Source organism: Notamacropus eugenii, chromosome 4 (genome assembly GCF_028372415.1).
Source record: "Notamacropus eugenii isolate mMacEug1 chromosome 4, mMacEug1.pri_v2, whole genome shotgun sequence".
NCBI lineage: Eukaryota > Metazoa > Chordata > Mammalia > Diprotodontia > Macropodidae > Notamacropus > Notamacropus eugenii.
Window position 1 is genome coordinate 393,367,631 of NC_092875.1, and position 272,724 is coordinate 393,640,354.

At 38.9% G+C, this 272,724-nt stretch overlaps 1 protein-coding gene and 1 long non-coding RNA gene across 20 annotated transcripts in view; both read right to left on the reverse strand.

The window, feature by feature from the left end:
* Window positions 1-24,962, reverse strand: part of LOC140501667 (uncharacterized) — a 264,231-nt gene extending 239,269 nt beyond the window's left edge. Inside the window, exon 1 of one of the 4 annotated variants that reach the window (XR_011966302.1) lies at window positions 24,008-24,962. This is a non-coding gene — a long non-coding RNA (uncharacterized lncRNA). The remainder of the gene's footprint in view (window positions 1-24,007) is intronic. The other 3 variants (XR_011966301.1, XR_011966299.1, XR_011966300.1) reach the window with 3 other exon arrangements.
* A 29,985-nt stretch (window positions 24,963-54,947) lies between these two features.
* LOC140501668 (F-actin-capping protein subunit beta-like) lies at window positions 54,948-192,687 on the reverse strand. 16 transcript variants are annotated; one of them, XR_011966307.1, is made up of 4 exons: window positions 137,225-137,316; window positions 136,977-137,070; window positions 79,386-79,566; window positions 54,950-55,614 (listed from the first exon to the last, which is right to left on the reverse strand). XR_011966307.1 is itself a non-coding variant. In XM_072605497.1 (2 exons), exon 2 carries the CDS (start codon window positions 185,314-185,316, stop codon window positions 184,498-184,500), a length of 819 nt encoding a protein of 272 aa, XP_072461598.1. In that variant the 5' UTR covers window positions 185,317-185,418; window positions 192,256-192,687; the 3' UTR covers window positions 184,343-184,497. The 16 variants fall into 16 exon arrangements, 5 of the variants coding, with proteins under 5 accessions (XP_072461598.1, XP_072461600.1, XP_072461597.1 ...); XR_011966306.1 differs by lacking the exon at window positions 54,950-55,614 and adding an exon at window positions 70,615-73,569; XR_011966304.1 differs by lacking the exons at window positions 54,950-55,614; window positions 79,386-79,566 and adding exons at window positions 123,569-124,730; window positions 132,117-132,343.
* Between the last annotated feature and the right edge of the window lie 80,037 nt (window positions 192,688-272,724).

Consider the following 272,724-nt stretch of genomic DNA (forward strand, 5'->3'; position numbering starts at 1 on the left):
GAATAGTAATAGCACCTGCCTCCCAGGATTGTTGTAAAGATACAATGAGGTATCTACCAAAGTGATAGCTATAGAAATGCTGGCTATTATTATCTTATCAAGTCATAGCTCTAGAACCAGAAGAGATCTCAGTACGTATCTAGACCAACCCAGAGAAGAAGAGTGATTTGTCCAAGGTCACACAAGTAGTATCTGGAGCAGCGGATAAAATGCCCAGCCTAAAGTCAGGAAGACCTGAGTTCAAATGTGGCCTCAGACATTATTAGTTGTGTGACCTTGAGCAAATCACTTAACCTTGTTTGCCTCAGTTTCCTCATCTGTAAAATGAGCTGGAAAAAGAAATGGCAAACAACTCCAGCATCTTTGCCAAGAAAACTTCAAAAGGGGTCATGAAGAGTCAGACATGACTGAAACAACTGAACAACAACCTCTGACTTTAGCTCCTTCTACACTTTCCTGACATATCCCATTGCCTTCCTTTAATGACATGCATAAACCTATTGGTTTATGGCTTGTGCCTTTACAGGAATTCCACTGCTTCACCCCCTTTGGTCACTTGGTCTATGACCTGTTATTTGGCTTAATGGATCTGCCTCTGCTGAGGCCCTTTGCATATCAGTTGTTTATCTGCTAGGGACTCACAGCCTTCATTTGTGATGATGCTTCTTTCCTGACAACCCTGATGCTATCTAGCCTCTGGAGGTCATTTCACTTCCCTCTCTCCCATGGTTTGCCCTTGAGATGGGCAGGTTAAACAGAAATAGTCTATCTGGTCATGTTATTCCTCTGCTCAGAACCTCTGAGTGGCTCTCTATTGACTACTGAATAAAATTCAGGCACTTTAGCCTGAGAGACAAAGCTCCCCAAAACATGGCACAGCGTAGTCTGCCCTTCCAGTACATATCATACTCCTCTCCTCCGTATATTCTATGTACCTGCTAGATTTTCCTGCTTGCCATTCCTCTTCCCAAATTTTCCTGACTCCATGCCTTCATCAAACCATTTTCAATTCCTAAAAATGTCTTTTTCTTTGAGCTTACTGAAGTCTTATCCAGTGCCAAAAGCAGCAGAAAGAAAATTATTTATTAGAAAAAAAATCTTTATTTCAAATATCTCTGATATCTGTTATCCAAGATAAGAGAGCAATTCAAACAAATATATAAAATCAAGAGCCATTCCCCAAAGAATGGTCAAAGTATGTAAATAGTTTTCATAGAGATAACAGAGTAGCATAGGGGATACAGTATTGAAGACTTGAAGTCAGGAAGACCTGAGCATAAATCCAGCTTCAAATACTTACTAACTGTATGATCCTGGGCAAGTCACTTAACCTCTGTCTGCCTCAGTTTTCTCATCTGCAAAGTGGAGATACTAACAGCCCTGCTTCACAAGGTTGTTATAAGGACCAAATGAGATCTTATATGTAAGTACTGTGCAAACAACAAAAGTACTATGTAGAGGCTATTACAAACTATTAACAACCACACAAAAGAGTACTTGAAATTAATAATAAGATAGATGCAAAATATTTCTGAGGTTTTAACTCATGCCTAGAAAAGGGACAAGGACAACGAAAGGTGAAAATAATCCATGTTGGAGGGAAGACAGGAAATACAGACACATTAACATAGGCCTGTGAATTGGTCTAGGCATTCTGGAAAGCAATTAGGAATTCCATTTTTAAAGTCACTAAAATGTCCTTACCCTTTGGCCCAGACATTTCACTGTTAGGAATGTATCTCCAAGGAAATCAAGCACAGAAATAATTTTTTCCATTTATACCAATACGTTCACAGCAGCACTTTTTTTGTGGCAGCAAGAACTGAAAACAAAGTAGGCATTCATCAGCTGGGAGGTGACTGAATGAGCTGAGCTACATGCATCTTAGGAAACTGAATTCAAAAAATTCAGGGAAGTGTATGAGACTTGATTGAATGGATTCAGGGTACAGTCACTAGAACTAGGAAAACAAGATAAGCAACTACAACAATGTTAATGGAAAAATATATATAAATTGAACACTACTTAAAATGACCAAGTTTAAACCCAGAGAATACATGAGAAAATGAGCCTCCCTCTCTTCGTTACAGAGGTGAGAAACTATGGGTGTAGAACACGGTGAATATAGTCAGCCTTAGTTGATATGTTGGCTGTTTTCCTGAAATTCCTTTTTTTCTTCTTTGTTACTAGAGGATCACCATGAAGTCCTACTCTAATGCCATGTCCTGGGATGAAAGTGACCCTGGGTTCTCAAAGATTATACCCAAGGAACATAAGCTCTGTAAGGTTCATGTCCTCAGTAGTGGACCAAGACTATTTTGAAAGGACAAACCTAGCTAATTATAGAGAGGCACAACACCAAAAGGCCAGCCATCTGGTGAGGAAAGAGACTAAAAGATTGTATATGGTAAGGCCTCTAGGTGATCCTGTTGTGAATGACAGTATGCTGATTGCACCAAGCCCCAATGCATTGCAGACTCTCCTGCAAGGGAGGCTTGTAGAATCACTGAAAGAAGACTTGTCTATTCATCCACACAGCAAAGATCAAGTGGAAGAAAAATGTGTTTTGCCCAGATTTCAATATGCATTTGGTTAGATACTCCATAGAGCTTGTCTAACAACATATATATCTGGGACAAACTGGGACCAGAACTTACAAGAGGGGATAGATCACTTTGGGGAGATTACAAAGTTCTTTTCCTATTCCCAAGCTTTCCATAAAAACCAAAGCTCATTTTTTCAATACATACATTTTTACTGGTGTTGCTATATGGCAGTGAGTTATGGGACACCATTACCTCCAAAAAAAAAGAAGATAAACATTGTACAGAAGACAGGGAAGAGACCCATGGAGAATGTCAAACAGACTACAGCCATCTATCCAATGAGAAACTCCCAAGAAGAAAGAGTAAAGGGCATCATTCAAGAATTGTCTGATAGAAAAAGAGGATAGATTAGCCAGAGTGCTCTAGAAATGATATCCTTGTGAGGATAAGCATGTAGCAGACTCTCTGTGGAGAACTTGGGGAGAACTAGAACAAGAATCATACAAGATGGACAGGTGTAGGTGGCTTGTAATCTGCAACACTGGAGGGAGTTCCTGAATCAAAAAAAAAATCATAGATCCATTTGAGTGGAGGTATTAAACGTGATCTTATGATCACTAAAGTGAAGCTAAACCAGATTAAAGTGTAATTGGAACATAGTTAACAAAAACAAATTACAGTGCAACATAGAAAATGTTAATTTGTGGTTTTCTAAGTCACTATGTGGCCTACAGGGATCTATTTCTATTTAATTTACAACACTGCATTTGACTATTTTAATTATAAGGGATGATTTGCTGGATAGGGAAAAGGGGACAAACATACTTGGAAATGAAAATGATATAAAACTGAAATATGTAAGTTCATTTTTTTAAAATATGGATAATTGGAAGTAATGTTTAATTAACTTCCAAGTGACTTGGATGGATGAATACTGGTTTTATAGCCACAATTTACTCCAGCCATGAGTTCTTTCCAGGTAAATAAGCTTAATTCTCCTTTGATAGCATTCCTTAATATTAATGCTGTGCACACAGCCACACAGAAATTTCCATAGCAAAAGGTCATGCATTACCTTTTAAAGTTAAATAAGGACAGTTTAAAATATTTTTGAAAGTCTGGCCTTTCCTCAGGCACCTTGTCTCTACCCTCTTTACAGCAAGTCACCACAGAGAGTTAGGAGTTTGTCCTGTGATTTTTTTCCAACTAGAGTCTTCTCTCACTGAGGGGTGTTCAAGGTGAGGCTAAAAGACCACTTGTCATGATAAAGTTAGACGGAGGCTCCATTCCTAAGGCACAGAGAGGATTAGATTAGATACCCTTTAAGGTACCTTCGAACTCTTAAAGAACTATGATATTAGACCTTTCTCCCTCCCTGTCTTCTCCTGGAGACCACAGGCAGATAACCAGGACCACTTGAATACTCTATGTTTATTATCCTCAGTATGGTAACAGTTTTATAGGATAACATACAGAGTGCCCCAAAAGTCTTAGCACAGTTTTAAGAATACTAAATTGTGTGTGTGTGTGTACATATATGCATACGTACACACATGTCTGTATAAGTTAAGCATTTACATATATAAAATGGTGTCGATCTGCAAATGATTTTAGAAGTAATAGACTTAGTAATGATTTAAGAAATTATTTACAATAAGCAGCTTAAAACTGTACTAAGACTTTTGGGACATGGTAGTAAATGACCCTTGCCCCTTTAGTAATCAGAAGCCAAGTACCATCTTCTGCTGTAAGTTATTCCTTAATCTCCCCAACTGTTAGTGTCCCCTCCCAAACTGCCTTGGATTAACTACTTAGTATTTATCCATTTTAAATTTGTAGTGTTTGGATTTTTATAGGTACTTATCTCCTCCATTAGAAGATATGCTCATTGAGGATTACTCTCCCTTCCAACCCCGGGACCTAGCACGGTGCCTGCCCCATATTAGATAATAAATACTTTATTTATATCTATTGACTAATCAATTTAGGAATATAATAAAAAACAGTTAAGAAGATTAGAAGTGCTTGCATTTTAGGAGACATGACTATATCATTAAAATTCTCATTTCATTAGGACTTTCAGATTTACAAAACAATTTTTTTACAAGATTGTTTACAAAGCAATTTCCTCCCAACCACACTGCAAGGTGGGGATTCAAGCACTGTTATCACCATTTTACAGGTAAAGAAACTGATTCTCACAAAGGTTACATGGTATACACACAATAATATGACAGGTAAGCAAGAGACCTCAGACTCAAATCCAGGTCTTCTATTTCAAGTCCTCTGCTATTGGAAAGTCTATTGAAGTCAATGTTGACTGGTAAATAGACATGTGTAGATTTACCTGCTCACTGGCCCATATCCATCATTTCTGGCAATGCTTCTTACCTAGCTAGCCTCCAGAAGGTCATATACTTTTAGGGCCCCACTCTAGGTCAAGTGCCTACTTGGAGTCCTTCACTTAAACTCCCTGAATGGCTTTGGACAGAGGAATTAGAGTGGGGACATTAGAATATAAAGACCCTTTGTGAGGACCCAGAAAATTCTTTCTGTAGTTGCTTCAGGGCCTCTGACAAGTTTCTATCAAGATAATATTCATCTCTTCTCAGTCTGACCCTACTGTCTCTTCCAGATCTACATCCTATGATCCTACCTGACCTGAGACTTTCAACACCTAAAGAAATATGTACTTTCTCCCATAGTCATCCATCCTAAATGAAATAAGAATTGAGTTTTAAGAAGTATATTTGTCCTCTGAGATAAACAGATAAAGTAAACTGGGATAGTTATTATACATTTTTAGTGGATCTATCATTTTTTATTAAAAAATATGCTTAACCTATTTTTATTTTTGCTATCGGTCCTTACATGACACAAAGGACCTAAAGGAAGTGTTAACGATGTAGAGCAATGAAGGAGAGTTAGATCTGGACTCAGAGGAGCTGCCAGTACATGCAGGAATTTGGGCAAACCACTTCAACTCCCTGGAACCCTAGTTTCATCATCGGCAAACTGAGGGAGTGGACTGAAATTATCTCAGGATCTACATCTGTGATCAACAATAGACTCTGAACTATTTCTTACTTCTCTTGTTAATTGCTCCCCACCCAGAAAAGTCTGGGAATCTCATTATGTAATTCTACTCTGTATGTTGTCATCATTGCCCTTTGCAAACACACAGTTCACAAAACTCAGAGAAAAACAATTTTATCTACAAATCAGATAAAACAAATACAGCACACATGGAAAATAATGATAATCACCAATGATTCCCCAAAGACCTCTGTAATCTCAGTAACAAGTCACAAGCTAGGGGTGCCTCTTTCTAGTTTCTTATTATATGACTCCTCCTGTAGATCTCAGCAAATTCCAACAGGTGATGCCAGTAATTTTATCTTCCATAACTTTCCCTCCATAGTTCCCAAGAGGTGGTTTTGGTACTACCACCCACTGTCCATTTCCTATTAAAGTGTAGCTTTCAAGACATTGCTAGTTTTGTCACTTAAACAGAGAAGAAAACTACTTTTTTTCATATACTGCATACTAGTACAACAGAAGGAAGTAATTCAAAATGTCCCTATTGAATTACAGATGAAATTCAGGGACAAATGAGGGAGCTGCTACTCTGGAGCCTTTCTCTTGCTCTACGATGACTTCTGGCCACACACAAGTTCACTCCAAAGTCCATAACTCCAAATCAATCTCCATCCCATATATAGACTAAGATCTTGAAATTTTCAAGAAACAAATAAAAATTCAACAATCATCGATTAAGTGACTGTGCAAGGCACTTTCTCTACCTAAGAAGTCCCCACCTCCATTTTTCAAATGCGCCTACCCATAATCTAGTCCTATATTCACATACATCATGACACTGACAAAACCTTTCACATAATATAGGTACTTTGCATGTAACAGTTGAATGTTTGTTGATTTGAGTTAAATTTACTGGTCTCCACACTTCCTACAAAATCAAGTTCAAACCTTTGATGTTGGCATTCATTGCCTTCCATAGTACAGCCCCAAGGGTTCAGCTTTATCTAGAACTATTCTCTCTCACCTATAATTTTTCTAGACCATTTTGCATGATGTTTCTTTTTCCCTCATCATTTTTTTATATTATACATGCTTGAGTATGTCATATCCCCTCCAGTAGACTTTAAGTCACTCCTGGGCAGGGCCATTGCTTTATTTCATCTACTTATCTCTAATGACAATGATCATGTACATAATAGTCTCTTTAACAAATGTTTGTTGATTTGAATTAAACTTATTGGTTCTTAGGCTCATAGCATGATAGTTAATTAGTGCTGGAAGGGATGTTAGGAATATCTAGTTCAAAGGTTCCCAAATTTGTCTGGACTAATGCCCCTTTAAAAAAACTTACTCAGCACCCCCTGGAAATCTATTTTCTTTAACCCTTTAATTTTTTTTAATTGCCTCATTTCAAAAAAATATATAATTTTTTTAAATGAACTATCTTAAATTTAATAATTTATTATAAATTCATGGATTTTTTTCCTTCAGTGAAATTTTGATGTTGCAATTGTGTCATGTAGTATCATGTTGTAAACAAGTCATTACACATACATATTCCTGCCAATGCATGCTAGACTTCTGACAATACTCAACACACTTGCCTGTCAACACTTGCTTGTTAAGACCTGTTGGTGAACTTAAGTACTGATCATTATAACTTACATTTTGTGTGTTTATTTGGAAAATAATGTAGTCACTACAATTTTAACTCTTACACAACAGATGAGACATGTACAAATGATTTTTCAAAATTTTCTTATCTTTTCTTTTTTCCTTATGCTTCCACTGCCCCCTTATTTTTATTCAGTGCCCCCCAATTGCACCTGAGGCTGTTACTAACCCTGAATCATTCCAAAGCCCCCCAGGAGGCAGTATCACCCACTTTGGGAACCTATAACGGATGAGTAAATGAGGTCCAAAGAGGTCCAGTGACTAGTCCAGGGTCACAGGAAATAAGTAGGTCAGCCTGCATTTGACATCTTCTGACTCCAAAAATACTACTCTGCACTCTAGCCAATGCAGTCTATCCACTGTCCCCCAAACATGCCTACATACTTTTGTTCAAGCTATCATCTCTACTTGGTATTCTTTCCCTTTCCTATCTATTAAATCCTTTGTTTTTGTTCAGTTGTTTGTCAGTTGTGTTCAACTCTTCATGACCCCATTTGGGGTTTTCTTGGCAAGGATACTGGAGCAGTTTGCCATTTTCTTCTCCATCCTATTTTATAGATGAAGAACTGAGGTAAACAGAGTTAAATGACTTGCCCAGGGTCACACAGCTAGTAAGTGTCTGAGCCAAGATTTGAACTCAGGAAGATGAATCTTCCTGATTCCAAGCCCAGCACTCTATCCCCTGTGCCACCTAGCTGCCCCCTATTAAATCCAACCCATCCTTTAAGATACAACTCAAAAATCCACCTTCTATGAAGCCTCCTCTGACTATCCCAGAAGTAAAGACCTCTCCTGCCTCCAAATTCTTCAACATTCTTTGCATCACTCGGCTGTTACCCATGTGTAGATTGAAGATGTTATTGTGTGTCTCAAAGAGAGGCAAAATAGACATCTCTAGTATCCTCTCTACCACCACCCTTCTAGAATGGAGGCTTTAATTCCTGCCAGAAGGGGAAGCAGAAGTTTAAGGACAGAGGCTACCACTTTGTTCTCGTCAGTGAGAAGGGTTACTGGGATAGAATTATATCCCTCTTCTCTCTGAAATATTATTAGTCTAGGGGATGTAAGTCTCAGGTACATGCTAACTTCTGATTACTGTTACAGTATCAAGGGAAAAGAGGATCCCCAAGCTCTGTATGTGAGACTCAACCCTCTTCCCTCCAAATAGCAATTCCACAATGAACACACATAGCAATTATCAAAGAAAACTCATTTATCCAAATTGGAAGCAAAATAGAAACCAGAGAAAGTATGCACAGGAGAATATATAGCAGACAAGATACAAAGTGGAGCTCTTCCACTGAGAGTGAGGTGACTCAGTTCAATCAAGAGAGTCCTAGATTTCACTCAAAGGGAAGTTCCCTGAAGTCTCCAGTGTAGCAATTCTTGGGACTGGGACATGACAGAGACTGCAAACTCTCTCCCATTTGCTTCTTCTCTGAGTTTTTTCCTTCAGCAACCTGACATGGGGGTTGGCATCTTCTATCTTCTCACTCAGAGTTGGAAGCCAGAGGTGCCCAAAATCCAAAGAGATTCAGCTTCTTGAAACATGAAGTAAACTCAAAAAAAAAAAATCATAAAGAACTGAAGAGACTCAAGCTCAGCCACTCTTGCCAACTTCCTACCACCCCTCATGCAAGGCAGGGCATTCATCCTTAGAGGAGAGAGACCCATACCAATGGGCTTTGGAACTGGGGGTTACATTCACATCTCAGATTTTTCTTTCATTTTATATTCCATCCTCCTTCCTGGACAGAATTCCTAGAAGCCAAGAGCTATGTTTTATATAGCTGCATACATTTTCCTAAGTGTCTTGAGCCGATTTTTGTTGTTAATGTGGATGATGACAGCTAAATGGATGCATGGTAGCAGCAATGGCTACTGGCAATGGAGGATGGAGCTGCAGAGGGAGGGAGGAGGTGCTGCAATGTGGTTGTCATCTGACTTTAGGTCCACTTCTGTCAACCCATCTTCTACCAGCAGCCCCCCAAGAACAAGGACATCTACACAAAAGGAGCAAAAAAAAGCAAGACGGAAATGGAGCTGAGAGTTATTTCTTCCCTGTTGAGAAGATAAGTTCTGCTAAGGGTACAGTTTCTCAGATTCAGCATTTTCAGAGCTGGTGATTTACAATAATATAAAGTGGAATGACAGGAAATCGGTGAAGGAACAGAGGAAAATTTGAGTCTAAAGGAAGAGACATGTGTTGTAACTAGAAGCAGCAGAGAGATACAAAGAAACAGTTGACATTGCAGATGCGCTCTGAAGGACCCAAAGAGAGCCCCTGGAACACACACTGAACTTTTCTGAACTACCTCTCGTGGGCAAGCTCTTTAAATACCCAGCTGTAGCCAAAAAAAGAAAAAGGGAAAAGAAGAAAATAATCTCTTCTATCTCCCAATATTTTATTTACAAGCAAACTTTTATAAACAACTAATATGTGGACTTTTAATGGACCTAATACATTTTAAGTGGTGGCAACCGTTTAAAGAAGTCATTCCAATATAGGGTCAATCAGCATCCTTTAGGCCATATGTAAACCATTGCCCTAGTCTCTATATGTTGGAAAAATTCAATTACTGACTCAGTGCTAAAAAAGACCTTAGAAGACATCTAGAACAAATCTCTCATTTTATAAATAAGGAAACTGAGCTAAGTGCTTTACAATCATCATCTCATTTGACACTCACAGCATCCCTGGGAGGTATCTCCATTTTGCAGTTGAGGAAAGTGAGGCAGAGATTAAGTGACTTGCCCAGGATCACACTAAGTATCTGACCTCAGGCCTAGAACTTGATCCATTGTGCCACCTAAGCTCAGTAGACAATAGGGAGGCATTGAAAGTTTTTGAATAGAAGGCATATACTAAGAGCAGGTTGGAAAGATTTCTCTGGCAATGCTCTACAGAATATTGGATTGGGAAAAGATTAAAGTGAGGGAGAATGGTTGGGAGGCTCTTATAATAACAGTCCAGGCTATAAGAATAGTGAGGAGGGAAGAATGCAAACTCCTTGCAAGGATGAACCATTTCATTCTTTCCACTGGTATCCTACATTTTAGGTGCTCAATAAATCCTTGATTAATGGATGGGTGGATGAAAGACACAAGAGATATCTCAGAAAAAGAAATATAATATTTGACAATCATTCGGAATCAGGTGCTGTGGAAGAAGTAGTGAAAGATGACTCTGAGGTTATAAGTATGGGTCCCTGGGAGAATGGTGACGACATTAACAGAAACAGAAAGTCAGGATGAGACTAGGACTTTGGACATTCAAGCATAAGAACCAAAACAGGAAGCTAAGGCTTCTGAATCTTTTTAAACTGTGATTGGATTTCACTGGAGTCACTTGACTGTGCTACATTCATCATTAAGATGGGCATAATTGTTCTCATTCAGTGAGTGATAAATTTGCAATATAACTAAACTCTTGGGCTTGTAAAGCTCATACCTCAAAGACTATTTAATTCTTTTCTAGGTACCAAGAGGTTTAATTTGGAAAAGCTGTCACCCTTTGGACAATGGTGCCTGGATTATGGTCTCAGTCTAAAAAGACTCACTTTCCATCAGTGTGACTAGAACTGGGGAGCAACAAGTTTTGAAAAGCATTTGAGGACTCCAAGATGAAAGCTTGTAGATCCATGCTTAGAACTGGTTAATGATATTTTCAAGAATACTCTCACTCACGGTTTTCACATGATATGGAGAAGCTGATGAATTTGGGTACCAACCAAATGTTGCTGCTGCCCCTGCAGATGCTATTGCCATGACTTTAATTACTCATGCCAGTTATTCAAAAGCCCTAATGGAGTCATGGTCCCACTGCAAATGGGACTTAACTTGTTGTTTTACTGCTTGCTTAGGCACTGCAAATAAAAAATAACGGCAGTTGTAATTAACTCAGAACCAGCCACATAACCTGCCTTCCAGCCCGTGACGGGTAAAAGTTCAATTAAAAAGTAAAGTTATTAACAGAGAGAGGTTTAGTCACACATCTGGCTGTCACACAACCAAAGTATGACAAAATCACCCTTTGCAACCTGAGTGGGGAAAGTGAGTGTTTTATTTTGATGCCTACGAAGACTGGGAAATCTCTCTTGTAAAATGTTGTGACTAGTCATTTCCTCAGAAAGTTTAGGTCGAAGTGTTTCTTCCAAGAGCTGTTCTCCAACAGATAAAAAATTTCAAAGGATACACAGAACATTTTCAAAGGAAGAAATCCAAGTTATCAACAAATATACAAAAAATGCTTCAAAATATTAATTAGAGAAATGTAAATTAAAGAAATTCTGTGGTTCCACTTCATACTCATTGAAAAAGCAAAGATTCCATCCCCCCAGAAAAGCCACGTTAGAAAGAATATGGGAAAACAGATCCCCTAATCCACTATTGATGGATTAGGATTGGTACTATACATTACTCCATTCTGGAAGGATGCTCCCAAAGTCATTGAACTGTGTCATACTCTTTAACACAGTAAATACCACTAAAAGGTCTCTGCCCAATGAGATCAAAGAATATTTACAGCAGTTCTTTCTGTGGTGGCAAAGAAGTGGAAATTAAGAAGGTGCTCACTTATTGGGGAATGGCTCAAGAAATTATGATATGCTAACGTAATGGAATATTATTGGGCCATAAAAAATGAAATGAAAAATTAATGCTTTCAGAAAAACCTGTATGAACTGATGCAGAGTGATGTAAACAGAACCAAAAACAATCTATGTAATAACATTATAAAGAAAAATGACTTTGAAAAACTGAGAACTCCAATCAATTCAATGAAGAACTTTGATTCCAGAATACTTACGATGCTACTTACCTTCTAACAGAAAAGCAATGGACTCAAGAAGCAGAATGAAACATACATTTTTTGGACAAAACCAATGTGAGAATTTGTTTTGCTTAAATATGCACATTTATTAACAAAAAAAGATGCTAACTAGAAGAAGGGAGATATCTGCTCATGGGGCAAGGAAGAGAAATAAGAATTCATTCCAAGAATTTCTGAAAGCATCACACAAAAGAAATGTTGAATTATAGTTATCATGGAAGACTTCACTGTATTATACTCCTAGTCTAATGATGTGACAGGGAGTTAAGTGGGGGTAGGTTCTGGAAAGCCAAGCCATTGTATTACAAGTTCTAAGAAGTCCTACCACATTGGACAGGTTGCTCTTCATAGGGCTGGTGATGATGGTGTGTCTGTTCTCCTAGGTAGGACCAGTCTTACTATGTTCAAAAAGGATCATCCCCAGAGTTTTAGCCACTAGGTGAGGAAATTTTGGGCCTCAGATGCCAAAAAACTGTCTATCAGAGCTTGGAAGTATTTCTTATTTACATGGAAGGATGCAGAGGATTCAGAGTTGAAATAGAAAATCTATGAAATCCTAAGCTATATAAGCCTTCATAAGACTGATCAGGGTTGAGTTTGCTTCAGACATATGTGTTATAGTTTAGGTTCATCAAGGATCCTCAGAGTAGTATGTTGTGACTATATGGACTCTTCCTTTCTCAACCTACTCAAATAGTTCCATAATATCATTAATTAAATCTGAGTCCAATCTCCTCTTTCCTTTCAGGTGTTTGTGAGAAACAATTATTACTCTCTTGTATTAAGAACTAATTATTGTATTGAGACCAAGGTTTTTCTCCTTTTCTACTTGCTTATCCAGAAATCTATCAATGTGGGAAATCTTTCAAAAAGATCTACCCAACCAAGATGACTGAGATCTAATCAAAGACAATAAAACAAACTCTAAGTTTGGGCTAATGGGTGCATTCTTGTTCATTGTGTTTACTTAGACAGTTCTGAGAAAATGTGAATTCTCCCTTTTGTCAGAGAGATGATATGGATACTGACAAGTCTCTTTGACCAAGACCTGCATGATACAAGTCATGTACATCAAAGGTCCTCATTTTAATATAATCTACTTCCTTTTATAATATTCATTCTCTCTTATTACTTATTGCCCAACAAGAATTGATTTTTCACCCTCGGGTGCACCCGTGTTTCAAAAAACTTTACAAAGAGACAACTAGGTAGTTCAGTGGAGAGAGTACTGGCCCTAAAGTCAGGAGGACCTGAGTTCAAATCCAGCCTCAGACACTTCACTAGCTGTGTGACCCTGAGCAAGTCACTTAATCCCAAGTGCCTCTCCAAAAAATAGAAAAAGACGTATGAATATTGAAGGTTTACGAGGTTCGGTCTCTTTGGCTACCAAGGGGACAATGAGATTGTTTTTGTTTAGACACAATCAACAAAACATTTAGATGTAATCAATAAAACTGATTTTTATTTTGTTATTATATCATATAATATCAATATATTATTGTTATAAAAATCAATAAAACAGAAACTCTGTCTCTGGGACCTTTTTTTAAATGTCACATGTTATTTGAATCTTTGGGATTGTTCTAAACCTCATGGGAATACCTCAAGGCTAAAATGGGTCCACAGAACCATGCTTGTCTGAATCTAGAACCTCCTAGTTGTCCTAAATGATCCTGAAAACCTTTTAAGTCTAAAATCTCAATAGAGCAAATGAAAAAGATATGGTTTGTCATATTTGCAGGTAATTTCAGAGTAGCCAGGAAATTCTTATGTTCTCCATAATTCCATATAATGAAGGACTAATTCTAAATCTTGAGATTTCATATTCCTTATATATTTAAATGCATGTTCTGTATAAGGAAGCTGAATAGAAATGTCCCTACGCCCATTATCTTCACAGATGCCAAAGTGATCACAGATCTGACCATATCCCTCCTCTAACCAAACTCCAATGATGCAAGGATAAAACACAGGCTCCTCTGTACAGCATCACAATCTGGCTCTAACCCATCATCCTAGATCAATTTCATACTACTACCTCCTGCACACTCTTCATTCCAGACACCCAATGTACTTAATGTTGTTACATACTTCATTCCATCTCCTACCTCCATGTCTTTTCAGAGGACTTTCTCCTCATCTAGGCCTCCTCATCTTATGCCTTATAAACCCCTATCTCCCTTTAAGGTTCAACTCAAATGCCACCTTCCACATAAGACCTATTTTCATCTCCCCAATTGTTAGTGCCCCCCAGTAGCACTTCCTTAATTACTTTGTATTTATCTTCTATGTAGATGTTTATGTATTGACAAATGTAATGTATATACATATTTCATGTGTATATTACATCTATGTACATGTTCTACACTGCCACTCCAAGTAGAGGGTGACTTCCTTAAGAAAAAGGGCTGTTTCATTTTTGCTTCTGTATCCCCCCCATCTAGTACAATTCCTGGCACATAGTAGTAGTGGCACATTTACATCAAGTTTAACTGAATTGAAAAAAGAGCAAGAGAATATATAAGGAAGTGAGGGAGGACAGGAGTAGGTAAGAGAATGACATAAAATGAGATAATAGATGTGCGAGCACTTTGATAAATGTTCCATGTTCATAGAAAGGCAAGATATCATATTCAGAAGGCTACAGAAAAGACAGTATCATCCAAGGAGAAAAAGTTTACAAATCCATTTATTGTGAAAGATAACCATTAGGGTAAGCTGTCATGTCTTAATGACAATGTGTAGTGTATGAAAATATTTCAAGCTCTTCACTGTATGGCTCCAGTCTCCAGCCTGATCACATTAGTCCCCTTTATGCATTCTCCATTCCAGCCAAACTGTATTACTGGCCATTCCCTACTTCATTGTGCATTCATCCACCAAGAGGCCTTCATGTGGGCTCCTCATGCTAGGAGCAAACTCCTTCCTGCTGAAATCTTTCTCTTCTGTTCAGGCTCAGGTCAAATGGTATCTCTTCATAAAGTCTTTCCTGTTCTACCTTTTCCTCCAATGCATTCTTTTTCCAGACCACATTCTCTGCTTTGCCCCCAACACATTCAATTTTGCAGGCCAGTTGTTCATAAAAATCCTCCGTCCCCCCCATCAGATAGAAAGCTCTTGGAAGGTATCTTACTCTGAGCTTAGCACAGTGCTCCAGACACAAAAGATCTTTAATAATATTTGTTTAGTTAAATTGAATTATTAGACAAATGAAGGCAAAAGACATTCAAGCAAACTAACAAATGATTAATATTAGCAACAAAAATGTAAACAGGATGTTAATTAATGTAGTAATAACATAGCTGGAGCTCAACCTTCAATCTGAAATGTAGGAAACTACTTGTCTCTTGCTAGATTGTGGTGCAGTCTCTCATCCGCTCATTCAACAATTATTTATGGAACACTTCATCTTCATTTTGCTACCTCTTTTGTCATTATGTCTTTGGCAGTTTATAGCAGAAGGCCAATGTGAACTGATTCAGTTGCTCCAAAAAAAAGTAAGCCTTGGTATGAATTAAGAAATAGACTTTGCTTGAATGCCTTAACTTTTCATTTCTCCCTAGAGTCAGTGTTGCCTTGTCACACTCAGGCTGCTCTTCTGTGATTTAGAGACAAAGTAGGGATCCCATGATGACTCTTTGACCACTGGTAAATTCACAAAACACGGCATATGGACGACCTGAACAGTATACCAGTACTTCTGAAACAGCTAAACAGACATGAAGATGGTCTTCCAGGACATAAATAGAATTGTTTTTGGAGCCAGAGGACCTGAGTTTGAATCACGCCTCTACCATATCTTAGATGAATGTCATAGGACCAGAGATCTACAACTGGAAGTGAACTCAAAGGCCATTTTACAGTTGAGGAAACTGAGTCCCATAGAGATTAAATGGGTTGTGCTGTTCTTCCGTTGTTCTAGTCTTGTCTGACTCTTTGTGATCCCATTTGGGGTTTTCTTGGTAAAGATCCTGGAGGGATGTGCCATTTCCTTCTCCAGTTTATTTTACAGATGAGGAAAAGGAGGCAAACTGAGCTAAGTGACTCACCCAGGATCACACAGCTAGTAAGTGTCTAATGTCAGATTTGAACTCTGATCTTCCTGACTCCAGGCCCAGAACTCTATCCACTGTACCACCTAACTGTCCCAATGACAGAGGTAGCAGGTGGCAAAGCTGGTCCTCTGACTACAAACCCAGAGCTCTTTCCATGATGAGCAAATGTCAGTTATCCTGTTTAGTCTAGTGTTCTCATCTGTAAAATGCTTGGACTAGATGACCTCAGAGTTCCCTAAATTTGATCTAGAATGGTGCTGCAGATAGAGTGTTGGACTTTGAATCAGGAAGATTCAAATTCAAATCAAGCCTTGGTCATTTACTAGATGTGTGACCATGAGCAAGTCACAACTTCTGTGAATTTCAATTTCCTCGTACATAAAAGGGAGAGCATAATAGCACCTATCTCATCGGGTCTTTGTGAGGATCATTTGAAATAACTTGTGGGAAGTACTTTGCAAGCCTTAAAGCACTGTATGTATGCTAGCTATTGTGGGCAAATGGTCCAGAATAAGACAGCTTGGAGGGATCTTGGCCAATGTCAGAGGAGGAAATACCCAAGCTGGTGATATCAGGGATGTAGCAGTAAGGCAGATCCCAAAGGGGACTGTATTTCTAACTTGACTCTTGTTCTCCAGTACAGAGGGATACCCCTGAAGTGAACACCTTAGTCAAGACTACTTATGGGTTAAAAAAGACAAAGGATGAAATATCTTCTCTTTCCTTTCCCCTCCCTGTCATTCTCAGAATCTCTTTCATACCTTCCACATGGAGCAAGCCTTCTGGACCTGGAGCATACACCCCAGAGGAGCCATGAAAGCTGCTCTATAAATCAAGTAGAGGAGAGGCCCAGCTCCCACCCTCACTGGCTTGCCCACATGGCAGCGTTATAATGCCCCATTGTTGCTGTTTTCTGTCAGACAGCCCAAGGAGAAAGGGGTGGAAAAGTTGTTTAATTAAAGGCTTTCAGTTCCCTATTTTCCAGGCAGAACAGGCCTGGAGAGTGTCGGTACAGTAATGTAAATAATGAAGATGCTTGTTCTTTTACACATCCTAGTCAAGGAAGTTGTGCTTTTTAACTTGTTAGACTTCCAAGCTAGGCAATTCGGCATTTCTCTTTAGGCCAGGAGAATAACTGAGAATGCTGCTGCTAAATTTTGATTTAGGGGAAGCAAAGGAGGGGAGGGAACACCAAGAAAAAAAGCAGTGAAATGGAATGAGCAAACTGAGCCCCAACGATCCCTTCAGTTTTTCTCTGTAACTTTGGGTTCAGCTACTCCCAAGGTTAGGTTTGCAGCTTAGAGGATTAAAGGCATCCTCTTTAAGGATTCCCATTTCTCTACCTGCTGGTCCTTGGCTGTGAGGAAAGTTAAAACGACAGCATTAAACCATCCCCTTGGAGATGATAATGTCTGGAGGCTTCCTTCAAGACTCACTGGATTTCTTTTTCTAGATTTTTAAACCAATTCAAATCACCCCTTTAAGTAAAATGCTATCAACTCCTGAAAGAAGAGCGATACTATTGATGGAACTGTAAACTGACCCAGCCATTCTGGAAAAAAATTCGGACTATGCCCTCAGAACTGTTAAACTGGACATCACCTCTGATCCAGCAATACCATTACTAAGTCTGTACTCCCCAAAGATTAAAGAATGAGCAAAATGACCCACAGATACAAAAGCATTTACAGAAACTGTTGGCATTAGCAAAGAAATGCAAACCAATGGGGTACCCATCACTTGAGCAATGGCTGGATGAGTTATGAGTCATGATACATGAAGGTGATAGAATTCTGTAGTTCTATAAGAAAGGATGAAGAGAATGGTTTCAGATAGACATGAGAAAACTTACATGAACTGATGCAAAGTGAAGTGAGCAGAATCAGAAAAGTTTTTATGATGAAAACAATATTATAAAGACAAACACAACTTTGAAAGACTTAGGAACTAGAACAACATAATGACCAACCACAATTCCAAAGGACTTTTGAGGAAGCAGTGGTACCTACCTCCAGATAGGTTATATACTCAGACTATAGGTAAGGCAATATTTTTTTTAATATATACATATACATATATACACAACATGACCACCAACACCAGAATATGTTTTGCTTAGCTTTGCGTGTTTGTAACAGATTTATTTGTTTTCTTAATGAGGGAGGAGGGGAAGATGGGGGGAAAGAATATGGAAATGAAAATAAAACATAATTGAATTTAAATGAATAAAACTCTTACTTTTAAAAAATAAACAAACAAAAAGAAATCAGAATGGTAGCTAATAGAACTGCCCACCTTATCTGCTATAGGAATAACATGTCCTGGTAAGTAATGATCCTGCTGAACATTTGGCATTAAACCTTAAAGTTAAAAAAGAGACCTGAGAGGTCATGTAGCTACCCAATACTCCATTTTACCAATGGGGAAAGAGAGAAGCAAAGACTTCAAGTTACTTAGAGGCAGAGGACTTATAACTTGAAGGGACTTTGGAGATCACCTAATTCTGACTCTTACACTTACTTGCTGTGTAACCAGGGGCACATCATTCTGGTTCTTGGAGTTTAAATTGGTCCATATGTAAATACTTATACTACCTATGCCCTAGGGCCTTCATGATAAAAATTATATGAAAGTTTTTTTCTTTTTTTGCTGTGTAAATGTGAGTTAACATTTTTAGCCCAGCACCCTCATTTTATTATTTTCCATGTTAATCATTTTAATGATTTGGACATTCTAGAGTTTGTATGTCTACAAATATTACTTTCTTTAATTATTTCTTTGTTTTAAAAAAAGCATTTTTCAATAAAACCAAGAAAATAAGCTACTTGGGGAAGGACTCTCAATATGACAAGAACTGCAGAGAACACGAAAGCAGTCCCCCAAAATTAGGTTTGGACCACTGTTTTATACTATATATGCTATTTTATACCATATACCACAATAAACCAAAAAGCATATTAAACTGGAAAGAGGTCACACTAATGGAATCCTAATAAAGCTGCCCTGAACCCCAATATTCTAACTTCCTTATGGGCTTCACTGAATAGCAGTCATATCTTCAGAGGCCCCCAGAACCAATATCCCAAATATGTCTCACTAGAACACCAGGCATGCGCATGTGATGAAATCCTAGCTACTGTCTCTAGCTAACCACTGCCCCCAGACCCAATTCTCATATTTCTCACAGAAAGAGAAGGTCTATCTATTCACTCAACCACAACCACATCCATCTAATCTCAGACTGGACCACAATAGCCAGCCTATCAAGAAGTAGCATCACCAGGAAGTCCGAGTGGGATGCGGATCCCAAAACAATAGGAGGGACTCTCTCTAAGCAGACACCTGTGCAATAAAAACAAAAGCTGTCCTTTAGGCGAACTTATGACATAGTGGGTTTAATATTGAATAATATTTATTTATTATTTATTATACTTAATAATATCATTATCATACATACATGCCCACCCAAAAAGGATTTTTCTGTATGCATTATGAGAAATAGCACGCATAGTTCCACCAAGGCTGAGACCCCTCTCCTATTGCCTTAACAAACCTCTCCTATATTTTAATATTCATACATTCTGGAATGATATAATTGTACCTTTTGCCCTATAAAAATCCATCTTGCTTTCACTAAACTGATATTTCCTTCTTGAAACTTAGCCTGCTTCTGAGAGGCGTGATTTTCAGTAAAGCTTTGGCTTGGGTTGGAGATGATCTGAGCCTGTGAATTCTTTCCAGATGACCCCACCACACACCATATAATCACAACAATACCAAAAGAAAAATTTAAAAAAAGAAGAGACCAGGTACTTTTCACAACTATAGTTATACAGAGGGTTGTTTAACAAATAAGGGATAGAGGCGAGAGCAAGAGATAAAAACATTTAATTTCAGTTACAAGAATTTGAAATGCTTTTGCACATATAATAACACCTACCTCACGGGGCTGTTGTGAAGATCAAACAAGATAATAATTGCAAAGCGCTTAGCACAGTGCCTGGCACATAGTACAGCTACATAATGTTAGCTACTATTATTATGAGAAGAGAAACTGACTGAGAAAATATCTACATCACACATCTCTGGTCTCCTTTATCAACGCCCTTCTTAAAATGAGATAACCAGAACTGAATAATAACCCAGATGTGGTCTGACCAGAGCAAGGTGCAACGAGATTCTCACCTCTTTATTCCAGGAAGCTATGTCTTTCTTAATGAAGCCCAAGCATTTTCACTGCCTTTGTTGAAGTAGAGCATACGTTTCTCTGGCTTAGTAATATGGAGAGTCTCTGTTGCCCATAAACACAGCTGTGTTCCCTAAATAAAGAGCTAACAGTAGGCAGGAGTCATTCAAAAGCTGAAGCTCACTCAGAAGAATGAGCAAGGTAGCCCCAAATGGCCCTGATATAATCACTATAGGCAGTGGGTCACATTGGAAGTATGCCTCCTGGGACAGTCTCAAACCTGTTTGAACTCCTAGTTTCTTGAACTGTTGACCACCCTTAGACCTGGGTTTCCTGTTTTGCACCTCAGATACAAATGACCCTGAACTGCTGACCTACACTTATATGTTTGGAGAACACCTCATCCTTTGGCCTCTTCTTGCTTGTTACCTGGTGCGAGCTATTCAAATAACTCAAGCATTACCAGGAACAGAGGTGGGAAACAACTTCTTGCTTCTGTCATCTTTCTACAAGAGATTATTCACTACAGATGGTCTCTCTCCCAACAGTTAGTCACTTTTCTGTCATCCTGCTTCCTCAGTCCCAGACACACAGGTAGGACCATGGAAATAGTCAACAAGCATTTATTATGCACTTACGATGTACCAAGTTCTGTGCTAAGTTCTGGGGATACAAAGAAAAGCAAAGACATAGTCCCTGACCCCGCAAGGAACTCATGCTGTAATGAAGGAGACAACATGCAAAATAGTTATCCCTTTCACATAGCAACTTTCCCCATCATGGTTTTGATATATCTCAGGTTGGCATAATAAATCAAACGGGAATTTTGGAGTTTTGTGGAAATCATGGACGACATACAAAGGCCAACAGATAACACAAAGTCTATAACCCAATACTAAAGGAAATTTTACAATAAGGTACCATAAACACCCCATTAAGGAAAAATTCAGACTTCTCTGGTACAAAGGGAGGGCCAAAAAATGTTACATGAATTTTCCATATCATGGGGGCACCTTGTCCCTAGCCCTCACAATGTGGGAGGGATAACTGTGTACATACAAAAGGTTCCAAAGAGATTAAAGAAAGGAAAATTGCCCAAACGTTCAAAAATATTTCTAGCAACTCTTTTCATGGTGGTAAAGAATTGAAAACTAAGAGGTTGCCCCTCAATTGGAGAATGGCTAAATAAGTTATGCTACAGGAATGTGATGGAATCCTATAGTACTATAAGAATTGATGAAGAGAATGGTTTCAGAGCAACCTGAGAAAACTTGTATGAACGGAGTAAGCAGAACAGTTTATACAACAGCAGTACTCTAAAAACAAACAACTCTGAAAGACGTAGGAACTTTGATCCCCATGCCTGGGATATATACTTCCTCCTAACCTCTGACTTTTGGAATCCCTATCTCTCTCAAAGTTCAGATCACATATCCCTTCCTTCAAGAGGCCTTTCCTTATGCCCCTACTTGTTAGGAATTCCCCAGAATTACTTTATGTTTATTGTAATCTCCTTCAGAGTAGGGACTTTTTTATTCTTTCTTTGTATCTCCAATGCTTATTAGTATCGTGTCTGGCATATAGCAAGTGCTTGATAAATGCTTGTTGACTTGATTTTTATGTATTTTGTATGTATTTATATGTATATACATTGTTTCATCCCAGTAGAGTGTTTAACTATTTAAGGTCAGGATACTGTTTTGTTATGGTCTTTGTATGGGATACACATAGTAGGCACTTAATAACTACATGCTGAATGGAATGGAATGGAATTACAGACTAGAAAAGAATTTAATTAGTCCTCTCCTACAAGCTGTCACAAAATGAATTACTTATACAATATCCTTGGCCAGTTGTTATCCAACATCCCATTGAAGACCCCTAGTTTGAAAAAAATCCACTCCCTCCTGAGAGGCACTTCCATTCTGCTTTGGAACACTCAAATTGTTAGGAAGTATGCTCTTATATCAAAGTTGTCTGCCTCCTGTAACCTCTATTCCAGGGGTGGACAACTTGTGGCCTCCTAGGTCCTCATGTGTGGCCTTTTGACTAAGTCCAAGTTCCACAGAACATGTCCTTTTATTAAGGGAATTTGCTCAATGAAGTTTAGATTCAGTCAAAGCCTGCACTTGAGGACCAAGAGGGCCACATCTGGCCTCAGGACCACATCTGACCTCCAGGTCACAGGTTCCCCACCCCTCCTCTATTCAGTGCTTCTACATGTGCCCTCTGGATCCAAACAGACCAAGGCTAATCCTCATTTCACTTGTCAGATCTTCAAATATATGAAGTCAGTAATTAACTACCCTCTTAGTTTTCTCTTCTTCAGGATAAACACACTCATTTCCTTCTACAGATCCATCACAAATCATCTCGACTTTTGTCTTGCCATTGGACTTTAATGAATCATGAAGAGAGAGTGAGGTTGACAACTTTGTGCAACTCTGCTTGACTTAAATCCAATTCACATGAAAGTCAAGACATCACCCAATGATGCCATTGGTCCTCTTTGAAAATGAAGGATGAACAACAACAATATTCTTGAGTCAATTATTTGAGTCAAGTGTCTATCTCACTTCATAGTCACCAGCTCAAAACTATGCTGCCAATGGCAAAAAACTGGCACAACGCCCCCTCCCAGCAACCTTTCTTTGTTGTCTTCCCTCATTAGAATGTATGCTCCTTATGGGAAGTACTGTCATGCTTGCTTGTATCTCTAGCACTTGACGTAGTACCTGACACATAGAAAGTGCTTAATCAGTGTTTTATCTATCTATTTAAAAACAAAAGAAGTTTCAGATACTGTCCCAGATTGCAAGGAATTTGCAGCCAAATTAGGCAAATAAGACTGACATTTCTGAAACAATTAGAAGATGAAAGTTTTTTAAACATCTTTCATATGAGACTTAAAAAAAACTTTGGATACACAATGTCACAGCAACATCAATAATATACAGAAAGGTACTAAGATGGATTCCCTATCTCATATCTTTGTACACAGACCACATTTACAAAACCATAACTCAGACTTTTGTTTTGTGTTTGTATGTGTGAGCCACATAAACTACAGTCAAACTATACAAAGAAAAAAATACTCTTCAGAATCAACTCTAGCCTTCTCAGGTCCCACAGAAGTACTCATCCCACATGGACAGTTAATCCAGCTGAACTTTGCCAAAGTTTGTGGATTCTCACTTCTCTGGTCATAGCTACTTAGGTTAATTAGTAGAATTAGTAAGTTAATTAGTAAGAAGAATTCAAGATCAGGTTTGAATTATGCCTTTGGAGTCAAGCTGCAAGAGAATTGATGAAAATAAATAAAAGAAAGAGTAGGAGGGGAAGTCCTCTCTGGAGCTCTATTTTAGCTCTCCTTTATGAGGACAACACAGCATCTGCCATTGTACATGTCACTTAGCACATACAAAGAGAAATATTCCCACCAGCTGGTCTCAATCTAAAGGCTTTCTCCTGTGCTTCACAAACAAAACATTTAGGCGCAGATTGGAAGCACCTCATGTTCCAGAGAATTTAATCTGGGCTGAGGAATATGAGAAGGGAGTGGTAGTGTATAGCAGGGATGGAAAGGAGAGGAGGGAAGGAGAGAAAGATTGGGAGAGAGATCAATAAAAACAGAGAAGGTTGGAGCCAAGATGGTGGAGTGAGAGCATAGACTCACCTTAGCTCTACCACAAATTCCTTCAGATATCTCTCAAAAGAGAATCTGGACAAATTTTGGAGTGGCAGAATTCACTAGGAGACAGAGTGTGGCAGATTTCCAGCCCAGGACAGCCTGAAGGTCGATGGAAAGAATCTGTTACATGGGGCTCAGAGAGTGCAGAGCGCACAGGCTGTACCAGCACAGACTCCTCCAGAGCAGAATAGGAATTGCCAGGGTAAACTGAATCAGAAGTATGGATTCTCCAACATGTCAGCACAGGACAGGAGTCCAGTAGAACTGAGTAAGACAGAGGTGCAGGACGCCAGTAACAGCAGCAGACACTCCTGAGACTAGCAGCTCACAGATTAAAAGTTTGAAAGTCACCTACTTGAACTTCTGGGAGCCAAGATGATGGTGTAAACTGTAAGTGCTCTCACCCTCCCCTTGTTAACCTTGAAAAATCCTGAGGATACTGTTCCAGAAAAATCCTGGAACAGTGGGATCACCTGAAGGGGTAAACAGTCTCATAGTTTCGGAGGCTATGAAGATAGTCAAGAAGAGTCCCTCTTGCTGTGACTGAAGGGGACCAGTTCAGGACAGGAGCTGTCTGAGACAGCCTCACTTCAAGCAAACCGGCAGGAGATCCTAAGCACTAGGGGTGGAGCCCATAAGCACCAACTCCAGAACCACAGGCATGCCTTAGCACAGTCAGGGGAATTGGGCAGACACCAACACAGACAGAATTCACGCAGCACTGAGCCTACCTCTAGCTCAGAGGAGGAAGAGACCTCCTGCAGTCAGACAACATCTCCCCTACATGTCCCACAGTGAGTTCTGGATAACACCGGGGAAATTTAGAAAGACTTCACCTGGCCTTGGTCTTAGCATACACTAGCCAACTCAACACCAGTTAAGCTGTAGCATTCTAGCTTCTAGCTGAAAAAAAGGAGAGGCTACAACACACAAAACCTCAAATTCTTAGCACAAGAAATGTGGGACAGAACCCCCTCTGCCCCAGAAGTAGAGATCCACTTTAAAAGCCAGGAAAAAGGCAATTATTATGAGCAAGAAGCAAACCGGAAGAGCAAAGATCATAGAATTTTTGATGGGGACAAAGACCAAAATAGGAATTCAGAAATGGAGAGTGTTGAGAACTGTACTCACATCTGAAACCTCAAAATGGAATATGAATTGGTCTCAAGACCAAAGAGCATTCTTGGAAGAGCTGAAGAAGGATTTTAAAAACCAAATTAGAGATGTAGAAGAAAAACTGGCCAATGATTTTTAAAATGTAATTGACAAAATGAAAAAAGAACTCACTGAAGAGAATAGCTCCTTAACAAGGAAAACTGAGCAAATGGATATGGGAGCATAAAGCCTAACAGGGAAAATTAGACAAATGGAAAAGGAAGAACAAAACCTAACTGGAGGAAATAATTCCTTAAAAGGAACAATTCAAATATTGGGGAACTACAGTCAGGATCACACAGGATCTTGCCGCTTCTACATTAAAATATCAGAAGGATTAGAATATGATATTCTGTAAGGCAAAGGAGCTTACTAAAACTAAAGATCAATTACTCAGCAAAATCGAGCATAGTATTTCAGAGCAGGAGATAGGTATTCAATGAAATAATGGATTTCCAGATCTTCCTGATGAAAAGGCCAGAGCTCAATAGAAAAGTTTATCTTCAAATACAAGACTCAGTAGAGATATAAAAAGGTAAACGGGGCAGGGTGGAAAGTTTGTTGTTCAATATGGGCAAACTGTTTACATCCCTATATGGGAGGATGATATTTATTAATCTTGAGACTTGTATATTTATTATGACATTTAAAAGGGACATGTATAGATATAGGGAGTGAGTATAAATTAACTGATGTGATGATAAAGACATGATTAAAGGGTGCAAAAGAATTGTAATGGGAGAAGAGAAAAGGAGGAGGCAGAAAAGGGTAAATTACATCACAGGAAGAGACAAAAAAACATATTATAGAAGAGGGAAAGAGGGGAGGGAGATAAGCATTGTTTGAGATTTATTCTCATCTGATTTGATTCAAGGAGGGAACAAACTCAGTTAAGTACCAAAATCTAACTTGCCATATAGGCAATAGGAGGGGAAAAACGAAAGAAAAAGGAGGGGAGGCTAAAAGGGAGGGAAGAAGTAGTAAAGGAAAAGGGGAATAAAAAGGAAGGAGGTTGATAGAAGGGAGGAACACTGAGGGAGGCTGTGGTCAAAAATAAAACTCTACTGTGGAGGGGAAAGGAGAAATAAAAGCATAAAATGGGGGAAATGGGATGGACAGAAGGAAACAGATAGTAATCATAACTGTAAATGGGAATGGGATGAACTCTCCCATTAAACTAAGGCAGATAGCAGAATGAATTAAAAACCATAATCCTACAACATGTTGTTTACATGAAACATATTTGAAACAGGGGGATAAATACAGGGTAGAGGTAAAATGTTGGAGCAGAACATATTACGTTTGGACTGATATAAAAAAAACAGGGGTATCAATCCGAATCTCAGACAAAGCAAAGGCAGAAATAGATCTAATCAAAAGAGATAAGGAAGGAAACTACATCCTGATAAAAGGCACCATAGACAATAAATCAATATCATTACTAAACATACATGCACCAAGAGGTATGGCATCCAAATTCTTTTTTTCTAATTTATTTATTTATTTTTAGTTTTCAAGATCCATTTCCACAGGATTTTGACTTCCAAATTTTCTTCCATCTCTCCACTCTGCCCACCCCAAGACAGTGTGCATTGATTATCTCTTTCCCCCAATCTTCCCTCCTATCTATCATACCCTTCCCTTCTCTTATTTTCCCTCTATCCCCTCTTAAGATTCCCTCTAATTTCTTGGAGGGCAAGATAGATTTCTATACCCCATTGGCGGTATATCTTATTTCCCAGTGGCATGTAAAAACAATTTTTAACATTCGTTTTTAAAACTTTGAATTCCAACTTCTCTCTCTTCCTCTCTCGACATCCATCCACAGTGAGAAGACAAATAATTCGATGCATGTTATACATGTGTAGTCATGCAAAAATCTTCCATAAAAGTCATGTTATGAAAGACTATTTTTTCCTCCATCCTATCTTGCCCCCATCTGTTCTATTCTCTTTTTTGCTCCTGTCCCTCCTCAAAACTATTTACTTCTAATTATGCCCTCCTCTCATTTGCCCTCCCTTCTATCATCCCCCACCCCCAGTTTGTCCCCTTCTCCCCTACTTTCCTGTAGTGTAAGATAGATTTTCATAGCAAATTGAGTATGCGTGTTATTCCCTCCTTAAGCCAAACGTGATGAGAGTAAGGTTCACTTTTTCCCTCTCATCTTACCTCTCTTCCCTTCCATTGAAAAGCCTTTTTCTTGCCTCTTTTATGAGAGAGAAAATTTGCCCCATTCCATTTTTCCCTTTCTCCTTCCAATATGTTCCTCTCATCCCTTAATTTTATTTTTTAAGATATCATCCCTTCCTATTCAACTCACCCTGTACTCTCTGTCTATATGTATATAATCCCTCCAACTACAACAGTAGTGAGAAAAGTCTTAAGAGTTAGAAATATTATCTTTCCATGTAGAAATGTAAAGAGTTGAACTTTAGTAAATCCTTTATGATTTCTCTTTCCTGTCCACCTTTTCATGCTTCTCTTGATTCTTGTGTTTGAAAGTCAAATTTTCTTTTCAGCTCTGGTCTTTTCATCAAGAATGCTTGAAAGTCCTCTATTTCATTGAATGACCATTTTTTTCCCTGAAGTATTATAGTCAATTTTGCTGCATATTTGATTCTTGGTTTTACTCCTACTTCCTTTGACTTCTGGAATATCATATTCCAAGCCCTTTGGTCCCTTAATGTAGAAGCTGCTAGATCTTGTGTTATCCTGATTGTATTTCCACAATATTTGAATTGTTTCTTTCTGGCTGCTTGCAGTATTTTCTCATTGACCTGGAAACTCTGGAATTTGGCTGCAATATTGCTAGGAGTTTTCCTTTGGGGATCTCTTGCAGGAGGCAAATGGTGGGTTGTTTCAATATTTATTTTACCCTTTGGTTCTAGAATATCAGGGCAGTTTTCCTTGATCATTTCTTGGAAAATTATGTCTAGGCTCTTTTTTTGATCATAGCTTTCAGGTAGTCCCATAATTTTTACATTGTCTCTCCTGGATCTATTTTCCATGTCACTGGTTTGCCTAATCAGATACTTCACAGTCTGCTATTTTTTCATTCCTGTGGTTTTGTTTTATAATTTCTTGATTTTTCATAAAGTCATTAGCTTCCATCTGCTCCATTCTAATCTTTAAGGAATTATTTTCTTCGGTGAGATTTTGGACCTCCTGTTCTATATGGTCAATTCTGCTTTTTAGGCCATTCTTCTCTTCCTTGGCTTTTTGCATCTCTTTTGTCATTTGGGTTAGTCTATTTTTTAAAGTGTTATTTTCTTCAGCATTTTTGGGTCTCCTTTACTAAGTAGTTAACTCATTTTTCATAATTTTCTTGCATCACTCTCATTTCTTTTCCCAATTTTTGCTCTACTTCTCTTACTTGATTTTCAAAATCCTTTTTGAGCTCTTCCATGGACTGAGACAATTCATATTTTTCTTGGAGGCTTTGATGGAGAAGTTTTGACTTTGTTGTCTTCTGTTTGCATATTTTGGTCTTCTTTGTCATCAAAGTAAAATTCTATAGCCTGATTCTTTTTTTGGTCTTTGCTTATTTCCCCAGTCATTTACTTGGACTTTTGAGCTCTTTACCAAATCATCTACTTCCAGTGGGGGTGGGAGGGTGCACTGCCAGTCACTTGATTACCTACAATCTGTGGGCCTAGAGCTCCAGAAACAGTCACTATCTCTGCCCCTGCTGATGCTGTGGCTGCTGTGGGTTCCCCTGCCCCCTTCCCCTTCTGCCACCCTGGGGCTGGGGCCAGCCCACTCCACTCTCCCACTCTGGTCCCACAGGCTTTTTCCACTGACCTTCCAATTTGTCCTCAGCGTTTTTGGGTCCTGAAGTCTGAAAACTGCCATAGGTGAAAGAGGTTCAGTCTCCCCAAGACCTGCTCACATCCTGTCTGTGCTGGTATGGCCCACCTAGACTGTGCCCTGCCCCCACCATGGCATGACAGACACTTCTCAGCACCCTTCCAGGCTGTCTTGGGCTGGAGATTTGCTTCATTCCATCATTCTGTGGGTTCTGCAGCTCCAGAATTTGTTTAGAGTCATTTTTTACAGGTATTTGGCTGGGCTTGGAGGCAGCACTCTGGAAACTGTGTGATTTTACTCCACCATCTTGGCTCCACCTTGGCATCCAAATTCTTAGAGAAGTTAAGGGAGTTATAGGAAGAAATATACAGCAAAATTATACTAGTGGGGGACCTCAACCCCCTCTCTGAACTTGATAAATCTAACCTCAAAATAAACAAGGAAAAAGTTAAGGAGGTGACTAGAACTCTGGATAAGGCAAATATGATAGATCTCTGGAGAAAACTGAATGGGGATAGAAAGGAATATACCTTTTTCTTAGCAGCACATGGCAGATACACAAAAATTGACCATATACTAGGACATAAAAACCTCACAATCCAGTCCAGAAAGGCAGAGATAATCAATGCATCCTTTTCAGAATATAATGCAAAAAAATTATATGTAATAAAAGATCATGGAAAGATAGACCAAAAATTAATTGGAAACTAAATAATCTAATCCTAAAGAATGAATGACAAATCATAGAAACATTCAATAACATCATTCAAGAAAATGACAATAATGAGACCACCTGCAAAACTTATGGGATGCTGTGAAAGCAGTTCTTAGGGGAAGGTTTATATCATTGTATGCTTATATGAATAAAATAGAGAAAGAGGAGAACAATGAATTGGGCATACAGCTGAAAAATCCATAAAAATAACAAATTGAAACCCTCAAGTAAATACCAAATTAGAAATACTGAAAACCAAAGGAGAGATTAATAAAATTGCAATTAAGAAAACTATTGTAGGAATAAATAAAACTAAGAGTTGGTTTTATGAAAAAACAATAAAATTGATAAACTTTAGGTCAATTTGATAAAAATAAAGAAGAAAATCAAATTACCAATATTAAAAATGAAAAGGGTGAACTCACCTCCAATGAGGAGGAAATTTAAACAATAACTACAAATTACTTTGCCCAATGACATGTCCATAAATTTGACAATCCAAGTGAAATGAACAAATACTTAAAAATATATAAATTGCTCAGATTAACAGAAGAAGAAGTTAAATACTTAAATAATCCAATCTCAGAAAAAGAAATTGAACAAACCATCAATGAACTTCCTAGGAAAAAATCTCCAAGGTCAGATGAATTTAAAAGTGAATTCTATCAAACATTTAAAAAAACAGTTAATTCCAATACTATAATAGACTATTTGGGAAAATTGGCAAAGAAGGAGTACTACCAAATTATTTTTATGATACAAATATGGTTCTGATACCTAAACCTGGAGGAGCCAAAACAGAGAAAGACAATTATAGACCAATTTCCCTAATGAATATAAATGCAAAAAATTTAAACAAGATATTAGCAAAAAGATTATATAGCAACTTATCATGAGAATAATACATTATGATAAGGTAGGATTTATACCAGGAATGCAGGGCTAGTTCAATCTTTGGAAAACTATCAGTATTTTTTACCATATCAACAACCAAACTAACAGAAACCACATGATTATCTCAGATACAGAAAAAGCCTTTGACAAAATACAGCAACCATTCCTAACAAAAACACTGGAGAGCACAGGAATAAATGGAGCCTTCCTTAAAATAAGTAGTATCTACCTAAAACCATCAGTAAGCATTATATGTAATGGGGACAAGCTAGGTGTATTTTCAATAAGATCAGGGGTGAAACAAGGATGTCCATTATCACCACTGTTATTTAATATGGTATTAGGAATACTAGCTTTAGCAATAAGAAAAGGAAAAGAAATTGAAGGAATTAGAACAGGCAAAGAAGAAACTAAGTTATCACTTTTTGCAGACAATATGATGATTATACATAGAGAATCCTAGAGAATCAGATAAAAAGCCACTCAAAATAATAAACAGTTTGGCAAAGTTGCAGATTACAAAATAAATCCACATAACTCATCTGCATTTCTATATATTACTAACAAAGTCCAACAGCAAGAGATAGAAAGAGAAATTCCATTTAAAGCTTTGGTAGACACTATAAAATATTTGGGAGTCTACCTGCCAAAACAAACCCAGAGACTATATGAACACAATTACAAAACACTTTTCATACAAATAAAGTCATATCTAAGTAAGTGGAAAAACATTGGTTGCTTGTGGGTGAGCCTAGCTAATACAATAAAAATGAAATTTGACCTAAATTAATTTACTTATTCAGTGCCATACCAAACAAACTACCAGATAATTATTTTCTAGAGCTAGAAAAAAATAATATGAAAATTCATCTGGAAGAAAAAATGTCCAGAATATCAAGGGAATAACTGAAAAGAAATGCTAGGGAAGGTGGCCTACCTATACTAGATCTCTATTATAAAGCAGCAATCATCAAAACCACTTGGTACTGGCTAAGAAATAGAGGGGTAGATCAGTGGAATAGGTTAAGTACTTAAGACATAGTAGTCAATGAATATAGCAATCTACTGTTTGATAAACCCAAGCACCTCAGATTCTGAGATAATAACTCATTGTTTGACAAAAATTGCTGGGAAAACTGGATAATAGTGTGGCAGAAACTGGGGACAGACCAATGTCTGACACCATACACAAGAATAAAGTCCAAATGGGTACATGACCTACGTATAAAGACTGATACTATAAACAAATTAGGGGATCAAGGGATAGCGTATTGGTCAGAATCATGGAGAATGGAGAAATTTATGACCAAACAAGACATAGAGAACATTATGAACTGCAAAATGGATAATTTTGATTACATTAAGTTGAAAAGTTTTTGCACAAATAAACCCAATGCAATCAAGATTAGGAGGGAAGCAGAAAACTGGGAAAGAATTTTTGCAACTAGTATCTGTGATAAAGGCCTCATTTCTAAAATACATAGAGAAGTGAGTAAAATTTACAAGAATACAAGTCATTCCCCAATTGATAAATGGTCAAACAGGCAGTTTTCAGAGAAAGAAATTAAAGCTATCTATAGTCACATGAAAAAAACGCTCTAAATCATTATTGATTAGAGAGATGAAAATCAAAACAACTTTGAGGTACCACATCACACCTATCAGATTGGCTAACATGACAAAACATGAAGATGACAAATGTTGGACATGACATGAGAGAGTTGGCACACTAATTCATTGTTGGTGGAGCTGTGAGGTGATCCAACCATTCTGGAGAGCAATTTGGAACTGTGCCCAAAGGGCTACAAAAACATGCATACCCTTTGACCCAGCAATACTGCTTCTAGGGCTGTATCCCAAAGAGATCATAAAAATGGGAAAAGGACCCACATGTACAAACATATTTATAGCAGCTCTCTTTGTGATGGCCAAGAACTGGAAATCAATTGGGGAATGGCTGAACAAGTTGTGTATATGAATGTAATGGAATACTATAGTGCTTTAAGAAATGATGAGCAGGAAGACTTCAGAGAGGCCTGGAAGGACTTATATGAACTAATGCCAAGTGAAAGGAGCAAAACCAAGAGAACTTTGTACATAGCAACAACTACAATGTGTGAGCAATTTTTCTGGTAGATATAGTTCTTCACAGCAATGCAAGGACCTAAAAAGTTCCCAATGGACTCGAGGCAAAATGCCTTCCACATCCAGAGAAATAACTATGGAATTGGATCACAGAATGAAGCAGAATATTTTCTCTTGTGTTATGTTTTATTTTCTTTTGTTTTGTTTTATGGTTTCTCCCATTCATTTTAATTATTCTATGCAATATGACTAAGGTAAAAATGTATTTAATAGGAATGTATGTGTGGAACCTATATAAGATTGCATGCCATCTTGGGGAGTGTGTGGGGAGGGAGGGGTGAAGGAGGGGAAAAAAATCTAAAGATATATGGAAGTGATTGTAGAAAACTGAAAACAAATAAAATAATTTAAAATTTAAAAAAAGTAAGAGGTCTGGTTCTTTCTAAAAGAGCCTGGCAGTTCCCAAAACAAGAATTTCAGCTTAGCCAGAAGCTAAGCTTCCAGAAATAAAGGCCAACTGAACTTGCCCAGCAAGAGCATGCTCAATGAACCTGGCTTAGCAACTCACCCAGCCAAAACATCTCCTCCTTCCAGGAACAGCATGAGAACATCACAAGTATACATCAGAAGAACCTATCAGGAGCCCTACAACTTCAGATGAGTGAATTGTCCATTTGCCCTTATCCTCCTGTGAGGGCACCATAGCATCTGCCATTTTACGTGTCACTAAGTATATTGAAAGAGAATCATTTCCACCATCTGGTCTCAATCTAAATGTGTTCTGCTCTGCAAAACATTCAGGCACAGATTGGAAGAGCACCCAGTGTTGCAGATGACTTAATCTAGAGAGAGAAATGGAAGCCTCCTTCTGCACAATTTCTGTTCATTCTCCCCATTTCATCTTGTGTTTACAGGAGAGTATACTCTAAATTTATTGAGGAAAATGTTCTACTATCAATTTTTTTACTATGTTATTCTAGTAATGCCTTTGCTTTCTAGTAATTGTGTCCTCTGGCTGACTATTGGAATGTAAATATATCAGTAAGGGCTCAAGCCCTATTGTTTTAGTAATACAGAATGTCTTGAACCTGGAGTAGGATTGCAGGTAATCCAGATGGACACTAGATTGTTGGACTAATCCAGAATCTCTATTTTCGGTCTTCTGGTATCATAGGGATTACCTAGAGAATTTGTTTTCTTTTCTGTTCTTGGTTTCTAATTAAACAGTAGTTTTCTAGTGTGTTACCTTTAGAAGTAAAACAAGTGGTTTGAGCTAACTTTTGCATGGATCAGTGCTTAGGTAGTATTATATATTATGGTGTCCATAATGGGAATAAAAGTTGATATGAGCAATATAGATTACTACGACAGTGGTACCTAACAATAGATCTAGTACCACACAGAGGGTTCTTCATTAAAGGAAGTGCCTCATGACATTAGAAATACTTACATGGGGGTGAGAGCACCAGGGGGAAAGAGGAAAATCCCTATCAATATTTGTTTGTTTGTTTGTTTGTTTTATTCTTGAGCAGATCTAGACAGCTTGCCCTGTTGTGTCATTAACCAGAAAAGTTTTCTGAGATTCTAAAGAATTTCAAGCCCATAAGTTATGATTTGCTTAATGCTCTAGAGTCTAGACACATATCTTTTTGAGAGTCCCCCAAACCTCTGGGATTTTTTTGAGTTTGTTCAATTTGTTTTTTTAGGTTAATCTGTTTGTCCTAAATGAGATTACTGTGGACCTCCACTTGAAATGCAAAAGACTTTGTAGGAATCCAGTGGAAAAATATATGGGTTGGCTATGTGCTAGAGGAACTCACTAGAACAGGGATCTTACCCCAGATTCCAAACACACAATTACCCCTCAAGAAGAAAGGGTATATCTTTCAGAGGGTCCATGAACTTGAATGGGGAAAAATATTTTTTTTATTTCAGTATAATTGTTTTTTCTCATAATACTATGTATTTTGTTTTATGCATGTAAAAACATTATTCTTAAAAGAGATCTACAAACTTCACCAGACTGTCATAGAGGTTCACGATAACAAAAAGAAAAGAAAAAAGGTTAAGAAACTTTGTACTACATAAATTTTTAACCAGGACAGTTTGGTTTTCCACATGCAGGAGAGGGGTGACATCCAGTCAACCTGAGATCCTTAATCCCTCTTGGGAGAGCTCCAAGTTCTCTTGGAGGTGATTTGAGACCAGATTTTCCCTCTGAGACAGGAAGGTATATTTTCCCCTTTCATGTATTTCATTTTTATTTATGCTGCTTTAGTTGTTTGTCTCTTTTTTTCATAATTGTCTTTGGGTTGGTATAGGCTTTGGCATATACCATGCAGTATCCTACAAGAATTTCATAAAATGTTTGTTAAATTTGTATAACCATGTATTTGGGGATTAATAAAATCTCCATGTCAAACAGCTCTATTATAGCAGGGTTAGATCCCCACCAAGAACCACATCATACAGATTTTGCTGAAACTATTTAGTACAATGCATTGTGGAAGCACTAGAAAGGGAATTTCTTAAGCTACTCTTAGTCACCAGAAAGTTCCTTAGAATTGAGAATATGCACAAATGTACCTAGAGGACCCCCAGCTGATTTATGGATATCAGCAATATTTAACTGGAGAGAGTTCATCCCTACATTCACTGCCTTCATAACTATCCTATGAGGCAGGTGAGGGGACATGGGATGTTCCAGGAGGTGAACACCTCTGATGTGAGGGCTTGTTGAGCCCTTTTCAGGGCTGTTCATCCACCTTTGTAGTCTTCCTTTCACTCAACTCTCACCTGTGATTCTAAGAAGCTGTAGTATATGCTTCTAGCATATAGCAAACCATCTTGGCAGACATGTCAAACCAGGGTAACTGACAGGCCTCAAACCCAAGCGTGTGAAGACTTCAGCCAGTGGAATGGGCAAATGAGAACAAATTGCTCCAAAGGCCATGAAGGAGACTGAAGAGGATGCTGTGAAGGACTTGGAGCATGATAAGACATCAAAGACACCAAGATCATTCACCAGGCCATTGCCAGTATTCTTGACTTTTGTCCAGTCAATGGATTTCCATGACTCTGGAAGACAGAATGGGGCTGATGACTTTGTGCAACTCTGCCTCACTTAAATCTAACTCACAGACAAGTCAAGACATTACCTAGAATGTCACTGGTGTTCTTTGAAAATGAATGACAAAGAACAAAAAGGCAAGCAATGCAAATATTATTGTCTCCATGTAACAAATGAAGAAACTGAGGTTCAGACAAATTAAGTGATTTGGCCAAGAGTAATGAACTTCAAAGCTGATATTTGAAATCAAATTGCCTAATTTCAGGTCTAGCACTCTCCATAGTGCCATGTTTGCCTCCCTTGATTATATCTCCTATTCTTTTCATCTATCCCTATAATATTATTTTGAAGGCCTCCTCTACAAGAGAATTTCTAAAACTGTGGAACTTTCCTTTGGAAAACACATTCAGATATTTCATTCTATGAAAGCCCTCCTCATTTTGTACCTCAGTGCTCTGGTTTCCATGGATGTGGCTGAGTATTAGGGGTGAGTATCTTCCAGCCTAATAACTTGCTCTACTTTACCTCTTCCATGCAGAAGTCCTTGGAATTCAGATTTATTCTTCAGTGTTGCATAACGGAAAGACTCTGAACTTAGTTCTATGGCCAGCTCTGCCACAAACTAGCTCTGTGATTTGGGGCAAATCATTAACTTGACACTGTGCCACCTACCTACCACTATATAAATATATATGTATTTAAATAAAATAAATAATGATAAATAAATAAAATAATGATAAATAACTAATATAATTGAAAAATAAATATTTTAAAATGAAAAATAGAATTAATAACAAATGAAGAAAGAATAAAATTGTTAGAAACTATTTTACCTAATTATGTGCCAATAAAATTCATCTTAAATGAAGCATATGAATTTTCCAAAAATATAAAATACAGATTAACAGAATAAAAAGAGATAGTTTAAATAGTCCAATCTCAGAACAGGAAATGGAATATGCCATGAATAAACTTCTAAAGAAAAAAACAGAATCAGAAGGAGTTCGAAGTGAATTCTATCAAATACTCAAAGAACAATTAACTCCAATATTGTATAAACTATTGGCAAAGTAGGGATCCAAATTCCTCCTGTGGGGAGAAAATAGTCTTAAAATCTAAACCACTAAGACACAACAAAGAAAAAACTGTGGAAAAAGTCCTTAATGAATATTAATGTAAAAAATGTGGAATATAATACTAGTCAAAAGCCTACAGAAATATATTTAAATGATTTAAAGGATCATATACTAAGATCTGGTAGGATTTAACCAGGAATTCAATGGTGCTTTAATAGTACAATATTATACTGTCAGCTCCTTGACATGAGCAACTGTTTGCTGTTGTTGTTTATTTATTGTTACTCTTGTGGTTGCCTTTATGTCTCCAACTTTCAGGTGTTTAGCATGGTACCTGACAATAGGTGCTTAATAAATGCTAGTTGCCTGAATAGACCACATTAATAACATAAAGAAAAATAAAAAGTATGAGCAAGTGCATATCATGAGGTTCAGAAAAATATTTTGATGAAACTCTCTGCTAAAACACTAAAATGCATAGGAATCAATGGACCTTTCCTTGAAATAGTAAGTATCTAAACCCAAGAGCCAGCATTATCCATAATTTAGAAATACTAGAAGTCTTTCCAATAAGATCAAAGATAAAGAAAAATGTTCATTATTGCCACTATTGTTCTATGCCTTGAAATGCTAGCTATAGCAATAAGACAAGAAAAAGAAATTGAGAAAATAAACATAGGCAAAGAGAAAATAAATGTATCACTTTTTGCAGATGAGAGAATGTTAGAGAATCCTAAAAAAATCAACTTAAAAATCCAAAATGATTAATAACTTCAGCAAAATACCAGAATAAAAAGTAAACCCACATAAATCATCAGTTTTTTTCTATATATTACCAACAAAATATAGGAGGAAAAGACAGAAAGAGAAATTTCATTCAAAATAACTGCTAAATGAATAAAATACTTGGGAATCCACATACCAAAACACATATCAGAATTATATAAACAAACACTTTACAGAAATTGACAGACAAATAATTGCAGAGATACCAATTACTCATGTTTAGGCCAAGCCAATATAATAAACATCAAAAGACTGCCTGAATTAATTTACTTTTTTTTAGTCAATTCCAATGAAATCACCAAAAAGAACTAGTTTATGATGAATTTTTTTAAAAAAGCAAAATTCATTTAGAACATCAAAAAGTGAAGAATCTCAAGAGAAAACATTTTAATTAAAAATGAAAAGGGCCTAGCAGTATGAATTCTAAATCTAGGTAGTACAAGAAAAAGAGCACTAGGTCAAGAGTCAGATTTTAAATTCAACCTCAGACAAGCTCAAACAAGCTGTTTGAACTTAGGCAAGTCATTTAGCCTCTTTCTCAGTTTCCTCATCTGTGACATGGGGATAATATTAGCACCTACCTCTCAAGAGTTGTTGTAACGATTAAATGAGTTAATATTTGCAAAGCACTTAGCACAGTTCCTGTCACATAGTGTTATATAAATTTCAGTCACTATTATCGTTATTATTATCTTGATTACAAAATAATAATCTTCAAAATATTTGGTACTGGTGATAAAAAAAAAGGCTGAGCAGTGGGACAAATTAGGTACACAAGGTTCAGAAACAACTGAATATAAAGCCTGAATATAAAACTTAATATAAATCCAAAGACCCCAACTATTGAGTTAATATTGGACAAAATCTTCTTGGAAAACAATATGGTAGAAATAATATTTAGACTAATATTTCATGTTCCAAATGGACATGTGATCTAGACATGAAGGGGCATTTCAAAAAGAAATCAAGAGAAGTAGTGAAGACATCTTTTACAACTGCGGATAGATGAGCTTTTGATCAAATAAGTGATAAAACTTAAATGCTTTTGCTGTTAAAATTAGAAGGGAACTAGTTAATTGTAGGAATACTTAGTTTCTCTGATAAAGGTCTGAAATTGAAAAAATAGGGAAATTAATAAACTTATAAGAAAATCCTTCCCCAATTTGTTGATAGTCAAAAGATATGAAGAGGCAGTTTTGAAAAGAAATTACCCACATTTGATAAAATGTTCCAAATAACTAATAGAAATGAAAATTAAAGTAACTCTAAGGTTCTATCTCATACCCATGAGAATTGGCAAAGATGACAAAGTAAGGGGAATGATCATTGCAGAAGGGGTTATGATGAAACAAACACTCTAATGCATTGCTGATAGGGGAGTCAGTTGAACAAGTCATTCTGGAAAGCTGCTTGAAACTAGGCCCAAAAAATCACCAAATTCTGCATTTCCTTAGTCATATAGCTAACAGACCTATAACCCAAAAAGATCAAAGAAAGAAAGAAAAAACTTACATGCTCAAAAATATTTATAGCTACTCTTTTTGTGATGGCAAAAACCTAGAAACTAAGGTGATGCCCATCAATTGGAAAATGGCTGAAAAATTAAAGAATATGAATATAATGGAAAATTATTGTGCCAGAAAGGTAGCATAGTAGGAAGATGGTATTGAAATCAATAAAACTTGGGTTCAGTTCTGGAACATGATGAGTATAATCTTGGGCAAGTCACTTAATCTCTCTCAGTGCTCTAATTCCCTAAAAGAAATTTAAGAGAAGGTGTTGACCTACACTGTTAAAATCTGGGAGCTGCCTATACACATGAAACAAAGGCCCAGTCCTTATCCCTATGTAGCAGATATTTTTTTTTCTTAGATAGTACTGTTTTTCTGTTATTTGCATGCAGAGGTTTGTATATGGAATTTGCATACAGAAGTTTTTTGTTTTCCAAGTTCAGAATAGCCCCCCAAAATATTTTAAATTAAAATCCTGGAGGAAGAGAGAGACAGAGAGAGAGATAGAGAGAGAAACTACCTAAAGTGTAGTAAATAATGAAAAGTATGCAGCACATGTTCATGAATCCCCTAGTAGGGGAAGAAAGGAAGTGGTAGGGATACAATTTGAGACCAGAGAGTTCTTAGCATTAATCACCAGGTTATACCTTCAGCCTTCAGAGTAGCTTGTTAATTTGGGGACAATGAAGGTGGGGAATTGGTGAAGACTACTACATTGCCTTGAGGTGAAATGAAGGGATAGCCATTATGAAATCAGTCTTTCAAATCACTAGAAAAAAATATTTTCAAGTCTAATATCATAATTCAAATAGTGTCTTTAGTACTCATTTAATAACAATAAAGATAATAATAGCTAAAAATCCATCATAAGCACATGCAAAAATTGATGTCAATGAGTGTTATCATAATATACATCTGAATTCTGTTTAGGAATTTGGTGCCATGGTTTGGAACCCAAACTCATTCCAATGGTCATTTTAAACATTGTGTCAAACCCTGAAAAATAGCCACAGAGAGAATCAACATGTGTTACATTGCCCAGTTACACAAATGAAGTAGGCTTGACAGACTCAAAATAGAGCTTAATCTGATCAGATGAGCAGCTCATCCCAATAGTTCAGATCCATCTGCATCCTTCTTTGGCCTGAGTCCCCTAATTATTTCAATTAAATTTCTTTCAACAAACTTTTATTAAGCACTCACTATATGTAAAACATTATGATAGTATGGAGATACAAAAAAGGAAAAAAGTCCTTCCCTCAAGGAGATTCTACTCTATTCACTCTGTTTGTCCAACCTATTCCATTTCCCATCAAGTAAATAGGTCTTCCAAGTATTCCAACTTTTCACCCCTGTACCAATTACCATTTGCCATTATTTTCTCTGCTAACGGGGCTTCACAATTCATAATTCTCAAAGGACTTCCATTATCTCCCTTCTTGCCTTCCTGAGCTACACAGGAGTTGGGAAGAGGGAAAGGAAAAAGCCTTCCCCATTGGCAGTGATTTTGGCCTAATGGTAAAGGTAATTTTGTATTCATGAGTTGTATTTTCTTGGTACTTTCCCAGAAAAAAAAAATATTATCTTGCCTTAATCATCCATATCTAATATTCTATTTTTTTTTAGCACCAGGCTTTGTGGCAATTCAGTTTTACTGCCCTTATAAAGAGTCTCAGCAGCCTCCAGATGCAGCTGGAAATACATACCAGGCAACATTTCAAATGTGAAAACCAAACCAGCTAAGAAAATTACAACAAAAAGGAAACTCCAAAATTAGAATATTTTTCCTTGTATTAACTCACCCAAACCCACGTTTGTAAGGGCTATCATGTGTCCTTCTCCCATCATAGGAAAAGGTTTAATCCACAGGGATCATCCCTTCCTCTCTTATACTTCCTCTTCTCTCTGCTTACATCTTACATATGGAATATATTCCAGGATAGTAAAGGGACCAGGCATTGTGGAAGTCAGGAGAAAGCACAGGTGTGTAGGATGTAGTGTAGGGAAGGACTCCCTTGGATGTTCATGCTGCTGCTGTAGAGACCAGCTGAAGCAAGAAGCTGGCGTTTATGTCGACATTTCTGCCAGTGTATTCAAGATTACACAAAGAGTCAAGCAGCCAACATGCATTTATTAAGCATTTGCCATGTGCTAGGTCTTACGCTAATTGCTAGGAATACAAAGAAAGACAAGGAGATCACATTCCAGTGAAAGAGAAAATATGTAAATAACTATGTGTATGCAAGACATATTTAGTGTAATGGAAAGGTAATTTAATATTCAATGGTAGACTGGGGAACCAACATGGTGGAGTAGAGGCCAGGATCCAACTGAACTCTCTCAATATTCCCCTCCAAACAATGTTTTAAATTAATACCTCTATATCAAATTTTGGAATGACAAAGACAATAAAAGTTCAGCCTAAGACCATTTAGGAGGTCTATGGGAGAGTTCTGTAACACCAGGGTGAGCAAAGGCCCAGAGCGGGGCAGGAGCACCAATGGTAGACCTTGGATATAGCAGCCACAGCAGCAGCAACAAGAACTCTCCGATCAGAGATAGAAAAGTCTCAGCATCAGAGATAACTGATCCTAAAAGAGATTTCAAGGGACCCTTTGTTGGTACTCATTGGAAAATATATTGCTCATAAGCAGTTCTGGGCCATAGTTCCAGAACAGAGAGAAATACTTGTGATCAGTCAAAATAGAGCAAGGACCCTGGTCACAGTTCTAGGGCCAAGGGAGCACTAGTACTTGTGGCTACAGGGGAGCAGGGGCAATTCCTGGGTAAAGACCAGAGCAGCGATCAGGAGAACAGTGACCACACCTCTCTTAGAACAACACCACCTTGTAAGCACTGAAAATTTGTAGACCCCTAGAATTCGGTCTGAAAACAGCAGCATGAAAAAAGGCTGAAGCTTTGCACAGTGCCTCCCCCCCCCCCCCCAGGTGACCCGAGTCCAACTTTAACATAAATTTCCAACTGAGTGCTGGTTGGTGAAGAACCTCTTTTTTCTTGGTGTTCACTGTTAGGCCAAATTCAGCACAAGCAGCAGAGAATTGATCCACACTCCATTGCATCTTCGCCTCTGAGTTTGTATTGAATGAACAATCATGTATGAACAAAAAGTCACACACCACTTCTCCCTCTACTTTAATTTTAGCTGTAGCCTTTTCAAACTAAATAATTTACCTTCAGTGCAGTAACTGACCTTGATGCCATTACCATTTTCATTCTTATTGAAACTGACAACATCACTGAAAACATCATGCTGGGCAGTCAGTTGGAAACAGTTAGGGAGAGATTGACTTCAAGATTGACTTCAACTTGAAGTAAATGATCAGTGGCTTCAATATTGATTAATAATAGTCTGTTGAGAAAGCTATGGAAGGATATAGCCCATCTCTCTAGGAAAATGTCCTTATCACTAATCAACGTGGCTCTATTAGCACTGAGTAATTGAGATGCACCATAGATCTTTGGCACATAAATAACCTTCAGGGCATCATAAAAGTGCTTTGGCTTGTTACTATCAGAATAAAAGTGAATTTCATCTGCCTTCTTACTGAGCCAAGAATTCTGCATCTTTCTAAGCTTCACTTGTACTTTACTTTTGGTGGAATTAAATGCTGACTTCTTAGTGATGGATGAACTATCCTGCTGATAAACCTTGCAGAGTTCTCATTTTTCATTTAGCAGGTTCTGAATTTCCACATCATTTTTATCAAATCAGTGTTGATGTTTGGGAGTGTTCTGATCTAGATGAGGAAATGCAGTGCTGTACACCAAATCTTTGAAAGCTACCCACTCCTTTTCTGCTCCACTGTTGCCAACTGTGTTTTGGCTGAACTTTCCCTCCAAGTTAGAAACAAACTTCCCATTCAGAGAAGTCCTCTAATCTGTTGACATTAATTCTCTTTATCAGGGTATAGGGTATGTTTATAGGGTATGTTCAGGGAAGACTATTATTTCTGGTGTGAGGGGTACCAAGCCCTTTTCAGGGCTGATTTCCATAATCAAACCTATTAGATATGACAGAAAAGAAAAATGATAAATATTGGAGAAGATGTGGGAAAATGTGACACTAATGAATTGATGGTGGAGTTGTAAAGTGATCCAACTTTTCTGGAAAACAATCTGGAACTGTGCTGAAAGAATAATCAAACTATGTATACCCTTTGATGCAATAATAACACCACTAGATGTGTATCCCAAAGAGATCATTTAAAAAAGGAGGAATCACCTATATGTACAAATAATATTTATAGCAGCTCTTTTTGTGGTGGCAAACAATTGTAAATTGAGGGGATACCAATTAATTGGGGAATGGCTGAACAAGTTGTGGAATATGAACAAGTTGTGGAATAATGGGATATTATTGTGCTATAAGAAATGATGAGCAAGCAGATCTCAGAAAAACCTGGAAAGACTTACACAAACTGATGATGAATGAAGTGAACACAACTAGGAGAATATTGTACACAGTAATAGTAATATTGCATGATGATCAACTATGACTTAGGTCTTCTCAGCAATACAGTGTTCCAGGATAATTCTAAAAGACTCATGATGCAAAATGCTATCCAGATCCACAGAAAGAACTGATGGAGTCTAAATGTAGATCAAAGCATACTATTTTCACCTTTTTTGTGATTTTCTCCTTTTATTCTGTTTCTTCTTTCACAACATGACTAATGTGGAAATACTTTTTGAAAATAATGAAACAAGTATAATTTCCCAAAAAGAAAGAAAATTAACAGCTTAGTGAAAGAAGGAAAAAATTCATCAAAGAAAAGAACTCCTTAAAAACAGAATTGGTCAAATGGAAAAATAAGCACAAAAGTTCACTGAAGAAAATAATTCCTTAAAGTTGCAGTCAGGCAAGTGAAAGCTAATGACTCCATAAGACTTCAAGAAACAATAAAACAAATCAAAAGAATGAAAAAATAGAACAAAATGTAAAATACCTCATTGGACAAACAACTGACCTAGAAATAGATTGAGGAAAGATATTTTAAGAATTATTGGACTACCTAGAAGTCACGATCAAAGAAAGAGCCTAGATACCACATATCAAGAAATTGCCAAGGAAAGCTGCCCTGAAATTCTTTAACAGAGGGTAAAATAGAAATCAAAGTAATCCATCAATCACCTACTGAAAGAGATCCCAAAATGAAAACTTCCAGAAATATTATAACCAAGTTCCAGAGCTCCCAGGTTAAGAAGAAAAAATTGCAAACCAGAAAGAAACAATTCAAATATTGTAAAGTCACAAAATTTGGCAGATTCTACATTAAAGGAGAAGAGGACTTGGAATATAATATTTTGGATATTCTTAAAGGCAAATGAGCTAGAATTACAACCAAGAATCACTTATTCAGCAAAACTGAGTTTAATCCTTCAGGGGAAAGAATTGGCATTTAATGAAACAGAGAACTTTCAAGCATTCCTGATGAAAAGACCAGAGCTCAATAGAAAATTTGACTTACAAATACAAGACTCAAGAGAATCATAAAAAGGTAAACATGAAGGAGCAACCATGAGGCACTCAATAAGGATAAACTGTTTAAATTCATATTTAGGAGGATGATATGTATAACTCTTAAGAAATTTATCATCATTAGAGAAGTTAGAAGAAGAGGTCACAGGTGTGAGTCAATTATGTTGGGATGATCTCAAAAAAAAAGTTGGGGTAAGAAAGAGGGATATGCTAGAAGAAGGGGGAAGGGAGAGATGGAATAAGGGAAATTTTCTTACATAAAAGTCATGCACAAAGAAGTGATTTTACAATGAACAGGGGAGAGGTAGCAGGCAATGCTTGAACTTCACTATCAACAGAAATGGTTCAAAGAGGGTAAAATACATACACACACACACACACACACACACACACACACACTCAGTTGGGTATAGAAATCTACCTTCCCCAGGTAAAGGGAAATAGGAAGATAAGGAGATAAGAGATATGCAGTGGGGAGAATGAATAAAAGAGAAGGTAGATAAAAGGAGGCAGTGGTCAGAAACAAAACAGACTTTTGAGGAGGGACAGATTAAAAAAAGAAAGAGAAGTACAAGCAGAGTGGGGGGACGAGATATAGGGTAGAGGGAAGTATCCAGTAAATCATAACTGTGATTATGAATGGGGATGAGCTCACCCATAAAATGGAAACAGATAATAGAATGAATTGGAAACATATTGTTGAATTCAAGAGACACACTTGAAACAAAAATACACACACAGTTAAAATAAAGGGCTAAAGCAGGATCTATTGTGCTTCAGTTGAAGTAAAAAAAGCAAGCAGGAGTAGTAATGATCTCAGACAAAGCAAAAGGAAAAAAAATCAAATTTTAAAAGATAATCATGGAAACTACATTTTGCTAAAAGGACCATAGACAATGAAATAATTTTTAAAAATTCAAGGCAAGCTTCTCTGATAAGAACCTTATTTCTCAAATACATAGGGAACTGAATCAAATTTATAAAAATAACAGCCATTCTCCAAATGATAAATGATCAAAGGATATAGACAGGCAGTTTTCAGAAGAAGAAATCAAAACTATCTATAGTCGTGAAAGAATGCTCTAACTCATAATTGATTAGAGAAAGGCAAAATAAAACTTGTACCACCTCACACCTATTAGAAATAACAAATGCTGGAGGTAATAAGGGAAAATGGAAACTGGAATAGCGAATTAGTCCAACTATTCTGGAGAAAAATCTGAAACTATACCCAAAGGGTTATAAAACTGTGCATACCCTTTGACCCAGAAACACCACTAATAGGTCTATTTTCCAAAGAGATCAAAAAAGAAAAAAGAGAAAAAGAAACTAAAGGAAAGAAAAGGATAGGAAAGAAAGAAAATGACCTATATATACAAAAATACTTATACCAGCTCTTTTTGTGGTTGCAAAGAATTAGAAATTGCAAGGATGCTTATCAACTGAAGAATGATTGAACAAGTAGTGGCATATAATTGTGGTGCAGTACTATTGTGCTATAAGAAATGAGGATGGAGTGGTTTCTGAAAAACTTGGCGACACCTATTTGAACTGATGCAAATTGATGTGATAAGAATCAGATCATTGTGCACTGTAACAACAATGTTGTAATGATGATCCACAGTGAAAGAGTTGGCTCTAATCAAATCCAGCCTGATCCTCTGAATGGTATCACTTGAATTTACTATCATTTTCTGTCTCCAAAGATGAGAGTTCAACAATGGACATTGAATATATACAACACTTAAGACTTTCTGCCTTGTATTATGGTTATTTGGTATCAGGAATGTTGGTTATATGTTGAGCTGATGAATAGACTGATCAGTCACTCACTTTACTCACCATTACCCCTAATTTTTGTGGACTGGGCTACTCCTCCCTTGGGGAATAACTTTCTAGACTCACCATCTGTGTCCCCTGAATGGCTTCTTTTCAAATGAGAAAAAGCATATTGGCAAGTACCCATTTCAATGCCCAATTTAACTTCTCAAACTATTGCTAACTCATTTGCCAAGTGAAACCCTGGTAAATAAGTTCTCTCTACCATAGGAAACTTTTAAAATGAAACAATAACTCTCCTTTAACTCTGAGCCCCCAGCCAGAAATTTCCTCTGCCAGAGGGATAGAGTAGTTTTAAATGCCCCCACCCCCTCCTGGATATACTCTGTATTTAACAGCTTTTTAGAAAAAATTTCTAACTTTAGAATACAAAATAATCTTTTAAATATATGGAAGCAAGTAAATTTTTACAAATAAGGATAACTACATCCCAAGTCCAGAGAGAAAACATCAAGTTCAATGGGAGGGTACCTGCCCTCTTTGGAAAGGGGGGAATGAAGTCCCCAATCCAAATAGATTTCAGTAGCACAACATCTACTCCAATGTGGTTCATGAGTGAGTCATCCAAACCACCTTGGCTCCAAAGCCAAAGACAACTCCTCCACATCTTCTGTCTCCCTGCCTCCTCCCTATTCTTTGGCTTCTTGTTCTTACAAGACCAAAAGTGGGAGGGTCAAGTTTGTGAGTCCAGATCAATTTCCTCCATCAGTCCCAAGGTAAAGGCAAAAAAAACCAAAAAACAAAAAACCTAGGGGCATTAGAGGTCAAAAAACAGAATGCTGAGAAATTTCTGCCTGAACTGACAGCTATTCATTTCTATTACTTTGATTTCTCTAGCAATACCTGCTGGAGGCATGGCTAAGACCACTTCATTCACATATATTCTCTCACCCAGTACCCTGTAACCACTTTGAATGAAAGAATTCAATCTCATTCAGCTTTATATCTCTCATAATTCAATTTAACATTTAAGTGTTTGTTATATGCAAGACACACCTTAGACAACATCAGTCAAATTAACAGCATTTTAAAAGGGCACACATGCTAGGTACTGAAGACACAAAGGTAAAAATGAAACAGTCCCTGCTCTCAAAAAGCTTGCATTCTATAGGGACACAAATCATGGAACACGTAAAGACACACAAGGTAACTGGAAGTCTACAGGCGGGGGAGGAGTGGCTAGTAGCTGGGACAATCAAGAAAGGTTTCATGTAGTAGGTGGCATTTAAGATAGACCTTAAATAATGGTAAGGATATGAAGTATAGTGTTGTTTTGAACAACATACTTTTGGAAGGACAACGACCAACTAGTACAGGTAAAGAAGAGAATGAATAAGATGATGAGAAGACTATCAACTGTTGGTTTAATAGATTAGGGATGTAAAATCTTAAGAAAAGATGACAGGGTGACATGAGAACTTTCTTCAATTATTTTAATAGTTGTCCTGTGAAAAAGAAGATAGGCTAGTTCTGCTTGGCCCAGAAATCAGCCTTGAACCATTCTCTCAAATATATGTTCTCAGAAAAACTAGTTCAGGATTGAGGCATTCTGTGGGTCAGTACCCACACAGAACCATATGTCATAAGCTCCCCATTGATGGGTTAATTTTTACTACTGAGGAAACACTAGTTCAAAACAAAAGAGAAAAGGAAAAGAGAAGGAAATATGCATTTATTAAGCATCTACTATGTGCCAGGAGAAGGTTAAGAGAAGATGGCTTCAAGGCATGGGGAACAGACTCTGTAAAGTCACAGAGATTGGACATGGAACAAAGTATTTGAAATAGAAAGGAGTCCCATTTAACAGAAACCTAGAATGCATAAAGGAGAGCAATACGTAATAAGTCTAAAAAGGTAGACTGAATTCAGTCAGATTGGTGGTGGACTTTAAATTAAAACCAGAGGAGTTTGTATTTTAGCCTAGAGGCAATTAAAACAAACAAAAAACTCCACTTTGCATCTGCCACCCTACCTGGTTTCAACTCCACAGAATAAGATGCCACCTGATCACCTATATAGCTTTCCTGACTCCTTCAGTATGTTGTCTATCTCTTTAGATGGTAAGTTTGTTGAGATCAGGAATTGTCTTTTTATTCATTGTATTCCCAGCACTTAACATTGTGCCTGGCACTTAATAAATGTTTATTGGATTGGATTGGGTTAGGTAGTAGGGAACCACAAAAGCTTTGTGAGCAGAGGAGTGAAATGGTCAGACCTGTTCTTTAGGAATATCACTTTTGGTAGCTGTATGTAGGATTAATTGAAGAGGAGAGAGATTTGAGGCAGGGAGACCAAGAAGAAGGTTATTGTAATTGTCCAGGTCAGGGGTAATATGGACCTGAATTAATTTATTATATCATGAGTAGAGAAAGAATTGTCTAACACATAATAACCATTTAATACGTGTGTTCATCTTTCATTGCCAAAGAAGACCATGCCAACAGAGAAATAATGACATGACTTTGCACTTAACTTTGTTTTGAGTGAGGGAGGGCTGTGCAGGTCACCAGCCTCACTTCTCCTCCAGAGCCATCTGAATCCAGTGACCAGATAACCATTTAATAAATGCATACTGACTCACTGACTGAGGGATTTAAAAAGACCTGAGTTCAAATTCTACCTTAAAAATGTATTAGCTGTGTGGGCAAGTTACTTAATCTCTTCAGACCATGGTTTGCTCATCTGTAACTAAGGGAGTTGAATCTGATGACCTCAATGATCTCTTCCAGTTTTAAATCTTATAAGTAAAGACAGAGTGAAGAGACCAGATTCTGAGGTTGCAAACCAGGGTGACTAGAAAGATGGTGGTACTCTCCAAAAAAGTTGGGAAATCAGAAAAATGGGTGGACATTAAGAAAAGGATAATAAGTTTTGTTTGGGGTCTGATGAGTGTGAGATGTCTACATCTAGTTGCTGATGAGAGGCTTGAAGAGAAAGACTAGAAGTGGATCTATAGATCTGGGAGACATGTACATAGAGCCAATCAAGCCAATTGGAAGTGATGAAATCATCAAATGTGAGTATACAGAGAAAAAGAGTAGAGAAAAAATGACCCAAGAAAGAGCTTTGGGGCACATCTACATTTTAAGGGCAGGATATGGATGGTGATCCAGTAAGAGAAACTAAGGGGAATGATCAGATAGGTAGGAAAACAAGAATAGACAAAAGTGTCATGTAGTCCCAGAGAGACGAAAGTATCCCAGAGGAGAAGTTGGTCAACAGTATTAAATACTACAGAAAAGTCAGGAAGGATTGAGAAAAGTTTGCTGGATTTGGCAATTAAAAATTATTGGTAACTTTTGAGAAGGCAGCATCAGTTAAGTGATAAATTTAGAAGCAAAATTACAAGTTAAGAAGTAAGAGGAAATGAAATTGAAGTAATTAACATAGCTTTTTCTAGGTGTTCAGCAATAAAAAGAGAAGAGACACAGCATAATCTTGTAGTTGGCACAGTCAGGTGGAAACCACCAATGAGGAAGGGCACATGTACAGAGAGCATGCATGTGGTGAGAGCACATACATTGAAAGGTATAAAGCAGAAAACTGTGACCAAGGTATTTGCATGGAGAGAACACACTTAGGAATATGTATGACTAGGACACACACGTTGCTGTGGTGTCTCAATACCTTTGACAGCAAATGTTCTCTGGTGATATCATTTTGCTCTTTGAGCTCTCTAGAAGACATTGCACCTCCACTATCCATTATGTTTTCTCTGATGAGCGTCTTTGTTTTTCTCATGATCACATGTTCTCTGTTGCCATCTGGCTTAAAGGTTTCAGAAATATCTGCTGCTTTCTACTACTATATGCTAAGGGGCAATGACTAGAAAGCCTCTCCCTGACAAGGACAGGCTGACAGTCTTTAAGAATATAGCTGAGTTAAACCTAGCAAGAAAGTTAAAAATAGCCAAAAGGATGTCCCAGGATTATATAGTCTATTCTTTTTTGCCAGTTGTCTGATGTTGATTCAAGATCCATGGCCCCAGACAACTATCTGATTTGGTTTTAGAAATTTCTTTGTAACTCCAATTTAATCTCTGATTTTGAGTTTATGTCCACAAAATCCATATTAACAACTTCACTCCATCAAAAACATGGTAGCTGTATGGAAGCTGGGTTGTCAAGGTGAGCTTCACTTTGGAGAGTTAACTTATTTAACATACAGTGGTTCCATTTGATTAGCCTACAAATAAAACTGAGTGAAGGAAGAGGTGATCCTTTTCCTGCTTTACTTTCTTTCTGGCATTCAAAGGCCTTCATAATCTGGCTAGAGTCTGATCAGAGCTTGTTTCTCCTCACATACTCTTTGTTCCAGCCAAACTGGCCCTATCTGCTATTTCCCATATGTGAAATTTTGTTTCTTGTTTACCCGCTTTTGTACAAACTACTCCCAATGCCTGGAATTCTCTGCTCTGTAGAGCACTTTCATTCAAAGCAAATTTAATGTACCACCTCCTATGGAATACCTTTCTGATTCCCCTAGTCATTAGCGCTCTTTCATTTAAGGAAATTATTTTGTGCTTATACTGTATATATTTGGGGTATACACCTGTATTATTTCCCCTCAGGAGAATATAGACTCCTTGAAATTAAGGACTATTTCATTTTTGTCTTTGAATCCCTAAAATCTAGCACAGTGATTAGCATGTAATAGAAACAACAAATATCCATTGAACTGACTCAAGCTGAATTTATTAGACATATGTGCCAGCAAGAACCCCATGACTTTAGTGCTGTGCTTTCTCTAGAGATGAGCTTCTCTGGCATCACTACAAAACCAATGGCAGAAGCTGCAGAGGCACATACTATTTCCATGTAAGGCAAAACTTTCTAACAATTAAAGCTAAACAAAGGTAAAATGTCCACTGGAAGTCTCTCCAAGTAGAAGCTGAACAGTCACATGTCAAGAAAGTCATAAAGGTGCTCCCTGTTCAGGTAGTTGGGACTAGTTGACCTCTGAGATTCCTTCTGACTCTGAGTTTCTATGACTCTGGTTGAATTCAGAATAAGTTAGGAAGTTTTAACGATGCCACTACCTTGTTCTCACTGCAGTCTAATGAGGATAGTACTCAAAAGGAAATTCAACAGATAAATACCAGCAGTGTCAGTCATGTAATGCAATTACATCCAATCTAATGTAATTCAACACTCTTTGGAAGCCATCAGGACACTGCAACACTACAATGCTTTGGGGGACAGATTGTGGAAAAAACCTTAAGCAAATGAAACTGCAGAGAGGATGTTAGGTAAGATGAACATACTTGGACCACAGGAATCCAGCAATCACAAATTCTTCATCTTTTGCCTCCCCCAGATAATTGTGTCTTATGAGACAGGCTATCAGTTCATTCTTGCTCTGAGGAAAGAGCCCTCCCTACCTGCTGAACCTATAATATCATCTCACACTGATCCCAAAAAGGCAAGCATTGCCCAGACTCAGCAGGGTTTGCACCAACAAGGGGGTCAAATCAGTTCAAAATGCAACAGAAGAAAAAGAAGTTCATTTCCTAAGTCTTCCACTGAAAAAGAAACATCAAAATAAGAGCTCAAGTCATTCCAGTCATCAGAGGTTGCCTGACTTTTAAAATATAATAATGAAGAGTAAAACTAAAAAAGCTGAGGTTGGCATAGTCAAAGAATCATAGACTGAGAGATGGAAGAACCCTCAGTGTTTGGCAAGTCCATCACCTTCACTGAACTAGTGAAGAAACTGAAGGTCAGAGGTGAATTTGCTTAGTCAAGGTCACACAGAGATTAAACAGGGGAGCCTAGATTCAATCCGAAGTTTGAGGATATGAAGCCAGGCTCTCTGTCTTCAGACACAATGCTCTTGCCATACTGTACGGTGCTGCTTCTCTAAACCAAAGAACCTAGAAAATGGGAGAGACAGGTTCTAAGACCAAATGAACCACTAACTATACTCCATAATATCAAGCAGGAGAGGGAAAAGGAGAGAGACAGAGACAGAGAAAGACAGAGAGAGAAGGATAGGGAGACAGAAGGAGAAAAAGAGGGAGGGAAATGGGAAAACTAAGAGACAAGAGTGTCATGTAATCTCAGAGAGAATAAAGTATCCAGGAGGAGAGGTTGGTCAACAGTATTAATTACTGCAGAAAAGTCAGGAAGGATTGCAAAGAGAATTATTCACTTAATGGGCATTACTTCACTCCAAGTGAGAACCTGAAAAGACCTTAGCTTAGAAGGGCCAGGGTCTTCCCATTGCATCCTGGGTCATTTCCAGTCATCCTGATGAATATCTGGCCACTGGACCCAGATGGCTCTGGAGGAGAAAGAAGCTGGTAACCTTGCACAGCCCTCTCTCACTCAAATCAAAGTCAACTGCAAATCCTGTCAACATCTCCCTGATATCCTGGTCCTCTTTAAAAACAAAGGACAAACACAATAATCTCAAGAAAGAAGCTTTATCTCTATGAATTTCAGTGTCCTCATCTGTAAAATAGAGATGATAATCTTGTCCTATCTACTTTACAAGGTTGCTATTAATGATAAAATATTAAAAATAGATGTGAAAGCCTTTTAAAAACCTAAAAATAGTGTACACTGAAGTATTATTAGTTTAATCATTCTCTCTTCTGACAATGGAGCAGGAAAGACAGAGTCTAATTTTACGAACAGAGAAAAAAGAAAAAGCTTAGGTAATTAATTCACTTATAGGTGAAATAAAAGTCATTTGAACAGCCAGATTATTTTCCTTCATAAAAAGATCACAGTATGATTCTGAAGCATTCATCTATTCATTTGACAAACATTTATTGGGTGCTTACTATATGAGGGGATCCCTATGAGAGAGTGTGAGAAAGATACAGAGACTAAGGAGTGTTGGTCCATCTTCCAAGGAATTTACAATGGGGTGAGTGGGGTTGGTGGAAGGGATGATTAAGTCTGTGTTGCTTTTTAGAGACATTAGCATTTTAAGAAGGGAATCCTGAATCTTCAAAACGTAGTCCTAAGGAAATGAATGATGCAGTTTAACAGGTGTTTGAGGCAAATGTTTTTTCTCAAAGAAGTCCTGCCCACTCCGATCATACACCATAGGTAGCTATCTACACAGAAATCTACAAAAAGTCATGGACTAGGGCTCAGGAGGCCTGGGTTTTACATCCAGCTTTACTATTAATTTGCTGTGCAGCCTTGGGTAAGTGCCCCATCAACACCCTGGGGCCTGGTTTTCCTAAGATGATGCACATTAATTAGGTGACCTCTAGGACAGGAGCTTCATGACCTGTGTTTTCGGTGGCTGCATGAATTTGGATGGGGAAAAAAATGACACCTTTATTTTCACTAACCTACAACTGAAATTTAACATTTTCTTCCATTATAATTTTTTTAAACCATTATTCTGAGAAAGGGCCCTAGGCTTCACTAGACTGACAAAGGCATCCACAACACAAAATCAACAAGTCAACAAACATTTACTAAGTCCCAACTTTGTGCCAAACACTGTTATAAGCTCTGAGGATGCAAAGGGGAAAAAAAACAGTCTATGCCCATATAGAGCTCACGGTCTGATGGGAGAGACAACATGCAAACAAGCATATACAAGTAAAATGTCTACAGGATAAATTGAAGTTCATCTCAGATGGAAGGCAATAGCATTAAGGGGGACTGAGAAAGGCTTCTTACAGAAAGGAGGATTTCAGCTGAGACTTGAAGGAAGCTAGTGTAGGCAGGAGGCAAAGACAAGGAAACATCCCAGATATGGTGGACAGTCACTGAAAATTCATGAAGTCAGGAGATAGGTTATCACAAAAAAGGGTAAGAATCTATGCTCTAAGGTCTCTTTCAGCTCCGACATTCTAGTCTACGATTTATGACTGTTTCTTCCCTACAAGGTATTGCTAGGACTGTAGGAGCAGAAACCATTGAAATCAATTCAACAAATCTTTACAGAACACCTCCTGATGTATGTGCCACTGTGCAAAGCACCTCATAGAAGAGGCTAATGCATGGGCATAGAAAATGCTAAATAAGGCAGGGTACAGTAAATTCTACAGAAGAGGTGCAAACATAATGCTAAGGGAGGGGGGAGAGGGAGAAGTCACTTCCAACCAGGACGATGACAAAAGTCATCATAAATTATATGGGATTTGTTCTAGGCCTTACATGATGGGGGTATGATTGTGACAGATAGCAAACTTGGTATTCCAAGCAGAAAAGTAAGTATAGTTGTTCTCTATCCAGGTAAAGTCCCTGCTAGATCCTAATTAGCAGCTGGGTGGCACAATGAATAAAGCACCAGGCCTGGAGTCAAAAGGACCTGAGTTCTAATCTTACCTCAGAAACTTAGTGGCTATGTGACCCTGAGCAAATCACTTAATCCTATTTGCCTTGGTTTCCTCATCTGTAAAATAAGCTGGAGAAGGAAATGGCAAACCACTCCAATATCTCTGCCAAGAAAACCCCAAACAAGATCAGTAAGAATTACACATGACTGAAATAACTAAACAATAACAAAGATCCTAAATCAAAACCAGGTGCTTGGGAAAGTGGGCCACCCTTCTACTCTGAAGCTTGTTTGAACTTTAACCATGACATTTCCAACAGAAATAAAAATTTGATCACACCAGATCTGAAAATGACATGATTCCAACAGAGTTATAGATCAATAGTGGAGTGCTGCACCTGGGAGTCAATTTTGCTATGAACTCTGACTCAGTCTGCATTGCTTTAGCCTGGGTCATTTGTAAAACAACAAAACAAATGGGACCCAAGACTTGGGTGTATTTCTGAACATTAAATGAAAATAAAAGGAAGTTCTCAAACAGAGAACAAGGGATGCTCAGTATAATGGAGAAAGCCTAGTTTTGTTCTGAACTGCTAGTGTCACTGATTTCAAACTGTTTAGCATTTCCTGTATCCCAGTTGCCCTCTGCAAAGGAAATCATCAGTGATACTCATCTTCCAGGAAAAAGAGGAGAATGACTATATAATTTTGTGGTCACTGGACTAAGACTGTAATACAATCATTAAGTCATCATTTTAGAATTCTTGATCAAATCATTAAACTTACCTTGATTCCCTTTTTCTTTAGTTAGAAATGAATTTTACTCCCTCAAACCATCTTCACATCTTTTTTCTGCACTTGTAGCTATTTCTTTATATGCCAAGTCACTTATGACACAGTAAGTTCCCTAAAAGAAGATAATAACTCGTATTTAAACTCTGTATCTCCTAATAGCATTTAGCATACCATGGTTAAACATTTGTTGCATCTGAATTTAAACAATAAGCTATGAAAGAAAAAATTCCTGGATTCAATGGATTCACATAAGAATTCTATCAAATTTTTAAAGAACAGATATTACCCATACTTTACAAATTATTCTCAAAAACTAGGAAAGAAAGCACTTATTAAAATCCTTTCATGAGACAAATACAGTCCTAAAACCTAAACCATGAAATGATAAAACAAAGAAAACTGCATAACATATATATATACACACATATATATGCCAAAATAATTAATGAACAATTCAAAAATTTTAAGCAAAATCCTATCAAACAGGCTATAGTGATTTATCTAAGAAATCATTCATTATGATTAAGGGGGAATTTACACCAAGGATGAAAGAATGGTTTCACTTTAGGAAAACAGTCAACATAATCATATTCAAAACCAAAACTTTCAAACCCACCTAATCATCTTAAGAGATGCAGAAAAGTCTTTTGAAAAAATACAATACTCTTCTATGCTAAAAACCCTACAAAATATAGACACAGAGTGAACTTTTTTTAATAGCGTAAAAAGTATCTGTCCAAAATTAAAAAACAATCATCATATGCAATGGGGATACACTAGAAGCTTTTCCAACAAATACAAGAATGAAGCAAGGATTCCCACTCTCCCAATTATTTGATATATTTCTTGAAATGTTCACAAAGCAAAAAGACAAGTGAAAGGAATTATAAGAATAATGACAGGTAACAAGGAGATAAAACTTACTTGTTTGCTGATAATATGACAGTTTACTTAGAAAACCTCAGGGAATCAGCAAAGATATTAATTGAGATAATGAATAGCTTTTGCTAAAATAATAAATCCTCAAAAATCAACAACATTCTCTATAATGATGGGGGCAGCTTGGTGGCACAATGGATAGAATACCTGGCCTAGAATTAGGAAAACTCACCTTCATGAGTTCAAATCTGGCCTCTGACAAATACTAGCTGTTTGATGCTATGCAAGTCATTTATTCCTGTTTGCTTCAGTTTTCTCATCTGTAAAATGAGCTGGTGAAGGAAATGGCAAACCACTCTAGTATCTTTGCCAAGCAATGGGAGTCACAAAGATTCAGAGACAACTGAAATGACTGAACAACAACAATATAATAATAACATAAAAAGTAATAAAAAAAAGGTAAATCTCATTCCAAACAACTACCAAATGCACAAAATATCTGAGGATCAACCTCCCAAAGCACACAAAATACAGATTGAATTACAAAACATTACTTAGTGAATTAAAGAACAACCTTAATAGCTGAAGAAATATTCAGTGTTCATGGCTAGGCCATACCAATACAACAAAAATAACAATACTATGCTAATTAATTTACATTATTTACATTAATATACATTATTATATACAATGTATACAATATATACAATATTATATATTAATATACATAATTTACATTAATTAACATTAGTTTTAATGTTATACCAACCAAATTACCAATATTTTGTAAAGCTTGACAAAATAATAAAATTCATTTGGAAAAGCAAAAGAACTATAATATTAAGGGAAATAACGAGAAGAAATAAAGATGACGGGGGAAATAGCACTGCCAGACCTCAAATTATAACATGACAGCAGTCATCAGAACCACCTGGTATTGGTTAAAGAATAGAGAGATCAATGGAACAGACTAGACAAAGAAGAATCAGAAACAATAGAATTCAATAACCCAGTGTTTGATAAATTGGGAACCATAAGTTACTTAGGGAAAAACTTCCTGTTTGATAAAACTGCTCATCAAACTGGAAAGGAGTCTGACAGAAATTATGCTTATACCAAAATCTTATACCATACACTATAATACATTCTAAATGGATGCATGACCTTAAGATTAAAGATTATATTATTAAAAAAATTAGAAGAAAAACAGATAATATGCCATTCACAACTATGAGTAACAGATGCAGGCAATTATTTTTTAAAAATTAAATAATATAACTTACTTGAACCTGAAAAGTTTCTGCACAGGCAACATTAGTTCATCTAAGATAAGAAGGAAGTAGGCAAATGGAAAAAAATTTCTATCAAATTGATAAGGGTTTGATATCCAAGATATATAAACAATTAATAAATATACATATGATTAATGATAATGATTAATTCCTCGGTATACAAATGATCAAAGGACATGAACAAACACAGTTCTCAAAAGAAGAAATGCAAAGTATTAGCAACCACATGAAAAATGCCTCAGCACCAATAATGAGAGAAGTGCAAATCAAAAACCAGGGGTCTTATTTTACACCCTGAAAATTGGCATAAATAAATAAATAAAATTGGTAACCATCAACATTGGAGAGGTGGTGGGAAAACAGGTACATAATTCCATTGTTGGCGAAGCTTTGAAGTAATACAACCATTTTGGAAAGCAATTTGGAGTTATGCAAATAAAGTGACTAAAATGCCCATACCATTTGAAGTAGAGACTCCACTCCTAGGTTTATAACTCAAAGAAGACAATTATAGGAAGAAAAATATGTCCTCATACACTCCAAAATATTTATAGCAATACTTTTCGTAAAAACCTAAAAACTGGAAACAAAGTAGATACCCATCAATTGGGAAATGGCTAAACAAATTGTGGTGATGTGATATTCCTTAATCTATAATAAAATCATGTGTGTGATGGATACAGAGAAGCATGGAATGCTCCATATGAACTGGTGCTAAGTGAAATAAACAGAGTCAAGAAAACTCTCTCATATGTGTGTGTATGTTATTATACACATACATATACATACAAACTACAACAATGTAAGGGAAAGAACAACACACCAAAAAATCAAAAGCAAATGTAACAAAATTATAAATCAAGTGGGATTTGAATGAAGAACTATGAGAAGACATTCTCAATATACCCTTTCATGGAGATGGGAGGCCCTCAGGTGTCATGTATTGCACATGTTTTCAGACTTTTTCAACGTATCAATAAGTTGTGCTGAGTTTTTTTTTTTCTTTTCTAAAAAATACATGAGGTAGGTCTGGGGGAGAGAGAGGGATACTTGGGATACTATCAAGATGTAAGAAACAGAAAATATTAAAAAAAATTGTTTAAAAAAGAAAAAAAGTAACAATAGGTATGATTTGGTAGAAAGAGCCCTGGAGAGGACAGTTAGGAAACTCAGGTTCTTGTGTCAGTTCTTGAACAAAAATAAATCATAGGATTTAGAGTTGTAAATCCTTAGAGATCAAGGCAAGTCACTTACCCTTCCCAGGTCCCTCTTTTCTCATCTGCAAGATGAAGGGCTTGAGCTAGATGATCTCTAAGATACTTTGTACCTCTAAAATCCTATTATTAGAGCTAGCAAATCTCTTAAGTAGTACCTTTGTTTCTAAACACAGGTAAAATATAGAATAATATTTAAAGAAACACAAATATCTAGCTATAAGTTACATACATCTTCTTGATAAATTCCATTGCTACTGATCACAACTAGACTAGCTTGTGGCTTTAAACATCACATCTTGCAAGAGACAGAAATCACTGAACCAATGTCAAAAGATATCTGAGAGTTCTTTATGTCTACTCAAACACAACGAATGAATCCTGCCATAACATTCCTAACAAGCGGCCACTTAGCCCTCCCTCCACTTGAAGCTCTCCAATAATTGAGAACTCACTACCTATGAAGGGAGTCTATTCCCTATCAGGATTATTAGAAATATTGTCAGTCCTCACTCTACTTTCTGGAGGAAAGGTGAACAGGACCGATTTCTCTTTTTCATGATAATATTTTTAATATTTAAAGGCAACTACATTGTATCACCCAAGTGTTCTCTCCAGACTACATATCCCATTCAACTACACTCAGAGGTCATCATTTTGAGTCCCCTCACTGTCTTATTGTCTTTCTATGCCTGTGCTCTAGACTGTCAAAGTCTATCCTAAAATGTGGCACCCAGAACAGGACATAACACTTCACTTATGATCTAACCAAGGCAGAATACAATAAAAATCATCACCTCCCTTACTCTGAACACTATGTTTTCATTCTTGCAACCTAATGTTCTATTAGCTTTTTAGTTTTCCTCACCCTACTATGCACTAATATTGAGTTTTTAGTTAATGAAAACCCCTGAGTTGTTCACAAAAACTTCTTTCTAGTCATATATTTCCCATGTTGTATATATGAAGTTGATTTTTTAACAAGAATAAAACTTTACTTTTATCCCTTTAAAATTTCATCTATTAGCATCAGCCCATCAATTTTAGTCTACTGAGATCTTCTTGGATCTCAAATTTATTCTCCAACATGTTAGATATCCCTCCCAGGTTCTTGTTATGCACTAATTTGTTAAGTATGCAATCTATATCTTCATGAAGAAGACTGATAAAAATGATTAAAAAGAGTAGGGACAAAGACAGAGCTGTTTGCTCTTCCATTAGAGCCCTCCATCCCAACTGACATCATTAAATATTATTTATCATTTTGATCCAGTTGGTCAACTAATTTCAAAGCCATGCAATTATCTTATCAACTAGTCCATATTCCTACATCTTGATGAGAAAGGTGTCATAAGAGGATGATGAGTGCCTTGTTAAAATTGAGATAAAACATGTTAAAGTGCTTTAAAATTACACAGAGTTTCTAGGGAGTATACCTTTTTAATCATCTGTACAGGACACCTTCTCAGCAATGTATTAGGGCATAAAAGCCTCATAACTAAATGCAGAAATATTAAATGCATCCTTTATAGACAATAATGCAATAAAAATTGCATTTAATAAAAGACTGTGGAAATATAGATTAAAAATTAATTGGAAATTAAATCTAATTCTAAAGAATGTGTGGATCAAAAAATAAGTCAAAGAAATAATAAACAATTTTATTAAAGAGAATAACACAGTAAGAAAACCTAAGAAACTTTATGATATGCCACTCAAATAGTACTTAGGGGAAATTTGATGTCTTTGAATGCCTTATATTAATAAAATAAAGAGCAGATCAATAAATCTGGCACATAAATTTCAAAAAAAAACTAGAAAAAGAACAAAATAAAAATTTTTAATGAAACACCAAATTGGAAATACTGAAAATCAAAAGAGAGATTAGTAAAATTGAAAGTAAGAAAACCATTGTAGCCAAGATTAGAAGGAAAGTAGGAAATGGGGGTGGGGGAGTAGGGAAAGGGAGATTTCATAGCAAATTTCTCTAGTAAAGGCCTCATTTTTCAGATATATAAAAAACTGAGTCAAATTTATTGGACTATAAGTCATTCCCCAAATGATAAATGGTCAAAAGATAAGCAGGCAGTTTTGAGAAAAAAAGAAACCAAAACTGTCTATAGTCATATCAAACAGTACTCTAAATTTGTTAGAGAAATGAAATTAAAACAACCCTGAGGTACCACCTCACACCTAATATGACAGAAAAAAATGACAAAGCTTGGAGGAGATGTGGAAAAATTGGGATAATAATGCATTGTTGGTGAAATTGTGAAATGATCCCATTCTGAAAAACAATTTGGAACTATGCTCAAAGGGCTATAAAAGTATATATATCCTTTGACCCAGAAATACCACTACTAGATCTGTATCCCAAAGAGATCAAAGAAAAAGGGAAAGAATATATTTGTATAAAAATATTTATAGTAATTCTTTTTTGTGATAGCAAAGAATTGGAAATTGAGTGGATGTTCATTAATTGGGAAATGACTGAGCAAACTGTGTAGAATATAATTATGATGGAATACTATTGCACTATAGGAAATGACTAGCAAGATGGTTTCAGAAAAACTTGGAAAGATATAAACTGATGCAAATGAATTTAGACTGTAGCATCAATATGATCAAAATGAATAATTTTGAGAATTTTAATAAACTGATGAATGAAATGAGAAGAATGAAGGAGCCAAAACCTCTGGACTAGCCTTGTTAGGTCTTACCTACTACTCTTGGCACTATCTGGCTTAAAGCCACAGGTGAACATTTTCTTCCTTTCCCTTCTCCTTTCAGGTTAATGGTCTGTTCTTCAGATCAGAATTTCCAGAGCGATACTTGCTCCAGTGGGAATTCATGACTGTGTTGTAAGCCCCCTGCAAGCAAATCTATAACAAGCTACCTGCCCAAGAGGTAAACTTGACTCTTTAATTCTGCTAATTAGCTTTGAAGTATGGTAGCAGCTTGAGGGGGTTTTACTGCTCTGATTATGACAGAAACAATCTTTCTTCTCATGATTAAAACCACCAGCAGAAGAAAAAAAAAAAGACTTTATCCAGGATGATTCCTCTCTAGTAGTTTTCCAAAATCAGAAAAATGTTATCTCTAGCAATGTTTCTATGCCACATCCTGAGATCTATTCTTTATTAATGCTTTATAACTATTGAATGGTTTCTTATTAAGTCCTAGAGTTTTAGAACTAATTCAGAATCTTTTTTTTTTCTTAAAGGAATTGCTTTCTTCCCCTTTGCTCATTTTAAACATATATGAACACAACAGGCATCATTTTTTCACGTCCTTTCATTTTGTTTTTTTCAAATAATAAGTATCTACTGTCTCTCCCTCTCAACTTCTCTCTACATATGCAAACTAAAAAGAAGAAAAACAAAGACTTTGTTTTAAAAAAATATAGAGAGAGCAAGAGCAAGAATGAGAGTGAGACAGAAGAATAAAGATGGTCAGACTAACCAAATCCCCACACTGATCATGTCCTAGAATGTATATCTTGTTTGGCACCTTGAGTCCCTTTACCTCTCTATCACTAGCATTCATTGTCAGTCCTCTGGAAATGGCCAGTGCAGATGGTCACTTCATTGATCAGAGTTGTTAAGTTGTTCAAAGGTATTTCTCTTCATGATGTTGTTCTTATTGATATTTTATTTTCCAATTACAAATAAAAATAATTTTTAACATTAGCTTTTAGAATTTTGAGTTCCAAATTCTCTTCTCTCTTTTCCTTCCATCCTCATTGAGAAGACAAGCAATTTGATACAGGTTATAAAAGTGCACTTATCCAAAACATATTTCCAAATTAGTCATGTTGTGAAAGAAAATACCCCACCCCCCAAAAAATTAATATATATACATATATATGTATGTATGCTTTGGTCTACATTCAGACTCTATCAACTTCTTTCCTGGAGGTAGATAGTATTTTCATCCATGTTGCTGTTATTGAACAAATTGTTCTTCCTGGTTCTGTTCTTCAGGTTAACTCTGCATCAGTTCATGTAAATCTTCCCAAGTTTCTCTGAAATTGTCTCTTTCATCATTTCTTATAAGACAATAATCTTACATTATGTTCATATATACCATAATATATTTAACCATTTCCCAGTTGATGGATGCCCCCTTAGTTTTCAGCTATTTGCCACCACAAATATACATGTGTGTATGTGTGTGTGTGTGTATATATACCTGCTATAAATAATCTGTGTCTACTTATACAAAGATACACATATATACATATGTATATAGTATAGGTACCTTCCTCTTTCTTGTGACCCCTCTTTTGGGTCATAGCAGATTTAAACAAGGTATATAAGTAGTTCAAATTCACTTAGACCTCTGCAGAATCATATTGATTACCCTTCCCTAAAATCATTTTTCCTTTACTTTCTGTGGCACTGTGCTACCCTAGCCTTTCTCCTATGTAGATTCCTTTTCCTTTTACTTCACTGGCTCTTATTATTTCAGTCCCCTAAAGGTAAATATCCTGAAAGGTTCTGATATTTCCCTCTTCTTGATCCCTGTCATTCATCCTCCTGTTCCTTCTTCTTCCCCATTCATTCTCATTCTCATTCTCTCTTTGTCTCTCTGTCTCTATCTCTCCGTCTCTCTCTCTCCGTCTCTCTCTCTCTGTCTCTATCTATCTCTCTCTGTCTCTCTCTCTCTCTTTCTCTCCCCCATCACATATACTTTACACTTTCAATAATCATATCCACACATTTATACTGATAGCTCCCAGTAGGTACTTTCTGCTCTAATTTTTCTGCTAATCTCTTGTTCCACTTTTCCATCTACTTGCTAAATATCTCTAAAATCTTTACCCCATGCCTCAAATTTAGCACATCCCAAATTGGATTTATCTTCTTACCCACAGAATTTTCTTTACTATCTCAATAGGTCTATTGAGGATTTCTAGATTCTCCAAGTCACCTAAGAATAGCAAGCTTACCCTCACCTTTGACTTCACATTGTTTCTTGGATCTGCCTCTCTCTTTCTTTCCCATTGAGATCACCATTTATTAGGTTTCCAGTATTGTCACCCATTATTTCTGTAACAGATTCCTATTTACCTTCCATTCCTCTCACTATCAATGTATCCTAAGCACTGTGATTAGGATGTTGATCTACCAAAGGAGACAGAAGAGGAGAACTTAAATGCAAGATGATTTACAGCACAATGGAAGAATTTCCCTACTGAAGCTTAGACTGGGCCTGTGAAGGACTATGCTAATGTATGCAAAAGATATGAGGGTTAAAAACAGCAGATACCAGATATCTGGATTGATTTTGGAGTAATATTTGGAAGAAAGGCAAGGGAAGAATGATGTCTCTGAATACAACATGGATGGAAGGAGAACAGAGTTTGTCCTTCTGTGTATGAAGTCTGGTCCTTCTTTGGAAAAGCTGGAATTCAAGCTCTCTGAAGTTGTTCCCCATTGCTGATAGCCAGAGCTTTGTTAGCTCAATAAAGTACTTTCGTAAACCACGTTTTCCTCTACATCAGTGGTTCCCAAAGTGTGGTCTAGGGACTCTTGGGGTCCCTGAGGCTTTTTAAGGGATCAAAACTAAAAAACTTTAATGTCTAATCAAGTAAATATCAATAGATAAAACCCATATAAATAGGGGAGCTAGGTGGCACAGTGGAAAGAATGCCAGACAAAGTCAGGAAGACATCTTCCTGAGTTCAAATCTGTCCTGACACCTATACCTGTGTGACCCTGGGCAGATCACTTAATCCCATTTGCCTCAGTTTACTCATCTATAAAATGAGCTGGAGTAGGACATGACAAACCACTCCAATATTTTTGCCAAGAAAACCCCAAACAGAGTCACGAAGAGTCAGACATAACAGAAACAATGAAACATAAAAATAAAAGCTCATTAGAAGGCACTCAGTAATTTTTTAAGAGTGTCAACAGGCTCTGAGACCAAAATGTTGAGAATTGCTGTTGTGCATTACTTCTGATCCTGGAAGTACTAGAAAGAGATGTAGCAAGGATCCCATAGGATTTATAGGGATTTAGAGATTTAGAGCTGGAAGAGATCTTGGAGACCCTCTAGTCCAATGTAGTCATTCATTTCACTGAAAATTTTCTCTTCTATTCTTACCCACTCTTCATGAGTCAACTCAAATATTATCATCTCCATGAAGGTTTCACTGATATTTCTAATCAGACATGCTTTTTCTCCTATAAACTCTTATAGCCTATATTTCTATTTATCTGATAATATTTAGCACATACTTACATTTTTATTATTACTTATCATATCTTATTTATGATTACTTATAATTATTAAAGACCTCCAGAGAGCTTTCATTTGTGTGGATCATCTCTATTGATATTTACCACATTAGGCATGACAGCACCTTGTATATAGTTAATTGTGCACTGTTTAATCTCCCTAACTAAACTGTCAATTATAGGGAACACGGAAGGGTGCCTTATTCACCTTTATCTCTCCCATAGCACTTCCAGTTGTGCCATACAGAGTAGATATTTGTTGACTGAATAATGGGTGAGTGAATTAATGACCTCCCTCAGACTTTTATCACAATAGTCCTTGCTCAAGAAAACCGTAATAACTCCCTATCAGATCAAGTGCAAATTCAAGAGTCAACCTGGTAGTAGTAAGAGGGTCAGGCCTGGAGTTAGTCAAGATTGGAAGTTAAATCTTACCACAAATTCTTACCACTTGTATATAATCTCTCTGAGTCTCAGTTTCTTTGTGAAATAAAGAAAATCATCCCTATGGTGAGTGCTTAATTCACAAGTTTGTTTTGGAGAGTAATTGAAATAATATATGAGATGCTTTTCATGCTTAAAATCCTAAGTATATGTCAATTATTATTATTAGTCAGGAAGTAAAATCATAGTCATTGACAATGAACATCTATTAAGGACCTACTAAGTGCTAGGTAAGATGTAAGCACTGAGGGTAAAAGTAAGAAAAAGAATGATGGTCCTTTTCCTCAAGGAGAATTGGGGGGAAGACAATACACAAGAGGAAAATGGTGTGGAGCTTGATGTTAGTGGAGCTGAAAGGAAACAGCAGATTGGAAAATGAAGAGCTTACTGGAAATCTGAGCCTTCCATAAAGGAAATCTTTGCATGAAGTTTACTGCTCCACTCTCCAGCCCTCCAATCAAAGGGGAGGACAGAGCTTGGAGTGTCCCCTCCACTCTAATCACGACAATATACTTACTTACCATCATCTTTGCTTATGATGCACTTTCTTGCCTTCCCTTGAGCTGTTGCACCCACCTAAAATGCTTGCCCATTCTCTGCCAATCAGAATATTCTCAAAGTTGAATTTACCTCTTTTCAAAGCTTTCCTGATTGACCTCATCCTACACCGATCACTCCCTTGTTTTGTACTTCCTCCAAACTTAGGTATATATTTTGTACTACACAATTTCACAGTCACTTAACAAACTTAATGAATTTGAAGCAGAGATATGAAAGAATTTCCTCATATTTTTATATTACCTTAGGATTATTTTCCACTCATTTACTGAATTAATGTCTTACATTCATAGCTATACTGTAAGGCTTTTCAGGGCAAGAACTGGATTTTGTTGCCCCTACAGTAGCTCTCACATAATTGCTCAGTAAATGATAAACAGGTTTGAATTTGATCAACTAATTTTTCATAGGATTTGGCACATTCTGTTTGTTCTCTCTTAGATATCTCTGGAAAATGGCAAGGTGAAAGAAAAATTGAACTGAGGTCCCAGAATATGGCCTTTGTTCAAAGCCAAAATACTGCCTTAATAACTCTTCTCCTACAAGGCATCACCCACAAATGGATTTGTCAAGATTATACAATTTCACTTAAAAGATACCAAAACAGATGACCATATTCAATGACCCTCTGATTTTTAATGTCAAAGGAAGCATAAAACAGAAAGAGATATATACTTTAAAGGTGTTCACACCACTATCATGGAGGAGATCTAGCAAGAGATGGCAGTGTTGTCTAGGTATATATGACTCTACATAGCTTCCTAAATAAGATATATAATCACTCCAAAAAAATTTAACCTAACCATTCATACAGGAAAAACCAAGTGGATGAAGAATACATTTTTTTCCAGACTATGATACACAGTTGCATAGAGTTCATCTAATAGTATGCACATCTTGATCAGGAACTGTAAATGGACAATGAACTAATCACAGAACTAACAGGAGAACGAATTGAGTGATATGGTAAACTGAATGACCTTGAAACAAAAGTCCATCTCCAACAACCACCCACTTCCCTCCATTTTGTATATTTTTTCCCTTCACTACAACCCTCCAAATGCCCCATGCCTTCATGATGCCCTGGGTTTCTCTAGTCACTGAGAAGAGTTTTAGTCAACATGTACACACACCCCAAGAGCATATGCTTAGACCTTCTCATTATCCCTCAGAGCCCATCACATATGAGACTACTTACTCCACTTACTTTTAAGTTCAGGCCTGTTCCATCCCACCTCTGGACTAAATCCCTTTCTCTCTATCCCTAAGGTAAGGACTAGAATGTCTCCTTTATTGTCACCCTTATTACTTACTACCATATATATTATGAAAATTGAGACAAAGTTCATTTTTACTGATCACCCACTGTATATAAAGGAATATGGTTGGCACTGGAAGCAAGAGGTAAATTGACTGGCTTATTGCTGTCTGAAAGGTAGCCAAGACTGTACAGATATCTACTTCTAAGTCACAATGTAATCTTGGACAACTCACTCTAAGACTCAGTATTCTCACCTATACAAGGGAGAAAGCTCTCTTTCAAAGGTACCCATATTAATAGATTTAGAGCTAGAAGGTCAGTAAACACTTATTAAGCATCAACTATATTCCAGTAACTGTGCTAAGTGCCGGGGTTACAAATATGAAAAAGAAAAGCAGCTTCTACTCTCATAGAGTTTACAATCTAATGGGGAAAACAACACACTAAAAGGCGCTATAAAACAGGAGGAGTAGTATTCAGGGAAAGGCGCATGGTGGAATCTAGTTTCTAGTGGTAAGTGAAGAGATATCTGACCTGAAAGCCCACCTTAAGTAGAAGCCTGGGGGAAAGGGAGTTTTTTTTGTTCTACCTGCCAGCCTTCCAATCAGAGGGACAGAAAGTGCCAATGAGGTATGACTGTCAAAGCTGATATAATCTTGCAGGATGATGAGTTTCCTAATGATGAGACTTTCTGACATGGTAGAACCTAGTCCAAGTAGTACAAGCTGGTGGGAAATGAATGGTCCAAAAAGTGAACTTGGAGATCACCTAGTACAACCTCACATAGGTAGGAACTGACCAAGCTGAGATTTGAACCCAGATCTTCTAAGGTCACATCCAGCACTCTTTCAACTGCACCATGCTCCCCTTTCAAGCTATTATGTTATAAGGACTCCATTGCACTTTGCCTAAAACACAGTGGTTGCAAGATGAAGACAATGTTAAGTAGGAAGCAACTTTGAGCTCTGAGGTGAGAGCTCCCCAAGGGATAAGTATAAGCAGTGGATTACTTGTCTTCTACTTGTCCCTTACTTATTCAAAACTGTGCTTCTCCTTTTGACGTTGCTTCTGTTCTTATGGGTAACTAGGTGGCATAGTGGATAGAGTTCTGGACCTGGAGTCAGAAAGACTCATCTTCCTAAATTCAAATCTGAGCTCAGATACTTATTAGCTGTGTGACCATGGGCAAATCACTTTATTTATCTCAATTTCCTCATCTGTAAAATGAGCTGCAGAAAGAAATGGCAAACCACTCCAATATCTTTATCAAAAATAAAAAACCTAATGGGGTCACAAAGAGTTGGAAACAACAACAAAATCATTTTTTATAGAACCAATTCTTGCCCAGTCTTACATGATGGATACTTTTAACTCTTCCTTCTTCATGTCTCCTATCCAATGAATTTTCAAATACATGTTTTGCATCCATTTCCTCTCCTGCATTCCCACCTCCACTTCCACTGTACAAGTCTTTATTACGACCCCCCTGGAAAATTTCAAAAACTGTCTAACAGGTCTTCCCACTTCTATCTTCTCCTCATTCCAATCTATCCTTTATCCAGCATCTGGTACATGGAGCTAAGCATACTACTCCTCCTCTCAGAAATGATCTATTGACCCCTGTTGCTATACATGTAAAGTTCAAATTCATTTGCCTGTCATTCAAGGTTCTCTGCAGTCTATCATCACCTTACCCTTCCTTATTTATTTCATACTACTATTTTCCCACAGACTCTACGCTGTGGCTTAACTGATATACTCTATGTACCTTAAGGAGATGCTGTGCCCCACTGCCTCTATGCCTCAATAGATCCTCCTTCCCTCCCTATGTTCATCTGCAGAATTTTCAGCTAAGTCCAATCCAGATATGACCTTCTCCATGAAGTCTCACATAATTCCTAGGCAGCAAAAAGCAAAATATTGAGAGCATTGGACCTGGAGTCAAGAAGACCCAACTTAAAATTCAGACTTAGACACTTACTAGCTTTGTGGTGCTGGGCAAGTCAATCAAGCATTGTCTGCCTCAGATTCCTCAATTACAAAATTGAGATAAAAGCACCACCTCACAAGGTTGTAATGAGAATCATTTCTCTCTTTCTCTCTCTCTCTCTCTCTCTCTCTCTCTCTCTCTCTCTCTCTCTCTCTCTCTCTCTTCCTTTTCTCCCTTTCCATCTCCCCCTTTCCCAGTCTCTCTCCCTTTCTTTTTCTATCTCTCCCCCCTCTCCCTCCCTCCTCCACCACAAGACACTCCAAATTTTCTGATTCCAATTTACACAATATTTTTACACAAATATTTACACAAATCTCACAGACCATTCATTACAAGTCTTTCACTCAATCGAAACATCCTATCAATATCACCCACTAATTCATCCCATGGATTTCCAGGACTTTTGTACTTAGTCTAAGGTCTTTGATTGATTGGTTGAGGCATGTTCTCACTTAGTTAAGGTATAAGGGCATAACATTGTATTCCTTTAATTGGACAGGAGTAGTTGTCTAGGCTGACACTCCACATGCCTTTAAACATGGATCATTATTTGCCAAAGTCTAGGTATAAGAATGATCACAACCAGAGTCATCTCAATCCATCACTGTAACCGCAGATGGTTTCGTTCCTAAGAACATAGTCCAATTCTATTTAATTCTTTCAAGATAACACATAAAGCCCATTCTTAAAAATTCTCTTTATAAAATAAAGGTTGCAATAGTTTTATTAGGAAAAAAATCTGACCATCACCTTTTTGGCTCTCTCAGTCTCATTCCTAGTATCTTCATTTTCTCTCAAGCCATCATTCTGAACAGTCTCTGTGCAGACCCATTCCTCACAAAATTCTCTTTATAATGTTTCTTTACAAAATAAATCATAGCCAGAAAGTTTTTTTTTTGTCTTCTCTTCTGATTCCTCTTAGAGCCTCACAGATCAAAGAAAAACTTCCATGTTCTACCTGACTCCATATGAAGAAACATTATAGAGAGTGATAGTAATGACTGTTAACTTTTAGCATCTCTGCTTTTAAAGAAACAGCAATGGCTTCTACAACTTTTACAAAAGAAACTTTTGAAACAGAGGTTACAACTGATAACCAAGGTAAAACTTACAGGGAAAAAATATACAGGGAAAAGAAATTCCATTTACTCTTTAAATTAAGAACGAGACAAAGAACTGATTGAAATGTAAAAGAACAAGTCATTTACCAATAAATAAATGCTCAAAGGATATGAAAAGGAAGTACTTTTTTTAATATGGTCTAGGAGAAGCAATCAATTAACAAACATGTATTAAGTGCCTAAAAATGTGCCAAGCATTGTACTAAATTCTGGGGACACAAAAACAGAAATGACATAATCCTTGCCTCGAGAAATTTACATTCTCTTGGGTTAGATAACTTGCAGCCATCAAAGTATATCTATGGAATTCCAACTCTATCCCCAATTAATGTAATTACAAAGTGTTAAGAATATGAGTGGTCACATTTTTTAATATGTGAAACTATTTTTAATATATGAAATTATGGTTTATGCCTATCCCTCTTTTTAATTCGGTTAAAAAAAAAAGGAATAATATGAATGCCTAACCAACTAAGCTAACCATGCCCACTGGAAATTTAAATAACTGTATAATTTCAGCAGGAGACTTACTCTGGTAGCAAAAACATTAGTGAAGGAATCAAGGTAGGATATCCTTAAGGTGGCAGATTCTTAGTTCTAGACTAAATGACAATAAGGAGGAGTGGGAGAGGGAACTCACAAGGAGTGTTATTGCCCTCCCCCTGCCCCAGAGAAATGAAAAGTCTGAGAAATAGAGTGTCTTGGTAATCAACAATCAATTTATTAATTAGATTAGTGGATAATCAATGAATTGAGGTCAGTGGTTCTCTTGGAAACCAAAGACCCGTCATGGAAGCTGTTGAATATTTAAATACTTTTAGAAAAAGGGGAGTCCCTAAGGGTGAAAATCAACTCTTATTGGTTAACAATTAATGAGAAAATGAATATTATAATACCAGGAGGGCATTTTTTCTAATGAGGGGCTAGATAATAACTCTGATCATGTCAGCACTTTCCCAGATCATTACCCCTCCAGCAATCTATACAAAAGAATCTATTCTCTGCCTAGTCCTACCTGAGTAGAACAGTGGTGGAGTTACAGTAAGAATTCCACCTAGATAAGATGGTCTAGGAGGGGTGAATTTTGGGGGCAGGGTCAGAAATGTCCTTGAGAGGCTAAGTTTTGAATGAGCAAGCAAAAAGATAGGATCTTTGGGTCCCATGTAGTAAATTGGTTATTAATATAACAAGAAAATAATAATTTTTCTCACACACCCAGACAACTGACCACATTATTAGGGAGACTGAAACAGTACCTGATAATACTGTAACACACAATACTGCTCCCAGGAGCAGTAAAAGACATAACTAGAACAAATATAAACACATATGGATACAGGAAGATAGCCCTTTAAAGAAGAAAGCAGCTTCAAAGAATGTGACATCTTGTGGTAAAAAGACTGCTAGCTATGGAATCTAGAAACATGTTAATCCTTGGATTCCAGAAACAATTACACCTGATAGAACTCAATGGGGACCATACAAAGGGACAAAAACATCTTTCACTAACTAGGAGGTGTGAGTTTTACCTTTCCCACTAACATACCCTCTAAATTTTAGGCGTTATTTTCAGGGCCCTGCATGCAGAAACAGAGTGCACCTTGTTTAGGGAAAATATTTTATACCATCTGTTCTTACTATACCTTCTCAGTAAATCCCTTTTCTAAAAACTAATGTATTTCAACTGTTTCAGTAATAATGGAGAGAATACCAGTGTAGAGTCACAAGCAGCAGCACTAGAAACCTCATCAATCTCCATAGTACTCCTAAAAATCATGAGAGAAGTAGTAGTCAACTATTTTTTGAGGACACATCTTGTCAGTTCAAGTCAGGGTTGAGTGAGTGACTCCACAGTAAGTGCTACATATACATATATGTATATAAGTATATGTATACACATGTGTCACACATATTATGTTTTTATTGACATGTGTACATATGCAAATACATATGTGTATTATAGATGCATATACATATAGTGGGACATTTGATCTGTACCTTAAAAGAAATTACGGATTCCAAGAGTCAGAAGGAGAGAATATTAGCATTGAGACAGGAGATGGAACATCGAATGTGAGGAACAGTAAGAATTCTAGTAGCTAGATTGTGTGTATGTTTGTCCTTCGTAGCTGAAGAAGACGATGCCATCAGAGAAATAATGACATGACTTGCACTTGACTTTGTTTTGAGTGAGGGAGGGCTGTGCAAGTCACCAGCCTCACTTCTCCTCCAGAGTCATCTGAATCCAGTGACCAAATATTCATCAGGATGACTGGAGATGACCCCGGATGAAGCAATTGGGGTTAAGTGAGTTGTCCAGGGTCACACAACACAGCTAGTGAGTGTCAAGTGTCTGAGGTGAGATTTGAACTCAGGTCCTCCTGACTCCTGCACTGGTGCTCTATCCACTGCACCACCTAGCTGCCCAACTAGATTAGAGTGTGTAAATGGAAGCAATGTAAAATAAGCCTGGAAAGGTAGGTACGAATCAGGTTGTAATTCCTATAAATGCCAAAGAAATGTGTATTTGATCCAAGAGGTCACAGGGAGTCACTTAAGTTTAATGAGCAGGGGAGTAATGTGGCAAGACTTCTATTTAGGAAAATATCTTTGACAGCTATGTGGAGGATGAATTGGAGAGGAAGTTTACCTGAGGCAGGGCAACCATTTAGAAGGCTCATATAATAATTGCCAGGTGAGATAGGTGAGATTTAGGAAAGGAGATACACCAACAAATATGGTATTTCTTCTGTGTCTCTTTCATCATTCCTTTTTCAAGGGTAGCTATTAGTTAACCAGGAGTGAAAACCTACAACATCAGAATCAGGAGCAGGGGAAGTACCTCCAGCTGAGTTACACAAGGAGGTTGCCTTCACTTCTGAAGGTGGCTTCTCTGATAACATGAGAAGGCAGGGCAGGACCAATTCAGGAAGTGGCACTGTCATATTGGGAGCTTCCAACCAAGGCCAGTTTAGAATAAAACTCTTCCTCCTCCAAGCCTCGCGTCTCATCAGCAGCCCTGGCTACTCAGCAGCCAGGTAATTTTTTTAGCACCCTGAGAACCTGTAAGAAAAATACTTTATAAACCATAAAGTGTTATAGAAATATGAATTATTACTATGGTTACTGCAGGTATAAATATAGGGCATTCTCCTATGCCCTAGGAACACAGGGGTCACCAAGTGTGAATGAGAGGAATTAATTTAGCAGGGCGCCTGGCAGGTTGTATGATTTGTCCTAGATGTCAGAAGCAAAGCAATGATATATTAAGAGCAGTGGGCTTTCCAAGGGGACATTTGCATTGCTTTATTTGGGGGAATGCAAATGAATGAACAGTGAAAGTGACCTTGGGTCTCATGGTTCAAACTAGTTCTCTACTAGTTAATAGCCAGGCTGATTGAGAACATTAGGCGGGGAGGTTACAGATGTCCTGTTTATTAGACAGAAAACATTAACATCTTGGTTGTACATTGAAACACAGTAAGACACGAAAATAAACAGAGGGCAAAGGGGAAAAACTCACTGAATTTCCATCAAGCTGAATATAAAAAATAGAGAGAGAGAAACAGAGAGAGATGCTGGTGTTTGCTCAGATATATAAGAGAAGCAAAACAGAGAAGGTTTTTTTTTTTTTTAATGGAGCTGTTTTCCCCTCTGCAAGGTTAGCAAGGCTAATGAAATTCACTCAAGAAACTGCTTAGTGAAAAAGCAAAGGACTCTGGGCCTGATCTCAGAGCTGAGGATGGCAACACATAGCCTCCTTAGGGAACTAGAAAGAATCGTACAATGTTAGAGTGAAAGGCCTTTGGAGGTCATCTAATCCCACTCCCTTATCCTACAGATGGAAAAATAGAAGCCCAGAGAAGCTAAGCAACTAGAGCTACACAATCAAGTTAATGACAGAGCCAAGTCTGGAACCCAGTTTTCCTGATACCCAGACCGAAGATTTGGTCTTTCATGCCTAAACGGAGCTGATGAGTCTTTTCTTGGCATTGAGATTCCTTTTAGTGTTCATATATAATAAAAATAAGGATATAAAATATAAAATAACTTACGTTTAAGTAGCAGTTTATGGTTGGACTTATAGACTTAATCTCTTTCTATTTGCCTGACTTCTTCATCTCCTAATTATGGCGGTTCCCCAAAGCTCTGGGGAACCTCTTCTCTCCCTACAAAAAATACCAGGGTTCTTAGCCTGAGGTCTTGGTACTTTAAAAAAATTATAAATATCTATCAATACAATTGGGTTCTATTCCTATATATTTTATTCATTTAAAAACATTTTTCTGAGAAAGGGTCCATAGGCTTTGGCAGACTGCCAAAAAAGATCTATGACACACAAAAAGTTAAGAACCTCTGCTCTATACACGATTTCTCTGTGTGTCTCTGCCTCTATCTTTCTCTTGGCCCTATGGGTTTCATTATTAACTCTATTTATCTATTCATAAATATATTTATCTATATATATATATGGTTGTATGTGTATATGTGTATATATACATATCTGTGTGTATATATGTGTGTATGTATGTGTGTAGACACACATATAAACCTATCTCAGGCCCAAGTCTCTTATTTGAATACATTAGTCTCATATCAGCAACTGTCTACCCAAAATTTCAAACTGGATGTTCCAGAAACATATCAAACTCAACATGTCCATGTTTTGTTGCTACAGACATAGTCTACTGAGATTTTAGCAACTGACTTGACGAAAGTCTCTGATGCTATCACTGGGGAAAAGGATGGAGAGGGGAAGAGAGCTGGTCAATCGGGTTATTCCAGAACTAGATGACTAAATAGGTCCAAAGAGTTAGTGGTTTGATGTCAGCTTGTAAAGAGAAGCTGTTTAACATGAGATCACATATTTACAGCTAGAAAGAAGCTTAGAAGACATCTAGCCTGACTCCTTAATTTAAGTTTCCTCCTCCATACTTCTTTCAGAAAGTCTTTCTTCACCATTCCTCAGTAGCTATCTTAATCTATAAGACATCTCTACCTCTGGGGCTCCTTTCTCTACCTGATTAGTCTCTTCCAGAGCCTCCATTTTAAGGATGTGCCCAAGCTACTCCCATGTGCTCTCTAGGATCCACTTTGGGCTCTTACAACTTCTTTTTCCATCTTGTGGGTACCTTTTCCCCTTCCTGAATCCCCTGGCTTTTCAACTTCCTTTTATAGGTTTTCTTTCTTCATTAGAATGTAAACTCCTTGAGGGCAAGATCTTTTTATTTTTTTATTCTATTTGGTTTCTTAGTGCTTAGCACTATACTTAGTAAGTGCTTAATAAGTAAGCAGGCACCTGAGGGTTAGGGTTTGTGAAGCAGATAGAGTAGGATCTGGGGGCAGCTAGGTGGTGCAGTGGCTAGAGCACCAATGCAGGAGTTAGGAGGACCTGAGTTCAAATCTCACCTCAGACACTTGACACTCATAGCTGTGTGACCTTGGGCAAGTCACTTAACCCCAATTGCCTCATCCTGGGTCATCTCTAGTCATCCTGATGAATATCTGGTCACTGAATTCAGATGACTCTGGAGGAGAAGTGACGCTGGTGACCTGCACAGCCCTCCCTCACTCAAAACAAAGTCAAGTGCAAGTCATGTCATTATTTCTCTGATGGCATGGTTTTCTTCGGCTCTGAAAGATGAACACACACACACACACACACACACACACAGATGGATCTGGAATCAGGAAGAATCAAGTTCAAATCCAGCCTCAGACACTAGCCAGCTGTGTGACCCTGGGCAAGTCACTTATCCTCTGTTTGTCTCAATTTTCTCAATTCTAAAATGGAGATTATAATATCACATACTCCTAGAGTTGTTGCACCAATAAAATGAGATAATACTTGTAGAAAAGAAAGTATAGAACCTGGAACATAGTAGGCACTGTACAACTACTTGTTCCCTTCCCTCTGATACAATTTTGTTGACTTGATTTGGCATAGGTACAGAGAAATTAAATGATTTGCTCCAAGTCATGCAGATAATATACAAGAGGTGCAGATTTTGAACAGAAGTCCTCTTGACTCCAAATTCAGTATTAGTTATATTATTTCACACTGGCTCCCTCTTGTTTTTATCAATAAATAAAAAAGGCATATAGATAGATAGATACATAGATAGATAGATAGATAGATAGATAGATAGATAGATAGATAGATAGATAGACACAGACAGACACACATACACACATATAGTGTATATATGGAGAGAAAGCGTATGCGCAAATTTATAGAAGGCATAAAACTAGGAGAGATATGTAAAACAATTGATGTCAAAGACAAGACATACCTTGGTACATGAGAATATTAAATTGAATGAGGCAAAACAAAATCAAATAGAGATAAAGATAAAGGTTTATATATGAGTGTTATAGGGGTTTTTTTAAATCAATGTCATGAGTATAAAATAGAGAAGATGCAGCTAGGCAACACTTCATATGAAGAAGAGAAGGTAGTTTCTATGGCCAACAATCTCAACATGAGTTATGAGTTAATGTGATATGGCAACCAACAAAGCTAATGCAGTCTTAGGCTACTTTAAGAGAGAGATAATGTCTAGTAACAGGGAGGTGAAAGCCCTCTTGAGACTACATCTGGAGGGGCAGCTAGGTGGTATGATGGATAGAACACTAGCCCTGGAGTCAGGAGGACCTGAGTTCAAATCCAGCCTCAGGTATTTAAAAGCTGTGTGACCCTGGGCAAGTCACTTAACCCCAATTGCCTCCAGATGGAATACTCTAGTCAGTTCCAGATGCCATATAATAGGAAAGGCAGAACTAAACTAGGAAGTATCCATAGGACAACCAAAATGGTGAATAGCCTTGCAATGATGATTACCCTGGAAAAGAGAGTCATTATGGGTCAAACATGATAGTTGTCTTCAATACTTGAAAGATTGTTATACGGAAGAGGGATTAGATTTATTCTACTTGATCCTAGAGGACAAAGCTGCAAGCACTGGGTAGAAGTTGTAAAGAGACGAGTCTAGACTTGAAATCAGGGAGGAAAAACTCTTAATAAGTAGGGCTATCAAAAAATAAAAAGAATGGACTGCCTTGGAAAGTAAGGAAATATGCATTTATTAAGCACCTACTATGTGCCAGACTCTATGCTAAATCCTTTACAGTTATCTCACTTGATATTCACAACAGTCCTGGAAGCAAAGTGCTATTGATATCTCCATATTACAATCTGGAAAACTGAGGCAGGGAAGGGTTAACTGACTTGTCCAGGGTTACACAGGTACTGGGTGCTCGAGGTCATTCAAGTCCTGCCATCTAGCTGCCACTAGAGAGATAATAGAGTCTCCCAAAATGGAGATCTCCAAGGAAAAATAAATAATCACTTGTTAGATATTTTATAGAAGGGATTCTTGCTTAGATACAATTTAGAATAGATAATCTCTGAGTTCAATTCCAATTCTGAGACAATATTTATTATTGAATGACTGTTTACTTGACAATACCTATGTATTCATATCACCTTTCTTGGAAGTAGAAGAAGTTGCATCCTCTAGAGATGGTCCAGTTCCCCCATCTCTAGAAGGAACCTCATGTACATATCACTGCAAGTACAATGCTCCTTCTTCCTGTCCTTCTCTGTATCACAATCCTTTCACCAGTCAGGTTCCTGATATTGGTGAGAATTCCCTCTTTAAGTATTCCTCTATCTTCCTCATTTCCTCCATGAACCAATTCTTACAAGCTTTCCAGTGATATGGAAGACCACCAACTTTGCTATCTGCCTTGCCACTCCCTCATAAAATCCTCTTAGGCTTACCACATGCCCAGTAGCTATACCCTCCAGATGCTTAGACAATCTCATCAGATACAGGTCTGAGCTTTGCCATCCACTCATTGTACCCTTAGGACTTCCAGGTCTCTGCAGACAAACTCTTTTATAGATGTTGTCTCTTCTAATTAGAGTCTGAGTTCCTTGAGAATAGGAACTATCCCAAGTTTTTAGTTGTATCTCTAGCACTTAGTACAGTGCTTAACATATAGTAAGTGCTTAATAAATGCTTTTTTATTCATTCATTTTTTATAGTCTTTCAAGGAACATTCATTTAATAAATCAACAGGATTTTATTAAGCCTCTACCATTTTCTAGGTTCTGGGAATACAAATTTAAAAATGAGACTCCTCTGCCCTAAAGAAGCCTACATTCTCCCCGGTAACCTGGAATACAGTAATACATACTTCAACTTCTTTCATTTTCTCCTCTAGGATAGAACCAACCTGCATTGTGTGTGTATATGTAAGTATATACACATACATATATACATATATTTGTGTTATGTGGTACTGGGAGAAACCCAGCATTTGTGTTTACATGGTACTGGAAGGTATCCAAGTTACACCATCTATATAGGGCAATGAAAAATTCTCCATTTCCTCCATGCTTGCTTGAAGTGAGTTTTACAGTCCTTTCTTCCTTATAGTACCCATTTAGTTAACTCTCAAGGACAACGACTGTACCAACATGCCAATTTGCAAGACATGAGATTGCAGAAACTAATAGAATGTGTCACACTTTATCACGCCACTGAGGGCCAGGTACTTCCCTCCACTTTTCTAGACCCTAGACTCTCTGGCCCCACTAGGAATCCAAGAATTAATTTATTTGACAGTTAGAAGCAGATAAAACACAAGGAGAGAGAACTCCAGTAGAAAAGGGAGAAAAATCTAATGAGATAGAACACCCAATTTCCTCTTGTCACTGTTCTCTAGAACCACCCACTATTTCCCTTACCTGATTTGGTAAGAAGAGGGATAGAAGAGGGAATGGGACAGGCAAGGCTGGATTCATTTAGCACCTAGAAGCAGCCAAGATCTAAGATCAGAGTACCTAAGTATAAAAGAGAAAGTGCACTTACCAAATGGGATCTGTGAACTTCATTCCACCTTGCTGCTGCTCTCGAGAACTTTCCTCTGCTTTCCTGGGTAGTAGGCTCTCCGTGTTCAGTTCCAGGCACCCCATTTTAGGAAGATCATCAACAATCTTGAGGTAGGTGACCAGGAGAATGAAAAAAGGTTTGGAAGACTCATTTTGGAGAACTAGGAACAACAAATAGAAGTTGCTCAGAGGTAGATTTTTGTTCAATGTAAGAAAAAGTTTTCTAGCAATTAGAGTTGTCTCAAAGAGAAATGGACTACCCAGGAAGGCAAAGCCATAAGTAGGGCAACTGGGGGTTGGAGGACACAGACAGAATTTGTGCTCATTAGTGGGCAGAAACAACTCACCTTAGCACCTAATAAGAAATCAATCAATCAACACTTATTAAGCACCTACTATGTGCCAGGTAATGGGTGAAGTGCTGGGTGTATAAAGACAAAAATGGAACACTCTCTGCCCTGAAGGTGCTTAAATATAATTAAGAGTGACAACATATATACAAGGGTTACAAAAAACATATGAAATAAATATAAGGTCATTGGGGCAAGGGGAAGCACTACAGTTGGGGGGTGCCAAATAATTATGATAGTAAGCTATCAGATGGCATACTTTCTCTCCACAGCAACTGTGCCCAAAGAGAGTTTCACCCAGACCCAAGGTGCCATGCTCCTTCTACAAGTCTTCCGAACTCCTTCTATAGGGGGTTCCTGGTGGTCTCTGTTTCTGCACCAATAGGAAGGGTCTCTGAGTCTCTCCCCAGATCAGGCCTTTTGTCCTGAGATCTAAAGTCTTCTTTTCCCTCCACATCTCTCCTTCCCCACCAAACATCATCCCACCACTGAATTTATCTTAAGCCTTCCCCGGGCATGTTTTGTGGCTCAGTGTAGATAGAATTGATGGCTATAGCTCTGCTGTGAAGTGATGAGTTCCCTGTCACTGGGGATCTTCAAATAGAGGCTAGATGACCATATACTGGAAATGATTTAGAGGAGATTCCTACTCAGGTTTTGGTTAGACTAAATGACCTCTGAAGTCCCTCTGAACTTTGAGATGACTTGATAAAGAGGTATAGTCCCCTATATGAGAGTGGGCCCAGGGTAGAGGTGGGAGGATGATGGGATCTCAGCATCTTAGGGCTAAAGGGGACCATAGAATCCATTGTATTATATCTAAGGGGGTAAATGTTTGGCTTTCAAAATGTATACCTAGATGGGCTGCTGAAGTTTTCAGGGACAAATTCAGTAGCACTAAGGCCCATGGAAGAATATTACCATTTTGTTGAATGAAAGAAGTAATGTGCTTCTAAAGCTGATTATACTTTTCAGTATATTTTTTAATACTTTGAATATATTATTTGAAATATATGAATATATTATTTGAAAATATATATTTTGAAGTTTTTGAAAGGTGAAGGGGTGTTAGCTCCTGAAGTGAAGGATGGAGTGTAACACAAACTCCACCTGGAGCCTGTAGAGGCTTCTATATCTCCTAGAAAACAAAGCATTCTCCATCAAGAAGCCAGCCTATACCTCTAGAATTCTACCCCTTCAGTGGTTTCTATCCCCTTCTCCCTAATACCCTCCTACCTGCCTGCCCCAGGCCATGATGTTTGTGACCAAACCAGACCACTGTACTTGGCTCATCCCAGACCTTGAGGGCTGTCATTCTGAAGTGTCCCCATATAGAGACCGAATCTGTCCCTGTGGCTTTTACTCAGCATTCCACTACTCTGCTGCCTCCAAGATAGGAAATTCCACTGCCTCCCTTTAGTGCCTTGCTACTAGTCTGCCCTCCTTGGTCTTGTCCTAAATCCCCTGGGTTACTCTGACCTCCACCTCCCAGGATTAGTGCCACTCTCTGCGCCCCTCCCATATTTGAGATTTCCAATATAGGGTGTTAGGGCCCTCTGAGTCCCTAGTCCTGGGCTGTCCTATCTATGCTAGTGACTGACCAGTTACTGCCCACTGCCATTTCCAGAGCCTTGAAAGTTCCATGTTTCCTATCTCTGGTCATGATGGAAGGCTACTCAGCATGGGCACAGTCCCCTTTCCTGTTGCTGCTCACAGGCTTCTGGTTGACTTCCACAGTTCTGTGGTGAAAGAAAAAACTTCCTATGGTTTTTCATTAGATTACTCAGTCATTATTTGGTCAGATAAGAACTTCGGGGTTTTGCTAGAGCAGACATGGGAGAGCTAGGTGGTCTTGCTTTCCATTCAGGGAACCATCTCATCAGGAAATCTTTACTCTTTCAAATACAGCAGGCCTTCCCTTCATACCGATCCTACCTCCTGCTTAATATGAAAACAAAGGAAATATAACCAGACAAAATCCCTCCAAAATGGGCAAACTTTCCATGTCGTTTGGATCCATGCAGTACAGTGGAAGGAGCACTTCGTTGGAGTCAGAGGACCTAGCTTCAAGTCCCAGCTTCACAACTTACTAGCCCTGGTATCTTAGGCAAGTCAATTCAATTCTTTAGACTTCATTTCTTCATCTGCAAAATGGGTATAGTAATGAAATATTTGCTTTACCTACCTTATTGCAAGAAAAGTGCTTTATAAATTACATAAGCTTCATTAATAAGAACTATTATTATTGAAATGAAATAATGTGTGGAAGAGGTTTTGTAAACTTTGAAAATTATACAGATGTCAATTATTATTACAGTGCTATGTGATAAAGAGCTTCAAAGCAACAAAAATGTCATTTGAGTGCATCCAATTTGCTGGATTACTCAAGTGGCCCATTTACTTTAAGGCAGCAAAGCTCTCAGAGTTGAAGAATTTTACATCAAATTCAGAAATGGTTTTTTAAAAATCCTTTGGAATACTAGATGTCAATATATTCAGAGGAACCCTGAGAAGTCCTCCTCTGACACAATAATGCTCCAAATCAATGAAATCTTTATTCCTGCGATTATAATGGCACTTTTAACACCAAGATTATAGGATACCGTATAAGGCTGCTGATCACATGCTGAGTCTTTCTAGGCAAAATAACATTACAAATAACATGAGCAACAGCATCTCTCAAAGGGAAATAGGGACACACGATATACCCATGCATACCCGCACATAGCCAACGTGCCATTTATTTCAACAGAACCTTTAAAATTATTTCAGCAATACTTTGAACTCTATTATTCAGTATTGTACTCCAATGGCCTCTCTGCAGATAGAGAAATGTCTTTTATATAGATAAACAAGAGTGGTTATGTACTATGATGACTACAACTTTGAGCAGAGCTCTAACTAGGGTGAAGGAACTGGCATTTTGACCCACAGTCCTGAAATTTAAGGATCAACAACATTTCAGTTCTTTCACCCAGTAAAATACAACTGAGCTTAGTATGAGCTAGCAGGAAAAATTAGTTTAAAACAGGAAGTTGGCAGATAGAAGACTTTTGTTCTTCCTGTACGACCTGCCTCCACAGCATTTGTTTCTCAATGTTCCAGGGTTGCTGTCTGTGGGGGGTCTCTGTTTCCCTGCCATGGAATAATAATATCCCTCAGTGTTGACTTGTGCTTCAAAGGTCTCCCCTCAAGGTACCTGTCCATGTTCACCTAGGATAGCGATAGGGATTGAACTTCTCACTTTATTGATATATGAAACTCCTCTATGACAAATGCCTTGCCTTGCACGATGGCGCCCTCTCTGCCACTGAGAGTTTTAGGGAGTTACCTAGGCCCTAGAGCACCAAGAGGCTACATGACTTGTCACAGTTTACATGGGCAGCTTGTGTCAGTGGAGGAACATGAACCTAGGTCTTCCCAGCTCCTGCTTAAATGTTTATTGTCATCTTTAAAACTTATTTAACAATTTAAAATTTATCTTTAAAAGGTAATTTGAGGGGGAGGAGCCGAGATGGTAGAGAACTCTTGTCTGAACTCTCCCCCCAAACCCTCCAAACATAAATAATGCCATTGAATAATTCTCAGACGAGCAAAACCCACAGAAGATGGGGTGAAATAATTTTGCATCCAAAGACAACTTATAAGTTCAGCAGGAAAGATGTGACTCACCTGGGTGAGCATGGAGCATAGTCTATTACAGGCCTAGCACTGACTCAGCCCCAGCAAACCAGGAGGAGCAGGCCCTGGGAATCACTGAATCGACAATAGCTGAAGCTGCTTCCAGAACTCTGAGATCACATATAGTGGTGGGGTGTGAGGAGTCAAACAACTGGTCAGGAAGGATTGCAAGGGCCTCTTTGCTAGCACCACAGCAGTACTCTGTTGCTTTGCCCATACTCAGCTCTAGGTTGCAGTCCTGGGTGGCAGTCCCAGGCAAGGAGGAGAACTAGCATACCAGAGTTTGCAGCAGCAGTGGAGGGGGGCACCTTCCTCACAGTTCCAGGGCACAAAAGAGTTCTTACAGTCACTCACAGACCAGAAGATAGGTCAGGAGATTGGTAAACACCTCTCCTTAGATCCTATCAACTTAGAAAAATTGAAAATTTACAAGTACCTGGAAGTATCTCTGAAAACATCTGCACAAACCCCTGAAGCTTGGGGAAATGCTCCCTTCACCCTGGAAGCAGAGCCCCCCTACTTTAACAAAGTGTTAAAAATCAAGAAATAGGCTGAGAAAATAACCATAGAAAGTCACTACAGTGACAAGAAAGATCAAAACACACACTCAGAAGAAGATAAAGTTGAAGCTCCTACATCTAAAACCTCTAATAAAAATGTGAATTAGTCTAAGGGCATGGAAGAACTCAAAAAGGATTGTGAAAAGCAAATAAGAGAGGTAGAGGAAAAACTGGGAAGAGAAATGAGAGTGATGAAAGAAAATCATGGAAAAGGAGTTAACAGCTTGGTAAAAGAGGAACAAAAAAATACTGAGAAAAATAATACTTCAAAAACAGACTAGGTCAAATGGTAGAAGATGCACAAGAATCCAGTGAGGAGAAGAATGCCTTAAAAAGCAGAATTAGTCAAATGGAAGAAGAGGCACAAAAATTTACTAAAGAAAAAAACTCCCTAAAAATTAGAATTGAGCAAATGGAAGCTAATGACTTTATGATAAATCAAAAAACACAATAAAGCAAAACCAAAAGAATGAAAAAATAGAAGACAATGTGAAATATCTTAATGGAAAAACAACTGACCTGGAAAACAGATCCAGGAGAGATCATTTTAAAAATATTGAACTGCCAGAAAGGTATGACTAGAAAAAGAGCCTAGATATCATCTTTCTTTTCATTATTAAATTATTTTAAACTTAAATACACAATAAGGAAAAAAGAAATATAAGCTTAATAAGAAAAACAAGAAATGAAAAAGTAAGTATTGCCATGTGCACAACAGAACATAAGATTGGATTCAAAATATACAGCAATAAATTTTCATTTCAAGAAAGCCTATATAATACTACACATTGTGTTCAGAGTTATCCATCTTGGTTTTCTTGCAAGTTTTCTTTTGTGCTTTGCTATGTACTCTTTACTTTGGTCTTTCTGCCTGCCTACCAAACCCCATACCTCCAAAAGCCAGAATTAAGCACAAATACATATGTGTGTGTTCGTGTGTGTATACTTACATATTCATATATATATATATATATATATATACACTTAGATACTAAAAGCATACTCATATATAGACATATACATTCATATACATCTATGTAAGATTATATTATACTTGTTTGTCCTGTTTCTCTAAGGGTGGATAACTTCTTCTCTCATAAGTCCAAGTCTTTCCATATTTTTCTAAGTCCACCAACTCATCATTTCCTACATCACACTGTCTAGTTGTTTTAAATAGCCTAAAACAATATTGACTAATATGGCTGACATATAGTACAGTTTCCCTATTTCTTTCTCTTTTGATTAAATCTATTTTAGCTTTAACTTTTTCTGAGATCATGATAACTACCCAACTTTTTCCTAATAAATTCTACTCCTGATCTTTATTTTTATGTTCGTGTGTATCTCTTATTTCCTATCCCTCCTGACTCTTCTTCCTATTACTTAACCCCCTTCTCCAAAGATCCCTCCTTTATCCTCTCCCCCACCCCATTCTTTTCCCTTTTCCTCTTGTTTCTATCTATACTTTTATAGCCTTCCAAACATTTGTTATTCCCTCTTTATCCCATTCCCATTAATCTAGACCCTTCTCTGCTTCCCTCTTATACTATTTCTTCACCCTCTTATTTCTTTGTAAATTTAGAATATGTTTATTCCTTTCTAAATATATTGTTCTCTCTTTAACCTAGATCTGATGCAAGTAGGATTCTCTTTAAAAATCCCTCTCTTATTCTCTTTCCTTTACTTATCACCTTAGCCTTTTATTTCTTTCTGAATTTAAAAGACTTCTATACCCTTCTAGGTATATTTATATTGTTCCCTCTTTAACCCATTTCCAATAAGAGTAGGGTTCTAGAACTACCAGTCCTCCTCCCCCATCTACTTCCTCTGTGCTAGTTCTTCTCCTTGTATCTCATTTTCCTTCTACCTTTTCCTAAACAGTTTTACTTTTTTAAATCACATAATACTCAGATCTACCCTAATGTTTCTTTCAAACTACCCAATTATTAATAATAATCTTAGATATATGTTTTATACTTCTTCATATAAAAAGTAAATAGGCTGTCCTTATTCAGTCCCTTGTAATTAGTCTTTGATATATACCTCATACTGTTCTTGAATCCTGCATATCAAAATTTCTACTACAATTGGGGCTTTGTTTTGTTTTTTTGCAACAAAATCCTGAAAAGTCTTGTAATTCTTTGGATATCCATTTTTTCATTCAGGATTATGTTTAACTTTGCTGGGTATGAAATTTTCAGTTGCCACCCCAGTTCTTTTGCTCTTCAATATATAGTGTTGCATGTGAATATAACCTGTGGTAGAGCATTTTGAGGTTGTATTGGTCTGATCAGCCACAGTTAGACACACTGAAACTTCACTTCATCATGGTGATGTCATTTTGGTCCTCTTCGAAAAGGGAGGACAACAACCAACCAACCAGACAGTGTTCTAAGACCTGTCCTGTCCTGTCCTTTCCCAAAACCTTAAGCCTACTGCACTATGAAGCTGGGACGCCAATGGGCCCCTGCCTAAGAGTTCTTCTGGACCCTCCTGGTTTTAGAGTGATTATCAATAGTAACTGTTGCTCTTTCTTTCCCAGCCTGATGTCTTTCTTTTTCTTGGCCTTAAAGGGGCCATGCCCTGGCTACTTCTTAAGCAGGCCTATTCAATGAATGGGCCTTGCCTCACCCTAAGTGAGTACCTGCAAAGACCTTGGCCTAAAGGGCCCAAGGTCTTCCAGTGCATCCTGGGTCATCTCCAGTCATCCTGAGGAATATCAGGTCACTGGATTCAGATGGCTCTGGAAGAGAAGTGAGGCTGGTGACCTGTACAACCCTTCCTCACTCAAAACAAAGTCAAGTGCAAGTCATGTCCTCATTTCTCTGATGGCATGGTCTTCTTGCAGCAACGAAGGATGAACACAATCCAAGACCTGTGGTATTTTAGTGTCACCACTGTTAGGTCTTGTGTGATTCTAATTGTAGTTCTATCATATTTCAATTTTTTTTCCTTGTTCAAAATATTTTATTCTTGAGCTGAGGGTTTTGGAATCTGACTATGATATTCCTGTAAGTTTTCCTCATAGGATCTTTTTCAGGTGGTGCTGAGTGGATTTTTTTTTGTATTTCTAGTTTCTCCTCTTGTTCTACCACTTCAGCACAATTTTCTTTAATTATTTCTCATATTATTATATCAAGATATTTTTTCTGATTGTAGTGTTCAGGTAGTCTAATTATTCTTATGTCTCCTCTTCTTGATCTGTACTCAAGATCAGTTGTTTTTCTTATGAGATGTTTCACATTCTCTTCTGTTTTTTCATTCTTTATATTTGATTTTATTATGTCTTGACCTCATAACTTCACTGGCTTCCCCTTGTCCAATTCCAATTTTCAAGGAGTCATTTTCTTCTTTGATCTCCTCTTCCAGATGGTTGACTTTCTTTTCATAATCTTCCTGTTTTTCTTAGATCGGTTTTATTTATGAATTTTTTTCTTAATCTCTCTAATTTGATTTTTTAAGTTTTTTTTAAGTTCTTCTATGAATTATTTTTGAGAAGGTAACCATTTGACATTACTCTTTGGGGTAGAAGAGGCTTTTTTTTTTTTGCTTTGGTATCCTCCTCTAAAGATGAACACCAGTCTTCTTTATTTCCATAATAACTTTCTATAATTGGATTCTTTTTCCTTTTCTTGTTTATTATTTTTTTAATATTTGTAATAGCTTATTATTCTAATCACTTCTAGTCCTAGGGTATGGGGGATGATGCCTCTGGTCTCAGATCCTCCTTCAGTATTCCCCGTTGGCCTGGAACTGTAATCAAGAACTTCACCCTCCTGTAAGTGTCCACAGCCAGTGGCATCCCTGCCCCACTGCTTCTGCATTCACTGAATGTATGCTATTTCTTTCTTGTCCAGGGTCACATATGGGCATCACAGCTGGGCCTGGTGTCCCTTTTCAGCAGAGTTTCCCTCAATCTTCCCTCACTTAGATCCTCAACTTTCCACACTGTCCAGGAGGTGAAAATTCCTGTGCCTGGGGTCAAGGCTGCTCCCAACCCAGCTAGCCCAAAAGGTCACTGCTTGTTATTTCAGTGGAACTAATCTAGAGGTGTTTACTCTTCACAGGAACCAAATCTCTGTCCTGGGATTTTTCTTTGGATCTTCTCTGGTTGTCCAAGGAGGAACCACTGTTCTGCCCCAATTCTTGTTTACCTTTATGACTCTATGTTCACCCTGAGGCTTTATTCTGTCTTGTTCTATGGGAAAAATCTGGAAGAGCTTGGAATTTTCTGAATATCCAAGGAATATTATAGTCAAATTCCAGAGCTCCCAGGTCAAGGATAAAATATTGCGAGCAACAAGAAAGAAACAATCCAAGTATTATGGAGTCACAGTCAGAATAACAAAAGATTATAGAATCTTAGGGTTTAGAACATGATATTACAGAGGGTAAAGGAGCTAGAATTACAAGCAAGAATCCAATTACAAACGACCCAGAAAAACTGAGCATAATCCTTCAGGAGAAAAAATGGACATTCAATGAAATAGAGGGTTTCCAAGCATTACCAGAGCTGAATAGGAAATTTGACTTTCAAATATAAGACTCAAGAAAAGCATAAAAAGATAACAGGAAAGAAAAATCACAAGAAACTTAATAAGGTTAGACTGTTTACATTCCTACATGGAAAGATGATACTTTTAACTTGTAAGAACTTTCTCATTATAGGGCAGTTAGAAGGAGCATATGTAGACAGAGGGCACATGTGTGAATTGAATTGAATATGAGTATGAAGAAATGATATCTAAAAAAATAAAATTAAGGTACGAGAGAGGAATGTACAAGGAGAAAGGGAAAAGGAGAAGTAGAATAGGGTAAATTATGTCACGTAAAAGAGACAATAAAAAGGTTTTACAGTAGAAGGAAAGAAGGGGAAGTTGAGGGGAGACAGTTGAACCTTATTTTCATCAGAATTGGCTCAATGGTGGAATAACATACATACTCAATTGGATATAAAAAAACTATCTTACCATAATGGAAAGTAGGAGAGAAAAGGGATAAGACAAGGGGGGACTGATAGAAGGGAGGGTTGTTTGGGGGAGGGGTAGTCAGAAACAAAACACTTTTGAGGAGGGACAGGGTGAAAGGAGAGAGAGAATACAATAAATGGGGGCATAGGATGGAGGAAATACATTTAGCAATAGTAACCATGAAAAGAAACTTTGAAGCAAGTTCTCTGATAAAGGCCTCATTTCTCATACATATAGAAAACTAAGTCAAATTTATAAAAACAAGAACCATTCCCTAAATGACAAAAGATATGAACAGTTTTCAGATGAAGTAATCCAAGCCTTCTATAGCTATATGAAAAAATGTTCTAACTCACTACTGATTGGAGAAATTCAAATTAAAACACTTCTGAGGTACTACTTAATACCTATGATTAGATTAGCTAATAGGACAGAAAAGGAAAATGACAAATGTTGGAGGGAAGGTGGAAAAAATGAGATATTAATGTACTGTTGGTGGAATGTGAAATGATTCAGTAGAGCAATTTGAAACTATGCCCCAACAGCTATAAAACCATGCACAGCCTTTGACCTAGTAATACCACAAGTAGGTCTGTATCCCAAAAGGGATTTTACAAAAGGAAAAGGACAGATAAGTACCAAAATATTTATAGTGGTTATTTTTTGGTGGCAAAGAATTGGAAATTGAGGGGATGCCCATCAATTTGGGGAATTGTTGAACAAATTGTGGAATATGATTATGATGGAATACTACTGTGCTATAAGAAATAATGAGCAGGATGCTCTCAGAAAAAACCTGGAAAGACTGACATGAGCTGATGCAAAGTGAAATGTACTGGGTACAAAGCAACAACATTATAAGATGATCAGCAATGAGTGACTTAACTATTCTCAACAATACAATGATCCCAGACAACTCTGAAGAACTTATGATGAAAAATGCTATCCATCTCCAGAGAAAGAACTAATGGTGTCTAAATACAGATTGAAGCATACTTTTTTGAACTTCTTTATTTTTCTTGAGGTTTTATTTTTTTGTCTGTTTTCTTTCACAACATGACTAATGTGGAAATATTTTGCATGATACATATGTATAATCTATAGAGAACTGTTTTCCTTCTCAATGGGGGGGAGGAGGAATAAAGAAGATAATTTGAAACTGATAAAATTGATAGATAAAATTGAAAGATAAAATTTGTTTTAAAAAACAAATATTAAAAATTGTTTTTACATGTAACTAGGGGAATATAAAATTTTTAAAAAAAGGTGATTTGAGAAGAAGGTTTTGGACTACTTGCCCCAAAGGGCACTTGCCTCAAAACCAGAATTTCTAGATATGAATCTGCTACTGGGGTAGCATACATGTACCGTGCATCATTATTCCCATGATAGGAATGGTTTTGCACTGAATGAGCATACCACCTCCCTTCTTTAGCCCTCTTGTTTCCAATAGCAAATATGACATGACTGCTTATGATTTAATTTTTAGACATCAAACAAAGCAAAACTTTATGTGAAGCTAACAGGTCCATATGGAGATGAAATTAACAGCTCTAGCACTGGGTTAGAACAGTATTGTTTTGGATCAAAAGTAATTTCAATCACAACTTTGATGCCATTAGCCTCATTCTCAAACAAACTGTGCTTACCAACCCAAACTTTACTAGGTAGGTGATGTGATACTGAATGTGATTTGTTTTAAAAAGCCCAGTTTTCAGTCACTTGAACAATATAATCTTCTGATACCTATTCTTTAGCAATGTAACAATCTCTAGTAGAGATGAAAGGGATGGAGGGACAGAGAGAGAATCTTGTAGCCCTTGTGAAAAGGAGAAAAAAATATTATAAATCATATCTCCAAATCTGGTAGTGGTGTTTCCCTAGTTCTGGGATGATATCCTCCCTCTGCCTTCATGGGCTTGCACTTGCTGACAAAAGTCATTATATCTTTGTGAAAAAATATTAAAAACAACTTTTTATTTTATGATATATATTCTATAATATCAATTCTCAAGGTTCAGCTGTATCTGCATATTTGCAGTATTATCTGAGTTGTTTTCTACTTATTTTTTTTTTAATTTAGAAATTTAGCTTCCCTGGAAAAATTATGAAATAGTATTTCTCTAAAGCCTTTTCGAGATTTCAGAGAAAGGCAAGTATCTTAGGAAGATTCTGAAGATCACCTGGCAGGATAAAATACCAGACACTGAGAAGCTTTCTCAAACTAAACTGACAAGTATTTAAACTTTAGTGCAGAGAACACAACTCTGATGGGCAAGTCACTTTTGAATGCCAAACGTATGCTTGCCAAAAAGATTATTTTATGGAGAACTCACACAGGGCCAGCACTCACATGGTGGTCAGGAAAAGTGATACAAAAACACTCAAAGTCTATCTTAAGAACTTTAGAACTGATTGTGAGACATGGGAGATACTAGCACAGGACCACTCAGCATGGTGGGCCCACATCAGAGAAGGTTCTGTGCTCTATGAGCAAAGCAGAATTGAAGTAGCTCAAAAGAAATGTGAGATGCACAAATTTAGAGAATCTACCCCAAATGTTCACATGGACTATTTGTTCCCAACCTATGGTAGAGCATTCCATGCTTGTATTTGTCTGATCAGTCACAGTCAGACACATTGTAATTTGATTCTAACATAGTGATGTTAGTTTGGTTCACCTCTCTAGAGAAGGTCAACCATCAGTCAGATAGGAGGAGGACAAAAAGGGCCTTCTTAGAGAAATGGATTAAGGATGATAACTTAACTATTGTCTAGATAAGATTATTACCTACCAGTGAATTCATTGACCCATAAGACCCATCCAAAAAAGTGCCCTCTTTCAACTGAAAAGGAAGCACTTTCTCTACTTCCTATTCAGTGTGATTCTTGATATAGACATCAAAGAAAGAGAACCCCCATTGATTCCTCCAGGAGAGTGTTTCAAGAAGACTGAGATGGAAGATCAACCCAGACTCCCTTACCTGATATCTTAGAGAACAGTCATATCTGAGAGCATGAGTGAATGTGCCAATTTGGGCAACCCTCCCTTCCTCCCTCCCTCCCTCCCTTCCCTCCACCTCTGTCTATCTCAGTAAGAAATGGATATAAATCAATGGTAAATTAAATACAACTATGTGCCTAAGTAGTAAAGTATTAGTATATATATTGTTTTTCTTCCACATTCTGAAGGCAGAATGAACAAGTAGTGAAGAGGTGTACGTATTTCTTATACCTGGGCAAAATCTATAATAAACCATTTTTCTCCCTGGTTATAACCAATTTATGTGAGAAAAACTTTGTACGTAATATAGGAAGACGGGACACCCAGGTGGCAACAACAGCCACAGTACCATAGGAGGATAACTCATTCAACCAACAAACATTAAGTAGTTACTGTGTGTCAGGCACTGTGCTAAGCTGTGGGAATACAAAGACGGAAATGAAAATTGTCCCAACCCTCTAGAAGCTTATACTCTAATAATGGAATGAACACATGCCTATACATAATGTGTACAGAAGGAATACAAAGTCATTTGAGGAGAAAGTACACCGATGGTTTGTGAAAATCAAGAAGGACTTTATCTAGGAGGTGGTTCCTGAGATGAGTCCTAAATTATCAGGGGCTCTAATAACTGAAAGTGAGGAAGGAGTCCATTTCAGCCATCTAGACAGCCAGCACAAAGGCACAGAGTTTGGGGATAGATTAGGTCAATAGAGTTGGTTCACAGAACATGTAAAGTAGGGTAACATAAGGGAAAACTGGAAATATACGAAGAGTACAGGATGTGAAGAGATTTAAATAGCATACAGAAAAGTTTACAGCTAGGTCTCAGTGAGTATAAAAAAGGAATTCTGTGAAGTAGTTGGATTATTCAAATTTGCTTTATTTAAAGTTGTAACTATAAATAAAATATGGTCACATATGAAAATAAGCACTGAAAAATTTTAAAAATAAGTTTTTCTCAGGGTGTTAATATAATAGTACAGGATAAGAAAAATGTATTTCTGGTTCACTATATAATAAAAATAATAATAGTATTTAGTGCTTTAAGGTTTGTGAAATAAATATTATTTTATTTTTATCATCACAATAACTCAGCAAGATAGGTGCTGTTATTATCTCGATTTTACAAATGAGGAAACTGAGGCACAGAAAGGTTAAGGGACTTGCCCAGGATCATAGAGCTAGCAAAGGTCTAAGACTGGTTTTGCAAACAGGTCTTACTGACTCCAAGTCCAATGCGCTATCCACTTTGCCACCAAGTAATTTATAGAAAGCAAAATATAAAAATAAAAATTAGTATCGAAACTAAAGATAAGCTTATACTGATGATAGGACAATCATTATTGTTGTCTGAAATATTTTAACAGTGTAGACTGACTTGTTTTCTCTCTCTTTAAATCTTCATACGTACCCTGGTAGGTACACAGAGAGCTTCATTCACATCGAGAGTAAATTGGAGTGCTCACAATTGTACCAAAGAAACAAATAGAGGGAAAGGAAAGTGAATGGTAATTTAGATAGCACTTACTATGTGCCAGGCACTGTACTAAGCACTTCTGCAATTATCTCATTTGATCCTCAAAACAACACTTTAAGATAGGGGATATCTCCATTTTACAGTTAAAGAAATTGAGGCAAACCGAGGTTAAGTGATTTGCCCAGGGCCACACAGCTAGCAAGTATCTGAGGCTAGATTTGAATTCAGGTCTTCCTGATTTCAGGCGTGGCCCTGATTCACTGTGCTAATCCAGTGTAATTGGATGATCTGGAACATTATCTAAAATCAATAATGTATAATTCTTGTCACATGGAATAATGCACTTAATAAATGTGCATTGATTGATGCTTGGAACATGATGCTTTTGTCCTTGCAATATTTTTCAATAGCTGTGCTTACAAACACAGGCAACTAGGTGGTACAGTGGATAGAGCACTCAGCTTGGAATCAAGAAGATTCATCTTCATGGGCTCAAATCTGGCCTCAGACACTTACTAACTGTGAGGCTGGGTAAGTCACTTAACCCTGATTGCTTCAGTTTCCTCATCTGTGAAATAAGATGGAGGTGGAAATGGCAAACTACTCCAGTATTTTTGCCAAGAAAACCCCAAAATGGAGTAACACATGACTAAAAAAACAACTGAACATCACATGCCAAACCAGAAATAACTTGAAAACCAGTCAGCAAGGCTTTCTTATTTTCCCATGAAAGAAAGGGGAGAGATGGATAGTTGTAGCCTGTCAGAGCACAAGGATTTTGGAACTGATAAACAAACGTTAGTTTTTATTTAAAATTGTCTGCATTACCTCCTAACAAAAATGTTTGGCGATTCTTAGACATTTTAAATCTAGGCTGAGTTTTTTTCCTTCTTAGAGATGTAAGTTCTGAAGGCATCCTTTTCTGGACTGTCTATTTAATTCACATTAAAAACGTTTTAATCAGTGTATCCACCTTCTATTATATTTTTGGATATTTTGCTTTTGTTTCCTCATCTGCAGTGGCTGCCTCTCCAATAATTTTAACAATACATAATTAATTTTTAATAAGTTAATTCAATCAAGTGCTTGAACCAACCAGTATTGGCAGTAAAAGGTTCTTTGCTCTTTACTTCATTTCCATTTTCTTTCACTGCTTAAAATAAACATGAAGCTTTTATTGAAATAACTGCTCTGCTAAAAAGGATGTGTTTTTAACTGAATATTCAATACATAACAGCTAAAAGACATTCCATTTGTATCATTGTAACACTTCAATTTCTTGTAGATGTTTGAAACTACAAAAAGCTAATGCAGTTTTGATCTTTTCTTTAGCCTTATTGCGTAGTTTGTCATATTCTACACTGTAAATTCAAACATTCTGACATCTTGTGCACTTTTAGAGTTACCATGACCACATTCATATCATTCAATTACATCAAATTTTTCTTCTAATATATTAACAAGACTTTCTTTTTTTCATGGGCAGTATTTCTATCTGAAGTATTCTTTCTTTTGTCCATTTTGTTAAGGTCTCTTTTTAAAAAAAGAAATTAACACAGCTGTTGGTAACAGTACACAGCAGTCTATCACATACCAACAATAAAAATCTTCAACTAGATCTCATTTTGGCTCACATTAAGCGTAAGTTGATTTCATTTTATAATTCACACTAAATTAAACTGCATATTATTCCAACTCACGTTAGTCCCAGCCTAACAATATCTAATGGTCTTTTCTCCATCCTCACCCTTCTTAATTTATCTTCTATCAGCAATTATCTTTAAGCAGAGGACAAAAAACTGAATATGTCTAGCCTCAGTATCCACCCCCTCCATTTTCAATCCCACATCACCAACTGTCTAGTGGACATTTCAAATTGAATGTCCAAGAGTTATCTCAATTCAACATGTTACCATTCCTCCAAAACTCACTTGTCCATATTTTCCTATTGCTGTTGAAAATACCATCATTCTGGGGGCGGAGCCAAGGTGGCGGAGTAGAAAGACGCACATACACATAGCTCCGAACCCACAACCCACAGAACAACTACAAAGAAGTAACTCACGGCGAATTCTGCACCCAGAGGCCACAGAACATTGGAGCGAGGGAGATTTCTGTTCCGGAGAGACCTGCAAACCTCTCGTAAAAGGTCCTTCGTGCTGCGGACTGGGCGCCGGGACTGGGAGCTGAGTACAGCCCTGCCGTGGCCGCGGCACCGAGAGGAACAGATCCAAGCGGGCTTCAGGGACGGGATCTCCAGCGGCCGCACAAGTACCTCCACCCACAGGTGACGGGGGTCTGTGAGAGAGTCCCTTTGGTGGGTCGAGGGGGGAGTGGGGTGCCCCCATGGCTCGGGCCCCCTCGGGAGACAGAAGCTGAGGGGCAGCGGCAGACCAGGGCTCCCCAAGCAGGCAGGAGCCTGGATCCATTGTTGAAGGTCTGTGCATAAACCCCCTGAGGGAACTGAGCCTGAGAGGCAGCCCTGCCCTCACCTGAGCATTTGAATTTAATCTCACACAGAATAGCAGCCCTGCCCCCGCCAAAAGCCCTGAGGCTGGAAGCAGCATTTGAATCTCAGACCCCAAACACTGGCTGGGAGGATCAGGAGGTGAGGTGGGTGTGAGGAAAATATTCAGAGGTCAAGTCACTGGCTGGGAAAATGCCCAGAAAAGGGAAAAGAAATAAGACTATAGAAGGTTACTTTCTTGGTGAACAGGCATTTCCTCCCTTCCTTTCTGATGAGGAAGAGCAATGCTTACCATCAGGCAAAGACACAGAAATCAAGGCTTCTGTGTCCCAGCCCACTCAATGGGCACAGGCCATGGAAGAGCTCAAAAAGAATTTTGAAAATCAAGTTAGAGAGGTGGAGGAAAAGCTGGGAAGAGAAATGAGAGACATGAAGTCAAAGCATGAACAGCAGATCAGCTCCCTGCTAAAGGAGACCCAAAAAAATGTTGAAGAAAATAACACCTTGAAAACTAGCCTAACTCAATTGGCAAAAGAGGTTCAAAAAGCCAATGAGGAGAAGAATGCTTTCAAAAGCAGAATTAGCCAAATGGAAAAGGAGATTCAAAAGCTCACTGAAGAAAATAGTTCTTTCAAAATTAGAATGGAACAGATGGAGGCTAATGACTTTATGAGAAACCAAGAAATCACAAAACAAAACCAAAAGAATGAAAAAATGGAAGATAATGTGAAATATCTCATTGGAAAAACAACTGACCTGGAAAATAGAGCCAGGAGAGACAATTTAAAAATTGTGGGCCTACCTGAAAGCCATGATCAGAAAAAGAGCCTAGACATCATCTTTCATGAAATTATCAATGAAAACTGCCCTGAGATTCTAGAACCAGAGGGCAAAATAAATATTCAAGGAATCCACAGAACACCGCCTGAAAGAGATCCAAAAAGAGAAACTCCTAGGAACATTGTGGCCAAATTCCAGAACTCCCAGGTGAAAGAGAAAATATTGCAAGCAGCTAGAAAGAAACAATTCAAGTATTGTGGAAATACAATCAGGATAACACAAGATCTAGCAGCTTCTACATTAAGGGATCGAAGGGCATGGAATAGGATATTCCAGAAGTCAAAGGAACTAGGACTAAAACCAAGAATCACCTACCCAGCAAAACTGAGTATAATACTTCAGGGGAAAAATTGGTCTTTCAATGAAATAGAGGATTTTCAAGCATTCTTGATGAAAAGACCAGAGCTGAAAAGAAAATTTGACTTCCAAACACAAGAATGAAGAGAAGCATGAAAAGGTGAACAGCAAAGAGAAGTCATAAGGGACTTACTAAAGTTGAACTGTTTACATTCCTACATGGAAAGACAATATTTGTAACTCTTGAAACATTTCAGTATCTGGGTACTGGGTGGGATTACACACACACACATGCACACACGCACACACACATAGAGACAGAGTGCACAGAGTGAATTGAAGAGGATGGGATCATATCTTAAAAAAAAATGAAATCAAGCAGTGAGAGAGAAAGATATTGGGAGGAGAAAGGGAGAATTGAATGGGGCAAATTATCTCTCATAAAAGAGGCAAGCAAAAGACTCATTAGTGGAGGGATAAAGAGGGGAGGTGAGAGAAAAACATGAAGTCTACTCTCATCACATTCCACTAAAGGAAAGAATAAAATGCCTACTCATTTTGGTAGGAAAACCTATCTTACAATACAGGAAAGTGGAGGATAAGGGGATAAGCAGAGTGGGGGGGGATGATAGAAGGGAGGGCATGGGGAGGAGAGTGCAATTTGAGGTCAACACTCATGGGGAGGGATAGGATCAAAAGAGAATAGAAGTAATGGGGGACAGGATAGGATGGAGGGAAATATAGTTAGTCCTATACAACACAACTATTATGGAAGTCATTTGCAAAACTACACAGATTTGGCCTATATTGAATTGCTTGCCTTCCAAAGGGAAGGGGTGGAGAGGGAGGGAGATAAAGAAGTTGGAACTCAAAGTGTTAGGACCAGCTGTAATGTTCTTACCACTAGGAAATAAGAAATACAGGTAAAGGGGTATAGAAAGCTATCTGGCCCTACAGGACAAAAGAGAAGACAGAGACAAGGGCAGAGAGGGATGATAGAAGAGAGAGCAGATTGGTCATAGGGGCAATTAGAATGCTTAGCGTTTGGGGGGGGAGGGGAGAAAAGGGGAAAAATTTGAAACCCAAAATTTTGTGAAAATGAATGTTAAAAGCTAAATAAAAAAAAAAAAGAAAAAAAAAAGAAAATACCATCATTCTTCTAGTCTCCTAACATCATAATATTGGTGTTATTCTCAGCTTCTTACTGTTTCTTACTCCAAATAAACCCAATCACTTGAAAAATCTTGCCATTTTTACCATCACAGAATCTCTCATATCCAACCCCTTCACATAATTCACCCATCTTAGCTCTGGCCCTCGTCACTTCTCACTTACATTATTGCAGTGAACTCCCAATTGTTATATCTGCCTCATGTCTCTCTGTACTACATTCTATCCTCCACAATGCTGCAAAAGTGATTTTCCTTAAGCACAGGTTTGTCCATGTCACTGTCCTGCTCAGTAAACTCCAGTGACTCCCTGTGTTTTCTGCCAGTGTTCTTATCATGAAGTCGCAGATCAGGGTGTCTGAGAAAACATTTCAAAAGGTTGGCAAATTCAGGTGGGGACAAACTTACATCTTTACTTTCATTGACTTATAACTGAAATCAAGTAGTTTCTTTAATTATTTAAAAACATTATTCTGAGCATAGGCTTCATCAGAGTTCACAACACACACAAAAAGTTAAGGATTCCTACTCTAGAATAAAATGCAAACTCCTCTAATTTATTTTTCAAGTTCTTCACAACCTTACCCCATACTATCTTTTCCAAACTCATTAGATATTATTCCCTCTCCTACTCTCTGAAATCCAGCCAAAGTCTGTCTCTCATATAAGACACTTCATTTCCTGTCTTTGTGACTTTTCACTTAGTAGGAGTTTAATAAATTTTTGTCAACTGATTGACCAATCCTAAATGTAATAGGGAACCAATATAGTCTATTGAGTGATCAGATCTGAGTTTTAGTTTTGGCAGATATGTAGAAGACAGATTTTGGAAGAACAAGCCTAACAACAGGAAAACCAATTAGAAGTCTATTTCAATAGTCCAGACCAGAAGTGATAAGAGACTAAAATATGATTGTATTTGTGTTCATAAAGGGGAGAGAATGGATACAGTGTATATAGGGATTCTATGAATGTAGAAACAATATGGTTTGGCAACCAATTGGCTACATGAAGTATGTGACAATGAGGAACAAGGAATGACACCAACGTTACAAAGCCATTTGAACCTAAAATAAATTTCTCTAGACTAGTAATATTTAGAAGGACAGATAAATATATTTCTAACCTGATAGTCTAGAAGAGTGGCCAGTTTTTTGGTCTCTTTTCTGCCTCTCCTCCAGTCAGGAAGCAAAGTCTTCCTTGGAGGGGGCAGAGCCAAGATGGCAGAGTAGAAGGATGTACCTCTAGAAGCTCTCCTCGCACAGCTCATAAAATACCTGTAAAAAATGACTCTAAACAAATTCTAGAGCAGCAGAAGCCACAAAACCACAGAGTAAAAGAGATTTCCAGACCAAGACAGCCTGGAAGGCTGACAGAAAAGTTCTATTACAGGGCACAGAGCAGAGCACAGTGTAGGCTGCATCACAGCAAGGACAGGACTGAAGCAGACTTCAAGGCACCACTGGCAGCAGATGTGGGTCCCAGATTCCTCAACTCATAAATGCCAAAAATAGCTTCAAATGTCAGTGAGAATGCTCTTTCACTTGGGTGAGAAGGGAACGCAGCCAGTCTAGCCCTGGCCCCAGACAGCAGCAACTTCCATTGTTGGAGACCTGGCCTAAAGCCCCTGGGGGAATTGAGCAGCTGAACTCAATCTCAGCCCTGAGTGGTGGCGCTGGGGTGAGGAGGAGTGCTGGCTGGAATAGTGCAGCTGGTGGAGGCTCTGGAGAGGAAATCCTGCTCACAGATCAGAGTTCAGGCCAGGAGAGGAATAAACTCCCCTTCTTTGATTGCATCATCTTGGAACTGAGAACTTACAGGTCCCCAGAGTATACCCTCCCCTTGACAAAGAATTCAAAAATCAAGTAACTGACTGGGAAAATGCCCCAAAAAGGGGAAAAGAATAAGACAATAGAAGATTGCTTTCTTGGTGAACAGATATTTTCTTCCATCCTTTAGGATGAGGGAGAACAATGCATACCATCAGAGGAAGTCAAGGCTTCTGCATCCAAAATTTTCAAAATAAATATGCAATTGTCTTAGGCCGTGGAAGAACTCAAAAGGTTTTGAAAATCAAGTAAGAGAGGTAGAGAAATGAGAGGAAGAGAAATGAGAGCAATGCAAGAAAATCATGAAAAGCAAGTCAACAGCGTGCTAAAGGAGACCCAAAATATGCTGAAGAAATTAACACCTTTAAACTAACTCAAATGGCAAAAGAGGCCCAAAAAGTCAATGAGGAGAAGAATGCTTCAAAGAGTAGAATTAGCCAAATGGAGAAGGAGGTTCAAAGTTCACTGAAGAAAATAGTTCTTTAAAAATTAGAATGTAGCAGATGAAAGCTAATGATTTTGTGAGAAACTAAGAAATTACAAAACAAAACCAAAAGAATGAAAAAAATAGAAGACAATGTGAAACATCTCTTTGGAAAAACAACTGACCTGGAAAATAGATCCAGGAGAGATAATTTAAAAATTATGGGACTACTTGAAAGTCATGATCATAAAAAGAGCCTATACATCATCTTTCATGAAATTATTAAGGAAAATTGCCCTGATATTCTGGAACCAGAGGGTAAAATAAATATTGAAAGAATTCATCAATCACCTCCTGAAAGAGATCCAAAACAAAAAACTCCTAGGAATATTGTAACCAAATTCCAGAGTTCCCAGGTCAAGGAAAAAATATTGCAAGCAGCCAGAAAAAAGCAATTAAAATATTGTGGAAATACAATCAGGATAACACAGGATCTGACAGCTTCTACAATAAGGGATTGAAGGACTTGGAATATGATATTGCAAAAGTCAAAGGAACTAGGACTAAAATCAAGAATCACTTACCTAGCAAAACTGAGTATAATACTTCAAGGGGAAAAATGGTTATTCAATGAAATAGAGGACTTTCAGGCATTCATGATGAAAAGACCAGAGCTGAATAGAAAATTTGATTCTCAAACACAAGAATCAAGAGAAGCATGGAAAGGTAAACAGGAAAGAGAAATCATAAGGGACTTACTAAAGCTGAACTGTTTACATTCCTACATGGAAAGATAATATTTGTAACTCTTGAAACTTTTCTCAGTATTTGGGTAGTTGGAGGGATTATACATATATATTTAGACAGAGGGCATAGGGTGAATTGAATAGGAGGGGATGATATCTAAATAAATAAAATTAAGGGGTGAGAGAGGAATATATTGGGAAGAGAAAGGGAGACATGAAATGGGGCAAATTATCTCCACATAAAAGAGGCAAGAAAGAGCCTTTTCAATGGAGGGGAAGAAAGGGAAGGTGAGAGGGAAAAAGCGAAGCTTATTCTCATCATATTTGGCTTAAAGAGGGAATAACATACACACTCAATTTGGTATGACAATTTATCTTACGCTACAGGAAAGTAGGTGAGAAAGGGATAAGTGGGGTATGGGGGGGAATGATAAAAAGGAGGACAAATGGGAGGAAGGAGTAATTAGAAGTAAACACTTAAGGGGAGAGAAAAGATCAAAAAAGAGAATAGAATAAATGGGGGGCAAGATAGGATGGAGGGAAATACAATTAGTCTCACAACATGACTATTATTATTATTATTAAAGACTATTATAGTCTTTAGCAAAACTACATATATATAGTCTATATTGAATTGCTTGTCTTCTCAGTGGGGATGGGTGGGGAGGGAGGAAGGGAGAGAAGTTAGAACTCAAAGTTTTAGGGACAAATGTTGAGAATTATTTTTTATGTAACTGGGAAATAGGAAATACAGGTAATGGGGCATAGAAATCTATCTTATCCTACAGAAAAATAGAGAAGATGGGGATAAGGGAGGGGTATGATAAAAGGGAGGGTAGATTGGGGGAAGGGGTAATCAGAATGCATGGTGTTTTGGCATGGGGAGAGGGGAGAAATGGGGAGAAAATTTGAAACTCAAAATCTCTTGGAAATTTATGTTGAAAACTAAAAATAAATAAATTGTAAAACAAAAAAGTCTTCATTGGAGAAGTATGAGTGGGATTTCAGGGATATCATTTCATGTATACAGGTTTAAACAACCTGACTGAATATACACCACCTAAACAGGCAACACACACCTTACATTAGTATCAGAGGGTTGTTCTGAGGTGTTATAATTGTGAATTTTTTAGAAAGTGTCCCCTAAAGCAAAAACCTTGCTATCCCTATCCAAAATAACAAGGTTTAGTTATGTATACCTGTGAACATGCCTTCTAAATCAAGACCATGCTGTTGCTTTCTCTCTTCACTTATTTTCACTCTCTTGAATTGCTTCCATACCAGTCTACTGTTAATATTGGTGCTGTCACAGAATCACTGAATCTAAGAGACCTTGAAAAATCAGCTCCTCCCCAACTCCCTCAGGCAGGATCACACTTGAAGCATCTTCATTAGTTGACAGACACTCACTAGAACCATTACTTGACTTCCCAACAGACCAGTGTCTGTCGCTGTTTCTGCCTCCCAGAATTAAATTTAAGTTTAGTGCAGCCTCTCTGGCAATTGGAGGACAGATTTGTCTCTGGGAGATGGAAACTGATGAGAAAACTTTGCTAACCTCTCCTTTACCTTGGGGACAATACTCCAGACTCCTTAAAAACAACCTTTACCAAGGAATATAGAGTGAGATCTATATACAAGGAGCCTTTCTCTATCATTCCTCACTGTGATGGCATCCTTCACAGCACCCCTTCAACAAGGAAACATACACAGGCTGGAGGAAAATGGGAATTCTTCCATGAAATGTCAAATCAGAATTGTTAAGTGGGCAATAGTCAGATGTCCCTTGTCACAGAAAGGTCAAATTTACCAAAGACCTCAGCTGTTGCTACTGCTGCTGCTGCTAGGTGTATGTATCCTAAGGAGCACAGAAGAAATTCTAGCTTCCAAAATTATAACATTCTCCCCTCGGAGGCAAATTAGCATCACATGAGTGAAGGTTTTCCAGAGGAGAAAAAAATACAATTCTGCTTCTTAACTGGTTAAGACCAGGAGAAAAGGAGGATTGGGGAAGGGGAAAGAAAAAGACTCTATTCAGTGTCTATTGAACTGATTTCAAAGGAAATCATGATTATGTGAAATCATTATTGTGACCTTCCTGCATTACTCCCCAAAGGGGAAGTATTCCTCATATTGGGGAATACAGATGTCAGAGTAGAAGAGAGGGTCCTGGGAGTCAAAAAACCTGGGGTCAAGTTCCAGCTTAATGTCTCCCCAGGTTTATAGCCTTGGATAAATCTCTTCCCTGGACTTAGACTCCTCCTCTATAAAATGAGGGGGTGTCCCTGGGGGGACTCTTAACCTAGCATCCATGAACACTTTTTTATACTTTGATAACTGCATTTCAATATGAGTGGCTTCCTTTTTAATCTTATATATTCTGCTGTATACAAATGAGAACATTTCTGAGAACAGGTCCATAGGCTTCACCAGACTGCCAGAGGGGTCCACAAAACAAAAAGGTGAATAGGTTAGATGACATCAAATTTGCAGCTCTGATCCTGTGATCCAATGAACTGCAGAAAAAGGGGAAAAAAATATATATGTATATATATAAATTTGACAGGGTATGTACAGGGTCTCAAGACATTCAGTATATACTACTGTCCCAGGGGGTTTCCCTTCTTTTTATGGTATCCATCAGAACTAAGGACTTTGCATCTACTGGCAGGTTCAAGGACCTTCCAAGGCAGGAAAAGTTATCAAAATGAAACTATAAAACAATGCTATAAGAAGCAACTAACTTCATTAATAAACTACCAGCCCAGTCACTCAAATACTGAAATTGCTGAAGATCACCTTTGTGAAGTCAAAGACCTGGCCACAGAGCAGCTCTAAGATCCTATCTGCTGATTAAGAATTTATGGCTTGATGAAATCCAAATCTCTTGCTTTCCGTGAAGTCCTTGCCTCATAGTGGATGGACCCCTTCCTTTAGCCTTGAATATGCCTACCTTGAACTAGGGAAGCAAGAAAAAGATTATGCCAAGATCCAGCTAAGGCTGATATGGGTACAATTCTCTAAGGCCCTTTGTAGCCCTAAGTCTGTGCTCCTATGATAGGAAGGAAGAGGGGGGAAGGGGAAGAGAGCCCGCCCGACTAGCAGTAGCCCCCTTCCATGCTTGATAACATACTATCCTTTGGTGATAGCCCTTCCTTCTAGTCTCCTTTCAAGGCTGTCTTTTCATTTGGTTTTGAATCATTGAAGAATGCTGGAGCAAGGGATATGCAGTGCTATTTGACCACCCTGGCTTCTCCCACTCTCAATCCACTCTTTTCACATGTTATCATCTGAAACAGGGCACGCATAGTACCTTTCTAACAACCCCATCAGGAGCAAAGGGACCTTCTCAAAGGTAATTCTATTCCTCCAATGTTGCCTGTGAATTAATAATAGGAAGGAAAAGCACAAAGGGTTTGAGATCCCTGTTCAGGCCTAGCTGAGGGCATCATTTCTTGTCAGGGATTATGAACAAGTCATGTTGATTGTCAGCCTCCATAAACAGTTCAAACACTTCCCAAAATCCTAAGTTCTTCCCTTCTATTTGTAAAAATGTGAGGTTTGAGAAATGTCTTTTCTAAATGGAAGGTGAGAAGAGTGTTCCCTCAGTGTTCAATACCTAGAATCAGAAGATCCAAGTTTGAATCAAGGCGTAGGCTATTTAAAGTATTTTGGACAGGTCACCTAACTGGAAGAGGCTTCATTTTCCTCCTCTAAAACAAACCAACAAACTAACAGAAGATGGGAATAGATGATCTTTAAAATTCTGTCCAGCTCTGACATTCCACTGATATACTACTAGGGAGAGAACATCTGGGATTGGGAATTATGTTTTTAATCCAGAGCCACCTGTCAGTTGGTGAGCTATGAGAGAGGTATAATGTGCTTCCTTTCTTGAATTAGAACATGCTAAGAGCAAATTTGCTCTATGCTAAGAGCTCTTAACTATTTTTTTTTACATTTTAATAAAATACGTTTACATTTCAATATGGTTTATTTACAGCATTTTTAAAAATAAAGTCCTTTGTATTTTATTTTACATATTTAAAAATTTTATTATGAAAAGGGTTCTATAGACCCTACAGACAGCCAAAAGGATTCAAAGATATGAAAAAATTAGTACCAGACTAACTTCTGGCAGAAAGTGAGCTCTTTTTTTTCATCAAACTGTCTCATTCATTTTATGTGGATCCCCAGTTTCCTGCACAGAGTAGACATTTCACAAATATTTGATTGATTGATTAATGTCAGTTTCGATAGCAGAAGAAACATGTATTGGACCATCCGTTACGGAGTTAGACCAGATGGGCCATTAGATGGACAAAATCACTCTGCCATCAGGTATTTCCTAAGGATCAGAGGAACTGTAGCTACCAGCTACCTTTGCAGGAAGGAAGTAGCACCTTAGATTAGAATGAGAAGCACTGATTCCCAACTGTAAGGAGTTTGAACAAACCTTAGACATTTGGGGTGTTTGATGCCCTTTTGCAAAAAGTGTCTTGGGAGTAGAATGGAAAGCCAAATTTGGGAACTGATGCTGAGCTCCTCTGCAGCCAGTCACTAGGGGAATCCAAACAAGACAAAGCCATAATGAGGTCAAGGCAACTAGAGCTTTGACCCCAGGATATCAAAATTCAGATGACTCTGATAGTGCCATGTTCTCCTTTACCAGACAGAAACTAGGCTTAGGACATACTTAGCATGAACATTTGATTAAGATAGGAATGGTATGAGGCTGATATGGGTACAATCCTCTAAGGCCTTTTCTAGCTCTAAATCTATGCTCTTATGATAGGAAGGAAAGGGGGAGCTGGGGAAGAGAGCCTACTAGACTAGCAATAGCAGTGTTCTACTTCCCACTCCCCAGTAAGTTCTTTTTTTCTGGAAACTGGCCTTGCTCTAGTCTCTCCCCTTTCAGTGGCCATTTTAGTTTCTTCCTCTTTCAAAGTCATCACACACGCACACACACACACACACACACACACACACACACACACACACACACCTTTCCCCACAAAGACTGCTGCCCCAAAAGTCCAAGTCTCTTCTCAAGGACTCATCTCACTCCCACCACCCAAGTCACTTGACCTGGGCATCAAAATTACGATCATAGAACTGAAGAGGTATTAGAAGTCCCCAAGTCCATGGAACTGATTGAAGAAACTGAGGCCTTAAGGAGGATATAAGCAAGTGGCCCAAGGTCAGAGTTAGTGCCAGAGGCAGGATTTCAGCACAAGTTTTCCGACCCCAGAATTAGTGCTGTTTCTACCACAAACTCAGGCTTTGTTCAGGGATAACCAGCTTTCCAGCAAGGTAATTATGCTAATAAAGTTAGGGCATCAAATTTCATCTTCATAAATAGGTCCAAAGGTCATTTCTCCCCTAACATCTAGAGTCAGAAGGACAGACAGTCAAAGCCTAGTAACATACAACTCACCTATTAGGCAACTCTTGGGCATTTCTACCACCACCACCACCTGTCAGAGTAGAATTTGTGATGAGGAAAAGGAAATTCACCCACCATTACTGTCCATCCAGACAGAAATTAATTTGCAGAAAAAGAGGACCAGGTGAAGAAATTCTAACCTTCAAGTTCTAAAGACCTAGGTCATATCCTGGCTCTACCATTTACTGGCTATGTCCTTTTGGGAAAGTCATTACCTCTCTTTGGGTCTCAGGGTCTCTATCTGTAAAATGAGACAGTTAGACTAGATGGTCCCTAAGGTTCCTTCTGGCCTTGATGTTCTAAACTCATCAGCAAAGTCAGGGGAGGCAAGGGAACAAGCATTTATATAGTGCCTACTATTGTTGTCAGGCCCTACACTAAGTGCTTTACAAAGACTATCTCATTTGATACTCACAACAGCCCTGCAATGTAAGTGCTGTTATTATTTCGGTTTTACAGATGAAGGTTAAGTGATTTGCCCAAGGTCACCCAAATCGTAAGTGTCTGAACCCATATTTGAATTCAGGTCTTCCTGACTCCAGGCCCAGTATACCAGCTAGCTGTCAAAAAAGTAGCCCAGAGATCAACACTGTGACAAACTTGAAGTGAGTTATGCTATTCCAACACTGTGGCTATTAAAAGAAGATACAAGTCTTGCTTAATATTGAGGGGAAAAAAATCTCAGAATTGGATGCCAGTAGGGAGGGTGGCTTTAGCATACCATAGCACAAAGACAGCTAAGACTAAAATCAAGAGAACTGGATTTGGATCCTGACTATGTGATCATAGACAAGACATTTAACACTTCTGAGCCTTGGTTTCCTGGGATATAATAATATTATACCATTTTTCCAAGCTCATAAGGCTGAAAGAAGAAAAGAGCCTTGTAAACCTTAAAGCGCTATACAAATCAGACCTGTTTTTATTTTGGGGAGAGGCAACACGACATAATCAATAGAAAGTCAGGAAAACCTGGGTTCAGGTTTTCTGTCAAACTCGGACACATCCTGGCCACATGATCCTATGATGCAAGTCACTTCTTTGCACCCGAGGCAACTCTTTGAGACTTTGAAGTTGTAAAGCATGTCCAGATCTGCCTTAGTAGCTGAAACATGGGGAGTTCTCAATACCAATCAAATCACAGTGCAAAGTCCTATAAAGGTCAGTCCAAAAAAAAATTGTGATACAAGTTTCTTACAAGATGACAAACTACTGAGATGAAAATGTAACTCTTTCCATTTGCCTGTGTCTATCCAGATGTTAGGTGTCTCAATACATATAGCAAATCATTTGCACTGGGAAATGAGGTTCTCATCTTCTGGGCAAAACAGATGACATCAGAGGGGAAAGAAATGCTCAAAGATGTCTTCAGAAGTGTATGTGTGTGTGTGTGTGTGTGTGTGTGTGTGTGTGTGTGTGCACCTGTGTGTATGCTTGTGTATATGTATCTGTATGTGTGTATGTGTACGTGTGAATGGGGAGTGGGCAATAAACCTGGAAGGGAGGAAACCCATCCTTGCCCAGATTGCGATGCCACAAATGATATTGCCGCAGGCTCCTCCTTAGGTCATGACTATTCTGAGCACTCTTTGTTCAGGTTGTTTTCCTGATCCTGCACCATGAGGGATTTCCTGGCTTTGGAATCACTGTTGTTACCGTATGTTCATACCTAGACACTGGATCTGGTGACTTCGTTATTGGTAAATTCCAGGCTTTGATCTTTAGACTGTAAGGCTGCTTACTCTGTTGATTCTCAGTATCTGACTTGGGCTATGGCTCTAAAACAAAGAAAATTAGCTGAGTTCAGACTGACCTGTCATAGTTTTTCTACACTCCTTGAATCTCTCATACTCTAAAATCTATTAGTCACCAACTAACCTCTGAAACCCATTGCCTCCCACCCCAAACCATCTTAGGGGCTATAATCTAGGGTCTGCCCTCAACAATAAGAGCTCACATTTATAAAGTACAGTTTACAAAATGTGTTTAGAGGCAAGGAAGGCATTGTGGTCTGGTGTAGTGTGAAGTGGCATAGTGTGGCAAGGCTGGCATGGTGTGGCACAGTGTGGCATATGAAATGTTAATGTAAGGGTAATGGGGGAGGAGGAGGAGGAAGAGTTAAAGATCTTTCCCGCCCATTAATAAGCCTCAACATCTTTTGTTATTTTCTATTGAGGCACTGGGTCAGAGGGTCATGCCCTCCAGCTCTGAAAAGCATATAATACTATGAGGTGAGGTTTTACTTTGGGGCTTACTCATTGGAAGTGTTTGGCCAAATGAGATTCTGAGTAACCACTAAAGAGCCCCCCAGCTTTGAAAACTCAGATGTTGGTGCTTATCTCTCTGGTAACTACATACGTATATAATGGTCAGAGAGTTGGATCTGTGATGTGGTCAGACTGTGGTCAGACAATTGGAAGCCCTGTGTGTTGGTCTTTATTGCTCTGTTTATATTTTCTCTGAAGTTCCGGGTGCTGACTTCTTCCCCTGAACTAAGTGAATGATAAACCTTCATGTGTATGTCAGGGTCTTTGCTGATACCATACAGCATGGTGTGGTAGTGTGACATGGTGTGGCATAGAGTGGTGTGGTGTGGTGTGGTGTGGCGTGGTGTGGCGTGGCGTGGCGTGGTGTCATGTGGTGTGGTGTGGTGTGGTGTGGTGTGGCATGGTGTGGTGTGGTGTCGTGTGGTGTGGCGTGGTGTGGTGTGGTGTGGTATCATGTGGTGTGGTGTGGTGTCATGTGGTGTGGCGTGGTGTGGCGTGGCATGGTATCATGTGGTGTGGTGTGGTGTGGTGTGGTGTGGTGTGGTGTGGTGTGGTGTGGTGTGGTGTGGTGTGGTGTGGTGTGGTGGACAAAGGATTGGATTTGGAATCAGAGGCCCTCGATTCAAATTTTTTCTTAGCCGTTGATTATCTTTATGATCTTGAGGAAATCATTTACTTTCTTGACCTCTAGCTCTTCTTCTAAAAAATGAGAGGACTGGACTTAATGATCTCTAAGGTCCATTCCAGCTCAAAACTGGGAATCCTGGAATCTCATTTGTGGCTCCCAACAACACCATGAAGTGGATAGTTCTAGATGAAGTGCTGAGAAATTCACTGAGTTGATCAAGATTGCACAACTAATAAGTGACAATCAAGACATGAACACTGGACTCAAGTTCCCAGCTGTTTCATCTATTCAAGGTTTTGTTGTTTTTGGTCAGTTGTTTCAGTCATATCCAACTCTCTGTAACCTCAGCTGGGGTTTTCTTGGCCCTCCAGTTCCCTTCCTTTAATGTCAATATTTTACTGGAGTGGTTTGCCATTTCCTTCTCCAGCTCATTTTACAGATAAGGAAACTGAGGCAAGCAGGATTAAGTGACTTGCCAGGGTCACACAACTAATAAGTGCCTGAGGTCAGATTTAACTCAGGAAGAAGAGTCTCCCTGACTTAAGGCTTAGCATTCTATCCACCATCCCACCTAGCTGCCCCCATTCTAGCCTACCTACCTTATTTGTCCCTTTGTTTCTTTAGCCATTTGTTCATAACTTTTATAAAGGAATACACTTATTTCAAACGGATAATAAAACTAAAAGTTATTTAATTTAAAAAGTTTTAGAGTACAGTAAAAAACAAATGCGCAAGCATTTTCTCTAATATCTTTGGGGGGGGGGGGGAGTTAAGAAAGAGGAGAGGAAAGTAGCTTGAACTTGTCTCAGATGCTACCTAGCATTGGTCCCACCAAATTCATATCCAGATGCAATGTCTGTCAGATGAGTCAGCTTCCATCCATCTGGGTCCATTATTTTCTCTTAAGGGTGTTGATGCTGAGCTTGACACAAAACCTCACCTGGAACAGCAAGGCAATGAAGCTCCCTCTGGACTTTGGATGCTGAGGTATCCTTCTGAATCTTCTGAAACTCACAAGGTCACAGAGGATCCATTCCCTTCACTTAGAGTAGAAAAGAGCAACCATAGAAGGCAAGGACTGAGGTCCATTTCTGGGGCTACATGGCCTCAGATAGGAGAAGACAGACTCAAAGGCTTCTCCCCTTACAACATGGTCTGCTGGATGCCATGGATGAAGGAGCTCACACCCCCAGGCACAGAGCAGCCAAAGGAATTGAGACTTTGATTTAAAATACACACACACACACACACACACACACACACACACACACACACACTCTGGAGCAAGAATCCTGTGTAAAACTTCTGCTTCTCATGCTTATTAGGACAGAGCAGTTAACTTTTCTGGGCCTCAGTTTCCTTACCTATAAAGTGAGAGAGTTGGGCCACATGACATCTAAGGTCTCCTCTAGCCCTCCATCTATGACCTGATCATCAAGTTATTGAAATCAAACTTGCTTTTTAAAAATGAAATGAAATACTTATCCATTGTATGCTAGACTTCCCGCTGCTCCCATCCTCCATAACTCTTTCACCGTGTTTTAGAAGGGACAAAAGAACCAAAGTAAAATATTGACATTAAAGGAAGGGAAACTTCATTCCAACCATTTACAGAAAACGCCAAGCCTGAAATGGTGCTCCCATTTCAAACTCTGGTGGCTTATCTAGCTGGAAAGGTTTAATTCACTGTAGGCCGAATCTTGGATTATCAACTGAGGGAAAGCAATTTTTAAAATCTGTGACCTTTTCAGTTTGAGGGTCATTTTAGGTTGGAGATTTGGCGTCTGTTATGTCGCCTCTAATTTTCAGTAGACCAGCTTTAGAAAGCTGACTGCGCAGATCATCAGCATTCAATTGCTGGCGGACACTTATAAGCTGCAGTTCCCCAGCCCAATTCACTCCATTTTTTTTTCTACCTCCAATAGGCAGTTTGATTTCCAACTTTCCAACACATGTGCAGCTTTGTTTTATAGACTACAATACAGTGTGCTGAATATATGAGGATATATCTGATTGTAAGATCATAATTAATATGCAAGAGGAAACCTGAATTCATTTAAAATGTTCATTGCTCTTTAGCTCTTTAGCAACTTCCCAGTAAATTCAGCACGATGTCTATAGATGTCTATTAAATAGATGCTCAGTTTCTTTGATATTACATCTTAAGATGAGAAGCTTTAGTTGACAGCTTCTATTGGGAAAGATAACTAATATACTGGATGAATAACCAGCATCCATAAAGATCTTGATCATCACTAGGATGGAGCTATAAAATGAAATAAGATCGAGATAGATATAAAGTCCTAACCTTGGGACCAGATCAACTGCATAAGAACAGAGGAGATATAGCTAGGCAATAAAAAAACAAGTTTTTAGTGGTGCTCAGTAAGATTCAACTGTATGTCATTGCAGCTAAAATTGCAAACAGAATCCTGTCTGAACTGATAGACTTAAAGTATCTAGACCTTCCCCAAAATCCTATTCCAATGCCTCATCATGACATTGTGGTGACCCTATGTTCTAAAAAATCATGCCAAGAGAGTTTAAGTATTGGCAGGATCTACTAAGCTAGAAAAGCTTCAAATATAGTCCTGGCAGCTGACTGTGTCTGCTACCAAGAACTAGCCTGAGCCCAGAGAGAATCAATAGAGATAGACTGACCTCTAGGTGATGAATTATTTGTCTATGGCAACCTATAAAACCAAGAGAAACACACAGTGACCTCAGTCTTGGTCCATTTCTGCAGTAGCAATCCTAATGATGGAAAAGAGGACAAAGAAAGCTAAGAATCACACAATTTTTAGATTGTTAATAAAATTGTGCTTTTCAAGATTTCTATCAAGTGACAAGTTCACATACTGCTACAACTGGACCATACCAGTATTGAAAGTTTCAGTATGAATGAAACCAGAAAAAATAAATAAATTCAAACTAAAGGGAAGGATGATTCACTCACAGGTTCTCCTTGGAGTGGTAGCTAAAAAATCTCAGAGAAATTAACTTCATTAGGCAAAGACAAAGAAAAAAAAACTCATGAGACACTTGGTCATCTCATCTTGCTCTACAAATAATGATAATTGTAGCTTATGCACCAACATTTGTTGCAGAGAAAAAAGAGGGAGAAAGGTCCTACAAAGATCTTGACAAAACATTCCAAAACAAGTCAACATAAAGTACACTTAAATATATATGGGGAAGACAGCAAAATTATGTTCAAAGGTATGGTTTAAGATTAAGAAGTGAAAGCAAAAGGTTTATAGCATTCTTATAAACCTCATACCTACATATCATGAATACCTTTTTCAAGAAAAAACTGGAAGATTCTTGGCATGGAAAACAAGGAAAGGAAGGAAGGAAGGAAGGAAGGAAGGAAGGAAGGAAGGAAGGAAGGAAGGGACTTAATTTTAGACAGAAAATTACTCACTCTGTATAGATGTCATAGTCATTTTAAATCAACTATGTGTGTGCAGTAAGAGTAAACAGATTAATTAAAATAAAGGTTAAAAAAACCAAATTAGAATAGAAAAAAGGACAAGTCGCCACATATAGCTTCAATATCTACAACCTAATTTATTCAAACATGCTATTGATGCCAAAAATAGAAATTAGCAAAGGAAAAATTATAGACCATCACCATTTTCTTGTATAAAGCAGTTGACACAAGACCAGAAAACTCCCCTTCAGCCAGTAAACACTTAGTATCTCCTTGCCACCCAGAGAGGGAAGCTCTAGTTTATAATATAACCTAATTTCCAAAACATCACAAAGTAGAATGGTGGAAGACTAACACCTTAAATTAATTCATAAAACAATGAAGAATGGTAGAGGGGATTCTTTGTTGTGAATAATAACAATAACTGACATTTACATAGAACGTTAAGGTTTCCAGAACCTTTAGCATACATTATCTTGTTGGAGCCTTACCACATTCCTGTGAGGTAGATTCTAGCGAAATTTGAAGGGGTTAAGGGATCTGTCCATGGTCACACAACTGGCAAAAGTCAGAAGCAAGATTTGAACTTAGTTCTTTCTCCCTCTAGGTACAATAATATATCTAAACTCCTTCTCTCACTGAGCCAAATCATCCCAAGAATATTTATGGATGAAACTGGAATTAAGACAACAAGCAGATGGAGAAAGGAATAGATCCGTCAGCATTTTTAAAACAAACTCTTTTCATTGTTGATGACAGCAGAACCACCACATTTATACTTCAGTCTTCTTAATGTGATGTATAAGGAAATGAAAATGACACCAAAGAACACAGAGAGGAAAGCAGCTGGACCAGACCAAGTAGAATATAGTTCTTGAGGGGAGGGAGTCCTTGGTTTTTGTTTCGTTTGTTTGTTTTGTAGTTACCATTGTGTCTTCAGTGGCTAACACAGTGTCTGGCACTGAATAGGTATTTCATAAATATTAATTGAACTGAACTACATAAGAAGAAAGTCTTTTTCTGGAGGCGACAATGTTTAAAGCTCTAAAGAATCATTGTTTTTGAATCAGAGAAGACACCAGACAATTAGAAAAAAAATCACAAATGAAAATGTCACACCCCATGCAGCCATACACCCCAGGAATCTTCTCATCTGCCTAGCCACTCATTTCCCTCTCCCCACTCAGAACACTGCCTGACTAACCCTCTAGAGACCATGCTGTGCACTGAACTATCTTGAATGATGGAGATGACTGGAGTGAATGAGTGGAAACCTACCTAACAATTATATTAAGCCAGCCCTAAGCCATACTTCACATGCCATCTAGCCATCCACACCAGGAGTCTTCCATCTTCCATCTTCCCTGCACCAGGTAAGTGAGAACTCCCCTACCCCTTACACTCTACCTCTTGTTCTGGGAACAGTAAGCAAATCAGCATTACCATGGCTTCTCCGAAAAGAGAGGCAATCTACCAAGGTCACCATTCCTGTGACTTGCCAAGTCAAAACTAAAATACCTAGCCACCATGTTGTCTTCATCATTAGAACATAAGTTCCTTGCAGACAAGGACTCTACCATTTTCACATTTGTGTTATCAGAGCCTCGCCCAGTATGTAGCATGTAGTAAGTGCTTTTCATTTATTCACTCATTTATACTTCAGTGAACCTGTGGTTCTTTCAATGTGAGTATTTCCTCCAATGATGAATCATAAACCACTTCTAGTTTCTCCTCCTGCTTTACTTACCATATTCTCTTAAAATCCTCCAAGTAAATCTACCTAACATTCTATGGATCTTCCTCTAGATCTTTTGGCATTCATGGGTACTAATGCAACATGCAGGCTTTCCACCTATTATCTCTTGCTCTTACTTTATGATGGTGATATTACTAATAAAAGGAGATTAATCAAGAGGTCTTCAATAGATAATGATTCATATCCCCACTTTCTCATCACTGAAAAAGTATCAGAATGATCTACTTGCATATATCAATGGTATTATTAATAAACATAGGAAGACAAAGGCAGATTGTTCGTCATTGTTATGCATCAGAATGTCATGCTTGGAGTCCGAATAAAGGAGTTATTCCCTATAGATACTAAGGTCCTCCAGATGTTCCTATTTACAGATGTTGCACTGATTACTTCAAGCTCCAGAATACTCTAGAGCCTTTTTCAATGAAATCCACAAGCAATCAAAAGGAAATCTGCCCAGTAATCTGCACCAAAGAAAACAAATGGATGAAGAATGTCCACTGTCGATGCAATGACTTATAAGATCTACAGACAGACAAAATGCTGAACCCAGAATGGAAGAGGAAGAAAAGAATAGGACTGGGTGCATTGGGGGAAATAATAACCTGTCAGTAATCTCTGCTTGTCTTCATCAAAAAACAAAGAAACAAAGACAACTTTTAATAATCATATTCTTCCAATGATGTTAGAAGGATGTGAATTTTGGAACTCAACAATCTGACAGTCTCTAAGAATTAGAGCTGCAGGTAGACTTAAACTCGGATTTTTCTTGACAGCACATCAAGCAAGGACACTGAAGGTAACAGAAGTCTGCACTCCAAATTCTGCATCTTAAGAATAGATTCGCTTTCACTTATGGCTTAAGATAGAGAGGTTCCAAACCTTTTTTCCTTTAAGTTCCAACTAAAATCCCATCTTTTACAGGGAGCCTTCCCTAACCCCTCTTAATTCTGCTCTCTGTTAATTATTTCCTATTTATCCTATTTATAGTTTGTTTGTATATTTTCTCCCCCATTAGGCTGTTAGCTTCCTTGAGGGCAGGAACTATCTCTTCTGCCTCTTTTTTGTATTTGTACAATATAACATATAGGAGGCACTTAATAACAGTTTATTAATTGATTTTCAATTCCCAAACTCATAGATTTTCAATAAATCTTGTGTCCCCTATTCAGTATGAAAGGAATCGCATTCTGAAATTTACCATACAAATGCACATAAAAATAAAATAATTAATTCAAAAGGATAAGTTATTTATCAAATATTCCCCATACTCTTCAAAAAGCTTCTGCTACCCTCTGGGAGTATATATACTCTTGACTTGAAACCCATAGCTTATACTGGTCCTTCATAGGTAGAAGCAAATCAGGTGGTGACACATTCATTAAGTTATTTTCTTTCTTTTTTTTTTTTTTTTTTTGCAGGTATAGGGCACTTTATTTTTTTTTTTATTTTGTAATGTTTAACAATCACTGCCATACAATTGTGATTTTATCCCCCCCACCTACCTCCCACTCCCCCCCTCCCTCCCCACGACTGCATACAATTCTGTATAGATTCTACATATACTTTCCTATTGAGTATATTTTCACTATAGTCATGCTATGTAGTCAGACTAATATAAATGAAAGAAATCGTATAACAAATCAGAACATGATACACAAACACATACACATACACAAACATGATCTGCTACAATATGTGAGTGACTTCTATATTTCTCTCTCTGAGTGTGGCAGGCATTTTGCCTTGAGATCCTCCATTGGGATTTTTTTTTTTTTTTGGTAAGAAGTTCTTGTGTTATTACAAAAATCTAAGTCTACCAGAAAAAACTCTCACACACTGTGGTTGTTGCTGTGCATAAAGTTCTCCTGGTTCTGCTCCTTTCACTCAGCATCAGGTCATATAAGTCCTTCCAGGCCTCTCTGAAGTCTTCTTGTTCATCATTTCTTATGGCACAATAGTACTCTATTACATTCATATACCATAATTTATTCAGCCATTCCCCAATTGATGGACATCCCCTTGACTTCCAGTTTTTGGCAACTACATAGAGTGCTGCTATAAATATTTTTGTACATGTGGGACCCTTTCCCATTTTTATGATCTCTTGGGGATATAGTCCTAGTAGCGATACTGCTGGGTCAAAGGTCATTAAGTTATTTTCATGATCAATAACAACATAGCTAAATTGACCAGTTCATGCCCTTTTTGTTTTAGTGACAGCCCCAATTATAGATATAGATATAGACAGATAGATAAAGATACATATTTTGACTAATGTGGCTGCTGGGGCCTTATAATAAAACCTTTGTCTGAAGTTTTTAAAAAAAATTCCCCTCCCCAAAAAGTTATTGTGGGTTGAAAGTTGATCCCAGATGGATACAAAAAGCTCATAGGATAAAATATAAATGTAGGGTCTTAATTATTTTTTAATTTGTGAGGAATGTGACTATATACTTCCCAAGCGAATATGTATATCTGAGTCTCTAATAAACTGGGACTTCCATTCTGAGTCAGGTGGTCTGATAATTGGGGTATGGGGGGAGGAGGCACTGTAAAGAGTTGAGAGCCTTTTCAGAAAAAATGGTGAAGCAATAGGGTGAGGGGTGTCTCTTTCCTTGAGCGTTTTAATACTAAGGCATCATAGAGGGCACCTCAGAGCAAAAAGTTACTAGCCCAGCCTGGCTGGTTAGTCCCAACTTTTATGACAGACCACTTCCCACACTCTCCTCACTCACAGTGGACCTGAGACAAACAGTGCTGATGTTTCTCCTTTGGCTATTACCCTGCTGGAGTGGGCCTATAGAGGGGGAGCTTACCTTTCCATTGGAAAAAAGAGGAAGTGATTACCAAACATATACTATCAATAATCTCCAGGCCTCTGTGAATAGAAACAAAGAGGCCAGATCTTTATACCCTTTAAAGTATTACAATGAAAGTTATTATTTATAATCTTAACTAGTCTCAATTGCCCTTTATCAGCTACCAAGTGTTGGGAAGAAAACTGCCAGCTGAAAGCACAATAGTAGAGAAGAAAGAACACTGACTTTAGGGTCAAAGGGCCTCAGCTCAAATCCCCATCTTGGGCAAGTTACTGTACTTTCCTGGGCTTCAGGTTCCTCATCTGGAAAATGAGGGAATTTGAATACATTGTCGCTGTGCTCCCTTTCTGCTACAGAGACCCTTTGATCAGGCTTTGTTGCTTCCCGTCACTTGAATTGAGCCTTCCTGCTTCCACATTTCCTTTCTGGCTCAGTCGCTGACAGTCTGCCTCATTCCATGAAAGCCTGGTCTTCCCCTAAGTGACTGTACTTCCACCTCCTTTTCCCCCAGAATTGGGAGAATGAGGATGTGGGGGCAAGCGTTGATGACATAAAGAGGCTGAAGAGAGGGAGTCGGTGTTAATAGGTGACAGAAAGCAGGCAGGACTCTTCAACCCCATGTTGATTCTGTGTTCTCTAGCCAAGAAAATTATCTTCAGTCAGAATAAAGATGGGCAATTCAGTGAAAGAAAAAAGGAAGTAAGGCTGAGAGCCCATAACTAGGACAAAGACTAGTCAAAGATTTCCTAAGGGCAGAATTCAGAGGGACATTGAGTTGGCAAGGCAGGTGAATGTCAGAACAGTGGTTTTGATCTGGAGCCAAAGGGGACAAGAAAGAGATACCACAGTCCTAAAGAGGCCAAAGGCAACAATTCAGCATGAGTAAACTAGCAAGAAAGACTTTTGTTTATAAGGGGGTAGGTCTATAGATTGAAAATGGGTCATAGGATTTTAGGGACAGAAGAATGGTTAAATACCATCTGGTCAAACCCCTTCATTTTAAAATGTCAACATGCAATAGTACATAGAGTTCTGGCATTGGAATCAGGAATCCCCAGACTCAAATGTCATCTCTGATAATAAGCAGTAAGTCACAACATCTGAGCCTCAGTATTCTCATCTCAGAAATGGAATTAATAAACCTATAGGGCTTCCCTAGGCCAGGTATTGTCTTAGATATGTATAGATAGAGTACTTTCCCATTGGTCCTTCTCCTAAGAGTCAGGGCCAAGATAAGGGTTAGGTTTAGAGCTAGGTCCTTTCCGTGAGGGGAACTGGAATGCTCCCCCAGTGTGTTGGTACACACAATACAACTTTGTGAAAGCTTATGTTGCTTATCATAGATGGAGAAACTAAGGTCATGATAGGTTGTGACTTGCCCAAAATTACATAGTATAAAAGCTACAGAATTAGGATCTGAACCCTGGTCTTCTGACTCCAGAAGGGACTGTTTAATACTATACATTTATAACTGGCTAATTGAACAATGAGGAGAATTTATATTCTACCTGCACTGTATATAGTTTAACAACAAAATGCTTTTATACATTCATAAGACTACTTGTGTATTTGAGTTCCCTGTAATGGTGTTTAGGATAGAGTCTAAATGAAGAAGAAAAAATGGAAAAGGCCAGGAAGCCAGGGGACAGTCTTCAAAGAAAGAGCACCCCACCATTTTACCCTCAGTGGTGGCAGCAAATAGTTCCCTAGAAACTAACAAAGGGACTGGGAAAACCTGGCTGGGAGATTGCTGTTTGGAGGCTGCCTTTGATGGGTCAAGGGTTTTGTCACTGAGGCTCTCTGACTAAAACTTGATAAGGAAACCCTTTTAACCCTACCAATTGCCAAATCCCTGAATAAACAAAAGGCATTGGACTAGTCTCTGGAATTCCTGTATTTTTAAAAGGAATCAAATTTATAGTTTTATTTTGTTTTCAAGTTCATGAATATAGGGTTACCATCCTTTCTATGTCAAACTGATATAGGGCTGATATTTGCCTCAATAGCCAGTCATCTGGTATCAGGTATTCTCAGGATCACAGATTTAGAGCTCTAAGGGATCTTAGAGGTTATCTAATCCTCTAGACTTCATTTTACAGAGAAGGAAACTGAGGGAGAGATTAAGTCACTTGTCCAAGGTCACACCAACAGTAAGTGACAAAGGAAGGATTCAAACACATCTGATGGTCCTCTATCTCCAAAATTCAGGGCTCCTGTCATTGTACCATAATAGGTCAATAAAGATTGACCTGTGGTAAGGTCTTTGTGCTCATGAGTAGGGTTTTAAAGGAGTTCTATTGCATTTGGGCCTTCAGAATTTTTCCCCTCCTGAACAAAAACATCCCCTTCCAATTATGACCATTGTATCCCCAAAGCACACTAGGCCAGACTTAGCCATTTTCATCGTGCTAGCAAGAAGCATTAATTTCCCTGGTACCAGAGGCATTTACCTTACTTCTCAACCTTGCTCATCCAATTGCATGAAAGAGTTAACCAATTTCTCATATTAAACCTCATATACCCATAGAGCATATGACAAGGGGAAGAGTTCGTTTTTTTAATGTCCCCCTTACTTCTAAATCCATTATCCATGATAATCCATTGTGTCCCATGGGTACTTAATCATCAAAGCAACCTTAAACCTCTTTTTGAAGATCAAATGTTTCTTTAATCCATTTACTTAGAGCATACAGAGTGATAGAAAATTAATCAGAGGCATAAGTTAGTCAGACACCAAGTTTTTCCTGATGCCTGTTAACACCTTTATATACATAATTACTTAAGCAGAATGTGGGTCTAAAATGTGGAACAAATCACCTTGGTCTGTTTCCTTTCCCTGGGCTGCCCACTGGGGTTCCACCATTATGTCTGGCTGGCCTACCTCACCAGACCAAAATTCTATCCCTAAATTATTTATACTAAGCAACTCTGAGAGTTAATAGGACTTTAAATTTCCTGCAGAGGGAATCATAATTCTCATCTTCCATTTTGTATCAAGTTAAATGAAAGTACTTAGGAAAAAAGTCATCCTAGGCCCCTGAAGACAGAAGGAAAAAAGAAAGCAGGAATTCTCACTAGGTATTAGTACAGGGTTCCAGGGTAAATGGATCCTGGCCCTTTGACCTGTTCTCAGCCCATGCCTGCAGCTACTGGGAACTGATGTGAAGAAACTGATGTGGTGAACCAGAAGGAACCACCAGCATGGCCCAGTAAAGTGATAGGGAGGAGAGAGATTTCATAACTACCAGAAAAATGATGTCTATTTCTCACTCTAGATTTTCATACTTAAAAGGATTTAAGTATAATGAATGCCATTTCTGCCCCCTCTTCAATAAGTGGAATTGAAATTTCCACATCAACTAGAAATGCTCAGTTGTTAATAGCCTTCCTCTGGAAAAATTCCCTTAACCATGGGAGCTTTAGTCACTCCATCATCATTTCTGCATAATTAAAATGCCACAATTTAAATTCAGAAGTAAAAACCTGCAGAAGTAGTCTACATTGACTGATCTGAGTCTATGCCAATATTCTTTAAGGCAAAACATCTTTCTAAGGAGCTGCATATTCATGCAGCATACTGGAGGACATGTTCTTGAATCTTTTGCAAATAAGAGGTCATTGGATAGATGGATAAAAAGATAGATAGATAGACAGACAGACAGACAGACAGAGATATATGTTCTCTAGTATTACAAAAGTTGTTAGGCCATCAAGGTGGGCATTGCTTTCAGAGGTACAGATTGTAATATATACCAGCCTACCAATCCTGTGTGACTTGTGTCCGTGGCCCTCCATAAGTTCACCATAGGGGTTCTATCCAATAGATTGGTAACCTCTTGTATAACAATATTATACTTAACATTAATATGGCACTTTAAAGTTTGCAAAGTATCTTACCTATATTATCTCATTCAGTTTTTACAACAACTTTATGAAACAGGCACTATTATTATCCCCATTTTACAAATGAGGATACATTTTACAACTGAGGCTGAAAGAGCTCAACCTGCTTGCCCAGAGTCACACAACTACTAAAAGCCTGAGGCAGTATTTGAGCCCAGGTCTTCCTAAATTGAAACTGTGGCCCAATAAAAAGAAGCCCTAACTACTCCCTCTCTGGTAGTAACAATGGATCTAATGATGAAAAAAAAAGGGCAAACCTCAGCCTCCTATCTCTTTAGAGAAAGAAGGAAAGAGAGATGATAAGATAGAAACAATGACAGAGTTAGAGATGGAGATGAGAGAGAGAGAGAGAAGGAGAGAGAGGGAGGGAGAGAGAGGGAGGGGAGAGAGAGAGAAAGAGAGAGAGAGAGGGAGGGAGAGAGAGGAAGGGAGAGAGAGAGGGAGGGAGGGAGAGAGAGAGAGAGGGAGAGAGAGATGGAGAGAGAGAGAGGGAAAGAGGGAGGGGGAGAGAGAGAGAAGGAGAGAGAGGGAGGGAGAGAGAGGGAGGGAGGGAGAGAGAGGGAGGGGGGAGAGAGAGAAAGAGAGAGGGAGAGAGAGAGGAAGGGAGAGAGAGAGAGGGAAAGAGGGAGGGGAGAGAGAGAGAAAGAGAGAGAGAGAGGGAGGGAGAGAGAGGAAGGGAGAGAGAGAGGGAGGGAGGGAGAGAGAGAGAGGGAGAGAGAGATGGAGAGAGAGGGAAAGAGGGAGGGGGAGGGAGGGAGAGAGAGAGAGAGGGAGAGATAGATGGAGAGAGAGAGAGGGAAAGAGGGAGGGGGAGAGAGAGAGAAGGAGAGAGAGGGAGGGAGAGAGAGAGGGAGAGAGAGGAAGGGAGAGAGAGAGGGAGGGAGGGAGAGAGAGAGAGAGAGAGGGAGAGAGAGATGGAGAGAGAGAGAGGGAAAGAGGGAGGGGGAGAGAGAGAGAAGGAGAGAGAGGGAGGGAGAGAGAGAGGGAGAGAGAGGAAGGGAGAGAGAGAGAGGGAAAGAGGGAGGGGAGAGAGAGAGAAGGAGAGAGAGGGAGGGGGGAGGGAGGGAGAGAGAAAAAGAGAGAGAGGGAGAAAGAGAAAGAGAGAGAGTGATCAAGTGATCCACCGTCCTCAGCCTCCCTGGCAGCAGGGATCACAGGTATTTGGAACTATGAAAGGCTTCTAAAGGATATTGATTGGTGGGAAAGAGTCCTTTTTTACAATAACCAATAACATCTTTAAGGAGAAAAGCATAAATACAAGCATGAATCAATGATCATACTAACACTCAGTCTTGGGTCAATAGTGTAAGTTACCACACACAGTATCACACTCACTTATTCCCAGGCTTTTTTTTTCATCAATGATATTCTACTTCTAAGTGAGGATATCTTCAGATTCAGCCACTGGAAAAAAAATGCCAAAAAAATGCTGGATAAAAAGAGGCAGCTGTTTACTGCCCGTATTAGTACCACTGCTGGCTGCTCTCTCTGTATTAGTCTAAACACCGTGGGGAAGTTTGTATGTCAGGGAGAGAATACTGCAACTTGTTCTTCCACAGAGGAGAAGGAAAGCTCTGGGAGATACTTGAGATGCTTGATTCTCTTTTCTGTATTTGAATAAATGAACAAAACCATTTATTAAGTGTCTACTATGGGCAAAACATTGTGCTAAGTGCTGATGGAAAGTCCCCATGGTTCTTAAGGTTGAGCAGTAAAGCAGATGGCAAAGCATATTCTTCAAGGTATTTATCAGGACCCTTCTTTCCCCTTCTGTTCCCTTCCCTTCCAGTTTTACTCAGGTTATTAGGAAGTTCTAATATATACATATATATATATATACACACACACACACACACACACATATATACATATATATGTATTTATATATTTATGTATGTATATACGTGTATATATATGTGTGTGTGTATATATATATGTATATATTTGCAGCTTCTGCCACTATGTTCTATAGAATCAAACAGAACAAACGTAATCCCTCTTTCCCATGGCAGCCCTTTAAGACTTGAAGACAATTATCATAACTTCTTATGGGGGGGTGGGAGGGGGGTTTAAATAGAAACATTGTTTAATATTTGGCAGTGATTTTGATTTGCTTTTATTTTAAAGGAATCTCTTCAGTCAAACCAATTAAACGTAATGAGTTTAGAAAAAATACATAGGGTCCCACCTCTTCTTGGGGTTGGTGATTAGGTCAGAGATTGTGTGTCTCCATTACAAAGCCCGTCTTTAGAAAATATATTCACAAATCTTTCATCTTACATTACAATGCCTAACTCAGACAATAACACCTTAATATTTTAAAATAAAGAATATGAACTTACTTAAATTATTTTAATATATATTTTATTTTCCCCAACTACATGTTAAAACTTTTTTTTTAACATTTGGGGTTTTTTAAGTTTTGAATTCCAAATTCTATTTCTCCTCTCCTCTCTCTCCTCCCCCCTCCTTGACATGGCAAATAATCAGATATAGATTTTACATGTGCAATCATGTAAAACATTTCCATATTAGTCATTTTGTGCAAGAAGATCTAAATAAAAGACAAATGAAAGAAAAGTGAAAATAGCATGCTTCAGTCTGTACTCAAACAATATCAATTATTTTTCCTCTGGAGGTGATAGCACGCTTCATCATTAGTCCTTTGGGATTGTTTTGGATCATTGTATTTCGGAGAATAAGGAAGTCATTCACAATTCTTCATCATGTAATATTGTTGTTACTGTGTACAACATTCTCCTGGTTCTGTTCGCTTCACTTTGCATTAGTTCATATAAGTCTTTCCAGGTTTTTCTGAAATCAACCTGCTCGTCATTTCTTATAGCACAATCATATACCACAGCTTGTTTAACCATTCCCCAACTGATGGGCATCACTTCAGTTTCCAATTCTGAGCCACCACAAAAATAGCTGCTATAAATACTTTTGTACAAAAAGGGTTTTTCCCCTTTTTTTGAGGTCTCTGGCATATAGACCTAGGAGTGGTATTGCTGGATCAAAGGGTATGCACAGTTTTATAGCCCTTTGGGCATAGTTCCAAATTGCTCTCCAGAATGGGTAGATGATCCATCATAGCTTCTTTAAACCTTCTCTTCTCGATGTTGAGCAATCCCAAATGTTTTAACTAATCCACAAATGGCATAGTCCTCCAGCCCAGCCTGATCACCCTCCTCTGCAGGCCTTCTTACTTGTGACATTTCCAAAAAATAAAGCCCCAAACACAGTTCTCCAACTGCAATCAGACAAGTCAGAGTATATTGGGACATGATAATTCTATTCATGCAAAATAATGTTGAATTATTTCTCCTGATTGCCACATCACACTATTGACTAATATAGAGCTTACTGGTATCTAAAACCCGTAATTCCTTTCACTTGAATTGAATTGTTTGAAGCATGTTTCCTGGAGTTAAGCAGTGGTGCATGAGTGTGGATTTATTATATTGGAATGATTTCCCCAAAAAAACCAAGAGGTTGAGCAAAAGGGATGGACTAGGAAAAGGGAGAAGGAAGAGGTAGAATGGGGAAATTTTCTCATGTAAAAGAAGTACACAAGGAGGAGCTTTTACCACAGAGGGGAAATTGGGGAGGGAGGCAGTCCTTGCCCCTTACTTTCATCAGAATCAAAGAGGGAAGAATACACACGTGCACACACACACACACACACACACACACACACACACTCAATTTTGTATGGAAGTGTAACTTACTCAGTTGGAAAATAAAAGGGTAGGGGATAAGAGATAGGAGATGATAAAAATTAAGGGAGGTAGTAGTTAGAAACAAACTTGGCAGAACAGTATAAAAACAGAGAGAGGAAGAAACAGAAGAAAATGGGATGGAGATAAATACACAGTAATCAGAATTATGAATGTGAATGGGATGTGCTGGCCCATAAAACAGAAGCAGACAGCAGAATGGATCAGAAACCAGAATCCAAAAATATGTTGTTTACAAGAGACACACTTGAAACAGAAAGACACATATGGAGTAAAAATAAGGGGTGAGAGCAGACTAATATGCTTCAGCTGAAGTACAAAAGGAAGGGGGTAGCAATCATGATCTTAAACAAAGCAAAAACAAAAAGCAGACCTAACTAAAAGAGATAATCGGGGAAACTACATTTTGCTAAAAGGTACTATAGACAATAAGATACAAATACTAACATCACGTTTCTCTGATAAAGGCCTCATTTCTCAAATATATTCTGAGTATAGAACAGAGAAAACAGGAGCCATTCCCCAACTGAAAAATGGTCAAAGGATAGAAATTGGCAGTTTTCAGGAGAAGAATTCAAAGCTATCTATCATGAAAAAATTCTCTAAACAACTATTGATTATGGCAATGAAAATTAAAACAACTCTGAGATACCACCTTACATGCATCAAAAATGAGAAATGCTGGAAATGATAAGGGAAAACAGATACACTAATGAACTGCTGGTGGAGTAGTGCACTGATCCAACTATTTTGGAGAACAATTTGGAACTATGCCCAAAGAGCTATAAAACTGTGCATATCCTTTGACCCAGAAATATCACTACTAGGTCTAAACCCAAAAGAAATTAAAGGAAAAGGAAAAAGACCTATATGTACAAAAATATTTATAGCACCTCTTTTTTATGGCAAAGAATTGGAAATTGAGGGGATGCTCATCAATTGGGGAATGGCTGAACAAGTTGTGCCATATGATTAGGATGGAGTACTATTGTGCTATAAGAAATGATGAGGGGGTGGTTTCAGAAAAACATGGCAAGAACAATATGAACTGATACAAAGTGAAATGAGAAGAAACAAGAGATCATTGTACATAGTAACAGCAAACAATACAATGGTCCAAGACGATTCCAAAGGACTCATGATGAAAGTATGCTGCCTCCAGAAAGAGAACTGATGATTGAATTCTGAATGCAAATTCAAGTATCATTTTCTCACATTTCTTTATTGTTCTTGGTTTTTTTTGAAACATAGATAATATAGAATTATGTCTTACATTTAAAAAAATTTGATTGATTCAGGGAAAATCTCTACAGGTCACTGAACCATTCCACCTTCTATTCATTCCTATTGACACTCAAATCCTCAGTTCTCTGTGGCTCTTGCTGGCAATTCTCCCTGTTTACTGCCATGGCAAACTGCCTGCTACAAGCTGTCACTGAGGGCTCCTAAGTGTGGCTTTTTATGGAAAATTTCCTGGCCTTTTCTCCTATTACCTGACACTCCTTTCCCAGGTGCATTGATCATCAATTAGCAGATACCTGTCAACACCCTAACGCAAACAGTGTATTATGTGTAATAGTTTCATTTTTAAAAATCACTACTTCCTCCCATTTTCTACCTCTTTCTCCTTTTTCTATTTTCTCACACTCTGGCTGCTGCTCTGTATGTCTTCACTACACTATTATCTTTGGATGGGAAACACCTTATCAATGCCTCCTCTTAAAACCTTACCCTACAAATGATCAACATCCAGATGTGGTCTGGCCAGTGCAGAATACAGAATACAGTAGGATTCTCTCATTCTAGATACTTCTTCTTTTAGGGCAACATAAGATCACACCAGCTTTTTTGCAACCTAAAATCCTTCTTCAACAAAATTTATTAGATGCCTAGTGTGTGTAGAGGCCAATACTAGCTACTGAGGCAGGTATATGATTTGGATATAACATGGTCCCTGATCTCATGGAATTTACAGTCTTGAAGTGAGTAAGAAGCAAAGATAACTCTACCACAAAATACTGCATCAGTCACAGAACCATAGAATCTCAGCTGCAAGGGACCTCAAAGGTCATCTATTACAACTAGCACACAAAGAGGAATCCCTTGTACAACAATATCCCTGATGAGTTGTTATCCAGTCTTCACCTGAAAATGTTCCATTCTCTGGGACTAAGTAGACTGCATAAACCCTCTTCCAAATGTGGTTGTTGCTGCAGTTCAGTCATTTCAGTTGTATCTGACTCTTTGGGACCCCATTTGGGGTTTTCTTGGCCAAGATACTGGAGTAAGCTTACCATTTCCTTCTCCAGTTCATCAAGTAAGGTTAAGTGACTTGCCCAGGGTCACAAAGCCAGTAAGTATCTGAAACCAGATTTGAACTCAGGAAAATGAGTCTTCCTGACTCTAGGTCTGGTGCTCTATCCACTGCTTCACCAAATGAGAACCCTGCAAATACATAAAGATAGCTAATATATACCCCCTCAAAGTCTTCTTTTCTTCTCCTAGCCAAACATCCCTTGTTCTTTCAACTGATATACATATGATATGATGTCTGATCTCACCAGCTTGATTATCCACCTTTGGTTTCTCTCCAGCTCACCAAATTTTATCCTAAATTATAGCTCTCAGATCAAAAGATAATACTCCAGAACAGAATATAAAGGGATCATCACTTCCTTTGTTTTATCTAATTTTTCTATTAATAGGCAGGAACTCTTTTGCTTCTTTTTCTTTCCCCATTGTTTAGCCCAGTACCTGGCACATAGAAGGCACTTAATAAATGGAAATTGATTGATTGTTGCCAAAGGTCTTAAATGCTTTTGTTTTTGTTTGGGGGGGCACTATTGTGCCACACTGCTGACTTATACTGAGTTTGTTATCTACTACACTAAAACTTCAAGATCATTGACACTCAACAGACACTTAATAAATGCTTGATGAATAAATGAATTAATCCTGTCTGGTGCATTTAATGGAAATGAAGGAGTAATGTTGTTAAGAATAATGACCTATCATTGCTAAATAATATCCCTCAAGGAATCATATCCTCCTATTATTAAAAACCACATTCAGGGCACAGGCTGATGTTTCATCCCTTGAATGGTAATGGGACCAGAATGATAGCCCACTAAAAAAAAAAAAAATGTTCTGGCTGAGCCATGAAAAAACACATCTTACTGCTGCAAACAGAAAGAAATCAATATAGTCTTCAAAGGATTAGGGTTGTGTGGTTAGAGAGTTAAAGTGGGTTGGGTGGATCAGGGGAGTTAAAGGAGTTGACCCAGGGCTTTAGAAGCATAAAATATCACAGCTGGAAAGTACTTAAGAGATTGAGTGTAGCCCCTGCCTCCTGTAGATGGCCCAGATAGATAATATGATTTAATGTGGTAACCCAAGGGAGACAGGACTAGAACCCAGTTCACCAGATTTCAAGTTCACCCTTCTTTCACAGAACCAGGCCTTGGACCCAGATCCTCTCACTCCTCATGTTTCTTCCAATTCTTCCATCATGCCCCACTCCTTCCACCAATAGGAGACCATAACTGAGCACTTTGTTTTTCTTGACAAAAAAATCAGGAAAACAAGCAATCAGTCCCTTCATCCATTCAAAAAGATGATTTGTCAGGTAAATCATTTGTAATTCACATTGTGCCCACTGTTTGCTTAATGATCAACTATGTATTTTCCTAAAAGTTTTGTCATCTTTCTCAATCAGGAACTGGTGTTCTTGTGTTTATTTCCAAGCCAGAGAGACTTTGCTCTCCCAACACATGGCAATGACATGCTTGACTACTCAAGGCTCTCATGCTTCAAAGGAACTATGCCCCCTCTCCAAGGAAAATTTGATACCTATTCACTCTTCTTTGCCCCCTCCCTTTTAATTAAAGGGAAATGTCTTGAAATTTCCTACACATAAATATCAAAGACTCTGATGATCTTTTAGGATTCTGTAATTTCAGGACTGGAAGATCTTAGAGATGATATAATCCAACCCCATCATTTTATAGGTGAGAATACCTGAAGGAGGCCAGAGGGAAAAAAGTGACATGTACAATCATCATGTTGACTAGCAGCCCCCATACCCATCATTCCCTGCCTCCTGACACCAAATGCAAGGCTCTTGCCACTACACAATGCTGTCTCTGTCCAGAGAGGGATGGGAACATGGGCAAAGAGTTAACAGATGTTTTTTAATCTCAAATAGGCAATATGTGTATAACGATCCAGACAACTGAGCAAGCATTGAACCGGAATGTATTTACACTGTGGAGATTAGAAAACATATCTTGCCTTGTACTGGAAGCAAGTCAGTGAGCATTACAAATTAATAAGTCCAGATGTGAAGAGGTCTCCACTACCAGTGGCCTGCTGCAGTCCACCCAGGTTCATGAGCTCAGGATCAGAACTTGGTGGAGAAAAATCCTTACTGGAGAATGATATGGGCATTATGCCAAGTTTAATGAATTCAACAAGCATTTATGGAGTAGAAACATAGTATCTTAGAGTAGAGGAATGGTATGGTAATGCAGAAGCATGAAGTAGGAAAAAGAACATTGAATTTTAAGTCAAAATACTGTAGAAATCTGATTTCAAGTCCTAACTCTTCCATTTTCCTGCTGTGTGATCTTGGACAGATCACTTTACCTCTGTGTAGCTCAGTTGCTTCATCTGTATTTTATATTCTTCATACTCAATATTTCATCTTCCATCTCTGTTTTTTTGCACAGGCTCTTTTTCATGCCTGATAGTCATTTCCTTCTCACTTGTTGCATTTCCCAGTTTTTTTCAAAGTTCAATTCAAATGTCTCCTCCTACATGAAGCCTTTCCTGATTCTCCCCACCTGCTCATTATCTAATATTTGATGTGTGTGTGTCTGTGTGTATTAATATATTGATATATGTCAATATTATTTTGCCAAAGAATGGGAGCTCCTTGATGGAATGGTTTCATTTTTTACTTTGTAGCCTCCGCACAGTTCTTGGCACATAGTCGACACTAGATGTTTGCAGATTGATTCTTTGTAAGATGGGTCTGACCTGCATGATCTCTAAGGTTCCTTTAGTTCTAATACCTACTATATGCCCAGTTCTGTGCTGGATACTCTGAGAAACAGAGAAAAAGTTAAAGACACTGACTGCTCTCCAGAAGCTTACAATCTTACTAGGAAGACAACATTCAAACGTAAAACAATCCTTGAACAGTAAAAAAAATCATCGGTACCAGGACCATCAGGAGTAGACCTTAGATACAGAACAAGGGACTGGGACCAGGAAAAGATTATGTAGGCTGGGCATAGTCAAAAATCAAACTGGCTGTCGGGAGACATCATAGAGAAGTGGAAAAGCCAGTGAATTTGGGGTCAGAAGGGACGTGAGCTGGGCTCAAATCCTAACTCTCTCAACTTATGACTTGTATGATTTTGTGCAGGTCACTTCACCAATCTTGGCTTCATTTTTCTCATCTTTAAAATAAGAGGTTTGGATTCAATCTAGCTCTAAATCTATGACCCTGCATGAGTCCAGAAATATATATAAGTTGAAGGTCAGAATAGAGCAATAAGTCAGAAAACTGGGCAGCAAGCATTAGACAAGAAATAATTGACTGATGGAGGTGTCAGTAAGCAGTGGGTCAGAAACCTATTAAGTAGACAGGAAGACACAAATACTAATGGGTAAGGCAAGAGGGCGGGTCAGATATCTGAACAGACAAGCAAATGCAGGCAGGAAAGCTGATGAGAAGCATCAGTACTACAACGACCTTGACAATAAAGGTCATTCATTGCCAGGGTCAACTAGGAAGTTAGTAAAATTCCCTTCAAGGCATAAATCCACACCTAAATGGAAATCCTGAAACTTGCAGGTAGAAGCAAGAGAGTAGAAGCATACCAGTGGATTAGAGAAAGATCAGTACAGGTGAAGGAGGGTGCTAAATAACAGTAAATGTCAAGTGCTGTCACCTACCAAGACTCTCCTGATCCTGGTAATTGTTAATGTTCTCTCCTACACTCCCAAATTACTTGGCATTTATTAAACTGTGTGTGTCTGAGCTCCCCCAAAGAACATAAGGTCCTTGAGGGCCTTATGCTTCATTTTCATCTTTGTACTCCTAGCTCCTAAACGCTTGGCACATAGTAGGTGCTTGTCAATAAGTCCTGTGAATTGAATTGAGTTAGCGTAGCACCGAGGAGTCAACTCTTCAATGATCCCTCCTGAGTAGGACACTCGTCTAGGGCTCATGAGTAGTAAGAGACAATAGCTAGATGATCATCTGATTTGTTTGCCTGAATTATCTTCAGATAATTAATCAATAAAAAACATTTATTAAATATCTTCTATGTGCCAGGCACTGTGCTAAGCAGTAGGGATACAAAAAGACGCAGAAGTCAGTCCCTGTCCTCAAGGAACTTAAAATCTTATGGGGGAGACAACATGCAAACAAACATATACAAATAAGATGTATATAGGATAAAAAAAGATATAATTAACAGATGGAAGGCACTAGAATTAAGAGAGGTTGAGAAATGCTTCCTGTAAAAGATGTACTATTAATTAGGACTTAAAGGAAGCCAGGGAAGTCAGGAGACAGAGATGAGGAAGTGGCCACTCCGGACACATTTAAAGGATCATCAACCAGCAAAGGCTCTACATTGGCCACTGAGGATGACAGGTTTATGACAAGCAGTGCCATCTAACATAGACTATCACGGTGTGATGAATCTTGGGTGAAAGGAGGAGCTGAGATGCCACCTTTGGAAACATAGGGAGGGAACTTAGGTTAGTTTTACTTGATCTCACCTACCTATAGATGTTGAGCTAAAAGGAACCAGAGAGTTCATCTAGTCTAACTTCTTCATTTTACAGATGAGGAAACTGAGGCCCAAAGAGGTTGAGTGCCTTACCTAAGACAGTTAATATTCATCTGAAGTGAGATTTGAACCTAGGCCCTCTGATTTCATAGTCAATACTCTTTTGCTGTTGCACCAATCTGCAAATCTGGCTTCAAATACTTCCAAGGGATGAGTCTGTGATGCTACTGAAATATGAAGCTCCTCAAAGCTTTATAATTAGATCGTTGCACATTTCAATCACCAAGAAGCATCCAGATGGGATCCAGGTCCAACTTTTCCTTCAATAAGAAAGACATAGCATCATTATGGAGAAAAAAGTCTTCTTTCAAGAATTATTCCTATTAAAAGGCTTCTTATGGTAAAGCAGAGATTTTGAGCTAGAAAAGACCCTGGAAATAACTTAGTCCAGTCTCCTTATTTTACAGATGAGGGACTCAGGACAGTTAGACCACGTGAACACAAGTTAGTCACGTAACTTCCTTGTGTCTCAATGTACATTATCTTTAAAATGGGAATAATGCCTGTTCTTTTTATCTCAGAGGATGCTTGATGATAAAAGAAAATAACATAAATGAAATACTTTGAAATCCATAAGTTATGAGATAAATGTCAGCTGTTATTTCTTTTAAGAAAGGAGAAAGGTAGTATAAAACAAATACTGGATGTGAAATTTCATGCAAGTTTCTCATATCTAACTGTCAGTTTCCTTATTTGTCAAATGAAGGTTTTGAACTAAGATCCCTACTTTAAAATCCTAGGATCCCAAAAGAAAAGAAAATATAGAGGGAACACAGATTCAGAGGATCAATGTTTTAGGCCTGGGAAGGCATTTAGAGGCTATCTATCTAATCTAGCTGCTGTATTTTACAAATGAGTAAACTGAAACCCAGAGACCTTAACATGACTTGCCCAAGGTCATACCAGTAGTAAGGGACCATTGTCCCTTATATTCTCCCTAAATTTTCTCTTCTCGAGATCATAGGATTTTGAACTAGAGTGGATCTTAGTCCAAATTCCTCATTTGATAAGGAGGATAACCAACTTTCATAAAGTCATACGGTCAAAATCAAATCTAGATTAAATTCAGTACTTGTTTTTTTTATTTAAACATCATTCTTTCTGTCCTTCCATCTTCTGATATTTGAAGTGCTGTCAGCTAAAATAGAGATATAAGATTTGATACCCAAGGGAAAGAAATAGGATCAATGGTAAAAATTTACCATGAGGCACATTGGTTGATACAACAGCAAAAACGTTTAATTGGATTCAGAAAGTCCTGGGTTCAAATCTTCCCTTGGATACTTACTAGATGAACTATCCTGGGCAAGTCATTTAACCTCTTTGCCCATTTATAAAATGAGAAGGTCAAATCTTATTAACAACTGTTGTTGGTTAATCATTTTTGAGTCATTTCTGACTCTTCATGACTCCTTTTGGGGTTTTCTTGACAAAGATTTGGAGTGGCCTGCCATTTCTTCTCAAGCTCATTTTATAGATGACTTGCCCAAGATTCACTCTGCTAGTAAGTATCTAAGGCCATATTTGAACTCAGGAAGATGATTCTATCAACTGGGCCACCCAGCTGCCCTACAACTACAAACAATTGGAACTGCACTAAAATGGAATGAGCTGCCTCATATGACAATGAGTTCACTTTCACAAGAGGAATTCAAGCAAAGGCTTAATAATATTTTTTGAGGTATTCTGGAAGGGAGGAATCTGTGCCTTAAGCATGACATATTTAGTGATCGCTAAAAGTTTTTTAAAGTCTAAGATGCCATGATTCCACAAAACTAAAACTCAAAGGGATTGCCCACAGTCACCCAGCTAATAACTAGGAAAGCCACGTCTCCTAGGACTCCTTGCCAAGTGCACATTCTATTCTACCAGACTTCTGCATCACAGCTTCAGGACCACTGTTCAGATGACATCATTGTCTATTTATGGACCCACAGTCAGAACAGTTATTAAAAGCCGAACTATCTCATGTAATATAAAATATCCCCCAAAGTCTTCTTTAATTACAAGTGACTCTGGACACATTGTTTATCACTTGTGGCATCTGACCACATCATTTGAGAGGATGTAACACAATCAATAAAAAACAATTTGTCAAATACATGAGATGAAGCTCATTTATAATTAATTATAAAAACCATCTAGTTACATGGGTGTGGGTAAGAATACTGAAACGTTCTGATGCTGAAAACTCTCTTTAAAACAGAAACGTTCATTTCCAAACCAACATATGAACCATTGGCCAACTGTCCCACCAGCCTGCCAAGGGGAAAGAATCTCATCCAAAGGAGGTCTGTAATGCCCACTTTTCTCTATAGATTTGACCCTTCAAGAATTAATTAGGAAAGAAAATAAGACATTCCTGTTTCTAGCCAATAATCCACATCTTACTCAGAGAACCAAGAGGACATCCTGTGTTGGACAAGATATATATATGGTGGTTTAACAGAAAGAAACATGTATCTCACAGAATCAGAGTACATAAATGGGTTGTGATCTGTACCAGTAGACAGAGTACCTATATTTAAGACAGAGATCCACTTCAGCACATTTTTAAGGGCACTGGAGAAAGTCTGCACTGAGAAAGTCTCAAGCTAAGGAGATAAATAGTTTCTGGATTTAAGGAAAAAAGAGAGATGGGAATTAGACTTTGAAGGATGAGCAGGACGGAGACAGTAGTTCATGAGGTAATAGCCAAATTGCACAGAAGTTAAGACAGACTCAGGTAAAATGGGATCCCACCAACACATACAGAAGTGACAACAAAATAAGCTAGCACATCAAGGAAGATGTTTGAATTTGACATTTTTTTTTATTCTGATCTTAAATATATCCCCCCAAATGATCATTTCCATGTACAAAGCAGGATGGAAGAAGAAACTGCCCTGATTACATGTTCTTCCAAATTTCCTTCTGTACTCTTCTATGAATTTTTAAAATTCTTCAACAATCCTCTTCGCTTTCTTTTTTCATGCCAGTCCCCCAGGCCAGCCTCTTGCTGCTTGTAGGAGACCCTTCTTCCCTGCAGGAGATCAGAAAACTGCCCTTCCATAGCCTGATGGTTTCCTGGCCTAGCCTCTTCCTGCCAGTAGGGGATCAGAGAGACATCACTGGGTTCATGTCAGTCCCCTAAGCTGAACCCTTCCTGATTGCAAGGTGCCCTTCTTGCCTGCAGGGACTGGAAAGTTCCATCACATGAAAGTCTCCTGACCTGGTGTTTTCCTGCTTTCAGGGGACCTTTCCTGCCTACAGGGGACACAAGTAGGTGGCACAGTGGATAGAGTACTGGACTACTGAAGTTAGGAAAAGACCTCGGTTAAAATCTTGCCTCAGATACTAACTTTGTGATCTTGGGCAAGTCATTTAACTTCTGTTTGCCTCAGTTTCCTCAATTGTAAAATGAAGATAAAAATAGTACTTACCTCCCTGGGTTGTTGTGAGGATCAAATGAGATAATGCTTGTAAAGTCTTTAGCACAGTGCCTAGGGGCTATGTAAATGCTAGATATTTACTATTATTGCTGTTTCTTCCTGCTCAGTTTTTTTTCCTGACTTGAATACAGGAATAAGATAAAAACACTACCCATAATCTGTCCCTATTGTTCCCCTCCCTTGAGCTGCCTAATACTGTGAGAGTAAACCACTCTAAAGGCCAACCCTTAATGTTGATGTTAATAACTGATGTTAATATCATTCCTAAACTCATTTCTCAATGATCAATAAATTCCCACTTTCTCCATCCTAACGATCTGAACCCCTGGCTGTCATTAGGCAAATCCTGTCTTCCATCCTCCACCATTCACTAGCTTATTCTCTTTCCCCTTAACCCAACCCTTCCATTACCCCACCCAGCTCCTCCCCTGCCCCAGCCTAATGTCATTCTCAAAATCAACCCACCCCTTCCATTATATTATGCTCCATGGAATATATGCTCTTTATGTAACAAATTTATTTTCATCTTAAACCTTTTCCCGCTCCCCCTTGATGACACAGACTCTCTGGCCGCCCTTTCCATCACTAGTTGCACTTTCACTCATTCCTCTCCTCTCCCCGTACTGGTTGAAGAGGGAGAGGTAAGAGCATTTCCTGTTCCTCCCTGTCATTTCTCACTTCCAGGCTCTATTACCATCACTCTTTTCCTTTGAGGTTCACTCAATCTTCATATCTACAACCCAAACAAAATTGTGGTACCTGTTGTCTACCTACCTCCAAGACACTCCCCTTCCTTCTTCTACGAATTCACTGCCAGGCTCATTGCCTTTCCCTCTCCTCCCTAATTACTGCTTTCTGACAAGAGGCCTTCAGCGCACATACTGATTCTTCTGCAAGCACCTTTACTTCTAAGTTCCTCTCCTTGCTTACTTCCCATGATCTATTCCTTCACCCCACGACAAACACACTCTTGATCTTGCCATAACTCATAAATGTTCCACTTTCAAATTAAAGAATTCTGAAATTCCCTTATCTAATCACAAATTGTTGCCCTCCCTTTGCTTTGTAGTACAAAAATCTATTCACCCTCCTCATGATGTCCAGTCCTTCATCCCTTTAGTTCTTTCTCCCGGGCTGTTAGATCTGTATTGTTGTACTTTCTTCCTTTGTCCATCTTGACTGGTTGGGGAGCTGATACAACTCTATAGCCTCCTCTTGAATCCCTTGCTCCCTTATCCTATAGCCAATTTTGCTCTGCCATGCCTCAGCTCTCTATTACTGACATCTACTGCTTTCATTTCTACTTATGAGCTGCCAAAAAAAAAAAAAGAAAGCTAGAGAAAATTGCAAAACTACACTGACTGGCTTTACTCCAAATTTATGTTATATAATCTCAAATAGGCCCTCACTGCAGCAAGACAATTATTTTATGTCTTCCTAATTGATTTAATATCTCACTCACCACAGCAGCTTGTCCAAACATTTTCATCCCTCTTCAAAATCACAGCACTCCCCCTCTTCTATCCTCTCAGGTGATGACCCTGATTCATATTTCACTGAAAAAAAAATTTAGATTATTCAACAAGAGCTTCTTCTTCTACCCTCCTCCTCAACTCACACCATCCAGATGCCTTCTGCCACTATCTCTACTACCACCTCTATCTCACATAATAAGGTATGGCTTCTTTTTGCCAAGGCAAACCCTTCTACCTGGACAAGTGATCTCATTTCATCCTGTCTTTTCCAGTAGACTGTCCCCTCTGTCATCCCCACTTTCTTATTTATCCCCAATCTGTCTTTGTCTACAGGCTGCTTCTCTACAGAACTCTGATTGGTTAATAATTAATGAGAGAATGAATACATAATGAGAGGTAGACCTGGTTCTAATAAGGTACTGGGGGGACTTGATTATGTCACTCTTTCTCCCAGACCACCTCCACCCTTGGGCAATCTAGACAAAGGATTTCACACACATACACACACACACACACACACACACACACACACACACACATATACAGACACGCATGCACCTGAATAAAGCACAATGGGCTTCTCCACTCCGGTGGGGACTGGGAAAGACTGAGGAAAAAATTAATCTAATCTCACTACCATCAACGTCTTTCACCTGCTGGCTGAATAACCTAAAAGGGGCTGATTTCTGAACGAAGAAATAGAAAGGGGGAAAACCCACGTCCTAATTCAATAATTGGTTATTTACATGAGAGAAATAATCATTTCTCTTGCATATATTAGAAAGGACAATGATAAGACTAAGAGAATCCACAAGAGGGCAATTAGGATGGTGAGGGGGCTTGGATTCAGGCCATATGAGGTTGATTTGAAGGAACTGGGTATGTTTTCACTTATAAAAGACAAAACCCAGGAGACACATGATGGCTGCCTTCAAGCATTTGGTGAGCTGTCTTGCGGAAGAGTAATTAGATTTGTTCTCTTTGGCCCAAGAAAGCAGAACCAGGAGCAGAGAGTGAAAGCTGCAAAGAAGAAAATGTATCCTTCCAAACAATTCCAGCTATTCAAAAGTAGAATGGGCTGTCTCTAGAAACGGTAGGTATTCCATTACTGGAGGTCTTCAAGCAGAGGCAGTATGACCAGATTCCTTTTGGACATAGGTTAGATAAGATGATCACCAAGACCTCTTTCAATTCTTCTATGAAGATGGAGGAAGTGTGGCTAGAGATATTTATGTAAAAAAAAAAAAACCTGAGGATTTTAATGGATTATAAACTCACTGAATTAAGATGGCAACCAAAATAGCTAATGCTAACCTTGGCTACATGGAGCCAGGCTACAGGCTAACCTAGGCTACACGGAGAAGTATAGTATCTAGAATGATGGAGGTAATAGTTCTTCTCCACTCAAAACTCACTTGGAGTACTGCTTTCAGATCTAGACACATCATTTTAGAAAGAATATAAACAAGATAGATATCCAGAAGAGAGCAACCAGTATGACAAGATGAACTGATGGAACTAGGGATGTTCAGAGTAAAGAAGAAATTATTTGGAAGTAGGGTAGGAGGATGGGGGACGAAAAACATCTGTCTTCAAGTATTTAAAGGACAATCACATGGAAAAGCCTTGTTCTTCTTAGACTTGTTGGCCACAGATGAGAGAACTAGGAAAAGCATGGAATTTGAAGAGAAATAGACTTAAGACTCAAAGTAAGGAAAATCTTTATATCAATTAATCAAAAAACTGCCTCAGGAAGTAATGGGTTCTAGTCATTGGAGGGGGAAAGATTATTCAAGTAAAGACTAAATTTTTTTGAGTATGACATGAGATTCTTGTTACAGTGTGGGCTATAGAAGATGTCCTCTAAGGTCCCTTCCAGCAAAGGTAGACTGTGATTCTGTGAAGCTAAATCCCTTAAAAGATGGGAAGCAATGGCCTCTAAGGCACAGGTCAGATTTAAAGAGATAGGACACCCCTTCCTATAAGACTGGAAAGAAGGAAACAATGAGAGAGGAGGAATAGGAAGAGGAAAGAGAGAGGGGAGTGGGGGTGGGGGTACACTTATGGATCAGTCCATTTTGTCTGTTTTCTTTCTTCCTGCTCCTAGATCACAAGAGATTGCAAGAGGAAAACCAGACCATGAAGGCTCTACATACAAATTCATTCTATCCAACTTCAATAATGCCCTCTAACAAACTTCAATCTATGCCTTAAAATTCATCCCTTTCCAGCTTCTAAGGGAATTTGGCTTCACAGAATCACAGACTACCTGAGCTAGAAGGGATCTCAAAGGATATCTCATACAAGAAAAAAAGAGAGAGACAGAGACAGAAAAGGTGGGAATATTGAAGTGGAGATAAGGGAAAATGAAGGACCTCAGGCTACTTGCTCTTGATTTTCTCAGTAAAAAAGAAGGTGAGATTATATATTAAGAGTGACAGCCAGGAGGTCAATGGATTTTGGGCTTACAGAGAACAGAGAATGCTTTTAATAGATATGGAATAAGACATAAGCAAACAATTGAGGATTACTGGACAGGAGAAAAAGCCTAGTTGCAGCTGGATAGAATGAATTTGTATGTGGTTCTGGGCTTTCCTGTGGTAGCCTCCTGTGATCTAGGAGCAGGAAATGAGAAAAGACAAGGTAGAGTGACCCATGATCATGGATTAGGGTATTAGTGATACACAGTAGATACAATCCTGGCAAGCTCACCTCATAGACCAAATCTATAATCCTTTCTTCAACAGAACCAAAGATTCCTTACTAGCTTTGCCCACCTCTTACCCATCCTCCACCTTAGAGATACCTCTATCCTGGGGCACTTCTGATTAGGGAGTCCCTAGCCCAATCCTCCATCAATGAGAATCTCCAGTCATGCTCACCTCACTCTCATCTCAACTCATTGTCTGGATTCCCCCACTTTTCCTGTAATAACTGGCCCCAACTGTATCTTCTCCTTCCCTTCCTTTCCTTTGCATGTTATCTTTCACTATTCGAATATAAGCCCCTAGAGGGTAGGAACTTTCTTGTCTGCTTGTATTTGTATCCCCAGCCTTGGCAGATAGTTTGTTTTTGTTATTGTTGTCATTGTCGACAACAGCTAACATTTATATGATGTTTTAAGGTTTGTAAATACAAATATTGTATTATTTAATCCTCACAACAACTGTGAGAGATAGGTGCTGTGTATAAGAAACTGAAGCAAACAGAGGGACTTTCCTAGAATCACATAGCTAGTAAGTGACTGAGGCTAAATTTGAACTCACATCTTCCTGACTTCAGGTCCAGCACTCTATCCACTGTACTACCTAATAAATACATTATCTATGTATCTAAGATCATGGCTTTTTACAAGAGAATAAAGTACGGAATCTCCCTCATATCTACTCCAAATGATAGTGACCAGAAGGACGGTTCACTCCATTTCTCTATTTATATGTTATTAAGAGAGTTCCCTTTTTTACTATCATTACCATATTATCAAATATCTAATCTCATCCCTTCATGAAACTTTCAATTGAAAATACAACCCAACGCTTTTCTATTCAAGTTCAGAAGACAGAAAAGCTAGAAGAAAAAAAAACTAGCTGATTTTTCAAAAAGTTAGTCTAGCTTAGCTATCTTTTATTGTCAGATACGAAACACTAGTTTTATCACCTCTCAGTAACTTTTTTCCTCACTACAGTAAGAAGCTATGAATCAAGTCTCTATTATGACCAACTTTTCAGAATACTTTGAGAATGATTTGTTCAACAAGGGGAAACAAAGCACATCAGCTTTTTTTTTTTAATGTAATCTTACACTTAAAATAGAAATATTCTCTGGTGTCCATGAGGAAGGAAATAAACAAGCATTTATTAAGCACCTACTATGTGCCAGATGCTGTGAGAAGCACTTTGCAAATATGCTCATTTGATCCCCACCTGAGAGGTAGGTGCTATTATTATACCCATTTTACAGTTCAGGAAACTAAGGCAGACAAAGGTTAAGTGACTTGCTCAGGGCATACAGCTAGTAAGTGTCTGAGGTCAAATTTGAATTCAAGTGTTCCTCACTCCAGACCCATCACGCTATATGATACTGCCCTCTGGGTTACTTCACTACCTCTAGAAGTAGGAAAAAACTTTCCTCCTTGGTCATTCCTATTAAAAAAATAATAACGTTTCTGAGACTCCTAGAGTCAGAGGGTTATACTGTGACCAACATCTGAACAGGTGAATAACACAAAGTTAGTTCTAGTTACATTAATTCATTAAACATTTAAATGTTCCTGTTATAAGTAAGGCTAGGAGCTGGGGAAATCTAGGAGTGAGGTAGTAATGGTGATTACGCAGCTATGCAGACAAATTTCTTTGATTTGTTCTGGCTTCCAGCTTCAAGAGAGAAGACACTGGGCAAGGCCACTCTCTTCAGGTAGCTGAAAGGAGACAAGAGTCTGGGAAGAAACTAACACTTAGAACTTTAATCATGTCCTTATTCCCAGCTTTGTTACACTAGAGACTTTGGGGAATTTTCCCCTTTGGATGAGATCTGGGACTTTATCTCTTGTTTGAACTGAGTTAGCTCACTCCCAAAGGGAGAGCTCCTTGACTCTGTATAGTGTGGTATATATCCTGCGTATATTTTCTCTGATTTGTGTTTTGCTATTTACTTGGACAAATGGGTTTCTTTGCTAGATATATATATTTTGACACACACGGATACATATGTATACACACATATATATTAAGAGAAGTTATTAGAAGATCAAATGAGGGAGGGATTCCCCTTAGTTGAGAGAATCAATAAAAAACATTCTTCTTTGAAGAATGGGTGAGGTATCTATAGGTCTTACGCATAAGGAACAGTGTAAACAAAGGCAACAAGTGACCGTTTTCAAATAGTGTTCAGGAGATGGAGAATATTCTGGTTTGGTAAGACAGTGAGGTATTTGACAGGGAACAGAGGTAGAAAGGGTAGATAGGGAGAATGAAGCCAGATTGTGGAGGACCTTGAATACCAACACATACGGTTTATAAGATCATAGACTTAGAGCATGAAGAGACCTCAGAAGCCATCTGGTTAAAGATGAAAAGACTGAGGCCCAAGGACTTGAACAGGGTTTGCACAGGTAATAAGCAATGGCAGGCAGTGGGGAAGCCAGCAATGTTTCTGGGCAGAGGACTGACATGATGAGGCTTGTTCAGTGGGAACATGGATGTGGTAGCCAGGTGTGAAATTATTTGGAAGGAGGAGACTTGAACCCGGAAGACTTGAGTACATAAGAAAATGAGCTATGACACACTAGGTCAGGCCTATGGCCTACCCAGCCCAATGCTGACGCTAAGGTTAACCTCTAGCAAATAAAATTCTCAACTTGTCAAGGCCAATGTATTTAGTGCAAGCTTTCCTGACATGCCCAACTGCCAGGGAGGGAATTTCTAATAATCACTGCAAACTTCAAAAGTCATGGACCAGAAACTTTCTAAAAATAAGGAACAATGATGAATTTAAGCTTAATAGTTGTTTCCCCTGACACCAAAATATAACAGTGAAGGACTTCTTTATCTCAAAGCAAACCAAATAAACATAGGCCCATCTATAAATGTCTATATTCCTAGCTCCTGCAAAACTAGCTAAAACTCAGACAAAGTCATGTGAAAGTGACTTTCTCATCAAAAGTTCTGATAAGGGCAGTTTCCAAAGCTCTGGAGGACTCAAACAATGTACAGAAACTGAATCCCTTATCTTAGCCAGTCACCTTACTGGGAATGAGATGTCCTTATGTGACTACCAGTTAAGAAGCATACCTTCTGCAGTTCATCATCTGCTGCTACATAGAGTGGTAGAAAGAGTAATGATTGGGATCACAAGACCTGGGTTCAAATCCTACAGATTCAGAGACTTACACACAATCTGTATAATCCTGAACAAGTCACTTAACCTTGATGGCCCCAACTAAGGTGACAACATTGAGCTAAATGATAACAAAAATCCCTTTCAACTCTATATCCTATGATATAATACTAGGAAAAGGCATACAGTACCCTTCAAGAACTTAGCAAAATTAGTCAGTCAACAAATATGTATTAAATAGATATTATGTACCTGACATTAGCAGCACTCCAATTAGTTACCTAAGGATTGGCTGAGTACTCAGGTGATTTTCCCCATGTAACTGGATGTCCCAAATATATAACATACTATAAAACTATAATTTTGAGTGGCTTAGGGAGGTTATCAAGTACAATAGTATTATGATTAAGACCTTATTTCAGGATCACATAACTTTAGGTCATCTAATCCAAAGCATACTTTAAAAGGAAGACCCTCTGAACATCCCAGGTAAGCCCTAAGATCACAAGACCATAGATTTATGTTTGGAGGAAACTTCAGAGCCTATCTAATCCAAACCCTCATTTTACAGAAGAATTGAGCCTGAGGATCAAAGAGCTCAAGAGATTTGTCTAAGGTCATACAGGCAACTAGCCCTCACTTGAAGACCTCCAGTGAAGGGAAAGCTATTAACCCCCAAACTCTAATTGTCATGAATTTTTTCCTCACATCAAGTCTAATTTTGTCTCTGTAACTTGTATCCATTACTCCTTATTCTGCCCTTTGAGTCACTTGGTCTTTCTCACCATAATCCTCCTCAGTTCCAGGCTTCAGAGAAGGCATCAGTCACTTCATGCCAACTCCCTGATCTTGGTTCTACGTTTATGAGCAAAGTTGGCTGGCTTGCCTAATAGGCCCACCGGGCTTCTCTTCTGCCAGGTAGCCAACAAAGTGCAGCAAATAACAGTTGTGGATTTCCCAGTTCCCACAATGTGATTTCATCCTTCTGCTCTCCAAATGCTTTTCCTGAAACAATTAGATCTCCTCATTTATTCATCAATAGTATTCATCGATAGTTAAAATTTTGTTCTAGATGTAAGTGGAAAACACCAACAAATAAACAAGGAACATTTGAAAAGTAGATCAAAGCAATTTAATGAAAAGAGGCACATTCCTTCTCCTTTCTTTAGCAAGGGGTACTCCTTGTACTTGATTAGATGTGGCCTTAGGTAGTCACAATGGACAAAATGAGGTTAGAAACCCAAGTGTCCTCCAAGACATCCTAGCTAGCACCAGAGTCCTAAGAAAAACATAATCCTGGGTGTTTTCAACATTAACAACCTGGAATTATCATAAAGAACCATAGCAACAACAGGCAATTAATTCCCAATTATTCCTATTACCATAGAAACTGGACCAAAATACCAGAAATTACCTATAATTTCTCACTCTCAACATTCAAACCTGCTCTGTAATTTCCATGATAATTACCTACTGGTAATACTGTAAAGTTCTCCATTAAAACTTGAGTGAACTTTGTCATAGCAAGACAAAAACATAATTTGAAAAAGCCCTCTGAATACCTCTCTATCTGCTTGTACTGCCCTAGCTTGCTCTTGAAAACCCCATCCAGGGGAATTAAATGCCTTCATTGTGCTAAAGATTACGTTGAGGAAAAGAAAGGTAGTGATTGCAACATGCACCCAAAAGGAGCTAAGCCTGTGGCCTCTGAAGACAAATCTTGCATTGTTTACAAAACGAGGTTCAGCAGAACTGTCTGCACACAGGGCTGCTGTAGTTCTCAGTTCAAGGGCACAATTATCCCATAACACAGTGATCCATCAGGCCTTAATAATTTGACACTGGCTTATAGAACTGAAGAAAGTATACCCCTCAGGATTTGTCCTTTCCTCAAGCCCCATCATTCTTTACCTCAAGGGTTTGCAGTTTTCCCAGCTTCTGCTACAGGAAGGATTATGGATTGTTCTTCCTTTGGTGAAAACATTCATCAGCACTCCCTCAGCTCTCTATCTCAAATCAAGAAAAGGAGTATTTTCCTTCCTGAAATGGGCAAGACTAGGTGGGCCCAGAAATGCTGGGTAAAGGCCAGGGAATCGAGAATCTGGGCTGTCATCACCATTGCTACCACAAGCTTTCTCAAAGTGCATTCCTTAAACACCCATCTAGGCTAAGGAAGTGCAGAAACTGGGTGTGGAATCCCACTGGGGAGAAATATCCTTAAAGGGAGGCTCTTGGCAGGCAGATACGGATGCGCATCATCTGTCTTGTGTTGTACTCTTGTGTGCAACTTTGTACTCTTTTGGCATGTTTTTTCAGAATCTGCTAGAATGTAAGCAGAATTTTGTCCTAGGAAGTCCTTAATCAAGGTTTCATAGGGGAATCTAATATTAGGCATGGATACATGATACAGCTAGGTCCCAATGAATCCCATGAAGTAGTTGTATTATTTGAATTCATACTATTTAAAATTATAATTTATGTAAAATGTGGTCATTGGTTCCACCACAATGGAAATATGTAGTGCAAATTCAAATAATGCAACTTTTTTATGGGATTTATTATTCATACTAATAAGGACCTAGCTGTATTGAATAAGACTAGGATATCTTCTAAAAGCACACAGAATGAATACATCAATGTAGTGAGACTCTAGACTCCGTCTCCTAACCCCCATGCACACCAGCAAGTCAGGTTCCCAGAGAAAGGTTCACTAGGTTCCCCCCATCAGGGTTCTAGAAGTACCCTTGAGGGGATGTTATTGCTAACACCACTGACTCAAGCTCCCATTCTAATGTATTCTATCTAATATCAATCATCATTATTGACCCAATATGATTGACTCAGAAGCAATCATGGTTAAATGACTTGCCCAGGGTCACATAGCTAATAAGTGCCTGAGGCCAGATTTGAACTCAAGTCGTCCTGACTCCAGAGCCAGTGCTCTATCCACTATGCCATCCAGCTGCCCTGGTAAAAATAGCTTTTGAAAAGGATATTTACTGAGAAGACACATCAAGATCAAAAGTATCAATATTCTCCTCCCACCCACCAATACCTACAGACTCACTATTCCCTTTATCACCTTGGTCCCTAGGAAAGTAGGCTTAAATGTAAGTAATTTATACAATGCATTTGCCCCACCAAGTTCACATCTGAAATTTAGTAGCCCATGAACAAGTCCTTTCCTCTAGGGTCTGGCCTCTCTTGGCAGGGTCATTCCACTGCTGGGCTTGGTCCTCGTCACTCCTTGGGTTTGTGCTGTAAGACAAACTGACCTGGATTCTGGTAGCTCATTCTCCTGAACTTTCAGAGCTAAGAAGACCCTAACCTTAATTGCCAAAGCTAATGGCCTTTCTCTGGAGCTCATTCTTCTTCACCTCATTACAGTCTCTGACATTGCTGATCACCTATTCTTGATACTCTCTACTGCTCTCTCCTGATTCTCCTCCCACTTATCTGACCATTCCTCAGTCTCCTTTGCCAAATCATTATGCAAGTTCCACCCAGTATCATGAGTGTCTCCCATTCTCTTCTTTCTCTATACTAAGTTGCTTGGTGATGTCATCAGCTCCTACAGATTCAATGTACATTTCCAAGAAGATGATTCCCAGATGTCCTTATCCTTATTATTTAATGATTTTTAAATTATAACCACTCTTCTGACTTCCAATCTTGCATCTTCAACTGTCTTTTGTATATTTTGAACTGGATATCCCATAGATATTTTAAACTCGCCATGTCCAAAACTCAACTCATTATCTTTTCCCCAAAAACATCTCCTATTTTTTACCTTCCCTATTACTGTCAAGGGGGACAAGCATCTTCCTAATTATGCTGGCTTGCCATCTAGGTGTCATCTTTGATTCCTCACTCTATCTCATCCCCTTTATCCAATAAGTTGCAAGTTCTATCATTTTTACCTTTATAACATCTTGTGTACACAGCTCCTTCTCTCCTCAGACATTACCACCACCTTGGTGCAGGCCCTCATGCATGGACTATTGCAATAGCCTTCTGGTTGGCCTCCTTGCCTCAAGTCTCTCCCCACTCTAGTCCATCCTCCACTTAGCTATCAAATTATTCTTCCTAAAGCACAGATCTGGTCATGTCACTCCCCCACCTATTCAATAAACTCCAGTGGCTCCCTATTAGCTTTAGAGTTAAATAGAAAATTCTCTGTTTAACTTTTAAAGCCTCTCATAACCTAACCACTTCCTACTTTTCCAGAGTTCTTACACCTTACTTCCCATCATATACTCTGTGATTCAGAGAAACTGCCCTCCTTGCTGTTCCTTGAACTCAGTGCTCCATCTTCCAAACCTGTACATTTTTACTGTCTGTCTCCCATGCCTGGAATTCTCTCCCTACTCACCTTTACCTCCTGGCTTCCTTCAAGTCTCAGAAAACTTACCTTCTACAGAGTCCTTCTCTGTCCCCCTTAATGAAAATGGCCTTCCCTCTGTGATTATCTTCAATTTACTCTGAATATTCTTATTTGTATTTGTAGATAGTTGTTTTTATGTTGTGTCTCCCATTAAGATTCAGGCTCTTTAAGGGCAGAGGCTGTTTTGCTCTTTCTTTGTATTTCTAGACCTTGTGCCTGGCACAAGAGAACTTAATAATGTTTGTTGACTGACTGACTTCACCCAAGAGCAAAAAATAATAGATACCACAGACACAGAAGCAACAGAAGGATCATGAACTCATGGCCATGGGTGGTCTACATGGGGAAATAAAGTCCCAAGGACTCTCCCCACCCAGACATTTACAGCAGCCCTTTCCTCTTCATTCAAACACACTCAGGCAGAAAAGAGAAAATGTCTTGGCCAGTTAGTGTATTTTGAATACATTCTCCATTCTGGTTCAGTGGTCAATTGAAAGGCACCTCTTCTGCATGTGGAAGCAGGCTGGAAAAATACCTTCCATGTTCTGAAGTCCACATGAGGATTGCATCAGCCAAATATACTGGGTGTGCTCATAAAGACTGGCCTCACTGGGCTGTCTCAGGCCCCTGTTACATCTATAACATTGTCATAACAAATAAAATAGAAAATCGCCATGTAAAAGTCAAGTATTTGGTGAATTGATACCATATTTAACTGAAGTTAGTTAAATAATGTATTTAGAACTGTACTCTTTTGTTTATAATACTATTAAAAGGAAATGGAGGGTCAAGGAAGCCTGTCATGGCTACTAAAAAGTAGAAGTTTTGCAAGTGAGTATTTTTTCTTCTAAGGCAATCAAAGTTGGATGATTAGTTGAATTTATTCTGCTTTTCAGATCTTTGGATCCTGGAAATGGAAAGATGGAAATATTCAGGGCATGGAGGTAAGTGCTATACCATGAGTGAGCGCAGAGCTTTCAGATAACTCAGACTATCCATCTTCCCAAGGGTGGTTGTGTTCTGAAGTGTGGCATGAAAATTACTGATGTACAGAGGTCATTTGGTACTTGAGGCAGCAAAGTTATTTATTCAAGGACTTCAGAAAAATAAATCGGTATCCACAAAATTGTTTTTACCAAGTGAGTTCTGCTAAAAGGCAGTTTTCTTTCTGTGGTATAGACTGAGAAGCTAAGGCTCAGGATAATATTAACTGTATCAAGAGAGAAACAAAAACACTCTCCCATTTCGAATAGAAGGACTTTCTAAAAGTTCCACAACCAGACCCACTACCAAGAAAATCACCCAGGCTTACCTTCCCAGACTCACACTGGTCCTATCCTTTGTCCCTAGCTCTTTCTTTCTATCCTTAGATCACACACCCCAAAATGTTGTAGTGGGGGCCTGGGAGGGAGGTAGACACCAAGCATCTGACTGTTCCGCTCACGCCCAGGAAGCAAGCTTTCTCTCCCCTTATGACCCTGAACGGGGCTTTCTCCATGGGAGGGTTGCTGCTATCTACTCTATACCTGCAGGGATGGAGAATTGGTCTCATTTGCTGGAGTTTTATATAAAAGCTGAGGTGTCAAACGATGCACTGGAAAGCACAACATTTTTATGAATAAGAATTTGCTAATTTGGAGTCACTGGGAATGAAAAGCAATCTACTGTGCCTATTGATGCCTGCAGTATAACAGCTGGACTCCTGGGAAGCGAAATGAAAAACAACTTGAAACTCTGTCATTTGGCCACAAAGACAACTGCTCTCCAGCTTCGCTGGTCTCACTGGTATTCTTTTTTTCTCCAGTTAGTTTCTTGCCCATATAGATGCTTATAAATTAAAAACAGACAATTCACTGGACTATGTAGATACTCCCTTCCAAAGGCAAAAGGAGGACACATGTTTTGCATTCGGCTGTGAGCAAAGAGAGCAGCACTTACTTCTAGTGAACAGCTCAAAAGAATAATGTCTAGTCATCCTTCCCTCATCATCCATCATCTAGATGTCTTCATAATCAACAATGATTTTGTACACAGTCTCCTCAGGGTCAGGATTGGCTTTTCTAGCTGTTTCTATCCTTTAGGAGTGACATGAAAGGGAACATGTCAAGGAAGCTTTGTGGTGGGAGTGGAGAACTAGAGACTGGTGCCATAACAGGAACAATAACTGTGACCTTGTGCACGTCTTCTTAGCATCTCTGGGTCTGCATTTCCTCCACTTTGAAATAAGAGGGATTGCACTAGAGAGATGAAGGGTTTTTTTCCATGCTTTTTAAAAAGATTCTGTATTTCAATATAATTGGTTTCCTTATCCTACATATTTAATGTATTTAAAAACATGATTCAGAGAAAGAAATAATAGATAACACAGAGACAGAAGCAAGCAAAGGGTCATAAGGCTTCACAAGAGTGCCAAAGGAGTCAATGACAAAGAAAAAGTTAAGATCCCCTGCTCTGAATAGTAATAGTAATGATAACTAGTGTGTATTAATAGCTGAGATTGCTAGGTGCCACAGTGAGCAAGAGAACTGGACTTGGAATCAGAAAGACAAGAGTTCAAATCCCACCTAAGACACCTACAAGCAACATGACCCCAGGCGAGTCATGCAACCTCTCTCAACCACGGTTTCTTTATCTGTAAAATGAGGATAATGATAATACTTGCCTCCTAATGTTGTTGTAAGAATCCAATGAAATAACATGTGTATAGGGACCTGCAAACCTTCAAGTGGTATGTAAATCTTAGCTTATATTATTATTAATATATTATCAATAACACATTAATATAATAATATTAAAATATTATTCATAATAATTATTCTTTTTTTAAGGTTGGCAAAGCACATGGCACACATTCTCGTTCAATCCTTACAACAGCCTTGTGAGGTTGATGCTCTCATTTTTCCCATTTTATAGATAAGGAAACCAAGGCTGAGAGAGGTGATGTGACTTGCCTCACACCACTACTAAAAGTAGTTAAAGCAGGACTCAAACTCAGGTCTTTCTGACTCCAAGCTCAGCATTTTAACCCATGTTCTGTACCACCTAGTTGCCTGAAGATGATTTCTCAGGTCTGGGTGATTCCTCAATATCCCTTCTATGTTCTGTAATCCCTTCTATAATCCAATATTCTGTGATTGTGCAAGATTTTCTTATGAAAGCATAGACCCCCAAAGAACACAACATGACATGAGAACATGAAGCCGGGCAGTTCTCAGACAAGATTTCTGCTGACATTGCAGTGGAAACACTCAAAAGTTGATTCACATATCTCAAAGTGTTATCAGTTTGGCTGGTATACTCATTATACTGATTTTGCATTAGCCATTCTTCAAGAATCAAGGCCAGAAAAAAAAAAAAGAAAGGAGTAGGATAAAGTAGAGAGAGCACTGGGTGAGGAATCAAGCCACCTAGAATCCAGTGCCAACTCTGCCCCTAATTAGTTTTGTGACCTTGTTCAAGTCACAGGGCCCCTTTCATTTATTAAATTAATGAGCATTTATCAGCTAGGCACCTACTATGTGTCAGAATATTAAAAGAGGCAAAAGATAGCCCCTGCCTTCAAAGAACTCTCGGTCAATAGCAGAGACAACAAGCAAAGAAATAAGCTCTATTCAGAAAAAACAGGAAATCATTAAGTGAGGGAAGGCACTAGAATTAAGAGAAGCTGGGAAAGGTTTCCTGTAGAAGATGGATTTTAGTTGGAACTTAAAGGAATCCAGAAGGTCAGGAGGTGGAGACGAGAAGGGAAGAACATTCTGGGATGGGGGACAGCCAGTGAAAATGCCCCTTTTTCTCACTTTTGAAATGAAAGGGTTGACCTAACTAATATTTTAGGTCTCTTCCAGCTGTAAAATTCCTTGATCCTAAACCCTCATTTCATAGAAAGTATCCCATATAATACTAGACAGGCTTTGGTAGTTTTAAATCATAGGGGATGAATATGGCTTGCACTTGTATGCCCTTCTCATGCCAAAACCACATGACATCAACAGAAAGAGCGTAGACTTAGAACCACGAAGACCTGTGTTCCAATGCTACTTCTGATACTAGCTACTGACCCTTGGCAAATAGTAATCTCTTTACGGGTTAATTTCTTCACTTTTAAAATGGGAATGAGTCCTATGATCTTGAATATGGCCATTTTAAAGGAATGAAACAAACATTTATTAAGTGCCTACTGTGTGCCTGGCACTATGCTAAGCATTTCACAAGTATTCTTTAGTTGAATGCTCACAAAAACTATCTGAGGCAAGTGTTTTTATTCTCCTCATTTTATAGTTGAGGAAACTGAGGTAGACAGCAATTAAGTGACTTGCCCAAGGGTCACAGAGCAAGTGTCTGGGGTCAATTTTAAACTCAGGTCTTTCTGACTTCAGGCATTGACAAATGGAACCTAGAAGCCTATTTACATATAAGCTGCCCTTTCATCTCCCTGTCCCCCCTGCCCCCCACCATAATAATGTAATTCTTTAAGGTCAAGAACTGTTTTCCTTTTTAATTTGTATCCCTAACTGCGTGGAAGAAGGCAAATAATAATTGTTTAATAAATGCTTGTTGATTGACAGATTACTAGAACCTACCCCACAAGGTTATTTCCAGATTCAAATGAGTTAATAAATCTAGAACTCTTTGTTAACTTTAAAGTGCTATAGATATGTCAGTTGTCGTTAAAATTTCCATTTTCAGCGGTTGATGTTAAGGAGGAAGTAAAAATGTGTCATTAAGTACAATTACTCTCAGCTCCTCACTTCTCCTCTCAAAACTATGGAAAAGAAGGGTGTCCACTCTCCTCTCCTTGGGTTCCATCCCAGGCAGTTGCCCATAAGGGACCATCAAATATAAACATTGCTGGGATGCTTCTTGTACTGACTTACTGTGAATCTGGATGACTAAAGCATTTTAAAGTTGTTTCATCCCGATAATTATTAGAGGTATTGCCATTCATAATTATTAATCTTTATAGGAATTCCCATAAAAAATTATTTGGTAGTCTATTCAAAAGGCCTTGCTATTAAATAGTCCCAGAAAATAGATCTGTGATTAAATAGCCCCAAAGGCTAATAATTATTCTTTCTAGCATAGACTGAAGTCATACTAATGGGAAATGTATACTCCCCTCCCCCTCCATGGTATTAATATCCTGGGAGTGAATAAAGGACATCAATCCCTTCAGGTGCCTTCTTCCATAGCTGGCACTTTTCCTGCTTTTGAATGAATTTTGTACTTAATCAGGCAAAGGACAGCCTGCATTAGCCAGAGACAGGCAGAATGTGTTCAGGTGCTGTGAAAGAATCCCAATATAGCTCCCTAAAGCACTTCTGACCTCATCTTTAACTTCAAGGTTATGCCAAAACAAAGTTGTTTTGGAAGCCAAGGTGATAGATTGTGGCAAACGGCCCAGTAGGTTTGTGATATCACCATCAGCCCAACCTCAGACCAACCTAAAGGAACATGGGATTGGGGCCGGCTGTGTCCAAAGTACTAAGCTTAATCACAAGGAAAAACAACCAACAGAGGACAGAAGTTTTATTTGCAAAACCCTAGGAGGGGCATCACCAACCTAAAATTTATATGGGCAAATAAAAGGCTCCCCTTGGTTGACAAGCAGCAGAACATAATGAAAAAGGAGACCAGCCTGGGCTGCAGATGATCAGAGTTCCAAACTCAGTTCTGCAGTGTCTCCTCTGAAGTCACTTATACCTTGCTGTACTTCAATATTTTCATTTGTAAAATGGAGTTCATCGAATCATAGATTTGAAATCAGAAAGGACCTTGGAGACAATGTCCTAACCTTTTCCCCTTCCCTTCCTTCTCCCCTTTGTTATAAAGGATGAAAATAGCTATAGAAAAGAGAAAAATACTTTGGGGGGGAGGTGATATAAAAGCAAAAGATTTCAGTAAAAATTTTAGAAAATAAAAAGGGAAATTATGAAATACTATGTAAATGTCAAGTGACACATTTTCTTTTTGTCCCTTTAAAAAATATATATGCTTCTGGGTGATCCTAAGACCCAAACCATGTAACTCCTTATTCAAATCAGGTGGTACCTAGGATTACAAATGAATGTGTTTGAAGGGAAAGAGAGGCTGGGAAATGCTCCATCAGCTGGCAAGAGAAAAGGTCTTTGCAGCCCTCCTTCTAGAGGTATATAGTCAGCAGTTCCTGAAAACCTCTGCCCTAAGGGACTTGAGACTGGAAAAGACCAACTTAAGGACTTTGGACAGTTATGTCCCATGAGCCAAAGGGGAAAAAAAATGTAGTCAGAAATTCACAATAGTCAAACACTCGAATAAGTCTGCGTAAGCAATAAGAGGACGCTGATAGGGTTTTAACATCACTGGAGTTTCCAAGGTAAAAGAAAAAGGTCAAGAAATGGAGGTGGATTGTGGATTTAAAATTAACCTGTTTGTGAATGTACTATGTTCAGGGTGGGAATCTAAAAAAGCAAACAAAGATTAATTGATCCCCTCCTCCTTGAGAAACAGGACTCTGGCATTCCAGAAGTGAAATTGATTGGTGGAGAATACAAACTGCTGGCTAATTAAACAAGGAGGCCAATCAATACAGAGGATCTGGATTAGAAAGCAACGGACCAGCTAAAGGAGGAAGTGAAAGAAGGGCTTTGAGCTAAGGGAAAGACAACCAGCCTTTGCACTGAGGTATTCAGAAGCCCAGCTCTGCGGATCCCAGCTTTCTCTGCACTTTCTCCCATCTGAAAACCCATCTCTGATTTCAGTATCAACCCAGGCAAAAATGGGAACTCCAGCTAAGAGCACTTCTCTTTGTAGCAAATGACAGGATGTAAAGGGCCCAATTTGTGATTACATGGTTCACTTAGGCAACAGCAATTAAGCCCTGTGTTAAGTTGATGCAGCTAAATAAAAATTACAATCAAGTTACTCATTAGCTACCTTGCACCTGCAGCCAGGATGGCTACTAGGGAGTCAGATGCGCAACCAAGCTGGAAGGATTTTGCTTGTTCTCTCTGGTTATTTTTAAAACAGGAGGGGCTGTCACGAAAGTGAATAAAGCACTTATAACTGGAGAGATCCAGAGATTACTCACAACTAATCAGATTACTCCGACCCACCAATTAATTATTTGCCAAAACAATCAGGTCTTAATCAGCTAAGCCCAAACTATTTTTCCCCCTGGAAATGACTGAGCCTAGGTCTTTAACATTAACACTGGCACAGTCAGAAAGAGGTGGGCATGATCAGAAGTTGGAAAGTAAAGGAGGGACCGTAGGGAGGCAAGGGGTTCTATAGGAACAGATTTCCTTTTTTCAAGGTATTTCAGTTCAATTCAGTGAACATTTCTTAAGTGTCTGCTAGTGCTGGGATACAAAAAGAGGCAAAAGACAGTTCTGGTCCTCAAGGAGTTTACAGTCTAATGGGGGAGAGAATATGAAAACAAATTGTTGTTGTCGTGTTTGTCCTTCGTTCTAGAAGAGGACCATGACATCAAGATGATGACTTTGATTTGAGTGAGGGAGGACTGTGCAAGGTCACCAACCTCACTTTCTTCTCCTGAGCCATCTGGGTCCAGTGGTCTGATATTTATCAGTACGGGTGGAGATGGCCAGGATACAATGTGAGACCCAAACCCTTTCAGGCTAAGGGCTTATCACATTCTCACTTTGAGTGAGATACAAATATATGCAAAGCAAGCTATAGACAGGACAAATAGGAAATAATTAACAGAGGGAAGGCAAAGGAATTAAGAAGGTTTGGGGAAGTTTTCCTGTAGGAAATGGGATTTTTGTAAAGGAGGTCAATAAGTGGAAATGAGGATGGAGATTGTTCCAGGGGTGGGAGATATCTAGATGCCCAGAGCAGAAAGATGAAGTGTGCTGTTTCTGAAACAATCAGGAGGTCAGTGTCACTGAACTGAAAAATACATGTCAGGGAGTAAGGTATAAAAAGACTGAAAAGGAAGGAGGGAAAGTTATGAAGAACTTGCAATAACAAACACAGCCTTTTGTATTTGTTCCTGGAGGCAAAAGGAAGCCACCCAAGTTTGCTGAGTAGGGGGTGTAACATGTGCAAATCTACAGGCTGAATGAAGAATGGATTGGAGGAGAGAGAGACTTGAAGCTGGCTGACCCCACAGCAGGTTATTGCAATAGTCCAGGAAAAGGGTAATGAGAGCTTATACCAGGGTGGTGATGGTATCAGAGGAGAGAAGGGGGCATTTTGGAGAAATGCTGCAAAGGCAAAAGATGAAAGCCAGCTGGCACCTGTGAGTGGGGAATAGAAAGTAGGTAATGTTTAGGAAGATCAGGAAACAGAGATATATATTACTGACATGCTTCAATTTCCAACTAAAATCCCACTTTCCCCAACCCCTCTTAATTCTAGCACCTTCCTTCCTATTTATCCAGTATATGACTTGCTTGGTGTCTATTTGTTTGCATGGTCTCTCCTCCATCCTATCGTAAGCTCCTTGGAAAGGGACTGTCTTTTGTCTATTTTTGCATTCTTAAGCTTAGCATAGTGCCTGGGATACAGTAGGCATTTAATAAATGTTTACTAATTGACTGATATTGCTACCCAGCTACAATCTGATACTTTGAGAGGGAACACAATGTATAAAGAGAATCACTTCAGGATTAGAAGCCTGACTCTTATTCCACTTTATTCATTGTCAGCTTTTGATAAGTCATTCTTGATCTTTCTTGTGTTTCTGTGACTTCTTGGGACAAAACCAAAGCTTTCTACATCTTTGTTTTCTTATATTATTGTACTTTTAGCCTGAATTTATTCTGGTAAATAAGATGAGCATTTCCATACACAAAGAAGAACAGAAAAAGAAGGGCTACACATGAAATCACAGATCTCTACTATGGGCTATTTGCTTTTCAACATCTTTATAAACCTATGGATTTAGACTAAGTGGGTGGGTCTTACTCATTGTCAGGAGCAAATTTTGCTTTGCCAAGTTCACAGAGAACTAAGTGAGGTCCTCGACCTTCAATCCAGTGCTCAAGATTTGAGAGTGGGAACGCTGAGAAAAAGATGATGAATAACTCCCATGGGAACTGCTTCTATACTGAAAAAGTTTATTTTCTGAAAACATTCCCCAAAAATGACCCTCTGAGGAGCCAAGCTGGAGAGAAAGATTATTTGCATGGGTGTGTGTGTTTGTGTGTGTTTGTGTGTATTTGTGTGTATATACATAAACATACATATGTGTGTGCATACCAATGTGTGTATATATATTTATACATATAGTTATATATGGTTATCTATATATAACTATACACACACACACACACACACACACACACACACGTACGTAAATATAGCACTTCCACTAAACTACTGCCTGAACTTGTACTCATAGGGTGAGTTGGCTACTACCTTGGCTTCTAGGGAGACTATTTCTGCTACTGAGCTCATGAGCCCCCACTAGTTCCTATTAACGATCAGGCAGTAGACAATTTCTTTCCTTCAGTCCTTAAGACTCTTCATGACCCTTAGTAAGGGGCTGGACACACAGTTTAAGAAGAGCTGAAGGGGTAAACCCTGCCCTAGACCACAGCACTCTATCTCCAACTATCTCCCAAAATTTGTCCAAGTTCATAAAGTGTTGGACACCTTATGACCCGAGGGGCTCGTCTTCTGATGTTACTACATTGTAATACTGTCCTTGCAGTTTTCTTGGCAAAGATACTGGAGTGGTTTGCCATTTCCTTCTCCACTGGATCACCTTTTTTCAGAACTTTCCACTAAGACCTGTCCTTCTTGGTAATCCTGCTCCTAGTTTCATTGAGAGATACTCAAGCCCCTCCACACCACAAGGCAGTGATCCAGACAACTAGCTTTTAGCAAACATTAAATTGATATTTACTAAGATGATAGTGTAAGAACAGTCAGTAAAAAAGATTCCCACTGAAAATCTGAGGCACACCATCTTACAAATGCACCATACCTATAGAAAGACTAGCCTCCAACTAAGAGCAGGGTGGTAGGTAGTAAGTCACATCTGTAGAATACGTATGTGGCAATAGTTAACTCAAAACTCCTGTTACTAGAAGTCTTTTCTTTCTTTATACAATTCTCACACAGCTTCAATTGGATACAGTTTCCATTGGAAAGGCTGTTCAGCTGAGTTCCCAAGGTCTGCTTTTTTCTTAGGTTTATAACTGACTCTCCTCTCTACCAAGAGGGGTGATACTCCTTGAAACTGCTTCCTTTCTTGAGTTACTGTCATTCCATATCCATGTCTGTCCTCAGTCTGTGTCTCTGCCCCTAGCTAGCTGCTCTATCTCCCACTGGCCCAGTAGCAATAATGACATGGTAGATAAGGGTGCTAGAGCGAGGGGGAAGGGGATGTGACTCCATAAAACACTCATTCCTTGTATCTTCCAAATGAATGAAATGACTGATTCTTTCAGTCAATGATGTTTCCTGTATGGTATCAGTTGCATTTCTTCAGTGGTCAAAGCCTTATAATACTATTAAAATGATTTAGGAGTAATATACACATTGTGATAGGAATACTGGGAAATTCCTTAGCACCTACTTAACTCTGTAACAATACTCTGGACCTTCTGTAATTACATTAATCTGAGGCAGAGAGCAGCTCTCCCTTATATAAGTATGTATGTAACAACATACATAACCAAATACAATTTATTAGGTTGTGTAACTATCTGAAGGCAATACCCTTGAAGATTTACTCAACTCTAGGTTCAATGGTGACAAAATGAAGTCTTTTGGATGGTATTCACTAGATACCCCATATTTCCACAGCCACACTATCTGGGTTTTTCTAATACAATTTTCTCACAGTTAAAAAAAATATACATCAAGCACATCAAAGGGACTTTAGCCTTCTCAGAAATGGAAAGAGGTCTTTAGCCACTCAAATCTACATCACTCCCAACCAATGCATCAGGTCAGTTTCAAGCTAAAACTCCTTCCTTCATGGACTGCAGTCTATGAAAGACTCCAGTTTTCTTTTTTTCCTTCAGCCCACATCTGTGCACTCCTCCCTAGGTAGACTGTAAACTTGCCTCTCATCTGTTCTCTCCTTTCTGCTGTCTTATTCGCCCTTACACCTTTCCAGTATCATCATTCTCAACTCCTGCATCCAAACATCCTCATAAAGTTATTCATACTGAAACATCTTCAAAGGTTTACTGTATTGTCCCTCTTGGTTAGGAGTCAGAAAACTAGGTTTCACAGTTTTTAAAAATCATCATAGCTCAAGGGTCAGACAAAAACAAGTAGAGGGCCATGACCCCTCATGACAATTTGGCCAGTGGATCTTAGACTGCCCATCTCCCCTGCTTCTTTTAGATCAATACTGATGAAGCTCACAAACCAATTGCCAGATGAAAAAGATTAAGAAGCACTAATGGTAAGCAGTATTAACTCCATGTAACTTATTACCTATTTGCGTGGGGGGGGGAGGGTAGGAAGGGAGATACTGAAATACTGAATATATGGTTTTCCATATTCGTGAATAATTGATGATGAAGCGTCATGTTAATAAAGTGTCAAACTCCCTAATGAACATTTTTCTCTAGTTGAATCAGAAGGAACGGTGCCATTGTCTGGGATACTGACCATACCTCTAAAGACTTGGAATGGTCAGGCATGCCTAGGAAGGTTGCAGAGTTCAAAGCAATTGGAGCATTTCAGTTGACTCAAGCCAGAAATCAGAAAGAAACCCAGTTTCTTAGAGAGAATCAGTTTGGGCAAGGAAGGGATAGTTCTCTCCTCCTCATCCCACTCCTGTCATTTTGTTTTTTGTCTGTTTTATTTCACTTACTATTTCCCAATTACATGTATGTTTTTTTAAATTTTGAGTTCTAAATTCTCTCCCTCTGACCCCTCCCGCTTCCTTGAGAAGGCAAGCAATTGGATTTTGATTATGCATGTGACATCATGCAAAACATTATTTGTCTTTCATTCCATTGCAAAGAGCATCAATGTCTTGACTTGCTCAAGAATTGGATTTTAGTGAGGCAGAATTGCACTTTCGTTTATAATCATCAAAGTCCATTGACAAGACAAAAGTCAGAATGACTGGCAATGGTCTAGGATACCGTGGATGACCTTGGCAACTTTAATATCTGACTAAGCTCTAAGCACTCTGTAGCACCTGCTTCAACTGCCCTCATGGTTATTGGAAAAAATTGTTCTTATCCACCCATTCTGCCTGCATTCACATGCTTGAGGTAGACACCCCCCTAAATCAATAATGGGTTTGAGGCCTTCAGTTACCCTTAACCTGGTTTAGTGTGTCTGCTGAGACAGTTTACCAGGGTGTGACTGCTACACATGCAAGAGCTTCATGGAACTACAGATGAGAGTGGAATGAATCAGGTCGGTACCAAAGGTCGATGAGCAGCCCTGAAATGTTAGTCCTCCCTGAGTACCTCATACAAACCCATGCAAAACCTATTTCCATATTAGTCATGTTGCAAAAGAAAATACAAATAGAATATTTTCTTTTGCAACATGACCAAGGTACTTTGAATCAGACCAGTAGGAGACAATCCAGATCTGAATAAAAACACGCTCTGTCTAGATAAATACAAAGAGACTGTCCCCTCAGGATGTGAGGACCAGAATTTGTGGCAGCAAAAAAGCAAACAGGCCATGGACTCAACAGAGTGCTAGCAATCAAGAGAAACTCTGTGGAGAGAAAGATAAGGCTGGAAAGGAAAGTTTTCAGAAGAAGCCTAACTTGAAGCCTAGCCAGAATATGGCTGTCCAGACCAGACTTAGGGCTGGTGACTAGGAAACCTACAGGTAGAATAAGTTAAAAGGAAGTCAAGGAGTCAGAAACCAGACGGATATCCAGGACTAAAACAACATAGCACTAGAAACAGCTTTGAGAATGATGCAACTTCTGCCACAGACAGGAAGCTTATTGTTCATTTCCTGGTGGTTCAGAAGTCAGTCTCAGTAACTGCTCAGCCCAGGACCACCCAATTTAGGGACTTTGTAAGTGGATTAACATGGCTTAGATAGGAAATGTGGGGGATGTGACCAAATTAACACTTATCACTGCTCATTCGTATAAGAGGTCACATTTTCCATCAGGAAAAACTTCTAAATTAAAACAATGACACATGAAAGGCAAAGCCCATTTTATGCTAATGACTTCAAAAAGCTAGATTTCATTCAGTCCCATTCTAGACGTGAACTGCAGGGAGAAGATGGCACATAGCTCACTTTAGAAATAACAGGAAGGTTCTAAGACAGGTATACTCAGTAAAGTCAGCTATAAACTATCACACAGGCTCTGTGGTCCTGTACTCAGTGGAGACAGGGAAATCTTAATTGTTAACAAATACAACCAAAATATTCCCTAAATATATTTTTTTTTCTCTTTTCATTTGATTTACGGAGGGTTTTATTCCAAAGACTGAGTTACAGTTCATTCTGCAGTTTTTATCGTCAAACAGTCAGATTGGGTCAGAATGAGGAAAAAAGGGGGAAGGGGTGGCCCTTAATACATAGTTAGCCTTAACAGGTCATCATTACCACCATCAGTAGAAAGAACCCCTAACTTACTCTCATTCCTAAGATTAGGTGGGAGCTAGAGATATCTCTGGATGTGTCTCTTGGTCTCTCAACGTGTGCATGGAGAGGGGGGTTGTAACTGATGGCCATCCTATGAATTATATTCAGATCTAAAAGTCAGTCTCAAAATGCCAACTTGCTACACAAGGATTGCCACATCTTGAGACCCCCCAAAATGACTAGCAAACATTTAACAAACGTTTCTCGAGTGATTGATTGAATTGTCCTCTCACCAAAAGAAGATGAATCCCTGATTATGGGGCTCTAATTTGACCCTATCATTTTTCATTATCTTCCCAGTGCCTATGCCCTTTTCTGTCATTATTTCAGTCATTCATTCTCAAAACTTTAGTCATCTTTGATTCATTGTTCCTTTTCACTGTACCCACTTAATGTCCCTTCCCCTTACCTAACCAGGCACCAAGACCTATACCATCCTTCATGGTGTATTTTTAAGCCAAGCATCATTGGCACATACCTGTAGTTCTTGCCGCTAGTGGAAACTGAGGCTGATGGATAGCTTGAGTTCATGAGTTCAATAAACCTAAAACTAATCACTTACCCATAAGAAGTCTGGTACAAATATAGCTAGCCTCTGGTAGTGGAGGAAAAGCAGAAAGGAAAGACGGAACTGGAGACAAGAAAACACCAGGTTCCCCTAAGAAGGAGCAAACCAGCCTATGTTGGAAAAGTAGAGCAAGTTCAACGCTGCACTTCCAGCCTGGGTGAGATAGGGGGACCTAGTCCCAGAAAAAAAAAAAGAAAAAACAATATATTTTTAATAATAGTGTAACATACCCTTAAAAGCGGCCCTCTCTTCTGCACAAGAAAACAGAAAGCATCCAGGGGCTCTCTAGCTGGGATGGGATAGGATGTAGCCAAGATATTGAATGTCAAGGCAGGCTACTCAAAAAGATTGTGCTTTTAAGCTATCTTCTATCTTCAAAAAGACAGAAGAAAGGAGGGGGAAGCAAGAGGGTACTTTAGAGAAAGGTGTTAAGATTCACTCTTCTCAGTGCCACAGGCAGCAATAGTTACGGTAGCTGAGAGTTTGGGAGTGGTGGGAGGATATTTCCTCGGTTCCCCTACAGAGAGAAAGCAAATAGTAAGATGTCAATGGTTATTGGAAAGGTATTGAAACTGCAATCTGATGAGAGCCTTAAACATACAGGCAAACTGTTAAATGCCTGGTGGGGAGGGAATTCTGTAACTCCCCCAAGCAGAACCTTAAACTAATTTGCTTTCCCCTAGAAGAGTCAGCTCTTTGTAAGCAGGAGAGTGGTTGAAAGTATGAGAACTGTGCCTTGAGCTATTGCTATCTCGTCTTCTGCCCCAGACTCAACAGAAGGGAAAGGAAAGAAGGAAGGCCTAGGAGGGAAAATCCTACCACTAAGCAGGCCAAGGAGGAAGGTTGTATGCAAATTTTGATTCTACCCTTTAGGGATTAGACCCAAGAGTGAGGAGAACAGAGTCCTCAAGTTTCACAACAAACCAAAAGTTACAACAGGATCAGACTTAGAGATGCAGAGTAATTCGAAAGTCATCTAATGCTTTCCCTTTCCCTCAGGAGGCTGATGATCTTGCACAGTCCTGTCCCACTTTAAATCCAATTCACTTGCAAGTCAAAACATCACCTTCCTGATGCCAGCAGTCCTCTTGAGAGGAAGGATGAACAGCCACAGTCCTTTCCCCACCAACAGACTCCTCTATGACCATCATAGTTCATACCCTTACCTGGTCACACCTGAATCAGCATCTGACACAATATCAGGAACTATAGTAAGGACTCAATAAGTGCTCGTTGCCATAGAATAGTAAAAAGAACACTGTACTTTTAGCTCTAAAACTGATTATTTCAATGATCTTCTAAAAGCCCTCCATAGTTCTAGAGTGAGACTCTCTAGCACCCCCACCCCCATTCTCATACAGTTTACATACTGCTGATTAATCTTTCTAAAATACTAGTCATGCATTTAACAAAAAGTTATTAAGCACTTGCTATGTACAATGTTAGGTGCCAGCTATCCAGCTATAAATAAAATGTGTGTGCCCTCAAGGAGTTTGCGATCTAATAAGAGTATTAAGAGAATAAGAGAAATTATACTAAATAGATAGTACAACATTCTAGGAAATCAGATGAGGGACAGATAATTTTCAGCTGAGAAGGATAGGGAGGTGATCAGGAAAGACTTCACAGCAGAGGTGACATTTTACTAGGTCTTCAGTGGTGGTACCACTTCATTATTTCACTTTTCCCTCTCTAAAAAATATTTTCAATGACTCCCTCTTTTCCACCAAATTCTTCACTTGACAGTCAAGCTCCTCTATAATTTTACTCAATTTTAATTCAGAACTCATCTCCCATTAATTCCCACTATGACTCCAGTATGTCTTCAGGACATAGTGATCCACTTGCTGTCCCACTTCTCAGCCCCAAACATAGTGAGCCTTTCTACCAATATACCATTGGTATGTTGTTCTTCTCACCCAGTACTTGTCCTCCCCAACTCTCTTCTGCTTCAACAAACCCTTATAAGACCACCTCCTAGAAATCCTTTCTTACCACTCCAAAGCACACCCATCTCCTCCAACTCCAAATTCCTATAGTCTAAAACCTTTACCATTAATTTGGCACTTAACTACAGAGTAGCATATTGCTTGTCTCACCAACTAGATTATAATTTTTTAGAGGCAACAGACCACGTGTGACCACTTTTATAATTTTAGCAATTATGGAAAAAGCAGGTACTGAATAAATTCAGTAGATAAAGTATTTGTGGCATCAAGTTCTCTCCTACTGGAACCGTGGATTTTGCTTCTGGAACTACCTGGTAAGTGAGCTTCTGCTATATCTTGCCAAAACTAGGCCTCCATGTACCTTCCTGCCTATTTCCAAACCATATTGCTGTGCTTACCAATATCCTATCCTTCTACCTCCCAATGTTATGTGTCCTTTTCCTCCATTACTATGTAACCTCTTTGAAGACAGGAACTTTCTTGCTTTCTTGCATTTATACCTCTAGGACTTATAGCCCCTGGCCCATATTAAAAGCTTAGTAATTTTTATCATTTTTACTCAATGAATGAATGTAGATGGGAATTGTGAATCATACAAACTACCTTCTCTATCAATGCAAACAGTTCCTCCCATTGTATTTAACTTTACTGGGAAGCTTAATGAAAATAAAGGCATCAATTTTGCCTTCTCAAGTCAGAAATAGAGATCTGAGAAGAACCTTCACCAAGTCAGACCTCTGTTCCTTCATTGTGGTATGTAGTAAAAAGAATGCTCGATTTGGAGTCGAGTACTTGGGTCTCAATTCTGACTCCCACACTTAGTAGTGTGACTTTTGGGAAATAGGGAAACTTCTTTGATCTTCACTTTTCTCATCTGTATGTATAATGAGAGGTTTGGTCTTGATCACCTCTGTGACATATAAAAAGTTGGAGAAACATAGTTTCTGAATAATTAATCATTTTATTCATTATTCTAGCAAGTAATTAATAAAAGGATGGTCATTTGGCCAACTTTCCTAAACCAAAGACATGGAACCCACTCAACTTGAGTCAGTATTCCTAAGGGTGGAAATCAATACTGGTTAACAAGTAATGAGTAATGAGAGAATATTATAGTAAAAGGTGGACTGATTTTAATGAGGGGCTGAGGGAGTAAGTCACTCTTACTCCTAAACCACTCCCAGTCGTGGGTAATCTAGACAAAAAATTTACTCCCTACCTAAAACTGAGTAGAAAACAATGGACTTCCCCATTGGGTCTGAACAAGATTGAGGGAAAAGTTAATCGAATCTCATTGTCAGCAAAGTCCTTCAGACTCTGGCTTGATCTAGTAGAGAATGAGGAAATAGGAAGGGAAAAAAAATCTTGGATCTTCCCAATAATTGGTTATTTAATAGTCATTTCTCTTACCTCAAAGGACTATTCTAGCTCTAAAACTCTTATCCCATGATTTCTGAAGGTGAAATCTCAAAAGATAGATATGAAGTGGAGGGAAGTAAAGAAACATTTAAGTGCCTACTATTTGCAGGAACTGTGTGCTAAGTGCTTTATGAATATTATATCATTTGATTCTACAACAACCCTGGGAAGTAGGTTCTCTTATTATTTCTATGTTCCAACTGAGGAAACTGAGGCATAGGTTAAAGGACTTTCCCAGGGTCACACAGCTAGTAAGTATCTTGAGATCACATGTCAACTCAGATCTTCCTGATTCTAGGTCCAGCCCTATGACCCTCTGCTCCTCTGAGGAAAAAAGAACTGGTTCCACACTAATAGTGGGCATCCCATGAGGGGTATGACCTGTCTTTGTAACCATGCATCATTCACTAGTCTATAGCATCATCCATAGCTCACCATTCCTTTTCTGGACTTCAGTAAGCAAAAAACAAGGTAAAATAAACAAACCCCAGGCCTGTTTCAACTCCTCACTATAGCTGTCCTAGGTGCTTAGACTGCCAAGGGTCCTACCACAAGGGTAGGGGGCCCTGGCACTGTTAGTGATTAAGCTCTCCCAAGCTTGTTCAAGGAACACAGTGCTGGCTTTTTTCAAAGCCCAGGGTGGGAGAAACCTGCTGAGCTGGTGGTACTCGCAGAGAACACATTGTGTACTTTGGCAGAAGAGCTCAGTCTTTGGGGATTTGGTGGGTTTTTTCCTCTAACAGGAATGTCCATCTTTTCAAACCCAACTCTGTGGGAATACCAGAAATATAAACATAAACACACACACTCACACACACACACACACACACACACACACACACACACAATAGCCACAAGAAAATGAAGTACTTCCATTTAAAGTCCTGTTGAGAGCTTTTCTTAACCTCCTTTCTCCAAGCTCCAAATTCCCTTAGGATAAGGGGATTAGAAACATACTCTTAACTGGCCCCCTTGACCTTCAAATAGTACCAAGAGAAAGTAGAGGATAGAAAGCAACAGAAGTCCCTAGGTTCTTTTTTCCTCATAATCTGAGGCAGAGGGCTTCAGAAAGAGACTAAGAAACAAGAGAACCAGGTAAAGGAATCAATAGCAAATTGAATGAATGATTAGATTCACCCCTGGTAATGCAAGCAGTAGCTTCTCAAACTAATTTAAAAGACTGGCTGGCAAAGCTGACTCATGGTGAACTAAGTAGAGATCCTTAACCACCCCTTTCTGCCACCTCTCATACCCTTTTACTCTTAGTCAGATATCACCCCAAAGTGGGTGATACCACCCCTTATAGGGTGCTGAAACAATCCAGGGGGACAGTACTAGCTTTAGGTGCAATTAGGGGGTGCTAAATAAAAATAAGGGGACATTGGAAGCATAAGGAAAGAAGAGAAGAGAATTTTGGAAAGTTATTCATACATGTTTCATCTGCTTTGTAACAGAGTTAAAGCTGTAGTGATTATATTATTTTCCAAATAAACACACAAAATGCAAGTTATAACCAATCAGCAGTCAAGTCAGCCAACAGGTCTTAACAAGTAAGTGTTGGGAAGCAAGTATGTCGTTGCGCGTTGCAAGGAAGTCCAGCATGCATTGGCAGGAGTATGTACATACAATGACTATATGGGTACATGATGCAATATTGCATCATCAAAATTTCAATGCAGAAAAAACACGAATTTACAATAAATTATTAAATTTAAGATGCATCATTTAAAAAGATTTATATTTTTTCAAATCACACAAATTTTAAAAGAACAACCTTTAAGGGGGGGGGGCTGCTAAGTAATTTTTTTTACATGGTTAGGGTTATGCCAAATATGTTTGGTAACTTCTGTTTAGATGATCCCTCCATAGTCCTCTCTCCAGCTCCACTCCCTCCATCTGAGGATATGGGCTGATGACTCATTCATTAATATGTAAGTCTAGATGGTTTATAAGGTATAAAATCCCAGGATGTTACCTTTATTTTTACAAAAGGTACTGAGGGAGAGGCTTTGTGGCCCAACTCACATAAAAGCTACTTTCCCAATAAGCTTCCCAGACTGACTAGAAATATCCATGGCATACAGCTTTCTCTCATCGACCTCCAGAAGCAGATAAACTGACTCACGCTGCTATAAAATTAGGAAGCAGAATTATTTTCAGTATCTCCAACTTCAACCTCAGTTTTTTTTGTAACTTATTTATATCCTTAACAAGGTCTACTCTCCACCTTTTAGTAGTGCCTTCTGAATATTTCCAACCATGTATCCATTAGTATGAATGTGTTCTAGCATTAGATCTAGTATTCAATAGGTATGAATACTAGGGTTATGGTTCTTAAAATTATGTATAAGTGGTGTCTCATCTAATTGTAGAATGAGAGGCATTTTAACTTATTAGAGGAATTAGAGATATCAGTGAGCAGTTGAGAGAAGGAGGCAGATCTTCTAGGAACCCTAAAATCATATTACATCTCTTCAAAATGCTTCTAACAACTGATACTGGGGCACCTAGGTGGTACAGTGGATACAGTACCAGTGCAGGAGGATCTGAGTTCAAATCTCACCTCAGACACCTGATACTCACTAGCTGTGTGACCTTGGGCAAGTCACTTAACCCCAATTGCCTCATCCTGGGTCATCTTCAGTCATCCTGATGAATATCTGGTCACTGGATTCAGATGGCTAAGGAGAAGAAGTGAGGCTGGTGACTCGCACACCCTCCCTCACTCAAAACAAAGTCAAGTGCAAGTTATGTCATTATTTCTCTGATGGCATGGTCTTCTTCAGCAACGAAAGACAAACATAAAATAACTGATACTGATAGAGAACAGGGTCTTCAAGGCAGTAGGATCTGAGTTCAAATTCCATCTCTGTCTCCCACAAGGGAAGTGACCTTGGACATCAGGGCTACAAGTAGCCTGAAGCAGATTAAAATGTAATTGAGAAATGTTTCACAAAATAAATAAAGATATAACACACCACAATGCTAATTTATGGTTTTCTGAGTCACCATGCCACCGGCAGGAATCTTTTTCTATTTGAGTTTGACATCACTGCTCTAAGACTCTAAATTACAGACAAAGTGCAGACAGACACATATTTAGAGGAAACTTTCTCATCTGGGATTTCCCTATGCCAATGAAATCACAGATGCTTCCCAGTCCCTTTGTTATAAAGTACTTTCCTCAAAATAGACTTATAAAACAATCCCAAGAGGAAGACAAAAAAATAATAGAAATTAAAAAGCTTTACCTACATTACCTTGTGAAGGCTCACAATGACCCAAAGGTCAGTAAGTAAGTGTTATTACCCCCTTCCATTTTGTAGAAGAGGAACCAGAGATTTAGAGGGTTTAAATGACTTGCCCTAAATCCCACCACTGTGAAGAGACACACTCAGACGTCTAAAACAAGGTTTTTTGACTAAAATCCTTTGTGCTCCCCACTGCTCCATATTGCTAAAATCCTGAAAGGCATCAGACCAGAATATCAGCCCTCTCTCCCACCGTTCCCTAAGAGTACAAACCAGGGGCAGATGCAGCTATAGATGTTGGACTCCTACATCTCCTTTATTCCTCCAGAAGCTTCTTCAGCCAAGGACCCAGGACCTGAAGTCCATCCGGCCTCCCATGAGCCTTGCTTCTTTCCACACTCCACTTTCTCCTCTTCCCTCCTGGTTTAGTACAGGTTCAGTCCCCTAATCCCAGCATTCCCTCTCCACTCCTCACTTCCAGTCATTCTGCCCTCTAATTCACAGGTGCCAGAGATAAAAGCCCCTTCTCACTCAGTCCTCTCTCCTCAATGGCTCCTTCATAAAAACAGTTTGTAGATGAGCGGAAACCCTGGCCCAGTAACTAAAAGTTAAAGGTTGAAGATGTAAATATGGGATCTTCAAGGCATCAATGGTGACCTTGGAAAAAGTAATAGTGTTAACTCTTAAATGTGTGCTACGAGTCCCAGAACAGAAATATTGAAGCCTGGATGGGAGGCATGAATAGATCTGGGTTGGAGAACTGGGAAGGGACCTGGTCAAAGTGGGAAGAATTCTGGAGGTTTTAGACAGTAAGATTTTCCAGATCCCTCATAATTCCATTGTGCCCTTCCCTCTGTTGATTATTTTCGATTAATCCTGTATTTAGATCGTTTGTACATAGCTGTTTGAATGTTATCTCCCCCAATAGATTATGAGTTCTTGAGGGCAGAGATTGTGTCAAGGGTGTTAGGTCAAAGGGCTGCACTAGAGGACCACATGTGGCCTTGAGGCCATAGATTCTCCACTCCTGGATTGCCTTTCTTTGTTTCCCCAATGCACAACTGACAGTTAATATATGTTTATTGACTGACTGATTGATCTGTCTATAATTCTAAGATTTTAATTGTATCCATTTGCATAAGATGATTATTATTTGCCTAATGACCATGCTATATAATCAATAACTATTATTAATAATTTTGTAGGTTTATTTGCTTTATGCTACAAAACTCTGCTCCTATGTTTTCAGTCTTCATAATTTGGAGTACAAAATAGAATGATCACCTGCTCGTGTAACTTGGTCTTCAGCTCAGCTTTTAAAAATAAGCGAGAACATTGTACGTAGACAGCCACTAACCTTGTTTTCCTGCTTGGAGTCTTGGTCTATGAAGAATTCCTCTCATTTCTCCTCTATTGACTGTCTTAGCCTGATGTGGAGCTTGAGGAGAGGGAGCTGCTCTCTACTCTCTCCCCTACCACACAAACACAACAAAAAAAAAAAAAATAATGAGGAAAAAGTAGAGAAAAAATAATTTAGACCATGGGTCTTAAAAATTTGAAAGAGGGGAAAAATAATTAAAGTACTCATGCTGGGAGGTAACTTAATGTAGTGGATAAAGAGAAAGCCTCTGAAGATTCCTCTGCAAAATATTCGCTATTTTGACTGGGCAAGTTACTTAACTTCTCGTTGCTCCTAGGCTACTCTCTAAAATATAGACTATCCGTATTAGTAGAAGATTTTCCCTCCTCTTCTTAACTTGGGGATCAGGGCCAGGTTTCAGAGGATACATGAACCTGAATAGGAGAAACTTTTCTCACTAACCTTTCACAAATTTAATATTTCTTTTGATTAAGATTTTTAAGAATTATTCTGAGAAGGCGTCCAAAACTTCATCATATCCACAAAGGGGTCCATAAAGCGGACAAACAGACAAAAGGTTAAGAACCCCTGCCTTACACCAACAAAATCAGACATTTGATTTGTGTTTCTTTCTAGTGTGATTCCAATTTTGATACTGAAACCTATGACCCTTGGAAAAGCCTGCCCCAAAAAAGAAAATAACCATATTTGGGGATAGAGCTTCCTATGCCCAGAGAATAGACAGACATTCCAATCACCAGCAAATGACTTCTCATACTTCACTCCCCTGGGACATTCAGCTCATATTAATAAAACTATCAGAAATAACTGGTTTGTTTGTTTAATTATAAAGGGAAATCAACCAGATTTGATATTCTGCATTTAGTCATCATTGTTGGTCTGCAGTGAAGGACCAAGCCTCCCCTGGAGCTAGCTCTGGCTCACCAGTCACCCTCCATGCCTTGGGGAGTGAGTATAGAGGTAGGGAGAAGTTGTTTTTTTTTTCAAATCCAAGTACCTTTCACCTCTCCTCCCCAGGAACTACCCACCATTTGTTTTGGCCACAGAATATCATCAAATGTTGCAGTTTTTCTGCAGTACCAAATCAGGAATCATTAAAAAAATAACGTTTTAGACACACTGCCTCCCTCGGGACCAATTTTCTGCAAAGCATTGACTTTAAATCTATCTTTTCTGCCTCCTGACGCTTCCTTTCAATGGCTCTGTCAGCAATGGGAAAGATCGCCTGCTAGCTAGTCCTTTAAATACAGCTTATGGAGCTACCATGTGTGCAGATCACCACTCAGGAAGGGCCGGTATAGGAGAAATTAGCACATAAACACATAGCAGCTGCCAACAGCAGGACAATGGCCAGACGTCTGTCCTAAGCGACAATCTCAAACCAACCCTGGCACCAGAACTCCATGGCTGCGGTCAGGTCCACCAAAGGAAGAACTTTTTTAATGCTAACATGCTTCCTTCTGCAGCCTCTTATCCACCTCTGAAAATCGACTTGTTTTCAGTTAACTTCAATATTCCTATCATTAAGCAACACAGAGAAGAAACACAGCAGCACTATAATAATAGACAAGTTCCTTGTTGTCCTGGATCACGTGACTATCACTTCTTGTTCCAAAACTGGTCTCTGTAAGTAAAGTGGCAAAATATCTCAGAAGAAAACTATTGCCATAGGAAAAAGGTAGTTTTCTACTCAATAGGAAAGAAAGTTTGAAGACATATAGTACAATGGAAAGGATATTGGACTTAGAGTTGGCTCCAACATTTGTTAATAACATGATCCTGATAAGAACTCACTGTTTGACAAAAATTGCTGGGAAAACTGGATAACAGTGTGGCAGAAAGTGAACATAGACCAATGCCTGACACCATACACAAGAATAAACTCCAAATGGATACATGATCTAGGTATGAAGACTGATACTATAAATCAATTAAGGGAGCAAGGAACAGTGTATTTGTCAGATTTATGGTGAATGGGGAAATTTATAACCAAACAAGAGGTAGAAAATATTAAGAAGTACACAATGGATAATTTGGATTACATTAAATTGAAAAATTTTTGCCCAAACAAACTCAATGCAACCAAGATTATGAGGGAAGCAGAAAACTGGGAAAGAATTTTTTGCAACTAGTATCTGTGATAAAGCCCTCATTTCTAAAATATATAGAGAACTGAGTCAAATGGACAAGAATATCTCATTCTCCAATTGATAAATGTTCAAAGGATATAAACAGGCAGTTTTCAGAGGAAAAAATTAAAGCTATCTATAGTCATATGAAAAAATGCTCTAAATCACTATTGATTAAAGAGATACAAACCAAAACAACTCTGAGGTACCACATCACATCTCTCAGATTGGCTAACATGACAAAACAGGAAGATGATAAACGTTGGAGAAGATGTGGGAGAGTTGGAACACTAATTCATTATTGGTAGAGCTGTGAGCTGATCCAACCATTCCGGAGAGCAATTTGGAACTGTCCCCAAAGTGCTACAAAAATGTGCATACCCTTTGACCCAGTAATACTGCTTCTAGGACGGTATCCCGTCCTAGGACGGTATCCTAGGAAGGGATCATAAAAATAGGAAAGGGTCCCACATGTACAAAAATATTTATAGCAGCACTCTTTGTGGTGGCCAAGAGCTAGAAATCTAGGGGATGCCCATCAATTAGGAAATGGCTGAACAAGTTGTGGTATATGAATATAGTAGAATACTATTGTGCTATAAGAAATGATGAACAGGAAGACTTCAGAAGCACCTGGAAGGACCTTTATGAACTGATGCTTAATGAAAGGAACAGAACCAGGAGAACTTTGTACACAGCAACAACCACAGTGTGTGAGGAATTTTTATGGTAAACTTAGCCCTTCACAGCAATGCAAGGACCTAAAAAATACCCAATGGACTTTTGAGGCAAAACACCTTCCCCATCCAGAGAAAGAACTATGGAATTGGATCGCAGAATAAAACAGACCATTTTTTCTTGTGTTTTGTTTTCATGGTTTCTCCCATTCATTTTAATTCTTCTATGCAACATGACTAAGATGAAAATGTATTTAATAAGAATGTATGCATAGAACCTATATAAGATTGCATACTACCTTGGGGAGGGAAGTAGAAGAGAGGGGGAAAAAATCTCAGATATATGGAAGTGATTATAGAAAACTGAAAACAAATAAATTAATTAATAAAAACATAATATGATCTTGAGCAATTGACTTTACCATTCTGAGACTCAGTTTTCACAGCTGTAAAATGGGAATTATATTGATGAGGTGTTTGGGTGCCTGTGCTTAGATCCCAATTCTAAAATCACAGTTCTCTCTAAAATCACATTTCTTCCTACCCTCAAAACACTATCCCAGCCAGTTTCTCTCCAGACCAAGGACAGTTTGCTCTAGACCTCTGTCCCTGATGTAGTAGCCAGCTGCACGTATAGAATTTATTAGTTTGAACCAGCTGTGTACTGGTTGAACTGACTGTGTACTGGGTCATAATGACATTTACTACTTACTGACCAATCATACGTATCCTAGACTTAGACATACATATACACCCTTACATTTATCTTGTCTAACAAAGACATTGATGAGAGCAGCCTGGATATTACTTTGTCAGTCCTGACTGTTAGTTGACTTAATGACATTTCAGGCCTAAAAATCACACCTCCATGTGACCCCCCGCCTTGGGCTATTTCCCAATGAACTCTGGGTAAAATACTTTCACAGTAGATACTAAATGTGTATGTTCCTTTAAGAACTAATCACTCCTTAACCACTCCCTAATCCCACCCTGAATCACCTAATAAGCATAGATGGCATGTGTTTTACTATAGAATAATCTGCATAAACTTTAACTGGACCCCTCAAAGGTTGCAGGTTCCGTAAGAACTTGCCCACTGAAAAGTATAATAAATCTTTATCTTGACTTCAAGAATGTTTGAGTCAACAAATTCATTCCAGGAGGCCCACAACCTGCCCCTGTACTCTGGTCCAAAGACCAGATTTCAGAATTTCATCCATCCCATCCCCCTTTCCCAGGAGCCCTCATCATTACTATTCATTGTACCCTGCATAATCGTTATAAGGAAGGAATTTTATAAGCATCAAAGTTCTATGAAATATAAGTTATTATTATTTCCATTATTACTATTTGAGATTTGGAAAAATAGGCCAGATCCCTTTGGCCAAGAGCTTAAGCTTATACTTGTGACTGACAATGAAACCCAGATATAAATAAACACAATAAGAGGAAGTCATGAATCAGTAAATCCAACATGCGTTTGGATGAAAGTATGCCAGCGCAATGCTGCTTCGAAAGCACAGACACCAAGTACCTCCTGAACCTCTCTTAATTAAGTAGCAATCATATTCTCAATTTCTCCTAAAGTAAGAGAAGAATTTATGTGAAGTGTCACGAAGGCACTTTAAATCTCATCAGCTGCAGCAGCATCAACTTAAATTTATTAGGTATCTAATGTATGAAAAGCATTATACTAGGTACATGAGGAAATAAAAAAATTTAATTACAACAGAGTACCTGCCTTCAAGTAGCTATCCAGTCTTTGGGGGAAAGGAAAAGTAGAGAAGACACCAATACATAAAGCAATCATATGAGTGCATTAGGGTACTATAAAACAAAGTACTGCATGAGGTCATTCAGCAGATCTGGGAAGGATTCGCAGAGGAAATGGCATTTTAATTGGACTTTGAAGGATATTTGAATAGGAAGTCAACAGCTGAAGAGGGAGAAGGAGCTTACTTCTTGCATAGAGAACAGCCTGAACAAAGATAGGGAGACAAGAGAAGATAATGCATATTTTTAGTCCAGTCTGGCTGACATGTAAAGTACATGGAAAGAGTAATAAAAGATAGGAAAGGCAGAAAAGCGCCTATGGAGTATCTTGAACGCCAGGGAGAATGTGGACTTTAATCAGACATCAAATTGAATATCTTGAATCAGGGAAGTGATATGCCCAACGCTATACAAAAGATCACTGGGCAATATATGGAGGATAGAATGGAGGAGAGATTTAAAGTAGCTAAAAAGATCTTTTTGGAAATTAATAGAGTAGACCTTGGCACCATTGCTCACCTGGTGGAAGCTTTTTAGAGGAAGAGTTTCCTTTAGAGGAAGACTGGTTTCCAAATAGTCTTTCATCAAAAGTTGTCTTCATGTTGTAGGAAGGAATATTACAGACCATTCAGCTTTGTTCAAGTCAACTTAACAGCTATCTGTTGACACATTTTCATCAAGGACTTGAATAAAAGCATAGAGGGCTTGCTCATCAGATTTGTAGATGATATTATAGCTCTCAGACTGGATGACAGTCAGAATTCAAAAGGATCTTAACAGGTCAGAGTATTGGGTTGAATCTAATAAGAGGAAATTCAAAAGACATAACAAAAAAATCATCTTGATAAGGACAAGATAGGGAAGGTATGGTTAGACAACAGTCTAAGGAGGGAAATATCCTATAGGACCACAAAGAAATCTAAGATTTTGGTGGACTGAAAGTTTAATATGAATCAGTAGTTTGACGTGGCAGACAAGAAATCTAATGCAAATTTGGGAAGCACTGAGAGGAACAGATTCTAAGAATAAAAAGATTAAAAAAGGGATAAAAAGTCCCTCTGCACTTTGCCCTCATCAAACCACATCTAGAGTGTTGGGCTCAGTTCCAGTTGCCACAGTTTAAAAAGGACAATAATTACTTATAGAGTATACAGAATTGGGCAACCAACATAGTGAAAGGCTTTGAATTCATATTTTTTTACAATTGCTTGAAGAAACAGGGTATATTGATCCTACAAAAGAGAAGAATCAGGAGAGAACTGATAGATTTGTTCAACTATCTATCTTTCAAAAGAGGACTTCCACTCATTCTCTTTGATTCCAGATGGCAGAGCCAGGAATGATGGGTGAAGGTGCAGAAGAAAAGTTAGACTTGATGTGAGGGAAAGCTTCCTTACCACACTGAAGCTGATCAGTAGTGGAAGGACTGCCTCAGAATTGGTGGAGTTCCTCCTTGGAGGTCTTTCTGAACAAAGGTTTGATAACCACTTTTTGGCAATTTCTAGAGGAGATTTCCCTTTTTATATCCATTAAACTAGGTGGCCGGGAAGGTCCTTCCAGCTCTCAGATTCTGTGATTTTGCAGAGCATCTACTCTGCTGAGAGCACTGGGCTAGGATTGGGAGAGAGGCAAAGCTTAGATAAAACAGGATCGCAGTCACAGAGGTTACATCCGTCCCTGGATTCGGAGCCAGGTGGCTGCTCCTACTGTTGAAAACCAATAGTTTAAAATATTTTTTTTAACAAAAGCAAGAAGATGCTGGTGAAGCAGGAGCTGAATTTGACTTGAATCTCCACTGAGAGCAAAAGTCGACTCACCCAACGAACCCAAATGAAAGGGGAAAGGAAAAGAAGCTTGTAGTCAATTCCCCTTTCTGTGCTATCTGCAAGAAAATCCAGTGACAGGGCTGTCAGCACCAGGGGACGTCCGGGACATATGTCTAATTAAAGCAAAATATATCTTTTCAAAACCCAGTATACTATTCTCTTCATAGGTTTCTAAATATAGCTCGGCAGGGACTTAGTTTGGGGTTGAAAATGGCCAGAGGCAGAACAACTGTTAAAAGTACCATGAATGGAGCCAGTCAGAGCTCCTCTTGACATTTCTACTTTACCCTTGTTTTATGTGAGCACACAGGAGATATTGGTAGGGTCAGGTGTTTGAGTGAATGTTGATGGTGTCCGTTTAGATGGTATGGTGACGTTCATCTGGAGTGTGACTCTTTCCAAGGATGGACCTGAAGAGTAGGAAAAAAAAAAAGACTACCACTCAAAAAACCCTCCTGTCCCCCAAGCTCTGTAGGCCTGCTACCAATACCTGATACCCGCATTGTTCTTTTTCCTCTTGTGAATTGAAGAATATTCTATAGATGGTTTCTTTAAAAAATATAAATGCCTTTCCTGAAGGTGTTATATATGGACCTGTAGATATCTGTTTATCTTTTTTTGTATCCCAAGGGCTTACCACAGAACCTGGCCCATGGTAGGTATTTAATAAATGCTTGTTAATTGTCATTAATTGGTTGAATCTGATCAGTTCTTTAGATTAGCTTTTGTCTTTGAGCTGAGAACAAGGGGAAGGAGAAGGGATTAAGCATGTATTTTGTGTCTACAATGTGACTACGCTAAGCACTTTTTATAAATATATCATTTGATCTTTACAACAACCCAATGAGGTCAATACTACTTTTATCCCCATTTTACATTTGAGGAAACTGAGGTAAACAGAGGTGAAGTAATTTGCCCAAGGTCATAGAGGCTAAATAAGAACTCAGGTCTTTCGGATACTAGGTCCAGTGCTCTAATACTGAGCTGCACCACCAGCTACATAGCCTATGAGGAGATAGGACAGAAGACAGGTAAGATTTGAAAGACAAAAAAGGAAGTATCACAAACATGAGTCTGTGAAGAACCAACAGGCTTGAATCTTCTTCATGAGTTAAAATCTGGCTTCAGACACTTACTAGCTATGTGACCCTGAGCAAGTCACTTAATCCTGTTTGTGTCAGTTCCTTATCTATAAAATGAGCTGGAAAAGGAAATGACAAATCACTCTAGAAACCATTTCTTTGCCAAGAAAACCCCAAATAGGGTCAGAAAGAGTCATATACAACTGAAAAACAACAATGCTACCTTATCCTGTCCAGATTTTACAGCCACCACCCTCTGAGGGCTTTAAACACCCTCAGATTCATAAGCTTCTTCTACTTCTTATGATCTCTGGACTGTTCATGGGTAGTAAATTAACATCAAGGTTACATTCAGGCAAATTGTCCTAAAGTACAATTCAATTATTTTCCTTTGTTTGTGAAATTCTTAGGTACAAAATATATAGAGATATATAGGCTGGTAACAAAGTGTAACCCTGTCTAGGGTGACATGGAAATAAACTTTATTACCAAAACCTGCTTTCTCCTTCTGGTATCATCCTGCTTCCAACCCCAGCTAGACTTCTTCACTCTCTCTCCCTTTCATAGACCCTTTTTTCTTTTCTATCTCTCTTGCTCCTTGCTGGCCCAGAAGAAAAGCAAATATCTTTTGCCTGGTTTTGCAAGTCTTAATCTCAAGTTCAAAAAAAAAATACATTCTCAAAAAAGATGCACTCAAAGAAACCCTCAAGATTTTCTCCTAGATTCTGGTTGGTCACCCATTCATTGACCAGTTACACCCTTCTCCATAAACTTTCTCCTTGCTTTTTATTTACCGTTCTCTACTCTCTGATACTCCTCCACATCCTCCATCCTCATCAAAACTTGACATTTAGTTCTTTTGCTTCATTGCTGCAAGTCAACGTAAACACTCAATTCACATCTTTTCTCACCAAAGGAATCCTTTTACATAAGTCTACACTATGTTTACAAGTAAAGATATCATGGGAATACATCCTGTTTACTAGGAAAGATGTATACAGTAGGATCTTTTCCTTTCCTAACTGACTTGGGGAAAGAATAGCCATGTTGGATGTTGCAGATGGCAGAAAGAGGGAACTGGAAACTGAAGTGAGTGGGAGAGGAAGATAATTGATGGTGAAGAAGGTCTTAAAAGAAAAAAGGATACTAATTTTGTCCTGCTAACCCCCCAAAACCAGTGGGCATAGCTAGAAAGCTGGGGAGGAGGAAGGAAAATATAATAGCCTATAATATAGCCTATATAATAGCCTATAATATATATAATATGAAAATACTTTTAGAATAGGGACCAAGACTTCTCTTGGGTCTGAATAGTACATTATTGGACATTTAATCAGTACTAAAATCATCTTCATTAATTCATTTATTAAGTACTCATTATATGGAATGCATTATGCTAGGGGAGGAGAGGTAAAATAAAAGATAAGTAAGGCATGGCCCCTGCCCTCAAGGAGCTTATAATCTATATGTATTTAAATAATAGTTTATTTTTTTCCTTTTATTTACATGTCAAAACCATTTTAAAATTTTTTTTAAATTCTAAATTCTGTCCCTCCATTTTCTCTCCCCTCCCTGAGATGGTAAGCAATCCAACATAGATTATACATATACATGTAAAACATTTCCATATTAGTCATTTTGTACAAGAAGACAAGGAGCTCATAATCTAGATAGGAACACATATACAGATGAGCATAATACAAAATAGAATAGAAAAGTAAATAAGAGGAGTACAAAGTGCCTTGAAAGGCAGAGAGAATATCAACATGTAGAAATGGATTGAAAAGATATTCCAGAAATAAGAAATAGTATGAGCAAAGGCAAAGAATATGCAACATCCTCATGAGAGGCAAATAAAAGAGAGAAGTAGTTCACTTTGACTAGAGCACAGAGTTAGGGGTGAGGTCAAAGTGGAAAAGTAAATTGGAATCAGATGGTGAAAGCCTTAAATTTCAGCCTAAATTTAGATAGTCCTCAGTGGCCAATGGGGAGCCATTGAGGGTTTATAAGCAATGGAATGAGATAATCTAAAGTATGCATTAGGAATATTAATCTGACAGAGGTGTGTAGAATGGATCAAAAAGAGGGAAAGGGGAGTTAGAAGGTTAGAAGATACTTGGCCTGACCCCAAAAACAAGGGTTTAAAGAGCATATGGTACCAGAAAACAGATTTCCCCATTGGAAGAGCATGCATTTAGTGACCTTGCATTTCAGTGGAAGGTATAATCTATCAGAAGGAATTCTATGACAGAAACATCCCTGCTAATGAAGCTTGACTATGGCAGCTCCTATGCCAGAGGGGAAAATATGCCTTTCTTCCCATTGCCAAATAGAAACTTTCCTTTGATAAACATCACTCAGTAATCTCCCTTCCTTTGAGGTACATTTAATCTAAACTTATTTTTCAATCCAGTTACACTATCTATTAACATCCATGATATTCTTCCTTTTTCAATGAGTTAGGGGTCTAACCTGCAGTCCTTCTACCTGAATTCCTGTCTTCATACTAAGGGATTTCAACATATGTAATGAAGCTCCCTCCAACTTCATTACTTTCAATTCCTCCATCTACTCAATTCTCATGATCTACTCCTGCAGGCAACCTCAGGTAAATACGAAGTAACCACTCCCTTAATCTTCATTACTTACAAGAGTTCTATTTCCATGTTCATGAACTCTAAAATTTCCTTATCTGGTCATAATATTTTATTATTCCATCTTTTATTTGGCCTTTTAACCTCTACCCTGTTCTTCATCTCCACCAGGACCTCCATTCCATCCTTCATTTCTTTCCCAGGCCATAAATCTCAAATTGGCTACCCTCCATTCCCTATCTCAACCTCTTGGCAAACCAGTTCAACTCTATATCACTTTCTATTCTTGAATCCTTTACTCATGAGTTCTTCCTAGTGCCTCCATTTTGGGGGAGAGGGAGATTCAGGCAGGGGTGTGCTGGTAAATGTTAAACAACTACCTTTCAAAAATTTATGCCACATTTTTAGTTTTAATCTGAATTATTAACATTTCTCCATCACTTTCTTAAATCTAGACAATCAGCAAAACAATAACTCAAGCCCTGATTTGTAGCATTTGCTGACGTCTGAGGTGTAAATGCTCACACCAAAAAATTTAACAATCTGTTTTCACCAATACAAACTAGCTTCAGCACAGCCCTGGACCCAGGTCAGTCAACCTCCATTCCCCTTCCCTAGTGATGCTCAGATTTTCCAGACCTCAACAACATATTCTCATGAAAGGACCTTCTCTCCTCTCCCCTCTTACATTACCAGGTAAGCTCCTTGAGGGTAGGTATTGTTTTTCTTTTTGTTTTAATTTGTATCTCTAGTGCTTAGCACAGTGCCTGACACATAATGGTTATTGTCCTTCGTCTTCGAAGATGACCAAAATGACATCACCATTGTAAAGAGAAATTTCAGTGTGTCCGACTGTGGCTGATCAGACCAATATGAGCTCAAAATGCTCTACCACAGGTTGGGCACAGATAGTCCGTATGAATATTTGGGTGTGAATATCCCAAATTTGCGCATCGTGTGTTGACTTTGTTCTGTCTCAATTCTGCTTTGCTCAAAGAGCACAGCATCTTTTCTCATGTGGGCAAGCCATGCTGAGCAGTACTGTGCCAGTGTCTCCCATGTTGCACAGTCAAATCCAAAGTTTTTGAGAGAGTCCTTGAGAGTGCCCTTGTTTCTTCTGGCCACGATGTGATTGCCTGCCCCATGCAAGTTCTCCACAAAAGTCTTTTTTGGCAAGATACATTTTGCATTCGAACAACGTGGCCAGCCCATCAAAGTTGCACTCTCTGAAGCACAGTTTGAATACTTGGCAGTTCAGCTCAAGCAAGGACTTCAGTGTCTGGTACCTTATCCTGCCAGGTGATCCTCAGAATCTTCCACCTCTAAGAAGGCAGCATTTAATTCCATCAAAACAAAGTATAAGCAAAGCTTAGATGCAGGATTCCTGGCTCAGTAAGAAGGCAGATGAAACTCAGTTTTATGCTGATAGTAACAGTCCAAAGAGCTTTTATGATTCTCTGAAAGCTATTTATGGACCAAAAACCTATGGTGCATCACAACTACTCATTGCTGATGGAGCCACATTGATTAGTGATAAGGACATGATTCTAGAGAGATGGGCTGAACACTTCCATAGTGTTCTCAACAGACCATCACCAATCAATGCTGAGGCCATTGACCGTTTACTTCAGGTTGAAGTCAATCCCTATTGACATATAATAAACACTTAACAAATGCTCATTGCCTAAATGCTTGCCTGCCCCTTTGTCCTATCACCAATCCCACTTTGTCAAAGTCCAACTGGAGATTGTTTTCATCACCCACCTTCTTCATTCTTCTTTATGTGCTGTTAAACAAAACTAAGGGAAATCTTAAAATGTAAGCATTCCCTCCAAAATTGCCAATGATCACTTTATTTCCAAGTCGAATGATTTGTTCTTTTTTTTTTAATCCTTATTGACTGGTCTACAGCATTTGACACTATTGACCATCTTCTTCTGAATACTTTATTTTCTCCAGGTTTTCATGACACTACTCTCTCCATGTCCTCTACCTATCAGACTGCTCCTTCTTAATCTCCTTTGCTGGATCTTCATTTACATCATTCCCACCCAAGGGGTGTCCACCAAAGTTCTGTCCTGGGTCTTTTTCTGTTTTCACTCTACTATCTCACTTGGTGATATCAGTTACTAAGGGTTCAATTATCATCCCTTTGCAGATGATTCCCAGATCTAAATATCCAAGCCTAATCTCTCTTCTGAACTCCAGTCCTGCATCACCAATCTCCTCTTAGATATTTCAAATGTGATGTTTCATAGACAAAAAGAGAACTGGCTGTCTTTCACCAAAATGAACCCTTCTTCTGAATCTCCCCTTTACTGGTGTTGAGAACACCACCATCTTCCCAGGGCTCAAAAGCTAAGTATCATACTCAACTTTTCAATCTCACTCACTCCACATGTGTGTTCATCTTTCCTTGCCAAAGAAAACCATGCCATCAGAGAAATAATGACATGACTTGTACTTGACTTTGTTTTGAGTGAGGGAGAGCTGTGCAGGTCATCAGCCTCACTTCTCCTCCTTAGCCCTCTGAATTCAGTGACCAGATATTCATCAGGATGACTGGAGATGAGCCAGGATGAGGCAATTGGGGTTAAGTGACTTGCCCAAGGTCACACAGCTAGTGAGTGTCAAGTGTCTGAGGTGAGATTTGAACCCAGGTCCTTCTGACTCCTGCACTGGTTCTCTATCGACTGCACCACCTCGCTGCCCCTAACTCACTCCGCATATCCACTTGATTAAAGGCTTCCTATTACCTTCAGATGAAATGTAAAGTACTTTTTCTATTTTTGGCATTTTATGCTTTTTATAACCTGGACTTTTCCTATATTTACAGTCTCCACACTCCTTAATTATCCCCATAAACTCTCTCCTGTCTCTGTGCCTTTGTAGTAGCAATCAGCTGAAATGTTCTCCTTCCTTATCTCAGTCCCTTAGTTTCACTGAATTCTTTCAAGATTCATCTTCAATCCCACTTTCTGTATGCTTTCCCGTACTGACCCACCTGCTAGTGACTTCCTAGACAGAGTCTAAGATCACCTTCTATATACTCTTTCTGTACTTTCTTGTTTACTGTTGTCTCCCTCGTTTTTGAGGACAGGGGCTGGTTTTGCCTTTTCTTTTTAGCTTTAGGTCCACGAAGCACACAAAATTAGTACTTAGTGATTACTTGTTGACTGAATGACATCTGGACCAAGTGTCACTGCACTAGAAATAAATTTTATAGGATATGAATATATGTGTGTTTATATACAAAAAAAGTCACACACATATACTGTGACGTTTAAAAAGTTCAAGAGAAATAGTTTCTGGGTAATTGATCATTTTATTAATAATGCTAGCATTTTATTAATAAAAGAGTCAGTGACCTTCAAATGCCAAAGACTTCAATCATGGTGGTGGGCTCATAGTTTATATGCCCTTGGAAGAGTGGGTGTTCATGAGGGTGGAAATCAATCCTGATTAGTTAAAAATTAACGAGAGAGAATGAGTATTACAATAAGAGGTGGAACTATTCTAATGAAGGGTTGGGGGATGTAACTTTATGCCATTTACTTCCAAACTGCCCAGGCTTGGGCCATACAGTCAAAGAATTTATACCCACCTAAACCTGTGTAGAACACAATGGGCTTCCCCACCTTGATTAAATTCTTTGTAAGGTTGGGTGGGGTCTGACCAAGACTGAGGAGAGAGTTAATTCAATTTCATTATCAGTAATGTCCTTTAAAAACTGAACTTTGAAACGAGGACTTTAGAAAAAAGGGGGAGAACTCTGGATATCCCCAAATCACTGGTCATTAATAATATGTATTCTTTCAATATATATATATATAATTTTATTTTATACATATGCAAGTGTTCTTGTAAGTATTTAACACCTAGTTCACCAGAGTAAAAATATATATACAATATCTTTTTAAGTTGAATTTTAACATTTTCTCCAACATTTTTTTAAATTTAGACTAGACCTGCACATTGGCAATAGATACGGACCAAAATTAAAATAGGCTTGAACTTCTTCAGGCAGCAGATAGGTTAGACTAAAGGCAGACTGATGTTGGTTGGTTGTCACAGGTCACATGACAAACAGGAGAGAGCGCAGCAGTGGCAACCATACATTTTTCTCTGTTGCCCAAAATCCTTTGGCAGGCATCAAGCAGCCCACAGGCCATATGTTGTGCAGGCCTGATCTAGACAATGAACAATATAATAAGTCAAGCCCTGATTTATAACATTTGCTGATTTCCAAGGATTAAATGTTCACTCTGAAAATTTAACAATCAAATCTCATTAGCCTATTTAAGCTGGCTAAAGTCAGCACATCCCTATATATGTTTATAAATATATCATATTTGTGTATGTGTGTCAAAGAGAAGACTCATAGTAATCTCATCCTCTCCTTGATTTCCAAATCCTAACTGGAGTTACAGAAAAATGACTGTGTGGCCTTGGGCAGTCATTTATCCTTTCAGGACCTCAGTTTCTTTACCTAAAAATGAAGAGTCTGGACTAAGTGATCTAGGATTCTTTCCAGTTCTGTAACTATGATCCTATAATGTGATCTCTAAGGTTCCTTCTGTCTTTAGAAATTACCTAAGAAAAGCTATGAAAATGCATCTCATGCAGATGTCTGAAACAAGGTTTCAGTGATATTAAACTTTTTGTTGCTGTTCACTCGTTTTTCAGTTGTTTGACTCTTTTTTTTGTTTTACATTTTTTACACCAATGTAACATAAAGGTGGGAAGGCAGGCCCAAACAGACAGATGGACTGTGTTGGATGCCTATAAATGGACTGGGGGTGGGGTGAGGGTGGGAGAAGAGGACATTGAGAGATATTAAAGAGCACCCCCCCCCCAAAAAAAAAACACAACCCAACAACAACCCGTGGTCTCCATGGAAGCCTCCAAGTCTTATAGGAAAATGTGGTGGAAAGTCGGTGTCAGACTGAGAAGGCTTATACAGCTTTATTCACGGGAGAGATGGCGCAGCTCGAAAGCGCACTATTACGTGACATGGGGGAGCACACGGAGGCAGAGTTCTCTACGAAAGGAATCTAGTGAGTGCGCAGCGCAGCTCGTTAGCAGGAGGACAGGCTTAACTTTGCTGTTTCCTCTTGAAAGCCTCCACCAGATCATCTTTAAGGGCTTCTTGCTTGGATTTGTCTGCAAAAGTCTGCACAGACCTGAGCCCGTTGGCCGTGTCCTTTGTTTTCCCAAAGTAGACGTTATTCAGCCTACTCCTGAAGTTATTTTCCATGTCCTCTACCAGGCGTCCGATGTTGGCTATGTGTGGGGAGGAGTCACACACGGTTTCGACTTTCTCCATCTCTCTAGTGAGGCTGCCTCCGAGATTCATGGTACCAGAATCTGATTGACCGGTTTGAAGCCACAGCATCACCGTGGAGATCAGCTTGTAATGGGCAATATGACCGCTGGACTTCTCCAGAACTTCCACCACATGGATGGAATCCCAACAGCCTTTGATTGTCTTTGATCCATGACCAGCCTTCTTAATGAGGATTGCTCCTGCAAAGCCATGATCCAGATCCCAGAGGTAGACAGAGGAGACACCACCTTCAAAATACAAGGCTCGGTACTGGTCAAAGGCATGGTTGGCTTCTATCTCCAGTTTGCGCAGGCGAGCGGATGGCTTGACCCCATCTTCCAAAGGAGGGTCATACCTGTTGCTCCAGGGTGACCTATAAGAATCTCCATCTCTGTTGTAGTCACATAAAAGATAATCCTTTCCCACCACCTTATCTCTGGCAGTGTTCAAGGGCTGATCGACAGAGGACAGAAGATCTTCACACAGGCTGGGGACCAAGTTGATCAAGTCACTGAGGTTCTTCTCCATTTGTTGAGGTGGCAGGCGCCTCATTATATCCAAGGCACAGACCAGCTGCTGGTTCCTCATGGTGGCAGCCCCACTTCCACTCCCGCTCGGTTCTGCTGTGTCGGACTCTTCTTCAGCAACGGTGGTGTCAGCAGAGCCCAGTGCTTCCACTTCCGCGGATATCTAGGAGTGAACAGCCAGGTCACGGCTCTCCCCCTTCCAGTGCCCCCTCCCCCGGGTTTGACTCTTTTTGATATTATTTGGGTTTTCTTAGCAGAGATGGTGTAGTGACTTGTCATTTCTTTCTCCCTCTCATTTTACAGATGAGGAACCAAGGCCAAAGACTTACCCAGTGTCACACAACTAATAAAACTGCCTGAGGCCAAATTTGAGTCTTCCTGACTCCACTTGGCCACCTAGCTGCTCAAAGTTAAAAAACTTAAGACCAAAGACTGTTTTAAGCACCCTCAGACTTTGTGGAAGTACACATGTATATTTAAATAAGTGAAATACTCATTACAACATATTCATATTTATTACAGCTGGCTCCAAAGTATTTAAAAGTATTCAAATTTCATGTTTTTGTTTTGTTTTGGCAAATGGTCTATAATTCAGACTTTTTGACATTTCAGACTGAACTCTTTTCATAGTGACTGAGTCAAGGAGAATTTATTATACTTGTTCTACTAAGGAACAGCCTCTGAAGTCACACACAAAAAATGCCAAAGTGCTTACATGTAAGAAATATGTAGCTGAGTCAATGAACATTTTATTAACTCAACAAACATTTATTAATCACTTACTCTGTGGAAGGAACTGGAGATACAAAAACAAAAATGAAACGAGGACCCTCTCCTCGAGGAAATTATATCCAATTTTGGGGGAGGAAGTACAGGGGGAAACAAGTATAAATATAATTAAATATAAAATACATACAAAGCAAATACAGGGCAATATTTTAGGGGAGATTTTAAATGACAGATTACGGAGTTTGTATTTCATTGTAGGAGCAAGAGAAAGCCAATGAAGCTTCTTGAGGGACGAGTGACATCAATTTGTCATCTATATGAAGAATGAAGTAGAAAGGAAAGACACTAATTAGCAAGAGGAAGCTACTGAGATACTCTAGGAAAGAAGAGACGAAGACTTGAACTAGGGTGGTAGCCATGTGAGGGGAAAGAAGGGGAGGGATGGGAGAGATGTTTTAGGGGTAGAATTAATAACACTTGGTAACTGAGCAGGTATGGGGAATGAGAGTAATGCAAAGATAACTCTGAAGTAAGGGATATGGGTTATTGGACAAATGGTGATGCTCTCAGTAGAAATAAAAGAAGTCTGGAAGATGGTAGGCTTGAAGATAAAGATGAGTTCCATTTTGGACAGGGTGAAAGAAATGATGAAAAAGCATTTATTAGATGCTTACTATATACCATGCAGTGCTCAGCCCTGGGGATACAAATACAAAGTAAGGCAGTTCCCTATTTGAGAGACAACATATGTGAGGGGTGGTGGAAAGGGAAGGATGCTTTTATTTGGGAAGTCACAAGAATGGTTTGTGGAGCCATATAAGCAATTAACTGGCACATCCTTTCTAATATTTGTGATACTGTTGATTTGATTATGGCTCTATAATGGTAATTTAAATGGGGATACCTTTCCCATTCATTAATAGGCACATGTGACCTGCTTAAATCACACAGAAGTCTGAGTCCCATGTAGTCTGTGGTGAGAGGAGTTTGCTGAATGGATGGAACAGGAAGAGGTAGAGCTAGAGCAGAACTGAGAGGAAGTTAGTCATGACAGCAGTCAGAGCTAGGAAGAATGCAGGCTGTTGGCTAGCGTGAGTGAAAGAGATTGTTTGTGATTTTGTTTAAGAGGACCTGCTTGTGATTTAATGGACCTGGTTTGCGGGAAGCCTAGCATGGGGAAGGCTTGGGGCTGGTGTTGTTCTCTGCATTGTTATTGTGTATAGATTTTTGTTGCTGTCATGGATTTGGCTTTCTGGTTTCTGAATAAATGTTTTGGTTCTGTCTTCCATGTGGAGAGTCTGTTGTATCTCACGATTCAGAATTGTTCCAGGATATTCATGCCCACTCTGGGTTCTGTGAATATCTTGTTGGCACTAAAAATGGTGACAGGGATGGGATTGCGAAATATCTGACCTCTTTTTGGAGACAGAAAGGTAGAGAAGACAGAGGAAGAAATGGAAGTTCCAGGGTGGGAGGATTTGCCTTATTCCTTCCAGGCAAGAGAATGGGCTAAAGCAGGAAAATCAAGGGGCCCCCACAGTGTTTGGGGAAGTAATTGAGGATTTTGCTCAGCAGGAGGTCACAGCTATTTTGAGTAGTTTCACCCAAAGGATGGGAGAATTGTTGATACATTGGATGGTGAGAATCAATGAAAAAGATAAATTTCCCAGAGAGAGAAGAATAAGTAGCCAGCAGATTCAAAGTCAGAATAGACTGACAAGAAAAGAATTGTTTACTGCTCTATTGAGAGCAGGGGTAGATTTTAGAAGAATTAGATGGCATTCCAACTAATGAACTATATAAAATGTATTGAGGCAAGAAGCTTAATTTTAGACTGAGCAGGAAAGCAGGAACTTCCCCCTACTGAATCCAGGTTCGTCACACCTGCAGGAAAAATGGGAGATTGGCCAGGCCCCAGATCAGCTTAAACAAAGTATACCTCTAGCCAGAATGATGACTCCAAAACTACAAACTGGAAAACAAGGTGACAGTGAATGAGGCTATGATAGTGGGACTCCAGAAGTATGACTGACGCTATAACTATCCTGCTTCTAGTTATTGTCTCCTTGGGTTTTTTTGACTTTTTGTCTGTCCACCTTGTATGTCAAATTTGTTTTCTGTAGATTTAGTACCCTCCACCTGCAGATATCTGATTGCTTAAGCTGGATGTCACTCCCTGTCCATGACTGTAATGTGTAGACCTGGTGTCAACCAAGCTCTGGATAGCAGGTAAAGAAACGACCTCTCAAATGGGACCTCTTGGGGCAAGCACAGTTCTATATCCAATCTCCGCAGGAAGTAGCTATGGAAGAAGAGACTTTTGCCCCTTACCCCAAGATTTTGGGCCCCATTCATTCGAGGGGGCAGTGATAGGGTGCCCCATCCTAAGATGTTGTTTTATGTGCTTATTTTGTGTGATCCCTGTTATATTATTGTAAAGTTCTGTTGACACCAGTTATCTAAGATATTATTTTATATGTTTATTTTCTGTTATCCCTGTTAAAGTTCTGTTAATACCAGTTGCCCCACCAACCTGAATATGTAATGAATACGAAAGATCTTGGGGCCACATGTAATGGGCATTTAAATGGGGAGATCTTTCTCATTCATTAATAGGCCCATGTGACTTGCCTGGGTCACATGGAAGCCTGGATCACATGGAGCCTGTGGTGGGAGGAACTTGTCAAATGGGTGGAGCAGGAAGGGGTCGAGCTGGAGCAGAGTTGAGAGAAAATTTGGTCAGAGCAGTCAGAACTGAAGGACACAGCTCAAGCAAGCCCACAGCTGACTGGGAGTGTGACAAAGGCATTTTGTTTAAAGGAAGTCTGCCTGTGATGACCTGGTTTGTGGGAAGCCTAGCAGGGGGAAAGCTTGGGGATGGTGTTGTTCTGTGCATTGCTATTGTATATAGATTTTGGTTACTATGATAGATTTGACTTTCTGGTGTCTGAATAAATGTTTTGGTTCTGTCTTCCATCTGAAGAGTTTATTGTATTTCGCAATTCAGAATTGCGAGGGATATTCATGGCCTAGATAGGCACTGTGAATATCATCTTGGCTCTACAGGCTCCCAGACAAAAGGCAGTGAGGTAATGCAGAAGATAGAGCACCAGGCCTGGAGGCAGGAAGACTCACCTTCTTGAGTTGAAATCTAGCCTCAGACACTTACTATCTGTGTCACCCTGGGCAAGTCACTTAACCCTGTTTGCCTCAGTTCCTCGTTTGTAAAATGAGCTGAAGAAGGAAGTGGCAAACCACACCTATATCTTTGCCAAGAAAATCCCAAATGGGGTCATGGAAAGTCAAACATAATGGAAAAATGACTAAATACATTCTCAGAGGAAGGGGTAGAAAGGTGCTCACATTCAGGTCAGGGAACATGACAGAAAGATAGCCTGGGAATATGAAACATAACGGTAGACAGCTACATCTAGTCATATGTTTTTGTCCATCACTCATCAATCAGGTAACTCAGGTCTCAAAGAAGGAATTTCAGAAATAAGTAGCTTGAGTCCCTGACCTCAGTTGGTCCACATTCTCTGTAATCCAATGATGCTGGCTTCCTTATTATCCCTTAAAGAAAACACTTCATCTCTCAGCTCTAGTCATTTTCATTGTCTCCAATACCTGGAAAGCACCTATTACTAAGCACCTCTGCCTCCTGGCTTCCCTGGACCTCCGTAAACCCCAACTAAAATTCCATCTTCAAGAAAGGAAGCCTTCCTTGATTCCCTCTTACTTCTAGCGCCTTCCCTCTGTTACTGTTTCTAATTTATCCTGTATATAGTTTGCTTACATATAGCTGTTTGTATGTTATCTCCCCCATTAGACTGTGAGCTCCTGGCTGTCTTTTGCCTTTCTTCGTATCCCCAGTGCCTAGCACACACAGTGCCTGGCACATAATAGGTGCTTCATAAAGGTTTATTGACTAGCTAACTGACCCCTCCCGACAACAGGACATGATCTCTAGGAGTGTAGGGATCTAGAGGGCTGCATGAGACTTTGCTCATGTACTTACCAATGCTTAAGGAGCATTCAGTTGGAAATGCCCAGTTGTGGTAGTTGATAATACGGAAATACAGCTCAAGAGAGAACCAATGGCTAGATTTTGGCACCTAGATGGAACAGTGGACAGTGCCAGGCCTACAGTAAGGAAGACTTGAGTTCAAATTTGACTTCAGATACTTACTGTGATCCTGGGCAAGTCACTAAACCTACCTGCTTCAGTTTCCTCAATTATAAAATGGGATAATGGCACTTACTTCCTAGGGTGGTTGTGAGGATCAAATGAGATAATGTTTATAAAGTATCTGCACGTTTCTTAACTCATAGTAAGCACTTAATACTTATTCCATCCCCCCCTTTAACTGCAGAAAGATATAGTAGAACCTAGAGAAGCTGGTAAGATCACCAAAAGGAGAGAGAGACCTAGACAGAGACATAAGAGACACAGAGAGACAGAGCATGTGTGAAGAATATAAAGGGTCACCCTTTCCCATTGACTTTCAGTGGTCCAAGTAAAGTTTTCAATGGGAGGAACAGAAGACCTATGAAATAAGACAGAGATGGCTATTAGCCAGAATGATTTCTGTCCAGAAATCTTAGAAAAAGGTTCTTCTTTTGATTGGGTCAATATGCTGTCAGCTGTAGTGGAAAAGCACCATACTAGAAATTAAGATATCTGGATTCTAGTCCCACCTTGGGCATTAACTTACTATGGGATATTGAGTAAATCACTTCAATTCTCTTGGTCCTATTTCCCAGTCTGTAAAATGGAAGAGATGGGCTATACTGTTTTGCTATCAGATCAGGGTTTCATAACCTTCTTTGTGTCATGGGTCCTTTTGACAGTCTGGTGAAGCCTATGGATCCTTTCTCTGAATAATATTTTTAAATGTATAGGATCATAAAGGAAACCACTTATGTTGAAATAGTTACCAAAATTAACCAAAAGGAGTTTACTAAAAGTCCCCAGGTTAAGAACCCTGGCACTCGACCACCTCTCTAATGCCTTTCAGCTTTACCATTCTATGATCTCTACAAAGAACCTTGAGCCTATCCTCAGAACTCTGTAACTACAGATTAATCATTCCTCCCTTAATGTTGAGGCAGGATGAATTTTGCTCTCCCCATTTTACAGAAATGAAACTGTAACAGAGATTATAACAGCTGCATGAAATCCCAGAGGGGCTGAGGGAGAAGATACAGGATTGGAAGTCTCAGCCCTAGACTTTTAAGTCCCTTCCTTGAACGTGGTGCCATACTGCCTTATTTTCACAAGGGTAATAAAAATAAAGACTTTAAAGTGTATTTCTTACCCTGGAGGGCTAGAGAACTCTTTCTCTTCTGTTTTTATGGTGCTAGTTGTGCCTATAGAACTAAGTGAGCCTATAAATCCCCAATAGCCTCCTACCTACTGTTCTTCCCTGGTGAGACTTGAAGTGATTACTTGATATGGTTTCAGGCTTTACAGAATGATAGGAAACTTAAAGAGTTTGCTTTTCCACTCATCTGCTGGGGAAAAAGAGTCTAATTTAAATACTGTTTCATTACTTCCAGAGAGGTGGCAGTAAATATGCTTTGTTACCTGGAGCAGACATTTAACTAATGGCTGTTATTGGAGATATTTCAATTGGAATTAGGAGCAAAATTTTCAGAGTTCCAACACTTTGCCTTCCCTTCATTAGGATATCATCAGTACTGTCAGCTCCACACAGGACCTAGTCCCAGTTGGAACCTATCACTCTCCCAGAGACTGCTTTGATCCAAAGGTAGGGGGTCCAAGAAAGAGAAACTCATCCTTTTTATCTTTAAATGTCCTCTTGGTCTCTCATTGGTCCCTCAGACAGGGGTAATTTATAGGTACCCTCCTTCCTTCCAGATGGGAAGAAATTGAGAAGCAGTCTGCAAGTTGTCTCTTACGGAGGGCAACACCTGCTTCAGCCCCTAGGTTATTGAGAAGTACACATTAAACCAGAATCTCATTAGGACTGTCAGAATTACATTGATTGACAACTGGAAAATCTCATTACACATTTCAGCAGAATTACAGTCTAGCTTTGATTAATATTTAGGCATTCACATTTGCAGAAGCAGCATTTTTGATTTGCTTTTCAAATACCACCAACATGCAGCCAGTCAGGAGATTCTCAAGTATTTCCAAGGTGAGACCAAGGAATGCTCTGCAAAAACAAGCTCCCTTTGTTTTCTTTCTTTATAATCTCCTCTGAACTGGGACTAAGTCCTTTTCGCTAGAACATTCTAATCTTACCTTTTCCCAGAGACGGAAGCAGTTGAACCAAAGTCATTAAGCTGGTGTTTTGTTCTAGGTTGTGACCAGGAAAATTCCTAGTGACCTTTGGAAATCACTTGTGGGTGACAAAAATGATGGATGATGGCAGAATTTTTTTGAGGTCCTAGGATAAAAGATCAAGTCACCATCTTCATTTGGATTAACAGGAGGCCAGGTCCACAAATCTGGAAAGATCAAAACCTCTGACTTTGTTCTTAGGGTCAGTCATAACATTTCTGTTTCGTTTTACATCCTATTATTGGCTAAAACTTTCTTATCCTTTACTTTTTTCCAAGCAGACAAAAATGAAGAATTAAATCAGATTCTTTGCTTTGTTTTCTCTCTGTTTTCTTTCTTCTTTCTTCTTTCCTTCATCCTTCCCTCCCTTTCTTCCTTCCTTCCTTTCTTCCTTTCTCCAACTTCTAGCTTTGAAGAATTAGCTAAAGTGTGATAAAATTATATAAGGCTGGCATTCATTAATCAGAATTCCTTGAGGAAACAGTCTAAGCAATTGATTTGAAAGGCATTTTAGGAGATCTTTCTCAACTAAAGTTTTCCTGACATAAGCACTTGACATCAATTCATAAGATCATAGGGAGCTCATAGATTTAGGGCTGGAAGGAACCTAAAAAGTCATGTAGCCTACCCCCTCACTTTTTCAGATGAGGAAACTGAGGACCAAAGAAGTTAGGTGCCTAAGCAGAAAGTTGTAGAGTGGGGATTTTGAACCTATCTTTCAAACTCCAAATCCAGCATTTTTTCCACCACACCACTATTTCAGTATCGCATAGAGTTTTCACCTATATTAAGCTTTCAGAAGGAAAATCTTGACCCTCAGTCTGGCTTTACTTCTGAGAAAACAACCAGGAAATCACAATAGTTCTCTCCAGGAAAAGCCTCTGTGGTTCTGTTCTTTCAACAAGAGACAATTGCTAAAACCTCAAAGTTCCCATAAATCATTGGGTTTCAACATAATATCCACTTCAGCAATGCCCTCTAAATCTATGATAATCATTCTTGGAGGGCTAACCCTCCAAGGTTAGTTTAACCCTGAGAGACTAATTAGCAAGGAAGGGTGGGTTAGTGGAGAGAGCACTAGTCTTGGCTCAGGAGTTCACATCTTGACTCTGAGGTTTACTAGCCCGGTGATCCTGGGCAGGTCACTTGACGTCTGAGATTCTTGGCTTCTTTAAAGAGAGATGATAACATAGCTCTTTAAAAGAGCATATTCCTTACTTCATAGGGCTATTGTGAGCAATGTGTCTTATAAACCATAACAAAATTCTGGAGTTGAAAAGGAACTCAGTTGCCAGCTAGTCCAACCTATACCTGAAAAGGAATCTCTGCTACAATATACCCAACACCCAACCTTTGCTTAACAACCTCCAATGAGAAAGTCCCATTATATGTGGAAACAGGTCACTGCATTTATGGTTCTGTGTATCCTAAACTTCAATATGCATGTGAACTATTTTAAGTAAAAGACCAAGCTAGGTTTCTGTTATTAAAAAGGAAATACTGTGTGAACCCACTAAAGACCTTTCAAAGTACAAAAGCAAGGATTTTTATATAATTATAGATAAGAGACTGAAGAAGGCCTTGGTAAATTCAGAGGAAGGAAAAGGAGGGGAGAGAATCTGCTGCCAGATTAATCTTCCTTATACATACATTTGGTCACATCACTCTTCTGCTAATTAAAAAAAAAAAAAATTCAGGGGCGGAGCCAAGATGGTGAAGGAGAAAGACGCACATACACATAGCTCCGAACCCACAAATCACAGAACGGCTAGAGGGGACCAAGCCAGGGCGAATTCTGCACCCAGAGACCACGGAGTATTGGAGCGAGGGAGATTTCTGCTCCGGAGAGACCTGCGGACCTCTCGCGGGGGGTCCTTCGCGCCGTGGACTGGGCGCCGGGACGGGGAGCGGAGTGCAGCGACACTGAGGGGAGGAGATCCGAGAGGGCTACGGGGACGGGATCTCCAGCGGCCACGCGGGTCCCCCCACCCACAGAGGGACCTGCAAACCTCTCGCAAAAGGTCCGTCGTGCTGCAGACGGGGAACCCAGCACGGACCTGCGCCGGCGGCGGCGGCCGCAGCTCCGAGAGGCACAGATCTGAGAGGGCTCCGGAGGCGGGATCTTCAGCGGCGGCACGGGCCCCCCCACCAACAGGTGACTGACGGGGGTGGGTGAGAGAGTCTCTTTGGCGGGTTGAGAGGGGAGTGGGGTGCCCCCATGGCTCGGGCCCCCCCGGGAGGTGGGGGCTGAGAGGCGGCTGTGGACAGGGGCTCCCCAAATGGGCAGGAGCCTGGATCCATTGTGGAAGGTCTGTGCATAAACCCCCTGAGGGAACTGGGCCTGAGAGGTGGCCCTGCCCCGACCTGACCACCTGAACTTAATTCTCACACTGAATAGCAGCCCTGCCCCCGCCAAAAATCCTAAGGCGGGAAGCAGCACTTGAATCTCAGTCCCCAAACGCTGGCTGGGAGGACCAGGAGGCGAGGTGGGTGTGAGGAGAACATTCAGAGGTCAGGTCACTGGTTGGGAAGAATGCCAAGAAAAGGGAAAAGAAATAAAACTATTGAAGGGTACTTTATCGGAGAAAAGACACCTCCTCCCTTCCTTTCTGATGGGGAGGAACAATGCTTGCCATCAGGCAAAGACACAGAAACCGAGGATTCTGTGTCCCAGCCCACCCAATGGGCTTGGGCCATGGAAGAGCTCAAGAGGAATTTTGAAAATCAAGTTAGAGAGGTGGAGGAAAGACTGGGAAGGGAAATGAGAGGGATGAGGGAGAAGCATGAAAAGCAGATCAGCTCCCTGCTAAAGGAGAACCAAAAAAATCTTGAAGAAATTGGCACCTTGAGAACTAGCCTAACTCAGCTGGCAAGGGAGGTGCAAGGGGCCAATGAGGAGAAGAATACTTTCAAAAGCAGAATTAACCAAATGGAAAAGGAGATTCAACAGCTCACTGAAGAAAATAGATCTTTCAAAACTGGAATGGTACGGATGGACGCTAAGGACTTTTCGAGAAAGACAGATATCTCAGAACATACTGCGCAGATTCGAAAAATGGAAGATAATGTGAAATATCTTATTGGAAAAACAACTGACCTGGAAAATAGAATCAGGAGAGACAATGTAAAAATTCTGGGACTACCTGAAAACCATGATCAAAAGAAGAGCCTAGACATCATCTTCCATGAAATTATCAAGGAAAATTGCCCTGAGATTCTAGAACCAGAAGGCAAAATAAATATTCAAGGAATCCGCAGAACACCACATGAAAGAGATCCAAAAAGAGAAACTCCTAGGAGCATTGTGGCCAAATTCCAGAATTCCCAGGTGAAAGAGAAAATATTGCAAGCAGCTAGAAAGAAACAATTCAAGTATTGTGGAAATACAATCAGGATAGTACAAGATCTGGCACCTTCTACATTGAGGGACAGAACGGAATGGAATAGGATACTCCAGAAGTCAAAGGAAATAGGACTGAAGCCAAGAATCACCTACCCAGCAAAACTGAGTATAATACTTCAGGAAAAAAAATGGTCTTTCAATGAAATAGAAGACTTTCACATTTTCCTGATGAAAAGACCAGAACTGGAAAGAAAATTTGACTTTCTAACACAAGAATGAAGAGAACCATGAAAAGGTGAACAGCAAAGAGAAATCATAAGGGACTTACTAAAGTTGAACTGTTTACATTCCTACATGGAAAGACAATATTTATAACTCTTGAAACATTTCAGTATCTGGGCACTGGGTGGGAGTACACACACACACACACACACACACATGCACACACACACACATACATAGAGACAGAGTGCACAGAGTGAATTGAAGAGGATGGGATCACATACTAAAAAAAAAAAAATGAAATCAAGCAGTGAGAGAGAAATATTGGGAGGAGAAAGGGAGAAGTTATATGGGGCAAATTATCTCTCATAAAAGAGGCAAGCAAAAGACTTATTAGTGGTGGGATAAAGAGGGGAGGCAAGAGAAAAACATGAGGTCTACTCTCATCACATTCCACTAAAGGAAAGAATATAATGCACACTCATTTTGATAGGAAAACCTATCTCATAATACAGGAGAGTGGGGGACAGGGGCACAAGCAGGGTGGGAGGGAGGATGGAGGGGAGGGCATGGGGAGGAGAATGCAATACGAGGTCGACACTCATGGGGAGGGAAAGGACCATAAGAAAATAGAAGTAAAGGAGGACAGGATAGGATGGAGGGAAATATAGTTAGTCCTATACAACACAACTAGTATGGAAATCATTTGCAAAACTAAACAGATATGGCCTATATTGAATTGCCTGTCGTTCAAGGGGAAGGGGTGGAGAGGGAGGGAGCTAAGGAGGTTGGAACTCAAAGTGTTAGGACCAAATGTAATGTTCTTACCACTGGGTAACAAGAAATACAGGCTAAGGGGTCAAGAAAGCTATCTGGTCCTACAGGACAAAAGAGAAGACGGAGACAAGGGCAGGGAGGGAGGATAGAGGAGAGAGCAGATAGGTCACAGGGGCAATTAGAGAGCTCGGGTTTGGGGGGGGAGGGGATAGAAGGGGAGAAAATTTGTAACCCAAAATTGTGTGAAAATAAAAAAAAAAAAAATTCAGTGGTTCCCTACTGCCTGCCATGTAAATCTCAATTTCTTTTGCCTGGCATTCAATGCTCCTTAGGTACCATATGCCTTTCTAGCCATGTCTCATATAACTATTTTCCACACACTATTTTCTGTCATTCAAACACACACCTATTTTCCTCTTTACCTTTGATCATCCTGTCCCCTAGGCCTGTTGAATTCCTAGCCATTTGTCAAAGTTCATCCCAAATGCCATATCCTACAAGAAATGTTCCTTGATCTTCCCAATCAATAACAACCTCTTTTTTCTGTAAGCATACAAAGTATCTTCTTTGTATATCTTTAATATGATTTATTTTTAATTGTTAATTAAGCAAATTAAAAACAAAAATTGATCTCTCAATACTTGCTACATGGTCCAACAAAACAAATTCCTTCATTAGCCAGGTATGAAAATGTGTGTCTCATTCTGCATTTTAAGTTCATTACTTCTCTATTATCTTCATTCTTTTGGTCGCACAGATCAGAGTTCTAAAGATTTTTTTTACGTCTGTGATGTTAGTATTATATAAATTGTCCTAATTCTACTCACTTGACTATAAATTGGTTCTTAAAAATCTTTTCAGTTTCCTCTGAAATTTTCAATTTCGTAATTCCTTATGCCAGAATAACATTCCATTGCATTCATGTATCACTATCAAAGAACTATCTGTTCATCTGTTCCCTGATAGGAGGAGGGCCCTGTAGTTTCCAAAACTGGGCAACCAGGAAAAGAGCTGTTGTAAAGGAAAGCAGAATCTTTCCTTTTTCCTTTGATTTCTTCAGAGTATAGATTTAGTAGTAATATGGGTCAACGTGTGTGTGTGTGTGTGTGTGTGTGTGTGTGTGTGTGTGTGTGTAGATGCAAGTGTGCACACATACAGAGAGAGAGAGAGAGAGAGAGGGAGGGAGGGAGAGAGAGAATTTGGTAACCTTCTGGGCATGGTTGCAAACTGCTTTCCAGAACTGATGGACCAGTTCACAGCATAGTATAATATAACAGTATATAATCTGTCTGTTTTCCTAAGGCTCCTCCAGCAATTGTCCCCTTTTGTCATCTTTGCCAGTCTATGAGGTAGAACTTCAAAGTTGCTTTAACTTGCATTCCTCTAATTATTAATTATTTAGACCTTTTTTTTTATTGGATTGTTGGTAGTTTGGATTTATTCTTTTGAAAATTACCTGTTCATATCCTTTGACCATTTATCTTTTGGGGAATGACTCTTAGTTTTACAAATTTAAATTAGTTTCTTTATATGTCTTGGAAATGAGACTTTGATCAGAGATTATTGTAAATATTCCCTCCCCCCTTACCCCATCCTTTCTTATTTTTATCACATTTGGTTTGTTTGGGCAAAAACCTTTTATTTTTATGTAATAAAATTTTTTTCCACTTTTTCTTGTATGAGCCTTTTTGTCATTTGTTTATTCATGAATTCTTCCCCCATCCATAGATCCAGAAGGTAACTTCTTCCTTGGTTTTCTAATTTGTATATGCATATTTTTATGTTATGTGTCCATTTGAACCTTATATAGTATATGTTGTGAATATTGGGCTAACCCTAATTTCTGCCAGACCACCATATAGTTTTTTCAGCAGTTTTTGTCAGATAGTGAGTCCTTCCCTAAAAAAGTTTTCCCCCCAGTAATTGGGATCTTTTGACTTATCAAACACTATGCTATAATGTATGTTTGCTTATGTACATTGGGTACCTAATCTGTTCAACTGATCCATTTTTAAACCAATACCAAGTAATTTTAATGATTACTTCTTTGTAGTATGGTTTAATAACTACTATTGATAGTCCCCTTTCTAACCACCTTTCTTTCCCCTTGAGAGTCTTGATATTTTGCTCCTCCATGTGCATTTTATTACCAAATTTTTAGCACTGTAAAATATTCTTTTGGGAGTTTTATTGGTATGGTATTGAATAAGTAAATCAATCTAAGTTGAATTGCCATTATATTGGATCAACCAAACCAAGAGCAATACATGCTTCTCTAATTATTTAGGTCTATATTTCTTCAAAGATTGTTTTATAGTTAGATTCACACAGTCTTTGAGTGAATCTTAGAAGGTAAATTTTCAAGTATTTTACAGTTTCTGTAGTTATATTGAAAGAAATTTCTCTTTCTAGCTCTTCTTTGTATTTATTATATATAGGAATGCTACTGTTTTATATAGATTTATCTTATATTCTGCAACTTTGCTCAAGTTATTAATTATTTCAGTTGATTTTATACTTGATTCTCTAGGGTTCTGTAATATACCACTGTATGATCTGCAAAAAGTGATCATTTTGTTTTCTCTTCTCCATGCTTAGTCCCTCAATTTCTTTATCTTGTCATATTGATATAGCTAGCATTTCTAGAGCTATGTTAAATAGCAGTGGTGAAAACAGGAATAATTTCTATACTCATGATCTTCTTAGAAAAGCCTGTAAGTTTCTCTCCATTACATATAATATTTACTCTTGGATTTAGATGAACATTATTTTTAATAATTATTCTTATGTTGAAGAAAATTTCAGTTATTGTTATGATTTTTAGAATTTTTTAAACAAATTATTCTGTATGATTTACAGATATGTAAGTGAATATAGTACCTACAATGCAAGCAACTGCAGAAGAGATGAGAGACTCAAGTAAACACTATCCCAAAGTTTAGTGCTGAAGACATGTTTCAGCTTAGATTTCTGGTACTATGTTCTGTGTTTTCTGGTAGATTTCCTCTCCCTTTAGGGAAGGGCTGATTTCAGTCAGAGAAGCTGATTAGGTTTCTGCAGCCTGCAGCATGAGTGCCAGCATTTTCCTATCTGAATAAACTCCCTCCCCAGTCCCCATTTTCCACTGTCCTTTCACTGCTCTAAGTTTATTTCCCCTTTATATAAAATTAAAATCTGACAGCCACTAGCTCTTGTCTATTTGATTAATGCTAGCATGAGTAGGCATTTGGGGAAAGGTTTACATTTTTATAGAGGGACAGCTTTAGAAAAGCTAAGATATATGGGAGGTGGAAAACATAGTGACTCTATCCAGAAGTCACAAACAAAATGGAAGCACAATGAAATCATACACCAAAGCAAGGAAAACAGGGAACCTATAAGCAGAGGGATTCATAACATAGATGTGAATATACCTTCAGACCTAAAAGAAATGGAGCAAAAGTCAGCTATTCCCTAGGAACAGGGGATATATGCTAGCCATGGAAGCCAGACCTCTGAGTGGTACCCAGGGAAACCAAAAGCTTCCTGTATATTTGTTGCTAGTTGGATCCTTGTTCAAGTGATACATGTGGGAACTCCATACCAGTGTTACCCATGGGTACCTTCTCTCCCCAAAGAAACACTGAACACATGTTCACATATATATGTGTTTTGTGTATATATAGATATATACATTATATATATAGTATGTGTATGTGTATGTATATATACATATGTGTGTGTGTATATACACATATATAAATTTTGCAATGAAGTATAACACCTTACATTCCATAAGGTCAGAGGTCATGTCTTATCTGAACCTTTATGTCCCCCACAGCTTAGCATACTTAGCCTATCTGTACAAAACAGTTGCTAACTGAATGTTTGTTGAGTTAAGGTAACCGGAGTAATTCCTTTTGACTGATGTAGAAAATGGGATAGGGAAAGATTAAATAAAATACTTCATTCAATCATTTTTCATTCATTTCACTCTTCATGATCCAATTTGGGATTTCTTGGCAAGGATATTGGAGTGGTTTGCCATTTCCTGGTTTTGCAGATTAGGAAACTGAGGCAAACAGGGCTAAGTGACTTACCCAGGGTCACATAGTTAGTCTGAGGCCAGATTTGTACTCAGGAAGATGAGTCCTCCTGACTCCAGGTCTGGCACTCTGTCCACTGGGCTACCTAGGTGTCCCAATATCCTTTATATGGCCTTATAAATCCATAATGAGAAATCTGGCCCTTCTACCAACCTTTCATAAACACAAATGCTTCCAAAAGTCAGAGGTCAAGAGATCAAAAGTTGTTTTTTCAACTCAGAACAGTCCAGGTATTTTTACTAGCAACATTTTCATGGTGGTGGTATTGGATTGTTTTGGTTTGTTTGTTTTCTCTTAATTTCTTTTTGCCTCTTCTGGGAAAGAGAAATGAAATAGGTGTTCTCTGCTGAGTTCTGGATATTGCTGGCAACAGGAATCACTCCGTACATACAATAGTATGTTATGGATTCTCTGCAAAGTTGTGCCAGCATTTAAATAAATCCATACTTGACCACTACCCACTTCGTTATCCCATTCTCATTCATCAACAGCTCTGTGCATCTGATGGAAAACAAGATCCATGAGTTGTCAGCCCTGCAGGGGAAATGAAAAGATGCTCTTGCCCACTCCCCCCACCCCACCCTGCCAGCTCATCCTCACTACCTCTTAGAAATCTGTTACAGGCCAGATGAATTTACTGAGTGCTCTCCACGTGAAAGCAGTTGCTTGCAGGAATCCAAAGACCATTTTTATGTTGCTTAAAGTGCTGCACATTGCCACTTAAATGCTAGGTGAAGCTATAAACAAAATCCAAACCTCTTTAAATGTAACGTCATTCATTCTCAATCTATTACTAAAACACCAGGGATCATAGTACTGCGGAGCCCTCTGCAGCCACACATAGGGATGTGACTATAACACCACCGGCAATGGATACTTAGAAATATGCCTTATCATCATAAAGATCATTTGTTGATAGAAAATAGAGAGTAGCAAGTGTCTCATGCTGTGGGAAATATTCTGTGATGTGCACTGAAAGAGTCATTTCTTTTGACCAAATAGGAAATATTCTGAAAGACGCACAAAAAAGCTTTCTATTATGTCCTCTTTGACCCCGAAAAGTTCCACTGATTTTTCATGACAAATATTGGCCTAGCACATCTGCAACTAAGTATATCTTCTTCAGCTAAATAAGCATATTTCAAATAGGTAATTATTGCAATACCCCCAAGGAGATCTGAGGTCCTTCAGGGAACTGCCTGACCTTCATATCAAGGTGCCTCCCTTTCCTTATTTATGAAATGAAGGGATTGAACTAGGGGATATCTAAAGTCTAAGCTAAAGGTTTCATTCTGTTTAATTAGGAGAGTGAATGGGCTTAGCAGCAGTAGAGGGAGGATTCATTTATATATTCTTTGGGCCTTGAGCTCAGGAAAGAATCAAGGGGAGATATGCAAGAACATTTCACCCTAGCAATAATACACTTGTATCACACTTGTGGTATATACCAGTAAGCTTACACAGAGCATCCTCCAGGTGTGCTGTCACATCCTGTGTAAGCTTGCTCAGGTCCTTCCCTAGAAGGTTCCACACCTCTCATTCTCTATACAAACCTGTGGTTCTACTAGCTATGGAAGAATGTTTCAACTGCTCCCATTTACTGGCCCAGGCTAACCAGACTAGCTCTTCTAAACTGATTTGAACTGGCTGCCTCTGTAACAGGAGCTAGGAAGAACCTGTTATTTTGTCATATTTGTGAGGCATTCCAACAACCTCTTGGAGGTCAACTGTCAGACTTTATAAACACGTTGGAGGAGTGAGAGGAAGGAGGTACAGAAATGTGAGACATAGAGAAAGAAAGACCAGAAGGAGGTGAATAAGCAAATATAGAGTACATATCTTTCTACCTACATCCATTTGCACCTATCGGAGTAAGTGACGGCTCACATACATAGACTTTTTTCATTGTCACCTTAAACAACTTGACTATACCGGTGCTAAAGCTAGGCACAAGACCATTTGAATCAACTGATGGGTATTCAAGTCAAAGGGATTTTAGATGGCCATATGATCCAACCCCTTCATTTTACAGATGAGGAAGCTAAACTCCAATAAGGTAAAGGGAATTGCCCCACGTCACATAGGCAGTCAGTGGCACTACGAAGTCTGTGCTGTTTTTACTATACCTAGAACTATATCTATGTCATTATACATCAGCATTCTATATCAATCACGTCTGCTTCTGGGAGAGAGAATATTGAAGTGATTACCTGAATAAATAAAGGGCAGCTGCGTGGCACAGGACTACATCACTGGGCCTTGAATCAGGAAGATTGAAATTCAAATCTGGCCTCAGACCCTTACTAGCTGTGTGACCCTCGACTCTGTTTATCTCAGTTTTCTCACCTGTAAAATCTGGATAATAGTAGCATATACATCCCAGAATTGCCATAGTAAGTGCTATAAAAATGTTAGCTATTATTAGTTATTACTATTATTGATTCAAGTAAAAAAATCTTACCAACATTTCCTAAAATGTTCAGATAAGAGAAACAGAAAGGATGAAAGATACTCTGGCATGCTTTTTCATAACTTATTTACTAAATCACCAGTTACTATCTTTCTTTTTTTAAAAAAGTTCCAGTTAAAACTACTAAGGTACCAGAAGCAGCCTGGCATAGTGGATATCTTGTCTCTGACATATACTGGCCATGTGATTCTAGAAAAGTCATTTAACTTCTCCACACTCCAGCAACTTTCTAAAACTATAAATTAAAGAGTAGGAAAGGAAGTTTCCTGACCCTGGTTCCCTATATTAATAAAATCACAAGTCTGATCTTAAGAAAAAGGAAATAGTAATTATAAGGATTTTTTAGAAGAATGATTAAATTCCACTCTTTGACCCTCTAATGTCTCTCTCAAATGCCTCTTAGAATGGTGAGGAGGGAAGATATCTCCATTTATCACTGATGGCAGCTGGGAAGGGTAATTGGTTAGAATACAATCCACAGTAGAAGTGATTAGCCAAATTTCCCTCAGTTCTATGCTGTTATCAGAAGTTACTTCCATCATTCAGTACTTTAAGAATATATGATTTCCTCAACAGAAAAAGATTCCCTTCACCAACACAAATCACAATCCCACCACAATACAGTCTTGAAGAGTTGCTGAGGCTAAAAACACTCACCCTGAGGCCAGCTTGGTGATGAGTTTCCAGCTATTCAGTTGATAGCAGAGACATGCAGTCCAAGCTGAGTCTTTCCAGTTTGAGAAAGTCCACCCAAACTTGCACTCTGCTGACAAGTCTTCCAGAAACCAAGGTCAGTTTTGATTGTCATTCATTCATCCATGTATCCATCCATCCATTCATTCATTCATCATCCAACAAACAATTTAATATTTGTGCTATGTTATAGGTACATAGTGGAAACTCACTTATTAAGAGCTTCCTTTGTGCTAAACACTGTTCTAAACTCCAAGGACGTGGATAGAAAATCAAGATAGCACCTACTTTTAAGGAAATCATTGGGGAATGATTGGGGAAAACAATCCATAAAGGAGGGACCATTGCAGAAGAAAAGTCAAGGTAGTACCTAAACAGGGAAAATAGCAGAAACAATGGCAGGGCCCAGAGGCTATTATGAAATAATGGCAATGACTAAGATTGGAAAAGGGGGGGAGGGGATTCTGAGACACCCCCCCCCCCCCAACAAAAGACTGGAATACAAGAGAAGGTCATCTGGAATGAATTGGCAGACTCAAGCATTCTTGAAGTCAAGGTGGTAACGATTTATTGTTACACTTTTCAGCAGGAAAGCATTCTTAGGGAACCTGTGATTTGAAAGGGGCACAGGTAAAGTTTATATAGGATATTCTATAGTAAAGCATGTGCCAAATATGCTAACTAGATGGTTCAAGATAGGATTAGGGAGTGATCAAGAAGTGGTTAGTTTTCAAAGGAACATGCCCTTCTAGCATCTACTGCATAGGTATTTTACCCAGACTTCACTGGGAAATAGCGCAGAACAGTGTTACATGAAGGTGTGGTTTTAGACCTGAAATGTCACTAAGTCAACTAATGGTCAGGGCTGCCTGAGAAATACCCAGGCTGCCCCTATCAATGTCTTGTTAGACAAGATAAATGTAAGGGCGTATACGTATGCCTAAGTCTAGGATACATATGATTAGTCAGTGAGTAGTAAATATTGTTATGACCCAGTACACAGCCAGTTCAGCTAGTACACAGCTGATTCAAACTAAAAAATTCTGTAGGTGAAGCTGGTTACTGTATCAGGAAGAGAAATAAAGGTTTTGCTAGGGCAGGCTGTCCTCAGACTGGAGAGAAATTTCCAAGGATAGTGTTTTGAGGCTAGGGAGAAAAGTGATTTTTAGAGAGAAATGTGATTTTAGAATTGGGGTCCAAGCACATGCACCCAAGTACCCCATCAGCAGGACAGACAATCAGTCACTTAACAAGAGAATATGGGTTTAAGGGTTAGAGTAGAGTGGGGCTCTGGGATATCTCCAACAGAAATAGGGATGTTGAGGTCAGTATCCAGCTAGGAGTAGGCATGGTGTACCCAGTGGGAATTTGGTAGCTGGGCAATGAGGTTGGTTGGGGAAGGGAAAAATCTATGGCTCCCCCAAAGAACAGCAGTTGTAACTATTGGCCTCTCTGACCTATTGGCAGGTTGTTGTTGTTGTTGTGAAGAAGACCATTGTATCAGACAAAGGATGGCATGACTTGCACTTGACTTTGTTTTGAGGGAGGGAGGGCTGTGCAGCTCACCAGCCTCACTTCTCCTGAATCCAGTGACCAGATATTAGGTTGGGGGGAATGGAAGGTCTCCTGCTCCCCACAATGGGGCCAATTCTATGTAATGGAGAGGAACAACCACAAGAATAGGGAACATAGACTTGGGGTTGGGAAACCATTGGTAAGCAACCAGAGAGGAGCATAATAGCAAGGGGAACCTGGAAAAACTTAAAGCAGAAAGAGAGGCAAATAAATGAGAATTAGGACACATAAGGCAAACATCCCCTACTTCCCAATTTTTGCTAAGGCTGTTTGTTCTCTATTCCTCAAATGTTATGTGAGCTCAGACTTTAACACTATACTTTGAGGTAATCTGATGCCAGCTGAATACAGAAAGGTCACCAAGTTGAGGGAAGGGGTCTATTTTTATTTCACCTAATATAAATATTCCCCATTTATTTAAGCACTATAGAGCACGAATTCCTCGCTTTGATTCGGTAATAGACCTGTGCACCTCCCATTATTTCAAAGGGTGTCACAAAATTCTCAAAGTAAAAAGTTTTTTCAGGTCACAATAATTGTAACATAGCACTTTGGTGAACTGAAAGGAAAGATGAGGGATATTTGAGGAAATATGTTGGAAATTAATCAAAGAAATCAAGTTTCTTCAACAAGGTCAGAACTATAGAGAAGAAGAATATTTGCTTGCCTGGCAATCATGATCTTTTTCCAGAATTTAGCTGGAAGAAAGGAAATTGTATCCACCCACCATCTTCATCACAACTATCAGAAAGGAAATGAGGTCAAATCATCTAGGAAAAACAATTCCTATCCTCAGAAATGACAGCTGTCAGTGAGTCCTTTAATTTATTCACTTATTGACTATCTAAGATCCAGCTTCTTAAAATGCAAGTTCAATTATACAGTGTGAAGTAAGATTAAACAGTGCTTACTATCCGAGGATAAACAAGGATAGGAGACTGGCTTTTGCAGGGAGAGGAGCTCAGTGGAGATCAGGCTTAAGAGAAGCAAGCCTGAGTAAGAGATTTAAGCACTGCAATAGGGCTGAGGAATAAAGACCATATTGTCATCTGAAAGGGCTTCATTGGGATAGTAAAAATCTAAAGCACAGCTTAAAGGTTTCAAATGCAATAGTGATTTTATGACAAATGTATAGTGGGTGGCTGACTGCAAAGACCTGACATTGAATATTTCACTGGTGTCATTTCACAAAGTAAGTTTTTAAGACTCAGAATTTGTTAGAAGTTGTACCTCTCATCCTTGACCAGAATCAGAAACAATGGAATTGAAAGGCAACAGGTTAAACAGTGAAAAACAAGACAGAAAGAAAAAACAGCAGCCTTCTTAGGGAGGAGCTCCTAAGGGTGAGGCCCTCCCTAACCCAGTCACCTACCCACTACCCACCCCCAACATGGAAAGACTCTGTAATGTCTTTGGAATCAGTATTTCCTAGCAGAAAGTTTGTGTTTCCAGGCTCCTGAGCCTCCCAGACCACAAAAGCCATCTGTTTTCTTCTCTGTGCAAAGTTGCAAGGTGCAGTTTTGTAGGGGACAACTTCTCCTGCTGAAAGCACTGTGAATTGATCTCAGAAAAGCAAGAGAGGAAATCCTGTATTGATTAACAATGTTATCTGTAAAGAGCACACCTTCAAGTATGCAGACCAGAAATGGTCTGTGGTGCCAATGTGCACTGTCAGCTGGATTTTGTTGGAGGAAGGCAGACTCTTCCTCTTTGGGACCATGCTCTTGCAAACCCAACTATGGAGCTCACCTTCAAGATTTCCTGGGACCCCTTTCAGTGCTCCTGCTTCCCAGCTCTCACGTGCTCTAGACTCTCAGCTGCATTACCTTTGTTCTCTCTTCCTCCCTCCCATCCTCCTTTTACAACTGCAAACATCTTCGGAACTGACAATTATTTTCAAAAGCCTGACCTTCTCCCATCACTCTCCACCTTGGCAATGGCTGCAAGTGCTAAATTCCTGTGCCTGGTACCTTTACAACAATGTTCCTGGAGAATCTTTTGACTACAGTCCTTTGTCCTGCTACAGTCAACCATTCTACTTCCATTCTACCCAATGCCTAATTAACATTCCAGTGTTGGCTCTATGAGGCAGCTAGGTGCCTCAGTGGCTAGTGCTCTGGGCCTGGAGTCTGGAAGATCTGAGTTCAATTCTGGCCTTGGCCACTTACTAGCTGTGTGACCTTAGGCAAGTCACTTAACCTCTGTTTGCCTTAATCCACCAGAGAAGGAAATGGCAAATGACTCCATTATCTTGGACAAGAAAACCCCATGGACAGTATTGGTGTGTTTTGCGTCACAAAGCATGGGACACAACTGAACAGTAATAACCTCAGGTCTCCTTTCCTTTATCTAGTGTAGGGACATGAAATGGCACACAAGGTGCTGTCTCATATCTGTCTTAACAACCTGATCATAAGTTTTTAATATTGCTAGCTCAGGACTTTGGGCTTCAATAACTATTTCCATGGCTTTCCAGAGATATGTGAAATGTTCTGATAGCTACCAACAACATGGAACCAGCAAAGCCAGTTGACATCACTGGGGTTTTCACTGTTATTACTGTTGTTTTTGTCACTAAAGGCCTTCAGACTAATGTCTTCATTTGGTCTGCTACTGAGCAGACTCTAATGGAGATGCTTCCAATAAATTAGAGGCAGCTAGGCATGGCAAAACACCAGACCTGGAGTCAGGGAGGCCTGAGTTCAAATGCAGACTCAGAGGCTTACTAGCCTTTGTTGGGCAAGTCATTGTCAGTTACAGCCTACTTCAATTTCCTCATCTACAAAATGGGATTAATGATAGGACCTACTTCCCTGGGGTTGCTGGAAAGATAAAATGAAATAATGTTTGTTAAGTGCTAGATATATATTAGCTTTTACTATTAGGAGGAAGGTGAAGGGGAGAAATGATAGGTCAGTTCTCACTTTTATAAAGGCTTTCCAGTGACAATAGCTCTGTCCTTACCATTCCACAATTCCCACCATTAACATACACTGAGCATCTCTCTCCTATCATACTGTGAGGTAGCTTTTTATTCAACTGAATGAATATAAATGACTCTTATTTGCTTCAAGGAAAATTAATTAGGGTAAAGCAATTCATTTACTCAACTTTCTTGCAGTTCTATTTTGTTTTGTTTGAAAGACTAGGGTCAGCATGAGGAGTGGCAGCTCATGCCTGTAATCTCTACTGCCAAGAAGTCTGAGGTGGATAGATCTTCTGAACTCAGGAGTTCTCAGCTACAGAGGACAAAGCACATCCAGCGCCTGCACTGTCTGTCATTAATATGGTGAACCCCTGGGAGGGGGAGAGGTTGCCTAGGAATGGTCAAGAAGCCCAGGTTGGAAAAGGAGCAGGTCAAAGTTCCCATTGATCAGTGATTCCAGATGAGAAGAATGTACTTCCAGAAGCCTAAGCAGATAGGGAAACTAAGTCTTTAAAAAAAAATAAGACTATCTAGATCAACCCTCCCTCTCACCTCACACACTCACAAGCACTTCCCCCAAAGGTTCAGCTAGGTTCTAAAAAGGTAAACAAAATTAGCTAATTAAAAATTTAGTTAATGCTATTATATGTAGCCCACAATTTACTCAACTCTAGATCTGTATGAGGGTTCAGTTGGAGCAATTTTGGAAATATGTACCTAAATTGTCTTGAGCTCTCATCCCAACTCACGTAAAAATGTTTAGAAATCACCTTAACTCAATCTGCACCTTACTAGAAGACTAGGGGAGGATTTTAAAAGCAAATATCTAATCAGACAGATGGTGCAGCGGATAGAGTGACAGGTCTGGAATTAGGAAGACTCATCTTTCTGAGTTCAAATCTGGCCTCAAATACTTGCTAGCTATGTGATCCTGGGCAAGTCATTTAACCCTACTTGCCTCAGTTTCCTCATCTGTCAAATGAGCTGGAGAGGGAAATGACAATCTACTCCAATATCTTTGCCAAGAAAACCCCAAAAGGGATCACAAAGAATCAGACACTAAAAAACAACTGAACAAGAACAAAAAATAATTAGCAAGAGAATAGGGAAGATAATCTTTGCCAAAGCATTCTGGAGATTAGGGTCCAAATTAATAGTGGGGAAACAATTTCTAGAAAGACTCATGCTAGAGAATTCCAGTCAAGATAGTGTCATAAAAGTTTACAGTCAAGCCTAGCTCCCCTAGAAATCTTCCCAGAAAAGAGGAAATAAGGTCACCAGGTAAAGCACAATCAACAAAAACAAAACCAAAGTCCAGCACTGTGTGGAAGCTTGCATAGGAAAGCTTATGGCCAGTGCAGTCTCTGCAACCAACCTAAAACCACTGGGATCTCAACCCTGGCCCCTTGGAGCTATAGAAGCAGCTAAGCCAGGTTCCTTGTTAATCACCATACTAAGAAAAGGAGATGGCTCTGTCCCAGGTAGAGAGTGTATCCAGTTATCCCTTCCACATCTCAATTTTCCTCATCAAGATTCCAATACATTGCAGGTCACCATAAGAAATTAAATGGGTATTTGGGGGACTTTTGCAGAAACCTTAGATGACACTTGAAGGCCAACAGAAGACACAGAAATTCTATATGCCTCTGTGTGTGTATGCACATGCCCAATGCAGAGAGTACTGTATAATATAGCCTATGATCAAATACTTAAATTTTACCATAATATACTTTAAACACCCCATAAAAAGAAAAAAAAAATTCAGACTTCTTCTCTGGTACAAAGGGAGGACCAAAATTCTTTTTTGTGGGGCAGGGGTGGGGTCAGGCCCCTAATCTGCCCAATGCAGAAGAGATAAGTATATACTTCTTGGCCTACCAGGAGGCCTAAAGTCAATCAATGTGAAAAGTGCTATCAGAATCACAAAAGAGGCAATGCTAGCTCTGTCTAGGTCACTTTACAAAAAGAAGAGCTCAGGCATTCTGTCCAGGACATAAGGGGAAATCCAGGGGACTTCAAACCAGTGTGATCTCCAATATTCAGGGGCCATAACAGGGAATCAAGTTAACGGAGTCAAGTCAAAGGAACCCTAGAATCCCACGAGAGTCCTGAAGCCAGTCTGATCTAGTCAGGGCCTAAGAGGATTGTAGCAAAGGACAATGCCAATTCCTGGCTAGTGATGTCAACCTGAAACAAAGAAAACTACCAAAGTAGCAAACACTAAGGTCTTTTAACCAAGAAAAGGGATATAATTCACTGCCATCATGCAGCACCAAAGTAATGGCGTGCTCAAGAGGAAAAGAGCAGGGCAGGGTTAAATACATTTCAACAGACTGGGCATCTCATGAGAGGCACAGCCTAGAGAAACTATTAGGTATACTGTTTTGTCTAATAACCCAAAAATCCATAGAGAAGGCTGGAATAAGGAGGGAGGTGATATGTGGTCAGAACAGGAAGTTTGGGCTCCAGGTACAGCAATAGGGAAATCAGCTTGGTTTCCAATAATAAGATCAGTTGATACCAAAGTCAGGTAGCCCCTTTCAATATCTGCATTCAACATTCTGCTCTTGACTGGTTTCAGTCCTCCTCAGGAAGTTCATAGCACTAGGATCAGACAAGATCAGCAGTTGCATTCAGCAATGATTGCACCAGAGGAAGACAGAAGGGTTGGGACCAGCAGTCAATAAAAGAGAGGCAGAAAACTGGTATGGAAGCAGAGGACTAAGCCTGATCCCTTCATGAGTGATTCAGAAAAAAAAAAAATGATTTGCTACAAAGTCTTTAAGAGTTGATAGAAAATATAAAGCAAGAGGTAAAAAATAAAATAAAATTAGGATTCAAGAAAAAATGGGAAAGGGATAAGTAAACTTAGGATAGAAGGTAGAAAACTTTAACCACCTAATGGACCCCCTAAAAAATATAATGGAAAAGAAACAGAATTGAAATGTTCCACAAGACAGTCAAAAATATTAGAATATCAAAAGACTGGAAAAATAAAACCTATGAGGTATTTACTATCAAAAACAGTAGACCTGGAAAACAGGTTTAGGAAAGATAATTTAAAAATCACCAGATGCCCTAAAACTATGACCAAAAACCCTAAAAAATGTGAATACCATCTTTCAAGAAACCTACTCAGATTATATAGAAGCATATGACAAAGTAAAAATGAAGAAATATCTGATCACCTTCTGAAAGAGACCCCAAATTGAAAATACCTAGAAACATCACAGCTGAAATACAGAGCTTCCAGGTCAATGGAAAAATATACAAGTCTATGCTACAACTATTCTAAAGGAAAGGCAATCTTAGACAGCAATATGCCAAAAGGCAAAAGACAAAAACAAATAACCAAGAATAATTTATCTTGAAAAAACTGAATAATGTAAAGGGGGTGAGGTGTAGGGTAGAAATATGACTTAATATAATTGAAAACTTCCAAGCACTTATGATTAACATTTTGGAGCTAGATAGAATCTTTGAAACATAAATATGGGGGTGGGAATGAATAGAAAAATAGAAAGTTAAATACATTTGACCAATCAAAAAGGGCCAAATGATCACCAAGTCCTTACATTCTTATGGGGAAGGGGGAAAAGGAAGAGATAAGTATCCCTACAAAATCCTAATGCCTTAAAAGGACAAGATAGCATAAGGACATAGAACCTGGGTGTACTGTTGCTATTCCAGAAAAGAAAAGGAAGGGAAAAAGGAATACGTGAGGGAAGAAAAGAGTGAAAGTTATTATTTCTCATAATATGCAAAGATGGAGAAGTTAGACATTTCATGAAACTCATTCTTTTCTGAACATATACACTTTCTCTATAGAAATAAGGGGGATAATGAGAAGGAAGAGCAAAGTTTAAGAAAGAACTGGGTATAGTCACAGGCAAAACAAACCAACTGGAGAAAGAATCTCTGGGGGAAAAAGATTCAAATATAAAGGAGTTGCTACAAAGAATTTGCCCCCACAAAGCTCACTTCTGAACATGCCATAGCCAACAGATGAGTCACTCTCTTTTGTCTGCCTTTAATCCATTGATATACTGGGTTATTCAGCTGCATGCACCTTTATCAAAGCATCTCTGGTGACTTTTTCTTCTGGGCTTTCATAGTTCACAAGATCACAACATAGTCAATTCCATCTCCTAGATCTCAAGTCAAAAAACAAAAGTTATTAAAATCATACACTATGAGCCAGACTCTAGAATAAAGATAAAGGTAAAACAAAAACAAAAATGGTCCCTGCCTGCAAGGGCTCACAACCTAAGCTAACATGCAAACGACCATGTATAAACAAATGTGTACAAAATAAATTGAAAATAGTCAAAGACCAGCATTAAGGAGAGGAAGGAAGGCATCTTATAGAAAGTGGGATTTTAACTAAGAATTGAAGGAAGTCAAGGAAGAGAGGAAAGCCAGAAAATGGAGATAAGGAAATAGAAAATTACAGGCATGAGGGACAGCCTCTGAAAATTCATGGAGTTTGAACATGGAATGTTTTGTATGAGTAACAACAAAGAGGCCAGGGTCACTGCATTACAATGTATGGATGGGAATAAGATATAAAAAGACCAGGAAGGTGCAAAGTTATGAAGGGCCTTAAATTTTTTTTAAAAGGGAATTTTATTTGATCCTGGAGGTGACAGGAAACCACTGTCATTAACTGCTACCTCTCTGCAGCCTTGATGGAATATTAGGAATATATAGGGATCTCTGGGATACTGTCTTCTCTTAGCTCCCCATATTTTTTCTCCAGCACATATATCTCTGTACTCCAAATCAGAGTCCACACTTCATTGTGCAGTCACCCTATATTGTAGAGATACTATGTCTTCAGAAACTGAGTCTTGGGAACTTTTCCCAGTGAGTGACCTTTCTCTAGACCTTTTCATCATGGAAAATTCAGTCCATTTCCACCAACACACCCCATTACATATAAATAGAATATTAATTTTAGATCAAATTTACAATACGCTTTTTTTATTTTTAAGCATTCTATGTCCACTGGGACCTATCAATGATAAATATGTCAGTGTATTTATGCCTAATTTATAGGGATTAGGACAAAATTTTGTTAACTTAAATTTATTGATAGAGTTTTCTTTTGTTGTATCTTTGTTTTTATAATGTATTATTGGTCCTATAAGTGACTTATTCGATGCCTAGTCCTTGGTCAGGAATATAAGCACCAATTCATAACTTATTTCTATGGGGAAATACAGTCTTTACCATAGTTTCTATGCCAATATCTGTTGTAAAGAAGAAGTAGATAAGTTCTTTAAAGGATTTATTAGGAGGGTGGTATGCAGAGTAAAAACAAGGACTCTCCTGAGCTCTCCCCCAAACTCTTCCAAATACCTTTAAAAAACGACTCTAACCAAATTCTAGAGCAGCAGTACCCACAAAAAGAGGGAGCAAAACAAATTTCTAGTCCAAGACAACTTGGAAGGTCAGCAGGACAGGTCTGTTGCACCAGGGTGAGAGAGGAGCATAATCCAACACAGCCCAGGCCTACAACCAGGCCCTAACAAATTAGAAGCAGGCCTTGGGAGTGACTGAATCAGCAGTGGCAGTGGCTGCAGCAGAGGCTGTGACTGTGGCTGCTTCTGGAGCTCTCAGCCTATGGTCAGTAAGGGGGTCAAATAAGAGGTCAGAAGGAGATTATAGGAGTCTTTTTGCTATGGCTAAGGCAGGACTCTGTTGATTTACCCATACTCAGATCTGGGTCAAAGTCCTGGGTGGCAGTTCCAGGGCAAGGAGGAGCACCAGCATACTAGTGCTAGCAACAGCCGTAGAGAGAAGATGCTCCTCATAGCTCCAGGGCAGAAAAGAGTGTGTGTGGTCACTCACAGACCAAAATACAGACTAGGAGAGTATTAAACACCTCTCCTTAGATCATACCACCTTAGAAGAACTAAAAATTTACAAGTCCCTAGAAGCATCTGAAAACAGCTGCACAAAACCCCTAAAACTTCAACCAGTGCACCCTCCACCCTGGAAGCAAAGTCCTACTTTAACAAAGAGTTAAAGTTCAAGTAATGGTCTAGAAAAATGAGCAAATGATGGAAAAAAAACTCTTGGGTATAGGAAGTTACTATGGTGTATGTATGTGTGTTCGTCCTCTGTTGCTGAAGAAGACCATGCCATCAGAGAAATAATGACATGACTTGCACTTGACTTTGTTTTGAGTGAGGGAGGACTGTGCACGTCACCAGCCTCACTTCTCCTCCAGAGCCATCTGAATTCAGTGACCAGATATTCATCAGGATGACTGGAGATGACCCAGGACGAGGCAATTGGGGTTAAGTGACTTGCCTGAGGTCACACAGCTAGTGAGTGTCAAGTGTCTGAGGTGAGATTTGAACCCAGGTCCTCCTGACTCCTGCACTGGTACTCTATCCACTGTACCACCTAGCTGCCCCTACTATGGTAACAAGAAAGATCAAAACACACACTCAATCAAAGCTCCTACATCCAAAGACTCTAAAAAATATGAATTGGTTTCAGGTCATGGAAGAGCTCAAAAAACAATTTTGAAAATCAAGTAAGAGAGTTAGAGGAAAAACTGGGAAGAGAAATGAGAGTGATGAAAGAAAATCATGAAAAACAAGTCAACAACTTGGTAAAGAAGACACATACACACACAAAAAAAAATGCTTAAGGAAATAATACCTTAAAAAACAAACTGAGCCAAATGGTAAAAGAGGTCCAAAAGCCAATGAAGAGAAGAATGTAGAATTGGTCAAATGGAAAAGGAGGTCCAAAAACTAACTGAAGAAAATAATTCCTTAAAAATTAGAATAGTGCAAATGGTAGATAATGACTTTATGAAAAACCAAGAAACAATAAAACTAAACCAAAGAATGAAAAAAATAGAAGACAATGGGAAATATCTCAATGAAAAACAGCTGAACTGGAAAACAGATCCAGGAGAGATAATTTTAAAATTATTGGACTACCTGAAAGCCATGGTCAAAAAAAGAGCCTAGACATCATCTTTCAAGAAATTATCAAAGAAAACTGCCCTGATATTCTAGAAGCAGAGGGAACAATGCAGGATGCTCTCAGAAAAACTTGGAAAGACTTACATGGGTGATGCAAAGTGAACTGTACTGTGTACAAAGTAATAGCAATATTCTAAGATGTGAATGACTTAGCTATTCTCAGCAATAAAACAATCCAAGACAAATCTGAAGGACTTATGATGAAAAATGCTATCCATCCCCAGAGAAAGAACTGATGGTGTCCAAATACAGATTGAAATATACTTTTTTACTTTATTTTTCTTGAGTTTCTTTTATCTATGTTTTCTTTCACAACATGATCTTTATGGATATGTTTTACAGGACCACACATATATAACCTATATTGAATTGCCTGGCTTCTCAATGGTGGTGGGGTAGGAGAGAGGAAGAGGGAGAGTTTGAAACTCAAAGGTTTAAAAACAAATGTTAAAAAATTGTTCTTACATATAACTGGGGAAAAATAAAATACTAAATAAAAGCTAAAAGAAAAAGAATTTATTAGGTTCCTCCAAATAAAATTGATGTATACTTTAACATTTAGTGAGTTCAATGCAATGGTAGGCATAGAGGAAAACAGCAAAACATATATTGGAGGAAAATATGGTTCAAGATGAAGAAACAAAAAAAGGTAAGATGTTTCTAGATTAAATGACACCTCATCCCTGTACATCGTGTGTGTGCATGTATGTATATATGTCCATATACATATGTATATGTCCATATACACATGTGTGTTCGCATGCATGCATGTATATGTGCCTGTGTGTTCACGTGTATGTGTACATATACACATACGTACATGTGTGTGTTTACATACATACATTTTATATATATATATATATATATAAAGTTGAGGGTCTTGACTGTTGAAGACACCACATGACATTTCTTTCATCCCCCACAAAGAAAATCAAATAGAGCTCATCTTTGGCTGACAGTTAGGCATGTATCACCAGACCACTGACTTGTTTGAGAAAAATCGATACCAAATTAGAAAACAAGAGTAAAATGAAAAGCTATGGTGTACAATTAAAACAGCTCCAACCTTATCTATTTCAACAAGCTACTGATGGTGAAGAATGGAAAGTGGATACCACAAAAGTCTCTATCATCATAACCCAGGTTAGATAACTGCCACAATAAGCAGGAATAAGAGAGTTCTGAAACAGCCCCAGAGATTAATACTTCATGTCTCTGTCAAACAGAGAGCTATGGCAGCTAATGGCAATTTAGATTTAAACTCTAATCTCATTTACAACATCTTATAAAGGAGAATGGAAAAAGATTATGAAGAACACCACTCCAAGAAACATGGAGAACCATAAGCAAAAAAAAAAAAAAAAGGAATTTATAGGAAGAGTGTTGATCAAATGAGCTTATCTCAAGACTATTTGAAAACTGAAACTGAAAGGAAGACTAAAGGATACTGAGGGACCAGTTCTTAGATATTGGAAAGATTGTTGTCATTCAGTCATGTCCAAATCTTCATGACCCCAAGGACCATAGCATGCCAGATCCTACTGTCCTCCACTATTTCTCAAAGCCTGTCTAAGTTCATATTCATTGTTTCCATGACATAATTTATCCATCTCATCTTCTGCTGTCCCCTTTTCCTTTTGCCTTCAATCTTTTCCAATATCAGGGTTTTTTTTTTCCCAAGGAGTTCTGTCTTCTCATTAAGTCACCAAAGTATTTAAGCTTTAGCTTCCAGTGAATTGATCTTCCAGTGAATAATCTGAATTAATTTCTTTAATTATTGATTGATTTGATGTCCTTGCTGTCCCAGGCACTCTCAAAAGTCTTCTCCAGAACCACAATTCAAAAGTGTTGATTCTACAGCATCCAGCTTTCCTTGTAGTACAACTCTCCCACCCATTCACTGCTACTGGAAAAAACCATAACTTTGATTATGTGGATCTTTGTCAACAAGGTCTTATCTCTGCTTTTTAGTATGCTATGCAGATTTGCCATAGCTTTCCTTGCAAGGAGCAAAGATCTTTTAATTTCATGACGGAAGTCACCATTTACAGTAAGCCCAAGATTATGAAATCTGACATTGCTTCCATTTCTTCTCCCTCCATTTGTCAGGAAGGGATGAGATCGGTTGCCAAGATTGTTGTTTTTTTATGTTGTTTCAAGTCAACTTTTATACTCTCCTCTTTCATCTTCATCAAGAGGCTTCTAAATTTTTCTTCACTTTCTGCCATCAGAGTGTTATTGTCTGCATATCAGAAACTGTTGATATTTTACCTGGCAACCTTATTTCCAGCTTTTGATTCATCCAGCCTGCATTTTGCATAATATATTTTACATTTAAGTTAAGTAAATAAGGTGACAATATTCAGCCTTGTCATACTCCTTTTCCAATGATAAACCAATAAGTTGTCCCAAGTTCTCTTCTAACTGCTGCTTCTTGGCCCACATATAGGTTTTTCAGAAGATAAATAAGTTGATCTGGTATTCACATCTTTTTGAGGACTTGCCATATTTTGTGGTGATCCATACAGCCTAAGGCTTTAGTATAGCCAATGAAGCAGACACGGATGTTTTTCTGGAACTCCCTTACTTTCTCCATAATCCAGTATCTGAAAAAAAATACCAATTGATTGGATAAAATCATGGATATGATTGCTACTCCCAAAAAGGCAATTGAGAAAATAATCATTACTGTCCCATTTGCCTACTTTTTTATTTCTACAAAATTATTTTGAGAATAATTTCAATATATATCAAGAGTGTCCTTGATGAAAAGGAGGAATAAACCATCAGATTTTCACAATGAACTTCTGCAGCATACTCACATAATTGACTGAAAGGTACAGAGAATACAGGATTTCCCCACTGGCATGAAGGAGATCAAATGGAAATCCAGTATTCATCTGAACAGCAGAACACTTGTTTGCTTATTATCAGGAAGGAATAAACCCAGAGAGACAGAGATATCCATATGCTCATAGCTGCCCTGGCCAGGGGAGACAGCAGCCTCTATTTCCCTCACCTACCCCATCCTGGCAGCTCAATATAATTCTGTCGCCACAAAGGAAAGAGAATCAGATATGAACATAATAAGCTCAGTTCTAACTCAGCAACTCCTGAGCCATCAGTTCTTTTAGCTCCATAGCTAATTAGAAGATTTTTCATCCTTACTTAGTACTGATCTCTGAATAGTCAGAGCCAGCTTCCCTAAATTTTCCATACAGTCACTTAGATGGAAACTAAAAGGGGGAAAATATGTGTTTATATGTATATATGTGTGCACATTCCTAAAGGACTGTTCCCATCCCCTCTTGCCTGTTTATCGCATAACAAATACAGCTGGCAGGGGCAGCAGTGTGGCTCAATGGGTAGCATACAGGTCCTGGAGTCAGGAAGACCTAAGTTCAAATCCAGCCTTTGCACAGATACATACTATCTGTATGACCTTGGGCAAGTCACTTAACCTCCATTTGCTTCAGTTTCCTCAACTGTAAAAAGAGGATTATAATAGCACCTCCCTCCCAGGGTTTGTATAAGGATCAAAAACATATCACACAGTACCTGGTACATATAATGGACTACATAAATGTTATTGTTTTTAGTTTAGTAGATATGATCAAGCTGATATATAACTGGAGAAAGTGGAAGAGGTGAAATGGTTATGTCATGAGAGCCAGGGATATTGATGCTGTCCTGTTGAAGGATGATGTCAAGACACCTAGGGATTTGCAGGAAGCCACTGATGATTTGTAATCTACAAGGGACTTTCTAAATTAATAAGATCACAGATCCACTGAAGAATTAATGCAATAATAACAGCAACATGAATATAGTACTTTCAATTACAAATTATTTTCACATACACATTTTCCTTTAATCCTTACAACCACATGTAATGGATAAGCAGGGTAGATATTAGCAACCACATTCTATAGATGATGAAACTGAGGCACAAAGTAAGTAACTTGCTCAACATCACACCTAGTGAATGACACTGTCAAGATGAAATTCTAGGTATTCTAACTCATAAACCAATGTCCTGATTTAGTGATAACTTGATGGGGAATATAGAAATGGGTATATTGTTCAACAGAAGTTACTATGAAGGGAAGTATGGATTAAGAATACTTTTCACCCTCCTCCTTTGATAAAAATAGCAGAACTGACCAAGCTTGTCTCTACTTACAGTGAGTGGTTTAGGATCTTCTTAAATTCTCTGCTCCTTTCTTTCTCTCTCTCTCTCTCTCTCTCTCTCTCTCTCTCTCTCTCTCTCTCTCTCTCTCTCTCTCTCTCTCTTCCCCCCCCTTCTCATCCCCCCCAGGTTACAGGCAAATTCAAAAGCCCCTGGAGCAAAGTAATTCATCTGCTTGGAAATAAAGAGATTAGGTAGAGATTAGGGTAGGAGGGCTTTGCTCTCACATTTATTTCTCCATTCTACATGGCTTCCTTCTTCTGCAAAGTTTTAAAAAATTAAAAATACAAATAGCAAATAAAATTTACAAAATGCTCTGAGCCCCCAGACAACATGTTGCTTGCCATATCAGGAAGGTGATCTCTCAAGCAGTTGGATGTGGCTTAATCCATTATCTATAGGTATCCTCTGTCTCATTACACTCAGTAAAAAACATAAACTCAAAATGTAATTAAAAGTATCTTATCTTTATCAACAAACCATTGTAAAAATGTAAGTGAATAGTAAGCAAAACTTTTTAAATATCAAAGAAACCCTTGGTAATGAGCCTTACCACCTAGGGCATTGGACAATAAAACAAAAGGGAGAGAGGAAAGTGGAGTACTTTCACCAAGGTTGCAGCAGTTTTTCTGAATAGTCAGAATTCAGTTACTCTCTGCTGGATTCTCTTGATAAAACAAACTGTGAGCCAGGGAAAGAAGAAAACTAGTCACTATAAGGCTTTGAGTCAGACTCCTGGGATGTTTCCTCCATCTGCTACTGCTTCTGCTACTGAGCCTGCTATCAACTTTCTCTCCAGTACTCCATCCCACTCTTCTACTGGGTCCCTCTCCAGAGAGATATTTTTGAAGGCCATACAGTGGAAAACTCCACTCTCTAATCCAGATCCTTTGAGACTAGGGAGTCCTTTCTACAAAAACTGGGCAGAAATACAATTGTCTAGGCCTTTAGCCATTTAGGGACTGTTGCCAGAAGAACGATTACATAGCATTTAGGAACAGAATGGGATTGCCTGATTTAATATAAGGTGTTACATCAGACTTACACATAGTGAGGGACCTAGATAGGCCTAATACCAGGAGCACTACCTTAGCACAAATAGATAAACCTGGATTTATTCTTTTACACCGAGGTATCTCTGGAGAAAAACAAGTAAAATATGAAGAATTTGTGTATTTGGAGTTTTAATTTGGAGTGTTTGTAAGGCTATATTAGGCAGTAAGTGAATTGACTAAGAACTGGATCTAATTTAATAAAAGGGGTGAGAAAAGCATACTATAGACTAAAAGAGTGTTATGAAAAGAAAAAATTAAGAACCATGTAAAAAAGCTCCGAGTTAAAGCAATATGAAAATAATGTATGATGTATTGGAAGGGCTTTGAAGCAAATGTGCATTGGAAGTTTATAAGACACAGGGTCATGTTTGTGTTTCTTCTATATTACCCAAGAACCTAGTAAAATGTTCTGTCTTCATTACATGTTATTGACTATTTTCCTAGTAATGGGCCACAGAACAAATAATAAATATTAACTATGACACAAATTTTTTAGCCAGTTGCCTGTCCTCACCTCCCACTCCACCCCGCTATGGGTCCAGGAAGAATTCAGATATGGAAATATTCAAGAATATGTTGATAGGTACTGCTGCCAATCACACTTACAAACACACAGAAACATTTTATAATCAGTTTATTATATGCTCAGAGCATTATCCCATGGAGAATGAAGACCAATAAGTCCAGAATAGCATTTTCAATGGCCTTATATAGGACAAGGCAGGATGGAGGGAGGGGAAAGAGGTAGGTGAAGATTTACACACTGATAGCAGAAGGGGATGGGGCAGTCAGGAGGACCTAAATGCAAATCTGACCTCAGATACTTACCAGCTCTATGACCCTGAGCAAGTCACTTAACCCTCTTTGCCTCAGTCTCCTCATCTGTGAAATGAGTTAGAGAAGGAAATGGCAAACCACTCTAATACCTTTGCCAAGAAAACCCAAGTGGGGTGATCAAGAGTTGGATATGACTGAACAACAACAAAATAAAAGGAAAATAGCTACATTACATAAACTTGCAAATAGATCAGTAAACACTAGGGGATCTGTTCTGGAATATACAACTAGCCAGGAAATTTTCATCATGAGTAAATAAAGCTGAGCCAGAAATTCTTTTATCATTAACCAGTTAATCACATGGATTAAATTTTTGGCTATGTCAGCTAAATTCCACCAAAGAAAAAGCTTCAGTTGATTACATGACTTTCTTTAAAATAAAATGACTGTATGGGAGCCAATAGAAAAGAAATTTTAAATCCTCTTATGACAGTAATCAGGGTAATTCAGGGTAAGTTTTACGGGCAGAAAATGTAGGGTAGTCAAGATCAAACACTTATGAATAAGTTAGGTTTTATGAATGAATTTTTTACAGGTGAACTCAGTAAGGGGATAGTGGAGATTAACTTCAGAGCTGGTCACTCAGAATGCTCATTACCATCTTACCATGCCAGTCCCTCTGTGAGTAAATGTGGCAGATAAGTAAATTGATCAAATGTTCCACTTCACATTAAGATTACCAAAAAGAGTGCAGTATGTATCATACATAATACCAGCTAGAGGTTCAGTGCCCTGACCCATCTTGTTTTGGCCTAGTTGATTCCTCTTCACAAACAATAACTCTTGGGATTGTTTAGCAAATGAGATTTGTTTGTTTGAAGTTCACTCAGTAAAACAGATATACCTTTCCACCTGCATCTTATGAACACTCCATGAGAAACAGAAGGTATGAAGGACTTTCAAGGATATTGAGCTCCATAGAAAATATGTAAATGTGTCAAAAATCACTTGTATAAGTTGAAAATAAATAATTTCATAATAATCCTACTGTTACTAACAAACAAGCATTTATGCAGGTAGAAGAAGATCAGATTACAAATTGCTAGCCCCATTGACCTGGCATGCTTGATACCATATGCCACAGTCAATCTTCCCCAAGCCAAGCAGAGAAAGAAGAGGAAGAGCTCTCGACAAACCTGGTTAGGAGCCAGATCAGAGAGAATGGTGTGGTCTCTATTCTCACCACTAGGAAAGAGAGCCAGAAAAAAAAAAAAAAGACAGAAAAACATAGAAAAAGGGAAGATTCTAACCAAGCCATTACTCTGCTTTCCAGTTTAGAATACCAGAGACAAAGGAAATGTGTGACCTTCAGTAGGGAGCCAGAAAGAAAGAGGTCAAGATGGGGTCCCTGACCTCACAGAAAGTAAATAGGTAGGTCTGTTTTGGGTCTTTCCCATATACTTTCCTCTATTTGGGTTGTTGGTGTGTTCAGGGAGGATGAGCACCGTTGGTGTGATGGCTGCCGAGCCTTTTTCAGGGCTGCTTTCCACCTTTGGTGTCCACCTGTTCCACCCAACTCTCACCTGTGGCTCCAAGAAGCTGCAGCATGTACAGCAGTCATAGGCAGTAAATCATTTCAGCAGACAGGCCAAATCAGGTTGAGGGTAACTAAGGGGTATCAAACCCATTGGTGAGTTAGGGGAGTGTCTACCCCAAGCAAATGAAAACTTCCCTTGGCAGAATGGGTAGATGAGAACAACTTGTTCCAATGGCCATGAAGGCAGCTGAAGCAGGTGATGTGGAATGCTTAAAGCTTGGCTAAACACTGAAGGCCCCAAGGTCATCTACTGCGCATCCTGAGCCATCACCAGTCATCTTGATTCTGTACACAATGTTTGTAGATCTGACTAAGGCCTTTGACACTGTTAGTTGTGAAGTCTTATGTAAAATTATGTCAAAATTTGGTTGCACAGAGAAGTTCATCAGTATTGTACATCAATTTCACGATGGCATGTTTCCCTGGGTTCTAGATAGTGGTCAATGCTCTTGTGCCTTCCCAGTCACCAATGGAGTGAAACAGGGCTGTGTGATTGCTCCCCATGCTTTTCAGCATGATGTTTTCAGTCATGTTGTCAAATGCTTTCAGTGAAGATAAACATGGCATCAAGGTCAGCTACCAGACTGATGGTAAATTCTTCAGTTTGAAAAGGCTACAAGCCAAGACCAAAGTGTAAGGAGTGTTGGTGAATGATTTTCTGTTTGCAGATGATTGTGCACTTAATGCAGCCTCTGAAGCTAAGATGCAACAAAGTATGGCTCAGTTCTCTGCTGCATGTGCTAATTTTGGCCTAATAATTAACACCAAGAAAACACAGGTGCTCCATCAGCCACCATCACACCATCCATACATGGAACCATCAGTTACAACAAATGGAGAAGTTTTGAATGCTGTGGATAAGTTTACTTACCTTGGTAGTGTACTTTCCAGGGATGTACACATTGACAGTGAGATTGATGCATGAATTGCCAGAGTTAGCTCAGTGTTTGGGAGGCACCAAAGAAAAGTATGGGAGAAAAGAGGTATTAGACTGACTACCAAACTGAAGGTCTACAGAGTTGTTGTGCTGACCTCATTGTTGTATGCCTGTGAAACATGGACAGTCTACCAGTGCCATGCCAGAAAACTGAATTACTTTCATTTGAACTGTCTTAGGAAGATTCTGAAGATCACCTGGCAGGGTAAGGTACCAGACACTGAGAAACTTACTCAAACTAAACTGCCAAGCATTCAAACTATAGTTCAGAGAGCGCAACTCCAATGGGCTGGCCATGTTGTTTGAATGCAAAATGTACGCTTGCCAAAAAGACTATTTTATGGAGCACTCACATGGGGCAGGCAACCATGTGGTAGTCAGAAGAAGTGATACAAGGACATTCTCAAGGTCTCTCTCAAGAACTTTGGATTTGATTGTGTGACATGGGAGACACTGGCACAGGACCGTTCAGCATGATGTGCCCACATCAGATAAGGCGCTGTGCTCTATGAGCAAAGCAGAATTGAAACAGCACAAGGAAAACATAGGATGTGCAAATTTGGAGTACCCACCTCAAATATTCACAAGGACTACCTGTGCCCAATCTGTGATAGAGCATTCTGAGCTCCTATTGGTCTGATTAGCCACAGTCAGACACATTGAAACTTGACTTTATCATGATGATATCATTTTAGTCCTCTTTGAGAATGAAGGACAATAACTGTCCCTCTACTTAGATTCTATATAGACCCTATACCTAGGCAAAAGTTGTGCCTTTTATATTTCAAGCAATAGGTGCAATAAAATTGTCATCATTGATGTCACCCTTTAAATGAACAAGTTATATCTGCAGAGAAAAGGGCTAAGCCTCTTAACAACAGAAAATCACCTCTTCAGTCCAGTCACATACCCCACTGCTGCCTCCTTTTCTAAGACCTATTTTTCTGGCTTGAATTTAGGGGATTCAAATTATTGTAGACTATTCCAAGTAAATGGAAGGAAAATAGATGTCAATCAACAGACACAATAACACTGTCAAATATACCTACCCTAACAGCTGAACAGCATACTTTAGAGATAGATCATGTGAGTTACTTCCACATTAGAATCAGGTACATATCTAATTTAACATATATGGGGAAAGCAGAGCTGATTTGGGTTACTTTCTCTCTGTCTCTCTCTCCCCACTCACACTCAGCACCCCAGTTCAGATATTCATCACCTGTTTCCCTAGGCTATTACAACTGCCTGCTATTGGAAGGAAGCATGGTAGTCAGAGAGCAAAGCATCAAAATCCAATTTTGATGCGTACTACCAGTGTAACCTTGGGCCAATCAGTCCTTCAATAAGAAATTAAGCTCCTATCAGGTACTGTGGGGTAAGTAGTAGGTGTTCAAGGAGGATTAGTGACTGTAATATACTTACACAGCTTTGAACTCCACCTCTCATCCAGCTCTCACCTGTGACTCTAAGAAGCTGTAGCACATGCAGCAGGCACCACCCAGTAAACCACCTAAGCAAATGGATCAAACCACACTGAAGAAAGACCACAGATCCACTGGTGAGTTAGTGGGGTGTCTACCCCATACATGGGAAGCCTTCCCCCAGTGGAAGGGAGGATAAGACCAATTTGTTCCAATGGCCATGAAGGTGGCAAAAACAGGCACTGTGGAGTGCTTAAAACTTTGTGAGACACTGAAGATGCCAGCGTCATCCACTGCATCCTGGGCCATGACTAGTCATCCTCACTTTTTTCTTGCTATTGGACTTCAATGACTCTGGAAGAGGGAGTGAGGCTGATGACTTTGTGCAGTTCTGCCTCACTTAAATCCAATTCATCCATAAGTCAAGGCATCATGCTGCATGTCATTGGTCCTCTTCAAAAATGAAGGACAAACAATAACAACTAGGTATCCTGAGAGAAAAGCAAAAATCAGTCCTTGTCCTGACAGAGTTTATGTTCAAATGCTGGAGACAACAAACACAAATTGGGTGGATAAAAGATACATACCAAAGAGACAAAAAAACAACCTTAGACAGAAAGGCTCTAGCAACAGGAGACCCAGAAAGACCATCTACTAGAGGTATTTGAACTGAGTCTTGAAGGAAGTCAGGGATTCTACAAGGTGGACTTGAAGAGGAAAATCGTGACAAATACAGGGTAACTCTTCAGATAACTCTCCTCTTTCCATCAGCAGTTCTGCATCATTTGGACTCCAGGGAACATCAAGCTCCAGCAAGAAGAAGACAATCACTTAAAATCTGGCGTCATGTTGATTATATCAGTTTTGGATACTCCATACCTTCTCAAGTCCTTCAGCCCCCTCTCCCCTCTAACTGAAAGAGCACTAAACTCCTCCCAAAGCTTTCCTTTATAGAGGGCTGGGATCTGGACTTCCTACAAAACTCTCCACTCCCATCAGCAGATCTTCTTGCTTTGAATTCTGCAGAGCACCATGCCCCTGAGCTAGATACCCTCTGATGCTTCACCTCCACCTCTTCAAGTTCCTTTTGTGTTTTGTCTTCCTCCATCTCTCTTAGGACAGCGATTCTCTTCACCCTCCAACCCCCACTCATCTATATCCCTATCATTTAGTACCATGCCTGGCAAACAGTAGAGGCTTAACAAATGTTTATTGTTTTGCACTATACATAAGGGACAGCCTGTGCAGAAGCACTGAGATTAAAAAAATGGAGGGTCATGTGTGAGAACCATCAAGTGGCCCAGTATGGCTTTCCTAGAATGGAGATAGGAATAATGTCAAGGAAAACTAGGCACATAGGAGGGGGCCAGGTTATAAGGAGCTTTAAATACAAAACAGAGGAGTTTATATTTATTCCTAGAAGTAACAAGGAACCACTGAATTTTACTGAGCTGAGTTTTACTGAGTTCAGATCAGTACTGCAGGAAAATTACTTTGATTGTGTAGAAAGTGAATTGGAGTAGGGAGAGACTTGAGACAGAGAGCAGTTAAGAAGATATTCGAATAGTCTAAACAAGAGGTAATGAGAAAAGAGAGACAGAGACAGGGAGGGAGATGCAGAGAGACAGAGACAGACAGACAGACAGAGGAGACAGAGAAACAGACACAGAAAGAGAGGGGGAGAGAGAGAGAGAGAGGAAAAGAAGAAGAAGAAGAAGAAGAAGAAGAAGAAAGAAAGAAAGAAAGAAAGAAAGAAAGAAAGAAAGAAAGAAAGAAAGAAAGAAAGAAAGAAAGAAAGAAAGAAAGAAAGAAAGAAAGGAAGGAAGGAAGGAAGAAAGAAGAGGAGAGGAGAGAAACAGAGACAGGTAGCCAGATGGCATAATAGACAGTGCACTGGGCTTGAAGTCATGAAGACCTCATTTCAAATCCACCCTCAGATGTTTACTAACTGTGTGACCCTAGGCAAGTCATTTAACCTCTATTTGCCATAGTTTCCTCACTTTTTTGTGATGGTCTTTTGGGTAAGGATAGGCAAGGTCTTTTGGGTAATGGTGGGAAGGAGTGTAATCTTGAAGATACCCCTTCCAGAGAAACTAATGGCTTTGTAGTTTTTGAACCTAAAAAAAATCATGCTACTAGATCAGCAATATTTAGAGGGACAAATGGATGTAATTTTAATCCAGTACTCCCTTTCTCAAAGAAAAACAGAGTGACTGGGCTCATGGCCTTTTTCTTGCTCCCCTCAAGGTAAAAGTCAAATTCCTTCTTGGAGAGGGGTGGAAATTTCATAATTCAGAGATATCTATCCCTGCTTCCACAAGAGACACATTTAGCCATACATAAGCTCCATGAGCAGAATGCCCTTTACACAAAAATCAGAAAAATAACTTTACAGAATAGAACAAGCTTTGGACCCAGCTTCTGCCCCTCCTTGGGCAGAAAGGAAGGAAGAGGTTAAGGTAGATCATACTTCACACATTGGTTCCTAGTCTCCTGGATAGAAAGTGAGCATCCACCTCTCAGACATGTGCTCCTCAGCACCTCCATTTGTCCCATTCTGGGCACTGAGAGTTGAGTGCCACAGTAAGATGACTCTGGCAGAGGCCCAACAGGCTATTGTATCTGATACTTGGGCAATTACCTTCCAGGCTGTAGCATCCCCAGTGCTCAGTTACCTCATCTCTACCTCATCTACTCATCTCATCATCTCATCACAGGAATTCATGCCCATGAGACCAGTGCTGCCAAAATGAGCCTTCCAGCTTTCTTGCTACAGTAATTCATTCAGGCAGAACTCAGTCTCACCATTTGCCCAGGCTGCCAAGCCTAGATCAAAGCTCTGAGAGTCTCAGCCCTTCCCAGGGATGGAAGAAAATACTGTTTTTGTCCAGTATTACATCTCCTACAATCGCTCCTTTGCCTTCCCCTACCCCAATCTTGTTTTGCAGATAGGCTCTTAAGACTTCCTCTGCCTGCAGAAATCCATCTCCAAAATCCCTTCCAAATGAAATATTACTGTTCCTTTTGAATTAACAAATGTGAGGAACTTAAAGAAATTTGAGAAGACTTACATGAATTGATGTAAACTGAAATAAGCAGAACCAGCAGAATAATATACCCAAAATCTACAATAATGTGAAGAAAAACTACTTTGAAAGACTGAAAAACCCTAATTAATGTAGTAAACAATAAGACTTCAGAGGACTGACAGTGAATATACCTCCCACCTATTGGGAGAGAGACAGAAGACTATCAGTACAGAATGAGGCATATAGTTTGAGACATGGACAATATATTGATTTGTTTTCCTTAACTGTATGTATGTAATTCTTTGTTATAAGTGAGGGTTCCTTCATCAGAACTTGGATATGTTTCTCCATCTATCTGTACCTATTTATCTCTCTTTGTGATAGGACTGGGAATGACTGGTAAATTATGACATTTTTTTTATAAAAAGAGCAGCAATAGAACTTTCAGGGGATCATGGCAACATTGATAGGAATAGGATAGCTAAAAAACAGAGCTGGTTCACCGGGAAATACTCTGGGATATAGTGAATCTGAGATAATGGTGAATCTTCCAAGTGAAATTCTTTGACAGGTGGAAATATGGAACTCAGACTCTTCTAATGATATAGGTTTTAGAACCATTTACAAAGAAGGTATAGTTGAAGCTTTGAGGACAGAGGAGTTCACCAAATGAAGGAATATATTGAAGAAGGGAATCTTGCAGTCCTTGAAGTTATGAAGTTGGGTAGGTAACTAGATCTCTAACAGAGATCAAGAGGTATATATGATCATGCTGGTACCAACACATTCCTTTGAGGTAGGATGTGGTATTCCTCTTTTACAGATGAAGGAACTATGGCACTAAAGAGTTATGTCTTGTGTCAGATGACAAAGTCAGGGGCAGAGCTTGGCCCAAAATCCAACTCTGCAATGCTCCCTGAAAGCATCCTTTCCTTTAGTTCTTTTTCCAGGTACTAATACTTTAGCATCAGTAGTGCATAGTGGATACAAATCTGGCTTAAGAGTCAGATTTCCAAGCCCTGCTTCTGATAGAAACTATCTTGGCAACTCTAGACAAATCATATAATTTCACAGAGTTCCAGTCAGCTCTCTAAAATTTATATTGCAAAAAAATCACATATCTATTCTCAGTCACCTATAACCATAGGTGTGTTGGTAAATGTTTAACAACCAGCTTTCTCTCTCTCTCTCATTCTCTCTCTCTCTCTCTCTCTCTCTCTCTCTCGAACTCATGGGACACTTTTAGGTTTAATTGACATTATTAACATTTTCTCCACCGCTTTCTTAAATCTAGATGATCCATCCATTTTCCTTCTGTTTTCTGTAAAGGCCAGACTCCTGTTAAGGTTCATTACTCTCTGAAGGGCATGGCTGATTGATGATATTGCTCCTAGCCCTCAAAATCCATGTTTGTCAGTTTGGGGCAGGACCACATCCAACTAGGAGATCTAATTTCCATTTAGAATCTAGTCTGGGTGAATCCTTACCCTGGAGAAAGGAACCTCTGTCCTTGATCCCCTTCATTACAGTTTAGGGTGACCTAGATTGTAAAGAAGAAAACCAGCCAGAGAAGTCTAGAGGGAAATGACTTCCTCTGCCCAGATTGCTAGAGGCTGCTGAGTCTCATATCCAGCGACATTCTCAGTAGGAGGAGCCAAAGACAGCCCACCTCCTCATCAAATGTCCACCAATCAGGGTTTATTTTCACTTGATGGAATTCCCTTTCAGAGGGTATTTAAGGCATTTCAGGATCTCTCTTGGTACCTTTGATTATCCAGAGAAATCAATGACCATCAATTTATTGATTGCAATTAATAAACTGATTGTTAATTACCCAGAAAGTCTCTCAGGTTTTTATTCATGTCTAGCCTTTGGCAATTTCTGAGGGTGAAATGCTCACACTGAAAAAACTAGTTTGAGCTGGCTCCAGCACACCCCTACAATAGATGGAAAACAACAAGAGTCTGCTCTCCATTTATCCAGAAGTCTGGTACAGATTAGCCATGTCTTTGGTAATGTGAAGCTAATCATTGACAATATGTGATCAGTAATGTTCCCAAAGATTCATTAAGAGTGAAATGTTTGTGAAGGATCATGAGAATCATGGATAAATAATTAAATGCTCCTTATACAACAGGTCCTCAAGGTCTGGAATTCAGCACTCTGATATAGGGATAATTGATGCCAACCTCTCTAGGAGAATCAGTTTTGCCCTTCATTCTAGATCAGGGGTTCTTAATCCTAGATGAGAATGTCCTTTTAGGGATCCATGAACAAATTTCAATGGGTACATAAGCTTGCTTTTGAAATATTTTAATAACTATATCAGTATAATTAGTTCCACTTATAATCCTATGTCTTTGATTTTATGCATTTAAAAACCTATACTGAGGTGGAGACAAGATGGTAGAGTAAAAGCAGGAATTTTCTAGAGCTCTCCTCCAAAACCCAGTCAAATACCTGTAAAAAAATGACTCTAAACAAATTGTGGAGCTACAGAACCTACAGAATGACAGAATGAAGTAAATCTTCAGCCCAAAATAAGCTGGAAGCTCAATGGGAAGTGTCTATTGTGCTGAGCTTGGAGCAGAGTGCAGTCTCACAGATGGGACCTGAGCAGGCCTCAAGGGACTGAATCACTGGCACCTGTGGCTATTTTAAGACTTCTCAACCCCAAAACACAAACGAAATATTGGAAGGTCAGTGGAAAAAACCTGTCAGACCTTTGTGAGAGAGTAGAGTGGTCCAACCCCAGCCCCAGGGTAGCCACAGAAGCAGCAGGGGCCGTGGCAGCAGCTGTCTCTGGAGCTCTAGGCCCATAGATTGTGGGGGGATCAAGTGTCTGACAGTACACCCCTATACCCCAACTGAAAGCAGAAAACTACCTTGACAAAGAGCTCAAAAGTCAAGCAATTGACCAGGAAAATGAGCAAAAACAGGGGAAAAAATCAGACTATAGAATCTTACTTTGGTGACCAGGAAGATGAAAACATACAACCAGAAGGAGACAACAAAGTCAAATCTCCTACATCCAAAGACTCCAAGAAAAATATAAATTGGTCTCAGACCATGGAAGAGCTCAAAAAACATTTCAAAAATCAAGTAAGAGAAGCAGAGGAAAAATTGGGAAGAGAAATGAGAGTGATGCAAGAAAATTATGAAAAAAAGTCAACTATTTGCTAAAGGGGACCCAAAAAATGCTGAAGAAAGTAACACTATAAAAAATAGACTAACTCAAATGGCAAAAGAGATCCATAAAGTCAATGAGGAGAAGAATGCCTTAAAAAGCAGAATGGGCCAAATGGAAAAGGAGGTCCAAAAGCTCATTGAAGAAAATAATTCCTTAAAAATTAGAATGGAGCAGGTGGAAGCTAATGACTTTATGAAAAATCAATAAAATATAAAACAAAACCAAAAGGATGAAAAAATAGAAGACAGTGTGAAATATTTCATTGGAAAAACAACTGAATTTGAAAACAGATCCAAGAGAGACAATTTAAAAATTATAGGACTACCTGAAAGCCATGCTCAAAAAAAGAACATAGAGATCATCTTTCAAGAAATGGTCAAGGGAAACTGCCCTGATATTCTAGAACCAGAGGGTAAAGACTGGAAGAACCCACTGATCACCTCCTGAAAGAGATCCCAAAAAGAAAATTCCTAGAAATATTGTAGCCAAATTCCAGAGCTCCTAGGTCAAGGAGAAAATATTGCAAGCAGTCAGAAAGAAACAATTTGAGTATTATGGAAATGCAATCAGGATTATACAAGATCTAGCAGCTTCTATATTAAGGGGTATGAGGGCTTGGAATATGCTAGGATTAAAACCAAGAATCACCTACCCAGCAAAACTGAGTATAATATTTCTGGGGAAAAAAATGTTCATTCAATGAAATAGAGGACTTTCAAATATTCTTGATGAAAAGGCCAGGCCTGAATAGAAAACCTGACTTTCAAATACAAGAATCAAGAGAAGAATGAAAAGGTAAACAGGATAGAAAAATCATAAAGGACTTACTAAAGTTGAACTGTTTACATTCCTGCATGGAAAGATAACATCTTTAACTCTTGAGACTTTTCTCAGTATTTGGGTAGCAGGAGGGTTTTATATATATATATATATATATATATATATATATATATATATATATATATATATATATATATATATATATATATATATATATATATATATATACATATATATATATATATATATATATATATATATATATATATATATACATATATATATATATATATATACAGATAGATAGATAGATAGATAGATAGATAGATGGATAGATGCACAGGGTGAGTTGAATATGAAGGGATGATATCTAAAAAATAAAATTAAGGTATGAGAGAGAAATACATCGGGAGGAGAAAGGGAGAAATAGAATGGGGTAAATCATCCTTCACACAAAAGAGGCAAGAAATGGAGGGGAAGAGAGGGAAGGTGAGTGAGAAAGAGTCAATCTTACTTTCATGGGATTTGACTTAAGGAGGGAATAACACACTCAATTTCATATGAAAATCTATCTTACCCTACAGGAAAGTAGGGGACAAAGGGATAAGAAGAGGGGGATGACAGAAGGGAGGGTTAATGGGAAGAGGGGGTAACTAGAAATAAACATTTTTGAGGAAGGACAAAGTCAAAACAGATCATAGGATAAGTGGGTGGTAGGATGGAGGGAAATATAGTTAGTCTTTCACAACATGACTGATACGGAAGTGTTTTGCATGACTGAACATGTATAACCCCAATCAAATTGCTTACCTTCTCAATGGGGATGGGTAGGGAGGGAGGGAGAGAAGTTGGAATTCAAAGTTTTAAAAACAAATGTTAGAAAATGTTTTTACATGCAGCTGGGAAATAAGATATACAGGCAATGGGGTACAGAATTCTATCTTGCTCTACAAGAAAATAGAGAGGAAGGGGATAAGAGAAGGGAGCAGTGTGATAGAAGGGAGGGCAGAATTGGGGGAAGGGATCATCAGAATGCATGCTGTCTTGTGATGGGTGGAGGGGAGATATGGGGAGAAAATTTGGAACTCAAAATCTTGTGGAAGTGAATGTTGAAAACTAAAAATAAATGAATTAATAAAAATTTAAAAAATAAACATCTATCTTGAGATGGAGTCTTTAGAGTGCCCCAGACTGCCAATAGCACTTATCTCCCAGGGTCATTGTCAGGATAAAATGAAATAATATTTGTAAAGCATTTTGCAATTTTTAAAGTGCTACATAAATGTTAGTTGTTGTTTTTATTCTTATTTTTAGAAAGGTTAAGAATTAAGGGTCTTAGATGGATGCTGGTCTTTTGTTGAGATCCTGTTCATAGATTTCTGGGAGGGATACTTCCTTCATATCTTCATTCTATAAATATACTGGCTGGTTGAGGACTAGCCCTGACCCTTGTCCAATTTTCGTGAGGGCATTCTCTCCTAAGGACAGTCAGGGATGACTGTCATGATCTCTGGAGACCACCATCACAACAAACAGATCTTTTTAGCTGACAATGTCAGCATAAACATAATCCTGATTAATGAATTCCTAGCAGTTATTCTCTATTTCCAGACATTAGCTCAAGCTCTGGTTCTGAAACGTCACTTGCTGGCACTTCTCAGTGATTAATAAGCATTTTGAGGGAACATTAAGTCCTCTTATCTTATCTGATGATAGTAAAGCTGGACTCCCCTTAGGGGAACCATTGAGTCTAAAACCAAAGAGACTTTGATTATTCTAGCTTATGATCAGGCCAGAGACCAAAGTGACTTGTTTTTTCATTTTCACCCAATATTTTTGGTGGATGTCTGTGGTAGGAGCAGCAACTGTTTTATATAGCTCAGGCTGATTTTCCCTTAAGGAGAAAGGAGCTGTCCTCAGGATTTGGTTGGTCAGGACTTTGAACTGTTGGTGGCTTCCTCATTGCCTGATTCATAAAAATCATAACCTACAAGGAGTTGTTGCTTCTAAGGTTTGTTAGGAGACACATGGCCCTACATGATACTCTAGTGTTGCCATCTTAGTGAATATGGAGGCAGACATGAGCAATATTCCTTTGATTTGCAAATCTTAAAGTGCTATATTAATGGTAGTTATTATTTTTATTTTTAGAAAGATTAAATACTCTTGCCTTAGATGAGTGGTGGTCTTTTGTTAAGATTCTGTACATTGATTCTGAGGAAGTACGCTTCTTTTATGTCTTAAACAGAACCCTTGGCCTTTCTCCACCCCAATAAGTGATTGTATCCTTTTACATCCTTTATTGCTAAGTAAACTTATTTTTATTTGAATTTTATAGTTTCCATGAGTGTTTCATTGCATTCCAGTCTCAATCCTGAATTCCATGATCAATCTGAGTTAGCTGTGACTCATAAAAATATATCTCAGGGCAACTATTTTGTGACAGGGGTGTTGTGCATGAACTGAGATGGGTAAGAAACATGGTACAATGTAAAAAGTACCAAATTTGGAGTCTGAGGTCTCAGGTTTAAATTCTGATTCTGCCATTAACTCTACCCATGTGACTTTGGGCACTTCTCTAACTTCTCTGGGCCTCAGTTTCCTCATCTGAAAAATAAGGGGGTCGGTCTCTTCCACCTATAATCTCCCTGTGTCAACCTTTTTTTTCTTCTACTAATATCAGATATTGCCCAGGCTCACCAGTTAGTGCTGGGCCCCTTCAGAGACTTCCTTCCTAGTTTGAGGATGGTGAGGCTATACCTAATGGCTGCAAAACTGCAGAAAAAGAGCAGTAATGCTTCATGTCAAGCTATGCTTTTTCAACAAAACTTGGAATATTTTCATTAATTATAGTCTTTTTGCCTGATGGAGATAATGAAATGCAGTGAAGAAAGTGATCTATTTGACAATCAGTGAGTAAGGGATGTAAAAAATGTCTCACAACAGTAATTCCCAAGAAGCTAAGCTTGCAGCCAAATCCTTGAGATCCATTTTAATACTGTTCTGCTTACCAGAATGCCATTAGGACTGGCAAATTAATAACTGTCAAGCACTTTGAAAATGGAAAGTACTGTGTAAATACTAAGCATTACGAATATTGACATGCTTACATCTTTGCTTTCTTCAGTCTCAAGGCTTCTAGAACCCCTAAGATTCACCGTGAAAGGTGCCTAAGTGTGGCCCTTCTTTTAAACCCAAATGTCTTATGTAATATTAACAGCTTGAGGAATATATAGATCAGTTTCATTGACATATGTCCAGTTGAAAGTCAAACCATCAAAAAAACAGTAAGTCAGAGAATGGACAGGAGGGTAAATATATCTTAATTTAGGGAAGGCAACTGATGTTAACATCTCATTTCTAGGTTACAGGTTTCTAGCCTAGAGCCCCCAGATGTTACTGTGTCTGGGAACAGCTCCCATTTTGGTCCCTAGGTCCCCAGCTGTACACAGACCTAAAAATCTCTCTAGTTTGGGAAAATAGAATGAGAAAGATGCCTCCCTGTTGCAAAATCTCCACTGGAGGAGGCAAAAAAGAATCATCTTATCCATTGGGGCTGCCTTTAAGCTTTAACTCAGTCAGAATCTTATTGGCATGATGTCTGCTACCACTCAGGGTGGAAAAAAATATGAGTGCTCACTAATCTCCAACTCAGCACAAACCTACAAAAAGCCCAGGCCAAGAGCTCTGTTTCCCCTGGAAAATGGAAGAGGAAATAACTTTTGACTACTACATTCTTAGCTCTCCATCCTTCAGGGTAAAAGTACAAGTTGCTACAGTTAGAGACAAGGTTTATCGGATATGGAGGTCAATCTATGGTTCCGGGAGAAGGTTGGCATTGACCTGACTTGCTCTCAAATTCCACCACTGCTCAATTCTATATTCGCTTACATTTCTTCTGTCAAGGAATATGTTCTACATTCTGAAAAAAAGGATAAAAATGGCCAACAAGGAATTGATGACCAAGATAAATAAAGAGACAGTGAGAGAATATCAAACTGTCACTAATGAGTTTACATCACTGGGCCCAGAAACATGACATCCCAGGGTACTGAAGGGACTTACAGCTGTGGTTTATGGAGCATAGTCAGTGGTCCCTAAGGATTCTTAGTGAATATGAGAGGTGCCTCAGAACAGTGACATCTATGTGGTACAATGGACAGAGTGCTAGGCCTGGAGAGAAGGAAACCTGAGTTCAAATCGTGCCTTTGGCGATTACTAGCTTGAGTTTTCTCATCTGTTAAACAGGAGTCATATTAGTACCTACCTCCCAGGGTTGTTGTGAGGATAAAATAAATAACAGTGCTTTGAAAATCTTTAAGCACTACATAAATGCCAATTGTTACTAGCAGTAATAACAACTTCTAAATAGCATGTGAGCTACATTTACAGATGAAAGGAAACCAGAAGAATAAATTATACAATGAAAAAGAGAATCAAGATCCGAAATATCTCAATAGGAAAGAACAAGAATGAAAAAGATAAAATCTCATTTAATAGAAATAAATGTAGCATCTTAAATATTAAACAAATCAGTAGTATAAGTATAGAATACAGATGTGACCTGGCTTAATAGCAGTTTATTTGAAAAAATGACCTAGAGGTTTTAACAGATTTCAAACTCAGTATGAGTCAGCAAGCAGTGTGTTGTGGCAGTCAAAAATCAAATGTGACAGTAGGATAAATTAAGAGTAATATAGTGTCTAGGGTGAGGAAGGTGATAATAGTGCTGTACCCTATTCAAGTCAGGCCAAATCCATAAAATGATATACAGATATGTGACACATTTTAGAAAGGAAGGTGGAAAATATCTAGGGGAGGTTGACCACAATGACCTTAGAGTCTAAAGCAAGAATTCTTCAGCTTTAGACCCCTACGGAGACTGTGGATAGATTTCAGGGGGTCCATGAACTTGGATAGAGGAAAAGATATTTGAACTTCTACCAACCTCTAAGTGAAATTTAGCATTTCCTCCAATTATGAATGTTCCGTTATCCCTTCTACATCATGCCGGTTAAGGACGCTGTGCCCCTGCAATCTAGAAAATCCACGTAAAATATTTTGGCCCTCCCTTGCTACCAAAGAAGGCTCCATATGCAATACAGGGGTTGTGAATGAGTGATGAATCTACTACTTCTCCCTTCAATTGGTTCTTTCCGTACTACTTTCAAACATGCCCAAGCCTTGCTCTTAGCGAGCAGAATACACTGGAGAGGTGAGAGATCTGAGGCAGAGGGAATAATTAGGAGGCTGTTGTAATAATCTCAGTTTGAGAGTGCTACCACGAGCACTTAGCACAATGCTCTGCACATAGTTGGTGCTTAATAAATGCCTTTTCATTCATACATTGCAAGTGCTTAATAAATAGCAACCAAATGAATGCTATTGATGGTACTGTTGAATTAAAAGTTCAAAGTAGACGTTATTACTCATATCTTTCCCCCTCTAGAAACTCCTCCTTCTTAAAAAAAATGATAATTTACCTAAATAATTTTATTTTTTGTAACATTTCTTTATAATTGACCTTGTATAAGTCCCACATAGGTGTTACATTTTTTATTCTCAGATATTTGATACATTTTATTATTACTGTATCTTAAAGTCCATTTCTCTTTCTGGTCCCCCTTTTTTCTGATTTGCACTGGTGATACTGAATGAATGAAAGAAAATGAATTTGTTAAATCATTACTATGTGTAAAAAAGAATGATTGTTTAAGTGACTGCGTGGTACAGCTCAGTGTTCAAGGCTTGATACTGCTTATGTAGATACAATAGCAAGTTGTGCATAGTACATTTGCAGTTCCATATGCAATCATCTTTTTTTATTATGGTATGTCAGGGAAGTGCTTGTTTTATACCATAAATTTAAAACGTTGGGTTTTTTTTTGCAAAAAGGTGGTAAGCACCAAGTAGAAGTTTGCTGCATCTCTAAAGGTATTAATAATTCAGATGAACTAAACAATAGGACGATCTGTATAGCAATTTTACAAAGAAACCAGTGTAAAATATGGGAATATAATGATTACTCATAGATCTGGAACAATAAATGGCCTTAAAGTTATCTAGAGGGTTTTTTTTGTACTTGTTGAGTTGTTTTCTAAGTCGTGTCTGATCCTTCTTGACCCCACTTGGGGTTTTCTTGGCAAAGAAAAATATTTTTGCCATTTCCTTCTCCAGATCATTTAACAGATGAGGAAACTAAGGCAAAGAGGGCTAAACGGTTTTGCCCAGGGTCACACAGCTAGTAAGTGTCTGAGGCCAAATTTACTCCAGGCCTGGAACTCTGTCCACTGTGCCATTTAGCTGCCCATCTAGTTTACTCCCCTCATTGTAGAAAGAGGTGCAAGGTGCTACAGGTGAGTGGCAGTACCAAGAGATAAATGATCCTGAATCGAGTCTCATTCCACTATACATGGAAGATTACCATCACAAAAAGTTGATGACATGAATTCTATGAAATGTAACGATATAAAGTAATGATTTCTTTAAATCGATAAGCAAACCTTGTAAACAAAATAATTTTGTTTTTCTCTGGAATCCCTTGAAATTCACAATACATACTGTTTATATTAAGTTTCAACCGATCAGACCAAATTCTTGTTAATACTCTGTACTTTTCTCATGCCATTTAGAGAAAATAAATTTTGCCTTATTAGAAATAAATAGAATTTAAAGGGTACAAAATTCAAAAATCAATTATCTGACAGGTTCTTTGATTTTCTAGATTAGTACAATTTATTTACCTCAGTTCTAAAGAGAACAAGAATTTTCTCACATTTCAGTTACAATTTCTCAACAAATATAAACCTTATTTATTCAAATAATCTCAACATGGTTGGTTTTTTGAGACTTTAGTCTTTCCCAACTCCACCCCACAACCCTGAAAAAAACACTTCATCCTCTATTATGAGTGGTTATCAGTTAACAGTAATGATGATGAATTATGTTTATAAAGCACTTTGCAGTTTATAAAGCACTTATTTTTACATCCTCTAAACAGTCTTCTGGGTTGCGTATGCCAGATGTTTCCACTTTCTCATTTCTATTTCCTCTACCTACTGGAATACGGCTTTTGTTCCCAGGCCTTTATTGGAGTTGCTTCCTCAGAGGTCACCATGGACCTACTACTAACCAACAGATTCACTGGACTTATTTCAGTACAGGTCCCACAGGACTTGCCACATCGCACACAGTTTGTAGAGCTAATATTCAGGGCACTGAGGATTAGTTAAGTGGCACAGTGAATAGAAGGCCTTGGCTTTGAGTCAGGAAGATCTGAGTTCAAATTCTGCTTCAGATATCTACTAGCTCTATGACCCTGGGCAAGTCAGTGAACCTTGTTTGCTTCAGCTTCCTCAACTGTAGAATGAGCTGGAGAGGGAAATGGAAAACCACTCCAGTATCTTTGCCAAGAGAACCCCCAAATGGGGTTACAATGAGTCAGACATGACTGAAACAGCTAAACAACAACAGTTCAGGGTATAAGTCTTTTCAACCCTTATATGACTCACTTTCCAGTAGGGACATCTTTAAAGAATTCCTAGTGCCCCAGATTTCTTTGATTTTACCAAATTGGGGGAGGGGAGGGGAATATTGACTATTTTGATGCTTTTAGATATCCTCTCCTTCCTTGCCTTCATAGATACCACCCTTTGTTTGCTCTCCTTCTACCTCTCTAACCAGTCTCTCTGGGCATTCTTCACTGGATCCTTGTCCCCTTCCTGACTCCCTAAATTGGGTCTTCACCAAGTTTCTATCCCAGACTCTCAGAGTTGTAAAGAACCTCAGAAACTATCTAGTCTAACCTGTACCTCCAGGGGTAGGGAACCTGCATCCTAGAGTCCACATGTGGCCTTCTAGGTCCTTGGGTTAGGCCTTTTGACTGAGTCCAAGTTTTACAGAACAAATCCTTTTATTAAGGGGATTTGTTCTATGAAGTTTGGATTCTATCAAAGAGCTACATTTGAAGACCTAGAGGGCCACATATGGGTTTGAGGCCTCAGGTTCCCCACCCCTGTACAGGCCCATAGGTTTATCAGTTTAGAATTGGAAGGGATATTAGAGGTCATCTAGCTTAAGTCCATCATTTTAAAGAAAAGGAAACTGAGCCCCAGAGAGATTAAACGACTTGACAAGGTCACACAGATAGTAACAGAAGAAGCTCTACCTCCCCAAGAATTCCTTCTACACCATCCTATTCAATTCGTTAGGTATTAATTAGGTGACCACTATGTGTAAGGCACTGGGCTATGGCCTGGGAATATAAGTAAAAGACTCTGTCCTTAAAAGAGCCTACATTTTACAGGTAGTCTATAATAGTTAAATGGATATAATATAATTTGAGAAAGGAGAAAGAATTTAAGGGGATCACTAAAGACTTCTCAAAGGAGAGAACTGCAGTTGAGCATTGGAGGATTCTACTAGAAGTGAGTCACTTGAGATAACTTAGGTCAGAGGTAGGGAACCTGCAGCCTCAAGGACACATGTGGCTCTCTAGGTCCTCAAGTGCCTCCCTTTGATTGAATCCAAACTCCATAGAACAAATCCTTTTTATTCTGTGAAGCTTGCATTCAGTCTGTTTTGTCTCTGGATTTTTGGATTGAAGTTTGGATTTGGTCAAAAGACCATACTTGACCTAGAGGGCCTATAATGTTAATTAGAGAGTAAAAGATCTTCCCTACCCATTGATGGGTCTGCTCACTAAGGGAAGTTTGATTGGAGAGGCCCATAACTTTTCTTACTTTCTAATGCAGTGGTTCTCCAGGGTTGTGATGCCCTCTGGCTCTGAAAAGTATATAAATACTCTGAGGTGAAATTTTACTTTCGGGCTTACTCATTTGAAGTGTTTGTTTAGCCCGATGAGACCCTGGGCAGCTGCTAAGGAGCCCCCCACTCCCTGTGAAAACCCAGATGTTTATGCTTATCTCTCTGGTAACTATGTATGTATGGTCAGACAGCTGGATTTCTCTGTTGTTCTGTGATGAATGTATTGCTTATGGTCAGACAGTTGGAAGCCCTGTCAGTTGCTTGATCTTTGTTTCTCTGTTTGTATTTTCTCTGAAGTTCAGGGTGCTGACTTTTTCCCTGAATTAAGTGAATGATATATGTGCTCGATTAAAGTGATTGTTGACCCCCTCAAAAGTTGCTTTCCTTTTAGAAAAGCACATCTAAGAACCTGTACAGCAGGCCCTCCTGTATATGCAGGGGTCCTTGCTGTTACAAGGCCACAGGTTCCCCATCCTTGGTCTAGATAAAAGCGGAGGTAGGAGGTAAGTAGGTCAGTTTAGCTGAAATGGAGCACATGAAGCATAGTATTACAAAATAAGGTTGGAAAAGTAGGCTGGAGCAAGACTATGAAAGGCTTAAATGCCAAGGTGAGTGTGCAGTTGATCCTAGAGGCAATAGGGAGCCACTGAAGATTGTTGAACATGAGAATGATGTGAACAAACTTTGCTTTAGGAAAACTGGATTAGTTGGAGAAGTGAGAAATGGCAAGCAGGGTGACCAAGTAGGAGGCTATTAAAGTGGTGTGTATCTGAGGTGTAAGAGTCTGAACTAGTGTACTGGCAGTCTGATCAGAAAAGAGACAGATATTATGGAGACACAATTGGCAAAACTTGGTAATAAATTGGATATAGAGTTTATGGGAGAGCTAAGAGTTGGGATAACTCCAAGACTGCATATAGTACATATAAGGGGAAATATCTGTCATACAATGCAAGATGCAGGACAGAGATTAGGAACGGTAATATAGAACTGGGAGTAATCTTCATAAAGATGATACTTGAACTAGTGGGTGCTGATGAAATAGATAAGTGATTGAAAAGGGTACATATTAAGATGGCCCAGGACAGTGGAAGTGACGGGGATGGGCACTGAACCCCTAAAAGGAAAACACAATGTCTTTGAAAGAACCCAGTCTCTGAATTTTTCCCATACATTTCAACAGCCCACATCACTGGTGCCTCTACCCAAGGCATCTGATCCACCTCACCCTACCTTGGTTACTTGTACTTGGCAGTCCTTAATCCAATCCAGATCTTTCCATGGTCTTTTTCTGTATAAAAATATCAGTCCCTTCCTCATTGACTGCACAGATTCCTTAAGAATCTGGCCCACTTCTACTGCCATCACAGACTCACTAGGAATCTCACCCACCCTACCAGTATCTTAATAAACTCACTACTTGGACTGAAAAAAGGCTTGAGTAGTTGAATTCTTTCAAAGCAGACCTCTGCCCTGTACCCTTGCATTTCAGGATTCCTAGCACCCCTAAACCACAAATGAAAGACACCATGGTTAGAGATAAATACCTACAATGACTCAGCAAAGAAAACTGAGAAAGAATGGTAATACAAGTAATACAGTAGAGATCATTGTCAAGAGAAGAGTGTGCCATTGGGACATGATCCAAGAGAGGAAGACTGAGTGTATCCCAAACCAAATTACAATATCACTGGAAAATATTTAATAAAATAAATTTTGTTCTGTTGCTTTAGTTGTGTCTCATTCTTCTGACCCCATTTAGGGTTTTCTTGGCAGAGACACTAGAATGTTTTGCCATTTCCTTCTCCAGTTCATTTTACAGATGACATAATTGAGGCAAAAAGAATCAAGAGACTTGCCCAGGATCACACAGCTTGTAAATATCTGAGTCGAAATTTAAACTCAGGAAGATGAGTCTTCCTGACTCCAGGTCTCACACTCTATCCACCGTGTCCCCTAATAACTAATTAATAATTTAACCTTAATAAAATAAATAAAAATACACTAAAACAAAGTAATATTACATTTTAAAATTAGGTCGCTATGTGGCCTGCAGGGATCTTCATATGTTTTAGTGACCCTCCCTGGTCTACAGGATACCACTTTGAGATATCTAATAGTTGGAGATGCAAGACAGAAGATCAGCCAAGGCATTAGGGATACAAAAGCAGATTTGAGTATCATGAACATAATAGAGATGAAAATTGAATCCATGGGAGCTAACAAGATCAAGTGAAATTTTTTTGTTGTTGTTGTGATTGTCCTTTGCTCTCGAACAGGACCATAACATCAAGATGATGACATGACTTGCAGTTGACTTTGATTTGAGTGAGGGAGAGCAGTGCAAGGTCACCAAACTCACTTTCTTCTCCAGAGCCATCTGGGTCCAGTGGCCTGATATTCATCAGGACAACTGGAGATAGCCCAAGATGCAGTGTGAGACCCCAGTCCTTTCAGGCTAAGTCTTATCACATTCTCACTTTGAGTGAGATACACCCATTCAATGAGAAGGAAGTAGCTACTCAAGGGATGGCCCATTTAATTAAAAAAAAAAATCAGACTAGGAGGGGAAGACTCTCAGGGTTCCTAAGTAAAAGAGAAACAATTACTATTTAGTAATTACAATCACTCTGTGCTAGGTGGATGAGGATTTACCAAGTGAAATAGCATTGAGGGAGAAGAAAATATAGCCCAGGAAAGAGCCCACAGTGAATGGGTATGACCTGGATGAAGATCCAGGAAAGGAGAAGAAGAAGGACCAGTCATTTAGGTAGGAGGAGAACCAGCATAGAGTAGGGTCTTGAAAACCTAGCATGAAGAGAGTGTCAAGGAAAAGATGGTGAGAGACAAGGTTAAAAGCTGTGAAGTGTTCAGGGAGGATGAGCACTAAGAAAAGGTCATTGGATTTGGTTCTTAGCATTCCAGTTGTCCTCTTCTGGACAATTTCTAGCTTGTTTACCTTTCCTAAAATATAGTACACAGAACTTAACATAATACTCCGGATGTAGTCTAAACAGGGTAGAAAACAACAGTAACATCAATGCCATCATTCTGGATATTGCCTCTTTAAAATATTATTAATGCTATGTTTTTACCTTGTAGTCTCTTCCCAATGACTCTCTCTCTTGCCCCTCTTCCCCGTAGATATCTCCACTGGAAAAAAAAAAAAGTACAGTAAAGAAAAATAAATCAATACATGGTTGATGTCTGAAAAAAATTCTGCACCAATAGTCCACCACCTCTCTGCTAAGAGGGGAAAGATGTGGTCTGTTATAAAGTGCTCTGAAGTCAGTATTGGTCATTGCATTTATCAGAGTTCCAAAGTCTTCCAAAGTAATTTTCTTTTACGTTATTGTGGTCATTGTGCAAATTGTTCCACTGATTCTACTTACTTCTATAACTTGAGCTTTAACATGGAGGTTCCCTGAGGGGGCTTTGGAGCATGTCCAAATTGCCTAAGTTGGAGTCACTCTTTGTCCTTCACCACATGGATGCTTGGAGTCTCCTTTGATGGCTGTAACTAGAATAGGCTACATCTTTCAAACAGGAAAAACTAAGATGGTAGCTCTTTTCTAGCTTTTGCATTTTCTGGTTCATACCTTTTTCTTGACCATGTCTGACCATGGGTAAAGATCACAGTTCACCCACAGGGTAGGCACCATGAACTGAACCAGTGATGGGGATGGATTTCCTTCCTCTGCTCTCCCTCTCTTATTCTGGCTCTGAGAAACAGGCCTTCAGGTAGACAGGGAGTTGGAATCATGATAGCAGGATGGATAGTGCACCAGCCAGCCCAGCATGGAAGCCAGAAGAATCCAAGGTGCCTGGGACTTGAGCCTGATTAAGTTTTGGAAATGTTCTAGGAAATGAGTTAAGCCATGAATTTTTCCCCTTCCCCTTCCCAGAGGTGGCATAATTAGGGACAAGGGGGAATTTATGCCTCCTGCATATTAGAGAAGTAAGTTTGTATATTTGTGATTTTATCTTTGAATAAATATCTCCTTATAAAAGTGAATCTGACTATTAGTGGCTAAATGGAACTGGAGTTCAAACCTACCCATACACTTGAGGGAAAATCACGAGTGACAATTGGAACCATTTATAGGAAGAGTAGGCATCCTAAAAGCCCTTAAGAGAGCCCTGGGTTGTGGGGTGAAATCTGACCTACCTGGCCTTCAGGCAGTGGGAGTCAGGGTGGTCTGTTATGCTTTCATTCATTAGTTCATACACGTGTAACTTTATCACATTTGTCATTTCTGAAACAATAGTCCTTTATATTCGTATGCCACCATTTGTTTCATCATTACTCAATCAAATAATTACATGGAAGTTGTTGACTGCAATGATAAACAGCAAAGGGTCCAAAATTGATTCTTGGGGCACTCCGCTAGAGGCCCATTTCTGATCGGAGATTGATCCATTAAGGACTACACCTTGGATCTTGTCATTCGACCAGTTCCAAATGCCCCTAATTATATTATGAAGTAGGCCAAATGTATCCATATTGTCCATAAGGATATATTGAGATTGTCCATTGCTCTGCCAATATCTCAGTACACTAAGTTTTTGACATTTACCTGACCTACCAATCTAGTTACTCCACCCAAAAAAAAGTATCTGAGGTTAGTCTGGTATGGCATGCTGTTTTTAGTAACTATGCTTCCCTTTCTTAAAGCTCACTAATCACCCCTGTGTAAAGGGTGTGCCCTGACATTGCTGGATCCAACTGTGAAATTCCCTATTTGAGGTGTGAAAGCACTTGATGCCCATTTTTGTTGAGTTTATTATAGAACCAATATCTCCTTAACAAGGTGTGAAATGCCTTTGACAAGGCAAATGTACTTGCCTGTGCTGTATTCAGTGTATTGTTAACTGAAGAGCTTTCATGAGAAGCATAATAAAGGATTCCTCTCCCTTTTCCCAAAAACCTAGCCATGAGCTACATTTTGATGTTCCTAGGGAAAACTCTGGGTAAGATCGGAAACCAAAGAAGGGACTCGGAGAGAAAAGTCCCCAACATTAAACCCAGTCTGTGCAAGCTGAGCACCTTGGTTCCGGCCAGTGGTTACACTTTTAATTATGTATACTAGACTTTTGCCAGGGATACAGGTAAAGTTCTATTTCTGTTCATGTTTTGTGGCTTCAAAGTCCACCCTTTTTAAAAAAATCAGGATAGCATTTGCTATCCAGAGGTCATCTTTCAAAGATGACTGAGAGTGATTTAATGATCACAGCTGCCTCTTCTTTCAGTACCCTAGGATGTCACATAGCCAAGCCTGGTGACTTCAATTCATTCAGGATAGATAAGATCCTATTAAATCAATTCTTCACTTACTTTGGGTTTCACATTATCATAGGACCATAGATTTAGATCTGGATGAGACCTCAGAGGTCATGTAAGCTCCAACCTCCTCCTTTTGACAGATGAAGAGACTGAGGGCCAGAGAGGTGGCTTTGCACATGATCACATAACTAGGTGATTGCAGAGCTAGGATTCCAGTGAAGATAATTAGTCTACAAATCCAGTGTTCCTTTAACTACCCTTCTATGCCCTTCCAAAACCTCCATGGACCTGTTTTCTCATCTGCAAAATGTTGGCATTGCACTTATTATATGACCTCTAAGGTCCCTTCCAGCTCTGGAACTCAGATGCTCTGATCCATTTAAAGCATTCTGCCTTTTGTCATACTTATTTGTATATTTCTCTCATTCATGTTTCCTCCTCAATCAGATTATAAACTCTTTAAGTCTTGTTTTATCTTGGAACACCAGGCATCTTGCACAGATGTCTATTGAATTCAATTCCTGGCTTTGTACTAGGGCACTGAGGATAGAAAAAGATGAAAAGACATCTAAGACACTTACTACCTAGTTGGGGAAAGCAGGACATAGATAGATAGATAGATAGATAGATAGATAGATAGATAGATAGATAGATAGATAGATAGATAGATAGATAGACAGACAGACAGACAGACAGACAGGTAGATAGGTAGGTAGGTAGGTAGGTAGGTAGGTAGGTAGATAGATAGATAGATAGATAGATAGATAGATAGATAGATAGATAGATAGATAGATAGATAGATAGATAGACAGACAGACAGACAGACAGACAGATATGTAACTAAAAAGTACAAGATAGCATATGCTTAGGGAAAGGTTAGTGATACAGAATTAAGTGAAAGAAGGCCCCCGAAAAGACTTCACAAAGGAATTAATAAACAAAGAGTGCAATAGTGATTGATCATCAAGAGATACAGGCAACATTTTGGTAAAGGCCTTTTTCCCCACTACTGCCTATCAAATTGAAATGATCACACACACACACACACACACACACACACACACACACACACACACACTGTGGGTATATATTAGATTTGTTGAGCATAAGATCATAGATTTAATAATAACTAGCATTCGTATAGCATCTTAAGGTTTGCAAAGTGCTTTACAAATATTATCTCATTTGATCCTTACAACAACCTTGAGAGACAGATGCTATTATTATCCCCATTTTGTAAACAATGTAACTGAGGCAGACAGAGGTTAAGTAATTTGCCCAGAGTCACATAGCTAGTGTGTGAGGCAGGATTTGAACCCAAGCCTTCCAGACTTCATGTTCAGAACCTGCCTAGATAGAATTTATAGCTGAATGGGACTTTAGAGATAATCAAGTCCAACCCTTTCATTTTAGAGATGAAGAAACACATCTAGAAAGGATAATGACCTGCCTGGGGTCTTTCAGTTTATGACCCCATTTGGAGTTTTCTTGGCAAAGATACTAGAATGTTTGGCCATTCCCTTCTCCAGCTCATTTTACAGATGAGGAAACTAAGGCAAATGGGGTTAAGTGACTGGCCCAGGGTCATATGGCCAGTAAATGTCCGAGGCCAGACTGAACTCATGAAGATGAGCGTTCCTGACTCCAGGCCTAGCTGCCTTGGGGAAAACCCTTTTAATTCTTCTTGTCTCTTTTATCCTGTCTCTAAAACGAAGGTGTTGGGACTAAATGATCTCCTTATAGCTCTAAGTTTGGATGTTCCCATGCGTCCATAATTGTACTTTTGAACAGCCTGTCCTTGAACTTCTGAATCCTTTGTAAGAGGACTTGAAGAAGCAGGAAAGCTGTTTAATTACATGTAAGAGTGCTTAATAACTGATCACACCTTTTCAACCACTCTGATTACATTAGGCCTCCAGGGGAAAAGTTGTGCCCTAGGCTGTGGAACTGTTGTTGAATAATACTGCTCCACTTTGATGTTATTTTCATCTCCTCCTCTCCTCTCTTCCCTTCCCAGAGGTGCCCACATCTTAATGACAAATCCTCTACAAAAATGGGAGGCAGGAGAATCTAGAGTAAATATTGTGTTTCTATAAGCAGGGGGAGCTTAGTTCTGACCTAGACCATAAGCTCTTGAAAGGAAGAGATTGCAAATGCTTTAATTTATATTCTGTAAACCTTCCACACTGTCAGACAATCAGGAGGCTTTATTCCAACAAGTATTAAATAAATACTGCTGACTGTGATGACACAGTGTAAATGAGACATCTCAACATGAAAACCTAGAAGTATATTTTTAAAATTGTTGATTGCAGCTATTACATTTAAATTAATTAAACACATATCAATACATATACATTTACATATATGCATGCACATCCATATCTCCATAAGTATATGTGGGCATATATATTTATGATACATGTCCCCATTTGTTCAGAGGCCAAACTGACAGGAATTTATAAATAACACAGGATAGGGAGTTGCCAGTTAATAATAACCTACATTGTTGGAATACACATCCCAATAGATGAGATAATGGATCGATGGAAGCCTCAATCTAAGGGCAACATGTACCATCTATCCCCAATTTGTTAGGGCTAGGCAGACTACATTTCCCCTTTTGGTTCTTAGGTACCCTGAGGTATTGGGGGATCTCTTTTCTCTACTGCCATAAGCTCAAGCTCCAATTGTGCTCTCCTTATTTCAGGGAGTCAGTGACTAAAACCCAGGTTCCATTTAACCACTTAACACCAATTGGCTTTTACAAAAGGGATGTATGTCACAAGAACAAACATACAAACATTTTTCTCAATTTGTCGGGGGCGTAATACACATACACTTACCACATCAGTCTCCACAGGGCATGAGATTTACAACTTAGCACAATTCCTACATTGTGTTGGTCCCATTCAGGTCCCATTCAAAACTGGCATTACTATTGCCTCCTGATGAGCTAGAGTCCCATACCTTGCTCTTCCAGGTGGCAGTACTGGGTTGGTTGCAATATCCAGCCTGCACTCCTGGCCTTCTAGATCCCTGGAGACTCTACTCCCTGTAACTAAAATAGGAAAGAAAAAAGGAATGACCAAGGATCTAGGCCCATTTTGAGGGACCATATGTCCTGGGAGGAGGAGGGGAAAATCCTGTATTCCTTCTTAGAGCAGGATTCTCTCACCAGAAGCAGTTAAAGGAGTCTCCTCTCTTCCTCAGATGTGAATGACACATAGTCCTGGCAGGTGATGACTCAGACCCTTCCCAAAGTTACAGCCCATGGAAAAAGACTCCTTATGAATAATCTTCATTTAGGAAATTGATATAATCTGCACAAATAATGGACCCATTACATAAGAATCCAGAAAACAGTCATGTCTTCTTCTAACTCTAAAACACTATAAACCTATAAGAAAACCTTTTATTTGTCACCAAGCCCATGTACTTTCCTCCACAGAAAAGGTGGCAGAGCCATCATTTGATTCTTGCCCAGAAAATTATGTGTAAAATAAATAAGAAGATTAAAATGAGACAGGCACACTAATCAGCAAGCAAAGTGGCCACTAATGATTAGATAGAAGCCCATAAAAAGCAGATAGAAACACTATAAAAGCAAATAGGTAAAAAGTCTAATAGGTTTTCACATTTCCGTAGTTCCTGAAAATATCTTTGCATTATTTTAATATAATCATTAATGCTCATAATGATGTCCTTGGTCATCAAGAAAGTGCTAAATTATACTAAAGATATTCTGTTTTAAGTTAGGAAAGCAACTATGGGATTGTCAGGTTCTCTCTCCTGGTTGATTTTGCTTTATTGATTTTCTTTATTACAAAGGATAGAGTATGTATGAGGAAATGACAGTGATGTAAAAGCAAAGGGTATCAGTAAAATAATTTTTTTAAAAGGTCAACAAGGTAAATAATACGCTTCAGAATGATGATCATCCAACATGTTTTTGGCCTTGCTTTATGTTGTTTCTTACAAAAATAATAATGGTCGTTGTACATCTCATTCTCTGAGAGTGTTAGAGAGATATCGCTACACTCAGTATAAATTAATTAAGAGCTAGTCATGATATATTGCAGTATTTCAATTATTCCATGACATATTGTAGTATTTCGAAGATTCCATTTTAAATTCAAATTCTCCAAACATTAAATTGCTTACCAAGTGTAAAGGACTCTCTTAGAGGAAGAGGAAACAACAGTAAGTTTCATCTTTATCTGTCTTCAAGGAGCTTGCCATTTACCAGAGAAGATACAGCACATACCAAAACAAGTATGAGAACCAGAAGAGAAATGGAAGGAAATAAGCATGTATTAAGCACCTACAATGTGCTAAAGGGTTTACAAACATTACCTCATTTGATCCCCACAACAATCCTAGGAGGGAGGTGCCATTATTATCCCCATTTAATAGTTGTAGAAACTGAGACAGAAAGAACTTAACTGACTTGTCTACAGACACACAGCTAGTATGTAAGACCAGATTTGAAATCAGGACTTCCAAACTCCAGATACAGAATTCTATCCACCTAGCTGATGGAAACAAAGGAGAGCTATGGAGAGTAGTCTAGAAAGAAGGGAAGAGAAAGAGAAAGCTTCCAGTTGGGGAGATAAGGCTTTATTGAGGAGATAACCCCTTGAACTGGGCTACCTGAAGTATTCTTTCCACCACGCTCCAGATATTGGCTAACAACAAGACACAAAGAACAGAAACTTTCAGTAACACAGCTGGAATAACGGAAAAGATCAATGTAAAAACTCTTCTAATGAACCATGTGACAAATGAGAAAGTGGGCAGAGGCTCAGGGAAGGCCAGATTTCCTGGAGGATTATGGGGTAATAGAAGAGCCTTGGAGTTTGACAGTATGGATTCAAGTGAAGACAGTGATTTGGATGCCTTCAGACAGAGAGGTCAAACACCCTGCCTGAAAGCTAACTGATACTCTCAACACTTCTATTACACATGGAAACAAATTAAAATATCAGTGGGAAATGTGTAACAAAACTAATAAAAATACAATAAAACATAGGTAATATTACATTATAAAACTAAGTCAATACGCAAAGCAGAGACCTTTACATACAGAATAGTGCCCCACCCCTTTCTATTTGAGTTTGACACTACTGCCTCAAAGTACCATAAAACTAAGAGTTATGTTCATAATTTTTTTAAAGCATGTATTAAGTACCTCCTGTTAAGCACTCAGTCAGGCATTATGGAAATCAAAGTTTAGCTAAAACATGTCCCCTGACCTTGAGGAGCTTACAGAGAACCATCATCTGGCAAAATGGGAAAATCTTGGATATGGAGTCAAGGAAGACTAGAGTTCTAACTGTGACGCTGACACTTATTAGCTTTGTGAAAATAGGGCAGCAATTTAAATTTCTGAACCTCAGATTCTTCCTCTATAAGATAGGGATAATAATATATAGTACATATTATAAAGGTTTTTATGAGGATCAAATGAGAATTTTAAATCAAATTATTAAATCGATAATAAAATTAATTTGATTATTATTTCAATCTATTAGGGAGAAGCTATCAACACAAATATAATACACAATGTTATATAATTAATTACATTACAATGTTGCAAAAAAATGTTTTATGTCAGGTTTAAGAGAAAGGCAATTATTTACTGGAGTGGAAATCAGGGAAGGCTTCCTGGAGGAGGTAAGGTTTAAGTTGGGCTTTTACAGTTGGGTAATACAGTAATTGTAATTTTTGCATTGTTTGATGTTATAGTTATAATGACAGGACTCCAAGATGGAGTGGCTTAGGCTAAGTGGTCCTAATTCCCACATAGGCAAAGACAGACAAGGTTGTACTTTTCCACTGTTCTATCCTATGTTAACCCTGTGTCAGGTAGTTAATACCTGAAGTTTCTGAAGGGATGGAACTCTTGGTCAACAAGAGTCTCACTCCCTTCTTGCTGCTTCAGACTGTTAATCTTCTCTGTTTCTGGTTCTAATAAAGAAACTTGCTCTACTCAAGCCTCACCCAAACCTGGTCTCAGTGAGTGAACTCAAGAATTATTCTTGGTAAGAAACAGAAAGTCCCCATAGACTTTTTAACACACATGTAACATAATCAGATCTGTGCTTTTATAAGGTTATTCTTGCCAAGTTATAAAGGCTGAATGAGAAGCAAGAGAAAGTAAATACAAATAAGTATGTGAAGAGGTTATTGTAACAGTTCAAGAGGATGAGGAAGAGGGCCTACGACTGCAGTGGTGGCCTCAGAAAGGAAGTGACAAGTACTATGGAGATGGCCTGGCAGGCCTTGGTAGTTCATTGTATTAGAGGGCTGAGAAAAAGGGAAGGGTTCAAGATAACAATAATATGAGGTTATTAACATAACAGAAAGGGTAAATGGTGGTTCTACAGATAAAAACAGTGAAGTCAGAAAGATGAACAGTTTTGAGGAAAAGATAATAAGCAGTCTTACCCTTTGTAGCTCACACCAAAACCCACAACTGGTAAAAGCAGTGCAAGACTGGGGAAAACAGAGGCCCACCACAAAAAGCTAAGCTGCCTGCAACCAGAGCAGGACCAGATGGATCCTGGTGCATGGGTGTGACTCCGAGGTAACAACAAAAAGTACCTGGCACTCAAGCTGGTCTTGGGCCACTTCTCATGGGCCTCAGAATGCTCATTTCACAAAGTCAAGATCATTGATGTGTCTCTATAACACATCTAAAAACTGAGCTGGTCCATGCCAAGATACTATTGAAGGATGCTGCTGTGGTCATTAACAGTCACACTACATCCTACCTCTGGCCAGAAGAAGGGGGAAAAACTGACTTCTAGAGAGAAGTAAGTTTTAAATAAATAATGATTAAAGACAATTTAGAAGAAATATGAGTAGAAGAAAAACACAGCTATCTGTTCTCTTCTGCAGAAGCAATCCCAGCAGGACAAACTGCTCCCATGCATTGCCTGGAGGACAGGACAGTTTGTCAGAGCAGATGGCTCGGTGATGGCAACATATTCTCAAACAGAAAACAACCCTTAACCCTGAGATCCACTAATAGAATAAATCCCCAGATTGTTTAAGACAAAAAAAACAACACAGCAAGGAAACAAATGGAAAGGAAAGAAAAGCCACCTTCTTTGGAAAGTCCACCTCTCCTACACAGACCTTATAGGCTCTGGCCGGTATTGACCCTGAGAGAGTGGAAAAAAATTGCATTCCATTTTCGGATTTAGATCTGTAAGGGTCCTTGGTGATCATCTCATTCAAAGAGATTACCATAGCAAGGAGTACTCCTTTGTGATGGTCAGGGCTGGGGGGGGGGGGGGGGGGGGAAAGCAGGGGGGGGAGGGGGGGAGGGGGGAGGACTGACTCCTTTTTGCTTTCTTAGAATTCTACCTTCAAACTTCATTTAAAAAATTTTGTCCATCTTTTTTTCTTATTTTTCTTTTTTTTTTTTTTTAACATTACCTTCACTCCAGATATAGCTCTCCCCAGAACCAGCCAGAGAGCCATCCCCTATAACAATATGAAAGAGAGGAAAAAATTAACAAATTAATTAACAATTAATCAACAGAGCTAATCAACAGAATGTAGCAGAATACATATGCAATGTTCCCCACCCACAGTTTCCCGACTCTGTAAAGGGGGTGGGAAGGAGGAGAAGATTCACTTTCTCACCTCTTCTTAAGGCCATTTAAAAAAAAAATAATCTGCTGTTGTTTCAAAGGCCGCTTTCCCACAACTGTGTCAGAAGTGGAATTCAAAACCGGATCACAGTTCTGGTGGGATGCCAAGTTCTACTTTCAGCCTCCTACTGCATTCGCCAAGCCCTACGCTCCATCTGTCACTTTCGTACTCTTTATTTCACGTACCTAGAGTTGATTCTGTGCCAAATTGTTGAGCAGATGAGGTTCATTTATTTTCACCCTCAGCCTCTGCTTTCTTTCCCTATTTTCCCTTTCATTTAGCATCCTTATGCTGCCTCTCGTTTCCTGCTCAAAACCTATGATAATGAAAATACTTGATAAGCTCATTCTCACTAAAGTGTAAATGAGTGATAAAATTGTGAAAGGCAGCATATGGAGTACAGTGTTGTCAAACACTAAACCATCCACACGAATCCCTGCAAGCTGCACATTGACTTAGAAAACCACAGTAACATTAACTATGTTCTATTGCAATTTGATTTTTGTCAAACACTTCCCAATTACATTTTAATCTGGCTCCCCTCACTCAGGAGTGCTGCAGGCTGCATTTTTTCAGTAGCAGCATGTATGGCGCCTCTGCTCTACTGGACAGAATGTTGACCATGGAGTCAGGGAGACCTAGATTGACATCTTGCCTCCACTGCTTCCTACCTGCATAACCATCACCAAGTCAATCTCTCTGAGACTCAATTTCTTTATTAGCAAACAATTACAAAATTGTCTTTGCATCAATAAAAACAAATCTTAAATAATTATGGACATAATTATTGCTTGTAAGATAGGTCAACGTAATTAAAATGACCATAATACCTAAATTAATTTCCTTATTCAATGCCATAATGATCAAACTACCAAAGAATTACTTTATAAAGATAGAAAAAAATAACAAAATTTATCTGGAGGAGCAAAAACTCAAGAATCTCAAGGGAAAAAATGAAGAAAATTGGGAAGGAAGGAAGCCTAGAAAAACCAGATCTCAAACTACACTACAAAACATTTTAATCATTAAATCTGTTTGGTACTGCTTAAGAAATTAGGTAGGTAACATAAAGAAGCAAATGAAGATAGTAGCTTAGTGTCTGATAAACCCCTAAAACCCTGTCTGGGTAAGAATTTACTTTTCTACAAAAACTGCTGAGAAAAACTGAAAAGCCATCTGGCAGAAAGTAGGTTTAGACCAACATCTCACACAGTATACATAACAAGATATGCTGAAGCATAGTGAAACATATGAGGTAATATCATAAACAAACAAGACGAGCAAGAAAGAAATATCTACGGATAGGGGAAGAGTTTTTTGACAGATTGAAAATGTCCCAAAATTAGGAAGTATTTTTGATGATTTTTCATTCTTAACATTTGACAGTTCATAAGGTTCACAGCATAATGACACTGGAGTGGGAGTCAAAAGGCCTGGGTTGTAGTTTCATCTCCATAACTAACTTTCCAGATGACTTTGGAGAACCATTGTACCTCTCTCCACCTCAGTTTTCTCACCTGTGATATAAAGGAGTAGCACTAGATCATTTCTCAGGCTTCCTCCAGCTTTAATATTCTATAGTTCGCTCATTGTTGACTATCAACTCCAAATCAATCAAAGAAAGAAAAAAGAGATCCATATGTACAAAAACATTTACCGAAGCTCTTTTTGTATTAGCAAAGAACTGGGGAAAAGGGAGTGCCCATCAATTGGAGAATGGTTGAACAAATTATGGCATATGAATGAAAGGTGGTACTATACTTCTACAAGAAATAATGAAGAGGATGGTTTCAGAGAAACCTGGAAAGAATTGTGGGAACTAATACAGTGAAGGTAGCAGAACCTAGAGAAGGATTTATACTTTTATAACAACATTGTAAAAACAATTTAAAGACGAGAACTCTGAAGAGTGAGCCACAGTGACTTTCAACTTACATTTAGACACTCATGTGGATCCATATAACCTATACGGTCAACGGACATGCACATATATTCACATCGTGTGTGTGTGTATGTATGTCTGTGTATGTGTGTGTGTGTGTGTGTGTGCAAATGCTCATTTTGTGTAGTATTTGTTAGGTTAAAAATAAAATAAAATTAGGAGCCTGGAATATATGTCCTCTAAGGTCTCTTCCAGATGTAAATCTATAATTCTATGATTAAATATTACTATTCTTATATTTATAGGCATTTAAGAGACTCCTAAGTATAATGGGAAAAGTCCTGGAATTGAACATAGGGGCCTGGAGTTCAAATTCTAGCCATTTTATATACCATCTACATCCCTATAGTCAAGTCACTTCAGTTCTTTAAGCTTCAGTGTTCTCATGTACAAAATGGAGACAAATAATACTTGTATCACATATCTTACATACCTCTTATGTGTAAGACCTTTTGTAAACCTTAAACTGTTATATAAATGTCATCCAAACACTCATTTTACAAATGCTGCAACTGAGATCTTGAGAGGTTAAGTAATTGCCACATAGTGTTAACGGAGCTGAGATTCAAAGACAGATTCTATGAATTTCAATCCAGTGCTCTTTTGCCTCCTTAGAGAAACTGGATTCAAACCCAGTCTCATCTACTTAGTACTCGAATGATCTTGGTTAAGTAATTCCATGTGTCTTGGCCTCTGTTTCTTTTTGAGTAGATGAAAGGTTGGATGAAATGGCTACTTTCAGCTATAAAATCCTAGTGCCCACAGAACTATCAATCCTGTAACTAAAAAAACTTTCTCCAAAATACTTAGCCTCTTCTCCACATCATTTATCGACACACAAATGGCTGATAAGAAGAAAGGGAACTCAGCTATGGCTTTTCTTTCATTTTTTAAATGGTACATGAATCTACTTAGAGCCACAAGTGTCTCTGCAATCCTGGAAAAGGAGGATGCATGCTGTCCAAGAGGACAGCCCCGTCCCAGTCCCGCAGCTCATAGACAATCTCTTTTCTGGGGAGAATGGCTCAGTAGTCTAGGAAGATTTGTCTCAATCGCTAAAGAGAGCCAAATAGCATTTGGTGACACATTTAGGCTTATTTTGCTTTTAGGCTTATCCACCATCTGTGGGCTCTGGGAGGTTAGCTGCAGGTCAGCTCATGAATATGCACTAATATTGTTTACTGTCTCCATTACCCACATCTCAACCTTGTCCCCTCCCTCTCACAAATGCACACACATTATCCCCTTAAATAAGGCGAGGCCTTACCCTCCTCACTCTATTGAGCGTATAATTTATCAGTTCTTCTCCAACCGAGGTGTCCATAAAATCATTTTCTATTCAGACTCCAAGGAGACAGATTTTACTAATATATTTCTTTATCCGTATCCTCATGTTATTGCTGTGGAAAGAAACTAGCCCTCTGGTAATGATACTTTCCATTTAGAAAGCAGTTGATTTAGGGAAGCCCATTTAAAGCTTCGTTGTTTTGACAGGATTTATTTTAAATCAACAACCTTTTAGAATTGAACTTTACTCTAGCAATATTGCTTTCGATAGGAGACCCTGTGATTTTCATCATCATCATCATCATCATCATCATCATCATCATCATCATCATCATCATCATTTCTGGATTCATGCCACAAAAAAATTACTTTGTTGGTAAAACTATTTTAATTCTAATAACAGTGGTTGGGTGTACCTACTAGATCAGAGGTTCCCAAATTTATTTGGTTTACTACCTCCTTTTAAAAAAAATTTTTTCAGTGTCCCCCTGGAAATCTCCTTTCTTTAACCCTTTAATGGCTTTTGGGGATACATTTGTGGGGTTTTTCCTGCACTGAAATTTTGGTGATGCAATATTGCATCATGTAACCACATAGTATCAGACTGTAAACAAGTCATTACACACATATATTCCTGCTGACATATACTGGACTTCTCAACAATTTGAGATAAGCTCCCCTGCTAACACTTGCTTGTGAAGACATGTAGGCACCTGGGGCTACTACTGATGGGGTGCTTGGGTGCCTATGCTTGGATCCAAATTCTAAAATCCCATTTCTCTTTAAAGATCATATTTCTCCCTTGCCTCAAAACACTATCCCAGCCCAAGAACAGCCTGTCCTAGCAAAACCTTTATCTCTCTTCCTGCTACAGTAGCCATCTAGTTGGACATACAGAACTTATTAGTTTGAACTATCTGTGTACTGGCTTAACTGGCTGTGTACTGAGTCATAACAACATTTACTACTCACTGACCAATCGTATGTATCCTAGACTTATACATACATATACTCACTTACATTTATCTTGTCTAACAAGACATTGATGAGAGCAGCCTGGTATTCCTTAGACAGTTCTGATCATTAAATAACTTAGTGATGTTTCAGGCCTAAAACCACACTTCCATATAGCCCCACCCTGGGCTATTTATTTCTTGATTAACTCTGGGTAAAATACCTGAGCAGTAGACACTAAAAGTGCATGTTCCTTTAATAACTAACTGCTTCTTAACTACTCCCTAATCCTGCCCTGAATCACCTAGTCATCACACTTGGCACATGTTTTACTATAGGATATCTGATATAAACTTTAACTATCCCTCTAAGGTTGCAAGTTCCCTAAGAACTCTTGCCCAACTGAAAAGTGAAATGAATCTTTACCTTGACCTCAAGAATGCTTGAGTCCACAAATTCATTCCAGGCAACCAGCCCCTGTACTCAGTTCTTAGGGGGAATTTCAGAATTTCATCCATCCCATCCCCATTTCCAGCCCTAATCACTATCACACTCCCCCTTCCCCAAGGGAGTAGTATTGCCTACTTTGGGAACCTATATAACTAGATTATAGATTCCATGAGGACAGGAGTCCTCTGTTACATGGCTTTGTGTCTTTTCTCATGCTAGCACAATATATTTTAAATAGTCATAAATGAATGAGTGGATGAATGAATGAATAAATGATGTATTTTGGATGAAGTCCAATTCAATATGACATATATTAATTAAGCACCTATTACCCACAAGAGATCCCTGCTTGCCACTGGGGATACAAGGACAAAAAAAGAAGAAACAAACTCATCTCTGCCTTCAAGAAGCATAGATCAAACAGACTTGATGGATCTGTATTTGTTTTAAGTTATACTCTTACTTCAGTCCCAGCATAAAGGCTCTTCTTCATCAAAGGGTTAACTGACCAGGATCAGCTACAGAACATCTGCACAAAGCCCTTCTATTATATGTCTTCTTGCCCTTCTGGAAGCAAGCAGGCCAGCCTCTTTCATGAGTGGATGGCATAAGCTAAGCATGCTGTGGCTGATGTTCACAACTCTCCCTCCTTCACCCCTATTAGAGATTATTATTACATTAAAGCAACCTCAGCGTCAGGAGACCCCTTTCTTCTCTTTCTCAACCACAAAATAATACCTGATGTGGTGGAAAGAACTCTTGACTAAGAATGAAAAGACCTAGGTTCTAGTCCTCAACCTACCTCTAACTCACTGTGTGACCTTTTACAATTCATCTCTTTCTAGGGCTCAGTTTCTCATTTATAAAAGAGCGAGGAAAGAGGAGGTTTCAATAGATATCCTTTGAGGTCTTTTTTCACTCTGAAGTTCTATGATTCTAAATCGCCAATGATCACTGGAAGCAGAGACCCCAGCCCTTCACAAGCAATCTTCTCAGAATACAGCCATATTTACTACTTTTGCTTGACTGTTTCACTATTCTGCTCAGCACTTAGCCTCAAGGTTTTCCCTTCCTTCTCTACCTCCTGCAGCCATATTCCTTCTCAATCTCTCATACATATCAAATACATAAGGGAAGTAACATAAGTCTGAAATATTTAAATTAAACAAAATGCAAAGGGCAACCCATTTGGTCTGGCATTTCCTGATGGAAATAGTCCTGTTTTTGAGGCGTTCTTCCTGTTGTCTTCTGCCAGTATTCTTGCAGTGTTCTGATCTTTTATCTGTGTCCAGACATCCTTGAATAACTGTCATGTTATGAAAAGAAATGGAATAAATAAATTTGTTCCAGAACTCCTGGTGTAAATTCAGCTGAATTAGATATATCTAAAGTTACTCCAATCTGAAAAGCAAAGAACAAAATGGAGGATGCAGTAAAATGAGAACCAGACTTTCTATTTGGACTAAAAAGAAAGCACTCATTCAAAAGGGAAAGGAAAATTGTGTGAAAAGCAATGAGTAAATGAAGCCATGTTTATAAAGGATGAAGGCCATATTTCTCTGGTTAAGATTTGAATCTTCACATTCCTAATACCAACACATATAACCCCAGCTTGCCCAACAGCTGCTCCCACCTTCTAACTCTGGGTACAGAATTTGCTAGAGTTGACTGTAATTAATATAGTTCAAATTCCAAAGTCATGGTCTAGAGGAGTTCTAACTGATCAAATGAAAATGGCAAAAAGAGAAGTCACTGTGTAAATATTATCTCAAGACACATGCCAAGTTTACAACAAGCCTTAATCAGTCAATCAATAAGCACTTAGTAAGTACTTTTTTGTGCCAGGAACTATGCTAATAAGCATTATGGATAAAACAAAACAAAATTTTAAAAAACCAGTCTCTTCCTCTCAAGAAGCTTACAAGCTAATCAGAGAGATAATATACACATATATTGCTACATACAATATGCATATATAGTAGATGGAAAGTATTCTCAGAGGAAAAGAACTTTGAAGCTGGGCGGACCAAGAAACACCTGCTTACGGGAATTAGCTCTTGAGTTTAGTCTTAAAACAAGCCAGGGATCTTGAGAGTCAGAGGATGGTAAAAAGAGTACTCCAAGTACGTAAAACAACCAGTCCAGAGAGAGGGCAGATGAAACACTATGTATAAGGAATAGGTGGCAGGTTCATTTAGTTGAAGGTCTGATCACTGGTCAGGTATAACAGAGTGGGGATAGTGTCTAGTGGGTTGAACTATCCAGATCAGTTGCTTTTTAGTTATGTCTGACTCTCTGTGACCCCATTTGGGATTTTCTGGCAAAGATAAAGGAATGATTTGCCATTGCTCTTTTACAGATGAGGAACTGAGGGAAACAGGGTTACACAGCTACGTGACTGAGACCAGATTTGAACTCAGGAGGATGAGTCTTCCTGATTATAAGTCTAGGGCTCTGTTATACCACCTGGTTGCTCCAGGTTGAATTATATGGTCACTGATATCCCTTCCAACTTTCAAAACCTATTATTCTATGATTCCATGATTCTATCTCCCATCTGTACCCCACAACTCCTTTGGAAATATCATTTGCTCCATGGGTTAAATTTCCTTCTCTGTGTGGATGACTACTTGGTCAAGATATCAAGCTCTATTCTTTCTCCTGAACTCTAGCTCCACATTTGTTGCTGCCTGTTATCCAGTCACAGTATCAAACTTAACATGTCCCAAACTGAACTCAAAAACCTTGCTATTTCTCTTTGTGCACTAACATCCTCCCACTCATTCACTCAGGTTCATAAACTAGAGTTACCTTTGACTCTTTTATTTCTCTAAATCTGTTTAACTGATGAGTCTTATCAATTCTACCTCTATAATATTTCAGATAGCTGTCCCTTTCTCTATATTCTAAGGCCACCATGCTAGATCAAGCTTTCATCACCTCTTGCCTAGACTGTGATAATAGCCAATAGCAGTTGGTCTCTTTGACTGCATAGTCTACCGTCTTCAATTCATCCTCCCCATATTTGTCAAAGCAATCTTCCTAAGGTCTGATAATGTCCATCAGTGTAACAGTAAGCACCCTGACATACACGGGGGGGGGGGGGGGGGGGGGGCCTGCTATCACAAGTTCTTAGATCTGCATTCATAAAAGGAAAGGCAAATTTTGAGGCATTAACAATCATTTTAATCAAGCACATGTATCATTCAGTTAGTTTAGGAGAAAAAGTCAACACCTTGAACTTCAGAGAAAATACAGAGAAATCTAAATCAGAAGACAGTGCTTCTAAATTATCTAACAGTAAGCAATATATACATCACAATTCAACAGACAGGTCCAACTGTTTGACCATAGTTACCAGAGAGGGAAGCATCAACATCCAGGTTTTCAAAGCCAGGGGGCTGCTTAGTGGCTTCGCAGTGTCTCATCTGGCACACCAACCCTCTTCCAAAATCTAAGCCCTAAAGTAAAACTGCACCTCAGAGTCTTTATACACTTTTTAGAGCCAGAGGGCATCACATCCCTTGAGAACCAGTGTCTCATAAAACAAAAAGTGTGGGCCTTCCTACAAATCTTCCCAGACCCAACAATGGGTGGGAAAAATCCTCCTTAATCACATTATTCAGAAGCATTATACTTCTTGGTATAAATAAAAACAGCAAAAGATTCTACTTTGTTTGCCCTCACAATCAGCTGCTAAAAAAATAAAGCATACAACTGTCAGTTCCAGGATACAACTTTTAGCCTGGAATTTATGTCCTTCCTTTGACCAACTTACTTTTTGAGATATTAATATCATTCCCCGAAAGTTCTGTGAAACATATTCCATTCAGTCTGGATTATTAGTTGTTCCTTTAATTTGATATTAAATGTCAAGTGCTCTTGGTCCTGCCCTCCGAGGACAAGAAGATCAAGTTTAAGAGGCATGATGATGATCTGGAAAAAGAGGATGAGACTGGGCTAGAGATGGAGTGGACCAGAAGAGAGAAATGTCACAGAACTCAAAGGAAGAGAGAGTTTCCAGAACAAAGAGGACAGTTAGCTTCAGAAAGGAAGATGAAGTCTGAAAGAAAGATCATAAAATTCAACAGTTAAGATATATCACTTTCTGAGAGTGCAGCTTTCAATAGAAGGTTGGACCAAAGGTCCAAATAGGAAGGAGCTGAGAAGTCAGTCTGGTAGTAAAAAGTAGGAAAGATAAAGGTTAGCTTGAGTGGATCACAGGATCAAGAGAAGATGTTTTGTCTTGTTACTGCTTTCTTTTTTTGTGGGGGGGGCGGTCATTTTTTTAAAGAACAGTGGAGGTCCCAAGCTTGTCTGGAGGAAGCAAAGAAAGATATTGGGAGAGACTGAAGATGGGAGAAAGAGTGAATGGTCAATGGGGCAAGAACTGAAGGAGAAAGAAGAGAAAGGGAAAAAGGTCACCAAAATAGGGCTTATCCTTGGCAAAGAAATGGGCTACATCCTCTCTAAACAATGGAGCCAATCAGTGAGGATAGTAAATGTGAAGGGGTTTTGAGATATGGATTAAGGGAACAGAGGGAGTTAATAGTAAATAGCCTTATGAGAACAATCTTTGAGGCAGATTCAGAAATGACTGCACTGCAGGAAAAGAGTCATTTGGGAGTAGCTCATTAAAAGGAGCCCAATAGGCAGGAAACAAAACACCGATGCTCTTCATACTCTTAGGAAGAGCTTGAATACAGAAAATGAGAAAATGGATAACAGGGAGCTGACTTTTCGCTCTCCCCAACATTAAAAAAAAATACAACTACAATCCAACCATGTTGTCAGGGAGCAGACACTCAAAAAGCCACTATAAATAGTAACTCCATCCTCTAAGAGAAGTCTCAAAATTGACCACTTCTGGGAAGTATCTCTCAGCACTTCTAATTTTGTTTTTCTACAATTTATGGTTTGTTTGTTTTTTTAAATATCTATACCATGTCATGACAAATATTTTTACACAGGGGACAGTATCATCAATAGTATTTGCAGCTCAAAGCAACCTTGGAAGACAAGCTATTCTGATCCCTTCATTTTATAGGTAAAAAAGATCTGAGTTCAAATTCTGTCTCAGATACTTACTAACTGGATAACCCTTGGAAAGTGATTTAACCTTTGTATGTCTTATACTATATTACATTATATTACATTGTTATAGTATGTTACATTATGCTACATTATAATACGTCATGCATATTATATAATATATTATAATATAGTTATATTAAAATAGCACATGCCTCCCAGGGTTGTTGTGAGGATCAAATAAGATAATACTTGTGAAGTATTTATATGAAGGCTTTTTTGGAATTGCTGTTATTGTGATATAGATCAGGCCCTGAGAAGGCCTACATACTGTTAATAAGTGATAAGAACCAGGATTTGAACTCAGAATGTCTTTCTCCAGAGGGGAAAGGAGAACAAGAGAGGGAAGAGTGCTTGTTGACAAGACAAGTCTTGCTTTAAAATAAGACAGATACCTAGATAGCAAGAAAGATACTCAGTGCAGCTCACATTTGGGCAAGAGTCTCTTGCTGTAAGAAGTTGGTGTATCAAGAAACCTGACTGGGGGCAGAGCCAAGATGGCGGAGTAGAAAGACACAAATACACATAGCTCCGAACCCACAACCCATAGAACATTTGTATAAAGTAACTCACGGTGAATTCTGGAGCAGTGAGGCCACAGAATAGTGGAGCGAAGGAGATTTCTGTTCCAGAGGGACCTGCAAACCTCTCGCAAAAGGTCCATCGCGCTGCAGATGTGGAGCCCAGCCCAGACCTGCCGCGGCCACCGAGAGGAACAGATCCAAGCAGGCTTCAGGGACGGGATCTCCAGCGGCCACACAAGTCCCTCCACCCACAGGTGACAGTGGTCGGTGAGAGGGTCTCTTTGGCGGGTTGAGGGGGGAGTGGGGTGCCCCCATGGCTCGGGCCCCCTCGGGAGACAGAAGCTGAGGGGCGGCAGCAGACCAGGGCTCCCCAAGCAGGCAGGAGCCTGGATCCATTGTTGAAGGTCTGTGCATAAACTCCCTGAGGGAACTGAGCCTGAGAGGCGGCCCTGCCCCAACCTGAGCATCTGAACTTAATCTCACACTGAATAGCAGCCCTGCCCCCGCCAAAAGCCCTGAGGCTGGAAGCAGCATTTGAATCTCAGACCCCAAACGCTGGCTGGGAGGATCAGGAGGCAAGGTGGGTGTGAGGAAAATATTCAGAGGTCAAGTCACTGGCTGGGAAAATGCCCAGAAAAGGGAAAAGAAATAAGACTATAGAAGGTTACTTTCTTGGTGAACAGGCATTTCCTCCCTTCCTTTCTGATGAGGAAGAACAATGCTTACCATCAGGCAAAGACACAGAAATCAAGGCTTCTGTGTCCCAGCCCACCCAATGGGCTCAGGCCATGGAGGAGCTCAAAAAGAATTTTGAAAACCAAGTTAGAGAGGTGGAGGAAAAGCTGGGAAGAGAAATGAGAGACATGAAGTCAAAGCATGAACAGCAGATCAGCTCCCTGCTAAAGGAGACCCAAAAAAATGTTGAAGAAAATAACACCTTGAAAACTAGCCTAACTCAATTGGCAAAAGAGGTTCAAAAAGCCAGTGAGGAGAAGAATGCTTTCAAAAGCAGAATTAGCCAAATGGAAAAGGAGATTCAAAAGCTCACTGAAGAAAATAGTTCTTTCAAAATTAGAATGGCACAGATGGAGGCTAAGGACTTTATGAGAAAGCAAGAAATCACAGAACAAAGCCAGAAGAATGGAAAAATGGAAGATAATGTGAAATATCTCATTGGAAAAACAACTGACCTGGAAAATAGATCCAGGAGAGACAATTTAAAAATTATGGGACTACCTGAAAGCCATGATCAAAAAAAGAGCCTAGACATCATCTTTCATGAAATTATCAAGGTAAACTGCCCTGAGATTCTAGAACCAGAGGGCAAAATAAATATTGAAAGAATCCACTGATCACCACTTGAAAAAGATCCAAAAAGAGAAACTCCTAGGAATATTGTGGCCAAATTCCAGAATTCCCAGGTCAAGGAGAAAATATTGCAAGCAGCTAGAAAGAAACAATTCAAGTACTGTGGAAATACAATCAGGATAACACAAGATCTAGCAGCTACTACATTAAGGGATCGAAGGGCATGGAATAGGATATTCCAGAAGTCAAAGGAACTAGGACTAAAACCAAGAATCACCTACCCAGCAAAACTGAGTATAATACTTCAGGGGAAAAATTGGTCTTTCAATGAAATAGAGGATTTTCAAGCATTCTTGATGAAAAGACCAGAGCTGAAAAGAAAATTTGACTTCCAAACACAAGAATGAAGAGAACCATGAAAAGGTGAACAACAAAGAGAAGTCATAAGGGACTTACTAAAGTTGAACTGTTTACATTCCTACATGGAAAGACAATATTTGTACCTCTTGAAACTATTCAGTATCTGGATACTGGGTGGGATTACACACACACACATGCACACACGCACACACACATAGAGACAGAGTGCACAGAGTGAATTGAAGAGGATGGGATCATATCTTAAAAAAAAATGAAATCAAGCAGTGAGAGAGAAATATATTGGGAGGAGAAAGGGAGAAATGGAATGGGGCAAAATATCTCTCATAAAAGAGGCAAGCAAAAGACTCATTAGTGGAGGGATGAAGAGGGGAGGTGAGAGAAAAACACAAAGTCTACTCTCATCACATTCCACTAAAGGAAAGAATAAAATGCACATTCATTTTGGTATGAAAACCTATCTTACAATACAGGAAAGTGGGGGATAAGGAGATAAGCAGGGTGAGGGGGGATGATAGAAGGGAGGGCATGGGGAGGAGAGTGCAATTTGAGGTCGACACTCATGGGGAGGGATAGGATCAAAAGAGAATAGAAGTAATGGGGGACAGGATAGGATGGAGGGAAATATAGTTAGTCCTATACAACACAACTATTATGGAAGTCATTTGCAAAACTACACAGATTTGGCCTATATTGAATTGCTTGCCTTCCAAAGGGAAGGGGTGGAGAGGGAGGGAGGTAAAGAAGTTGGAACTCAAAGTATTAGGATCAACTGTCGAGTAATGTTCTTGCCACTAGGAAATAAGAAATACAGGTAAAGGGGTACAGAAAGCTATCTGGCCCTACAGGACAAAAGAGAAGACGGAGACAAGGGCAGAGAGGGATGATAGAAGAGAGAGCAGATTGGTCATAGGGGCAATTAGAATGCTTGGGGTTTGGGGGGGGAGGGGAAAAGGGGGAGAAAATTTGTAACCCAAAATTTTGTGAAAATGAATATTAAAAGTTAAATAAATAAATTTAATTTAAAAAAAAAAAAAAAGAAACCTGACTAATGCCCAGTGAAGGTGATGTGTTTAAAATGCATTTCAACTGATGAAAAAAGATGAGGGCGAGCCATGTAAAGGCAATGGGGTATGATACAATGAACATTAGATTGTGAGACAGGATAGTCTAGAATTGGTTCTACTATTAACTTTGCCACACCTCTGGGTCTCTAATAGTAAATTAAATGGAAAGATCTTTCTCATTAATTAATAGGCCCTCCTGATCTGCTTAAATCACCTGGAAGCCTAAGTCACATGTGGTAGGAGGAGCTTGCTGAAGAGGAGAAACAGGAAGGGTAGAGCAGAACCAGGAGGAAGTGAGTCAGTGGGGTCAGTTCAGAGGGGATAGAATGCAGACCAACTGACACAGGCCAAATGACACAGTGTGACAGCTGATAGTGAGAAAGCTCTGGCTGAGGGAGGAGAGGCTTGACAGTGGCTTTGGCCCCTGCTGTGATCATGTTTATTAACTTCTTGCTCACCATGATGTATTTTGATTTCTGGTTCTGGGATTTGGCTTTCTGGTGTTTAAATAAATGCTTTTCTTCTGCCTTCTATATGGAGAGTCTTTTATACTTGGCAATTGAGAAATATGTTGGCATATTCATAGCCACCACCAGTGCTGTGAATATTGCCTTGGTGATACATTTGGTGTCACAAACAGAATCACAAGGTATAAAATCTCTACTGGAGGCAGAAATGATTTAGAGGAAGACATTAATATCCCAGGATGGGAGGATTTACTGTATTTCTCACTAGCAAGGGAGTGGGCTAAAAGCACTGGACCCTGTGAAAACTGGGAAGCAAGGTACAGAAGGGAGAACCTGGAGACTGGGAAAGGTATTTGCAAGGAATACCAGTAAGACCAGGGAAGGAGCTGGCAGGGGTTAAGTAGGAGAGGCTGAATTTTACTAACAGCTTTCTATGATATTCCTTTTGCAGTTTACCATAGGAATATAATAGCGAAGGCAGCTCCTCCTACTTACAAGCACTTGATTTTGACTAATAATTGGGGAAATAGGGCACCCTTTTTCAGAGGTGCTGGACAAGATTTCACAGGTGACTCAGGAGACTGGGGGAAAGACAACATTACTAGAGAGAGAAGAGTAAATAGCCAGTGGATTCAAAATCAGAATAAATTGACAAGAGAATTGTTTACTTCTCTATTGAGAGCAGGGGTAGATTTTAGAAGCATAGATGGCATTCCAACTAATGAACTATACAGAATGTACCAAGAAAAGGGACTTGATACAAGACGAAAGAGAGAAATAAGAACTGCCCCTATAGATCCTGCTGAACTCTTGTATCCAAGTTTGTCACACCTTCAGGGAGAATAGGAAGTTGGCTGAGCCCCAGCTCAGATTAAAGAAATACACAGACAGGATTACAGACCCCATATCAGTTTGACCACATATTAGAAAAATGGATCAAATACTATAACGTGGGCATTAATAGATACTGAGGCAGAGGCCTCCCTTATATATGGAAATTCTGATAAGTTCAAACATGGAACTCCTATCACTATCACAGGATTGGGAGGGGCTGAAATATCAGCCAGACAAGTTAATCTAATGATGAAAATTGGACAATTACCTAAGAAAGAATATACTGTGGTAATTATACCCATTCCTGAATTCATCATTGGAATAGATATATTGAGAGGCGTGACTTTAAATTTACCTGAGGGGAGATACCAGTCTGCAGTAAGGAAGATAGGAATTAATACAGCTTTAGTGGGTAAAATAAAAATGGACCCAATCACTTTGCCTGAACCTTCAGAAGTGATCACTTTAAAGCAGTATTATGTGCCAGGTAGACAAGATGAGATTACCAATACGATAAAGGAATATGTTGAAGCAGGAGAGTTAGTTCCTACAACCACTCAATGGAATAGTCCTGTCTGACCAATAGGAAAGTCAGATGAGACATGGAGGAAGACAGTGGATTATAGACAATTGAATATAGTCACTCCTCCTTTGTATGCTGCTGCTCCAGATACTATTACTTTAATAGAAAAGATCCAGAAATATGATGGGACTTGGTATTCAGTTACTGATTTAGCCAATGCTTTCTTTACTATCCCAACAGATTCGAAACAAGGGGACCAATTTCCTTTCACTTGGCAGGGGTGAGAATATACTTTCATGTGCTTGCCACAAGGATATCTGCATAGACCTACTATTTGTCATAGGATTGTAGCTGAACTTTTGGATGAATTAGAGCTACCTGGTGTACAGCTTATCCACTACATAGATGATATTATGATACAGGGAAAAACTGTAGAAAAAGTGGAAAAGAGTTTGACACGTTTAATTGAGCACATAAAAAGCAAAGGGTGGGAGATTAACCCTGCAAAGATTCAAGGGCTAGCTCAAACTGTAAAATTTTGGAATATACAATGGAATCAGGGCCTGTGAGAGATTCTCCCGCAAGCCTGACAAAAGATTCAGGGTTTTCCTATCCCCACCAATAAGAAAGAGGGACAAAAGTTTACGGGATTATTTGAAATTTTGAAACCTTTATATAAAATTACTAGGAAAAAATATAAATTTGATTGGGGACTTGAGCAGACCAAAGCTTTTGATGAAGTAAAGGCAACTATTCAATTGGCCCTAGATTTATGGCGTATGCAAAGCAGCCCAGTGGAATTAGAAGTGACTGTACAGGATGAATATGCAAACTGGATTTATGGCAAAAACAACAAAGTCAAAATGTGCCCTTGGGATTTTGGTCTAGAAAACTCCCTTCATCTGGAGCTCAATATACCCCTTTTGAAAAGCAGTTGTTAGCTGCATATTGAGCTTTGGTAGAGACTGAACAGCTGACTTTAGGCCATGAGGTAATACTAAGGCCTGGAATCCCAATAATGACCTGGGTAATGAGTACCCCACTTTCTCATAGAATTGAACATGCACAGGAAGCTAGAATAATTAAATGGAAATGGTATATTTAAAATAGATCTAAAACAGGCAAAAGTGGAGTTTCTGTTTCTCATGAATCTATAGCAAACATAGATACTGAGGGAAATGGTACACCCTCTGAACCAAAGCAACAGTTGTTACAGTCCTTGGCAAAATGGAATGAGGGATATGATGCATTAACCGAAGAACTAAAGAGACATGCATGGCTTAATGATGGGACAGCAAAATATTTGGGCCACAAAGACATTGGAAAGCAGCAGCCTATAACCCATGTACTAGGCAGACTCTGGAAAGCACTGGGATAGGTGGAGTAGTCAATTTGCTGAACTCATGGCAGTACACCAAGCTATCAAAACAGAACAAGGAGGACAGGGTCATATATTCACTGATTCATGGACTGTACCTAATGGGTTAGCTACACAGATGCCCACGTGGAAAAGTCAAAATTGGGAAAGTCATGGCAAACAAGTCTCGGGCAAAGAATTATGGGAAGACATGTGACACATGTCTTTGGTTACTAATTTATCAGTTTTTCATGTAGATGCTCACGTGGTTCTCACCACACGAGAACGTGAGTACAATGCACAGACTGCTACTCAACATATTGTCCCTGCTCTGACACCCACTGATGATCTGGTACTAGTAAAATGGGTCTATCAAATGACTGGCCATTTAGGGGTCCAGGCCACACACCAGTGGGCACAAGACCAAGGTATTAGTATCTCTCATTCACTGTTAAAACAAGTAGCTGAAGAATGTTATACATGTCAGTTGGAAAAGGAACAAACTGTTCCTGGAGAGACAGCAAGGGGAAAAGTACAAACCCAAATCTGACAAATAGATTATATTGGACCCCTACCCCAATATAAAGGATGCAAATTTATATGTACTTGTGTTGACACTTATTAAGGTATACTAGTGGCTTGTCCCTATAAGAATGTGACTCAGAAAAACACCCATAGAACTTTAGATATCATGTCTCTATTTTGGAACCCCAATGAAAATTCAAAGCGACAATAGGTCACATATCAAAAGTAGTGAAATGAAGAGATATTGTGTATTAAACAATGTAGAACGGATATATCATATTCCATATTATCCACAAGCATCTGGGTTAAATGAAAGAATGAATGGATTATTGAAAGAACAATTAAGGAAGTTAAGTTCTAATAATTCTTATCAACATTGGAAAGATAATTTGTTCATTGCTTTACGTAATTTGAATAATAGACCAATGGGAGGCAGCACACCTCTAGCCAGAATGATGACTCCAGATCTGCAAATTAGAAAACAACAAACACATAAGACCCCAATTGTTGAGTACTGGACTGTTAGGCCAGATGTTCCAGCACTGTATTCAGGAGGACTTTTGGTTGGATAAGAAAGAAATAAGAACAATCTCTACTGGAAAATGTATGAGAATCCCAAAGAATCATTGTAGATGGATATTACCTAAATCAAGATTAGCAGCTCGAAAAATACATGTATTGACTGGAGTGATAGATTCTAATTATCAAGGAGAAATTATTGTAACATTCCAAAATTTCAGTGATGGACTCATACAGTTTTATAAAAATGATAGAATAGTCCAAGTGATTATTATTGCTTGTGAAACAAGACCACTTGTGAAAACTTATCCTCCATCTGAAATAACTAACAGAGGAACTGAAGGATTGGGTTTTACTGATAGAATAAAATTGGGAGCCAAAGTATAGGTAAAACAGAAACCAGATGACTTTCCAAAGGCTGTGGAAATTAAAGCAAAGTGGAAAGATAATATCCTAACTGTTATACGTTCAGAAGAGGATGATTCCCGTATTGTACCCTTAACTCATATATTCTACCATGAATGAGGCTGTGATAGTAGGTTCATGGACCCCAGAACCACAGCTGACCCTATATCTACCCTGCTCCTGGTTATTGTTTCCTTGGTTTTTGGCTTTTCATCTGTTAAACTTGTCTGCTAGATTTGTTTCTATAGGCTTAGTACCCTCCACCTACAGGTGCCTGATCACTTAAGCTGGATGTCACCTCCTATCCATGATGTTGATATGTCATCTCTGGACCTGAAGTTGACCAAACTCCAGATGCCAGTTAAAGAACTGATCTTTCAAATGGGACCTCTTGGGGCAAGGGCAGCTCTATGTCCAACCTCAGCAAGAAGTAGTTGTGAAAGAAGAGATGTTTGCCCCTTTTTCTAAGATTTTAGGCCCGATTTGTTGAGGGGGAATGATGGGGTGTTTGTAATACCAGTTGTCCCATTGAACTATATAATGAATATGAAAGATCTTGGGGCCGAGTGTAATAGTAATTTAAATGAAAAGATCTTTCTCATTAATTAATAGGTCTATATGATCTGCTTAAATCACCTGGAAGCCTAAGTCACATGTGGTAGGAGGAGCTTGCTGAAGGGGAGGAACAGGAAAGGTGGAGCAGAACCAGGAAGAAGGGAGTGAGTGGGGTCAGGTCAGAGGGGATAGAATGCAGACCAACTGACACAGGCCAAATGACACAATGTGACAATTGATAGTGAGAAAGCCCTGGCTGAGGGAGGAGCAGTTTGAGAATGGCTTTGCTTCCTGCTGTGATCATGTTTATTAACTTCTTGCTCACCATGATGGATTTTGCTTTCTGGTTCTGGGATCTGGCTTTCTGGTGTTTAAATAAATGCTTTTCTTCTGCCTTCTATATGGAGAGTCTTTAACACTTGGCAATTGAGAAATATATTGGCATATTCATAG

Excerpts from the sequence above, each read along its gene's own strand:
- LOC140501668 (XM_072605495.1), bottom strand. The coding sequence starts at position 189,422 with ATGACTAGATGTAGCTGTCTACCGTTATGTTTCATATTCCCAGGCTAT. Across the intron at positions 185,419-189,347 it reads TCATGTTCCCTGACCTGAAT|ATATCCGCGGAAGTGGAAGC; the intron begins GTGAGCACCTTT and ends GTTCACTCCTAG.